We start from the raw sequence: 256,133 nt of genomic DNA on the forward strand, positions 1-256,133 counted from the left end.
CCCAATGTCTCTCTGAGCAGCGTCTCACTGGTCTTCTGTCTCTTCCTCCAATTCTCTTAGTTCCTCGGTAGGGTTTCAATCCCATATCTCAGTTGCTCAAGAGAAAAGAAAATTAGCTCAGTGGATTTCTCCCCTTTCCCATCAGCTGCCCCTGTTATTTATCTCATTAATAAGAAATGCTGATCCACATGTATATCTAAAACACCATTTTTCTTAGACATTTTCTTGTATCACTTGTCTCTACAGGTAATTTTATTGTTGTTTTACAATATAGGTAGAAGGTAATTTTCTCACATACGGTGTTGCTTGGCCTTGAATCTGGTAAGTTGTCAATTTTTCCCTGTTTGTAGCTGAAAATAATTTTTCAAAAAGCATGGTCACATTCCAATCCGAGAGGGCTAGCATAGCATTTGAGCACACCCTTGCAAAGACTAGTCCACAAAGGCTATGTTCTGCAGTAACTTACATGCATGTAAGCAACCAGATTATCTCACCAAGTAAGCGGGCAGTTTTTCCAGGATCAGCGATTAGTTGAATATATCGTTAGAGATAATGAAGGAAGAGAAGTAGCTCCTCTCTTACTTGACAATGCACAAAGCAAATTCCTGCCAAAATGACAGTCTCCAGGATACCTACAACAGCTACCGTGCAGACTTTGAGGTTGCTGCACACAGGGAATTATAATTACCATGTTTAGTGGGAGGAAGAGAATAACCACCAATTACTATTCCCCAATACATTCCCCGTTAAAGCTAAAATTCATCTTGGTTTGAAACTAAAATAAAGCAGAACTGTTGTCATGCTTGTTCCGGAACAGAGAAGTCTTAGAAATCAGGTGCTTTGGGCTAAAGGCCTCTAGAGGTCACCAGAACCTAATTAACAAGCACCGCTAAACCCATCTGTGAAGTGTAAATTGCTTTGGTTTGATTGGGACTTTCCACCTCTGCAGCTCGGGGTCTCCCCTCTCGCAAGGAATCCAGACTGTCATTAGATGGCGAATAACATAACATGCTCGCAAACCCATACCCTCCTGGAGAGGCCTGGCTGTACAGAAGCCAGCTCCTTTGGGTAAGAAGGCAGAGTCACCCAGCTGCTGTCTTTTCCTCTGCAAACAGTTCCAATCTTATCTCTGTGCTTCTGTGATAAAAGTGATAAAACCTGCCCTGGCACAGCTAGAGTCTCTTGTGCCCCACGGGCAATGCCTTTGCCACACCTTTTTAAGCCCAGTGAACACCACGAGCATTGACAAAGCGAGAGGGATGCCAGTTCTTCCTCCTATGCTGACGCATGAAACCAGTAACTCAAAAGGGAGCACGGGCTGAGTGTGCACATTAGATAATTGGCAAGGATTTTTCTACGTACATTTTTGCCTTGCAAATTATCATCTACAAACACAGGAAATCCTGTAAAGAATAAGGTTTCCTTCCAGGTCACCTAGTGCTATATCTACAGGAAAGGTTTAGAGAAGAGCTACAACTTAATTATGATTAAGCGGCTGTCATGAGGCCAGAGACCTCATCTGCTTCATGCAAGAGCAGAAGGGAAAGCTCAAGTAATTTTCCTGGAGCTCTCTCTCCAGGGTTTAGGAATGAGACAGGCTGGGGAGGAGGGAGCAGGGTTACAGCTGAGGGAGAATATTTATTCCCAGACAGTGAAGAGAAGCTGGTTCTTTCAGGAGAAGTTCCTCTGAAGGGAGCAAAGGTATTTATTTTGGGAGCAGTCACTGGAATGGAGACCTGTGGCGTCTCAGCAGAGGGATTTTTGTCTCCTCTGTGAAAAGCCAGAAGAGTTGAATACAGACAAGTGGACTGTGTCTCACTGGGATGCTGAGGGTGGTTGGGGGGGCTGCTGGAGGGGATCCTCACAAAAGGCTCCTTTGCTACAGGATACTGCAAGCCCAGGATGCTTCCTCAGAGTCCAGGGAGTTTTTCTGGATGCACAGCAGGAGGCAAGGTTTTGCCGCTTCAGCAGCCTGTGCTCCTTTCCATGGCCCTTCCTGTGTCTGTGTGGCAGCAGGTGACTTGCACCCCTTGTGCCCTGCTCTGGGAGCAGCAGCCTGCAGTAATAGGATCGCCCTGAGTGTGTTTGCTGAGGATTAGCAGGTATGTTATTTTTGCAGACTGGAACTGTGATGCTGCAGCCTGGCTGGAGTCCTCGTGTCAGCTCCTAATCCCATACAAAGCCCCGGAGAGGTCAGCAAGACCATAAACAGAGGTACGTGCCCACCTGAAGGAGGTCAGGATTATTTTCATCGTAGCATACTACTCCCAGAGAGGAAACACTCCCGTGAATCTTACACCCATCTTTTATTTCCTTCCCTTTCAAAAGATGTACAGAGTTGGGGGTCCTAGAGAAACCTTGCTGCTGCTGCTGCTTCCCCTTCTCCAAACAGCAACCTCATCAAAATTTCTCAGTGGCTGCCATCTGTTGCAAGCAGAACACCGCCCCTTCTGCTATTTGCAGTGCAATTAACCTTTAGCAAATTAGCCTGTGACTGTCATGAAAGGATTAATTAAGGCCATACACCCTTGACTTGTTCCCACCATGCAAGCAGTAGCCTGCATTTGCAGCAGCATACCCATGACTCTGCCAAAACCCTTACAGAATCAGGGAGGGGGGTAGTTTTTATCCTTTCTCCATCACCTCAGCAAATTTGCTGTTCACAGGGAGATGCGTGAGGAAGGGCTCCAACTGGCAGAGTCCTGTGGAAGTAGCTGCAGTGGCAGAAGACCTGGCCTTCCGCAGCAGCGTGGGTGCTTCCCCGCTGCTGAACCTAACTGCCCTGGTAGCAAGGATGTGGGGCCATGCCTCAGCCAGAGGCATGCTGAGTGTTGTAGTTTAAGCAGCCAAAGAACAAAGTTGCTGCCAAAATATCAGGCTGTGATGTGCAGCAGCTGTGCTTTGGAAACATACCCTATTTTGCCTAGCACTGCTAGACTTCCATCCAGACTTCTATGCACCTGTCTGTGTGCGTAACGCATGCACGCCAAGGCTTCCCAAGAGCTTTAGACCTCTGGCCCTTGTACAGCAGAGTCAATCTGCACAGGATGTGCCCAGGTGACCTAGAGGTCCCTGCTTGCTGCCAGGCCTCAGAGAACCCTCAGGCAGATGAACCTGTTCCCCCAGCTTCAGCACAGCCTGAATTGTGGTGGGACAAGAGGCCTTGGCTAGGGAAATCCAGCATACTGGCCATGCCACATGCTGAAAGTCCTGGATGAGAGGCAGGGCAGCCAGCAAAGCAGTAAGGTCTTACGTCAAAGCAGCTGCAGTCGCCAGAGATGATGTCCTGAACACCAAAATCTCAGGACATGAAGCTGCACCAGAGAACAGCTGCTGCAGAGCAGCATTGCTGGTAGGCAATGCCAGGCAATACCTGTATTGGTGGGCGATGCTTTTGTTGTGCTCTCAGTAGCTCCATGTCTTCTGCTGTGTTAACTAGCATGGGCTTGTCCTGCTGTACCTCTGCCACTGCCACCTCCTCCTCATGCAGCAAAATCCCCCACGGACAGGTTCTGGGAAGATGACATCAGCCCCGGCAATGGGGGCTTAGTGAGGAGGGAAACAGCCTTGTTTCAAACCACAGCACCACCTCCGCCTCCTAAAAGTTCAACAGACTAGCGGTCATTGGTAGTGCCCAACATTCATATTCAGCATCAAGATTTAAAGGGCACGACCCATAGCAACGCTGTTCTGACAAACCCTGGACAGTATTTTTTAATTGCAATCATACGTAAACTACTTCCTTACATTTCTTTGGAACCATGAAATTTTGAAGGCACAGCTAAACAAAATATCTAACCTTCCTGTGAATTCAGTCCGTGCTTGGCTGGATCGGGTAATACAATGCTGTTATTCCATGATGATGAAAGCGTTTAGCTAACATTGTCTCTCATAGCAGGAGAAATCAATGTTACATCATCATTGATGCAGTTCTGTCATCTATTTATATGTCTTCTCTGATTCCCAAACTCCGTCAAGGCTAGAAAACTTGGGTGCAAAACCCTGAAAACCTCCCATGTATGCACCAGAAGAAAATCATGAGTGCATACAGAGATGAGACCTAGAGGGATACTCCCAGCCTCCTCCTGGGTTTTTTTAATGGAAAAATACTTAAGAGCCAGCTTGGACGGTATCAGCACTGGAAGCCTGGGCACACAGCATGCTCTGTTCCAGAGAGATGCATAAGCACAGCCTGAAGTGATACAAATAGGTAATGACCATTCAGCATTACTGGGAGGGAAGGCTGAAACGGCATCTGTTGTGATGGTGAACTCAGAATTCTTCATACAGTTACAGTACAGACATTTCTTAACAATATTCAGAACATCCCAACAGGCTGGTCAGGAGGAGCAAGGGATTATTCTGGTGTCAGCCTCACCTTCCATGTTGCAGCAGTACCTTGGCAGTGATGTGGTGATGATACAGATCACACTTTTGAGCTCTGGCCTGCATGAGGCCTCAGACCTCGACATTACTGCCACGAAAACTTGTCTGTGACTGTGACCTGTTGCCTTTATAAAGGCACAGCTGGAGAGTTGTGCAGAACTAGGGAGCTAGTGCTGTCTTACTCTCTAGAGGACAAAGATACAATGGTAAAGTGTACTATTGTAGTGTGCTGTGATGTCATTCCTACAGAAAGTATCGCAAGGCAGTCGATGCTACACGATTTGCATACCACAATGCAAAAGTACATAATATCGAGTTGCAGCTTGGTACCCGGTAGGTTTGTAATGATTATCAGATCTTTTCCCTTACAGTATATATATTCAGTGTGAAATCCCTAAAATTATCAGACACTTAGGCAGAAGCTACTGCAGGACCTTCTACCTTACTGTCTGTCCCAGTGACCCTCCTCACTTTCCGTAAGGATTGCAAGTATGGAGCCTTGTATTTTTGCGTTGCTGCTAGTTGTTTTATTTGCTACTTTTTAATCTTTGCTGTCTCAATGTTCATAACCTTGCTTGCTGTTTTAATAAATGTTAGTTTTGTATTTTAATCGTTGTCTGTCTGTGTTTGTAACTGGGACTGGCACAGGGGAAGTTGAACTTTCCTGGTAAATCCCACCACAGACTTCTGCCATCATCCATGCCCAACACAGCTAGGGCAACCCAGCTGTGCATTTTAACATACGATCAGCTGGCAAGCTGGGTGCTTTTCTATAGCACTGGGTTACAGCAAGCGGCTGGCCAAGCTTACAGTATAACTGAAAGGTTACAGCTTCACAGATGGTGACAGCAGTATGCAAGATTGCACCATGAATTAAATAATAAAATTAATAAAAAGTATAGTTGATACAGGATAATAAAATGAACGAGTGTACTAAATCATTACACAACTACTTCTTACATAATTGATTACTAAGTCCGTACTAAGAACATGAAAGAGGAGCGACTGATGTAATTTGCTGGTTATACGGACATTATTTGGAAATTCAGATAGCTTCTTAAGGCTCTGATTCTTGTCAGATTTAGTTGCAAAAACTAACAACACTCCTGCTCCCACAGCTGAAGTCAGCAGGAGTGATAAAGTCTCTAGATATTCACACTCAGTGTATCAACGTAAAACCAAAGTAAGTGGCAGTTTGTCAAGCTGTAGGATGTCAAACGGGGCTCAGGCTGAGAAGCTGACACACTGGCTGTTAGTTGGAGGCACAGTAACCTCCAGCAGATGGGCAGAGCGGACAACCGGCTGTGCTCATCTCTCTACCTGCGGTGGCTGTATCTGACAAGGATCGGGACTCAGGGCCCTTAGTATTAGGATTTTTTTTCCCCATAACGAGGCTTGTGACTTCCGTTTGTGCTGGGAAGACTGATGTGGGGAAGCTATCTATCAAGAAATGGTGGATGCTTAGGTTCATCTCCGCTCAAGGCAAGGTGAGCAACGGCATGTATGGGCCTACACTGATGAGCTTTTCCTAATTTCCAGTGAGTCAATCTAAAGTCAAATTAGTCCACCTCCAGTGAACTGGGTCATCAGCAGTGACCTCTTTGGGAAGAAGGGCCTCTAATGCTGAAAACCTAGTGCACTGCTAAAGGGAAGTTGAGGCACTTTTCATTTCCCCTTCCAGGGCGTAGCACAAGTTGATTACGAACGCTAAGATCATCGCCTCTGCTTCGCAGTGTCTCTCAGTTATGCTCTAAGTTAATATGGATAAAAATCTGGCAAAGACAGCTTAAAACAGCTGCAGGGTTTTTTATCTTCAGTCACTTCCCAGCCTGGAATCTGCAGCTGTCAGAATACAGAAATATTAAAAAAATAAGATCCATCGAGGAGCCTCTTCCTGCAGACAGCACCTTTGATGCAGCTAATGAAGAAAGGGCTTGCTGTGCCGGCTGGCTTCGGGGTGGCTCTGGGCCCGCGGAATGCGGCTGCAGGCCGGGTCCGCAGGCGATGGCTGTCACCAGCCCCCCGCATTTCTGAACAGTCACCGCCCCAGGCAAACCCCGAAGGCCGGAGCCGCACAGGGTGACCGGGCCGCGGCGGCGGCGCCTCCCCGGCCGGCCGGCCAGCCCCGGGCCCGGCAGCTGCTCCCGCCTGCACGCGGCCTGCAGGGCGGGCGGGAGCGGGAGGCGCAAGCCCCGTCCCCCCGGGGCCACTCCGGCGCGGCAGTGCCCGGGCAGGGCTCCCCGGACGGGCCGGCTCTGGCACACCCGCCCGGCGCCCCGTTACCGCGGCCGCCCTGGGCTGAGGCGCCTCACGCCCGGCGCCGCCAAGTCAACCCAGGCTGGCCCCGGGGGGAACCGAGCACGGCCCGGCGCCGGCCCGGCGACAGCAGCCGGGACTAGGGGACCTGCCCGCCCGGGGGCGGCGGGGGGGAGGGGCAGCCCGCGGGAACGCCCCCGCCGCGGTCAGCGGCGCGACGTCACGGGCGGGGCGGGGCCCCACGTGCTGCCCCGCCCCCCCGCAGGGCCCGCGAGAGCTCTGTTGCCTGGCAGCGGCGCGGCGTGACGTCACGGCAGCGCGACTGCCGCCCGCCTTCCCCGCGCCGGAAGGGGCTTGTCGCCGCGGTGACGTCGCTGCTTCCTTCTTTCGCAGCCCGGCCGGAGCACAGGTAGGAGCGCGGCTGCCGCGTCCCCCATCCGCCGCCATCCGCCCCTCGGTCGCGGCGTGGCCGCGCTGGCGCTCGCCCCGGCGCTGCCCCGTGGGCCCCGGGCGGGCCAGCGCGCGGCTTGGGGGTGCGCGGGCCACGGCCTGCTGCGGCCGGGCCGGGCGTTAACGGTGGCGGGGTGGGGGAAGGGGTGTGTGTAGCGCTGGCTCGCGCCGCCGCTAACGGCGGGCGTCGCGCGCTGCCCTCCTCCCGCAGGGCGCCATGGGCCGCGTGATCCGGGGCCAGAGGAAGGGCGCGGGGTCCGTGTTCCGCGCCCACGTGAAGCACAGGAAGGGCCCGGCCAAGCTCCGCGCCGTCGACTTCGCCGAGCGGCACGGGTACATCAAGGGCATCGTCAAGGTAGGGGCTGCCGGGGCCTGCCCGGGGGGGGCGGGGGGCGGCTGGAGGGGCCCTCGGCGGCCTCGGCATCGAGCGCCTGGGCCCTGCGGTACCTGGCCCCCTGCATCCCGCGGGTGTCCGGGACCTGCAGTTCCGGCAGCTGCGCCGAAAGGCGTTCGGGCTGTGCCTCGTTCAGGCTTCTCATGCCCTGCTGAGCCAGCCGTGTTCCCTGGAAAGCCAAACGGCGTTGGGTTTGTGACAGCGCTCAGATAAAGAAGCTGGCAGCACGTGCGATTTTCTGTCAGAGCTTTACGAATGTAGGAATATCGGCGTGCTTTGATATTGCCTAAGGATGCCCTGTACCTCATGAAACGGGGCTGGGGGGAATTGTCCGCATAATTGATTGCATCTTTAAAAATAAAAATCGATTTTTCTAAACTGTTAAGTAGTATCTTGTCATCTCAACCCTGAGTGGTGGGGGCAGGGGGTAAGGCAGTACTTGTGTTTGGGGGATGATACGGTGTTTCAGGCGTCCTGTAGGTAGTTTTTGGGTGTCGGTGACTTAGACTGCAAACAGTGCCACTGGCTACCTGGCTAGATATTCTGCACGCCTTAGCTGTCTCTTCAGTTTTTTAGAGCAAGCTCATTTTCAGGCCATAGAGGGAACTTTCTTCACACTTGGCATAATTGATTATAAAACCGAGATAGGTAATTTTGACTAAATTTACACATGGGGGATTTGCCTGACAGGGTTGGAAACAGCAGAAAAACCATTAATACTGGACACCAACAACATCTGAGCTTTCCTGGAAAATGGACACATCCTAAAGTGCTATGATTACTTGGCTGTAGTCTGAGTATGTGGTTTTGTATTGGAATCTCAGGCAGAGTTGACACATTTTTCCAAGAGGAAAAATCTGTGCTTCCTCATTTAGGGGCTTATATAACTTAAATGTAGTAAATACCAAAAGATTAGAAACGCTTCCATTCTAAAAAAACACGTAGAGAAATCATTGCTTATGTCCAACTTTGTCTCTGCCCCAGGGTGATTGGGCAGCTAGTGAAAGTGAATTTCTTAGCATGGAGACATCTGACATCCACACAGTGTCGGGAATAAAACAGTTCAGACATGGGTAGTTTTAAGCAGCACACTTAACTGGAGTAGTTCCTGTTTTCTGATACAGATACTTGAGGTTGTATTCTTAGAGATGTGAATTTTCAACTCATTCATGTAGGAGAAATCAAAATCCCTCTAGAAGGGAGTATCCTCCTGAGGATTATGTAGTAGTAATAATTTTTCTAGTTCTTTGATTTCTGCAGAACCCATGACAAGTGCCATATCCTGCTCTAAAGCACATCTGTGTCCCAACAGGATATCATCCATGATCCTGGCCGAGGTGCTCCCCTTGCCAAGATTGCCTTCCGTGACCCATACAGGTTTAAGAAAAGAACTGAGCTGTTCATTGCTGCTGAGGGTATTCATACCGGTCAGTTTGTTTACTGTGGCAAGAAAGGTGAGTCAAGACAAAGTGCGTTGCCTGAGCAGTTTCAGAATGCTAAAGCAGATGTCGTAATACCTGAAGTTGGGGATGCTTAAGTACAGTTGCGAGCCATCACAAAGCAGCAGCTTCCACTAGCTTTAAGCAAACCTGGGTTTCCTTCTTGGAGACTGCAGTCTCCTTATGCAGCCTGTTTTGATTAACAAGCCTAACTGGGATTTTTGTCAAGTGTTTGGATTGTTCTATCTCAGAGCCTTGTTTTGCCCACCTTTCTGTTACAATGAATGTGAAACTCAAGTTTCAAGTCAGACAATAAAAAGTGCCTGTGCGCGTTGCTGCTGAAGCCCTTATGCAGTGCCCTTCCGTGCACAGAGGCCCATGTTAGATAGAGTTGTACTGCAAGAGCTGGAATGAGGCTGCTGATGCTCTGATTGTTCTTTGCAGCTCAGCTGAACATCGGCAATGTTCTGCCTGTTGGCACCATGCCGGAAGGCACCATTGTCTGCTGCCTTGAGGAGAAACCTGGTGACCGTGGAAAGCTGGCCCGTGCTTCTGGAAACTACGCCACTGTTATCTCTCATAACCCTGAAACAAAGAAAACCAGAGTGAAGCTGCCTTCTGGCTCCAAGAAAGTGATTTCTTCTGCAAACAGAGCTGTTGTTGGTAAGGAGTGACAACCATGACCTTGTCAGTGAGTTTACATGCTGCTAAAGCAAGCTTTCTAACAAGGCCCTAGTTTCTAATGCTGTCTTGAAAATAGCACCATTTACAGACTGGACCAAGGATTGTGCACAGGTACAAGACACTTTACAGTTTTTTCAGTACATACATACATGTTATGCCTGTATTACTTTTTGTTAATGGTAACTTAAATTTGGAGGTGGTTTGACCTAGTGAGAGGACAGAAAAGTAGTTGCTCTTTGTCCTCAAGCTGTAATGGAATTGCTCAGCCTATAAAATCTGCAGTCCTTGGGGAAGAGCTTAGGCAGAAAACGCATTGATGGTTTCCTGCTTCTGATACATTTGAGTCTGAAGCGGTGTTGCTGGAGGTGGTGTCAGCTGGGCGAAGTATTCCAGAAGATCTGACACAGAATGGAAATAGCATTGTCAAAAAGCGGAGGGTTTACCAGGTTTGTTGTACACTTGACTGGCAGCTGAGAAGGGTGTTGTACTCAGTCAGCCAGTGACACTTGCCTACCTCTGAAAAGAAAGACACCAGAGGGAGTAATGTCTGGTCTCACTCTAGTAAGATTGACTAAACAAATAACGAAATAACTAGGTGTTCAAGTTGTCGAAAATCCCTGAGCTCTTTCAATTCATACTTTCTTTAGCTGAAAACTTGTTAATGTTACCCTAGAAATTTTAGCAATAAAACTGGTAATGCTTTAGAAAGTGTTAAGCTCAATCCTGTATGTATGTATGATGGAGAAACTAATTAAAGTATGGGTCCCCTTGCAGACCACTTAGGTGTGGCTAGTAGCTTGAGTCGAATGTCACTGTTGGGGTTGGCTGGAAAATACTAGCTGGGATTGATTGAGATGGGTCTGAAGCTTATTCTTAGAACCTGAATATTAATGAAAGTTAGCCTTGTTCTTGAACACCTTTTGCACTCTTGTTTGTTGTATTTGTGGTTAACCATTCCTGCAACTGTTTCAGGAATTGTTGCTGGTGGAGGTCGTATTGACAAGCCCATCCTGAAGGCTGGCCGTGCCTATCACAAATACAAGGCAAAGAGAAACTGCTGGCCACGTGTCCGTGGTGTGGCCATGAATGTGAGTTTATTTTCAATTAGAGTTTTCACTCTTTCTTTTTTTTATGGTTTAGAAAGGTTTTGTTTGATATGGGGAGGAGTCTGGCATGTATCTGGAAAGAAAGCTTCACAGATTACCCTGTTGTTGCATATTTAATTAGGGTAGGTAGTACTTTAATTACTGCACTGTATGAAAAATGAAGCAGTTAAATTTTCTTGTTCCCTTAAATCGGTTTGTTGTTGTTAAATGTTATTACTCATCTCTGTTGTTAATTATATTGAGGACTTGCTTTCCTTTTCCACAGCCTGTAGAACATCCCTTTGGAGGTGGTAACCATCAGCACATTGGCAAGCCTTCAACCATCAGGAGAGATGCGCCTGCTGGTCGCAAAGTCGGTCTCATTGCTGCCCGTCGTACAGGTAGACTGCGGGGCACAAAGACTGTGCAGGAAAAGGAGAACTAAAGACCCAGTATGGAGTTTACAGAATAAATTTTTAAAACGGAGCTTGTGTGAAGTTCAAGTTATCTGTTGCTGAAGCGTGGCTAAGGTAGGGATGATACTCAACAGAGGAAGCTGTGAGTGGAGATGAGGTGTTTTCCTGCCCCCTTGCTCTTGAGAGGAAAAGTTTCTTTCCCTTAAGGTGCAGGGGTGGCTCTCATAGAGCAGTTAAAATAATGCCAGTGATCCTGAAATGCCTGTACCAGACCACCACGAACGCACATGACCTTACACTGATGGGATTCCAGTGGAATGCTGAGCAGGAAGAAAATCTTATTTTCTGTATCCACCCTCAAAACTAACACCATAGCTGGCCACACATAGATAGAGAGGAAAAGGTCATTTAAAAAACCCAATCAGCCACACACCTTGAAGAAAGGCACTAGATCTCATTTGGGAAAAATCTAAAAAAGCAAGGGCAAGTTTTGTTTCTGTTTATATACCCCCAGTACCGTTCATGTTCTCATGTTTTTGCTATGAGATCAGAAGCTCTTGCTTATGTGCCCATATTCTGACTTGGATCTAAATTTAACACTCCTCCCAAGCAGTATCAGAAGAACAGCTGAAGTATTTAATGTTCAAATTACTACCTTGACAAGAGCCCAGATAAAGAAAGTTGTCCAGTATGTCAAATACAGTAGAAGTTTCTTCGTGTGAGAGCTGTAGTCTCAGGCTGTTGGTACAAAGAACTTCCAGAACAAGTTGCATTAAATGTGCGTGAAGGACTCGCAGGAACCAGGGGTTTCCAATTACACTTGGAATTGTTGACTCCATGTCTTTTCTAGGGAAGGAGATTCTTAACGGACACTTGCCACCTCCATTGCTGGTCCCAGGCTCTGACAGTAGCCTGCAGACTATCAGGTGGAGTTACGGTGAGAAATCTAGAGGTACAGAATAATTGCAGAAATAAATATCATACAGGGCTGAAGGCAGCTACAATACATTTAATGCAAATGTACAGGATGCAATGCTAAAAGTATCTGTAAAAAAAAATCTGTAAAAACAAACAGTAGTATGTGGCTTTTGAAGATTTGAGTCCATTCACCAGACAAGAACAATTGCTTGTGTTGCAAAAAGTAACTGTTTAATATTAAAGTACAGTCTCCTTTTACGGACTTGGCTATGAATGGGAGGCTTATCATTGTTTACATCCTGTAGGCCTGAATGCACACAACACGTTCTAACTGCCCTTTCAGAAAGATCTACCTGGAAAAGAAAGCCAGGGTTGTGAAAAATGCTAGAGTATGTTCCAAACATTGCCCTGCAACCGTGCTAAACGGGGAGTTGGTGGCAGCAAAGGATGTCCATCTGGCCACACAGGAAAGCTTTTAAGTGCGTGAGTAGGTAACGGAGCAGTCCCTGGGGCCGTGCACATCTCACAGCAGTAGGACAGGAGGACTTGGACAAACTGAACTAGAGGAGCAGGTGAAGCCAGAGATGAAATTTTATGGAAGTTGGTGCTTGAATAAAATTGTTGGGAGCCCATGTGTGCATGTAGGTGCAGAACTGAATTCATGATGGTGACCATCAGGCTGCAGGAACCTCCGGCACTGGTGGAACCACCACACCACAAGTACACGCAGTGAGCCAAGCCCCGTGGTGCACAGCGAGGAGGTGTGAAAGGAGCAGCTGCTTAGTGAAGCGGTGGGTACGTACAGCCAGGCTGCCCAACGATTTGACAGGACAAAATAAAGGAGAGCAGTATCAGACCTTAATTCTCCCAGAGGGGAAATTACTCAAGAGGCTTAAGTCCAGTAACGTAACAAATTAAAAAAGCCACAGTGATGTTAGCAAGCGACCACTCCACCAAATGCTATCCAGGGGCAAAATGCTCCCCTCTGCCCTAGTACCGTGGGTACAAAAACTTTGTGAAAAGAAATGGGAGGGAAGAGGGAAATAAAGTCAAGACTAAGATGTCAGAGGCTCTAAAGAATCCAACCTAAAATGAAAAATGGCAAAAAACTGAAAATGTTTTCCAAACTGAAGGACTAAATTAAGCTATAGAATGCAGATTACAGCAGCAGATATACAGCAGCAGATTACACAACAGGATATTAGGAGCAATGTGACAAGGAAAGAATAAAAAAAAAACTATAAAAATAGACCATTGAGTTACTAACAAGCTTACTTGCTTGGGAGGATCTGTGAAAGCACTGAATGGCAAATGAAAAAGTGACTGATGTTAACGTCAGCCACCGGCCTCTGCGTGGGCTGAATGGAGCGTCAGCCAGCTGTGGCAGGCAGGAGGTTCAGCAACAGGGTAGTGGCTCCTGAGTTTATGCTGTAGAAATCCAAAATTAAACGAGATGGGGACACTGCAAAGAAGCAAGGCACCTTCCTTTACCACCTTGGCTGGCAAGATCCTCGGTGTAGGCTTACTACTTTTGAACAACGCGATGCAAACACGGCAGTATCGTGTGGGACGGTATTCAGGCAATCGAGAGCATTTTGTCACCAGGATCTGGTGCACTTAACCGTGATCTATAGCTGGTCCTGGCATTCATGGGTGAGAGATTTGCCACACAGGGAAGTCAACTGATTGGAAATAGCCCCCCTTATTACCCACCTCATTTGGCATCACCTCCATCGCGCCGTACACGGATGTCTGCTGCACCTTGGTGTTACAGCTCGGGTACTGCTAAAATCATAAATGCCAATAGAAGGAATTAAACGCTCAAGTGTCGCCCTTCTGCCTCTGCAAGAGATAGCACTGCCACCCCACCCCCCCAGCAGCCAGCAGGGTGGTCCCTCGGTTTGAAACCCTCCTTTCTGTTGAGAAGTTGCTGACCACAGACAGCAGGAAAGAGAACTACCAACCTGGTGATGGTGAAGTGGACGGACTTCTGAGCTCCTAGATTTACCCGAAGAAGCTTTAATACAAAACCACTTTGAATGCAAGTTAGCAAAATAGGTGAGAGTCTCAGTTCCCAGCCCTAATACTGCACAGAGGACACGAGCTATTATACAGATAGTCAAACTTCAGAAACAACAGCCATATTTATTATTAAAATAATAATAAAAGAAATCACCTCCTGTAAAGATTTGCACGGTTACAAGGACACCAGAAATCTTGAAATGAAGCCAGCGTTCTTTTAAAGAAAGATGTTAAGTGTTCATGCAGGAATTTCAGTGGTTACTTTTGCAGTATAAGGTTTTGTTTGCTAAAAGAAAACAAAACCCAAGACCATACCAGTGAAACACGAAAGTCTTCCTTCCTTTAGATGGGCTTCAAATTTCCACTCACCGAAAGACCGAACAGCACTTGCTTTATACTTTCTTGAGGGTGTATTGAGAAACACCAAGTCCTACCTAAGCACTGACATGCATCACAAATTCTTTCATCTTAATAGGACACCCTCATCAACATTATTATCCCCTTCCAATCTACTGTCCCACCAGTATCTCAGCAGCCTGATGGCTGTTGCACAGGATTTGTGCTGAAGCACAGCAAAAGCAAGACTTCACCTAGAGATGGGCAAGGCTCACCTCTCCAGGGCTTTCCACAGCACCACCTCCCTGTCCTGCCGGGATGCCCACAAACCACCAGCCTGCCATCGCCAAGTCAGAAGAGAGGTGGCATTCCTGGAGGATCCAGAGCCTGCTACACACCAGTGCGGGGAGGGAGGAAATACAAAGGGAGATGCAAGTAACCCATGTAAGGTAGAAAAAGGTCAGAGCAGATCCACCCAGAGAATTTTTGCAAAAAGAAGAGCGGGAAACAAGTTTCAGCAACACAATTATAATGCTGACTGTTATGTTGAAGTTACTGGGCAAATGCATATCAAAACCAAGAGACAGACTGGGCCACATTTTCAGCTAATGTAAAAACCCCCAGGAGCCCAAACTCTAAAAGGTTTCAGGGAGTCAGGTGGAATCAGGCGATTGATAAATCATTGTGTATTTCACAGTCTCTGTAAGTTAAATTAAAAATTGACTTTTTTTGTCCTGTGGCATTAACAAATTCTCAGAGAAACGTGAGAACAGAACACATTCGTGGGAGTCACTTCACATTTTTGCTGTTTTCATCAAAAGCTTTCTTCCCCCAGTTTACAGTGCACGTGCACACACACCCCCCCAACCCCCCAAACTGGTAATGATCTACTGGGATACATCCAAAATTTATCTTAAGAATTCTTATTTTTGCTAACACATCAATGTCCAGAGAACTCACATGCACAACCACTCAGATAGGTTGCATCAAGTGAACAGATCTATGATAAACTCGGTCAGGTGTTACCTGCTTTCACAGATGTCTTGTTTAAATTGGTTTTTTTTATTTAATGTTAGCACTACAAATTTCCAGTAATTTGCCATTGTTTCGTATTGTCATTTACATGTCTTCAAAGCCAGTGCCAAGAGCAAACACAGTAAACCAGTGGTTTCCATTAGCTCTCCGTTACACCCACTCCAAATTCCTTTTACATGACGGCCCTCGCTCTGGTCGAGCAAAGCAGCTGGGTAATTGGCACATCAGGGAAACACGGGTAAGGGCAGCTATCCAGCAGCCTGCGCTGGCTTTTGACAGCCTGGGGTGTGAAAGGACGCCTGTCCCTGGAATAACCACTCGGCACCAAGGAGAGGCAAGCGCAGTTCACAGAAGCCTTTGGAGTGGCCCCCAGGAACGTTCCTATGCAGCCAGTTCTTCTCCAGTGACTACAGCGCAATCGAGTCAGTCCTTACGTGCTATAATAGATTCAAAGGCAAGAGCGAACCTGGCTACTTCCCCCGAGTTGAGGGAACCCCAGCTTTATTGCCCTGTCTTCATCACAGCAAGTCTCTTCCATCAACAGCTTCATTATACGGCATTTTAATAAACCCAACACAAAAGTCCTCCACTAGCCCATTCTTCAGTTAAGTCCACATTTTATTTACGGTTTGCTGTTGGTACTTCAATCAGACTTATATATACATGATCTAAAACCTACATCAAAATCACGTTGACTGCTCTGAAGACAGAGAGAAGTGACACGATTGAAGTTTTCTTCCACAGCTACATGGTAAGTCTGCATTCCCGCAGCAGTTTTTTGGTTCGGTTTGCAGAAGCGTTCAGAAAGCCAGCGCCAGGTCTCTCTCAGGCTCGCAGTGGGAGGGTTGCACAGTTCTCTTTCAGCATTTCGGTCTCACACACAACCACGGTAGCAATCGGAAACATTTCTTTCTAGATGAACACCTGGGTTGATCTACAGAATTCTGGCTTTTCACATTCCGGCATCTCTCCCTTTCTAAACCCCCACCGCGCCGACATAGCTGGCAACCCACACACCTTCCCGCGATTGCGTTATTTGAACAGTGTTAGTTGCAAAAGGGTTTTATGCTACTTCACATGGGTAGAGGCAGCATGAGAGACTGAGTAGAAGCGTTTGTGAGTCCAAGTGGTGCCACTTGAAAAATGCCCGTTCCTTCATTTTGATGCAAACATACCTACGACTGCTGGGAGTCACATTGCGAATGACTTTGTACACCCCCAAGGGACAGGGGCTGCCCTCTGCCTGCCCCTGCCCGGGCATCTCTGCGCCCACGCTGGCCTGACCCAGAGGGAACTCGTGCTGCTCAAGCCACTTACCCACACAGCAGCCCGCAGCGGCTCGGCCACGCGTGTCAAGAGGTAGAAAGTATTAACAGAACCACCTTGCAAAGCCTCTCGCTCAGCTCGCTCCCTTCATTATTTGCTCAGAGGTTTCAACCCTGTACAGATCTTAGAGCTAAGAAAAGTAATAGAAAATGCTTTGTGTGCTACTTAACTTTCTGCTAGAAAGCAATTCTTCAGTGCTCGGGGAAGCTTGGGGTTTAGGGGAGTTCACACCCGCTGGTCCCAGCCGAGTGCGTGAGCCCAGGCAAAGCGCGCTCAGCGATTCCAGTTCCCGAGGGATTTCACATGGCATGACCTCTCTCCCTTCAGTGAAGGGTTTCCATTTCTACTAATTCACCTGTCCTCAATCATGCAGCGGGACAGGCAGGTAGGATCTGTGAGCATCATTAGATCTTGATGACCTAGTCTTCATGGTTCTAAGCTTTTGAATTTGCTTCCAGAAGACTAAGGACTCTGAAGCACCTGCCCGATACTTAAATACTATTAAGAATATTAAAGAGTGTCCAAGTTTTCCATCAGCATTCTCTTCCAAAGTAGATTCCAGTGAACCTACCATTTTTATTCATCTGTAAACTAACTGTTTGAGATAGGAAACAAAGAAAAAAATACGAACCGAAGGAACACCCCCCCCCCCAAAACCAAACACCACCCAATAAGCCATCTGAATTAAAGACTACCATCAGTAGTACGAAGCTTTCATATCCCACATAAATTCTGACAAGATTTTCGAGATGACAAAGCCCACCTGGTCAAGGCTGTGGTTGCTGCTACTACGTGTAGCAGCTAACAGCAAAACAGCAGGTGTAGGCAGACAAGGAGGTAAAAAACATCATGGCAAGTGCAGAAACCACAAAAATATTAAATAGAAAATGATACTGGCAATCTAGAGTGAGAAACTTGGTAAGAAAGAAATCCTAGGAAATGACAGATGGGAATTCAGGAATGATGGGCAGGAACTGAGCAGCATTTCCATAAATAAAGCTACAAAATCGGCCAATACCTTTAAAAGATGCATGCCCAGAAGTATCATTACAGAAAAGGAATGTAACTGCTCACTTAATGGCTCAGGTGAAACCACACTTGAAAAGCACTCGTCCAGTCCTGGTCATTGTATGAAAACAGGAACAGCACACCACAACGCTGAAAGTGGAAATGTGGATTAGGGAACTGGCTCATACGGGAAAACAAACATTTAAAGGTTTTGCTCTGGTAAGGACTAAAGGGGACATAACTGCAAATGCATCAGGAAGCTGCATACTATGCAGCTGACACGGCTTAGGGCAATATAAACCAAGTTACCAGAATAGCAGTCGTAAATTAAAAATTTATCAGACATTTTAAATAGCATAGAGGCAGAAGAGAAGGGAATGATCTTATTTTTCTGCACTGGAAGCTTTTCTGTGGTTATATTTTGAATGAATTCATAGAACCCGTTTTCCTTTTTTCTATTTTCATTATTCAAGGTTATCTCATCATTAAAAACCTGTAAGACATTTGCACATTATTTTGACCATTGCAGAATGATGTCATTTCAGAATTGTGCTGATGTAATTAAGGCGAAATTAAGATACTTCCAAGGAAAGAGCTTGTAGGTCAGTTTTATCATCAAAAAGTGGTTTTAAGGAATTCTAAAGCTAAAAAACAGAGTTGGGTATTTAAAATCTGATTAAAAATAGCCCTTACTTAGGAGAGTGTTTTTCTCCTTCGGAAACTGTTTCCCCTGTGCTTGTTTTGATTTCATTGTCAGCAAAGAAGTGTAAATGAAGCAAGTATGATCGCTGCCTTTCGTGCCACTCACTGACTCATTGGGTTTCATCCCTGCAACACATCACCAACTTCAACGCCGAAGAAGAAAACGTACTGAGCTTTACAGAGCTGTTTGCTGTCGTCTTGCTCATGAGGCCACTTGCAAGAGTAAGAGAAATCATGCAGAAGGATGTAGCTGGGTTTCTTTCCCCTTGCTTTATGTTTATTTAGTACCACTGTGCAGCATGATTTACCAGACTGTCCCTACTTCTCCCCCAGAGAGCCTCTTCTGTCTTGCTCTAGAGAGAAGGCAGGTTTAGACTTTACCCCCACAACCTCATGGGCTGTGAGGAAAGTGGTGTCACGAACACGATACGGGACGTGATGACAGGGAGCCAAAATTACTGTTGTCTTGATTACACTGTGCTGGAGCAGGGCCACAAACGGGGAAACTCCCATACCTGTCTTAAGAAATGTGAGGTCAGCATCAGCATCGAACCCTCCCAAAAATTAAGATGCGTGTCTTCCATCACAGGGGTGAATTTGCTTTCAGTCTGAATTTGCAAGTGTGGATTAACAAGGTTTAACTAAGATATTTAAGCATTTAATTGGTTACTCCACAGATTTCCTAACATGCCACTTCTTCCTCAAATTTATATAGTTAGTCTTTAACTTTCATTTGAAGCTCAATTAATTGCACTGAAAGCCTCACCCCAATGCCTAGTAACTGGAACACGGGCCAACAAAAACACTGAGCCGCTTTTCCTTGACATAGTTTATCAGCCTATTCGTTTCTGGCAAAAGACTCAGAGGTAGACAAAATGCAGTGAAACCAAAAATGAAGTAAATTGCTACTGCAGCCATCTTTTGCCCATTTTAGCTTTGGCAGAATGGCTAATCTCATTCTCTTCTGGAACTTGGGAAACAGTTCCAAAACTTCCTATACGTAAGTTCTTCATTATACGTACGCTACAACACACAAGCTAGGCACAACAAAGTGGCTGAGAAGGCATAATAGCAATTACCATAACACAATTTTCTCATGATGTCTAAAATAAAGTTTCACTCTCAAAGAAAAAAAAAAGTGAAATGTCATTGTGGAATTTCATTTCTTTCTGGCTCAATTTCAGCAAGATAGACTAGCTTTAAAAATAGGAAACTTCAGTTTTTACATCTGGTAGTTAGCAGCAGAAAAATAATGTGAAAAATTCCAAACAAGCAGAGTCCTTTTCTGCTTGTGCATCCCCACAAAATCAGGTGCTGCATGGCAAGCAAGCTCAGACTGAACCCTGTGCAATCCCATTGTTGTCAATGGCGACCAACTCTGACAACTCTGTGACTGCAACTTAGTACATTTACCGGTACAAGTAGTAACTGAATTCCTTTTATATATGGCTGTACTGATTTTTTTAACACTAACAGTAGCAAGTGTTAAAAAACTTATTTTAGTCACTAAACAACCACAATCCAAATGTACAATGGGGGAAATTGTGTAGCAAGGTTATGGATTTCCCCCTAGGTCAAACTGCACATTAACCACCCTGTAACATCACCTGTGAATTTCCAGTTTCTATTTGACATTAGATCCTGATGTTCTCAGGAACACGAGTAATTGCTTTACTATTTATTAGCTCATTTTACGGAAGACCAGAGATTCCCTAGTAACTTCTGAACAGAAAACAGGACTGAAATTAGCGATGGGGGAAATAAATCTTTAGGCACTTTGAGAACTACTATTTTAAAGTGTGCCATCAACAATGAGGTACTGTGTATCGCCTGAAAACGACCACTGCCAAAATGCTGTGACTGCAACATGCGTATTAAACTTCTTGCTTGTACCATATTTAAGTACAATTCAAAAATGTTTTGCCCAGAGTGAAGAAAGCATTGCACCTTTTATGGTAGCTATTCGTTTAAAAGCAGCAGCTGCAACACACAATAGAGGCTGCCCTTCTCCAAAGTCACAAAGATGCACAATATTCTCAACCTGCCACCTGAAAAACCGCCGCCACTGCAGCCATCCTCAGCTCAGGGATACGGGTGTGCATGACTGAAGGGTCACAGCCCTAAGTGTCACAGGTTTGACATGTCTCTACAATCATTGCACAATGAAAAGCAAACACATTTGGCAAGGCTGAACTAGCACATCGTATATTTTACCTATAGAGTAAAAAATATGTAATAATCGCCTCTGGACCAGTAATTGATAAACAAGCTATCTCAAATAAGAAGTATTTCAACTTCACTACTCAGGATAGACCTTTTGAGTTAAAACCGCCAACAGGCATTCCCAAACGTAAATGGGAACACTTTATCCAAAATTACTAAGTCCAGGTAAAATGGTATTACTAAAAAAATATGAAAAAGTCTGAATTGAACTTGAGCACTAGGGAAAATGTGGAAGCATAGAAGTTGATCACTACTACACAGCATATTCAAAAATCTTCTGCGTCCCTTCCTTAATACACGAAATGAGTAAGAATGCATTTATGACCAAATTTTCCTTTGTTAATTTCAAAATTACAGACCTTTGATAAGCAGCTTTGTTTCTATCAACTCATTTGTAAAAAACACCATCAAGCTTGTGCTCATTAAATATATATATATAAAAACATACAAAAAGTACAAGATAAATCACATTAAGAAACTTTTACAGTGTAATTGTCCTGATTATTTTATTCTTAAGGGCCAAATTTTTTTGTGCACAGAATCTCAATGTGACTGTTGTTCCAGAATTCAGCATAGTGCCACTGCACAGAATTCACCTTTCTGTGCAGTCCGTTAAAAAAAAAAAACCACCAAAAAACAAAAACAAAAAGAACCAAAAAACAACACACACCACAGGACAAAACATTCTTCTTAAATCAAATTCTATTTGTGAATTCAGCAAAATAATTTCTATAAAATAAAACAGCAAAATATTTAAATAGTATAGGGTGGGCTGTATCTGTTTTGCAGGGGTATTTGGTTTTTAAACAGGTTCCAAAAAAATTACACACATTCAAGTTACCAATTTTCATTTAAATACAGTATTTACTGATGCGTTTCTTTAAGTCTTTAAACAAATGTTTATTCTGGAATAGAGATACCTCAGAATTGTATTTGACTAACCAGTAGTTTCTTTTATAATTAAACCCTGCTTCTAATGTTAAGATTTCCTGTATAATGGATAAAGAGCTAAGACAATTCTCGCTTTCAAGTAGAACTGTGAACGAGCAGAAAACCAGCAAGTTAACTTGGTGCAGTGGCACTCACAAGTACTCTGTGATTTTGTTGACTTCCACTTCACTGGGATGCAGTAGAAGGAAAGTGTTAGAAGTTTATCTAATAAGCTCTACCAAAGAAACAAAACAAGCACACCAAATACAGTCTATTATGCTCCAGGCATCCTGGCATAGCAAATTTTTGCATATTTGTTTTAAATCTTTTTAATTCCTATTACTGAAAACTAAGTGTTCTTTACCCCACCCAGAGACAGAACTGTCAAACATCAGAAGTGAGGAACATATGTGAAACTGAAACCCACTTGTTTGTCACATTTTCCCTCCCCATTTTATAGTCTAGGTGTAAGAAGAAAAAGTTCTGAGCAAGACAGTTGTCACATTGGGACAACTGCTGTTACCTTGGTTGTTGGTGGTTTTTTTTTCCCCCTCATTGGCTACACTAACTTGGTGTGAAGCCATGCTAAATGTTACAGCATAACTATAGCTTCAAAGTGATTAACCTAATACCAGAATGAAAAAGGCAATGAAAAAAGATCTAGAAACAATGTTACATCACCAATTTTCCACATCAACCAAATAATTAAAAGGTTACCAGCCATTACGTTGCTCATAGTAAAATCGACTCCAGTGGCAAAGAATTAACATGAAACTATTTTTGTGGTTGACATGGACAGGCTTTTTCATAAAGGAGTTGATCCGACTGCCATGAGGCAGGCAACACTGGTTGCAGAGCGCAGCAGATATATCAAGAAATTATTTTTTTGTTTTTGTAGATCTGTGAGTCTCATCAAGACAAAAAAAATGTTTCTTGCTCAAGAATTAACAGTCAAACATTAATATACTATATACACCTTTGCCATTTACACATTAGCATCAGGCCATTTATTACAAAACACTATACACTTTCCACTGCAGGCGGGTTATATATTGACAGCAATTTTCTGCAGATAAGACAGTGAATAGACTCTCCACTCCATGTTGATTAGGAATAGTTTTTCTAGTTTTAAATATTAGCCAGACACAGAGAAAGGTTGGACTGTAAGGCCTGGGTGCACAGTCTTGATGGAGCAAGTTAATTGATTATGTGCATTTCACTAATCTTTTGTCTGAGGCGGGGAAACTTCTTCACTGCCTTCATAATTTTCTTGTGCTCGTTGGCCAGTTCGCTGAGGGTTGTTCATATGATGTGCTGCTGGGCCTGTATATGGCTGTCCATGCACGTGGTTATTCTGTAATAAAGCATAAACATTTTACAGGGACGTTAAACCTGGGGGCTGTTTCCTGACTTGTTTTCCCCCTCCTTTACATTCAGACTATCGAAAAAAGCATCCTCAAGTACAGTGAACCTCTCGTGTAGTAACATCCATATGAACACACATCACAGTTTCTTCATTCCTCCGAATCAAATCTTGCACTTACCTTTTTAATTTAAACAGAAGGTAAATAAACTTTCAAGTTGTAAGGATAAAAGGATTAGACGAAATCGTAATCTCAGCTTTAGAAAAACAGTTACATGCAAAGCAAAAGCAGCAAGAAAGAAAAAAAGGAGACAAAAGAGGCTGCCTGTGTGCTGCGGACATTAAACTGTGCACGTTACTGTCAAGATTCAACTAGCGTGAATTTTTTTTCCCCAAGATGATGTAAAAAGCATACCTGTATTAATGAAGCATACTTCAATTTTTAAGAGAGAAAACTTTAATATTACAGAACTGAATGAAATCTAGACCAGTAGTTTTCTGCAGGTGCTCTGCCCCTATTTAAAAAGTCACCTGGCAAATGAAAACATCTCATTTAGCTGTAGTTTTGCAGAGCTTAACCAACTGTGGAGAAACTAGGAATATGACGATTGTGTGTGTTAGTGAGAAATGCCATCTCTTGCAAGAAAGTGAACACATCACACGGATAACGGTGAGGTTACAGTATGTGTCTGAACTCAGGAGCTCAGAAAGGAGTGGGAAAATCTGCATGACTTACCAACTGCTCTGCTGAGAACGGCAAGTAAGGAAAGCAAAATGGAGGGGAAAATGGGTTTGGGCAGGAAAGGAAATTAAATTAGCCGATTTGGAATATATAAAATTAATTGGAACAAAAAATGGCAACTAAGTGGGGGATCTACTAATTTACTCCATTCAATAAAAAAACTGGTTATGATTTCTTTCAGAAATGGCTTTTCCACTGAAAAATATTTCCAAAAGCGGCCACATAACATAAAAACAGATTTACATTTTACATATACTTCAGCTTTAAAGGTAAGTGTTCATAGCACAAATCAGATGTAACAAAGCTATCTGCGTTTTTCTGAAAACCTTCCAGTTACTCAGACTAAAATCCAGGCCTCGAGGCTTGATTCTGTATTTAAAAACTAGAAATCCAAAAAAATATTATCAATGTCAACAAATATGACAGAATCAAATTCAGTATGCACTAGACTGATGACATCTGTCCCCTACTCTTTCTGTGGATGATTAATTCCTGATCTGGAAACATTAAAATTCTCACCTGAAACGGATGGTGAAACTGTTCCTGGCAAAATGCAGGTTTACCTTTATTCCTCCAAGTATGATATTTGATAGTAACATGCTTCTGGCTAAATGCCTATAATTTAAGTTACCATAACTGCTAAAAAGCCCAAAAGCTAACCTGAATAAACGGTTCATCTCTAAGCTTTTACCTGTTGGTACTGGGAACCAGGCGAATGGGGATATAGTGGAGCATCTTCAGGTGGAGAAGACTCGTGCTCATCTGGGGCATCAGGATCATCTGGTTCCTGAAGTTTGAAAAAACATTTAATTTACTTAGGTAAAACATATTATGATGATTCTATCTAGAACCAATCCTACATGCAAGTGATTGTTTCAGACATGCTTGGAGAAAAATCCCACCCCATCATGTCACCCACAGCTTGTACTGTACTACATAAAAATTCCCACTATCAACGTATTACTGGAAAAGCAGACCCATTCATAATCTACTTTAAATGGTCAGTTTCAATTCTATACTGCTAATTCTTTCAGTGAGAGATGTCTACAGAAACAGTAATAAAGTGGAAAAATGCACAGGAGTATGTAACTGAAGCCAACAAAAATAGAAATCTGTATTTATAAAATACTTACAAAACGTGTTACCTCTATAATGACCAGAGACTATTGCTAAGGTTAATCACAGAAGCACTTTACTCCATTTTTTACCATACGTATTAATACTGTACCTCCTCTGGGCAGAGTTCACAAGCTTTTGCAAGAGTCATTCTAGCACTGTGTGATCTCTCTAGGAAGTAGCCATTTGATGTTTCATTGCTTTGTATTGGTGGAGACCAATTATTATAGGTGTACTGGGGATTGCCAGTGTATGGTCTACGCTCAAGCTCGTCTCCAAGCCATTCTACTGCCCAGGTCCATTTTCTTTTCAAATCTCCATTGCTCTGCAGATGGAAAATTAACAATTCAAAATTATTTTCTTTATTCTTCAAAATAGAAATACTTTTCCCTTCCTATGCATCAGCTATCAGTGAACAAACAATAACACATGCTGATGCTTAAAAGACTCTACAACATATCCTTTTTTGCAGAAATAAAACTTCAGATTTGAAATTAAGTCTGTGGATTTGCAGCTGTATCACAGAATCATGAGTACAAGTTTAACCAAATTGCTCTCTCAGTCCCATACACTGACCTTCTGATAAAGGAAGGTTCAAATGAGTTGTATGTGGAAGCTGTAATTTCATCTAGATGACGAAAACTGAATAAAGGTGTGGGGTCTTTTGTGTTGTGGGTTTTTTTGTGTGTTTTGGTTTTTTGTGTTGTGGTTTTGTTTTGTTTTTGCAACACAGAACTGGGTAAAAAAGCAACAAGAAACAGAATTAACATTATCACCTGAAGGATCTGGTAGGCTACAGGACAGTTGCTGAAGAGAGCTACCATGCACTTTATACACTGGTAAGCTCTCTTCTGATAATGATTCTTAGAGCGCTGAATGGTGTCAAAAAGTCCATCCCTGTCATCCGGGATTCCCTTAAGTGCATTGTGAATCCTAAAAAACAAACAAACAAACAAACCCCAAAAAACACACAACCCAAAACTCTGTGTTACAAGTTTTAGTATCTGAATTAGGGCTTCACTTACAATGTAATTATAAAAGGGATAGCTCATATTCTGACTTCTGGTTTTAGTAAAGAGGGTTTTTTAAAATCACAAAGCTAACTTTACACATCACATATATAACATAATATTTAAATATTGTAAGTATTTAAGTATTAACATTAAAATATTTAAACAATGGTAATATTTAAACTCTGAACAAGATACATAACATACAAGTATGATTATTCTAATCACAGCAATCAACTTCAACTGGTCAATTTTTGTTACTGATTTTTAAAAATCAGCTGCATTTACAAAACAGACCTGTCAGCCCAACAGGTCCTTACAGAACCATAACAGTTAAATCCTCAGCAGAAGGGTTACTTACGTTACAGTTATGCTTCTCAAAGATAGTGTCTTTTAGATGCAGTTCCTCTGAAGAGGCACAAATAGTACGTATTTGTGCATGGGCCTAAGGGACTTGGGCACTCCCTGGAACTAAGCCTACTTTCTGTGCCTTCTGCTCTTGAACAAGGAGTAGAGGAATTAACTGTCACCCTGAAACTGTGCAAGGATTGAGAACTGACATACTTTTGGCTTTGAAAAAAAGTCAGAGGGCAGCCCAGAACCTACACTTGAAGAGCTACACTCGCTGTAAGAAAAGCAGCTGCCCTCTTTCCTCGTAGCCCTGGCAACGGTCAGTGAATAGACTCCAGGCCACCAGCAACCTAGACTCCATCTGTAAAGTGATGATGAGCTTTTACTTCAGCTGATTTAACTTAATAGTACTTGTACACTATTATCCCAAACTTGGCATTGGAACTTGTCAAATCAAGAGACGTTTCTGAGAGCAGGTCTGATGTCAAGGAACAGCAGCAGCCATCTCACAGTACAAGAATACAAGGAGCACTGAAGGATGCATGCTGCCTAAGACCAGGTGTTTGTTTTCTAAGAGTTAGAAGATAATATCATTTACTATGGACAGTTACGTTATTTGTTGTTTGTTTTCTTTTTTTGTTTGGTTTGGTTTTTTCAGTGGGTTTTTTTGAACGAGACAACAAAGATCACTAAACCTCTTATGTTTATCACAGCAAACAAGAACAGGACAGAGACCAGTACTTCAAGCTACTGCCGGAACTGGCAGCAAGAAATCAGCGGATGACAGCTGCTACTTAATACCCCTCTGCTGAAGCCCAACACAACTCCAACAAACACTGCTATTCCTGAGACTGCAATCTTGAATATGCAGTGATGTACGTCTCCAGTTACAGTGAAAGCCATACTACAACATTCAGCCTCCTTCACACCCATTTTTCCCAACATAGCACCATCGCAAACAACCACTTCTATTATGTCTCACCTGCGCTTCCACCCTAAAACTTATTACTTTACATCTAGTAATGTATGCCCATCCTCCAGTGTTCTGTGGACTTAAAGACATCTTCTGGAAGTATTTGTTTATCAGGAAGAAAATACAAACAAACTGCATTACATGTGTGTTACATATACATATATATGCAAAACCGAAAAGCCTATGTATAAAGGGTATTCTCGTCCCTTACCTAAGCTGTAATTTCTGTAAAGAAAATGAAGAAATCCCTCCAACTCAGTCTTCGTGTTTTGCAGCACAGTTAAGCCAAACCACCATCTTCTTTTAAGAGTCATCTTCTAAAGTAAGGCTAGCCAACTGATAAAATCCTAAGAGCGCAGTCTACTTCTACAGGTTAAGTACACGAGTTCACTCCAATACCTTTGCTGCACATGGCAACTGTGCTCTTACTGAAAGTATTTTCAATGTTGTATGACACATGGTCACAAATTTTTTAGTAAATCTGATACTACCTATATTCACTTATGAAACTGAGATTTTGAAATACTGACAGGTAGCACGCTGACAACCTTTCTGTTACCTCACCTACTACTACTTCTATACAAAACTTCTGAAAGATTGACTATTCTTGCAAACAGTAATTGCAATAATTACATTTTTTTAATCTCTGCTTCAAAAGCCTTATTCTTTAGACATACCAAAATTAGGTTTGAAACTTAATGTTTTAATATATTAAAGTTAAAATTATCTTCAAATGTGAAGATGTAGAGAGTATTTATGTATGAAGTATGTTTTTCTCCCAAGTTTACACTTCATGCATGTCTTGGCATCACTATGACTGACATGCTTTTTAGTAAGACCAGACTATTGCTGGACCCTCTTGAATGAGATGTTTCCAAGAATGAATGCATCTCACAACAAGTATCAATGAGTTTAGCTAAATGGCACATTCTCTTCTATGTGAAATACCTTTGGGGTTTAGGACTAAGTAACAAATTTCTCCATAAAAAGGAAATTCAAGGTGAAGAAATTTTAATTTATCACAAAAATTGAGATAAAAGGGGGGGGGGGAAGGGCTTTATTTCTGTATTTTGATTTAATATATATTTAAAACAAACCTCTTGAAAGGATTAGCAACAGATCCACTGCAGAAACAAGCTGTACAAAGCACAATAATCTTGAATTATAAAAAGACAGGTAAATACTAACCTGTGAGTTTGCCAAGAGTCCTCAATTAACAGGATCTGCAGAAGCAGATCCAAATAAGGTCGAAGCTCATACGTGTATGAATAAGCAACCTTAAAAAGTAAAAAAGCAGAGAATGTAAGAAAGCATTCCTTGAAGCATGCAGATTAGATGGTGCAGTGCAAGAACACAATTCATCTGAAGCGAAGTTTACCGTAATTTCTAGGATATTTCAAGATAAAATGCATACTTTAAAACAAACAAGCTGATTGTCTCAGGGTTTTTGGGGTGTGTGTGGGTTTTTTGGGTTTTTGTTTTATTTTTAAATATAGTAGATTTTGTAAAGGGCAAAGTGTCTCCTCATGATTTTCTAACACAACTCATCCGAAGCCATAAGCATGAGATGCTAAAGAAGCTACCTTAAAAAATGTGTTTAGAAAAGCAAAACTACAAAATGATATTTTTCACTGATATTGCTACTTTTAGGCAATATGTTCAAAGTTTATTTTCAAAGGTTATCCTTAAGTGTAAAATACACGGCTAAAGTGATTTTTATTATGATTCTCTTTCAAGCGCCAAACAAAAGGACACAGAAATATGTTATGTTTACATGGAAAAATACCCAAAAGGGTGAATATAAAGATGAGATAATGGAAGTAAAAAAAATTATTTGGACTGGAAAAACCTTACAGAAATTAGACTAACCTTACAGAAATTAGAAAGGAAAAACAAGACAGTCCCAAAGATTCTTTCCTGAGCCTGAAGCCAAGTACGTTCTGCAGACTTGTAAAAAAGAACCTTATGAACATATTCAAAAGAAATACAGGGGAGATCCTGGGAAATGATTCTAGCCTTCCATGCAACACAAGCAGCTCTTTTATGGATAATGACAGAAAAGCTTTAGGAATGCTCCTGCAATACATAAAGACCACCTCAGTCTTATTTTCCATCCTTAACATACTGTTTCTAACTCATAAAAGGTTGACTGCTTTCCTAAACTCATAAAAGGACTTCTCATAGTACTCAACACGATGTATAGACCTGTGAACATAAATACTGACAGAGAATGCCATCTTAAGGAAAGTCTATCAGACACCTGTTCAGTATTTAATACAACATTCCTATATATACATATATAATCTTACATCATACACATTTATATTCCCATCTTTCTCCTCACTTTTTATTTTTACCTGCCAAAGAAGTTCACTGAGGACAGTGGAAGAAAACTGAGGATTCTCCCAACAGCAGAAACGAAGCAACTTGATGGTCTCTTCAGAGTTGCTGCAATCTTCAATAATTTTCTTCACATAACTAGTTCTCACAAACAAAATGTCTGCTACGTTCTGCTGAAGTGCCATTATAGGCTGAGATAAATTAGGATCACCATAAGGGTTGGCAAGCGGGGGATTACCTAGAACAAACAGTTATTACAGATGAAAAGGTACTGAAGTACTTTCAGTGCAGACAGAACAAAACATAAATTGGTGTAACATCAAGAAACACTAGATGGAGAAAAACCCAACCCCAACAGCTGATTTTCTTTGAAAAACACTATGGTATGAAATAACTAAGCTTTCTGAAGTTGTATGAAGCCTGACGGTTGGTTGCCTGAGAGAGCTACTTCTCCCTCTCAGATGATGCAGTGACAATCAAAGCTGAACAGCTGGAGACACATTCATATGCAAGAAAAGAAATTACTGAGAGTTTATTCAGTGAAATCCTCTTCATCTCCTGAATCTGTCTGCTTCACTGCTTGCGTAACACAGCCCAAATCTATATAAAGTTTTGGGACACAAGGTCTATTTACTTCACCAGGCAACTGGAAAGGGTTCAGAGGAATAACTATGTCAGAACAATCATGTCTGAACCTCTAGAGTGCAGACAGAAGTAACTCTTGAAAGAATAAAAACTAATGTCTCTTATTTATTAAGCTTCATTTTGTATATGGAAAGATTGTTGATTTTCTCCTGACGTTTCTAAATTTAGCAGTGTTTTGAGTTGTCTGAAGATGCCCAGAAGTCCAAGGGACAACCTTCCTAGTTTAATATGCTAAAGCAAGAAACAACTTTACTCTGCAAATAGTAATCGTAATTAGTAGTCAAGAGTAATGTTTGTACACAGTAATTTTTTTTTAGTACATTATGAATGCGGTGAATATACAATTATTTTTCATAGGCAGAAAAAATTTTCAGTCTAAGCATGTAATAATGAGCTGGAAACAAAACAAAATCAAAATGGCCAAATGGTTCTGAAGCTTATTACAGCACAGTAAAATTTTCAGTTCATTAATCTTACTATAGCACATTTAGCCTATTGACTTTATAGCCTGGCTATATCATCAAGCTGTAGTGAGTCTGCCATTAAATAGCTTCTCTACAGATTCCCGATTAGGTGTGCTAAAATACGCTTAACAGAACGTGTACATATACAGGCTACGAAGTCCATGTAGCCCAATATTCTGACACTATTTCTCAAAAATAACTGCACTGTATTGAACTACTGGAGATATTAATTATTTACTCTGTGGTTCACCGATTTCTAACTGGTTCTTTTATAAAGTGCTGGCTTCTGTTTGTCATCCTGACTGTGAACAAGCACCAAATCGTTTTCAAGAGCTATCCACAACAATGCAAGACCTCTTTACTGATAAGCAGTATTAGCTATTTCAAAGCCTGCTTTTGTTTCCTGTACAGATTACTTCTGTACTTGTAACATGAAAGTAATCTTTTATTGCCTACTCTGAATCAAAAGATCTTTATGCAACTCTTTACAATGAGCTTTAGACTTTCCAAAATCATTACTATTCTGTGATCAACAAACTACTACTTTACTACTCAGTTGTTTTAAGGAATAAGCCAAGACACATAAAATACAGAACAGATTTCTGTCTGGTGCTTTTCAGTATAGCAAACCAACTTTGCTTATGACCAAGATTTCCGTCTTTTAAACAAAAGGAGCTGCTAAACATAAAAGAAACATTTTTCCAGCTAATCCATTTCACACATAAAGCTAAATATGCACAAGAGACATTTACTGGTATATTCAACCAACCAAAGGAAAACTTAAAATTCACGATACCATTGATAGAAGACTGCATCCGCGATGACACATTGCAACAACGGATCAGTTGCGACACAACAGTGTATAGCTTCCCCAGTTCAGCATACTGGTATTTAATTGGAGGACCTGGACCCTCATCCAGAGCCACAAGCATGAAGGTTGCAGGAACATTTAGTTTCAGAAGTTGTGTCTTCTCTGCTACACCTTCATGGGTGGCAGGGCAGGAAGGAAAAAAAAAAAGAAAAATAACTACTGTTTACATGATTGATAACTTTTCAGTTGCTGGGTTTTATTAAAACCATCATTTATACTTTCTGAGGAAAAAGAATAATCAAATCAGTAACGATGCAGAAGAAAATTATGTTCAGTTGAAAAATCACATTGAAGCGGAGTTATAAATGACTACAATTTCTTAACAGCGCTCATTAGCACTTAAGTAACTAACATCTGTGTTAACAGCAAAGCCTCAGAGAAGTCTTTTGGACAAAGAATTAATCTTTTCATTGTCATGCCCAGGACAGGATGAACACCCCCACAGTGTATTTCATTTTTTTCCCACTACATCCTAGATATACAAATTACAAATTTAAGACATTTCCAACTGTGCCATACTATGAAATAAGCTTAGTAAGAGTGATAAAATCAATTAAAAAAAACCCCAACAAGCAAAATGAGAAAGTCTCCAAACCCAAACAAAAAATCCAAACACACAGCTAGTTTCACTGCAAGAATACCTTGCAAATACTGTACAAGTACTTACCAGTAAAAATTTGGTATGCCCCTTTTGATCTTCTACTCTTCTTCTCAGTTTGGTTAAAAGTCATGATTTTTCATTTATTTCTAAGTTTTTTCTGATTTGGAAATACAAACTGGACCTTACCTACCATCGTCCTGATAAGGTGGAATCCAGATAGCACCTTATTAGAGCTCTTTATAGTATCTTTCTCATTATATCAGATAGTTTTGTAGTTACATCCTTTGTAGAACTGATTTCTCACTTGCTTTGATGCGAACAATATGATTTCTCAAAATATCAGACAGTTTAATCTTTCTCACAGAACTTGGGGTGCTGCAGGAATGACGTACTGTGGCTTTTGCTGAATGACTACATGCATGCAGAAGCCTTCAGGTAACAGCAACGACAAGCACAACTGCTTAATATTTCCATGTTTATCTTTGCAGGGTAGACTGGTAATGGTCAGACCCACAAATAAACTTTAGTTACGCTTTCCCATCTGACTTCTGAGTGCTTTCCTAGTCAGAGGCTTCAACTGCACTGACTGACTACAAAAAGGTAGTAAAGAAGAAGAGGTAAGTTAGAGCAGGAGAATTGCATCTCTCTATAATGAAATTAAGTCCACTCTGGGGGTCATGACAGAACCCTGCCTGACAGATAATGATTTCATAGACAAAGTACATGAAAGCAACATACGTTACAGGTGAAATTAAATTAACACAACTGCCTAAATTAGTTTTACAGATAGGACATTACATTCCTTTAAAACTGCCTACCCACATGAAAGCTTCCAGAACTCTGTGTGTGTGTTCTATGTGGAAATAGTGAAATAACTCCATTTGGACTGATACGTTTGCTTAACATTTTAGCCACAAAGACCTTAACAGAAGCTCACATTTATAACTTGCCTGCATGAGCTGATAACCAGCTATCACTGAGCTGCTCGGTATTATGGGCATTTTGTAAAAATTCCAAGGGAACTGGATCTCCTAACTTAACACTACTTTACATAAAAGGATGAAAATATCTTGTATTACAGTAAAAGGGAGAGTGTAATAGACTACCACTACGGAAGAATATTGTATCTGGTTTAGAACTTGCTGTAGAGATAGATGCTTTGTCACGTAGGCTACCACATGTGAAATAGAAATGGTCCCCCAACAGAAGAAGATGACCCTAATAACTGTAAAAATGTAGATACAAACTAGATACAGACCTGTGACTACCCTCATCAATCTGAGAGTGTAAAAATAAACCTTTATTCACTTGACTTGCATTTTATTACTCTTAATTGCTCTTCCCCAGGGCAAATATATAAAGCAGCAATGGATTAACCTACCTGAGAAACAGTTTATTCAATCAAACATCAATTGATTTTCAACATGCTGGTAATATTAAGAGAAAGCATGATTACAGCTGTTCATTTGAACCTGAGATCAGTCCTGTTCCCATTAATTGCAAAAATGATTTTTGTTTGGAATACTTGCTTCAGATACTATTAGCACTGTTTTATTCTATTCTTAGTATACAGGCTAGTGACCTTCTATGGAGAGATACATAATCCAGAATTTAATACAAGTTTTTATATAGATTATATAGATTTTTATAAATCTATACTTATTTCTATTTTCAAAATGCTGAATACAAATAAGATGCTGAAGAGAAAGTGGTGATGCTGGAAGTGCCACAGCCAGTATTTCATGTCCACCACCACCTCAATCTTACATTATAGCATACGTATAATGTGTCTTAAGCATAACACCTGCAAATACACGTAGATGTTGAATGCAAGACTAGTAGGATGCTAAAAATAAACGTTCATTTGTGATCACAATCTCAAATTTAATCTTTCATCAGAAAATTTAGGGGACCGATCTTTATGACAAGAATCGCCGTCTCAAACCTGGGATAACTTTACTTAAGCCTTCCTATACTGCAAAAACACTGGCTTTTTTGCCTGTTTATCTTGGAGGAACTACAACATCTGATTAAATTTATAGTCTAATTTCCAAATTCTTGCATTCTTTTTACCTCATATGATGTCTATGGTGAAAGCACTCTGGCAAGCAGTGATGTCTCAGAATACATACAGACTGAGCTATTTCCTCAGCCTCGCAGAGTCTTTCAAGGGAAGACAGATACAGAACCAGTGTTTTGCATTCATAGCTATGAACTTCAAAAGTGAACTTAAGAGAAATTAATACTGAAAGCGCATAGTCAGAGTATACAGACAAAGCACAACTATATCAACATTTCCATAAAGGAAAATCATGCACCTCTCTCATTTTTGAACTTTTATCTTCATCAACTTTTTCAGGCTCAAACCAGTTAACAACCCCACATGCTTCTTTGGTCTCATGACCTCCCTGCAAATGAGCCCTGAACAAAGCATCATCTCTCTTGCCATTTTTCCACCCCCACAGCCTCCCAGAAGGACACAGTCTTACTGCTTCAAGCTCCTTGTGTTGATCTTCCAAGGATGGAAGACTAAAGCCTCAGACTCCGAACTGAAGGAATACAGATGCTCTATAGAGCATTTATATATTTAATGATAATAATCTGTCTAAGGCTAAAAACCGGGATTCTCCTACGGTTACCTGTGTAACTGGACAGCTGTTAAAACCCAGTTCATTAGTGTCACCAGTAAAAGTGTAATTTTCTTACCTAGATTAGCATACATCACAAACAGATTGAAATACTGCTGCAAATGGCGTCCATGTTCAGATACTTCCCTTCTTAGAAGATTTAGTACCGCTCTCAGCAAGTGATCACTTAAACTTAAGTTATCATAAGCCTATAAAAAAAAGTTCTAATATTAGTGGTTGAACTATCAAATCTTTATTTAGTTTATACTTTCTACTATGGCAGAAAACAGAACTAGCTAAAAGGTATAGGATTCATACAAGCTTCAAAATACCAGCAGCTGGTTAGTCTTCTGTATCTCACAGAAAGACACAGACAGACATATAGGGAGTAAGCCTCCCATCACTAAATACCACGCAAGTACAAGAAATTATGCAAATCTAGAAGTTTTTAACTCTATTTTTTCTCCAACAGCGGCTAGGCTTAAATGCTCAGAAAAGCACATGCAGTTCTGCTGTGAGCTTCATAGACTAAGACAGACAACCAAATCACCTCTACAGGTGTATCTCAAACACCTCATGAAAAATACACTGTCAAAACATATGTAACTAACTAAATACAAGTTCTTTGACTGGATACAGTAGTGAAAAGATTCTGAGAAGTGAAACCATACAAACTAAAAGTATCTTACTGCAGACATAAAAAACACGACAAAGCAAAGGTTCAAAAAAGTTGATCTTTTAAATTTTAATACAGTCCAAACCCACATTTGTTATGATAAATATGACATTAAGATTTTGCCTTTTTTGTTTGTCAGTTCTAGGTGTATAAAACTAGGCAATTCATTGTGTACTTCTGTGCAAAAGTTACATTTTTGACAACATCAATGTTGCAGGATATAGGGGAAGAAATCACGGGTAACTCTTGCATGCTTTCATGCTTTTTGTATGGCTTTTTGTCTATTTTTTAAATTCCAAATGGAAAACTAAGGGTCCCATTCCCCTACACAGTTACTTTATAATAAGCCACTGCTTTTATTTTGCAGATCTCACTCACAGCTCAACTCAGTCTTCACAAAGACTTAGAAGCGAGGGGAAACCGAACCACTAACTCCTCACAAAAACTGGTTGAGTTACATCATGTTATGTAGCGCAAAATGAACTGTACAGCTTTCCTGTCAACACTGATGCACCTACTCCAGAATTTACTTTACATTAAATACTTACAATGAATAAGTAAGAATAAGTTTCAAAAGGATTTTGTTAGAAAATTAAATACCTGACTGGAAGGTCCAGGAGAGGCAAAAGGTGAAGGACATGGTCCATCTTGCAATGAAAAATGTGCAATAAATACTATAAGTTTTGCAAATGCACCCCTCACTTCTGCACTAGGGCATTCCAAAAGATATTCAGAGAAACGGTTTGAAACATTAAAAAGGACATTGTGTGCAAACCAAAAGCGTACATTCTTGCTGTGACGAAGAAGGATGCATAATGCATCATACCTGAAACAGAAAATGATACAACTGAGAAATTATGACCAAACGCAGACATTAATGAATTCTGGCAGACACATTCTTTTACAGAATTTGAAGAAAATACATGTTAAAGGTGATCCCCCCAAACATTTTTGCTCATAAAATGCTTACAAATCAGATAAAGTGTAGTTACACAGTAGAATCACAGAGTGGTTAGCATTTGAAGGGGCCTTAAAGATCATCAAGTTCCAACCCCTCTACCGTGGGCAGTTTCTAGAGCAATACTCTCTGTTACTAGCAATCACATATAAAAAAGATACTTTGATTTAAAATTTAACATTTAACTGTAGCTTTTTACTTCTATCACCTGTAAGAACTAAGACAGGATTACATCCCCTAATTCTCAAACTTACTACCCAAAGCAGGTCCTAAAGTGGCAGCTATCATTCCCTTTGTACTGGGACTTGGGGGGAGTGGAGCAGTGAGGTGGATTTCACGAGCTGTGTCTAAGACAAGTAACTAAGTATGTAACCTATCAGGAATTTACATTCCCACTTACAGATCTAAAAAAAAAATCCACAAACCAACCATCCAAACAGTAAAATATCTGTTCCGGAGAGGGTCTTATGTGACTCTGTCCTCCTTCCCACAGCAATATTTGAACTCCTCTTGATCTCTTAAAATAACAGGAGTAACTTGGCTACTCTGAAAGCTGCTGTTGGAGAAAAACTTGTACGTACCTGCCATGTATTACACAACTACTCACAAGTAGCTGGTAAACTACTGGTCATCATGAATGCTGTATTTTCTCTCTAGTTCTACCAGCAGGTACCCACACTCCCCTCCCCAAAACAGAATAACCTAGCTTAAAGACTAAAATGCTGTGGTGCTATGAGTAAGATTGTGTTGTTGTTATACTACAGATTTGAATTACAGGCCTCACAGCAATGTACATAAAGCTCTGCTAAGAGTCTAGATGACTATATATATGTATTTCAGAAACAGAATACAAATATAAGCTGCAAAAACAGGTTGAAAGAACCTTTGTTTAAAACTACTCAAACCACGAACAAACCATTCTGAATTACTTGTAATACATAACCTATTAGTTTTGCACTAGCAATAGATTCTACTCCTTTGTTCTTTTTAAAAGACAGACAAAAGGTAGATTTAAGGTCTGTTTGAAAATGAACTTTGAAGCTGTTCAGCTCACTAGCTTATTTTAAGGCTCAGTTTCTTCCCAGTATTTTCTGTTCAAATTTCCCCCCGCTTTCATGTGCGCCTTGACCACGTATTTGGAGGAAGGAGGAAAAAAAGGACAGACCACTACCACCTTTTACTGTCATATGTATATAACTGGGATCTTTTGACAGACAAACTTCCAAAACTGTAACTGTTGATAAAAGACAAGATACCAATCACTAGCAGGGCCACGGACTATTTTCTTTGTATGAAATCCTGTGGTGAAGAGAAATCTAGCAGCAAGCTGAATACTAATCATAGTTATTTCTTCTGCTTCAGGCAACAGATGATCTTGTCCTAAAGAAAAATCAAAATACTCATATGTAGACAAAGTAAAAGCAATTTACTTTCAAAAATTTAACTTATTCCAGATTACTGTTTTGTCTTGACATTGTGTTCCAATTTTAACAAGAAACTTGATCAAAACAGCCTCTAGCTTCTACAACGTGTCATTCAAAAATATAAGCTTTAAGACAGGTACACTGAGACTAACGTATGTTTGATTTTTAGAAATATAGCATCTTACCTTTGTGAACTGTCTTCAGCAGAACAACCCACAAACTTCAGTATTTTAATATGACTTAGTACATATGTTGAATAACCGTTGATAATTTGATTATCAAAGTATTTTTTGCCAAATATTCTGGCATGTTATCACTGCTGAACAACTCAACAAGAGATGTTTAACCACAGAATTCCAGAAAGACAAGAGTATTCAAAGCAGAGTACACATAATTTTCACTGGCTAGACAAATACTTGACAACACAAATCAGAGCTCTTCTTGCAAGAAACTAATCCGTAATTATTTTAGTAACATACTAACCTGGAGGAGGATTTAAGTAGACACTATTACAAGTAAGCAACTTCTTTATGAACTGGAAATATTCTAGGCTGTACTGCATACGATTATGCATGAACTGCACGTTCTGCTTCCGTACGCTTCGTTCAATGGCTGATGGCATTTTAATCTGATGGGGTTTAGTGGTGATAGCAAGTTCTGAAATATATTTTATTAGTTCATTATCTTTGTCTATTGTGTCCATACGTTCATAAAAAAGAATATAGGCATTCCACCACCTCTTCTGGCGCCTGTAGGACATACGCTTCATCATGTGATCAAATACTTCTCCCATGTATTCTCCACCAAAACACTGATTTTTCATTTCTTCATCATCATCCATTTTACACTCTGTCACATCCCCATCATCAAATTTGTACCATCGATTCTTCTCACCATCTCCACCATTCCTCTGGATAATATAAGAGTAATAGTGTCCACCACTGGCCTGGCCACTGTGTACAAGTACACCAACAAGCCTGTATTTTGTGCTCCCAGAGTGTTCGTTTTCAGACTGTTCATTTTGTATTATCTGATTTTCCGGATTTACATCATCTCCTTCCAATTTAGCTACACCTGCCACCGTGTATGGTTCCATGTCCAGCTCTCGTGGAAATTCAAAATAATCATTGAACTTGATTGCACATTCCCTTTCCCAGTCATAGTCAAATCGTTTCAACTGGATTGCAAGAACTGGAGGCAACTTCTTTATCAACAAGCGTTTCACTGTATCAACCTGAAAGAAGACATGAACAGTCATCAGCTATTCAGTTTCCATTCATGCACTCCTACCAAAAAGCATATTCAGTAATTAAAAGAGTAACTTGCCTCCCTGAACATGAACTAAGACTGAACTTAATACGGCTATAACATCACAGTTGTACACAAATTTATATATAAGGAATCATTACCTTTTTGTTGCATTTTTCACAATGATATGCATTTGCACCTTCCAATAAGTCTCCTTTGACATACTGTTCCAAAGAATCAAGGAGGTTTTGGTGATTTCTTATATCTACATTCAGAGTTGTGAAGGATTCCTCGCATTCGTACCTACCAATGAACAGACAGATGTAAAAGAAAGGTAGGAACATATTTAACTTGTTTCACAGGTGCTACATAGCACCCTACGGCAAAAGTTTTACTCAGCATTTCATGTCAACTTCCGGCAAAAGGGCTTAAGCAGTAAAAAAAAGAACTGAACTCTTTTATATTGCAGTCTTCCTACAATTACGTTACAGTGTCAGCATACTGTATTTTTTGATCTGCACTAACTATAGTTATTTTATGAAGATCATAGAAACGACTTGTATGTCTCAAGTTCACTGAAAAGATCGTGGAAGTTGAATCTTTTAGCACATCTTGTTTTTAAAGCAGCTAACAGACTTGGCTAACTCAAGCTGGTAGAGAAACACAGATAGCAGAGTAGTGAGTGTACTTTTTCCTTTATTGTCAGGTATTAGACTGAAACACAAATATTGTTATCATACCTAAAGACAACAGTTCAAAACATTCCAACTAAAAAAAAAAAAACCAAACACAAAAGCCTTTTTATTTTTCTGTCTAAAAAAATCTGAATAGCTGTCTTCATAAAATCACTTTGCATATTTATGACTGACTGACTTACTGTGTTCTGATATAACCTTCAAACAAATTCCTAGCAATGAACCAGCAATGCTGAAGAAACAACCAGTTAAGACATCTTGGAAACAATTATTTTTTTTTTTTAAAAGATAAAGTAATGAATAAATTTAAAAAGTTGCATCTATTCCCACATAACCCTGCAGGGTTTGTTTCTCTGATATGCAATCAAGCATACAAAGGGTTTTATAAAAGTGAATAAATTAATATTTAGAAACACTTCAACCAAGACAGTAATATTCATTCATCTATTATGTAACTTACAAATTTAGAAAGGCTGTTAATCTGTCACACCCCAATCCAATAGTTTATCATCAGTTTTCTCCTCTCTAAACTATAATCAGAGTAACATTTTTATTAAGTACATTATGCAAATCCAGTAGAGTTCCAAAGAGACAGGTGATACTTCAGGATAGTACATAATATCAGGAATGAAAGTTAACTCACATTGCTTCACATCTGTATCTTCCATTTAATTACCCATTGCATATCAAATAAAACCAGTGCTTTCCTTTTATCTTGCACTATTTCAACTTACTTCTGGTCACACATTTTAACCCATGAAACTTATGATGTTCCACTTACAAGTTCTTCTAATTCACACATGAGCTCAACTGAAGTTGAAAGATTACCACAATCAAGTTTGTATCAGTGTTTTTCCCTGTATTTTAATTGCTAACAGAAGGGTAACAGTAAATGGTCAACTTTCACAATAAAGATAATTTGCAATTTTAATGTGCAGAAAAATCTATATTGTTTAAGAATTGCACACGATCTGAAAGATGTAGTGAACAGTAAGAAGGCCAACTGTTAGTCATATAAAATTTAACATGATAATAAAAATGCCAATTGTTGAAGAAGAACAAAGTCCATCATTAGGTCATCTTGAATCTTGCACACGATTTTAATCATCCACCTCAAAAGAGATATAAAAGAAAAAGTCTAGAGAAGTACAACTGTACAATGTCTAGTTCTATTCCTTCACTAAGCATTTGTCATTGAACACCACCATCAAGACCAGTGGGTTACAGACTTTCAGTCTGACTTGGTGTGGGTGGGGATTTTTTTACATACCCTATATGAAGCTGAACTTCAATATTCACATTTTAAGTTAATTAAATATGCAGAAATCTTAAGAAAAATATAAACTTTCTACACCATTCCCCTTTATTACAGCTTACATAGTGAGTATGAATGGAGTTTTGCTCGTGGGAATTAAAAGATTCATACTTCTGTCAGCTGTGTCCACACACCATGAAAGACAGAAGACAGCAACACATGTTGGCCATGTATTAAGATTTTATACATTGCATTTGGTCCCCAAGTTGTTCTTATTTTAACATGAAAAAGCTGTATCTTTTCCTCCCCTGATCAATACATGATGCTTCACATACAATCTGCTAAGCAGAAATAATAATACTCAAGCATTTCAAGGCACCTGAAGATGAATTAATATTAAGAGTAGACTGTAGAAAAGATAAGGTAGCAAATTCCATTAGCTTTAAACTGCCCCTCACCAAAACCACACAAAACCCCACTCTGAATCTTTAGTTACTTTTATAAAGATACAAACACAGGTGGGTTTTCTGGAAGAAAGAAGAACCTTAAAACACTCACCGATGTGGGCATCCTTGACAAATCTTCTGATCAGCAAAGGACCCTCCTAGAACTTTACTTAACATTGCTGGATGGCCCAAAGCTTTTAAAGCTTCATCTAAACTGTCCACCAAGGAATTAAAAAATTCTAAAGCATCATGTTGCTCACGTAGATTTACAGGTTCACCCCAAAGTCTGAAAACAAAAGCACATTCTTGTCAAATGTTTTGGTTTGTTCTCTAATGATTTCTTCTCTAAAAAAATATTATTCAAGCTATTAATCCCTTTCTTACTGACCAAAACTATTCGTTGCTTTGTGATGTAATATACCACCTGTTACTCTTTCCCTGACACTTACTGGTGAGTAAAAACAAATTTTGTGTATAAATTCATACTTAATTCAAAGTCTCAATATCAAGGTCAAGAACTGCTAGAATTCAAAATAACCATTATGCTGTAAACTTTGGTTTATTAGCAGATTTCTACAGAATGGTGAAAAGGTAAGATAATGGATACAATGCTACAGAACTTCTGCTAATTTACACTTAACTTCAGTATAATTTCTTCTACTATGATTAGTTTTGTTGCCTATCACAGTGGCCCAGTGAACAGACATCAATACTAAATTTCCTATTTACCTAAATTGTTTCCAAAACCCTCTTGGTACATAGTACTGTAGCCTGGAAGCTGCTAAATGACCAAAAATTACTTGGAGATGCCTCAGAACACCAATATTGTATTCTTTTCTATCTTCTGTTTTACTCAGTGCTGGTTTGTCTTCATACTGGTGTGGATAGCCAAACACATCATCTCGTGGGTCAACATTGCTCTGAAAAAAAGAAAATTTGTGCAATTAACTTGGATATCGAGCAGCCTCATAGCTAGCTGTATCCCATGTTTAACAATCTAAGGCGTTTCATATTCTCATCTGAAGTAGGAAATGTCTTTGTGTGCATTAACGCAGTTCTGGTGGCAGAAGTGGTATACAGTGCTTTCAAGCACAAAACCACGTAGAGGGAAGTTAACAAAACAGTCAATTAAGAAACATTACGTTATTGTCCCCACTGTTCACAGTAGAAAGTGACGTGATTGGCAACCTAAAATTGTTATAAGCCTTTTATCTTTAAAGTACAAGCCTTTTCTATTAAAGAAGTTCTACACAATTAAGTTTACCTCATTGTCCTGCTTTTCATCCCCAGACATGTCATCATCTACATCACTGCCTGTGCCTTCAATTGCAAGAATCCCATTCCTGATGGCTGGAATCATGTACAGCTGCTGAATGACAGAATTCATGTAACAAGTGGCACCAGCATTTTTTAGTCCTACAAATCCCTTTGGCGGCCGAGGCCCAACAGGTGGCAGATATTCCCATTCTGTAAGCGCTTCACAAGCTAAAAGAAAATAGCAGAATGTGATTAGGAAATTATTTTGTTATAAAAGAATTACACCATCAGCGCAGCATGAAGGGCAGTTGCATAGAATTAGTATTAGTCTGTATCACACTGCAGTTTAGTAAAACAAATGTTCCACCAGAAAACCTAACTGCTAAAATGAACACAACTTCTATGAATGATATTTTAACATTGCACCATTTTCTTCTACTGCATAGCTAAAGAGGTGGCCTGAAAATTCAGTCTATGTATCAAACAAAAAGTCTTCCCTCAATACCAGCAAGTTTCTTAATTTAAGAAATCAGCTGAATGAACCTAGAACATATAGCCAATTTACAAGCCTTTCACGCATTTCCAGTCCTTTTAAAACTACAGGATTTCACTTGTGCCTCACTTTTCCTTAGCATGATGGGAAACAGTTTTAGATAATGATATCTATATGACTTGTGACAGATTTTTTTCTTCTCCCAAGTCTTCTCCCTCAGATCTTTCATCTCTTCAGAGTACATTTACAATCACAGGCTTCCTACACTAACCTGCTGTTCTGTGGCTTTAACGCAAAAAATTCTGATGTAAAAGGAAGTAAGAAAGCATGCATGTTTACAAGCAAGTTTTACTTGGTATATGAAACACACAGCATGCACAGTTCATACACGTGTTCTCTCTTCTATCTGAAACACCATGGAGATCCAGTGTTCTATTGTGCTTATCAAATACTCGAGTGGAAGGAAATGTCATGAAATCCTTCTTATTGTGAGGTGGTAAGAAACACACTACTTCCCAATAGAAAAGGGTGAAGAAAAAAGGATGGTGCAGGGGGGGGAACCATAAAGCTGCCCTTTTCATTTGTTCTACTGAGATGGAACCAAACAGGAAGAGATTGAAAAATGTCAAATGACTCACTGATACCACCACTGGGCAAGTAGCACTGCCATTCCAAGACAGTGGACAATTCCTACTACAGGATACTATTTCTAGTTGCTTACAGTTTTGCGGAAGTCTACAAGTTTAAACGTTCTGTTAAATCACAGAATGGTTTGGGCTAAAAAAGGACCTTTAAAGACCATCTAGTCCACCCCCCTGCCATGGGCAGGGACACTTTCCACCAGACCAGGTTGCTGACAGCCCCATCCAGCCTGCCCTTGAGCACTGCCAGGGATGGGGCACCCACAGCTGCTCTGGGCAACCTGTGCCCCTGTCTCACCACCCTCAGAGTGAAGAATTTCTTCCTTGTGTTGAAAGTAAATCTACCCTCTTTCAGTTTAAAGTTATTGCCCCTTGTCCTGTCACTACAGGCCCTGATAAAAAGTCCCTCCCCATCTTTCCTGTAAGCCCCCTTTAAGCATGAAAGGCCACAAATAAGGCCCTCCCCAGACACCACCAGGCAGAACAACTTCCCAGCCTTTCTTCCCATACAAGATTGGGTTTACTCGGTTTGGTGGTTGTTTTTTCTCCCCCACCCTCCTTTCCCTGTTAATGTTACAGCCAAAATGGTTTAGCTATCCCATTTAGGGCTGCAGAAAATATGGTCCTGTTTGTTCATTTTTAAGAAAGTCTTAACAAGTTTTTTATTGATAACAACATTTATATTAAATATGAGCCTTTTGCCATTCTTGTGAAAGTTAGCCCAAGTTTCACCAACTTTTGAAATATTAACATTTGCAAGGTGGCTGGTTTGGGTTTTTTTTGTTTGTTGGTTTTGTTTTTTTGTTTTTTTCACACTGCAATTGCTATGATCTTTCTCCAGTGTGAAGGAAAAAGTTATTTAAGTGCAGATTTGTGCTGAGACAAGGCCAAAACGGAGAGAACAACCATTTGAGAAAGGACTATGACAAGCACAGAATGAGTACAGAACTAAAAAGAGAAACAGGACAGTGGACCTGTGTCTGTGTGTGGACAACAATGAAAAATTAGGTGAGCAACCAAGAGACTGGCACTAGAACTAAGTCGAAGATACCTGATGAGGTTCTGGGATTGGTTAGGCAGAGCCTGAAACAATGAGACAAAAATAGAAGATACAGACAGAATGAGGTTCCTGGGAGCTGGTATGGACAAAGGGGAGTAGCCAGAAAGCAGAGAGGAAGGGTCAAAACCATGTAAGTGACTGGGGCTGGAACTTGGATGTAACAATATAACGCAAGATTTACTGCATAAAGAGGAACAAATAAAGGCTACACTGCCAAACTTTCCTAGATTTTGACAGCCTGATTTTGCAGCATTAAAAGCAGCCACAAACCAAGAAACTCAGCATCTAGTTCAGTTGATAATATAAACAAAACCTATACATATTATATACATTAAAAAGTAGAAAATAGATAATTAAAAATATTACATACTAGTGATTGCTGTACCTATGTAATACATTTCAGTCAACGTGTCTACTATCTGTTTGAGATTTCGCACACATCCAACTGCTAGTGCAACCAGTAGCTCAAAGCCAGCATTAATAGTAGCTGGTGAACTACAGACTGGTATGGCCTGCTCAGCAGGCAATTCTCCATTTCTCATGTATTGTAGATAAACATTGGATGCTGGAAAGATGAAATCATCTATCAACTCCTGGGGGGTGGAAAACAAGAAAGAAGAAAATAAATCACCTGTTACCATTGAAACACACACACTATTTTATAACAGAATAAGAGTTATTACACAAATGAATGTCCCAGAACCAGAGGATTACTTAAAAAAAGAAAAAAGTAAAAACTGAGACCAGTACCATAAAGAGCTTTTAAATTTAAAATGGAGTAACTCCACTTTATAGTGGTTCCCTGCAAGCCTACCCCCTCCCTCGCTGCAAGTTAAAAATAATTCTGTATTATCATTGATAGGTAAAGTTTTCTTTTACCAAACCACTACCATCTACAAAGTTCTTTTATCAGCTTGTGCTGAAAAACCCCAACATTCCTGCTGTATAACATCAGAAGTACAAAGAAAACACATCTGATTAAAGAGACACTCAGATGTTCACACATTTGTTCAAACCTGCCATAAACATTAATAGCACTAATTAAGAACACATGGAAAAACCACTACACACAGGTAACGTAAGAAAACAGTCCTGTACAGGACTATCCTGTATCTAGCTTACTATCCTTGTGTGATGTTTGCTGAGTCTTGGAATAACAGCTCACGAGGTCACAGTAACTCCATATGCAGTGGTTCCGAAGAACAAGTTCAACACTCTTACAAATGAAGTATGTGGTTTCATTTTAAATTATTTTAAAGGAAACATTAAACTTCAATTAGAAGCCCATGTCAAACAGTTAAATTGGGACCTTTTACAGTGTCCACAATCCACAAGATGCAAAGCTTCTTTTAACTATGTATAGTAAAATATTTTAAAGTTTAAAAAACTGCACAGGTCAAAAACTGGAACTTACTTTAATGAGATTAGCACCTCCTTTTTCACAACCAATATGGTATTTCTTCTCAGGTGTCTGGAATGCTAACAACTCTTTTGTTACTCCAAGATGACCCTCTAAAATAGTTTCTTCGACACCTGTTTCCCCTGTTCTTTTTACTTCATCCTGCCATTTAGAAGAAAATTAGGATACTTGAAATAATATATATTTACCAAGCTTAGAACTGGACTTAAAAACAAAGCAGCAAAAAGCTGATTGTAAGAAATAAATTGATCCTAAAACTTACCCTAATTCTCTTAAGCCAGTCAATTTCATTATTGAGAAGAACTTCAGCATTGGGTACGTTAATATTGCTGTTGTAAGCATAATTAAGAAGGTGTCGTAAGAGAGTGAAGTAGTCTCCAGAATGCTTAGCTCTCTCTCTTGCAGTACTCTACGTAAACCAAAAACAAATGATATAGAATTCATACACGATTCTACTTATAATGCAACACTAACATTTTCCCTAAAGCTGGATGTAAATACGAAAGAAGAGAAGTGTAAGGCAATTTTTAACTTTTTGTAAGTTTACAGTCATATCTAACTGTTAATGAATGACTTCTGAACTATTTTAGTAGAAATTTCTATACATGAATGGGAAACGAACAGAGAAGTAATCAAATGTTCAAGAAACACAAGCACACAGAATTGAAAAGCCCTGGCAGGCCCAGTAATAGGTGGCACTAAGCATCTATCTAATCTGCTAATGATTTTTACTTGAAGGTTAGAATTCACTGGAGATCAATTGCATAAACGAAAGCTTATTGTTCATGTTCTTATCAGAAAATGCAGAAGTCCCTTTCCCCCTCACCTAACTCAAATGGAAACTGACTGTGCTGCTTGCCTGTAGGTTCAAAAAGGAGCCTATACTTTAATGACTTGTTAACAGCGATTCGTCTTTTCTTGCAGTATTTTGTCTTAATACTTTTTACAGAAATTCATTTTGTGCTGAAGCCTTTACCTCTAAAAACTTACCCCTAGAACAGTAAACAGCAGGGTAATGAAGAAAAGGAGAGGTCTCTGTCCCATGCAACACCTGGTAGCCATTAAAAAGAATTGCTCCTGTGCCATCTGACGAACAGTTCTGGAAATCATTTAATAGAAACATTAAATTCAATCTCCTTATCCAAACAGGGCATTAAAAAAACAATTAAATTTGTGCTTATCTGCTCAATGCCATCTTCTGAAACTGGACATAATATAAGGAATGAGAATACTTTTAATTATTCGCTACTTATCATATTGTTTCTCCTTGCAGTGAAATTTTAAGACACGAGTCACTATTACAAAACCCATTCCACACATCAAATATTTAAAGGCAAAAGAAACTTATCAGCACACAGCCACTAAACCTTTGCAACTGCCAGCAAATATTGCATAACACAAGCAGTGTGCAACCCTACATTTTTTCTAATCAAGCACTAGCTGTGTCTGAAAGACAAAATAGAGCCACCCTAGTAAAACTGCTCTTATGTATCGCTACAGCAGTTTTGTAAGCATCTGTGATCAAAATTTATCACTAGTAACTAGAAATGAGAAAAGATGACCCTCTGACAATTCAAGTGGCTAGAATTAAAGGAAATTTTTCATCTAAGAACTTAATCTAACCACTGGAATAATGTGGGAATGGATAAGCTGAAGAGGAAAAAAATACTTAAGGCAAACCTTATTAATTCAATTTGTAAAACAGTCTGAGCTTTGTATCTTGTAAAAAACTGTTACAAACAATTCCACTTGGGTGGGGAGAGAGTACAAATCAATATTGAACTTTATGAAAGCATCTCAACATACAAACCCCTGAGATTTACAGTGTATTTTTGGTGCAGCTGTCATCATTTTCTGCCCAAGAAGTCACTGTGGAAAGCTCATGAAAGAACCCTATTTCCTTCAGAGTTCTTTCATGTGCAGTTAACTGTGCTTCAAACACTTGCAAGAATGACCATGAGGTCAGAGCCAAGACACACCTAGCTGAGCACCCTGTCTCTGGGATACACCTTGAAAACTGCACAAGACTGGAAGCATGCAGTAACACTGCTCCAGAATATTCTCTCAGCTTCTATGAATTTGTGGTTCAGAAAGACTACCAAAATCAGTATTTCATAGCCCTCACTGGACAAATTCATGAAAGAACCCCTCAAACTATTTTGAAACTGAACGTTTACACTGCTTAAATGTTATGCTCAAGAAATTCTTATACAAAGGAACACTATTCTCTAGTTGTTCTCCCTTCGCTACTGATTTTAAAGGTCTCTGTGGTATTCTCCTCCCACCATCTATCTCTTCTCCAATATGAAGTGCCCCAAGCTATTCAGCTGTTCCTCAGATGGAAGTCATTTCAGAGCTCTGATCTCCCTCATCACCCTTCTCTGATCTTTGCAAGTTGCTTTGAGTTACAGAAGACCACAGGGTGGAGAGGGTCTGTTTTGTTCTTAGTAACACTTGACATTTTATGGGACCCAATTGCTGAGCTGATGTTTCCTAAAACTTCTCATAGAAATTTCTTTTAAGATGCAACCCTTCAACATCACATACACACTCCTCAGGTCCATGCAGTTAAAGGCAGAATGAAATAAAGATGGTGTTTTCCGAAAGTGAGAAATGACCGAAGAACCACATACTTCATACTGTTATGTCTCTAAGGAGTATGCAGTATTTGAACACAAGTACTATATTTTCATGACGCTGTAACAATCTAAGAGCTCTTGAGGAACCATGGCAGGGATGCAGCTGCCTAAATGCAGGCATTTAGGTGCCATGTTAGACACCATGACAATAGCATAAAGCGGTCAGATAGGATACAAATGGCACGATGAACTCCCACTCGCCTGGTGAAACGGAGGCATCTGGCCTCCAACTAAGGCAAGGCAACCTGAATCCCATCCTACTGATAGCTCCGGGATACAGATTTCTGTTTAGTTAACAGAAGTCAGACTCTTCAATGGGCCTAAGTGCCACTGCTTTACGCAGGCAGTAAGAACTTTTATTTATTTGGGCCACATACGTGTGATTACCAAATACTTTGCAGCCATCAGCAGAATACTTCTGGGTTCCAGGATCATTTTGGATTAACTGTTCAGCTATCTACTGTTGACTAACCAGTCCTGTATTCAGGAGTCACCACTATAAAATCAATTAGCTTGGAGAGTAAGAACTGCTCTAGTATTTAGTATTAAGCATTTTGCATTCTGTTTCTCCATTTATACGTAGCATAGTTCTGCTATGAGAAAACAGCAGAAGTCCCATACAATCTCAACCACTGAAAGAAACAAAAAAACCCCAAAAAACATCTGATCTCTTCCAGAAAGATCATATTTATAAGATCAGATCTTGATCATCATTGACTTTTATGGTGCACCAAAAACATTTTCTCACTTGCATATTTTTGCTCACATTGTTCTCTGATTGAGGATAGGAGATTAGAAAACAATAGCTGAAAATTGAGGATATTCAGAATTTTGGCTGGTATTTGCTAAACTCTCTGCACTGCAAACACTAATCTGTTTCCACACTCATTCAGAAGAAGAACTTTCTTTTTAGCTTACTTCAACTTCACTGCCTTAATTTTCAAAATGGTCTTCCTTTTCTACTCATATTTATGCTATTCTAACATGCTCATCATATTAGAATGAGAACATGTTCATCATGTAATAATGAACAGTTGCATTCTAAGTGAGATTATCCTATATATCAGAAGTTTTATAAGCATGAGAGAGAGCTCCTGTACTGACAGTATGAACTGTTTTCCCATACAATAAATTCAGCTCATTTCCCATTCTGGTGGAGTAATAAAGCAGAGATAAGGAGCTGAGCAGCAGTTCCCTTGGGTAAGAGAAGCTCTTAAAAATTTTATCCCCTCTGACAAAAAACCCACATAAACACCCTATCCATTAATGCTATTCTTTATTTTAAAGGGCAAAAACCTAACATACATGCGGAATCAATACACTGCTGCTCCGACTTGGACTGACATGCCAACAAAATTTGGAAAGAAAAGCCCCAGCCTGGGGACATATCTTTTTTCTTCTAATATTTTATGAAGAAAAGTACAACCGTTAACTATTGACTAGGCATAATAATATGATATCATTGGGATCCAAATGTTCAGACAACAAAGCTGAAACCGGCAAGAAAAGAAGAGACTGGCAAAACCATGACAAATATTCCCACCTGTAAATCAAGACTGTAGGTTTTGCTAAAAAGACATTCTACCTCCACCACAAACTGCGCTGGCAGAACTTGCACAATGAAATTCAGAGTCTAAACTGTTTAAGATTTACAGATTTAGAAGTTCCCCATTTGAACCAACAGTTCACTTCCTTAAGGAAATATGACCAGAACAGAGAAATCCTCACAAAGAGCATCTGCAGTTTTCAGACTGAAAGAGTGTAACAAGTGTTGATACCAAACACTAACTGAAATACACAGAAATGCTGGTTGACACTTGAATTGTCAATTAAATTCCAAATACAATGCCCAAAAGTCTGATAGCTGGAGTGAAATTTAGTATTAAAAAATTATCACCCGTTACTTATATCATAGTAAAAAACCTCACATGTAAAAAACAAATCTAATGTCTTTGGACACACATTAAAAAAAATATCAAAGGATGGGGCAGCACTGACACTTGCCCATGCTATTCAGCCGTGCTGGTACTCCAAATTTGACATATAACCAACATACACTTACTGTCAAAAAAGGAACTCTATATCAACTGCTGACAGTTTTAAAAATAAAATTTAGTGATTTCTTAGTCATCAGCCTTGAAAGTTACTGAAACTAGTGAAAGACAGCTTGTTTGTAAAACTACAACATACATTTGTCAGCATATTTTGTTATACTTCTCTAAGTGATAACAAGCTTCAGTGAAGCTGAAAATTTAACATCCTATACCACAAGTTGCAAACTAATAATGTTTGTGGGATTCCGATAATACCACACCACAGTTTCACCAATGTGTGCAGATAGTTGATTGTGAAGTGATACTCTGATGATGCTATTGATCCTTTTGTTATGGTGCATATTCCTGAACATAAGACTTTTCAACCTGTTTTACCCAGAAAAGTAAAAAACCCAAAACATGGTGCTGAAATTCTGACCCCATTCACCTGAGAGTGCCACAATCTGACTCCATTAAGATGTACTGAAAGGCTTAGACAACGTCACTAATTTCTGATCTCTGCCATTTTGCAAACTTCAAATATTCATGGAACTAACGCAGACAGATCTTACAAAACAAATCTTTAGTAACAGTTCAAAGTACTGTTAACTAGGTTTAATAATAACATACAAAAACTTTCCACCTGGATAGCAGTAGAAAACAGTGGTCTAAAAACACCCCACCCACCCCCAGCCCAATACTTCACATTCCAGTTTCAGATGGGCTAAAAGTCACAGGACAGTGTCATACAAATGCTGTATTGTGCAGATGCTGTCTAAGGAGATCTGCAGGAATAGCTTGGAGATAACAAAGAGATCCCTGTACTCTATGGCAGGACTGCAGGGCAGCCTGAACTGCATCGCTCTTGGCAGCTCCCACTGGCTTTCCCTGTCTGTCTGTCCCCACTGCTAATGGTTCCTCCAAGATGCTACTACTGAACTAGGTGACGGCGCTATGTGAAACACGAGTCACATGAGGACTCACAAGCATACGATGCCAATTCAAGAAAACCAAAGGAATAAATCTTGACTGCCCCCTCTCCTCAAATTTCTCGTACTGTATCTTGTCTTTAGTCATCAGAAAAAGTATAAGAAAGTTGTTCTACACCTACATCACTTTAAATATTCTAATGTAGTGAGTATTCACATAATTTCTGAAAAATCATGAAGTACCTATTATTTCATTCTATATAAGTAGCACATTATCAGGCATCCATCTGGCTTGATAATATCCCCCTTACGAGTACAAAGAAGATGGGACTAACAGAGCTATCACTTCAGGATAGGTACCCAAATTACAGATTTATATTGCTAAACAATAAATTAAGACAAGTGCAGAGAAAGATCATTTAAATACCAAGTTACTGCGCTGTTTAGACTTCATATTTATTTTGAATTGTAAAATAACGTGATAAAAAATCCCAAAAATCCACCACCAAAACTTACTTGCTGTGACAGTGCAATAGCAAATCAATGATAAACATCTGCCATGCCTTTTCTTTACTGAGTGCATCCAGTGCCGTTGGAATCAAAGCAAAACACAAGGTCATCACCTCCAATGCTTCACAGCAAACTTGTTCATCTTCTATGTCTGGTTCATTTCCTGCATTTGTCTGTGAAAATAAACAAAAGAGCATAAAGTGGGTATAGAAAAAAAACCTGAGAAACCCAACTGGCTCCAAGGTATACACACCAAATACAAACACAAACCACAGATTTATATACCAAATGATTATCAGTGCCAAGCATTTTATGTACTCCACTCAGATGTGATTCAAAGCACTATGTGGGATGGCCAGAACTTCCAGTACTGTTTCTCAAAGGAGGATTCCAAGCATGAACTTAAGGATCCAGAAGTTAAATAGGAAGCTTGTAGGCAAAAGTTTTATCAGTTAGTACTGCTGGTTTTTTTTTTTGTTGGATTTCATTTTTGCTTTTTAAATAAGGTATTTTCCTTTACTACTCAGAACCTGGAGTTTAAAGCTTTGGAAACAGTTACTACTTAAACAGAGAAAAGCCACAGTGCTGTATAATTCATCAAGAAATCCAGTTTTACAAATCTTTGTTACCAAAAGCTTCTTAATAATGCTAGAATTTATTCAGCACTACACTTTTTCAGAAACATGTAACAGCTAAACCAGATTTCAAACATAGTTACCATGGTGATTTTTGAAATAGGAAAGAACAATATTTAATTGGTATATAGGTTACTCTTTCAATTAAACACTTGAATCAAGTGAGTTGATTTTGGTACATTTTTTCCAAAATAAATACTTTGACAATAAAAAGCAAGCCCCCTCCTCCATCCAAGTAAAATTAATTAGCTTGAAGTTCTGAAGAAACTGAAGGTGAGCAGGTTTCAATTTTAATTCATCGGTAATCATGGCTGCAGGCTAATAACATTAACTAGAGGCATAAAGCAAGTATTTGTTTTATATATGAAGAGATATCAAGGTTAAGTAGGCAGAAAGAAGGGATTACTATGCAGAAGAGATAACTAATTGTGAACAGCAGCAGAAAAGGATGAAGTGTATCTCAATCTTGTAACTGACGCAGTATTGTCTTGCACAACAGCTAAAAATCAGAGACAGTCACTACCACTGCAACAGGAGGATGTGGCAATTCTGACACATCTAAGATACGAAAGTAAAAGCAGAATAATTTCAAGAAGTTCAGGACTGCACCTGCTCTGCACTGAAGCCCTTTTTAGAAAAGAAAGTTATTCCTGCATGGGTGCAGGGATCTAACAGAAACGCAAAGTGCATTTTATACTTTGTGAAGTATTTCCCTATGCTCGGGCACCAAGAGCTGATGGGGTCTGCACAAGCAGCATACTTGCAGTTTTCTAGGTGGGTATGGGCCTTCTCTGAGCTAATAAGGAAATGGCTGTTTGACACCACTGAAAGTTGCCATGTTTTCAACCACTGACAGGACTTCAATACCAGAACGTTTTGAGGCAGGAGGCAGAAGAGACTCCATGAAAGTTATGCTCTCAAAATAACTTATCTTGACTTTAAAGTTTGATTGAATTTACCAGAAGCTTCTTAAAAGTGCCCACAACATTCTTTCAGAAGTCATACTTGATGGGACTACTCTGAAATGCCTCTTAAGATCATTTACCATAGCTGCCTTTGATGTTTTTAGGAGCCCTGACATGTCATTCCTCATTCCACAAGAATCAGTGTGCTTTTGTTCTTAAGGTAACATTTAATGATAAATCTCTACCCTACAGACTTACCAGAACGCTCCTATGACCTATGAGTTAAAAGTCTAAGGTTTAGTGGTCAACTTAGAAAATTGAAAACATTTTTCTCAAAATCCTTTGTCCTCTAAGCCAAGTGTTTGCCGGACACTGGTACACTCATCCTCCTAACTGCCGTAAGAATTTCTTCCTCTCATCTATAATCAAACACAATTCTCCTAGTTTCAGTGCATGTGTTTTCTTGCATCATATTCCTCTATTTCTGTGATTCTTGAAATAACGTTAAAGGAGAGGAAAGTAAGTGTACTTTTATTCCCATGTCTTAGTACTTCCACAATTTCTTCCTCTTTCTTATTTCTATTTTTCCACTTCAATTTATTTCTCTTTTGCATACCATAAGCAAAATGCAGCTGCCACTTATTACAAATGTCTAAGTGTCAGTGAGAATTAAAAAAACACCCAAAAAACCCCTTTGAAGCATGACTGATAATGCACAGCTTAAATTTCACCTGTTTTAAAACTTCAGCAGTTTGAAAGTATTTTTACAGAACTATATGATTTTCACCCAGAAAAGAAGTCAGAGAACATCATTTAGGTATATCTTCCTTTAGGTGTATTTTCTCTAGTGCACCGCTGCTCTTAAAACATCTAATGTATATATGAGCGTATCTTCACGGGCTTGGACTGGCATGCTACCTAAACCACCTATTATATGCAATTTATCACCTCAAAAAACCCCAACCAACCAACCCCCAACTTATTCCACTAAGAAGTCACTCTCACAGCAACAGAAGCAGATGTCACTATGTAAACTAAATTGAAAGGTGTTGCATTTTGCCAAAGTAAATATTCTTCCTCTCATGGATCATTTAAGCACAATAGCTAATACACAAGAACAAAGCCTCCCTATATAATCCTTTCCCTTTCACTCTCAGGCAAGTATTGATGGAGTACTAAACTTGATTTTGTAAGATGAACAAGAGAAGATGCTTAGAGAACAAAAAAAAATATTTTTCTAAATCACTGCCAAAATACATGCTATTTCGTGTAACTGTAAGCAACATTTGTTAAACACAAAGTGTGTAGTAACATAGTAATATATAATCCCGACTTCAAACTACTTGCGTAAACTATATGTGAAACCATGAGGATGTTTTACATATCTACATAATAAAAGGAAATAAACTATACAGGATTAGCTATTATTTTCTTTTACCAGTGCTTCAGTGCTAATTTCAGACCAATTAGCTCTTGTTTCTCATTCTAGACTGCACATAAGCTTTAAATAAACTTGTGTATAATAGACCTTTTAAGTTTAAAGGTAAGAAAAATTGGCACTGCAAGAAATGCTTCTTCCTTATTTAGATACAGAATCTAAATGGGCTGAAAACATACTACAGCAGCTTAAAGAACTGGTGCATTTTTGAACTGACACCAGATTCAAGTTACAAATAGTTACTGAGAAAAGGAATTTGGAATAGAAAATTAAACTGTGGTACGACAATTTACAGGTACTAGACTTCCAAATACACCATCACCAAGACACCTACTGAAAAAGCTCATAGCACTTTAAGCCTGACCTGGCTGACAATGTACCTTTTGTAAACAATGGAACAGTTTATACAGAACAGAAGTTGCTTAGGAATCCTTACCTTTTCATAGATTTTACTGATTTCTTCATTCGAGCTGAAAACCAACTGAACTGACCCACAACCTGATGCCCAAACAATTTTTTGTACTGCCCTAATAACACAGATATCGGGGATGTATTTTGAAGCCTGAAAAAAAAAGGAAGAAAAAATAAATAACCAAAGCAACATTAAAATGCAGTTGCAAATTACAATACAATGGATTCTAAACTCCTAGAAATCTATTTTCATGGAAAGTTTAAGATTTACAATTAAATTTACAATTAATTTTTCATTAAACAGAAAAAAAATTTGTTATCTTGAAAAAGCATTTGTACTTCACTTACATAACATCTCATTTTTTAATAGAAAGTAGCATATATGTTAGATATATCACAGAACCTTAAATCTTAATGCTACAAGAACCAGGAATTACATTGAAGTGAGCATTTTTGATAAATAACCAGCAACTCTTTGATTCTGAGTAGTATTTAGCAGAAACTACCAACTTCAGTGCTAAAACATTCTTGATTTTTAGGGAAAAAACAATAAACCACCAAGCATGCATCTGGAAGGCAGACAGCCTCTTAAGGAATGCAGAAAGTTGAAGTTATTTTATTTTAGGGTTTGTCCCCACCCTGATATTTATTGTGCTAGCTGACAGCTTGTTAGACAAACTAACACTTATCAAGTAGGCAATTAATACATAAAGGGATTGTTCTATACTCCGGTTATATAGGGTTTAGAATTAGTAGCACAGATCACGTATCTTATGAATGCAGACTCATTTCAGTGTTTTGGGCATGGTCTCAATTAACACACAGTAGTTTCTCCTGATACACATACATTTCAAAACATACTACAACTGTCATTACTTATAGTTAATATATCAATTTCAAAAAAACCCCAAACCTATCTGGAATCCATATTCAAAGTAGAACTGTCCAGAAAACAGGCAATCTTAAAACAGATGGTAAACAGTTCCCAAAAATTTCACACTTCATTTTGCTAATGCTTAGACAATAAAAAAAGAGACTCTAAGAAGCTTAACTTACAAGCTAGCTGTATCAGGAAAGCTGAATGATACGCATTCTTGCTACTGATATGTATATTAACAGTAGTTACAAGAAAAATAGGTATTTCACCTTTGTCACAAGCAAAGCAACTTTACATACAGTAACAGCACCACAAGGAAGATCAGTCACACAGAAAAATAACCTTTTTTTCAAACCCTGAAGTACTAAGCTTTTTTAAAAAAGGTGAGAAATTTCTTTCTGTGGTGTAGTCTTCTGTCTGGCCTATGGAAAACTGTGTGAGATTTATTGTCTTTAAAATTGTGAGGTCAGTTGAAAAGAGCCTTTCCCCATCAAAAGAAAAAAATATCTTTCAAAGGCAAACTACAATTCATGTGAAATTTAGATACACAGCAGTTTTCACTACTTCAGAAGATTACAGACAATAGTTTCAATAGCAATACTTTTGAAGAAATTCAGATTTTGTTTGCTTTGATGTGCCTGGTGAAAGAATTTATTTATTAGAAGTCCTCCAAAAAGGACAAAGGCACAATTAAAACCCTTTCTTCATACCTCACCTCAAAAGACATTTCTTCTGTGTAAGGAATTTAACTGAATCAAGAGTTCAACTTGCTGATTTTACACATACAATCACCTATGGATGCAATGCCACCACTAATGGAAGGCAGATGGGTCAAGTCTTGCAGTCTCATACATTGTGCCTTCTTTGGACACTGATCTATCATCAGAAGAAATAGTTTACTTTTCAACGTTTAAGATGATAATACAAGACTACTTTTATTTAAATAGCTCAGAAACGTTTTGGAGATAGCTTTGCAGAGCATAGAAAGATAATATTCACTGCTTCCGCACTGGAAACTAAGGGATCCCAATTCACTATAGAAGATGAAGTTGCAGTAGTCCAGATTTTAGCTTCTGCTGAATTCACCGATGTATTCACTAACATGACTGACAAATCCAAATGGGGTTTGCTCATACCATACAGATAAGACTATCATATTTGCAATGCACGCTGTTTAACCCTACTGAGCTCCACAATCCAATTTTTCACTTGTACCATTAATGCATTTTCAATATATAAAGATACACTGGCAATGATCCGAGTTTTATCTTTCAGCACTTAAAAATCACAGCCAAAATTTAAGAACTCCCTCTCCTTTTCTGTGTTCCTCTTCAGGAAGAGAATGCTACTCAGAAACCAAAACATAAAAGAGCAAAAAAAGAAGCATCACAAAAATGTTTTCAAAATACCCATTAATTTCTTTAAATCTATTAATTCTATAGAAACATCAGATTTCTAAAGTTCTGATTTAAGTATATGTAGCAATATTCACAACCCATTAAAGAGCTTGTATACAGAACCTGCCTAATTCACTTAAGTCCCTTTATGCTATTAGACACTGAATTTCATAATTGCATATGGAAACAATTAATTGAATACTTCTAATTAGATAACAGCCTACGAACCATATGAACATTACCTAAAATGTTTCATGACATTTTAGAAAGAAAATTCATGTCTTACAAAGGATTTAAAAAGAAAAAAAAAGATACTACAGGAATAAAGGTCATACAGAGACGAGTTCACTAACCTCATCAGATATTTGCTGTGCAAGACGTATTGCTACATTTCTTAGCATGCATTCTGAAGTTGGATTAGGAATGTTTTGTAGGGCATTTTGTAGCACCACTGCCTGGTCATGCGTAGCCTGGTTTATCTGGAAGAAAGTATTTCTTATACTTATTTTTACATGGAAAAAGGAAAGCAAGAAGATACGAAAATCTAAAGTTACTTGGAAAGGTTTGGTAGAAGTAGTCAAGATCCTGGAAGGAAACTGCAAACACCAAGAAAAATAAGAAAGACCCCTCATTTTCAAATAGACACCACTGCATCTGAAGACACTGTATACTACAGTGTACAATCACAGAGCACAAGTAGTTAAGAGCAGAGGCACTTGCTTAAGACTACTTAGGTTTGGGGGTTTGTTTTTCGATCAATTATTTCAGGTTAACAGAATGTTTAGAATTACCCTGTCTATTGAGGCAGGAAAGAAAGGGTTTGCCAAAATAATGGGTCTCCCTCTGGATAGCTAACAGTGTCCAGACAGAACATGGCTGCAGTATTCATTATAGTAAAGTCCACTTTAAACATTTGATTTGGAGCACTCTTGAAGAATTCTGTTCTGAATTAATTCCTCCTGTTCTTTCTCATGCTTTCACAACAGAAACAGCAGGAAGACTAGTTTTTATCTTTTCTGTATTGGTTTGAGCATCGAGTTCCTTCTTGGACTCACAGAGCTTCCTAGTTTCGACAGCTGAAATCTAAAAAGCTTGTTTCCTTCTCATACTCCAACTTGCTTGAAAAGATTTTGTGCTGCAGTTACAAATTAAACCTTCTTAAATGTGAAGTTTCTTCATTTTCTAGTATCATTTCATTCAAAAAACCTGTCTCAAACACTACTCAAAAGACACACTGTGAAGTTGTTCTGTAAAACCTGGCACTGGTCACATCCCTTTGCTTTGTCAGCCTCACTAACAGACTTGATTTGGGGAGCAAAATTACAGAACTCCCATTGAAGACTAATAGAGCTTACACAGTCAATTAGCTATCGGAAGCAGACTGTAAATGATCAAGCACAGTATGTATGGGGGCAAGTCAGCATTTATGTACCAGAACACTATATTTAACAACATTACTCATTCAACTTTCTATGAAAGCAAGGAAGAAAATAAAAATTTGAAAGGTCCTAGTGACAGCAGCAGACTGGTAACTGGAAGACTGCAGTCACATCACCTTGGTTACCTCATTCTCTTACGTACTGATAGAAAGCCAAGACAGAAAATTATGCTGTCGTACTTATTCTTTAGATAGAAAGGTATTTACAAGTCACACATCCATCCCAAGGTGTAAGCTTATTGGTGCTGCAGCAACAAAATCATCAAGACCGAAGTCCTTCAAATAGGATGACGACGACAGCAAGTATAACTGGTTTTTTCCAACAAATTGGTTAAAATAAAGTTATATGTTTGCAACATTAAACAGGGTATATCAGCAGGCATGGACAAATAGTAATGCATCCTAAGTGGTCAGCACAAATCTGTTTCAAACGGTACTTCAAGACTGTTACATTATCTGTTTCCAAATTGCCTTTTGAATAATCATCAGAAGAAAACAGGGCAGTAAAATTTACTAATTTTAAACAGATGGATAGGGTGGAAAACATGCTTGCTTTAAGATGTTTCTATTATATTCTAACACGAGACATGAAAAGGAATCTTCACCTCTTCATCAAGAGTTTTGATTTACTTGAAAAAGAATGAATCTGGTATCTGCCAACAGATGTAGCTAACCAGAACAGGTATTTATTTTTCAGACATAAGAGGAATGTAGGTCTCTGCTTCAGAGATGAATCTGAGTAACCATTCTGGAAGAAAGTGCTCTGAAACGGGGCCCTCTATTCTTGAGTATAGGTTGATAGCTCAAGCCCTATTTGAGATGGAACCTCACGAAGGAAAAAACAAAAAACATGGGAATACCTGGAAGTAAATGTCCAAGAAGGACAGCAGTAAATTTCCGTTTCAGGGCTCTATGCTATATGCCTACTGTAAGAGGGCAGGAATAAAATCTTTACTCACAACATACATGAAACCTACAACTATAGTCATGTGAGATCACAGTTCAGAACACCTGTGTTACACCTTCCCTTCTCAACTCTGAGAAATCTTAGGGTAGGACACCTTTCAACTATCAACACTTAATTTCTCTGCAAGAATGTCATACAAGCAACGGACAGAATTAGGTATCTAGCAAGCCAAGGACTTATTTTTGTGTAGAAAAAGGGCTGGCATGACTCAACATCAGTTCCGTTGTTTTATGCTCTAATCATAAATAGGAGATATGTAAAATTCAAAGCACATCCTTCCATAGACTCAACAGCTCAGAACAACCAGAATTCACATCCTTCTGGGATAGATGTACTTGAAAATGGAAAAGTTAAAAGAAAACGGAAAATACTGACAATCATGCAAACCATTAAAAATCATATATAGGAGCAAGTAGATCTCACACCAACTCTTCTACAGCCAGAAAGAAACAGGATTTGTTTAGTGAGTTGATATTTTTTCAGAATCAGACAACATTATCTGAAAGTACCATGAGTTCTTGACATGCAAGTCACTCAAAGAGACTGTCAATGGAGGGTAGCAAGATGTTGCTGTGGACAATATAAAAAACAGTATAATGCTATTTTGCAGCAAAGATGATTTGTATTACCGGTGAAATTGTACTTGTGCCTTCCACAACTGGCTGACAAGCTTCTGCCACAGCTCGAACATGGCCATATCCAATTGCTGTTAGCAATAATTTGGCTATTTTTAGAGCGTTAAGGTAGGCACCCCTTCGAGTTTCCATGTCTGCATTTGGCAGGAAGTTATTTCTAGTCAGCATGCTCAACACAAGAGGCAAACCACCACTTTTTAAGAAGTTGTATTGGAAGTCACTGGCATCTTCTCCCAGAGGTGCGCTGGCAGGCATTAACAAGGCATAAACTACCTGTAGAACAGAACACAGAGTTAACTAACAGGAATGCACTAGCTTGACTACAGATGACTTAACATGAGACTATGCTGGAATACTACTTAAGCAATGCTTTGACAGCACTGGCCATACACCAGTTTACCAGTAACAACTAAAAATACTTAACAATTTAATTTCAATTTAACCTAAGAATTTAATCTTAGGCTTCCATAATGTTACAGAAAGGATTCTGAAGAATTGAAGATTTTTAAAGAAGAGGCAAAGCATCACAAACCTCTGTTAGATACAGCACTTGTGAGGCAGAAGGACCAAAGAACAGAGAATCAAGGGATGGACTAAGGCTGCTTTCCCCAAGCTTTGCGTGATCTAAACAAATAGCTCTTAGTTTCTCAACCGTAGTGTTATCTGCAATGAAAACACAACATTTTGTAACAAAACTACTCCAGAACAAGTCGGTAGCATTTACAATTATAAATCTGAAAAATTAAGTGTATCACAAAGGTTGCAGAAAGTGTTAACTGACAGACAAGATCAGACTATCAAGTGTTTTGCAATGGCTACTTCTGTCAGTACTGAAGTCATCCTATTAAAGCAATGCTACAAAACTACTTCACAATACCATCCTCTCCATTTTCACTGCACTGTGGCACCAAACTCCAGCACCAACTGCAATCTACGCAACTTTGTTGACAGAGAAGAACTAACTACTTGGGAAATACATTGGGAAATACATTTACAATTACAATTACTATCAATAAATTAACAGAAAGTAGAAAATATTCCCATATCTTCATTCTTATGTAACAGGTGGTAACTTATTATACAGGATATTACAAGATAAACCAGATAAAAATAAGTTTTACCTGGCGGCATGAGCTTCATAAGAACACGCGCTCCATCTCTAAGAGGTGGCATATTTAGGCTACTGCCCAAGTCTGCAACTTGCCAAAGAAAAGAGATGTATCGAGGATGCAGTGACATTATCTTAAAATAAGCAAATTAAAAAAAATCCCATTAGTTAAAAGCCAAGTGTAGGGAAAAAATGCTTTTAAACTGTTCATTTCAGAATATGCTTACCACTCCAGGCAAACAGCTTTCAACTTCTGGATTTGGACCATCACTGTAGTGATTGCCATGGTTGCCCGGAGAACCAGTTGAGGAGTCAGAAGAACTATCTGGACTTGAGGGCATATTAGAATTTATCTGTGTAAGCTTAGCCGTAATTAGCTGAAAAACAAAACCACAGTTCTACTATTACGCAAAAATTAAGATTCTTTACTAAATAATCTTCTGATTTAATGTTAAAGACATAATACAAGGAGGAGGACTGGAACTATTTCACAAGAATAAGTTATCCCATGCATGGTATTTTTCAAGCATTTATAAAAGGGAAGCAACATCTGAATTGACAATAATAATCAACCTGCAACACTTACCGTTTTATCTTTGAGATTCAACTGCCCAATTAATTTTCTATCATCTGCAGGGTCCACCAGCTCACCACCAATGAACAGTTCTACTTTTGTGTGCGCACTATTTGCTTTAATACGATTGAGAATACAACGCCGTACTTGGCCAATTGTGTCATTTGTATGAGACCAAATATCCAAGTCTTCCACCTGTCGGCCTTGGTTTGGAAAACGAACTACCAGTGTGATATGTTTACCACGGAAAGCTCTGAAAGTAAATAAACCAGGTAAAGTTATTTTGTCCTCATGAAATAAATTGTTTTTCCTGCTGTATTTTATATTGCAGGTATTTCAACATCAAGTCTTTACATATGGTGATAACATCAGATTTTGTGAAAGCCCCAGCAATTATGCAAATACAATAGAGAACACTTTTTCATAAACTTCTAAGCCGCCACACTCTGCACAAGTGCATTAAACATATGGTCCATTTTACAGTCAGGTTAGGGACATTGACAGAATTTTAGTAAGTATCTTATGAAGTTTTAGATCTTTTCTCTGGCTTGTAAATTTTCTGATGAAAATGTGCAAATAGAGATCAGACTGGCAACTCTGTTTTGCTCTCTTAGCCAAACAACTCTGTTTCAAATACACCAAGATCAGAGAAAGCATCAGGTCACCAAGTCTTAATGCCTTCTCTCAAAAGCTGTTAAAAGTTTTATATTAGAAAATCATAATGCTTTTCAAAAATTTAAAAAGGCCAAAGAAAGAAGAAACGTTTTCACACTAGCAGTTACCATATTTCACGCAATGACAGAAACACATTAGGAGACATGCCCAGATAAGCCTAAGTAATCCCATGCAACAAAAGGCGGCAAAAATAGCTCCTTGCTAACAAGACCTGTGAAAAAAGTTAGTCTAATCAAATAAGGAGCCTGTATCAAAAAAGATGCATTTGCAATCAACAAGAGAACTTACTTGTAACTAATCAATCAATATATGCAATAGAAATGCTACAGGAGCACTGCAAATTACTGATGTATCATAAAGAAATAGCAGTCTCTTCGATTTTCTTCACAAAAAGGACATTTAAAATAAGGGGACAACAAACCCCCACCATATCTAAAAATATGTTTGCTATGGATTTATGATGCAGCTATTTTAGTCTATTTCTTGGGCATTTTTGAGACTTCCTTCCCACAGAAACCAGCTACTAACACTGGAACATTTAAACAGTTTTCTGTTCTGCTTTCCTCTCTCAGGAAATAAAGTATTTTGTTTGTGAAAACATCTACCCAACACTGGATTTAAGCCCTTCTTTAACTCTCTTTGGTACACAGAAAAAGGAAGCAGCAGCTTAAACTTAGTTTAAGCTAAGTTTTTACTCAAGGACAAGAGCAAAGGTATACAAGAAAATAAATATACTGCAAAATGCTGTTCTTTTCTTCCTCTTTTTATAAGGAATTTACACAGAATATTTCACTTGGAGATAAACCTAAATTTAAACTTGCAAAGTAAGATTAGCGTCTCTGTAAACAACTCTGAAAGACGAAGTTATACATGAACATGTTTTCTGTATGACAAGACTATAAAAACAAAAAAACTTTGCCCATGCTAACTTAAAGAATGGTATTGCTTGTAAATAATTATCTTAAAAACCCCAAACATGTCCAGAACAATCTTGCCACAAGGTAAATTGTGCTAGTTATAGAACAAAACACCAGAAACTAATTTATTCACAGGTCTGTTGTTCTTTCCATATATGCCTGTATCTGCCTGATGTTTCAAATGATTCTTTTTTTTTTTTACTACAGATCAGATTTTCACATATTAGCACAGAAAATGGAATTTTGTAACTATAAATACATTCCCTGAATAGAAAACCTTTAGAATGTAAAAATCATAAAGATAGTATTTTAGCTAACAGAAATAAAAATCACAGTATTGCATCTTCACACATACCTTGACATAGGTAGAATAGTTCTCTCTTCATGGTAATCACTGTCACATTCATTTATATACTCTCTTAAAACAGTCAACACTCTCACCATTCGTATTGCTTCTTGTCTTGCACAATTGATGCTGTCTTTATCTCCATCCAACACACATAATGTATCATACGAGGCTTTTAGACGATCAAAACAGGACTGAATGAAGTCTTCATGAATCACTACCTAGTTACATTAAAAAACCCAGTGCAATTAGAAGAAATATTAAAACACATCTTTTCAGCAGGATAATCCAATGGTAGAAGTAAAAAAACAAAACTAAACCAGCTAAGCTACTCTATGAAGCTGTTTTATTCCACTTTACAATAAACTGCCATCAATAAATAGCTCTAATTTAGTATGCGCTTCAAAAATCTTGCACGTCATCAGTAGCTCTAACTGTACAGTGCAAACTTGCACTTAAATAGGAAAAGTGAAAGTCTGCACCGAGAATACTAAATTGGACTTGGTCTTCTCTCCTCAGGCTACGTCAGCTAGAGATCTTTAACAATCTAGTACAGGTTAGCTTAACTTACACTTAAGAGTGAAACCAGAACATTTACAGACCACCAGAACAACTGTTCTTCCCCCCACCCCCCCACCCCACCCCCACCCCCCAATAACCCGACTCCAGATACACCCTTTTCCTGCATAAACTCAGAGATAGATCTTGAGCTAGATTCAGTATATAGTGGCAGCTGCAACAAATTTCTTTCTTCTGCCCAAAATCTAACATCTCCTTGCTCCTGACCTAGACTGAGACATAACCTATAGTGTCACTGCAAAAAGTCTGCAGTGTCTCCAGGGAGCAGTCTGCAATAGAAACATTAACAGTCATAGCTATGGCAGTAAACTGCAATTCAGCAGCCACTTTTCTTAGAGGTAGCTCAAGATCAGAGGAGTTACCAGCACAATAAAACAAAGTACTTTGTGTGTGACTGTTAAGTAAATCCAGCGCTTCCTGGAAGTGTCAGATCTAACCATATGCAGATGGACAGATCTATGCATGCTTAGTAAGACCAGACCTATAGCAAGAACGAAGCATACAGCCCATCTAACAGTACAGTAAGATATAGCTTCAATGGTGGTAAATGCACCACCAGAGCTGCTGCGCTGCATCTCGCAGTCCTAAAGACTATGAAAAATGTTTTTGAGGACAAGTAAGAAAACGGGAATTTTAAGAAATACGACTGGCAAGCTACCAATTGGAGATTGTCTGGAGGACAATGTTTGTTCCCACCCCAACCCACCCCCAATTTGTGAAATCCCAACAGTTCACTTCCTCTGACCTTTCAGAAACTCCCTCTTCTCTATGTCCACCAAAATGCTGCTCCCAACAAATATTAACGTAGGGAGGTAATATCTGATTTGCCAGAGCTCAGTTTGACCGTTACATGGAAACTCTGTGACCCTTTGTAAGGGACATGACATAAAAAAAGATGACTTTCAGCATCACAGTTTCTTATAATGAGCAAGACACAGTGTTTCTCAATTAAAATTTTATCTTGCTCCTTTTAAGTCAACAGCAAAATTTTCATTCACTTAAGCAAAGCAAATTCCAGGCTTGATTGTCCTAATTAAATTAGTTATAAGCACCAGAGTTTAGCTTAGCTTGTGACAACACTCAACAGACCCATCCAGTGAACATGCTAATACAACTAAGTATCACAATTGGAAGTTCTGCAAAAAGCTACCTAAGTACATATGACCTGGTTTTTAAGTAGAAAGAGCAAACAACAGATCAATTTAATAGGAAAAATATATCAGAGTTCAGTCTGCAAACACCAGAAAACATTCTTGATTCTGCATGTGATCAGAACCTGATGGCTGGACTCAGGAGTATACTCTCCCAAAGCACAAAACATGAAAACATGTTTTCAAAGCTTTCTAATATAAACATATAACCAAATTGAATTTTGTCACTGTTCTTCTATCATACTGTATTCCAGTTATCTTGTTGCCTTTTTTTTTTTTTTTACCTGATTAACTTGTAATCTTGGGCCAAGATTGGTATAGATTTCTTTAAGAAGATCTATTGCTCTGTTTGCGATGTCATCATTTCCCTGAATCACAACCTGGCATTTAAAAAAAAAAGCATTAGAACATCTTAAAACTTTCCGGTATAAAATTAAAAACCCCAAACAACTACATAAGTATCTTTATGTAATAGTATGTCTAATTATTTTATGAGGTGAAAGTGACTGAAATGCTTAGTTACAAAACACAACCAACACAACTTACACTAAAGTTCATTATGACTCAAAATTAAGAATTAACTAGTTTAAACTTCAGAATTAGCAAAAAAAGCCCATGTTTTATAAACAGAATAAAAGTAGTGTTTATATATTCATCTTCACATTACATTTCCATTTACACTAGTTTCAGAGAATAAGGCTATTTTTTCAGATGCTTGAACACCAAAGACTTAAACCCAGAATTTTAAAGTATTTAAATGGCTGTGAGTGGGTGGAAGGGTAACAGGCAAATGAGTTCTGTTTCTAATATAACAACTTAAATTTTAATTACTAGCCACCAGGTCTGAAAACAGCCCTTACAGACAGTCCCTGCAGGACACTGAGCTGAAGCTTCACGAGTTCTGTCATGCTGCCAAACAGCAGGGCAGATCCAAGTAAGTTGATTCCCACAACTAAAACATGCTAGCATTACATGGGCACTTTGTAGAGAAACACTATGAAAACTTATTTGTATAAAACCTGTGACCTACTTTGGTTTTAACTATTATCACCATAATTGAAACAACCTAACCCTTCAACAAGCCACAGCCAAAATTACTGAAGATTGCCACTTTATACATGACAATCATGCCACAGTGCACTACTGTGGGTTCTAATGCAGCTCTTTAAAACTAGAAATACTCTGAAAAAAATTAAGATTCAACTAAGATACTGATGTTTGTCACAAACAGGTTTGGCAAGCTTCAGAAAGCTACAGTCTACCTATTGAAAAAACTATAACCATATAGACAAACATTTGTGAAATTAAGATGAAGAATTAGACAAGCGATCGCTTGGTCTAATCTCAAATCACTCCACTAGAATCACCCTACTAGAATGAAAGGTAAGAACAAACTTATTAAGTGCACAAAACAAAGTTTAATTCTAATGTGTGTGTGAAACCTACAGATAAGGATTATTCCAGCTGAATTTTTTCTTCAACAGTACAGGCAAATTTTTAATCTCATGTGCATACACAAATATACTTGATAATTCAAATAACCTTCCATTAAACATTAGTCTGCAAAGTTACCAACTTGCATACTTGTGGGGAAGACAGTGGAGTCCAACATCCATACATTCCAATTGAAAAAGCAGTATTTTGTAATTTCAGTCTGTAACTAATGAATTACACATTCCTAAAAATATGAGACTGAGAAAGACTTAGCAGTTAATCTTTCAGATGTTTCCTCCAATAAACTCACCCTCCAAAGGTAGTCTAATCCTATTAATTCCAGATCATCCATCATATAGGCTCTTCTCTTTGCTACTAGCTTTCCTTCTCGACAGTTCACAGCTTTGAAGAAACGTTCAAAACATTTCATTCCATTTTCTGTTAATAGGGAAGGATCCAGCTGAAGCACGTTATTTTCAAAGAAGTCCTTATTAATGTCAGGGTCTAAGTCTGGTTCATCCCCCATTAGTTTGGAATACCATTTAAAACAGGCTTCACGATCACAAAGATAAACCGCATTTTCAGCTAAACACTTCCATATTTGCTTCGCCTGAGGGGCACAGAGCCACAGCTGACCATCCTTCAATAAAAATCTTGAGCAAAACAAAGAGACAATTAACAGCACTTTACAGGTAATAGACACCTAGAGTTACAGTTCAGTAAAAAGTACAGGCAAAAAGGTGAAAATGCGTATTATACAAGTATACATTATAAGGATGACTTTGAAAACTTTATTTACATCATCAGTCCACTCAATTAGCCCCATGATTTCTTAGTAAGTTTGAGTGGATAAAAACCTCACAGTCCAAATAAAATAAGGAATAAAACTTGCCAAAAGAATCTTTTACACAACACCACCAAGCATTCTTTACATATTACACAAGCAAGCAAATGCACATCTAACAAACTATTTGGTTTAAAAGTCAGGTCACAACATAAGACATTAAATTACTTCTGCAATAAGTCACTATGTTTTAGCACTCACATTAGCAAAATCACAAAATACCTACCAATTCTATGTAACAGTCAGAAGCAGAAGTCCGTGAACTGGGATTTTTTCCTTTTATTGAAATAAGTTTTTCATTTGTGTTAAATTATTATTAAAGACTTAGCAAGAATCTCAATTCTGAGAGCTAACACTAAGAATGTTCCAGGAAGAACAAATGGTAATCAAAGTCCTTCAGAATACAAGTGAACTTAAATTTAGGGAAGTTACAATTTTGAACATGCAGGAGTGATAAATTAAGTCTGCTGTCCATATGCTACCGTATAATTTCATTAAATAGTTGTTTAACACTTCCAATTTAATTCATTAAAAATTGTGGTAAAATTTTAAAAAGTAAAAAAATCTCCCTTAGAAAATGAGTAAAAAAATAATTCAGAACTTGACACTTCATGTATTTTTACTTGTCTAAAAAAGGTTAAAACCACTTAAGAAAAAGTTGAGAGACATAGTCTAAAAAGCATCAACATAAAGGATCTCTGCTCATCACAGAGCTGCAGTGTTTTTTTATTTTACTCAAATAGCTGATCAAAAAGTAATACAAAAACTTTTTTTTACTCTAACCTCATTTTTAAGGCTCAGCTGCTGACAACCTAATCAGTGCCTGACAGAAGTATCAGTGTATGATCATGGATTTAAATCTGGTGTGATACAACAAATAAGAACACATGAACATGTCCCTACGTGGAATATTTTAAGTTTTCAGCTACGTTACCCCAATATGTATATAACTATCCACATGCGTATTGCATTCAAGTTAATAGCGTTTGGCACGCAGACAGAAAAAGCCCATACAAATCAGTGTAGAATCAGAGCCTTGGATTGCAAAGATCCTGAAAAATTTATTTGAATTTTCAAACACTAGCATAGAAGACCCTGGGGGGTGGGGGTGGGGTTGCAGATGATGAAACAGATGAAAACACTCAGTGTATTTTGCATCTGAGCTTTGAAGAGTTCACACAGCAACTTAAAGCTATGTAGGTAACAAAGAGACCGGGGACTTGTTTGTTTGTTTGGAGTATTTAAAGTATTCTCACAGAATTCAAACAAATGACCAAGTTAAAACTAACCGTAAGAAGTTAAGTCTCTCCTGTACTTCCTGCACATGGCTGTATCTGCTTCCTGGTCTTACAGTTTGAGGATCATATTCACCATGCTCTGCAATTATAAAAAGTTTTGTTAGCCAACAGAGTCAGAAAAGACATTCTGAATCCAAAGGACAGGACATGTTTGAAGACTTGGTAGCCTGAATATCATTAAAACTATTCAAAGACCAATAAATTTTCAGTAAGGTATATGAAAGTAATTAGCAGCAGCCTGCTACCAGTTAATATTTCATCCTACATTAAAACAGATATAGGCAAAGACTACTGGAGGTGTATCATCAAATCAACAATCACGTGCAGATATATGTGCTCATCATTCAGTACAATGAAAGCATTACAGAACAATTAAGAACCAACATCCTACTTATTTGAATCAGTTTTTCCTTAAAGTTGTCAGTTTTAAGTTAGTTGGGATAAAAGTATGTCAAGCATATGAATCAGATTATCCAGTGTTTTTTCTGAGGATGCTTTAGTTTTGTTACAGAGTATCTTTTCCAGAATTTCAGTTTCCCTTTTTTCCTCTCCAGAGGAAATCACGACTCTAGTTCTGTAACACTTTTCTAAGTAGATGCATACGTGACATCACTTAGATGAGGAAAGCATAAGACAACTTTATTTACTGCAAGTTTCCAAGTACAAAAAACAAATGCCCGTAATACTGACAAGCTGGAAATAGTAGTAAGGTAATGTGAAAGTCAGTCAAGAAGTCTTTCTTTTTACTTTTACCTGCATTTTATCAAGTTTCAGCATATTTTGCTTAACAAGCAGCTGTTTGCGTCACAGGAACTTGGTGTGGGTTGGTTTGGTGTTTGCTTTGCTTTTTGTATTGAAGAGATACAATCTAGATCTGTACTAACACTACCTTGAACTGTACTAGTAATATTTCATCATGACACATGTTCATTATGACAGCTCCAGCATAAACTAATTAATGCTGTATTTCTTATTTGAAAAGGTAAACAGATTGCATTTAACTAAGATGACCCAGTTGTCAGAGACTATCATGACAAAATCCAGACTCTTAGTGAAATTTACCTTCAGAACTGAAAATCTGTATCTCCTATTATATCAGAGGGGAAAAACCCCACACCAAAACAAACAAGTCTAACAGCTGAAGTGCACCATCAGTGTTTCAAAATTAAGAGAAAAAATAATTGTCATAAATACTGCTCTCTGCATACAAGTGCAAATGGTACATTAGCTTATAAAAAACAGAAAACAGAAGACTAGTAGTTAATGAGGTCTACAGAACAGGAGACCTCATTATATTACATTATATTCACCAGATATCTTTCAAAAATTTAAGCTTAATGAAATTAGCATAAATGAGCAATTACCAAAACAAGGAATGTGAAAAAAATTCTGAAGAAAAAAAGTAGCAGAAAAAATATTATCTAAGTAATATAAGTAGAAAACGTGAAAAATATGCTGTGGGTTTAGCAGAAGAAATGATAAAACTGATTATGTTGGGTTGGTTTTTTTGTTTGGTTTTGGGGGTGTTCTTTATTTTCACTATGGGGACTATCTGGGAATAGAGATTAATTCACCGACACAAATGTCAACAGTTGCAATGATAGAACAATTAAAGTATTAAAGAAAATATGTATATACAAAAAAATTCAGTCTCCCTAAGTATTCTCCACCTCAGCTTCCTTCTACATTTACCCGATTTATTTTCTATACTGTGCATCCCACAGTAAGTCCAAGTGTGATCTCCTTAAAAATTCTACATACAAGAGAAGAACGAACAGAGAAATTATAGATCAAAAAATGGCTGGCTGAAAACTTAGTAATAAACACACATAGAAGATAGCAGATCATTTGGCACAATTTCTACAAATAATTACATTTCATCGACACTACGGACTTCTTTTTTATTACTTCAGTGGATAAAGGAGAACTGGCTACCAAGAGTTAGGAGGAAAGGGTGAGTTCAGTAGAAAAAAAAAGTCATAGATTACAGAAAAAAAATCTGAAACAAATTAGGCGCTTTTTTAACCTTAAAAAGGCAAACATACAGAAGGGAGTATGACAGAAAAGAATATGCATTAGTAAATAACAGGAGAATACGGACACTGTTCACCATCACAGAACACAACTATGGAGGCCTTCAAGGAAAATAAAGATATGGCAGATTCAACATTTTATTTCAAAAAAATCATCACAAATTACACAGTAATTGCGGCATGAACTGCCAATAAGATCTGTGGGTAACGTTTTTTTTTTTGCCACGGCATTTGCTTGACCTGAGCTGTCTGGATGTTTGCCTTGAATTTTCTCCCTCTGTCTCATTTACCTTCTCCAGCGAGGCTTAATTCTACAGCTGTCCAGTTTTTTCTTTCTGTTCCTATCATCATAATCTTCCTTCTTTCACTTATTCCCTTCCTTGTCCCTGACATCTCCTCTCCTCCTCCAGGAAGGTATGCAAGGCAAACTTCACAATGCTTTTTCTATGTTTTGATCTACTGAGTATATAAAACTGAAACTGAAAGAGAAGCTGCACAGGAACTGTGTATTACAGTATCTGGAATATTAGGAGATATTTTCTGGTTGCCCTTAATCATTTAATAGAGCATCCAAAAAAAAAAATCCACACTATTGTTCATGTGGTTTTGTGCTCTGTTGAAAAGAAGTTCTACAGCAGCTTCCTCTCAAGACAGCACAATTTAATTGCTTCGTAATTAGTTTCAATTTAAACTCTTTGCACACTTGTAATTCCTACTGCACTGAAGATGTTTATATTACAGCTTTACTGAGTTGTCATAATTGGAGAGGGGCAGGGCAACAGGATCTATTTTCTGACACAAGAAAAGAATTAATCATGCAAGACATCAGCCTAATTTTTCTGCCAAAGTCATCAACAATTTAATACATAAACAATATTGTCAAAACCTGACCTTTTGGCTTCAAAGTTCAAAAATAATTGAAATTAATGAATGATCATTTATATTAGTAGTATTTGTAGGCTACTTTTGGACAAAGACAACACTGCATTAGAATATAGCTGTTGATTATATCTCCTTCCTAACCCTGAGGCCAAACCCCCGATTTCATAGCTGGCCAAAGTCCAACTGAAACAGAGAATCACAGAACCATAGATTCTAAGCTATCCATATAGTTAAGATGCAAAGTTTGTTATAAATTCAATTGTATTTTTGCATCAATTCAGCAAAGTTAAAGACCATTCCAACAACTTACCAAGTTACATGAAAAAATAGTTTTCTATTCTACCTTCCTGAAGAAGACTAAGCTGAAGACAGTATGGCTTGAGAACAGAACAAAACATTTAGTATTGTTTTAACATTAATTAGTGCAATGCTAACATTAGGGAACTTAAATCAGGGTAACCCCCTCTCACATATTCCTGAATAGAAAAGTACACCTGCAGTATGCAGATATAGCTTAAATGTCATTCTCATTGAGCCGTACCTGGCTGAAGCTATCATCTTCACATGGTATCACTATTCAAGCAAGTCTTCAAGGACATGTTTTGGGTATCTTATAAAATACTCCAAAATTAAAACTCTCTAGGCAACTCACCCAAGTATTAGAAGACACACACACACACTTTACAATGTGCAAATTCTGCCCTCTCTGAACAATCTACACTGAACTCTTACAAAAGATAAGATTTTTGAGAGGTAACTGAAAGGTTAGTAGGATGTTATGATGCTGGGTAGAACCACCCCTAGTGCCAGTCAGTGAAGTAGATGGAGTGGTGGGGGTGTAAATCTCCTCTCACTTCTGTTGGCTTAATTCAATACATAAAGTGCTGTGGTCCAGTGTAACAAGGAGTTTCCTGGTGATCATTCTCCTTCACTGCCCTACTTCTACCTCAGTAGATAGAAAGCTAATCCAGAATAAGTGTAAACTCATCAACAAAAGGTTGAGTTTAGCTTGAAATACATAAATACTAACATGATGGGCTGCCAAAATGTTGCTGGTAAATGCAGAAAGCAAGCAACTGAACAGCAATGGGAGTTGCATGGTAAAAAGAAACTATCCCTGTGGTTTAAAGTCTTTCTCACAGAGAAATTCCAAACACTGGCTTCAAATAGGTAAGATTTTAAAACTTCTCAAAGGAATCTAACAAAACTCAAAACTGAAAGTGGGTCAAAATCCAAGATTATTATTAGGACTTTCCACAAAAATAACCACCCTAGCCTAAGTAGGGCAAGATGATTTTTATCAATCCACAGAAACAAAAGCCACCACCTTCCCATATTCTGCTGTAAAACAAGTCATTTTCAATTATGAAACAAAATGTTTACAGCTTTTCTTGCCCAGACAGACGTCACAAAGACTATCAACTCCACAGATGCTCAACAATTAAACAAATAGATTCAGCAGTCATTTCATAATGAGAATTTGCTTTAAACTCTCTTTTCAACTGGAGTTTTTATACACTCTATTTAGGAGGCAATGTTTATTTCAAAACTTACCTTTAGCATACTGCCTCATGCTTTCCATATAGGCAGAGAGATTTTCTGCAACCAATGTAACTAGGGCATGATTGTGCTGAAGTTGATTGATTAAGTCATGTCGGTAAAACACATGGGGACTTCGTTGAGTTTGACTGGAATTAAAATACAAGTATTAGAAGAAAAACAGAAATCTTGCACTGAAAAGTTCAGAAATCAATTTAAGAAACTCTACTTTGATGCAAATTCCAAATTCTCTTAAAAGACCTCTAACAGAAAGCATATTAAGTCTCTGACAGTATTTTTTCTTTTTTCTTCTGACACATTGACAGTTCTTACCAGTTAATTTATTAGTATTATTTGGTTACAGTACGTATGAAAAATATCAAAGCAATCTGAGCAGCCCAGTATGCTGCAGAGAGAGTGTCTGCAGCAAGACAACAACAGAAATATCTGCCCACAAATCGCATAGTGAAGGCAGAGACCCTCAACTGTAGTATAACTATAATACACATAACAGTTTATTCCACATTCATCTGATATTCTTTTCTAAATTTAATATGAAAATACTACATAAAACTAGGTCAATTTTCAAAACAGAAGCCCATGGTATTAAAACAAGTGAAAGAACACCAGCCAGTAATCATGACAATTTTTTTAATACTTAAACCTGTGTAAGTCTGCATTGTCTGTTTTTTCTAACAATATCTATCCGAAAAAATGGTACAAACATGAAAAATCATAGTTACGCCAAGCAGACGGTCTAAGAAAAACCAGAAAATTTCACAGAATAAATACCTCAAATACATAATTAATTATAATTTAAGTCTATTCTCAAGATCTGACCAAAAATGCTACTCTTAAACAATACTAGACAAACTTAGATTACAAAGGTAAACTGCAAAACAAACCACAGATTTTGGGTCCAAAACCCACATGAGCACTATCAAATTATAGAATCTGCAGAGATTATTAGTCCCCAAAATAGTCTCAAAACTCATCAACTTCTGTAGATCAGAGCACTGATCTCTGCTGCATAAACAATGCAAACTTGCACTGCTCCTCCATGTGGGTGCACCTGTGGGTGCAGGTGCGCATGCGTCCAGAGGTGTTCCTCGTTGTATTGCCACTATAGCCTGCTGCCCTGAAGAAACTTAACTGCCATTTCAGAACTGTTCTTTCCTTCAACACTTCAGAAAGTAGACCACAGATTTAGCTGAACAGATTGCAGGTAGACATTCTAATCCTTCCTAGGAATCATGGTCTCCATACTACATGACCTAAACACTCCAAACATTGCCACATTTTTTTAAGAACAGTAGGAAAAGCAAGAAATCCCAGTTCCAGCAACAGCTGATAAGGATCTTGCAGGTGATAACCACATTTCACTGTAGATGTAACAACAACAGGTAACTTGATTTACTGGGCCAAAGATGACTGCCAATCTGGGTTTGAAAGACAGAAGTCATCAACACCCTTCCAATAATATCGTTAGCTGCAACCAACAGATTTCAGCCTGCTAAGTACCTAAGTCTTCAGGAGAATGAGTTTCATAATATGCAGAGCTTTCCAAAACAGCTTGAAAGAGGCACTTCAAACACAAATTACGTTTAAAAAAGACCCAGACATTTGTCAGAGAGAAAACAAGATGAATGGAAGCATGAAGGAAGAAAACATAGGGCTTCATATACCCTGAAAGAACATCCTCTGTTTACGTTTTGAGAAATTTTCCAATTACACTTCCTTCCATCTCCGCCAGCCCTCCTTGTTCAACATAAACCAGCAGCAAAACCAGCAAAAGACTGGATGTTTCTATTTCAGTGGCTATCCAAGATGTTACCTCTAGACTGACAGATGCATTTACAATGGATAACAGTAAATAAGAACATCTGACTATTTGGGAAATACATACGACAGAACAACTAAAAGGAACAAGCTGAAGCAAGACAGGGTATTTTGCAGAATCAAGCTATTGGAGTGTATAGTTAAATATTTGTAATATGTATTTGCATCAATCTCACAAAGTATAGCAAAAAAAGATTTATTGGCAGAAGACTGAAATCTTCTGCATTAGACATTTTTTTATTTTTCTCCTTTCTCAACCACATGCACAAACAGTATTTTTGGACACATGGGTTCGTATTGGTTAGCAACTACTTCTACAAGTTCAGTCATTGTAATAACTCAAGTTAGGAGCCCTGAGTTGTGAGCTGTTACACAGTATTTGTGAGCAACATTTAAGATGTTATTTTCATCATCTGCTACCATGGAGTCAAAGGCAAGGAGGACTGTCTTTGAGCACACAAAAAAGCTTATCTGACAAGACTTTCCAGCATGCTTTCTGGAATTAAAGCAAACTCCACATGCAGCTACAGAATTATTCCTTAAGTGTCTGAGGTTAGGGTATATGATGATGATGCCAATGGGACATATTCCTTCAGTAATAACTGAGAAGTGTGAAAATTTGAAGCTAACAGCAAAATTCATCTTTTCATTGTGTTTCTACTAAATGGGTATCAAAAGTCAATGTATAAAAAGAAAAATTAGCATTTTGAGATGGATGCTGAAGTACTCTCAAAATACTACAAAGGACATTTCATAGTTAGAATGTATGCTGATTTGCTAGGGCAAAGTGACAAAGGCAAATGCCTAAACAGCTTAATTTAAATGCATTTTAAAAGATTATTTATCTGCACATATAACTTACCCAATGTAATACTGCACATATAACAGCTTTTGAAGTTAAGAGTTGTACTAGAGAAACAAATGCTACATACGTTACTACAGACATTAAAGGTCCAAGTAGCAGTGACAAAAATTCAGCAAATTCAGCAGGCTGAGAGAGGTGGGGTTGTTCAGCCTGGAGAAGAGAGGGCTCCAGGGACACCTCACAGCAGCCTCCCAGTGCCTGAAGGGGCTACAGGAAAGCTGGGGAGGGACTTTGTACAAGGGCATGTAGTGACAGGACAAGGGGTTTTAAATTAAAAGAGGGTAGGTTTAGATTAAATATTAGGAAAAAATTCTTTACTGTGAAGGTGGTGAGGCATTGAAACAGGTGCCTTGGAGAAGCTGTGGGTGCCCCATCCCTGGCAGTGCTCAAGGCCAGGCTGGATGGGGCTGTCAGCAACCTGGTCTGGTGGAAGGTGTCCCTGCTTGTGGCAGGGGGTTGGAACTAGATGATCATTAAGGTCCCTTCAAACTCAAACCATTCTATGATTTTATGAAATTCTACTATTTAGGCTAAAAAGTTACTTGAAGCTGGCATCGTTGCTGCCTTAAAGCACTAACAACACCCTAAACACTTACAGGTCTTCTCAGTTCTGGGCAAGTAATTTAGGAGACCAATCTGCTACTGCTTGATACAAGTCAAACTTAAGTGCTTGAAACTGGTCTACAGGAGGCTCTACCTCCATCAGCGAACACAGAGGAAAAATAAGATTATTAATTACCTGTACACTGAACGTTGAGTAATAAAAATTGACTGTTCCTTAATATTGTAAGTATCCTTGTACCTATAAGATTCCGTGCACCTAAATAAGAATTATTCTCTTATTCTGTTACAATTCTGATTAAGCTAAACTTCCCAAAACTTTTAACATCACTTTGTGGTCAGAAAGTAGAATTTTGCCAAAGAAACTGTACAAACAATTCACAACTTTGCTCAACTGCAGGAAAAACTAGCAACAATTAAAACCTTCTCCTCAGAAAGATCTCCACAGTGCCAGTTGCGTAAGAGAATTTATACTTGTTTTGCCAAGAATCAGCAGCCTTAGTTGTTCTGCACCCAACTTCTGATTGCCACTGCAAATCAACTGGACCACCTCAAAAATAGCAGTATGTAGATTATGGGATTAATGTTGCACATAGAAAGCTCTGTGAAATGTTTTTGAGGCCACTGTCACAAACATCTGTTTTGATCTGGTTTTGATCCAGTTTTGATCCACATTCTAGAAGGATATTACACATTCAAGTTTTACATCAGATACGGTAAACTGATAGAACAGGTATTAGATACATGCATTACGATTTCCAAACTGTATTAACGTCAAGAGTTATCAGAAAACCAGAGGACTGGGAAGTCACCTATTACTTCAAACTTAAATCTTTTCACTAACTACGTTTCCCAGTCACCTTGGCAGTAATACTACCTGACTAAAAAAGCACACTCAAGACTATTTTGCAAACAAAGGCATCTCCACCAGAAGAGGTCTTTGTAAGCCTCTTGATTAAAACCATTAATTCAAATTCTACTTTCCTGCCACCTGTGTTTTCAAATTCTGCATGAAACCAAGATATTACTACATACTGCAATATAGACTTCCTTGAAATCTGAGGAATGGAAGAGACTGTCTGACAAAAAAAGAAAAAAAGAAAAGGAGAGATATTCAAGCCACCTAACTGTATGTATACCATACAGGGAACCTCAATTTCCACAGTCAAAAGAATTTAGGTTCCTCCCAAGATTAATTCAGAGCAGAAACCTAACCAGTGCCTTCAATGAGCTCTGCTTCAAAAATTACTTTAAGCAAAGCCTCTTTGTTAAGGCATTGGGCTAAAAAGCATTCAATCTGAACAAATACCATGAAAACCAGGTAGCTACGGTCACCTAGATCTTACAGCATATAAAAAGGTTAAGGACTCCAAGACACAGAAACCAGACTTGACTGCTAATAAACAGGTAACTTTGACACTGTTGGAAAAACCTCAATTATTTACATGAAACTGTAAAGGATTAACATGACATGAAAATTGAGAAAGATGTTGCAAATTGAATGAATAAAAGAAACCTCCAAAAGCCAGGAATGCAATATTATCACAGCTCCTTAAAACGGTGTCACAATAAGGAGACAGCATTGTGTAAAACTGAAGGCTTGTTTTCTTCAGCATTCCCAGCCTTCATCCTTCTTGTAAGCAGACTGTAATAACAACATTGATTTGCATACTTCGCCTGCTTACAAGAATTAAAACAGAAATAAAATGTATGCGACACCAATATAGAAACAACACTGTTCTGGAGTTTGTAAAAATTCTGATGTGGATACAAAAACTGTTAGGGGCACAGAACCTCAGATATTTCTGTAGTGAAAAGACATTTAAAATAATAAAGCCAAGTACGTATATTTTAACAACGCCAAACAGACAATTGCTTTTCTTCTCTTCTTCCTTTAAAAAACAAAACAAACCCAACACATTTTTAATCTCTTCCATTCGGAAGACAGAATCAGTATTTTTCCCCAGACAAAAAAGTCACCTTTGATTTTAAGTATATAAACTAGACAACCTGTATAAATTTAACATCAAAGAATAGGGATGGGTGGGTATGTTTATGTGTCTGTATGTGTGTGCATACATCTATATATATGCACGTAAAATATTTATACTTTGTAAGCTAAGTCCACAGATAATAGAAAAACAAACCCAAACTTTCCACAGATCAGAGTACTACTACAAAAATTAATAAAAACTTGAGGAAAGAGTCAATGCTCTCTTACTGATCCAGGTGTCTGAATTTTTAAAGGTGATTTATACACATTAGAACAAACTCAAGAACATCTTCAAACACAGGTTATGATTTTACCTAAGCTTTCCCTGTCTCTTGTAAAAAAAAAAATTAAATTTGCCTCATTCTAACCCATCCAGCTTTTTTTTTTTTTTATTCCATTCTTACCTCAAGTTTTGTGGTGCTTCACCAAACAAACTGCAAATTTCTCTAATTTGTTTCAGTGCAGGAATTACCCATTTGTCATTTGTGCGAAGCTCTTCTATAAAACGATCTATCCACTGGATCTTTTGTGTATCTCGATCCTTAAAGAACAAGTGTTTATAATCAAGATCAAGTGTATTGCTGAAACTATTATTATTCCCTTAACTTTACCTGCTTCCAAGACAGAACAGAACACACAAAGCCACATAAATACTAGATCAATTGAGTTCTGAAGCATACAAGCATAATAAAAGTATCTGAGCAGCACTATGTGTTGGCAGAAGCTATCGGTATGTTACAATTTCTCTGCCTTCAAGCACTCAAGCAATTCAGTAGGTACTTAAGAAAACCTCTAGCTAGACAGAATCAGTGTAAATAATTTGCTCTTTCCCTTCTTTCATCTATTTCTGCTCACTTGTACTCAAGAGTAAACTGCCATAAAATATCAAGAAACAATGAGAAACTGTTTCTTAACAACTAACAAACAAAACCTGCTGGTGGCTGTCAAGACAGAAAACGGATTCATTTCTAACCATAATGAATTATTATTCTGGCAGACTTCCAAAGAAATTTGGTTGGGGAAGGAGAACATGTAATAGTTTTCTCTGTCCTTTGCTAGGTCCTTTCTAATATTATACAAGACTTATGAGGACTTACTAGGGAAAAAAAACCCCAAACAACAAAACCCCACACAAACAAATTAGCATAATCAAGTTCACAAAAAAGCGAAGTGAGGAGAGGGGCTGCTTCTCCTTTCTCCCTATTCACTTTGGTAGGGTTCTTTTCCAATTCCTCCAATGTGATCATTACAGTATGTCACCAACTGCAACAAGACAAGCAAACTGATGTATTTCACTCTAATTAAAGCATGAACTGTGTTATTTTAAATATGTCCCATACATTTTTAAAGTACCTGGATGTTGACAAAAGTAATAAAAATCTATGGTAAGGAACACCTTTGTTAAAATTACCAAATCCCTTCAATTTTTCACGGGGGATGGAAGGAAACTCTCAAGAGACTGATTTCACAATGGAACATACCAGATTACTCACCTGTGAACAGCTATAATCTAAGATTTTAATATGGGCACTAAGAGCCTGGTCCATGATATCAACTGGTACATCATCACTATGAGCCAAATTCCACAAAAGGTTCAGCACTTTGTGTGCCATCACACCGTCCTTGTCATCCTCTGCAAGACGACGAATCAACTCAAGTAGTTTCTCACGCTGTTTCTTGCTTGCATTTGTCCAACTTGCCTAAAAAAATTTTGTTTGATATGAAAACCATTTTTCTTAATTCCACACATAACCTGCGCCATTAATGAATGATGGAACAATAAAGGAATGCATCTATATAAAGACCTTTCACATTAATTTCTTTCATTAAAAATAGACAGCACATTTGATCATTACAGAAGGTAGACAATTGAATAACTCCTCTAGAGTTCACAACTAAGGTGTATTCAACTTGAGACTTAAAGGAAAAAAAAAGGATGTTTATTTAAATAAAGATCACAGATGTACTTGCAAAAGTTAACATTACCATTGGGAAGATCACCAACAGTCAAAATAGTGGACTCAGCTGTTTCTTGCAAATGCTTCCTTAAAACTCCTGTGCTTATACTTAAAAGGCTTCTTAAATAGCTTATAATCACTCAATGAATAAAATTTTAATATCACTTGTGCTTCTGAATCTAACTGAAACAAATGTCCTCTGCATTAAGTTAACCTTTTTCTGAGTACACTTCTAATATAACATTACTTCATATCCACCTCTCAAAGTCAGACACAGCTTGAGACAGTTCACACACAGAATTTTTCAGCATTTAGTTCAGTTATCTGGATTACAGAACATTAGACCCATATTCAAACCAGAGGACAACCATTAATCAGAGCACAAATTGCATGTAACACAATATGTGACTATAACACATTTATCTAGAAACAGAAAACAGAGTCTACGAAGCTGGCTTGCATTTTCTAGTACAGCAGATCATCTCCTAAAAGTGAAACAGTAAAACAAGTCAGACAGCACCACTACTGGAAGCTACAAATGTTAATGTTAGCGCACTTCAAAGCCAGTGAATAACAAACTTTCAGAAACAAATCTGGTTTGTGATTTCAGTTATATCATGATATGTTTATAAACATTCAACTTTATCTTCCTGAGACTGTTTCATTCTGTATCTATGTTAAACAGAGTGAAATTACAACATGATGAAGAGAAGGCTGGGGGAGCAGGGAACAGTAGTCCTTGATCCTTGATGTCCTCTACTTAAAGATCAAAAGTAGCAACGGCCAGTAAACTTGATGAAAACTTTTCTAATGCTAGGAAAAAAACATTATTTGCTAAATCACAAACAGTTGGTACATTGCAACAAATGCAAAGAGGTATTTAAGATAAATGACTTATTTTATTAGAAAAATTCAGAATTTGTAGGATTGCCAAATGTCCCTTTAGTACTACAGACCTCAACAGACACTGATTACTGAGAAGCATTTAAATCAGAAAACAGAACTGTCAATTAAACCAACGTAACTAGCCTTTGCTTTAGACAGGAAGTAAATAAAAAAATATCTCACAATGAATGCTTTAAACAATAGCGCATTCTAGCATTTCTAATATTAAGTATTACAGACTGCTGCTACACAGGAAGAAGTCTTAACACAGGTAAACTGTATCTAAAATAAGGAGAGTAGATGCTGAAAGAGTCACAAGTCTGTTTCCCAACTTCATAATCTATTTCCTGAATAGTCAAAACATGCATAGTTACCTTAAAACAATCAAACAGGTGATCCAGCTGTTCAGGAGAGAAATCCCAAGCTAATTTTGCAAGGAGATCATGTACATTTTTTACAATGGCTTCATGTTTTCCTGCCTGTCAAGGAGAGAGAAAGAATCCACCAACATTCGTAGTAATCCATATTAAGTCAAGCAGCAAGACATCCTACATCATTTTTATAAGACAGTTTGAGGTGGCCAGCAAGAAAAGCTGATGCTGAGGGAGCAACATGGCAAACTGAATACTTACTTCACTGGGAAGTCACAGTATTTAGATCTCCCTTCTACTACATCTAAGTATTTAAGCGTGCTCTCTGTGTGTGTGCACACAAGAATTTATTTAGAACATATAAACTCTGCAGTGTCACAGTATTTATTTTTTTAACAAATCATGCTGGGACAGCAGATAAAGTCTAAAAGGGTATTTTAACTTACAAATCAGTATTTTAAGTTAATGTAGGTTTTTGGTTTTTTTAAAGAAAGGGCTTGAAATCCACTTCTTCGATGAAATTCATTGAGGTGTTTTAAGCTGTAAAACAGTTTTTAGTATTTCCACATAGTTTCTCAGGCTGAAGTACTTCCTTCGTGCTAGTAGATCCATGGACAATGAAAGCTTTCTATTAAAACAACTTGTTGACAGACAACAGTTTAAAGTCCAGCAGCTTATGAATTTATGAAGTCTAACAATCAAACAACTAATGGCAAGATGTTGATTTATATACTAGGCATGATTTTAAGTGAGAGTTTGGTCTATATCACAATTTTGACACTTAAGGAAGACGACTAAGGAAAAAACAGCTCTCTCAATTTTAACTCTGGATGAAAAGAAAGTTTCCTTCCTACATGCCCTGGCTGGAAAATGCATACTATATTTTAAATCTGCATTCAAAACCAATTCTGGACTATGTGAATCAATAGCCGATTTACTGTAGAAAAATTTCCTGTAATTGTAAAATAAAAAATGCTAAACAAATACCTAGAAAACAAACTCTGATGTAATTAATCTTGTACAGTATTAAAAATGCATACATGAGCAGTTTTTGAAATTCATTTCCTTCTAAAAGCTTGCATTGGTAGTTCACTTAAAAACAAAAAAAAGAGATTAACAGCTCTGTTACATGCTGTGCTGTAAATTCTTTATAGCATGCCATAAATTTTTCTTTTAAAAAAAGTGAATTTAAGTAGTAACATTCATTTTCATGTTACGGGTCAGATTATGACACAGAATTACTAAACCACTTATTCCACTTGATTCTCATCAACTAACTTTTTTCTCTTACCAGACCATTTTCTGGACAGAAAAAAACCTGGCAGCATAAAAGGCAAAAAGAGCATCTAGCATACAACAAATAAAAGCAGTATGCACAGCTGCGTGGGGGTTGGGGGAGCAGGGCAAGAACAGTAAGAATAAGGCACATAACTATCCTGTTGTTGGAGGTTTTTAAGAGACATGAGGAAGCTGTACAAGACAGTAGGAGGAGGTAAGAAACCTGGTGTGTGACCTGTCAGCTCGCTCTGCAGAAACAGGGAAGAGCCTGTAAAATTCTAGTTAAATGCTCCAGAACATAAGTAATGAGACTCCAACACTAGCCTCTGCAACTTGATTTCTTGTCCAGCTGCATCTTTCCCTGCAACTCAACAAGCTGCAACTTAATGCTTCCATTTAGAGACTTGCAACATTATTCCCTGAATCAAATATACTTTGATATTGTAAGTGCTGGCTTTATAAGACATAAAAACACGTCAATAAAACTTATGTTGCCTTCTAAAGGCAAAAGCAGCTGTCTATACTACTTTTCATAATCTTAATTTTATTCTATTTGTATACTGAGATTCTCAGGGGACTTCTACACTGTCAACTGTAAATTTGTGCATGCTCACCCTGTAAACCCAGGCAACAACGGCACTAACCTGAAAGCAAAACCACACTGTTGCTGCACTGAGCCAGAGCTAAAATAGCCTGCCTGTTATATAAAGCCACACAGTAAATCAACTCCTTGCTACTGAATTTCATGCTCCAGCTGCTCTTAGAAGTAGTCATGTAATAAGAACTTCTAAAAACTACTGAACACAGGAAGCAGTGAAGTTGGTAAAAATTATTCTGTATTAGCAGATTTTGGTATTCCTACCTTTTAGTCCATTTTACTTCCATGGCCAAAGCCACAGTGAAACCATGCACCTGAATAAGACTTACTGAATTCAACTTTCACTCACACACACCCCACCCCACCCCTCACCAAACAGGGCAAAACTACACCAAGTTCACACCGCAGCTACCTAATTGAAAGTGTAAGAAGCGAGCAGAGTAACCTGGGTATTTGAGGGCATGGGAGATTTATTCCCAAAAAAAATTTTCAATTTTTTATTTCAGCTGTTGGGGTGGACTGTCCCTATCTTTTAAGGGTTGCACCACTTGCTCACACTTTTCTAGAAGACCAAAAAAGTTTGGCTTAAACTAGCTGATCTGTATGTCCCATTTCCAGGCAAGTCATATAATTGCTTGGAAGACTTTTCTCCAAATTTCAGATTATTTTTTTTATTTTTATTTTTTTATAAAAAGTGAGGCTCTAATATAGCTAATAGAGGCCTACCACCAGCAAGCTAACTTCTCAGTCTTTTTTGCCCCACAGACTTCTTACAGTCTGGAAAGTTTTCAGCTTGTGGTCTGTAGACCTAACAGTACGATCACAGACCTTAATTCAAGTAGTCTGTGTACTGCTCTGATACATAGTTTAATTTTCTAAACAGGACTTAAGGATCATGAGAAAATTAAGACTTTCTTGAGTTTCAGCCTGCAGTTACTATAATTCTGAAATTGAAGTGCAGGGATTATGAAGTTAGTTGAAACACCAGAGATCTCAAGTCAACCATCCACTACATCACCTGCAGTCTCAAGTGTTTCAAATGTAACCTGAAAATACCATGGCCAAAAATAGGGACACCTGGATAAGTCCACTTAAGCCAAACTGTTAGAGTTTCATAAGAACATAAACATAAACTAGAGATATAATACTACCCAATTCCTGTATTTGCCCTTGTTGTAGTATACATCCCCAGCTAGCAACTTAGCACCACACAGCTGCTTGCGCTCGCTCGCTCTCTCTCTCCACCCCACAGTGGAATGGAGGAGAGAATCAGAAGGGTAGGAGTGTGAAAACTCACAGGTTAAGATAAAGAGTTTAATAGGTAAATCTTCTGTGCTACTTACATAGCCCCACAGAACTTACTATGAAGAAATTTAACTCTATCCCTGCCAAAACCAGTACAGCCCTCTATCTTGGAAATAACATTTAGCATTCCCACACTTGAAAGACTGCCCTGAGGGCTTACTTGCACAATTAAGAGTTTCACTACCTGTTCCTTATGAACAAGGATATATGTACTCCTGCTTGGTTCTATCCTAAAACAACCTCTTCTTTTCTGTCTATTCAATAATTAACAATTATTTTGTCTCTTCAGCAACCCAGAGCTAGGAAGCCCAGCTTCACTGATCGTTTAAGTAAACAAGACAGTATCACAAAACTTGTAATTTTTCAAAAACAATCATTACAAAGGGAAGAATCTGCTGTTAAACAACTTCTAGAACAACCACTATTATAACTGCTATTAATAACAGTGCTCTGCCCAGGAAAAATTTATACAACCCTGGTGAACTGGGACTAGCAATACAAATTCTTAGTGCATTTTAAAATATTAAGTCATCATGTATCGTATGCCTTCATAATCTAGACTTTGCTCAATGTTGAGGGTTCATTACTACTTAGAAAGGATAATCTTTACACCATGTTCCAAGTTGTCCCTCTAGACTCTGCATACATGTGTAGCAGACCACTTCTGCTGAAGACATCTGAGAAGGCAATTCTGAAATCCAGGACCCCAAAAAAGAACGCCATTTGATTTCAAATTTTTCTTTAGTTTTGTCTAACACCAAGCAAAAGAACCACAAGTTGTCTTCTCAATACATAACATACAACAAGATCCCTCCTGTGCAGCAGCAGACAAGCAGTTGAATTCTTTACCTGTGCAGCCCAAATGTTGTCGAGATCCTGCAAAGTGAGGGCTTTCTCTTTGATGACAAAACGGAGAATCTTCTCTAACTTCTCTACATACTGAGGTTGATGAAGACTATCTCTCAATACAATTGATAAAATATTATTCTGCTGGATCCACTCCTTAATATAAAAAGAAAGTAGTGCCATCTCAAATTACTGGAAGTGCTGTCACTGATATTAAAGCCAAAAAGAAAAATTTCAACTCTGTTACAGACTAATAACTTTATATATAATGTTTTAATTGAGTGAAGTGAGAAAGATGCCGCACAAGAGGAAGACATTTATCTCTAAATTTAATTTATTCTTTAAAAAAAACACCCAGCATTTTAAATAATCCAATATACTAGTCACTGGGATATCTTAAGAGGAAGTATTTTTTCAAGCATATTAAAGTCATGAACTCAAAGCATAAAAAATGTTCAAACAACTCAAACATAAAAAGCCAACGGGAAGAACAGTTAACTCTTCTATTCAAGGAAGAAAATTTTTTTCTTCCAATTCACAATCATTAAATATCAAAACCAAACTGTTTTAAGACACTTCTAAGTTTTACCGGTAGACCTACAGACTATCACATAAAAAGGGCATAAGCAAGGACTGAAAAATAAGCAGGCTAGATTACTGAGGTATTGCTACTTATCGGGTTTGTTTTTTTTTCATGCTTCTAATCAAATTAGAGGCAAATATTCAAGTCATATTTAGGAAGATGCATTTTACAGTGGTGTTACTGACAGTCAGATTAGCATCATGTAATTTTTTTTTCAACTGAAACAAAGCACTGTGTGCTCTGAGCACAGAAGAAGAAAACAAACATAACACAGCATCATACCTTCCAAGAGTGTCCTTGATTAGACTTAGAATATTCAAGCTAGTCTCGTGAAATACTTAAATCTAGAAGTTTTCATTTAAAAACAGAGGTCTGATCTGAGATGCCAAACTATAGGGAGTATGTAAAAAGACAGACCTATTTCCTCCTACTGCTTTAAAAAGTCAAACTGCAGCCGTTCTTTTTTTGTCAGCAGTCCTTTTGCAGATTATAAACCTCACAACAGGTAGCCAGTCACAAAGATGAGGCAGAACAGTGCAAAAATCACTTAACACAATTAAATTTCACAAAAGTGAAGAGAAAATTGTCCTTATTTTAACTTTATAAATGCTCATTTTAACAGTTCCCTACACATGCACTCAAGCATGAAACAGTATTCAAAAATATGTAAATATTATATAAATAAGAAAGTGGTATGCAGAACTTTCTGTACCAAAGAATCCAGCTTCTGAAAAGTGGAAAGCAGAGTATTCACTTAGAACTCCGATGAGAAAAAAATTACCTGAAGCATAGAACCCAGACCATATCCTTATTTAAATGAACATTCAATTTTTAGGTACAGTGGCACTGAAGTTTCAAATGAATCACACCCATTTTATCTAGGGTTTACGTTGTTTTATTTCATTTTGTTGGGTTTTTTTAAACATTATATAAAACCCATACTATTCAAGGATCCCTTTTTAAAGCACATTTTTGGCAGCACTGAAAATAATTCTCAACAGCAGCTTTGAAACAAATACAGCATTTTTTCACATAAAGACTACTATTAAAATGACTTACTACCATCATGTGATACCTAATGTTTACAACACCAGATACGAAAATTAGTGGCATGTGCAGGATCCACAATATACAGCTACTCCTACCGTTAAAGTAGTAAGGAGGAAGCAACTTATTCAAAGAATTTCGGTGCAGAGAAGAACTTACTGCCATCCTTTCAGCTGTAAGCCACTCTTCCTCTTCAGGATTACCATGCCGATGAGTATAATATGACACACTGGATATTACTTTGTTAACTTCATTTAGTGCATTCATTTTACCATTGAAAGAAGAAATTTGTAACAACCTGTAAGAGAAAATAAATGTAAGATGTGTGAAAAAAAATGTCTGCAGTAGCATATCATATTAGGAGTAGCATCTTACCTAAGTATCATTTTTAACCTAAATATTTCTAAGTTTTTTACAGTTTCTTCTTGTCCTGGAACTCTGGAAGCTAAGTTCTTTAGAGATTTGATTATCATTGACAGAGCATCATTTTTGGCTTCATTCTTTGCTTCTTTTTTCAGTTCATCATCTGTTAAATTTTCTAAAAATTGTGGAACCATTTCTATAATTGGAAGGAAATATTTCTTCACTGTATGTAATGTGAGAAATTCGTAACATTGTCCAAATGGCCTAAAAATAAAGGAAAAAGTGATCAAAATGCCATAATATGTAGCTGTGCAATATCAGGATAGCAGGAGCAATTCATGCAAGGCAATTCAAGTCTATTTACAAGCACATGGAATGTTGAAGGTAAACACAACTAGTTAAGAGACATGATTGAGAGCAAGTGTTTCAAGAAAAGACTAAGTTTCGCGCTCTTAGTCCAACTTTTCCAAATATGTAGATTATTATTTCTAAAAAAACTCACTTGATGAGAGCTGCAATTATCTGAACATTCAATGCTGATCCACTCATGAAGCGATCATGCAAGATCTGAAATCCATTTAATGTGCCAAACTTGTTGATAAGATCTACTAACCAACCCTGCAATATAATAAATAGTTACTTTCTGACATTTACAAATTATCATCTAGAAATACTTCCACATACCCGTCAGTAACAAAATTTGCTTACAAAAAGTCCTTACAAAATAAACTGTTAGAAGGTAGCAGAATGGACAGTGAACCTGCCTATATAGTTAAAATACTCAGTTTTAAGGAAGTGCTTAAAATAGGCAACAAGATCATTCCAATTATCACATCAAAGAACAGATGCTATACATTAGCTATTCAAAGAAATTGATCAAGTACATAGTAATAAAAAGGACTATGCTTCAGGTTCAACTTTGGCTGCCTAGTTACTACAAGCAGCATGACAATTTGGTGTTTTTTTTCTGGTCCTGGATGTGATAGTGCTGCATATAAAAGCAGTAAGAATGCAAAATAATATTCTTCTAAACACTGTTAGCAATGAACACAAGGAAAGCCAAGGACATAGAGTTCTTTATCTTTGGTTCTTACACATCAATAGCTAACAGTTCCTATAAAAAGAAAAAAAGGAAGAAAGCAACAAAAAGATAGTTTAGTTAGCTCCTGACATTGTACCAATGCCATTTGGAGTACAATCGCGAAAAATTCAGATCCAAGAACCGGAACACATAAAACAAAAACAAACAAACAAAATACCCAAAACCTAAAACCATACTGACACTAGTATCCCACATCCGATTAAAAAGATTTCTCCCATCACTGGGAACTATAAGAAAAAAGGAGAGAAAATTCCTACTTTAGCACATACTCATAGCCTCAGAATATGTTGCCTACAAAATCATTTTGAGTGAGAAGGTAAATCCCTCAGCTGGCAAATACAAGCAAGCCAATTAACACAGTAGGAATGACATTTCAATAGTTGTGCCACCTTACCATAGAACATGACACAGTTTGACCGTGAACCAAAGACTGAAAGAGTGAGAAGGGGAAATGTACATTATATCATTACCAGTTAAGAGTCAAAAGCAGCAGAACATCTTAGTGGTACAGAGAATGAAGGGTTGGGGTTTTTTTCCCCCTTCTAAAAACACTTATTTATGGCTACTGTGTTATTAGGTAACACTGCATGAAATCAGGAATACAGGTCTGAAAACTCTTGTACCTTTGGTGATCGTGGGTCAGGAGGACGGGCATGAAGTTCATCTTCAGCGAGCTGGACTCCTGCAGGAACTGTTTCTGAGGGACGAGTACCATTGTATAAATGGAATTTGCAGTGAGGATTTAAGGCCATGGCAAGAAGTTCAAGAAGGGGAAACCAATCTTGGGACAGCTTAGCCACACAGAGTTCCACTAGTCGATGAGTGTTGTTAATAATACATCTCTATTAAGAAAACAACAGCCAAGAATATGGCAGGTGACTTAACAATAAATATGAACTATAAACTCTGAACCAATTGTACCTAGCATGCAGAGTTGCGTAAGAGTTTTACAATATTGTATTTTAAGTTGTACTTCCTCCAAGAAAGGGTTTAAAACAAACTTTAAACTACCTGTTTTCAGCTAAAAATTAAATTTACGAAAATAACACAAATATTTTTGGTTGAGACACTGATGAATCACTACTGAACCATTAACTTTTCCTTCTTTCTCCCATTTATCTCACAGATTGTAATTTGCTTAAGATCTTTACAGTTTCTCATTTGGCCTGTGACTAGCTGCCCAACAGGTAGTTTTTAAATCCAAGCAGTTGCTGCAAACATTCAGAAATCAGCAAGCTGCTAAAAGCTTTTACTAAAAAAAGCAAGTTTTCATGTCCTAGCATGCACATAAAAATAAGCGGGTCTCTAGGCATCTGGCCAAAGACAGCCTGCCTAACAAGAGCTACACTTCTGAACATACAAAGTTCCGTTCCCCCCCCATACCATCTTTCATGTTTTATCTCCTTCCAAAAACACCAGAAGCAGTAAGATACAACAATCATAGAAGGACAATCGCTCTCCACCCCCTAGCCATGCATACAAGAGTTCCCCCAGTTCTCTATTGAGATGAATTTCAAAAATGAGATTCAGTCTCTGCAGTCTCCTCAGTCACAAAGGCAGTCTCCTTCCTCATTTGAATTACTTTTTTTCAGAAACACAACTTTAAAAACTCACATGAATCTCAAACTTCCAGCCACTCACTGCCTCATCTGTAAGGATTTTTGTGAAAGATATTGTTAACCCATCTCGAAAAAATCGCTGGCATGCTTCGCTTTTGACATCAAGGCCTATTTTAAAACAGAAAAGAAAAAATAAACTATTAGACATGCAATTTCATTAGTTGTTACATGGACTTTTAAATGTTGAAAGCAGTGATTTGGTGGGCTGGTTTTGGCCAGTGTAGAATTAATTTTCTTCACAGTACCCACTATGGGGCTATGCTTTGCATTTGTGCTGAAAACAGTATTGATAACACAAGGATGTTTTAGCTAATGCTGAGCAGCATGTGCACACCGTCAAGGCCTTTTCTGCTTTTCCACCCCACCGGCAAGTACTCGGCATGCACAAAGCACCAGGAGGGACACAACCGGACAGCTGACCAAAGGGATATCCCATACCATGTGACATTATGCTCAGTATATAAAGCTGTGGGAAGGAGGAGGAAGGCAGGGATATTCAGAGTTACAGCATTTGTCTTCCCAAGTAACTGTTATGGAGCGCAATGGAGCCCTGCTTTCCCGGGGATGGCTGAACACCTGGCTGCCAAAGGGAACTGGTGAATGAATTCCTTGTTTGCTTTGCTTGCATGAGTGACTTCTGCTTTACCTATTAAACTGTCTTCACCTCCACCCACAAGTTTCTCACTTTTACCATTCTGATTCTCTCCCCCACTCCACTGGGGAGAGGAGTGAGTGAGTGGCTGCTTGGTGCTTATCTGCCAGCTGTGGTTAACCCTGACGTGGACAAAGATTTGGTGTTTAAAGTCTCAGAATTATTTTAAAAAGAAGCCTTGGATGAAGACAAACCTACATAACCTTCAATGGACAAAAACCTGACGGATTAATGTTCTACTAAAGCCACCTCGAAAAATGCATATTTAGATAATTTATTTTAAAAACATGTGATAGGGTGGGTTGGTTTTTTTTCCCACGCCTGTAACACTTGGAAGATATAGCAGCAAAAACAACCACCAAGTACAATCTTTATTTTCCATTCTTCTGGTATATACACATTTATATAAACTTGTATTTAGTTTCTAGCAGTAAAACTCAGTGAGTGAAGAGGAAAAACTGTGAGAGCTGCTCAGCTTCCCAGACACAATTAACCTGCAAAAATAAACACAAATCCTTCTGTCTCTCACCTTCATTTGAAGTACAGTTTCTTGTAATCCTGCTGCCAGGACCCAACACTACTGTAAAACTTAGCAGCCACCATACATCAAGTTTAATTTTAAAGAACAGTGCTCCATATTTTTCTTTTAGCTATTTTAAAGCACTGGAGTGACCCAGTATTTCAAGAAATCTGTATCTCCCCTTCAAAAGTTCAGCTAAAAAAATCTAAACAGGGCTAAAAGTCAACAGAAAAATGTATTGAATATGCATCAGTACACACTGGAAACAATGTAAGCCACTGGGCACATACAACGAAAAGCATGACCCGCTTGCACCATTTCTTTACAGAACAACTTTAATTTTCATTCAGGGAATCTTAGCATTCAACAATTCTACAGCATCCAGATTCACAAAAATTATTACCCCCACCCCCCTGCAAACTCCTTAATGAGACATCCTGACAAGAACTTCCACTGGTTTGGGAAGGACTTATTTGGACTATCAAATTAAAGTTCCTCATAGTCATAAACACCTGTGCAACAGAGGTTCCTTTCAAAATGGTCACAGAACACCTGCCCTACGTTAGCACATACCACAAAGGTTTTCTGAGCTACTGTAACAGGGCTTGCTAGCCTATACTCTTATAGTGGGTACAGCTCTCAAGCAACTCCTTCTGAACTAGTCCAGTGTTCCCTCTTTTTATCACTACGAGGCACATGATATACACTATGTGACCAAGTATAAGTCCACATTATCTCCCTATGTAGTTTGCCATCTGGATAACAGACATCCCTACACTATACAGTAAATGCTAAGACCGGTAACAAAAGGCCAGAAGCTACAGCAATGACAACATGACAAGAGATGAGAGATGGTGGATACTGCCTAAAACTTAGGCATTTGCAATAAACGAAGGACATTAACTCCTCAAGGAGGTAAAGCTGACAACTTCACCCTACAAAAAACAGGCAACAGGGAAGGCATCCAACGTGGAAAACTTTACCTAGGGCAAAAGTTCCTTTCTGAAGCCAAATTTAACAGTAAATTTATTTCTTCAATACAAACTCAAAGCAGGTGCTCAAGTGATTTAAACATTCCTTGGAGTATCAGTATATTGCATTGAAATATCTCTCAAACATCCAAGTACTTATTGAACCATCTTACCCACAACAGTTAGTTGGCCAGCTCCAGTCAGCAAGACATTTCAAACCAAGTTCAGGAATACCAAAACAGAGTATGTTTCAAAATACATTGTTGTCCTTTCTTTCCAAGTTCAGTGAAGTACAGAGAGGGAAGACAGAACCTTAGAAGATAACTGTGTGACTCCTGGATATACAATCACTTTCTACCTTCTCCCACAGTGTTGTATACTGCTAGAACAACAGATGGTACCTATGGAAGGAACCAAGGCTAGATGACTACAAGGCCCAGAGTATCATAGAAGCAGGGTACAGAAGTCCTAGAAGACAGCAAGTTGGGAGAGGAAGCAAGAGTAATCCAAAGACAGTAAGAAGAACAGCAATTACTAGACATCTGACATCTACTGCCTGCATCAGATTCAGTATCATGAACTGTCAGCTGAGACCCCAAGCAGACATTTTTCTCCCTGTTGTCCAAATTCTGAGGGCAGAGAAGAATAAGGAAGAACACAAGAGATGTGCATGCGGCCCTGAGCTAAGTATTTATAGAGAAAAGTTGGAGAAACTGATTATGCAGTGAGAAAAAAGTGAATATGAGAGGAAAAGGTGATGTGCAACATACAGTATATGGCAGTTGCAAATCAGGGACTGGAGAAAGAACAGAGGGCCATTTGATTTCTGCACCTGTGCTTCAAAGCACTCAACATGCCAGATTAACGCACTCTGCATGGCTTATCCTGCTACAAGAGCAGAAACACTCTGGGTCCACAGAACTTGTCAGTCCAGATGCAACTGTATATGAACAAACTCTGATACGTCTAAGGGGTATTCAACAGCATAGGACTGGAACACCACGGCTCCAAGCAAAAAAAATCGCCTAGCTCCTCTTCTACAGGACTTTGGGTTGCACAACTTGGAAGCTGCGAGCACAGAGCTGAGCTGCCTCCACACACTGGCATAGTGTAGGTCTGTGCCAGTGAAGCCACCCCAGACCTGGAGGCTCAAGAACTGCAGCACAGAAAACTTTCAGCGTCTTGGCAAGGGCTGGCTCAAACCCTGCAGAACAGAGAGTGATCTGCAGGTAATAAGCTGCGGGGAAACCCACACTCGCCCATGGGCACAATGGTTACACATGGCACTCAGACTCTGGCGGACTTTCAGTAACTCTTAATCATCAGTAGTCCTTCTATACCCGGGGTCCTCAAACTATGGCCCAGGGGCTGGATACGGCCCCCCAGAGTCCTCAATCCGGCCCCCGGTATTTACAGACACCCCCCGCCCCCCCCCCCCCCCCCCCCCCAGCCGGGGGTTGGGGCAGGGAACCAAGCAGCCGCAGATGACTGCCTGCCACTGCATCCGCACGCCGGCCCCCTGTTTAAAAAGTCTGAGGACCCCTGTTCTATACCAAGACACTACACTGATCCTGCTGTAGTTCACTTCACTGAATTGGTTCTAGTCCAAATATCTGGCTAAGAAAGTTTGGAACATGAGGACACGAATCTGCTGTTTTCGCTTTACACAGATGGCAAAAATAACCATTTCAAGGAACTGCATAAGATACAGCTTCAGAAAGGAACTCAAGAGTGGTCCCACAGAAATGCAGATGGATCATCCAGAGAGAGATGGTCTTAAGAAGATGTTGGAAACAACTTCCATTATTGGGCTGCCTAGCTTTTGGATGCACATGTGCTTGCACACACAAATTTTTGTAGGGTTTTTTTCGAGGCTCTAGGGCCTGCCTCTCTTTCCCATTGTGTAAGCCTTTGTAATTCATCAAAACTAAAGATTTGAGATCAAGGTTGAAAGTTTAAGTTGTTCAGTGAAATCTCATTTCACTTTAAATAAGCAAAAAATTGTAAAAGTTGCCTTCCTTACATGTGTCACATTGGGAAGCTTTGGCAGCATGTTAAAAATGGAGCATAAACATTAGAAGCAATAAAATCCACAATAAAGACAGAACAGTGCAGAGTTGTTGAGAGGATTTTGAGAGAATGAGTGGAGAATATTCTGGCCTATAAAAAACCAAAACCTTAAAATAAACAATTTTTTAACTTTTAAATTTATAGCATCCAACTCACTATGACATTTATTTCTGGAGCAAATCTCATTACTCAAAACACTTTATAAATATTCCATAATTATTGTGAAGATGAACATCAGTCCTGCTATTAAACACTACTTTCCAAATAGGTTTTCTTTCATTAGCAAGTAACTCCAGACTATCAAATGATAGTCTCACGGCTTGCTTAATGAAGACTAATACATTGATGCCTACACATAAAAAGATTATCTCCCATAAATAAATGCATCTGCCAGGACTAATGCAAATCACAGTCTAGACAGGATTCATACTACTCTGTCAAATTTGCTCCTTGCACTTGAAGGTGGTAATGATGACATTTAATTCTTATGAGTACTTTCAATTCTGTTCAATTATGTCCCATTCAATTTCAATTCCTGAAAAGATTTAAAGAGGATGTAAACCACTCTGATTTTATAGACACAAACAGCACAAACAGCAGTTAGTACAGATTCACTCCAGAATGCCAATGACCACTGTCAATGCAAGGAATAAAAGCTACTTAAGAATCCCAACCACTAGAAAATGGTGCTTGGTAAAAAAAAAAATTTAGTGGGTTCTTTTTAGGTTGCTTCACAATCTAAATTATTTATACAGTGCAATATAAATTTTATGTAATTCAACAGCTGGTTATTTTTCTATTTCTCCTTTCAGTTGTTCTCTTTTGAACCAACTCCTAAGATTAAGAAAAATGCCCATAGACAGGTTGAAAATCGTCCAGTCTTAGCCGTTACTGAGATAATGGAACACATTTTTAACCTGTTAAAGAAAGATACACAACAGAACCATTTATATTACTTCTCTATATATACACAACTCTTCAACAGTGTCTGCCAAGTCTTGAGCTACCAAACCAGTGTCAGTTACACCAAGTGAGCACCCTATCATATTCCTCGAGCACTGAAAGTTATTTAAAAAAGAACCATCTTAGTAATCATCTAACTACAAGAAGAAAATCATCTAGGATTAATGGTAAAGATAACATTAAAAGTAGTTAAACAACTACTTTATCAGCTTTCCTTGTTTTCTCCTTAGCCAATAATCCTTGCATATGTACACCTAGGAATTCATCTAGAGGGCAAGGGGAAGAATAATTAAATAGCAACACTATGTCCAATTCTGAAAATGGCCTTTAAGAACTTAATAAAAATTGAAGTGCATAAAGCATACAAATACATTTCCACTGGTTTTCACAATTTCAAGAGGAAAAAAAAAAAGAGAAGACTGTGTCTGGGAACTTTCAACTAAGTCTGAAGCTTTGGAGAAGTACACTGATGTTAAGAGCAGCCAAAAAAAATCTCGTTCTGCTCTTATTACTTCATTGAGGTGACAGCTTTTTGGGTTGTTTGGGGTTTGGGGTTTTTTTTTCCAAAAAATTACTTAACAGCTGGCAGTACATACATGTCCTGTCTCACAAATCACAAGCAGAGAATTTCTTTTTTACTGCACTATTCCAATAGCCCAGACAGACAGATGGCTGCATTTTCTTTCTGTAAGTTGGCATGTGTTTTGCTCCTGAACAGATGCAATCACTTGAAAATCCTACTCACCTTAGGATTCCTGCCAGACCTAGCTACATGCAAAGCAGCCAATTCGAATTGCAACTATGGCTGATAGGTCAGTGTTGGTAACAACACGTCATTACCCTATTCTGGATCACAAGGGTGCACCTTAACTTGTGTTTCTCCAGAGAGTGCTCCAAAGCAAAAAAGACTTACAGAAAACTATCAAGATAACCCAGAATATCACGACCACAACTAGCTTTTTATTCTTACAACTGCCTAAGAATGGCCTTTATTAACAGGGAATTTAAGTTGCCCTGGTCCAGCTATGCAAAATCAAGGAACAGGTCACTGTATTTAAAACACAACTAGCTGGTAAGCGTAGAAATTCCAGAAAAAAATTTTGATCTAAACTTCTGGTACTACTCAAACACTGGGGCAACAAATACTGACCAGAACAGGAAACCAAAGCGACTTTCCAGGAGAACAGAACTTCCCAGAACACAACAAACTTGTCAATCTGACTAGTACAATTTAGCAAAGGCATACAACACAGTCCTGATACAGAACCCTGCTACTTCCAAGCAAGACAGACACAGCAAGCAATATTTCAGAATTGTAAGTCTAAGTCTCTTTAAAATTCTAACTTTTCTCCAATATTCTCAACAAGTGTGCATGTGCTAAATTTGAACAAAAAATTATGGCAAGACATTTGGAAAGCTAGATTAGTAACTTATTTTTAAAAACATAGAACTGAATTTTAGTATCTGTTACAAAGACCAAGCCCAGTAGGTCTGATACCAAAGTGATACAGAAAACATGCAAGACAGGAGTGACAAGATTTTTATTGCTGTGAGCTTACTGAACTTCCCTACTCATGCTAAGGCACCTAATCTCCAGCTACACTGATGGCTTTCTAAAATTCTGATCTATGAAGGTTCTGCATACTGCTCTGACACAGTCTTCAGGACCAACATTTAAACAAAAATGATTAAGAACTTTTCAGCCTCCACAAGGGGTTCAAAAAAACAGGAAAAGATTTTACACACTGGCCCAATAATCATTAATTACCTTTTCAGCTTACCTTTTTTACTTAGGTCGATAGCAGCTTCTAGAAGAACTTCTAATTCCCCCTTCGGCAATACAGGAACAACCCATCGAGGCCTATATGCAAAAACAAAACATCCCCCCCCACCTGTATTTCAGTTGCGCTTCTTAAAAAGAATCAAGAATAATTGCCCCTTCATAAAGGGTAGGAATATACATTTTTAAAGGCCCTGATGAGCATTCCATTTAAAAACAAAACAAAAAACCCACGCAAAACCCCACAACCCTCTAATCTGAACCTCTTTCTCTTTGCAACTCTAACCCAGAAAGTATTACAGAAAACAGTGAAACAAAGATGCAAGAATCCCGATTCCACTATCAAGATATTTGCACAAATAAATCTATACCCTCTGAAAAAACTGAAAATACCTGTTGATCATGTCATCCAACTTTGCCAGGTCTGTATGTGGAAACGCAGGCTCCTCATCTTCAAGCTGGGGTGGAGCATCTCCTTGGCCCTGCTCATCAGGCGGGGTAGCTGGGGAGTTCTCATTGGAAGAATCAGGTGAAGAAGTCTAAAATTGGTAGGGAAAGTACTTTAAATATTGCCTGCACTTGCATGCCACTTATTTTGGCATTCTCCCTCATAGTAAGTTTCAAAAATCACTTTAAGTACCCGTCATCATAAAATATAACAAAATGATTTGATTTCAGATTTTTTAATAAGAAAATTGAGCAAAAATGTGCTATACACTTTCTATCTCAACAGTTTAAAAATTAAGCTACTTTCCCAGTGAGGGAAGTGGTTTTCTTTGTAACATACTTTTATTTTCAGCAGACCACGTATCTAGAATATGAAAATAAAGACCATAAAAATATTCAGTTTTTACAAATCTTCTGCACAAAAGATGATTATTTTAGAAGGAGAAAACTTCAGCAACAGCACGGACAAAAAATGATCACAAAAAACATTTTCTGAAAAAGTTTGCTAAAAATGAGTAACAGTACTACAGCTGGCTACTAACGAATCTCCAAGAACATTCTTAGTTGAGCCCATTTTGGTGGATCATGCAAAATACAATGTGTTTTGTAGATGCACATTTATTTGTATATAGAAATAGTATGAACTGACAGTAATGAAGACTCAAATCAGAACAGCAAGGTTTAGGAGGACAAGGGAGGACCAAAACTTCAAGAACATTACTCACATGTTGTACCACGTCTGGTTGGCATGGAGTTAATTTTCTTCACAGCACCATGTATGTTGCTGAGTTTTGGATTTGTGGCCAAACAGGTATTGGTAACACATCAGTGCTTTGTGGCTGAATACTAGCGAGCAATGGGGTGGAGACCTACCTAGCATCCAGGGTTAACCCACCACATATGTTCCAAAGAATAATTCATTCTCAGGAAGTAAAACCATTAAACCTTACGGTATTAAACAAACAACAGCCTCATACTGAATTCAATGGCAAATTGTGGCTTTTCTTTTAAATGGGTTTGGCTGCACTGTTTAAAAGCATCTTTTCTGGTGTCCCCCCCCCCCCCCCCCCCCCAACAAATAATCATCACATTATGATGTTTTTGCTTGTCTTTTGAAAGCAGGATAACCTGTTCAAGAGAAACATGCTAAGTTGTTCTGGAAGTCTAGTACAATGAACTGAGACCTAGATGAAGCTGGCCTTTAAGAACTGATACTGGCACGTAACTTTATCCAAAAAGTGCTTTTGCAGAACTGAGCATAAACCAAACCCACAGAGAGTAGTTTCACCAGTCTGTGGCAGGTAACTCTACAATGCGGTTGTAAGGAAGCTTCAGGTATTACTCCAAGAAGGCTTCTTATCCAAAATACGTATGCTTGACACTGCCTAAAAAGGGATCCTCTCTTGCAATGCAATGCTCCCTAATGTTACCTTCTTTGTCAACATCACTGCCTTCATCCCTCAAAATCTTTTTGTACTTGCAGACACACACACAAAAGCTAAGTAGACATCTCTAGGAATATACAAACTCAATTCAGAAGCACTATTTCTAAAGAACTAACCCCTTTATTTTTAAGCAACTTGAGTGTTAATATCATACCTGATTCTGCTGGAGGGGAGGCTGGGACTGTCCATCAGGAGCCTGGCCCTGGCTATCATTCCCTCCTACTGGAGAGCCACGAGTCGTGGCTGTCATACTCGACACAGGGCAGATCTTTGCAATTTTGTCTGCTTATGTAGTTGTTGTGAGAGAAGAAATTATAGTCCACTTAGTAAAGTTGAAGTACCAGCATATGCTTCCCTTAAAAAGCTCCAACTCAAGAACATGCCATCTTGCAGAGACCATTGCATAACCTGGGGGGGGAGAAAAAAGACAAAAGACAATATGCTACACTGACACACGCACATCAAAAGAACCCATATCTGGAAAAGAACACTACAAAAAAAATACACTGCTATAAAGAATCTTTTATTTTAAACTTAGATTTCTTGAGTACAACTGACATCAGAAGCAGGTTATGTCTGAAATATTTAACACGATTTTAATATTCTATGCAAAAATTACACTGATAATTACCTCTATACCACTAAGAAACTGACACACATCCAAAATGCAGCTGTTTACTGCGACTTTGCGGTGCCTGAATTGCTACAGTAGACTTTCAATCTAAATTCAGGGTGCTGATCAGGTCATTTCTACATGGACCTTGGTTATGGGCATAAACAGCCAAATCTGTCATCTTTTCCAATACTCTTCTCCTGATACTGTCTAACTACAGACGCCTCAGAGGGAGTTAAAAGACCAATTCTACCTCAGCTAAGACTAACAGCAACCCTGCAGGCAAACCTCTTCTATAAGTACATCAGGTTTTACCCAGGGCATTTGACCTATATTCCCCTCTTCCAGCAGGTGCCTATGAAAGCCTAGGTTCACTGGCCTTTCGAGCCTACTACAAAGCCCACCACATCCTCACCAAGTATTTTAGAGGATTCTATGAAGAACATTTTGACATCAGATTTGTTGATCATGTAATCATGATATACCAACAATTCAATAATCCCTATGTGTTTTAGCTTCACTGTGTTAAATAAAAAGTTGCATTAAGTTCTAACAGCAATTCCACTCTATACCACAGGGTAACATATAACCATGGGAAGATGAAAGGTAATTTTCCAGAGCAACTCAGACTTCCAAGTGTCACATAAACCAACAACAGTACTCAAATTTCAAAAGCCAATTAGGGTGGTAAAAAGAATTGTATGAGCTTTCAGCAAGATTCATTTGAATCAGGAGCTTAGCACTGCAATCAGCAAAAGCTTCAAGTTAGTGTGAAATTTCTGCTGTAACACTATGCATATTTGTGTTTTATTATGACATCTCGTCTTAAATTAATTTTCAGTGCTGCTATCTTTCTGCAAGGCACTTCAAAATCCTTTCCTAAATTGTGCAAATTTGCAAGCCATTACACATACAATAAAAATCTGGACTGCATACACTATTCCTCTCCTGCCCCGTCTCCAATATTAACACCACCACCACAGGTAGAGATCTCTAATATTGTCAATAAAATAACGTTCACTTTTGAACAAAACTGTGTTCTTTGAATACAGCCAAATGTCATCCATGCCCACCCTTCAAATTCATATTCATAGGGTTTAGTAAGCCTGCTAAGTTTAGAACAAAGTCATTACCAACCCAAATTTTCTTTACGAAAAAACTGATTTTTTAAATCAGTTTTTTTAAATTAACTCATTTTGATTGGTGCTCTTTTTTAAATGCCCTCCTGAGTATTTAGTTGTTTTCTATTGATGTTTAGAAAGATCACCAGGCAGAAAGTATTAGCAAGACTAAGTCTCTTGCCATACACATATATACACACACACACACACGTATCTACACACATACATACACACACTGCAGTCTACTGCAGTTCAATGCAGTCAGTTCCCCTGCACTACCTGACTGAGAGGTCTAGGTACTTGCATAAACTAAATAAATCAAGATTCTGCCAACTAACACTGTACTTTTCAACAGCCCTAAACTAACTACCACCACAATGAACCTTCCCTAACCACTCTCATTCTTCCTTAACAGGTCTGATTCACAATATGGCCACACACAAAAACTTGTGCTAGAAGGACTGAGAGAGCAAAGAAGCAGGAAAAGGGTGAAACAGCTCCTTTCAGCAGCAATCCTCATCTAGGTTAGCTTAACCTGCAGAAAGAAGTGACCACTGGCAGCTGTGGTTCTACAATAGCTTACATCAAACACAAGCTGCTTCAATCATCAAACACAAACTGCAACAAACACATTAGAAACAAAACAAAGCCAAGGATAATACCATCCTGTATTGGACGTGGGCAGGGCACGGGGGGGGATGCTGCCACAAAGGATGAGAAAAAGTCTTAGGTACCTAATGCCTTCTTTGCTTCAGTCTTTAATAGCAAGACCAGATACCCTCAGGGTAATCAGCCCTCTAAACCGGAAGACTGGGACTAGAAGCAGAATGAAATCCCCATAGTCCAGGAGGAAATGGTTTAGTGACCTGTTGCTCCACTTAGACACATACAAGTCTATGGGGCCGGATGGGATCCACTCAAGGGTACTGAGGGAGCTGGCGGAAAAGCTTGCCAAACCACTCTCCATCATTTATCAGCAGTCCTGGCTAACTGGGGAGGTCCCAGTTGATTGGAGGTTAGCCGGTGTGACACCCATCTACAAGAAGGGCAGGAAGGACCACCCAGGAAACTACAGGCCTGTCAGCCTGACCTTGATGCTGTGGAAGGTTATGGAGCAGGTCATCCTGAGTGCCATCACACAGCACATACAGGACAATCAGGGGATCAGGCCCAGAGAACACAGGTTTATGACACATAACTTGGCCTGACTAATCTGATCTCCTTCTACAAGCTGACCTGCTGAGTGGACATGGGAAAGGCTGTAGCTGTTGTCATCCTGGACCTTAGTAAAGCCTTTGACAGTCTCCCAAAGCATTCTCCTGGAGAAACTGGCTACTCATGGCTTGGACAGGTGTACTCTATATTGGATAAAAAGCAGCCTCAATGGCCAAACCCAAAGAGTGATAGTAAATGGAGTTACATCCAGCTGGCAGCCAGTAACAAGTGGTGCTCCCTAGGGCTCAGTACTGAGGCCAATCCTGTTTAATGTCTTTTCAATGGTCTGGACAAGGGGATTGAGTGCACCCTCAGTAAGTTTGCAGATGACACCAAGCTGGGGGAGCATGCTGATCTGCATTAGGGTAGGAAGGCTCTGCAGAGGGATGTGGACAGGATGGACCAATGTGCTGAGGCAAATTTATGTGGTTCAACAAGGAGAAGTGCCAGGTCTGCACTTGGGTCGCAACAACCCCACACAATGCTACAAGCCCGGGGAAGAGTGGCTGGAAAACTGCCTGGTGGATAAGGACTTAGGGTGTTGGTCAACAGCCACCTCAGTATGAGCTGGCAGTGTGCCCCGGTGGCCAAGATGGTCAATAGCATCCTGGCTTGTATGAGAAACAGTGTGGCCAGCAGGACTAGGGGAGTGATGGTCCCCCTGCACTCAGCACCGATGAGGCTACACCTCAAATACTGCCTTTAGTTTTGGACTCCTCCACTGCAAGACAGACACTGAGGTGCTGAAGCAAACTGAAGGGCAACAAAGCTGGTGAAAGGTCTAAAGCACAAGTCTTATGAAGAGCGGCTGTGGGAACTGGGGTGGTTTTGCCTGGAGAGAAAACCTGGGGGGGGACGACCTTCTCACTCTCTACAACTACCTGAAAGGAGGTTTTAGACAGGTGGGTGTCAGTCTCTTCTCCCAGATAACAAGCAATAGGACAAGAGGAAACTGCCTCAAGTTTCGCCAGGGGAGGTTTAGATTGGATATTAGGAAAAATTTCTTCACTGAAAGGGTGGTCAAGCAGTAGAACAGGCTGCCCAGGGATGTGGTGGAATCATAATCCCTGGAAGTGTTTAAGAAAACCACATAGATGTGGTTTAGTGGTGGACTTGGCAGTTTTGGGTTAACAGCTGGACTTGATGATTTCAAAGGACTTTTCCAACCTAAATGATTCTATGATTCTAATCTCATACTTTTCTTATTGTAATGCTTTTGGCTGAACTATCATGAAATGAGCCAGTTCAGAGTACTAAAAGAAACAACAACAAAAACACACCCAAACTTACCAAGACTGATTATTTTTCAGTTCTTAAAACTACCTGGTATACTGCAAGGCCAGAGAACACTCGTCCTAACGCCAGCCAGGGAGGCCAAGACAAAACTGCAGCTCTCCTGTGAGACTGACTTACACTAGTGCAGATTTACACTCAAATTTTGCCTCTGTGCTTAGTTCAAGGGTCTGGGCAAAGCATTTTTGTAAATCGGTTTCTTCTTAAGGCAAGTGACATAATTTAACTAGGAGATACAGGAAAACTGCTACTGAAATAATCAACATTCAAAAACTTGTAAACTCACAGAGTAGAACAAAATCTGTGTAACAAAAATCTACAGAACTTAGTAGACACTAGCAAATTCAGAACACTTCCATAAAAGACTAACATATCTTTTTCTTCCTCTTATTTTATGGCTGCTCACTTAAGAACCTAATCACGATACTCAATTTACATTACTTAAATTACAATCCCAGAAAAGTCTATTTCAGGGACTCCAGAGACATGCACATGGCCAAGCTGGATGAACAAGACAAGGCCAACTTCTAGAGTGAGTTCAGCACTTCTCCACTAATTTGTGTGACATCCTCAGAGATACAAAAAAAAGTAGTAATTTACAGTTACGTTGCAGCTAACTAAAAACAGTCCATCTCAAACAGTCTGATTGCTTCTTGTAGTATCTGCATATTCTAAATAGCAAGAATACCCTTGTTCAGGTGTTTTCCTTTTAATTACAGAGTATACAAGCATGTTTTTGTAAGCACAAATCATCATCCAATTGATGCATTTTACACGGTACTAGAAGGGAGTAGTTTACCAGTCCTGTTTTCAGCCACTGCTGTAACCATTTGTTTCAGAGAAAACAAACTGCATGCCCATAAAGAACACACTACTGCTTTAATCTCTGTATAACTGACTAACCATGAATTTTCAAATTCATCATCACTTCTTTAATTCAGACTATTCAATTTCTAATTTTTTTAGAGTTAAAACTCACCAAGACACAGTTTTGGCGTAGCTCAAGAACAGCCTTTACACCTATTTATAATTAATTCATTTATAAACAAATGTGAACTGATGCTGTGACACCTTGGTTTTGAGTATAAAAAGGCAGCACAACAGCAACAATTTAAACGGCCTGCATCCAGGAACATATATAATTTTTAATAGAGTTGAACTCTAGAACAGCTTTCATCTGAGTTTCTCGGTCATCTCAAAAGTAACTAAAATACCCCAATATATACAGCCTTTTCTCCTAAATTAGCTACTTAGAGTCTCAGGAAAAAAGCAAATTAGAAGTGCCAGGTGACAGTAGCAGACCTCAAAAGACAATTCATTATTCATATGCATTATCTAAACCCTATCTAGCAACACAGACCTATTTTTCCTTTATTTAAGTTTTCTGGTTATCTACAAGTGAGGCTATATGCCACAAAAATCTACCGTCTGGTATGGCAACAATGTATGTCAGGATACTAGTCTACTCAACATGTAACAACAGAGCATTCTAAAAACCATACAACTATACTAAGAAAAAATAAAGTATTTTTTCTACATTGAATGATGTTCCTATCTTAATGGGACCTCACAGAAGATGTAGTTTTTCATCATAAGTGCTCTACTGCAAAAAAGCTTAACCACAGCAATATAAATTGTAGGTTGAAAGATATCACAAATTTGTTTCATATAGGATTCTGAGAACTGCCGCCTTAAAGTCCTAACAAATACTGACTCACCAGAAAGGTTGTGATTCTAGTCTAAAAATTCTAGACTTAGGAATCTAATCTTCTACCCTATTCCTTTATTTCAATCACAACACCTTCTCATCTAGAAACACCTCCCCCAAACCGTAACACTAACCTAATTCAGTAGCTACAATCTATACACACCCACACATATCTCTCATTTTCTTTCTTCTCTGTGCTATGCTGCAGGAAGATGTCTTTCAGGAAGAAGGAAATTACATAAATAACCAGAATAGAAAACTGGTGGTCCCAGCAATTTTCTCATTAACAATAATATGCACTAAAATCGAAATGTATTCAATGATTAATGAAATACTTGTCACTAAGCTACTATTCAGTAGAGCAAGAAGTGTCTGTCAATGTTTAAAAAATACCCGATAAGGAACAGAGAAAAGGTTATTTCAAATAGTTTCTATTACAAAGACAATTAGTTTAGATTCCTTCTCCTCATAAAGAAGTGAGTGTAACATGGGACTTAGTCAACTGCATCAGGCTCCAACACATTATTTCAAAGCAATAAATTTTTAAGTGATACAGCAAGACAGATTTTGAGTAACTATAAAGGTTATGAACTAAAACTATTCTCACTAAAAAACAGATTAATTCAAGTAACCTTTTTCTCTCATCCTCCCACATCATACATCTGAAATTAAGATAGTTGGCAGTGTAAGTTTCTGGAACATTGGGAACATCCATGCAAACATTTAATTCTATTTGCCCTCAGTATCACATGACAAAATAGAGATGTATGTCCTAAAACATACTTCCATTCTTTCAGGTTTTATTTTTCTAATTTGAACTTCAAAGCTTAAGTGTTGAGACTAAGTGTAGCTAAGCTACATCCATTTAACAGTATGCAACTTCACTTTGTACAAGATACACCCACACCTACCATTCACGTGAATTTAAGCAAGCAGTGAAAGCACAGAAAGTGAACTTCCAAAAGAAAGCATCACCGCTTATTAGCGGGTCAAGGGCAAAGCAGAAAGACCACAACTCTTAACCCCATAAATATAGTCTCAAAGGAGTCTCTAAATGTATTCAGAGCTTCAAGTACCACCTATACAGCATTCTATGCTGAAGTGACCGTAGAGGAATGTTGCAGAAAATGACAGTTTTAAGCAATGATGTTTCCTCTTCCTTGAGCAACAAACATGAATGTTATCTGTATTATAGACTTACAAGGTATGACACCCCAACCCTATTGTCTTCCGCTCATATTTTAGAGCGCTGGGGAGCTTATGCAGAGGTCTGGTTGAAAATTAAAATCCTGAGAACAATCAAAGATTGAAGCCTTAATATGAACGAGATTCCAAACAGAATACTGGACAATGGTACTGGTTTCTCATGTAACTGGACTTGAGACATACTAATGAAGAGCAGAATCTGACTGCATTTGACTGTTTCAGGTGTAACAGGCAGCCTAAGCTTATGGTTCTCACATTCTGTTTTCAGGTGATCACAAGTAAAGTCTCTCCTCTAGCTTCTCCGGCTAAAGATCTAAATCTACCCTCTTCCAGTTTAAAGCCACCTCCCCTTGTCCTGTCACTACATGCCCTTGTACAAAGTCCCTCCCCAGCTTTCCTGTAGCCCCTTCAGGCACTGGGAGGCTGCTGTGAGGTGTCCCTGGAGCCCTCTCTTCTCCAGGCTGAACAACCCCAACTCTTTCAGCCTGTCTTCATAGCAGAGATGCTTCCACATGGAATAACTTTCCAAAACACTTAAAAAAAAAAAAAAAAAACAACACAAAAAAACCAGGAAAACCTTTATATTACTCAAAGGCCTATCTTACTTCAAGGCAATGATCTACGAAAGTCAGGCCCTGAAAGGGAACTGGACAGCAGCAACAACTGCCTTTCTCTAAAAGTCACTCACTTGCCAATAATTCTTGGAGCATTGCACGGTTAGGTAATGTACCTTAAGTAACCAGTTGTACACGATGCTTTTTCCCAGATAACGTAACAAGAGATCAGGTCTTCAGGTCATACACTTGGTTCTTTTTGGTAGCCAGAAAAGTCAATTTCAGTTCCTGCTCTAAAGGAGAAGTGTTTTGCTCATGTGACAGTAAATAGTGAAGAATGCCAAGATATGGCACCAAGAAAGCACGCAGTCAATGCCTTACACAAAACCACAGCAAATGTTAAAATAATTAAACACATCCCCTCCAGTAAGCTGTGGCCTTGCTGCCATGCTTTTCTGTAGGCATACATTTCAGGCCACTGCCATGGACAGAGCACTCAGCAAGACGGGGCTTCTCACCCAGTATGACCATTCCTTCACTTCAGGAGCTCTGAGTGAGAGTTAACACTGGCCCAACTGGCATGAAACTGTATCCTCAATAGTATTCCATATATCTCAATGACAGAAGGAGGAGAGACAAAAGATTTACAGCCTCTGCAATTCTACTATTTAAATTCTTGCTTTAAACATTTCTCAGCGATTAAGAAACTACATTCAAGGCACTGGTAAGCAGCTAGATAATGTGGGGGTTTACGCTAGGAGTTGAGAATTTTTGTCCTGACAGTAAAACATACCAGAGTTTCCAAGAACAGAATGAATACAAGTGAATAAAATAAAAAAGCACTGGTAAATGCATCCACTACAACCTAAGACAATCTGGAAAATGTTAACATCTGTTTTAAAAATTCCTTAAATGTTCTGAAGTATGACTTCCACTTACTATGCAGCCCTTTTCTTGAATTCCCAATGAACATGCAAAGAAGCAGGCAAGACTTCCTTTCCACTTGTATTAAAAGAACAAGCTACAACAGGAAACAACCTCAAAATTAAAATAAATTTTTAAATCAGATCTTAGAACTTTAGTATGTACACATTAGTTTCAGACAGTTAGATTCAATCTCATGCTGCTAAGCGACACAATGCTATACCTTTTTCCGATTACACTACAGTTTGTTTATACAGGAGGCTGCCCTTCTACAACCCAAAGAATGCGTTCTTGACAATACAGCCAATTAGGACTGAGTCGGTATTACAGGGTCAACTGCAACCTTAGTCCTTTACATGCAGCTGTAGAACACTGTAAGAAGAATAAATCATGGTTTAATGTTTACATGTAAATAATGTTCTAGATTAAAAGGAATACATACATTTGCAGTTGATACTCTACTATTAGATCATGTCTACTCATCACTACTTCAAGAAAACAGAATGTCTAAAGTTTGCACCGCAGACTGATTAAACACTCTTAGTTCCTTATTTCTGATTATTAAATCTGTAGTTTGGTCACAGCCATATCAAACACTTCAGGCTGTTCACTCAGTTCTAAAAATGGATGTTAGTAAGTATACCTCTCCAAGCTATATAGCAAGGTTCACTGTCCAGAACACTTTAAGAACCCTTAAAGTTTGTTCCTTAAAGCATTAATCCAAATGCTAGCGATTGCAAGATGTTACACTATTTTTTTAAGTTAATCTTCTTTAAAAGATTTAATCTTACGTCATTTTAAAAAGCACTAAGTAACTTTTAATGTTACTTCATATTCAACTTGACTGCTCTGCCCTTTTGCTACAAAGAGCATTATTATTGAATGCCCAAAAGTCAATGGGAAAAACTGAAACACATTCTCAGTATTAAGGGTAGCAAAAAATACAGGCTTAATTTCACTTAAGTAATGAAGGCTCTTCTCAGCAAGACACGGATTTTATAGCAAAAAACTAGGGAAGAAATAGTGAGTATCAATGGCTTGCACTATCTGCTGAAGCACACTATAAAAGGGGAATGAAAAGCTTCGGGAATGTACAGAATGGGATGTATTACAAAGTCTGAAGAGACAACAGATCAGACACCTAAGCTTGTACTCAGCAGTACTCATCTCCATGTTTTCTTTGCTTGAGGATGCACACAATACAGCCTACAATTCTTGTCAATATTTTTTCTAAGAGCAGACAGACATGAACCATATTGCTGTTCTGGCACTGAAAGTTTTCTTTTTGGTTATAACAATATCTATCAGTGGATCAGAAAACAAGTGGACAGTGATAGCAACAGGTTCAATTTCGTAGCAGAATGACTCTAAAGCTATTTCAGGAGAACATATGCGTTTGTATACTAATGCAAGTAGAAAACACCACCTCATTTTTCTTGCACTTAAAATTTTGTTTTGGATAAACATATTGCAATATATTAACAAAACAGAATGATGTATCCCAAAATATTTTTTTTTTCTTCATGCAACTCATTTAATACATGGTCTCCAAATTTATTCTAATTGATTATCCTTATTGTTTAGCTAATATGCATTTCCTAGTACACACATGATTATCATTCATAATTAATACATTTAAAATATCCCAGCAACAACCACATAAATCATTAAATAAATGTTAAACATCTCAGACTCTTCTGCCATGACATTATGTAGTATTTCTGCTTTGAAGCTAAACATAAAAGATGCATCAGTGTCAACACAGAAAACTCAAGTTTCCAATACTTACATTGGAAAAACTATACTATATACTTTAAAACCCACCGTTACACTGTAACTTTACAACATGAACAAGAATCACAAGAAATCTACAACATAACATCTACTAGATCTTGAAAAACAGGATATAGTTGAAAATAGCACAGAAAGGAAGCAGGGGAGGAGTAGGGAGAATGGAGAGAAGAAATCATCTCTGGACATAAGCCTGTTTAGTGAAACTCACAGCCACTAATACAACTTCCTACAGTCTAATAACTAAGATAAATTTAATACTTTATCATAAATGTGAAAGATGTTAGATTATCTGAATTTCTGTAGTGCATTTTTACATGCTCGTCTAATTAAACAGTAAACAAAACAGTTTTTAACAATATTATCTCCACTGACTGAAACCAGAATTATTAACACAATTTTAACAGGGACAACATTCCTAGCCAAGCCCTTCACGTATCAATTCTCAATCCTGTACTATTCAATATTACCGACTACATAGATAAAACTATAGAACTACTAATAAATTTTGCACGGCACACAAACTAATGGGGTGATGAACAGTGAGAACGTGTTAAGAGTAATATGGATCATCTGACAAGCTTGGCACAATAAAACGCACACTAACATAGCCAAGTGTCAGGTCATTCACCTAGAAAAAAATGACATACAGAAAACTGTAGATATTGGGAAACACTGCTAGAAGCATGGTTATTCTAGAAAAGCAACTACATGTGTACACCACAACTACATGCTTATAGCAAGAATAAATCTCAGGACTGTTATCTTTTTAACAGAAGCATGTCATTTTGGTGAAAGAACTGATAAGAAACTTGTAAAGCACAGCCTTTTACATCTAGGAGAAAAAAAAAGTAGCGACAAAGATACCCTCCACACCCATTAGATGCCCCAGCACAATGCAAGTGCAACACGCTGACTCAAGTGCCTGAACCCATTACAAGACTGGCCACAGGACAGAACACCAGAGACCATCCACTTCCAAGGCAGCGTAGTTGCTCTGGGGTTTCCAACCATTATTTATCTTACTCCCTTGCAATAAGGGAATAAAGATGTCCTTTTAAGACTGCTATTTCTACTTCCTTCAGCTTTTGGGCCTATCAAAGGAAAGAACGAACCAAGAAGCCAGCCAGCAAGTACTATATGAACTACATTAAGTGACATTTTCTTTTCAAAAAAGAAATAAAGGAATAATTGCCCATTAAGGACATCAACAAAATCAGAAAGAGCACTGAGGACCTGCCTTTTCCCAACAACTTTTGAAAAGAGGTACACAATTTTCTACACTACACAGCATTTCCTTTTCAGTTCTGAAATGCAAAGTTATAAATACAGTAAGATATAATTTCATGCTAAGAGCTTTTAAGTTGTAGACTTCAGGAATAGAACCAATATATCTAAAATGTGTGTTCTGCAAATCTTTGGCTAGCCATGCAAGAAAACATTTATTGGCTGTTTGAAATAGCACACAGAGCTAAGACAACCAGCTGATACCATTAACTATATATAGCTACACTTTCAATTACAAATTATGTCCATACACAAAAACTATCTTAAAACAGAACTTTTAAAGCATAAATGATAAAGAGTAATATATTCAGTAACACTGTTCTTCGTACCAAGTGAGAAGGGAGGATGCTGAATGCATTCCCAGAACACCAGGTAAAAATGTAGTACTTCCATCCACTGCAATTCTCCCACTGAAAGGCATTAGGAATTTTACCTTCCAACATATGCAGAACTAAGTACCATGACACTGTTATAGTTTTGCACTGGAAATTAAAGCAGACAGCAGATACAATATACAGGAAAAATACAGAACTAAATGGAGAGGAAGGTCCAGGATTAATAGGTTTGAAACAGAATCAGTAATACTAGGGTGTAAAAAAATTACTACCAGCTATGCACAGGAAAGTACCAGTAAGTCTTCAGTATTAAAAAACAAAGCCAAAAAAGCCTATCAGGTAAAAGGCTCTTAAAGGTTGTTCTATCACACCAGAGAAAGCGCAGTAAACACTTTTTACCAAAGTCTAGTTTTCTTGAAACCAAGAACTCAGCAAGAAAGTCAGTTCACACAGTCCAAAAAGTCTACTAGCTTCTACAAGGTAATGTTAAAACCAACAAATCAAATCTGATTTTGTTAACACACAACTTTTTACACAACTCTGCTAACATAAGCTCTGTTACATTTATATTTCTGTGTTGAGCAGTACCCATGTTTAAAGTACTAAAGCAAATTAAAACAAGGCCAAAAATTTTGTTCATAAAAAACTGTCAGTCTCTTTTGTTTCATTTTTTTGAGACAAGCATCATCAATACTACCCAACAGCTTAAGCCTACCTGATTTTGTGTTTCGATATTACCTTGTTTCACAGCAAAGACTGTGGGGTTTTTCCCCCATTTTTATTCAGATTTGCCATAAGAAGTCAGCAATATTCACATCACATAGACAAAAAACAAACAAAATGTTGATGTACCTACACAGATTTTACCTCCAAACTGCAAACTCCAGTTTCTTGACCACTTCAGAAGCTCTTTCAATTCTGTCTTTAGGAATGGATATTCCTTTCTTCTTTCATGATCAAAACCTTGGACTCTTAACTTCATAAAAACTTTGCATTTTTTATCTGACCATTGATACACATACAGAACTTTAGTTCCGCAACTTATACAGGAAGTTATTAGCATTGTTTTAGGTTGCGTTAGATTCTGTAACTTCTAAATCAGGTCCCTTAAGTAGAGAACATGAGTTTTGTAAATTCCAAAATGCATTCACAAAATACCTCACTTCTTGACAGGAACTGGGCTCAAAACCTTACAGCTATTAAGAACCTTTACACCCTAGCTCAGCTGACCTTTGAAACTTCCTTGGAAGTTGTGCTCTTCTTGTGCTGCAATGCTTACAAAGAAATCCGAGTTTTTAGCACAATTTTGTAGGCAGGATTGACGGAGCTGAAACTATAAAGTATCCACCTCCTCCTCCAATGAACAGAGTAGAATTACCTAGTCCAACTGCCTAAGGATTACAGATAATATTAAATGCAGAAAAAAATTAAATACAATGAAAAAAAGTTTAAATCAAAATGCTCCCTTTGATCTGCTATACTAGAACAATGTAATACTATCCATAACTTAAATTCTTCCTGGGGAACACAGCTCACAAGGAAGCAACACTTCAACGTCCCATCCCTGGAAGACCCCACCAAACCATACAAATGTCCACATTATCATTGCTTACATTCAGTGGCATCTCTAGTCTTGGTTTCCCCCGAGATACATAAATATATCACGGCTTCTGTTATTTCTGATGAGGTTCGTACATTCTACCAGTCTACTGGCCGGTGCTGAATGGCTTTCGCTACATTCATTCTTTGTCAAGTATTTGAAGGGAAGCATAATGGCATCTTCCAGGTTCATTCCACTCGTGGCTTTAAAACATCAAATTATTTATAGTATACTGCACTTCAGGCTTTGCAAAACTCAGCACTATAAATACTTGAAATGCTGCCTAGAACCATCCAGCCAATGAATTATGGGTATTACTACTATGTTATTTCTACATTTTACTTCTGTGCTATTCTTTGTTAAATCATACACAGCACCTGATGTATCACCATAGTGTGCAGTACCAAATGCCACTACCACAGTTACACCATAAAGCTTCTGTTAAGACAAATGAAGTTTAAAAGTTAGCCCGCAAAAACCAGGCTAACCCCTTCTGACTCCCTTCATGTTTTCTATGGAGAATTTAAGGGCTTCTCTAAACTATGTTAAATATTACATTAAAGAAAATAATTGTTTGATTAACTAATAATTATTAGTCTATATTCATAATATCCTGTGACATTACCAATATATTACAGACATTTTCCCTCAAAGTATAAAATTAACACAACTTATTGCTTGGTTAACTGCAAATAATTAAAGCATGGTACACCATCTAACCCAGTATTAAGTTGGAAGCATTTTACGTTCTTGAATCATGACAAAAATAACTTTGTGGAATACCTAGGTTGCTTTAAATACATGTAATCTAAGCACCCCCACTACTGTACAAGCTTTAATTTCACCTTTTATAAAAAAAAAACCCTCTGCTTTTCATGTAATGTTCAATCAGAAAGCACAAACTAAGCACAGGAACTCAAACACTAACCATCATCATACATAATTTAAAATGTCTCAAATACAGAAGAAATTCTGTATTTGCATTAAAATTCACATTTCTGTAAGCTTCTTCATAACTTCTTAACAAACTTGGCCAAACTTCCAATTAGTTTTCAATGTACCAACTGCCTAAATCTGCCTGGAGATTTTTCTACAGTTCCATGCTAGCTAACTGCAAGCAAGTATTTTGCCATTTCCTGTTGCCTTACAACCATTTCAGTCAGAAGATACTTAACCTGAAAAATTAAGCTTGCACAAGCTCACTAGAGATGTTATAAGCTCAAAGCTATTTTTTTTAAGACTGCCTTAAATGTGCTCCATTCCAACTAAATTCATACAAGCCATCTGCCTAAGCAGACTTTTTTGTGATTTCTTGAGCATTCGATCTACCTGCTCCAGAGAACTTGTATAACAACTCCCCTTACAAATCCTGGCCTCTCTTCAGGGAAATAAGAAGTCCCAACAGTCTCCTGTTTTAATGCTCCTTTTGCCAACACAACAAAGGCTGTAGTTTGATACAAATGCAAAAAAGGTAAATAGTAGAGGAAGTTGGATAGGAACAAGTAAGGAAGCCCTTAGAAAGTATATTAAGAACAAAGCAGGACTGGGTAAGAGGAGAATTATTTCCACTATATCCACTCGCCCACAAAACCAGAAAAGTTACTCCACTGTCCCAGAAACTTAATATTCCTATATCTATAAAATCTATCAAAAAGCATGTCATAACCTTCTTTACTGAGAAATGCAGGATATAATAATCAACTACTACCACATCCTGAGGATTGAGGATGGGTTTAAAAGCTCAGTTGCAACTCTGTCTGAAAACCAAAGAGTCATTAAAAAAACACCCACCACAAAAAACAAACAAAAGAAAATAGCCAAAGCACACATTACTACTAATCTCCCTCCACTGAAAATGGTTAACTGCTAAATCCCATAAATCCCCTTGCTAAAGAACACCTTCCTTCCACCAAAACCAGACTATAAAGATACCACTTTTCAGCTAAATCCACCAACAGGCCAAAAGAGACCAGGAGTGTCATAACTGTTCTTTTTAGGGACAGCGCTTGAGCTACCACAACGTGACAATGCCAGAACTCTCATAAGATGGTTCTGCCACCACAAGTGTGTGCACAGGGATCTTCTCTGTTTCCACTGTTGCAATCTCAGTGAGAAACAGTAATCTTATTGACCAGCAGGAGTATTATATCCTGATAAATTTTGGAACCGAAGTTAATAGTATTTCTACATGTGGACAAACCTTGGCTGAACATACAGCTTCACAATCTGTTCAAAACCAGGTCAGCCTCCACTGTCACAAGACAAGGAGGGCAATCTTGCTCACTTTCATCCTAACCACCTTCTAACCACTAGTATTAACCCTCACATCACCACACAGTCAGCCTGATCAAGCTGCCAATCTGGCTGAAAGGTAACTGGGGGAAAGAAATGAAAAACTTTTCAATTTTTGGCTGCATCACATGCCCTACGAACACTAAGAACAGCAGGAGAAATAGTAAGAATACATAACCATGGAAAGAACCAACTCTTTTAGCATCAGTGCAATCTATCATGAAATACACCCTGGAAGAGGAAGAAAAAGGAAAGAAACAGTATAAGGATATCAGTTAGCACATATTTAGCTACAACAACAACCGAGGTTCACATACATTAGAGCAGAGATGAGTCTTGACAACACAGAAGTATCATAATAAAAACCAAATTTTTTCTCAAACATATGGATATCACAGGAAAATGCACAGAGAAAGCTGTTTAGTATATAATAAATGCAAGGAGTGTCAGTTCACAAACAGCACAAGTTCAGTCATGAAAGAAATATTAAGTAGTCAGAGCAAATAAGGCTAAGCGCGAGAAGTTTAACAAGGTCAAGGCAAAAAACTGTCTTTGCCCTGGAAATTATGATAAAGCCAGTGGAATGCTTAACAGATCAGAATGAGTCAGGAAAATTAATTTAGCAGTAACACTTTGAATAATCTGACCACAAGTACATAAATCGGTGACAAAGCTACAGCAGGTAATGCAGATGATGTAAAACACAGAAGCTGACAAAAGTTTTAGTTCTGCTGACAAAAAAAAGTCAGGGCTATGAAACTGTAAATAAGACTGCACAATTCAAATATTATCTGGGAATTCAGGTCAAAAAAAGGGAACTCAGAGTATAAGTAACTGAGTACAACAGGTGTATCCACTATGACAGTCAACATCTTACTACTATTTTGCAGAAGAAATTTTCATTTTCTTGAATATAGAAGAATATAGAAGAATATAGAAGAAATAACATTTTGTGTCTGTGAGAGACACAGAACATACTCTCTAAATTTGTCAAAAGCTCAACTTGTCATTTTTCTCCTACATAATTCGGGATTTTCCCGAATAATCTGGTTTCCACTGTACTTTCATTTCCATCAAACTAAAGTTAATTTCTATCAAATTAAGTCCCCTGGGTAAACAGTAAGCAACTGAGGCAGCAGGAAGAAAAACTGTCAAACTGTCCATACTTTATTCGTTGCAGAACAGTTAAATGATGTTTTACAAGAAAAGAAACAGAACTGCAGAAGTCAAAGGGCAAACTCCGGGTTATGAGGCAGCTATGTAAAACTCGCAGAAATCACAGATTTTTTCAGATTAACCTCTTCACCCTCCTCTCATTTTTCTGGATACTGAGATAAAGGAAAACTGAGGAAGAGCAAGGGAGCACAACAGCAACTTATGCCAGCACAAACTGTGTCTGTAACACCTGAACATCTAATAAAAACCTGCTGAAAAGTTATGAGTAAGTACTTCTGAAGTTTACACCTTCTCTGCATCAATTCAAAAGACAACACAAGCTTTTTAATTTACAGAGCGATATGAGAAATAATACGTTAATGTTTGGGAAACATATAGGCTGAAAGTGAAAAGCACTTATCAAGTTTATTAAGAGTAGTAATTCTACTTAGTATGGGATTTAGAGTGATGTAACACATGCATTTGCAGAATAAATTCCATAGATAAAACGCTGAATGACAATCCAATTCAACCCATCTTCCAGACTCAAGGATCCAATGGGAGAAAGAGTTCATAATTAGGTGGAGGCAAAACCCACTAGTTTAATGACAAGTTTCATTCTTCTATTTCCCCATTTTCCACTTTTATGTAAACTGAGAGGAATCTTCTTAAATTACCTATGGCTCAAGTGAAAACATCCCCCTTAAATGGCAAAATGCTTACATAGATCAAGACTTGTGCATTTTTTCCAAGGCTCTTTGCATCACTTTTTCACCGCACACAATTTTTAAGTAACTTCACTGAGCCAGCTCATAATACAACTGAAAAATGAATGGAAGTACTTTAAAAATCAAGCTTTTAGTTCTGATGAGGAATCTGCTCTGAAATACTACAAACCCCAAATCTTGATGAAATATGTTCTATACCTGGGGAAAAACAAATTTTTCACTTGCATTTATCAAGCATCTGAGCTAAACCAAGGTACCTCTAACATCAACTTCACACTTAGTTTTTTTCTTTGCTGAATTTCTAACTGATGATGTGTATTCTATGACAAGTTCTTGCTGGGAAAAAAAGTGTCTCCTTCCCAGCAAGAAAGTCTCTCCAAAGTATACACCTAACCTCACCAATTTTGGTGAAAGAAAACATTAGTTATCCAGAAGCATTAGCTACCCGGAAGTATGAGAGGAAAAAAGAAGAAAAAGTCGTCCAAAGGAAGACATCCACTGAAACAATTGGGCACTCTGAATTCTTAGGTAACATTCTCATGGAAAAATGGCATGAGAAAACACAGCATGCATTAAGCAGAATATATGCAGGAAGGAAAAGAAAAGGGTTAATGCATAGACACTAATTTTACCAGTTCAATAAAGTCTCACCATAGAATTTCTTTAAAGCAGACCAAGAACACCAGACCAAGCAGGCAAGTAGGAACAAACCACAAAAATTTAAACAAAAAACCCTCGTTTTTTTAATTGAGATAAAGCATCTTAAAAATCATAAGTATCTTAAGAGAAAACAAAGATTTCCAGAGCTGGTGAAAGAAGCAAAGTTTTTTACACCTACAGAAATACACCCCAAAAATAACGTCTTCCTAATTCCTACAGATGCAACATCTATTGCAGCTCAACATTTAAACATCAACACAGTTGTTAAGGCTTCCCCCCCTCCCCCCATCATTTCTGGCACAGAAGCTCTGAGAAAAGAACTTAAGTTTGTCAAATACACTAAAGCAGCTGATTATGTTGAAGATACAGAATAAAGAATTCTAGTGGACAACTGTCGTTTAGAAGTTATATGACATACGATAAACTTCCTTTTAAAGCAAAATTTTGCTGTTCAAATAATCAGAAGTAGAATTAATGGGTTAGTCTTCATTTTAAGTGTGAACTACTATTATTTATCATATTTTTCAGAGCCATGAAGAACCACAGTGGCTTATCAACACTGAAAACCCCTCAAACATATTTTAGGTGTAGTATAGTATAAGCACATCCTTAAAAGCATCAAGCAGCTCTCACAGGACAGATTTTTACTCTGCTCTCAACTGTCAGTTACTTGCTGCTGGTCTAAATAATGTATACAACTTTTACAACATCCCAATCTTCCTGTGTGATCCTCACACCTAAGGAAATATAAAACATATAAACAAACAGCACATCAAGTATCAAGTACAATTTCAATTTTAGAAAAAGAATCTCCTGAAGTACTAACGAAGGATCAATCAACATAGTACATTCAAATCTCCAAATCAAACTCATTTTGGCTACTACCTGCCAGCAATGAAACTAAACTAACATGTTGGTCATTCACTATCCTCATCCAGCTGCCTCCAGGCGCCATATCCAGAGTTGTTCTACACACTCATTCCATTATAAGGAAAGCGATACAAACAAAAAGGAAAATTCATGTCAGGGTGCACTACCCAATCCTCTCCTTCATCTGATCAAAAATCTTAGGACAGTGCAGGTAAGTGAAAAAACTTCAGGGACACACACACCTGCTAACCAGAGGCTGATACTGATCACATGGATGTTTTTTTATTCCAAGGCTGAAGACACTTTAGCTTACAGCAAGGTCCCACTACCGCTATGCTAACCTTACCACAACAGTTGCCACAGATGAAAATGAAGCTTTTCGTTTCACTTAAAAGCTTTTCATTTTATGGAAAATATAAAAAAAGAAAAAGAAAAGAAAACTATCTGGTTTCCCCCTCCTAACACATGGAAGGAAAGGAAAAGAAATTAATGACTTCTTGAATGCCATAAAAGAAATTCATGTTTCAAGTTGCATCTTCACTAGACACGTTACAAACTGTCAACCACAGCAACCTGTCTGAAGTGCTGCAAGAATAAGAACAGTAAGAATTTTCAGGCAATCCGGAGGTTATCTTCCTGTCTGATTACCAGAACTATCATGAAGAAACTCTGACACTGTGAGAGAGCTATAAACCACTTAAGAAATGTGACATTATTGCCTTGCCTAGGAAAAGCTGGTACATCATCTTAAAAAAAGAGTAAGTCCTATTGCGTGCGTGTGTGCGTACACACACACACACTTAAAAGCAGTCAGGAAAAGCACCCGGGATTTTAAGGTCCCATTGTGATTAATAAAGCACTGTCTGAAAGACAGGTCAAGGCATATTACGGAGGGCTGTGCAAAACTGGAGCCTGAAACTGCAGGACAAGTCACTGGAATTTTCACCTTCAAGCTCCAGAGAATTTATGTCACAATTTAAAAGAAATAATGGAAGTCCTCACTGCTAAAGATTGAGGAAAATGCATTAAAAAGAAACATCAGAAATCACCAAACAATTCACATTTTGTTTCTAATTTAGAAATACACAAAGTCTAATGTAAAATACAGGTTAAATAATAATGTAAGCTTTCAGTTTATCAAAGTTTTGATCTTTCACCAACAAATTCACCTAAAAATTAAGCTAGGGAGATCCACCTTTCTTATTTAACTTACAAAATCATGGACTCGTTCTGTTGATACATTCAAAATCACACTTAAGTACTTCATTGCTAAGACAGCAGAAGAATTAAACGGCAGAAGATGCAAGGTTCATTTATTGAGATGCCAGTATATTTTGACAACATCATTCATTCTCACCTTGTATTACAACAATAAGAGACTTTTCTTCCCCTCACTGTCAATTTTCATTTCCGGACAAGAAAACTGAAGTTCCACCCACAGCCAGTACTGGCCTGTCACCACTATCCCACACCACAGTACTATCAAGAACACTCCCCTCCAACCAAAAAAGCCTGTCAATCCTACCTGGCACACACAACTGCTGTTTCTTCTTTACTGAACAGATCTCTGTCTCTTCTTTTTCTTCTTTCATTATTTCAGAGCACTACAGGTAAGATCACCCTAACACAAAGCTATACCATTGCCTCTTCCCACACCTAGTCCTGCTGAATCTAGAGAAAAGGTTAAGCAGCAATTACATGACTTTTAAGGATTGACACCTATGGAATTTATCACATATGTTTTTGTGTCATTCTGTGTTGCCATTCAGCTGTTACACAAAAGTGTTACCTGTCATAAACAAATGCTCTTCTAAGGACAGTTTTCTACTACTTGAATTTTGGGTATTTTGCATGAAAGCTTTATGAAAAGTTAGTGCCAAAATTTCCTCCATGTACTTTTCATTATTTTGCAGCACTCATTTGAACAACACTTCCATTAAAGAAAATTCTACGGAAGTCTTCTACAGTTTAGAGCAGAGAGGAGACAGTATGAGCAAACATTAAAGAGTAACATGTTTGTGTCTTGCCTTCAACATATCCTTTAGTCTTGCCTTCAACATACTCTTTAATCTCAGGGTAAAAAAACATATTTAGAAAAAAATTTTCTTCTGTGAGAACTCTCCATTCACAGATGTGCATCTTTAAGGAATGATGCAATGTGGAATTCCCCTCCAATGAGTGAATTCATGGCTAAACACTAACTACCAAATATTATGAATTGCCAAGATGTCATGCAAAGACCTATATGCCAGAAAAAAAAAAAAATCACATTTTTCTGTGGGCAGTTACATGTGTAAGGAAAACTAAATCACAAAAAAGGTTACATACTGGTTTTGTAAGCAAATCAAGGATGCTACAAATAAAAGTTTCCCATGGTAAGGTTCCTGATCACTATCCGTTACTTCTATAAGCAGTCTTCATTTCAAGTAAATTAAAAAAGCTGAAATACTAGCATTCAAAACACTACTAGATTTTAAACCTACATCCCATGGAACTCTTTTGTAGGTGTACTAAAACAGAGAAGTCAACCAAAAGCAAGTAATCATTCTCACAGTTAATATTAACTTTCAAAAACCATACATCAGTAATGTTTCCTTTGGAAAGCAAGCCTGTGAACATACATGTAGCCAAATAGTTTTTATTCCCAGCACTTTAATTTTTAGTTGAGAACACGTCAACAGCTGGCAACCAAAAACCTTTGAATCAAGCAGATTTAATTCAACTCTGAAGTTAAAGGAGTAACTAACAGCTTCTTTAAAAAATGAAGCAAGTATCAGAAAACTCAAAACAGAAAATGCAAAAGAAACTGGCTGTGCTTGTAAGCTCCCTTAAGAAAAAAAAAAGAAAAAAAAGGCAAAAAGATTTTACGCTAAGTCACACCTGGCTACTTTAAGATCTTACTTTCTTTCCTCCTCTACTGTAGGAAGTTATTAACAGCTCTCCTTTAACCCTACCAACACTCAGTATTTTAAATGATTTTACCAAACCAGTTCTACAGAAAGTGCTCAAAGCACCAATGGGCTCAAGTGGACACTGTAATGTCTCAGAAATGCAGTAGCTGACATTTTGAGGGTGCAAAGTCACGACAGAATGGCTTTCTGCCACTGTCTATTTATTCAAGATCCTAAACAAGAAGATCCAAGTCAAAACATGGTTCTATCATGAAGTGCAAAGGGAACTTCTGTTAACCATATTCTCAAGTCATGCTACAGCCTGAAGTGTAACAGAGACAGCCAATACAACATAACTGTTTTTAAAAGATCTCTATTCATTACGAAACTGCAATTCATTGTAACAGTGTGAGAACTTCAGGATGTTCCTATATTAATCAGAGAACACCACTACATTTAATATATGAAAAATGTCACTGCATTTTTCTAACACATTAATCCAAAGTAGCTCAAACTTCCCAGGTAGAAAGCTACAAGTCTCACTGTATGCAAGCATATGCTTATGAAAGACTTTCTTTCCATCCCTTGCCTCTGCTCTGGAAAGACTGTTCCTTTTAACTGCATTTCTGCAATACAAAGGTTTACCAAACTGCTTTTCCTAAATGTAACTAACTGCTTGGCAAGACTGCTAAGCAACTGACATTCATCACTACTGGATACTGTACAATAAGAACCTCTTCAGAAAAACACAACAAAATAGAAGATTGTAGTAAGTGTTCTACATTGATGGTAACAGGCCGGTATAGCATTATAGCTCACTTTTTAATTAGGTTTGTGTCAGGAAGACAACATGCATAACAAAGCTCAGTTATGGGTGGGAAAAGAAGTTGTACATTTATATAGCACAAACATCGTGGATAAGACAAGTCTACAGCAACACTAGCTTTGCCAAAGGCAAGGTACTACAAGAGATACACCTTAACAAGCTGTCTGTGTTCCTAAAACATACCCTCGAGTAGAGCTTTAGATTTTGGACTCTACTTTAAACAAGGGCGGTGATATGGATAATAAAAGTGGATGAACCTACAGAGTTTCAAAAGGAGACACATTCATGTTATAAGAAAAACTTACAATACCTGTACAAGAGAAACCATGTCCACATGTTCAAATTAATACTAATGCTAACATCCAGGAAACCATTTGCTGAAGGACACAAAAGCCTTCACATGCACTTTCAAGTGAATAGAACACACAGCAAAGTTTCTTACATCTTCAGACAACCACTTCACACCAGTCTCGGTCTGCAAGTGCTGGATAAGCAAGACTACTGGTTAGATTAAACAGTGTTTGTGAGTACGAGGAAAAGAATAAGTGTAATAGTTTTTGGGGTTTTGTGGGTTTGGCTTGTTTTTTAAAAAAATAAATAAATAATGCTTTAAGTGAAAAACAGTAAAGGACATCTTTGTTCATTTAATTCACAAATGAGGCCATCCTGCTCGGGATGTTTTCAAAATATACCTAGTTTTGAGACCTCTTAGGATATATAAAACAGTATTTCTGGAGAGAAAAAAAGTAGAATATATACACACGCACACTCAAGAGTACTGCCTAACACAAAAGTGCCTGCCATTCAAATACCTGAAACGAGTTCAGAACTTATTTCTAAACTGGAGCAGGACAAACACATTAAATTCCATGGGAAAAAATTCTATTTTCAATAACACCTGACAGAAACGTAACTTAAAAGCCATTTAAAAGTTATCTGCTTCAACTAGTAAGTAACCAAATTTCTATTCCATTTCTACCCAAAGCTCTATTGATACTGGATAAACCAATTTCAATCTTAAATGTAAGGCTGTTCGGAACAAAGATATTACTAGTACCTTTACTGTCTTAAGTCTGCTTAATTTTGTTGAATAGACAGCAATCCACTATATTTGTTTATCCTGAGTCTCACTTTTAAGAATTCCAGAATATTAATAAAATGCATAAAGTATGGATTTATAACAGAATGCAGTCACACTGGTCTATTTCTGAGTGCAAATGCACCACAATGTGGGAACCAAAATGTTTATGTAAGGGTGACAGTGTTCCACAGATACAGGAAGAGTAAACAGTTTTGCTACCACTACCCTTATCGATTACCACCTCCAGATGTAGTCTTTCTGTCAATTCAATGGACAGAAGCATCACCACAAGGGCAGATTTTGCAAAACGTGAAGTAGCAGTATGGAAAGACAGAGGCTACCTAAAAGAAGTACCAGTAAGAAAAACTACACAAAACAAAAGTACAAAAGACATTGGAGAGAGAGGAAAAAGTTAACTATGATACAACCTTAAATTTGTTTTTTGCTAGATTCCCCCCTACCCAAAACATGCTAACACTTCAGTTTCTTCCACTGCAGCTTTATGATTATGTTTGTGTTTTTCATTCAAGGCTATTATTAAGCATCACCATTGTCCAGGGTATGGCAACAGAATAATCAATACATGTATTTTATATACTTCCCCAAAATTCTTGGTATTAGCAACCGTACTTTTTTGATACAAAGAAATATTACTTCAACTCAAAGAATCAGAAGCATTATTAAAAATAAACAAAACAAGCAAACAACCAACAACCCCCCCAAACCCTCATGTATGACTTCATTTTTGCTGAAATTACAAGTTACCTGACCAAGAACATTTATGGTGGGGAGTTCTACCAATTTCTTGAAGTTAAACTTTAAAATATGCACAATAAAGTTAGCTGCCTATAGATTTCAGTCATCCCTAAACCTTTCTTACTAAAGACACCATTTCAATTCCACAACTGATAAAGGTCAATCCTCCAAACACCCATCAACAGTCCCTTCCTAAACATAGCAATATTCACTTGTTAGGCATTTGAGAAGCCTGCTGAAAAACACAGATTACCTAGTCTTTCAATCATAAGAAGTGTTGCCACTAGTATACTTAACACTGCATATTAATATATCTAGATTCAACAGCTTTTTAAAAATACAGGCCCCAGTTCTGCAACTAGGTCAGCAAATGGGCCTTGTGCTAGCTTTAAGCCTGCGACTTGAGAGGGTCTTTGGGCTGATACAAAAGTCCAGTGATATGAATACAACTGCAGAACTATGAATATAAATCAAGTTGTACAGGCAACATGAAGACAGCCGAGACAGATGCAGTATGTCTACAGTGAGACCAGGAGTCCTCTGAACATGAACATTTATTTAGAACAATCTTTTTCCTGTACAGTTGTGTTGTGTGTTATTGTACATCTTCAAGATACTTAACCGGACTTCTGAGGGAGCAAGCTGAAAATGAAATATGGCATCTTAAAAACCATCTCAACATTTTTGGATGCTCCTACGAGAGCAAATCAAGTAATTTTCAAAGGCCAGTCTCTCTGTATACAAACAATGGTGCACAAATTGTTAACATAGTGGTTGCCAACCGACCAAAAAAACCCAACCACCCAACAACCCATCCAGCTGGTGAAATCCTCTGTCTTCTTGAGGACAATAAGAAAGAATAATCGTGGCCAAACCATACACAACTACCCCTGTCACACTGCATATTGCCTAAAATAAATCGCAACAGACAAGCCCTAAGACATAACTTCGAGGAGAAGTGAGTGGGTGAACTACAGCGAGAAGATGTTAAAAGCCACAAACGTTTTTTGTGCATCGAAAAAGGGTTGCTGGAAGCCGAGGCTAGAGGAGTGGCCTACGTGTTAATAATGTTTACAGCGGGCGTGAACGAGCTGGTGCTGGTGGTTTTCATTGAGACTGTAGGAAAAGCGCCTCGGCAGGGCCTTATTTCCAGGCGTCGCCCTGGCCTACACGGCTCCAATCACTCCACCTCAGTAATGGCGTTCGGTGCGAAGGGAAGCGAGAGCCAGGGGAAGCAAAGCTGGGTGCAGCCCTGTGGGAAGCCACCGGGCCCTGCTCGCCCGGCGGCACCGGAGAGGCACGGCGGGAGGGGCCGCCCGGCGGCTGGCAGAGCCCCCCGAGGGGCGCGGAGCACTTCCACCCGCCGGCAGCCGGGGAGAGGATGAGGAGCCGTCAGCCATTTTCCCTTGCCCTCCAAAACACCAGCGATGCAGGGCCACACGCCGGGGGCTGCGAGGGAGGCGCTGCCGCCACCCGCCGCTCGTTATCCCCAACCCCCCACCCCCGCTCCCCGCCTCACGGGGCCCGGCTCGCCCCCTCCTCCCCGCCGCACCCCGCCGTCCCGCACCCCGACCCCGGGAGCCCCATCCCCGGGGACAGCCGCCCTCCGCTCCGCACGGCGGCGGCCGCCTGCAGCACAAACAGCGGCCCCCGCGTAGCCGCTTCACCTCGCCGCGTCCCGGCCCCGGCCTCAGCTCCAGCCCCCGGCCCCGCCCGGGCACGGTGCTCCGGCACTCACCCCCACACGCCTTCCTCTTGTCCCGCGGCGGCTGCTGCGACGGCCCGGTGCCCTCCTGGGTGCTGCCGAAGGAGCGCGGCCGGGGACTGCCTCATCCCAGGCAGCCAGCAGGGCAGAGTCTCATGCCAGGCCCCGCGATCCCGGGCGTGCAGCCGGCTGACTGAGGGGGCGGCCCCGCTTCCCCGGTTCCCCCCCCCGCCCCGGGCGGGCTCCGTGTACCGCGACGGGAACAGGGAAGATGAAGCTGCCGCTGCTGCCCGCGCTTCAGATCCCGGCTCCGACCGCTCCGCTCTCTCCGACGCCGGCGGCAGCGCCGGGGCGTTTTTCCTGCGTCACCAGCTCCTGCCCGGCGGCCCTGGGCTTCAGCTCCGGCTGGGGCTTGGCCGGGGCCTGCGCGCTCCGCTCCGCCCCGTCCGGGGACCGGACGCACGCGGGGGAGGGGGCGCAGCGGCACCCCGCGCCTCTAGCCAGGGCCCGGGGCTCGGCTGGGGAGAAACGGCCGCTGCGCGCGGGGGCAGGCGGGCAGGAAGGTGGCAGCGGCGGGGCCGGCCCGGGAGGCTGGAGCGCTCTGCGCTGACGGCTCTGTGCGTGTGGGGGGAAGGGAGGGCGGGGGAGGGGGGAGGGAGCGAGGCGAGACGCGGCGGCGGCGGCGCACCTCCGTCTGGCGGGGCCCTGGGCAAGATGGCGGCCTCGGCAGAGCCTTCCGCGCACGGCCCGCGCCGCAGGCCCCGACCTCGCGCAGCGGCGGCGGCTCCGCCACCCGAACGGCGTGACGCGCTCCCCGCCCCCGTCCCCCCGGGCTGTCACTCACGCCGCAGCGGCAAGGCCGCGGCCCGCCTGCCCCCACCCCTATATGTGCGGCGAGGAAGGTTGGGGGGGGGGGGGAAGGGGGATGGTGGCGCGTGTGCGCGCGCGCGGCCGTTTCACGTCGGTTAGGCTCGAGCGGGTTCCATTGTGACCCGCCGGGCGAACCGCGCGGAGAGCCCGGATAATGACGTCAGCGCGGCCGCTGCCTTCTGGGCCCGGTCCGGTCCGGCCTGGCCCGGCCCTCCCCTCCGCTCCGCCGCCGCCGCGCTGGGCCCCGTGGGGGTGGGGGCGGCGTGCTGGGGTCGCTCCGCTGGCGCGTCCCCTTGGGCCCGGCGGCGGCCTTTAAGCGGTGGCGAGCGGCGCCGCGCCGCCCTCGGGTTGCCGTGCGGGAGGCCCGGCGGACAAAGCCGGGGGGAGGAGGGCAGAGGCGCCCTCGCGGCCCGGGACGGGCCCGGGGTCTGCAGGGCCCTGGGCAAGCAGGGGGAGGGGCGGGGTTGCCCGCCGCGCGTGCGGCGGTTGCACCGGGCGGCGCTGCTGCGGCCGGGCCGTTCCTCGGGCCCCGGCCCCCCGTAGGCCTCGGGCCCGCCGGCGGACAGCGGGCTTTGGGCAGGGCCTGGGAGCTGGCATCGACGGGCACAGGGACAGGGCTTCGTGCCTCGCCGCAGCGCTGCCTCCGGCAGAACGGAGACTGCTTAGGGGACACCGGCACTTAAAAAGCCACTTGGGTCTTTTATTGCTCTTGTTCCTTACGTACATATGTGACTATGAATCATAGTAGAGCCCTAGTCTGAGTAGGTACTCTATGTAGCAATCTGGGAGACATTAAACCTGGATTTAAAATCTGGAAAAATGGCAAAGCGCATCTTGTGGAAGGACAGAAGTTTGGCAGACATGGGGAACTTGATCAAGAGAGTACCTGAAATGGAGCTTAATGTTTCATTTTGTTTGTCTGTATTCCAGGGTCAAAGTCTTGTTTCAACATCATCATTCAAGAACTTCAGAGCAGGAAGTGAAAAGTACAGTATCCAGGTGAAAACGCAGGAGGAATTTAGCTTGCATGGGTTGGAATTTGCTCAAGAGGCTAGGGCTAACAGCCTTAACTCCTGTGCAAAATGTTTATCTTTTGGACCATGCAGTGACAAAGACTAAAATACTGCTTGCTCATTGCAGGAGCTGTGGGTGGGTGTTTTTCTGTAAAAAGCTAGAGCTCAAAACCAAGTGCTGATGTCTGCTGCTATTTCCTATTTTAACCAAGTTAAGGGTTAGTCTTTTTTTTTTTTTTTTTTCCTAATCACTAGTTGTATCATGTGAGAAGGAAATCTGAAGTATATGTCTGCGTTAACCACTCAGTGAACAAAACAAAGGATGCAGCTGCTTCATCACTGTACAAATGCAACAGTTTATTTACTGAAAGAATAGGTTTACATGCATTTTCTTCATCAACAATAAAAACAAGCCATACCCATGGTGAAAATCTGTGTAAATGTAAGCCTGTTCATGCTCAGGTTAGAAATATGTGCAATCATAGAAAGAGCAGCCCTTTTATTTTAGTGATTTTTCATGCCTCTGAGCATGTCATTGTGGCCTCCTTTTTCCTTTTGTCCCTTATGAATTACTTTGGGCTTTCCCTGCTATTTCCAATTTATCCAGTTTGTTTTCCTGGCAAAGCATTTAAAATTACTGCACCTATAATGCATTGAACTTTACTTGCCTGCCTAAGTATTCTCCCTTGAGATCTGCACTGTTTATGGTGACTCAGAGAGGCACAACAGCACTTCAGTTGTAGTTGTATGTTTTCTGACGCTTCTTATCCTTAAAAATAAACTGTGTGTTTAATGATGGTCATTTCTTTTTATTATTAAGTAGACCACTGTTTTAATGACAGGACAAATACTGTGTTCCTTCTAACTGCTTTGGCTTTTTTGGCAGAGCTGAACAGTGACACATCAGTGGATTTTTATAATGTGGGCAATTGTCCACTGAGAAATTGACTGTCAGTTCACATAAAAGTCAAAAAAACCCAAAAACCCAACAACCAAAACTGAACAATACTTACGGAAACAATACTGGTACAACTTGTAGCAAGTATTCCCTCTTGTGAAGAAGGATTCCTTCAGCCAAGAGAAAGAGTAGAAGCTCTGATTAATTCAATTGAAGCCTTAGGTTTGGAACAAACTAAGAACTGATTCCTCTTCAGCTTTCCAGGACCTTTGGTGGTATTTTTCTGATTTTGGATTCTACTTTATGTACAGTTTGCAGAAGCATAATGAGATATTAGAGGAATTTTGCACTTGTATGGGAGAAAAAGATACTTCATGTTTATTCTCTTACTTTTATATTTGACCTTGTTCCTGTTTTAAAAGTATGTTGTGAAGTGCTTTGACAGACCAGCACTTGCTTATAGCCATGCTAATCAAAGGTCACGATGGGCTGAAGTAGACAGCTATTTATGGCACCAAATAAAAGACAATATTGGGACAGCAATGGCACTTTGTGGTTACTGAACAAGCAAACTGCACGCCAGACTCCTAACTGGGGAATTCTTCCTGTTCCCCCCCAAGCAAAAATCTATGGCCATCCCTCTTTGCTCAGGCTTCCAGAGTTCTCTGGGGGTATTGCCCTGGCTCATCTTGTGTAACGCTGCTTTGCTTTTAGGATAGATTGATGCTTCCCTCCCCCCCCCTCCAATACTGCAAATAAATGTTACCAGTTTATCTTTGTGCAGCAACTATGGAAACAAAAGGGTATGAGTGAGATAGATCACTGATTAAAGGAGTATCCCTGGTATGAAGACAGAAGTCAGTAGGCACTTAGAAAACTCACTAATTGTTCTGAAGTAAGTGTTAACCCAGAGATCTATGGCAGAACAATTTATTCCTCAGTAGTCATTCTGGTTAATTGCCCTCAGTACACAACTGTTGGTATGATTAGAAATGCTTTTGCAACATTTTTAATTCAGTGTGAAAATGTGGGGAATGGAAGTCTTTCCCTGCAGGCTTCCCAGCTCACGCATTGCAGTCAGCCTATCAAACAAAAAGTGAAACCGGTTGGAAACTGAACTAAGTGGTTATGTTTTTCATTGCCTAAACCAAAAGAAATGAAAAATGAAACATTCTGGGGAGGGAATAATTCAGAATTTAGAAAAATCTCTGTGTTAATAGATGCATTTATCCCCAGTTCTTCGATTGATGCCATGCTGCTCCAGAGACAAGAGTGAAACTTAGAATGTTGGTGATGCAGAGTAAGGATATGGAGCTTTGCAACTGGGTTGCATAAAAGAGCAGTAAGAAGAAAGCAAGCAGAATTTTACCACAGACCCATGAAAGATCCTTTTTTCCCTCCCAGTTCAGTCCCTTAGACACTGAGTTATAAAGTATCTACCAACTCTCAGAAAACAAAATAGGCAGCCTAGCAGATAAGGAAAGTCTCCTTTAAAAAGAAAATAAATTACTGCTTGAAAATCGAAGGACCTACTGCCTGGACGTTAAGATTTGTTCTAAGGGATCACATCAAGGATCAATCTTGCAACATTTTCCTTATTTTTGGGCCCAATCCAGTGAATCACTTAAGCACATGAGTAGTGCTCTTGGTTTACATAATTTTTTGTTGACTTAAAAGTCTGCATGTGAGTGCCAGTAAGGGAAAGAGTACTTTGCACTTGCCCGAGTCTAGTTTATGCAGCATATATTTTGGATAGTATTTTGGCGGTAATGATGTGCATCTATACGTCATTTTGTACGTTATTGAATTGCAGGATGTCATCCCTTTCAGAAAACAAGTCCTATTTTTCACAATGGTCATTCCTAATGTAAAGTAATTATATCGTAGTGGTCACAGAACATTACACAGATGATTAAATGATATTTTCATACTGGGAATAATGAGTCCTGAATACAACATGCAAGTGTCTGATATTTTCAGACATATTTTATTGGTTGGGTAAGGCATAACAAAAATGAAAGATGATTCCAGAGATATGCATAGATGTTCCCCAAAGGAAATGGGTTTTGTCAGGGCACCCCAGGGACCAACTTTTCCCTGGGGTCTGGGAGCACTGGGGGCTTCCCAGGGCATCCAAGCAGGCCCTAGCAGCCCAGGCTGGCCCCACCACCCCAGCCAGGAGTGGCCCGGACCACCGTGGCAGCCCCAGTCCTGGGCAGTGGGTACCTCCATGCTTGGCTGGGCTGAAATGGGGTCCTGGGCAAGGGTGCAGGAAGGCCCCAAGGGAAGGCTGCCAAGGGGGGCTGTTAGTGTATGTTACTGAAAATGCATCTGTATTTTCTAGCTTACATGGCAGGTGATAAGCATATCTGACAGGAAAATGCCAACCAGCTCAGTGAGAACTTTGCCCTCTGTATCCCTGAAGTTGATAAGCAAAACACAATAAAGTTATTCTAATAACAAATAATTAGGATGGGTTTATGTCACAGCACTCTCCAAACTATTAAGCTGCAACAAGGTCTTTTACCATCACATACCAACACACTCTTCAGGCCAGTCCCTCTGCTGCCTTCTTCTCATCTCAACTCACCCAAGGCCCACTCTCTCTTCCCTTGCTTCTTCCTCGGCTGCTTCATTGGCTCTCAACCACTTAACAGAACCAGCCACAGCTGCACTTTATCTACATCGACCAACCCACCGCACCTGAAGCCAACCCCTGGCACCTGAAGCCAACCCACAGTTGTGTATTATCAATGCTAATTAACCCAGCTTCATTCCTCTACAGGTTTAAAATGTTTAGCAGATAATTGTAGTATTTAGACGCTGTATCTTTAGTCTTTTCTATATGGAATAAAGCCAGAATCCAAAAGCAGTAAATTTAGATAGTGTGTATATATTTCAAAACTCAGGTGTAATCTTTACCTTCCATACTATCCTGATTTTAATAAACTCAGGGAGAGGAGGGGCAGGTGTGACCCTAAGGTATCAGACAGAATTTACTGTACTGAAATAACATTCAAAATTCAGGAAAAAAAATTCCCATAGAAATAAAATATCAAGAAGTTGCAAAAACTGTTCAGGAGTGATGCTGCTTACAAATGAAGGTCGAGTATGGTCATTTCACTTTAGTTTCTTTAGTTTAGTTTGTTTAGTTTAGAATGAGACAGCTGCTTTACTCGTTCCTCACATCAGTGTAAGACTTCTCTTTCCACTTTTGATTTCTGGTTGTAGGAGATGTTAACAGTGATGTTGGAGTGAGCATAACGTCACTCTCAAAAGACTCAGAAGCAGTTAAACCAAATTTATGCTCCATACTTACAGGTACAAAATAATGCATGCTTGGGCAGAAATCATAGAAATTTGATAAGAAAAGGATTTTGTGGTCTCTTATGTTGAAGAAAGAACAATGTCTGGTTAGGAACAAATCTTACAATAAGAAAAATATGGTGTGGTATTTTCCTGTTACTTATTTAGTTGTTCAAGTAAGGATTAAATGAACAGCATAAGCAGAAATTCTCTATATGTCGACCAGATGCTTGGAAGATATCATAGAGGCTGGTAGTGAAAATGTCTGTTTACGGGCCCAAAAGTGTATCTCGTACATCTTTTGGAGACAACGCAATTCTAAATACTTTATTTTTCCTGTCTGGTTTGTTCCTAGCCAAACTGTCCTCAGATAAACCATGTGGTGTCCATGTGAAAAGCATCCATCTCATAGGAGTTGGACAGAGTTCAATAAATTGATTTGACAACCATATGGTCCTCTTCATCCACATGAACCTTTACAATATCTGACTTCCTTCCAGCCTTAGGAGTAGAGTGAGGGAAGAAGGGAACTGTTCTTAAAACTTGTTGATGTTATTTCTAAGTGTGCTAGACAAGAATGTTGTCAAAAAACTGCAAGAAATTCTGTAGATTCATGAACTACTGCCATTTCCTCAGTTGTTCTGAATGCATTTCTGCACAGAGAGCATTTGTCATTGCACCAGTATAAACTTGAAGCAGACTGTTGTTCACAAAATTATATCCATTACATACTATGTGGTGATCATTTTCACTTATATAGCGTTTCTAAACACAAGAGTTGCTATGTGTGCAGTAGAACTAAAGAAGCTTGTTTTCCTGTGGCTGAGCATCTTGTTCCCTTCCAACACTGATCTCCCTCCAACCCTGAATTACATCCCTCATGTGCTAAAGTGCCTGGTTTGTGTTAAATATGCTGGACTAGTCAGAAGCTTAATTAGCTAATAGCAAGCAGGAAGTAATAACTAAATTGTACTTGTCTTTCCAACAGTGGCCACTTCTTCGGCTTTTCTTCCTTCTCTTGCTAACAGTCTTCCTAAAATTTGTAGGAATTAATGTCTCTTTGGGAAGCCCTTATCCCTTGTTCAAAGTTTATTGAAATTGGCTGAAAGGCTCAAGGGGGAACTGATAGGCAGAGGGACAGCTCGACAACAGGATCATGTGAAACCAGTATCATTAAGAAACCATGAAAAGTTTTAAAACAGTGTAGTCTGATAGGAGAAAGGCGACCACTGCAGTTCTGGAATCAAAAAAAAAAGAGGTGAATCAGAGAGAAAGAAACAATAGAGAAATATTATTTAGGAGTAAACCACAAAATTTGAAACAAGCATGCTAACATGATTTGAACAAAAGCATAGATCCAGTTCAGATCTTGTGTCAGTAGTTTTATATGAGCTTGTCAGAAAGGCTTAAATTAAAAAATAAGTACAGTAAGGAAGGTGGTTGTTTTGTAAAGCCAATTTTCTTTTTCCTTCTTGGGATTGAAGAAATTTTTTTCAGTCTAAAGAGGGATTTAACAGTACAGCATGAAGAGTAGTAGGATTTTGGAACGTTTAGTTACATGTTTGTCACTTCATTCTTTTCTTTTTGCCAGAAGTTTTTCTTGGCTATCTGTATTTTTGTTACCGTTACCTGCAAAAATAACTCCATTGTCAAAAACTTCTCTAAAAAATCATTATTCCTCTTTTCACAAGGCAGTATAGTAAGCAAATGTCAGTTTGCATTGCTGACTTGTAAGGACTGAGTTTTGACTGTAATTATATTGCTATTCCACTATCTCACTGTGACAGGTCACTTCAGAACATAATGCAGAATAACTTCATGCCAATTTGAATTTTATTGTAGCACTATAGCCTTTCTGAGAGATTACATACATTAAAAATATGTTTGATAAACACAAAGTCAGTCATACCAGGACTTCTGTAGTAGTACTGTTATTTTAGCTGGGAGGTTAGTAGTAGTAATAATGTTTGAGCAATAGCACGGTCTTTGTAGCTAGAATAGTATAAGGCAATAAGCAAGCCAGAACTTGTAAGGAGAGGTAGTATCTTTTATTAGATCTGAAAACATGGTTGTATGCATCAAAGCTTTTCTGTTTTTACTAGACATATCAGTTGGTCTATTGAAACAATATATAAGTAGATCCTTTATCATCCAGAGGCAATCTGCTTTTTCTCAGCACACATTCTTTTTTGTTTATTTTTATCCCATTATTTTGGAAAGGTAAATATAATTTAGGATCTAGATATATGAAAATGACATCAAGGGACAAAAGCTGAAGTTTATGCCATAAACAAAAGTTTATTTCTGTGTGTTGCCTTTTTTTGAATATTAAGCAAAACACACTTTAAAAGTCCAATTGACCTGTTACTACTTCCACATTTTCATTGCTCTCAGTTACGAATTGAGACCAAATGGACAAATCTCATACCAACAAGTTACTTTTTGAAATTTTGACTACTAGAATTCTGTAGATGTTCTACTTTTAAACTTATTACCAGTTATTTCCTAAGTTAAAATGAGAGTCAAATTTCAGATCATAATGTCCCTTTAATTATTTGCCTTTCCTTGTGTTTGTACTTTTACATGTACATGTAGTAATATATGTTTAGGCATACTTCTATATTTTTAAATCTTTAACAGAAAATCTTAAAATCTTTTAACAGAAAATGCAAAATGAAACAAAAATGAACAAAATTATATATTTTAACTTCTCAGAGACAAAGAAGTTACTCATTTATTTTCTGAAATGACAGAAAAAATCTTAAATCATCCATGTGTTTTTTCCTTGAATAAGATTTTTAGTAGATGAACCAAAACGCCAGCAGTTCTTAAGGGTTTTAATTAGTGACTATACATCATTACAAAAGACTAATTCCTTACTCTTCTCAGATGGAGAGTCCAACCAAACACCATGGATTAATGCCATTAGTAGTATTCATTTCACTGAGTAATAGTAGACTTTGAAGTTTTCCTTTAACCTTAATTCAAGAAATGTTACAAGTATCAAAAACATATGGCTGAAAGACTGCGGCCAGTTGCAGTTTAGCACAGATCTAGCCCCTGCTTAGTGGGCTAAATCCATCATAAGTATGTCTCTATTTCAAAGCAGAATGAGGCTCCTAGCATGTTAAACAATAGTTGTTTCAGCTGGGTACATCTCACCGGGTTGTAACCACCTACAAATGGGGCAGCTTGTTGGATGTGGCTGCCTCGCATCCCTGGGCAGTCCATGAGGAAGGGCAGGCGCTCCCTGAGCATAGCTCTCCCCACTCCACCATTGCCCTTCAGAGCTGTTTTCCTTCCTCCCGTTGCCGTGGAGGAAGCGTGCATGGCTACGTTACTTTCAGCCTGCCAATGTTAGGTGATATGAAATTTGGGTTCTCAACAACGGGAGTGTCTGCCCAGAAGCAAGTTTTGCAGCTGCAAGCAAGCTGACTAAGGAGCTCTCTAACAAGCAAGCACCTGTGGTCAGGGCCAGGAAGAACCTTGTATTGGGTTTGCATGGCAAGGTTTTGGTAGCAGGGGGGCTACAGCTGCTGGAAGCTTCCCCTAAGCCTAGTGGAGCCAGTGCCAGCTGGCTCCAAGACAGACCCACCGCTGGCCAAGGCTGAGCCCGTCAGCGACAGCAGTAGCACCTCTGGGATAACATATTTAAGAAGGGGGAAAAGAAACCAGCATTTGCAACCAGAGGGAGGAGTGAATATGTGAGAGCAACAGCTCTACAGACACCCAGGTCAGTGAAGGAGAAGCAGGAGGTGCTCCAGGTGCCAGGGCAGAGGTTCCCCTGCAGCCCATGGTGAGGCAGGCTGTCCCCCTGCAGCCCGTGGAGGTTAGCGGTGGAGCAGATACCCACCTGCAGCCCGTGGAGGATCCCATGCTGGAGCAGGCGGATGCCCAAAGGAGGCTGTGACCTTGGGGGAAACCTGCACTGGAGCAGGCTCCTGGCAGGACTTATGGCCCTGGGGCCCCATAGAGAGAGGAGCCCGTGTTGGAGCAGGTTTGCTGGCAGGACTTGTGGCCCCCTGGGTGACCCAGGCTGGAGCAGTCTGTCCTGAAGGACTGCACCCTGCAGGAGGGACCCACACTGCAGCAGTCAGTGTAAAACTGCAGCCCATGGGAAGGACTCACATTGGAGAATTTCATGGAGACCTGGCTCCCGCAGGAGGGACCCCACGGTGGAGCAGGGGAAGACTGAGAGGAGTCCTCCCCCTGCGGAGGAAGGAGCAGCAGGGACAGCGTGTGATGGACTGACCGCAGCCCCCATTCCCCATGGCCCTGCGCTGCCCGTGGGGAGGAGGCAGAGAAATCAGGAGTGAAGTTGAGCCTGGGACGAAGGGAGGGGTGGGAGGAAGGTGCTTTAAGTTTTGTTTTTGTTTCTCATTACCCTACTCTGATTTGATTGGTAATATATTAAACTAATTTCTCCAAGTTGAGACAGTTTTGCCAGTGATGGTAATTACTGAGTGATCTCCCTGTCCTTACCTCGACCCATGAGCCTTTTGCTATATTTTCTCTCCCCTGTCCAGCTGAGGAGGGGAGTGATACAGTGGCTTTGGTGGGCACCTGGCCTCCAGCCAGCATCAACCCACCACAGTTTCCCTTAGTCAGCACTCAGACAGCAAGTAGATTACAAACTGCCTGGGCCAGAGGAAGAGAAATGTGCTGCTCAAAGCATCTGAAGTGTTCAGAGAGCAGATATAATGTGTAATTCATGTAGTGGGGTTGATGACAACCACTTATCTGTTTTACCAGACATATATGAGGTGCCACAGCAGCTAATGAGAGAGAAAGATAGGGTGAGAAAGGAGATGTGATAATGGGAGTCTGAGCAGAAACAATTCTTTCCAGAGAACAGTTTCTTTAACTTCTCCTGAACAATGGGGTACACTGTCCAAATATTACCTACATAGTACTTCAGAACACTTGCTCTAATAGCAAACAGCTGTTTGTTTCAACCATGTTTATGCCCTTTGCTTAGTGTTCGTGGACGTCTGTATGATTTGAGTTTTGGTCAGATGTTCAGGAAACGGCTGATCTTCTAAGTGAGTATGTGTCCTGCACATGAAGATACTCACTATTTAACTTCAGTCAAACATTATTCCTTGTTTCCCTCCTTGAAAGGCTTAATTCATTGTATCAGGGAGCTGAAATTACAAGATGACCAATGTTTCATGTGTAGATTGAAAATTTTGGGTCCAAATTGTTCTTGAGAGTCACAAATGAATTTGTTCTTCAAAGGATTGTTTTAAAGTTGTAAACTGGGCTCAGGGAATGTGGGGCTCATGATGCTGCGCACATTTTTCAGGTGTAACATCTTGAAGTTGCCTTAAGGGTGCTGAATTTAGATGCAATGGTACTTGCAAGAACCAATATGTGACAGACCAGCTCAGTCACGTACATGTGAAGAATTCATCAAGATTATATTTGGGGTTTTTTCAATTTCTACATGTGGCTGATTCTTTTTTGTTCACTTACTTTTAATGATGAGCAAAGGTCATCCTTGAAAGACATAGAGATGCCCTCAATGGCAATATTTAGTGTCAAGTATTTTAAGTCATATTAGCACTTCTGACTACCTGGGATAAGTACCTGATTAATTCAAAACCATCTAGAAAAGGGTTTTCTCAAACTCTGTTTCTTCATTTTCTGGAAGGAATATTGTTTGCTAACTCTATAATCTCCTAGTTAAAGACCAAAAAGCTCAGAAATTGAAGATTACTATTGTAACACTACTGAATTTAACTTAGAGCACATTTACAGCCTTCACGCTGTCTTCATATTATACAGATGAACAGCAACAGAAGCAAAGAAACAACAGGAAATGTATTGTTGCCTTTCTAATTTTTCTTTCATCTGTTCATGAAAGACCATCTTAATTTCTTATTGATAATGTTAACTGTCATATTGGCTGGATACAAAAAATATAAAGGAAGAATAAGTTGCCTATTTTCAATTAATGTTGCTTGGGTTCTCTCATCCCACATTCCAATTTGGTACACCAGAACACAACATGCTGAATGTTGAACATGCTAGAAAGCTCTCTTACTCTTGCTAAATCCCTCATTTCTTTATTTGATTAAAGAAAAACACAAGCTAAGAGTTTTAGTTTTTATAAAAGCTTAAGTTTAATAAACATTACAATTACCTATCGATCTGTTTACCACAAAGCTGTAGTACACCAGCACATTTTCCTTTGTAGTGGCACATATCTCTTAAGGGAGTTTCTCCCACTAAAATCTACTGTAGAGCAAACAGGCAAAAAGTTACTTAGACTTGAGCACGTTACTATGAATGTAAAGATTTAGAACCAACTGTCTTGAAAACTAGGGAAAAGAAGTATTATTTCTGCCTAAGTAAGCACTACATATTCACTTAGGAAACTACTGCATATCAACAAGGAAATATCATTTAAAACAAATAGAAAAGTCTATGATCAGCCTTGCAGCTTGATCGGCTCACCCAAGATGTGGAAAATTTCAAAAAACAGTAAGCAAATCCTCCTTCCAGACTCTTACCATACTAATTAGCTTTGACTTGCTATTCCTTCCGGGTATACAGAGAACTTTCTCTGACTTCATAGATATCCCTAGCACTGCAAGATGAAATAATCTATAAATTCTGTTATTTTGTACAGTAAAAATGCATGATGCATTTAACATAAGTATTTATTATGATTTTATTTATGTTATTATTTATTAAATACATATATGTATTTAACATATTTAACATAAGCAAATTATAGTTTAAAGATCTATCCCATGGCAATCAAAATATGTGTTATTAGTGTCAATTTTATTAGAAGTATTAAATAAATATATAAACATGTATAATGCAATGGTACAACTACACATCTGTTCACACAGGAGTAAATGTGAAGAGAAAATACATAGTCTTAAGTCCTTCCCTGTCATACATGTGTATGTAGTGTATTGTTAACAGATTACATACTGTGTGTGCTTAATTATAAACTAAGAAATAATTATACAGTGTGGCTTTTCTAGCACCTTAACAGGGCATAGATATATTGATTATGGAATATCAGATAAGGATGGTAGAATATTTTGCTGCAGCTATGGGGCTTGCAGGAAGAGGAAATATTTTTTTAACATGACAACTGTTACAGTTGAAGAATTCAGAGCTTTCAGACATACAAACCCATTCTTCAAGCTGAAATAAAAGCATCAGATTTCAAAGATCTGGGGGTTTGACTGGATGATCTTCAAAGGTCCCTTCCATCCCAAACCATTCCATGATTCCATGAGTATGTAAGATAAATATGAATGATAACTCAGAGTTTAGCTGGTCGTACACCAACTAGATTATCACTTAAAAATAAAGGTGACTGGTACCTGTGAAGTATGTGGCATACTGTAGGAGAGGAGAAAATGCATGAGAGATGGAGAAATTTCAGGTTTGCTACCTCCTGGGGTAAAAAAAGAGACACTCATGCTATATAACCTGTAGAGCACAGAGAGGTTAACAGTGGAGAAGAGAGTTTATATAGTCAGACATTTATCTTTGTCAAGTCTCTGGCTTCTGAGATTGTGCACAGTTATAAATGAGCTCACAGTTCCCAGGCTCTTCTTCAGGAGGTTTCTCCTGAGGGTCAGAACTGAAGGATTTGGATAAAATGGCCCTTTTGCGAGAAACAGTCACCCACTAGCAAGTAGATGTTTCTTCCTCAATAGGTGTTTTGTGTGAATTTTTACTGGGGCACAATGGTTATTTACTTTCCTTTCCTTGCTATCATGCACTGGATGAACTGTATTACATTCCTGGACACTCAGGGATAGGATCCAGGATTATTCTGCTGTAGCTGGTATTTCCTCTGCAGTTGTGATGGACAGGAGTTGCTGAGATTTACATTGTTTGATTAGATGCAGTCTAGACATGATTGGTATACTTTAGACCATACGGAGAATGGTATGGAGGCTAGGATGGACAGCTCTGTCCATCTTCCCACATAAAATCTTCTCCTGTATGGAATGTAAGGATTAATGATTTTCTGCATAGATTACAAGGCGAGAATGGCATGCAACAGTCAGAAGTGTATCACCAAAGGGAACTCCCCACACAGTGCTTCAGTGCCTCTTCAAGATAATGCTTATTACTTTAAAGAGCTATTTCCACATAAAGATGAAAGAAAAACATAGGATTTGCTTAAAAACCCCTAAATTCCACCAGCTGCACTTCCACTGTATTTTTGCCATGATAAAACACAGTGATGAGAAACAATATCTAACATGAAAAAAGTACACATTTCTAATAAGAAATGAGATAATGCAGGAGAAAAAGTTATAATAAATGACAAATGCAAAGGGTAAATATTGCTAATGCAACCAGCAAGAAGCTGGTTTCTTTGTCCTGGAGAATTCACCCCAAAACCATAAAATGAAATGTGTCAGCTTTTGCCTTTTTATTAATGTAAGCCTTAATGTGATGAACTTGCAGATGACAAAATTACCTCACTTAAAATATAAAAGATCAAAAATGTAGGGTACTAGGAAGGACCTGAATAACAAACAAGCAAACAAAAAAGAAGTAATTTGTTGTAAAACTTCCTTGACTCTCACTAACACAGGAAAAGCTAGAAGAAAGAAAAGAATGAGTTATTAAGATTTTCATTAAGGTGTTATTTTATTTTGTGAGAAGGGGCACTTCAAGACAGTTGGGGGGCCCTGTATTTTTCTTGTTTAGGACATCAGGGTCACAAAGTTGATTTCCTCCTTTTTTGGCTTAATTTTATTTGACTTTTTTAAGGAACTCAGGTACACGCAATTGCTTTGTTAGTCCTCAGCTCCCTCAGATGTGTTTGAAACCCATGGCCCAAAGAGGCCAGGAAGATATCTTGTTCCTGCAGATATCATGAATGATTAGGTAGAAGGAAGTGACCAGCTCAGCATCCTGCTGGGAGAGGGGAGCAGGTTGTCACACCTGGCCCAGATGGTTGCTGATGATGGCTAGCACCCAGGCCTGCTGCAGGCTTCCTCTTGCTCAGCCAGCAGCCAGGGAGAGTGGCAGATTTTTTAGGGTGAAGCAGTGGGCTGGTGGTGGTGGGGAGAGGTGAGTGTGTGATGGTGAGGACCACGGGCTACATTTGCATTATCCAGCTGTGCAGCTCCACAGATGCTCCTGGGCTCTGCTCCCACAGCTGCCCTGTGTGGCACGTATCTTAGTCCACTCTGGAGCTCTCTTTCTGGGGTGAACAACTAGCTTCCTGCAGCAGAAAACATCTGTAGGGCTTGGGGGCAGTTTGTTTCAGCAGCTGTGCACTCTGGCAGGAGGAGTGAGAGCCTACCAGGCTGAGCCCCTGCAGTCCCATGTAACCATCCAACACTATCCAAGCAGACCTTACTCAGGGTGCACAGTGTGTACTTTTGATGTAATTTTACAAAAGCATTGCTCTGGGTGTTCATGGCAACCCTCTTATTATCTGAGTGCTATGTGGTGGGGAGATGGCCATGCTGGAGAGGACTGTCCTTCAGGGCAGGCAGGTGGCACCAGGCAGGCATCCCTGGGGGTCCCTTTAGGAGACCAAAGGACTACCTGCCTGAGGTTATCTCAGTGAAGTAGAGGATCTAAAGATGAAGACCACAAACACCCAGGAAATCAAAATACATAAATTCCCCCAGTTATTGTACAAATTGCATGCTAAAACATGAAGACAACTGCTGATTGCCTCTTCGTGCTGGGGTAGGGCTAGCAGTCTCCAGTTATCCTGGTTTGACAGTGGATGTATATTAGAAAAATCTAAGTTGTCTTAACTGATGGGATCTGGCTTGGAAAGGAGAATTGTATTACGGTATGAAAATATAAATGTTTAGGTTTTTATGCCATGTTAGGAGTGCCTTCCAGCTCAAACAAAAATTTAAATGATCCTCAACAAATATACAAAAAACAGATCATGAAAATAAGAATCAAACAATAATTAAAATTGTAAAAATCACACACTGGATTCATTAATTGCCTCTAGGATGGCTGTTACATACATGCAGCTCTTTCTCATCCTTAACTTAAAAGCTAGTTTAAAGTGTAACATTGGGAAAAGCAGCAAAATAAATAAAAATATTAGAAAATAAAGGGTTTGCTTCTTTTTTCTCTGTTAACAAGGAGGACACTGTATCAAGAGCATTGACTAAGACTTAAAAAATCTTTTTTTTAAGTTTCTGAGAGTCTAACTTCTAAGATCATTCACTCCCCAAAGCCTGTGGGAAGATTATTCAGCCATGAGTAGACTGTCACTGGTACAGCCATATTTCCATATCTTATCTGTGAAAAGCCAGCTCAACTAATGAGCATTTGCAGAAGCTGGAATGTGGTACAGAGATGCCAGAGTGAATCTTGGGTCTGCAACAGTACTGCCACCAGGTTTTCCTGTCCATGGTGTCTCTCAGGCTCAGATTGTCCTGGATAATGGAGAGCTGATGACATAAAGAATATGTCATGTGGATGATGTTGGTGATATTTCTCCTCTTTTTCATATAACCTACACCCCTTATTATTAGATGACAAGTGGTGAATGATTCCTAAACTGTTGTTAATCTAATGCGATTTAAAGGAATGATAAATATAGTGCGATTGTGTTGCTTTACAGGCTGTCATTATGGTAGTGAACTTTCTCCAGTACAGATAAATTAGGGTGGAAAATTTCAGCCTTATATTTCTTACATCCCAATTCTTAGAATTGACTTCTTTTTAAACAAAAAAATTAAGATGTGTGATTCTATAGACACATCTTATTTAGCAGTTCTACTGAATCATTGCAGTAAATACTGATTTAGGCAACAAAGTCTCCTGAGATAAAATTAGGCACTGAGAAACACTGGCTAAAAACCAAAATCAGATGTATTTAAAAGCTTAATAGTGCTTGTGTTAAGGATTTAGAATGGTTGTTTTCTGCCCCTTTACTGATATATTTTTTATTCTGTGCGGAGGCTGGTTGTTTTGGAAATCTTTGTAGGAAGCTTAGCACTGCAACGATGACTGAGGTAGGTTACTGGCTCTTCAGGAGTTCTTTGCAACTCCTCTGATCTGTCATAGCCTGCAGATGTGACTTCTTGGGTAGAGTTTTGAGGATAAAGGTTTGGGTTCCGCATTAGGACCACGCTGCCCGTCACATTTACCAGCCACGTCCAGAACACACCTGAGAACATACTGTACACAAGAACAGGGAAAGACTTTTATAAACTTTACAGGGGTTACTAAAAGGGTTGCTTCTCATCCACTGACACATAAAACGAGTGAATATTTTACATTTTCATAAGTGAGCACTTAAATACATTATTTGGCTTTGTTGAATAATTTTATTAGTGATGTTTTATATTCTTTCTTATGAACAATATAAATATGATTGGTTTTGCTTATACAAAAAGACTAACAGTCCTTAACATATGTTAGAAATAGGGTGACAAGTTAGGATAAGAACCAACAATTCTCAGGTTTTGTATGTAGTGAAATAACTCCTACAAGTGTCTTTGCTTTTAGCCTACTTTTTTTCTGCTTACAAAGAGCTATACTTGTCAAGAATTCTAGGTACCTACTCTTCAAGTGGAAAGAATAGCTGGCCTCCAGTCTTCCACAGGGAGAGCTGAGAATTAAAAAGATCTTTTAGAGAACCTAAGAATGGTTTTAGCTCCTTCAGCAGCTGAATGAGGATATATAATAAAAGTGCGAACGCACGTGCTACAACTCTCAGTGAAAAGCTGTCATGATACCACGGTATTTGCAATCAAAAAAATCAGCTTTTGCAGGCAGCCTCCTGCACTTTATAAATGCTTTTTATGTACAAACAATTTCTGGCATAGCTCTTGATAATTCTTGACAAATACTTTAAAATTATAATCTCCCATTACGAATGTGAATTAAATGTGTGTGCCAGAAGCTTTCTTTTCAGTACATCACATACAGCAGACTGGGCAGAGGCTGTCTCAAATGAGCTACAGAATTGTTAGCGATGAACATTACATGCCTTAGGCAGGTTTGCACCTGGCTGCCTTGACTCTATCAACTTCCTTGCGTGCTCGGGTATTGTTGGTGATGGGGACCTTTATAAAAGAACACGGTAACGACTACTGCCAGTGCTGAATTTTAAGCACAAACAGTAACATCTTCTGAGCTTTTTTATTGCCCAGAAGAAATAATTGCTACTTGGGAGACAGAGGTTTGCCCTTATAAGGCAGTGTCAACCACTGGATATAAGTCATAGAGCTGTAAATCAAACTTCCCTACCCAGAGTGCTGTGAAAGCCAGTACACCACTGCCACTCATCTTTCCAAGGAGAGCTCATTGCCCAAATCTCCCTGCACTTTCTCCCCCTCCTCCAGTCCTGTGGACTTGTTTTTGCACTTGCCCTTTTCTCCTCTGACCTTCAAGGACACAGTTATATCTCCCGTGCCATTCATCATGACTTTATTTCCCTTTCTCCCCTCTGCCCCATCCCTTGCACCCTTCTGCCTCCACTACATGTGGTTCACTTAGGGGATGCCTTTTCTCTCTTTGGTTTCCCTTTCTTCACTTCAACTGCCCTGGATCTTTAGTTTTTCATGTCCTTCTGGCCTCCCTTGCTGAGGGAGGAACTTTACGGAAAAAGTCTGCCTGTTTGAAAGGACATAGCTGTTCTGACTCCTGCCTTACAGCATGCTTTAAGAATGTTATACTCTTAGGAATGAGGCATTTAAAATATACTATATTTAAAATATACAAAATATTGTCTATAGTCAGGAGCACATCTAACCCCATTACGCACTCATACCTTGTCCTCTGCCCTGACAGCTTGAACTGGGCAGAACTTCCATTTATCCACATTGCATCATCCCATATGTTCCCTGCCTGGCCTAGCTGCAATCTCTCCCTGGGCATGTACACATGCAGCTAGAAGTTGTGTGAACATAACCCAGTTTCCTGCTGTCCACCCCAGGGAGAAGAGAGACAAAGCTGTGACCAGAGTGACTGCACAGAGGATCCAGTGAGTTCCCAGCCTCACACCTTCCCACTCCTCCCCTGTTCCAGGGACTCTCCAGCTGTCTCTGTGTTTACTTCTTCCTTCCCTGTGGCATCTTCTTGTGGTCTCTGTTCCTCTTTTGCATGTCAGAGAGCATGGTATCTGCATTCCTCTCATTTTCTCTTCTGTTGCACTGAGCGTAAGTCCCTTCACGGCTCCTCTCCTGCTGAAGCAATGAAAGATGGTGCCTTCATTGCTTCCCCTTGTTCACGCCATCCTTAACAGCAACAATAAAATCCTTTCCATCCCAGCCTTGTTACTCTGCAGTTTTCAGCTTATTTTTAGTAGGCCTGTGTTTGTCATTTGTTAAATTGGCTGTGCAAAAACTGTAGGTGTAAATTTAGTAAAAAGACATCTGGAAACATTACTGCGCTCAGCACCATGACTTTTAAAACGTAAAGCAAAGTTGGCTGTCCATATCACAGGTTTTGGGTGGTACCTAGCAAGGCTTTCATTTTAATGTTGGGTTCCTCGATCCTTTTCCAGGTGAGACACTAAAGACAAATACCCCTGAAGTTTCTGAAAGGAGAAGAAGAGGCATCTCAGGCTAGTGTGCAGTTCCACCGTAATACTCAAACAGGATTTTTCAGAGACAGATGAAAGCAAGACAGATTGGTGAGGTGAAGGGTGAGTCAGTTGCAGGGGAAAAAACCCACAAAGTTTGCCCTCCTGGTTAGCTTTATGGACTGGCTGACATTCCTGCTGCATGACAAATGTGTGGGCATCATCTTCACAAGCTGGGAGGAGAAACAGCAAGAATGTGGGAGAAATTAGATGAAACCAAGAGCAAGATGGAAGGATTTAGGAAATAAACCCCTCCTTTATGGAAGGGTCTGAGCTACTGATAGATATCCATAAGGGAAGTGGTGGTGATACTTACCAAAGATACCAAGGATACTTACTACACTACGTGGGAAACATGTCAGATGTGCTGAGACGAGGCAGGACAGCAAGACACAGGATGCAAGCCCCATAAAAACGGTTGCCTAAGACATTGCTTGTCTATAAAGGCTTACGTGACCTTTTACAATCCTTCAACAGTAGACACTGCTGAATCCTCATTGATCAAGTCTCCATCTTTCTATCTTTTCTGGGCTATCTGTGATGCCTTGGTGTTAGAGAAGGAATACAGCCCAGTTTATGACTTCCACCTTGCAGTATTGCTGCTCAACATGTTTAATCTGCTACCAGTGTGACAGTCCCACCAATAGCCAGAGGTGCCAGAAATGGCACAATAATGGTGAACAACTGTGGTGGTGTGGCAAAAGATCGGGTCGCTGGAGTCTTTCGTCCATGCGCTCTAAAGAATCTCTGCATGGTTTCCTGACCAGCTACCTGCGTGTGCTTGACAGAGCACAAGTGAATCATGGGGAACAGTCACCAGAGTTAAAGACAAAGTATCCCAGCTCCCAAGAAGTGGAGGCTAAGGAGGAGTGTACAGCAGACGGAGTTGAGCTAAGAAGGTTCAGCTGCATTTGAGTCTATTCTACTTTCACAGTATACAATAGATAAGTGGGAAAGCAGGTTACAGTGGATATGTAGTCATCATTAAAGCAAGGCTTGCAAGTTCAGCTTGTGTTCGTCTTTAAACAAGGGAGGGCAGCAGTGTTTTTGATAGCTGGGGTCAACTGTCTCACACATCTCTGCTCACCCCTCCTCCCACTCCTGTGTCCTAAGAAAGACACAGCTGTGCTCATCTGGAGGAGGCTGGGAAAGGAAAGAGGTTAATCATTAGGCTTTATAGATCCCTTGTTGCCAGGCCCTCAAGAATCTGCCTTGACAGTCCCTCCGGAGCAGCCTTTCTCCAAGATGTCGTAGGAAAGCTTTAGGTATGGATGGCAAACAGCTATGGGCATGCATGCATGCAAACACACCAGGTTTTGCCTATGCTGCAAGCTGAGCTAAAGGATTCTTCATGCTGCAAATTCAGATGCTGCTCAAGGGTTTGGAAATGTCAGAATCATGGTTGCCCCTTGTCAATGCAAGCCTGGAAAAGTATCATCAATTTTGCCTATGTCCTCCCTGAGAGACTCAGTTCTTTGTGGCAGGTCCAGTGTGTGATGTTTCTGGTGGTTCTGAATGAGTCCATCATACATGGACAAAAGACTTATCAAAGACTTAAGTCTGTCAAGTCTGGCTGGAAAGCAAAAGATATTTTTGTTAAGTCCACAGTTGCTGATTCCCTATTATCTTTAGAAATGTTTAAGCAACAGAAATTTTGAGAGGGAAATTATTAATATTAGACTGCTTGAGTTTCAGTATTTTGAAATGACTGAGCTGTTTGTGGGGTTTTTGGTTGGTTTTGCTGGGGTTCGTTTTGCCTTGAAAATGGACTTCTACTTTTAATCTGCTGTAAAAACTGGAAAATGTTTACCCAAGTTATAGGCAACTGAAAAATAAGTTATAATGGACAATTTTAGGCAATCATAATCTAAATGTTTATACTACTTGGCATATATCTAAAAATATATTTATTTACATTGTAAGCTAAGTGAATCAAAGTGCCTATTGGAAAAAAGCTTGTAAACATACAAGCAGCCTATGAGATCTGCAGCAAGCTAGACCACCGGAACAACAGAAGGGTTTCTTAAACTTACTAGTAATTGGCCCTGAAATAAGAAGCCAGAATCAATAGATTTTTTTCAGTTTACACACCACTATAGAAAAATAAACAAAGCTTTGCATGGTGTTCAATTTCCTTGTTTACTGCAAGGCTGTATCTTGAACAGTCACATTTCAGCTCTATTTTTAAGCAGCATTTATGGAGAGGAACCACAATAACCAGAGCTCCTATGAGCTGTGCGTTTCCCAGGGAGACCTCAGAGAGCAGCTGGTGTCTTGTTTGCTCTTCCAAAGAGGGTAGCTCCGAGCCCCCTCTTTCCTGCCATGTCCTTCTGAGAAAGGCAAAGGAGAACGTTTCTTCCTTGCGTGCCCTGGGCTGTGGCAGGGGCATCCTCACAGGTGGGCAGCGCTGCCAGCGCTGACTCTGTACCACACAACCCTGTAAACAAGCTGCCGAGAGCTGCTGGGTAAAGCAGAAATTGCATTTTGCAAAATAAGCCCAAAAAGCCTTATTCTTGAGGTAACGTACATAAAAAGGAAATGAAACTCCTCTCTAGACAAGTAATGTATTTGTTTATTGACTGAGGAACTAAATACGGTGAAAAGGAAAATGGGATCTATGAAGTGCTGGATCAGTTTATTGTGCAGTTCAGAGGGTAAACTTGGCTTTTACTAACTATAGATGTAGTGACAGAAACAATCCCTTGGTGCAAGACTTGAAAATGAATTTAAAATAAGAGTTGATGTGATTATACCATAAAATTCAGTCATAGTGAAAATGAAAGCAAAACCCATGAAGGATTCACATGAATCCTTCAAGTGACGTTAACCTCATGAAAAATCAGCTTTGCTATTGTCTGCAAGCATTTCATGAGCAGGAGGATTTAGTGCTGAGGAAGCACACAGTTTATTTAAACTTCCCCTCCAGCAGCTGTTGATGGGTTTGAAACTTCCCCACCTCCCCTCAGGGGCTCCTGGTGAAGGTGATGATTTTGGTTCAGGACCTCAGGGGATGTGCACTCTCACCGCCCTGTTAAGAGAGGTGATCTGACTGCCAGGAATTTTATATGGCATAGCTAACACAAATAAATCAACTTAACAAACACTGCTTTTCCCTTTTCCCCTAAAGGTGTCCATGGATGCCTGTGGCAGCACTTACAGAGGTCAGGCCAAGTAGCTGTCTCCATCATAATTTCCTATTTTCAGTCACACTTGACAAAACTGTGGTTTTCTCTCCTCTTGGAAAGACCAACGTCTGACCTCTGCTCAGATTTACTAAGTAAATAAAACATTGGGTGTTGTCCCTGTGGACATTTAGGACTGTAGAAAGTGGCAAAGTAGGTTTGTTTGAGCTGTTCTAGACTGAGGGCAATCGCTCCCATGGCACCTGTCTGCGCTCCACAGGGCCTCCCTCCGAAGGCAACACATATTCTACCATCTACATTTGGAGGATGACTCTCACCCTTTAGCTTTTATTCCATTTGCCCTTTCAAAGATAGATGACGATGATCATCATCATCATTATTATTATTGTTAGTTTGCTATTAAGATTCTATTATAATTTTAATGTTTAATATAATATGTTCTAATACTACATAAATTAATCTATATAATTATAAAATACAATTTAGTATTGTTATTCTCAGTATCTGAAAATGGAGCTCGAATAATTTCTAGTATGTTCATCAGCAGAGAACCCATGTTTCAATGCCTAGTCTTTATAATGAAGATAAATTGCATTTAGATGCATTCATAGATGTTTCAGCTTGGTTAAGGCTATTTGTTTTTCTGTTTGAAATAGTAACACATTTCTGTTTTTACATCTTACCTGTACACTGAGTAAACGTAATACGTCCATGCATAATACGTCCATACATAATGAGTCCATGAAATCTCGGGAATTACATAACAGACAAAATTCAATGACTACAGAGTGCATTTGTTAAATGCATCTTTTTGCACTGTGTTTAATCATTTAATGTGAATTTCTGGTCATCCTGAAATAATTGACAGCTTTTTAGGAGTTTCAGTGGGGCTAGGGCATCAGCGCAAATACATCCCAGACAGATGAAGCAAAACACCCCACAGTAAAATAAAACAATTGCTTTGCTATGAGAAAAATGCTATGAACAGCAATTAGACTTAGCATGCCATATGTAGAGTTAATTTCTGCAAAAATACAGGCAGCTCCTAGCTATTTTTATACCTATTTGATTGTAACAATGTCTTATAACTGGTATAGAGCCACAGCCGCATTTTCCTTTTCTTGATGGTGGTGTAGTTCAAAAGCTCTCTGGTTTTGCATCTGACAAGCCAAAGGCATATACATTCTGATCTTGTCCAAAAAGAAGATTGTACCAATTTATCTCAATCTTTTCTAAATTGAAGTAGTTAAATTGATACGTGTGTGTGTGTGTGCAGCTGATGGTGTTCATCTACGCTTCTCTTTCAATTAATCTCTCTGACAGCTGCAGCACGCCCTGCCTACCAACCAGTCCTTTTGTGGGCTTGGGAGAAGTTCAAAGACTGTAACTAGAAAAGGACTGGGCTGCAAATAACACAAAGCAGAACTGAAACTAAAGTCCCAATGTGTTTTGCTTATTGCTCAGACCTCCTTTGCAGTGTGACGTCTCACTGTGCCCCAAATTAGGAGGCTTGCTGACAAGGACTGGTTGAAGCCAGTTTGATAGACCACATTTTCTAATGCTGTTTAAATACATTGCCCTTTCTAGAGCTGCAGTGCAGAAACAATTAACATTTACCAAATTCTAGCACAATTTGTCTTTGTAAGACTTGAGCCTAATAACCACCTCTACTGCTGACAGTCATTCTTGCTTTTCTCCTAAGGATTCAGCTTGACCAACATTTAGGCAGGCAGATGCTGGGCACTCCCATCGCACTGAGTGGTTCTGCTCACCCCCAGCATCCTGTCCTGGTCCCTGGGCTCCCTCTTTCTTCATGCTATTGTAAATATTTGTGCAGTTGCTCAAGGAACTGATATAGTTGGGAGGAAAAAAAAAGAAAAAAGGTTGCTTTCAACCATATCGGTCTCCTGATGCTACTTTGTCATGTGGATATTGAACTCATTTTGCCAGCAGAGCGGAGGAGGTAGCATGGTTGAGTACGATGGTTGGAGGCAAGAGGAGAGGACAACAACACCCTTCAGTGGCTGTGCTGACTTGGATTGTTTGTCAAACAGTACACCCTTTAGTTCAACGTTTTATTTCACGTGATGCCTCCTCCTAAGGAATTCTTCACAATCACTAATATTTGCCATGCTGACTAAGTGCATCTAGTGCCATCTAACCCTGGGACCTGAGCACCTGAGTCACCCTGGGGCTGACTTTTATTGCCTGGGATGCCATGCAGGAGTTCTGGCCACTGGGGTTCAACTCACCGTTAGCATCAAATATTCAGCAATAACAAATGGGCAGAAAGACTTTGCCATGGCCTATCTGAAAGACAGGAGTAAACCAAAAGCTTATTTGTGCTTACATGTTCCTGTAATTAAGACACTAGCACACTGAAGTCTTAATCCAATTGAAAGCTGTTTGATTACAGTGTTTAAAAGTGTGCCTTCATTATGAACTCAGTAGGCCCACTCAGTTTGTGATTATAAACATTAATAAGTGGTATAGGAAAATCAGGGCAGCCTGGAGGATTTGGGGATGATAACTGCTCCTGAGAAGGATATGAATGTGTTGCTTAGGAGTGGAGCTGATCGGAACCTGCTACCAGGCAACCTGGGACCTGAGGGAACCTTCTGGTATGAGGGGCATGACCTACCTAATCTCATGTCCTTCCAAAGGGAGAATAGATTTGAGAAGGCTTCCCCACCACCATCTGCTCTGAGCACGGACAGGGCAGCCCCTCGAGAAGCAGAGCAGGGCCATGTGGTCTTTTCCTCAGGGCTGCCAGAGAACCAAGTGTTGGCAAATGACTTCTACAGCAAATTTGGTTAAAAGTCTTTCAGCCTGGCTTTATCACGTGCATAGATACAAGAGAAATCAGGCCATCTCATTTAACAAAAAAAAGGCCCCAGCTCCTGGCTTGGTGTCAGTGCTCTTTGGATCAGGGCAGAGAAGTCATGATGGTCATGAAAAAGACCGTGACAACAGAAGCCTCTCTGACTCAGCATGGTCTTTGTTCCCATACCTGCCTTTTTGTTGAAATGTTAGTTGAGGTCCCTGGAATAGGGTTTAGGCTTGACTCAATTAAGCTCTTGCTCCTGCATGTAGTTTTCTCACCAGCTGCTTTGCTGGTCCATTATCGGTTCCAGATACTAAAGTAACAGGACAGAAAAGGGACCACAGGCTGGCGACTGTTTCAAATTACAATCTCCTTTTATAATGCCAAGAATGCAGAAGTGGTGATAAAGCAACAGTTACTTGAAAAGATTACGTATTAATGGTAAAGTAGCATTAAGGGCACTCAGAAACCCACAACCCGTTTTGGTGGAAGAAAGGTCTAGTCATCAATGCTGTCGTGGCTCACCTGGTAGCTCTACTAAATCACCATTTTGAAGGCAGCTGGAATATGAGATGATGGCCCAGGCAGGGTTTGTAGGCATCCATCTCCTGTCAGCACAAGCTCTGAAGTAGAAAAGGCAGCAGACTAGCATGTAACAGTCTCAGGGCTTTGAACTCTACCTGTTATTTCTGTCCTAGAGAAGAAGGCTTCCCATGCTTGATGGGAGCACATCCAGCACGTTACAGAGCAGCACTGGCCTCCTTCAGAGGAAATTTTCTAATGTTTTAGGAGGCTGGGAAGCAGAGGTTCAAGGTAAGCAATGAAGTTACTGTAGTTGACATGTTACTTCCCATCACCTGAGGTGAGGTAGCCTGTTCTGAGCCTGCTTCAGCTGAAAGGTATTGTGCCTTGATAGAAAAACTCTCCCTGGAGGTTCAGCTAGGGCAGTGCCTGCCCTTTCCCGTCCTCCTGGCCTCATCTGTGCCTTCCTGCCCTCCCCATCGGTGCTCCTTGATGTGAGCCAGATGTGAGCGATGCTGATGTGAGCCAGACCAGGGAGCCAAAATGGTAGAAAGAAAATCCCTTCTTCTGAAGGGCAAGTTTTAGCTGACTCCCAGCAGCGCTAGAGGAGTCCCATCATCACTGAGGAGGAGGAGGAAGGGTGGCAACGGGAGCTGGGCACAGCAGAGGAAGAGCGGGGCTGCCTTTTCAGCTGCACGGAGTTGTTAGACAGGCTTCGCTGTAATGTCAAACCACACCTTGAGTTAGTTACACCATGCCACCGTTGAGCCTGGCGATGTGAGTGTGTGGGATGGGTTACCAGCGGCAGCCTGACAGGCAGTAACATGGCCTTCTGCCATTGCTCTGTTTTATTGTCGTACTGTTTGTGCAATTGCCTTCTCATTCAAGGCCAGCATTACCTGCAGCCTTAAAGGAAGCATTCCCATTACTCGGGTGAGCCCCATTAGCTGCAGGGGTAGACCTGAAGAGCTTAGACCTCTGTGCCCAGGCCAGCCTGCAGCTGGATTCTTGTCAAATGCAGTCAGGGATGCTAAACTAGAATTACAGAAATATAAGGCACATGCTAAGCATGCATGCCTGTGCAGTGCTGTTACAGTGGAGGGTGAGGTAGAAGGACATTTTGGGACAAGACTGGTCTGTTCTAACTTCAGACCTCTCTCTACAGTGTAGACAGTTACACTGATGCAGCTGGCAAGGCTCCCTTTGGAGTCAAGGGAGAAAAACAAGCCCTTTTAGGATGCAGTTCATCCTATCCTGGTGTAGATACACACATCTAAAGGTGATAAATACTCCCCTGAAATTTTAAAAGGGGCTAAATTATCCACAGGCAATTATTTTTAAATCAAAGAGTTGTGCCCTACCAGGGCCTGTTTCTTTCCAGCTGACTCTGCAGAGAGCCTTCAGTGGCTTGCTGGAGCACACACTTGGCCAGAGGAATCGCACCATTTCTCTCCCAGGACCTGAAGGATGAGGAAATGCAAGCAACGTTATTTCTCCATGTTTACAGAATCATAAACATATTCTCATCGCAAAGCAATAACCAAAAATTGCATCAGACTTGGAGGGAAAGGTAGTGATGAAAGAAGGGACTGCATTCCATTCTCCGAAGGACAAAGAACAAAAAAGCTTTTGAAAGAAGAAGAAAATTGCCACAAATTCAGCTTTGTTCTGGACTGACGCAGATACTTCTATGCAGTGAGATGCTGACCACACAGCTGCTTCTTTGCAGCTGAGCCTTGACACCTGTAATGAAGTTTGGTTTGGTTTGGTTTGCTATTAGCATCTTAAGATGTATTTTTTATTTAGAAAAGTGTTATATGGCTCCCTTTAAAACCAAAGGTAGATGCTACTCGATTTTTATTCCGAACATTAATCTACATTTAGGGCTGTGTAAACCCTCAAAGCGATAATTGTTCAGAAATAGCACTGTACTGTTCAGCGTGGAAGCCCAGGCCTCTGTTACAGTGTTTTACCAGCTACAAGAAACTGCCAACACACCTACATCTCCTGGGGGTATAAAGAGGCAAAGTATTCTTTGCTGCCAGCAGCAAGCCCTTGTGCAGACAGTTACACTAGCAACACAGCCCTTCCACTGATAGCACTCGTCTCCTCCAAGGGGCGGTGGTTCTGCTATAGCAGTGAGAAACCAAGGTTTGTCAGTTTATCAATATCCACAATAGGGATGTTTTATCAACAGAGTGCACAGGTTAGATTTTTGTACAGCTGCAGTACCAGAAGTAGTACCTATTGTGCTTGACCTTGATGTCTGTACATTTTCTTTCTTTCAGTGAAGGTTTTGACTGTTGATTTCAACTTGTTTATTCTGGGGCTATTGGTGATGGGCTATTTAGCGTATTCATGTCAACAAATACTCTTCAGAGAGCTTTTTAAACAGTCACACTTCATCACAGATTGCTAAACTTCCCTTGCATTATTTTATGAAATAGTATGCAGTCTATTCAAATCACATTTATTCTTAATATGTTTGAGACGCTTATGTAAGCATAAAACATATGTTTAAGAACAAGTTCTTGTCCCCCTTAAATTTGGCCTTCATCTGCTGTTTTATTTAAATGAGGGGGCACAACTGGCCATGGCTTAATAACATTTATCTGGTTTTGTAAAAAAACATGCACTCCTGTAACATTTCTGAAAGGAGGCAGGTATACACTCTGACAGCTTCTTTCTCCTTAAGAAGAGTGCATAACCCCTTGCCTCTGCTTGGGACAAGAAAACATGTGAAACAATGCTGTAATTTAAGCCAGGCTGCTAATATTTGATCCTCCAAGGGTTAAACAGTGCCATTGCACAGTTTCAATTCCTCTTCATCAGAGACAGAAGTACACTGTATGAAATAATTTGTTTATATTCCTTTCCTATTCCAGACAGACTTACGAAGCACATTAATATGACTACTGTGTCAAACAAACACTCTTGCATTCCTTTAGCACAGTGCAATTGAAAATTGAATTTTTTGAAAGGGTTGGGGGGATGGGTTTGACCTCTTCCCTAAATGGAAGTAATCCTCAGAAAATTTTGTATTAGATAAGTAATTGGCCTTGATATAAGCCTTTGCCCCGCAGAAGCATTTTCAAGTGTTTGGAGTGATAAACTGTGTCTCCAGAGATCAGATATCCAGCAGATTGGTGTGACTCTGTCTGTAGCAGATGTGATAGATGCTGAAGTTTGGGTATGCATTTCAGGAGAGTAAATTTAGGATACTATTCAACAATCACTTTGGATAATGTAAAGGAAACTGCTCTTAAAGAAGTTTTATTAAGTCTATATGCCTGTTGGATGACAGACAAATGACTGCTAGAAGAAAAGCTCATTGACAGCTCTCAGCAGCAGCTTGTGAGACCATGATATAGATACATTCAGCCTGAAGCACCTGAGTGGGGGCAAGGTGGGGACAGGAGGGGAAATCAGGGATGTACAAGACTAATTCCAGACTGTGCTGCAACACGCTCAGCGTTCATGCTCAGGTGTGTTCTCTAATCAGTTGCTCAGGAAAGAGTGACAAGATTGGTGACAAACTACAGGAACCTTATTGAAGTTAATATAAGGAATAGAAGCAGGACAGAAGAGTCAGAGGAAAAGTATGGGAAGAGAAAAGAGATGCTGAGGGAAAGGGAGCAGAGAGAAGAATTTCTTCTACTAGACTAACCTTCCTCTCCTCTGTTGTCTTCTTTGGGCAGCCTAGTCTTGCTGTAGGGACAGCCATACAAGCTGCAATTTCACAAAGGTCCTTTGCCTGACCCTTTTGTATTCCCTCCTACTTTATTTCCTTTAGCCAAACAAAGTAGGAAACACACCTGCAAGGACTATATATGTATTTAAATGGTGCAAATGATAATCTCATGGAGAGAATGTCCTTGTTTCTTGGCTCCACCAATCCACTCCTCTGCCATAGTAGGTCATTTCCATTTGCTGTTTCAATGCTGCTCCTCTCCCATAGCATGAATCATGTTCCCCCTGCCTGGCTTGAAACGAAGTCGGGCAGCTCTCCAGCCCAGGATGACAAGCTGCTGCTCAGGTTTTGCGAGCGGTGATTTAAAAGGAAGATGGGCAATTCATTGTGTGGTGGGGCTGGAAAAGGCTCTTCAGCTGGAGCAGAGGCATTGCAGTAAAAATTTCTTGCAGGGGAGAAATACTTGAATGTTCTTAATTTCAAGGAAACTGTTGGCAGTTTTTGTGGGTTGCTTGCCAAAGATTTATTATGCATGTGTATTCAAATAAAGGCCATGATATTTGCTTAACAGCAGGAGAGCATTAGTGTGTGACAATGCTGTCTTGCAGGATCTGGCCAGAGCAACCTTTCCATGCACTGTATGGAAAAAAGTCCCCTGAGTTAATTTCTCTTAAAGATGACAACTCAAAACTTCCTTCTGTAGTTTCCTTTAGTGCTGTTACTTACCTTCATATTAATTTTCTTAAATCATTTGCAATTATCTGCCTTGGCTGTGCACAAACTCAGCCTCTGAGCAGTGCAGTTTACAGCCAGGTAGAAATGGGGACACCGCCACGTGGCATTAGCTGTATTCCCACACCCCAGGAACATGCCTCCAATTCAGGCAGTGCTCGATAGGCACAGATTAAAACCACTGAAGGAAGGAAAAGTTTGCTTAATGCTGAATGGGGAGTAAATAATAAAGTCCATACCACATGATGATTCAATGGATGAGAGAAACCCTGAGAGCTTATAGAGACCCCACGGAGGTAAAAACAGAGACTTGAAAGACTGCTGATTGACACTTAGTATTTGAAAGACATAAACAAATCCTAGTTAAGTCTCTCTGCTAGGTGAATCACTGCCACCAGTATTAAAATGTCAAAAGATACTAATGTTCAAAATGATTGCTGAGATGGCAGTTCTCTTCTAAATCCCTGTTTTCAGTTGCTCCACATCTTACCTTTGGAAGTGAAATTTCTCCATTAGCCTTGTCTTGGAAATGAAAAATTGGGGACTTTTGAAACTCAATTTTAAACAGTGCTGCCCAGCATAAAATAGACTCTGTTGTTCTGAAAAATGTGTGACTGCCTGACATTTTCTAGAAAAGCTGCTGGCTTTATAATTTTCAGTCTTATGATTTTGGCAGGTTGGGAAAAATGTGCAAGGAGAAACACTATACAGATACAAGGGCTTAGGAAAAATTGTTCTGTTTGGCAAAAGTTGGATTTCTTTTTTATATTCAGAAAAAAAGGAATTTCTGGTGACACAGATACTCTTAAAGAGTTTTGAAACCATTCTTTCAGCTACAAAAAATTACCTGATTTTATTTAAAGGGTTATTTGGAATCATCATACAGCTCCTATATAGGCATGATAATACAAGTCTTGTAATCTGAGCGAGCGCTGCTCAGATGTGCCTACTGCAAAGCCCAAAGCCCAACTAACCCACCAACTGGTTACCTGTGGTTGGGCTTGTAGCACTAGAGCTGGGGGGGAAACAAACACTCCGGTTGCAGTGGAGACAGGACCACAGCCTGAGAAGAATTAATTGCAGGCCTTGTGGTGATGGGGGCTTCCGAGAATGCACTCACCAATGGCCTGGATACATTTGAAAGTAAGGATTTTTAAACCCCACGAACATTTGGGTGGCAGTGAGGAAGCGCTGGTTTTGCACCTCTGTGTGGAAACGGCTGCTTGTGAATGATGACTCCATTGACTGAAATTTTTGCCCAGAGACGTAGTTATTGATCAGTACCTGAACTGTTATTAACAGAAAAGCAGCACTTTTGTAACAGAGCAGGTATCCCACTTCTGGAGCAGGGGTTTTCCACCCATGACCCGCAGCTCACTGAGCCCTGTAAGGTGACGGTGAGCAATCGCTCCCTGCTCTGCTGAACCTGATTAAAGTGTTTCCAATTAACAGCTCAATAGTAACAGGGGGCCTGCGAGGGACTGTAAAGGCTGACAGTGGTCTGCTTTTTTAAAGTCTTTAGGAATCGCTGCTCTCACAGCAGAGGTGTCTCTTTTAATTATGTTTCAAATTACTCCCTTTTATAAATGGTTAAGGACACGCTGTTAGGCAGCCAACCGGTTCTCCACCTAGGCAGTAACCTCTTGCTGGCACAGATTCATTTTGTTTCAGCAAAGTACTTAAGTACATACTTAACTTTAACCACCTGAACTGTCCCACTGGAGCCACGGAGATGACTCATGAACTAAAGTTAGGCCCTGCTTGTGTATCTTGCTGACTGTGGGCTTCTGCAGCATCTACTGCCAGATGTTTGGGAGAGGAAATGAAAGAAAGTCTGTAGTGGACAGTTAAAGGAATAATTTACTAACAGAGGAAACTTTGTATTGCTTCCAAATATCTGAGAAGTGATCTAACGTGACTGTAGATATTTTGGTAGTCCAGACATAGGTTTAAACCGTATTTAGCTCAACTCAGGTCTTGATCTTTTATGTTTATTCCTGTGGTTTCTTCTTTAATGCTCCAGTCTGTCTACAATGGGCTTTATCAACTTTGGAGTTTTGTCCTAATTTATGTATGCATTAATATTCTTCACACACTTACTATTAAATACAAAATTGCTGGATAAGAATGTATATTAGAAGAAAGAAAAATGCTACACTCAGTGGATGTAACCCTGCATTGTCGAAAGGCTAGAGTAAAAGATGGTGGGGTTTCCAGTATACCTCTACTTTCACAGTCCATACACTGGTTTTCTTTTCTTTTTTCCTTTCCAGAATACTCATCTTTCATTTGGATTGTCTTCCAAAAGCTCCTTAAGGGAACATAGCACAATGTTTGCACAAATAGCATAGTGTTGCGATAGTGTTAACAGGAGACTTCAGCCTGAAAATCTCACAACAATTTTCTATGCCATAAGCAGCACTCATTACAATAAGGTCTTTCATTCAGATTATACAACCCTGCACAATGCCCCACACCGGTCAGCTAATACAGTCAGAGCTCAGTTTTAAATGCAACCCTTCCCACAAATCAACACACAGGCCGGATACCTCTGATATATTATCTATAGGATGAATGAGACAATTGTCACTTGATAGGACCTCATGCATTTTGTAGAAGTGCTGTTCATTTGTCTAGCTCTGGGTTACGTGGAGTTTTAGAGAAAAGTATCGCAGACTTGTGGCAGGCTGACACAATCTCAGAGACAGCAAGTGAAAGATTTATTAGGGGAATCTCCTCCTTGTGCACAGCTTTCCCTGGGGGCTGATGCTTCATTTCTTCCTGGTGCCACCTCCAAGGGCTCTAATTCCCCAAGTGATGGCAATAGACTAAACCTCGCCATCTCCTGTCTTCATCACCAGCGTGGACTTAACCCAGTGCCTCCTAAAACCACCCTGGACTGTTCATGCACAGGCAACCACCTCAGATCTTCGCTGAGTTACTTCCACTGGGACAAATCGTCTAAGCTGCTGTTCCATTTGCTGACAATTTCTGCAGAGAGGTCAAGCACTGGCTGGATCTAACACTCGATTTAAAAGCAGGTTGCTCCAGCACAGTCCTGAGACAGGCTAGAAGGGGACTGTGTAGGAAGCTAATGCATAGCTGGGGGATGTTCTGCAGAGGAGTGGAGGCCTGCAAGACAGCTCTTTGTGAGCACCAGCTTCATTTTGAAAAGCACTGGAGAAACAGTACACAAGAGGCCACACTCAAAATATAACTGACTGCTTTAAATTCCTTCTGTATGAGTTCTGCCTTTCCTTAACGTCTGTGGGAACTCTGCCAGTAATTGCCCTTGCACTATGGTTTCTCCCTTTATATTAGCGTCCAGCAAAGCCTGATCTCCACATTAACTCAGAAGATGGCACAGCACTGATTTCTAGTCTGAAAGAGCAAACAAAGCTATTGTATGTACCTTATTCTTGACCATAGTTTTATCCTATATGACAGCTAATTTTTAGTTATGTCATATCCTATATGGCAGACCTCTCTTCCTTGCTAACACTAGAAGGGAAACAAAGGCTTGTTGTTTCTCTGAAGTACTGGAGTTACTCTGAGTTTCCATCTACAAAAAGCCCTTCCCACCACTTATTCTGTCCAGAGAAAGATCATAGATAGCAGTGGCTGCAACACTGACTGATATTTTAGAAAGTTCCTCTGCTGCTGTTCGAGCAGAGAAGCCAGGAAGAGAATAAACAGCTACATTCTTCAGTACAGCTAGTAGCCCTAATTGCCCAAACAGTTCTTAAGGTGATCTTTTTTTGAATTGTTACTCAGCTTGCAGTCTCCTTACATACTATATGATATGCACAGCCACCATCAGTGTTGCTCTGTACTGAGTGTAGACTATAATTCAGAACAAAAATTAAATACTCAGCTGGGCAAGGGCATTCAAAAAGGTCATATACTGTTCTTCTCTGGTGGAGAAGAACCTTCTGTGGTAGGTAGTTCCTCTCTTTTGTGGCTTTTGAGCAGGGTTTGAGCAAGGAGCCATCCCCATCAGGGCTGGCAGCTCTTGCACAATGGCTTCTCAGTCTGGGCAAGCAGAGTGGCTGCCATTGGTACTGAGCTATCAGTCTGCTCGGAGCTTTGCAGTCTGGGCTCATGTTCCTAGGCAGGTGGGTCAATAACAGCAAGAACTTTATTAAAAATAGATCTAGGCTCATCAATATCCACCAATATAAATTTTTTTCAGAGCACATGACCTTTTAAAATGTATTAGCTTGTATCTGGGACTGCCTTAGCTTCCAGTCTACTGAGGTGCTTACATAACATGCAGAGCCACTATTGCTGTTGCTTGTACTGGACTGGCAACCTCTCACCCTGCCATGAATGGAGAAGGAAAGGGAAAGGACACACAGTCTCCTTGGCTCCTTGTGCAAAAAGCAGTGTCAGCCTGAGTCCTGGCATTCAGGACTGGATCTGTGGGTCTTCCCTGATGGGGCTCCTGTCCATTATGGTTTGCTGTATATCGCAGCAAGAGACTTCTTACTCTGACCTGTCTCACTGCTTAGTAAAGAGCAAGAATGCCTTCATACAGAAAAGCTGCAGCTTTCTAAACACTGTTACAGCTCCTATACTGGACTGCATCCTAAACCTTGCTGGGGGATGGGACCAGGGCAGCTGCTGCCCCTATACCAGGTTCTGATGCCAGTGAGGTCTTTGGCACTCTCTTAAGGTACCTCCCTGGCCTTGGGATGCCCTGTGCTAGGGGAGTAGCTGCTATCACTTCAGAGAGGCTTCCCCTTTAGCTAAACTCAGCTTATGAGAAAAACCAGCTTTGTCCCTCCAGGGAGTTTAACTAACTTTTGCCTACTGTGGTTTGACTGATAAACTGAAATGTTTCAAGTGGCCCATCACCTGTAAGGAGGATTGGAAGAGTGATGCATGGAGTCTGGGCTGCAGTCAGCCCCTTCAGTCCTGCTCAGCGAGTGTGGTATGCATCTTTTAAGAAGCAAAAGGTGATTCTGGATTTGGATGGCAGATACTTGACTTGAGGGTAGGCTTAACCACAATAGCTTCCCAGCTCCAGGTTCTTTGCTGTAGGCATTGGATATGTGACTTTGCTACTCTTTTCAGGCTCAGTCTGTGGGGTTCTTTTTAATATTACTGTGTACATTTGTGGGTGAATTGTTTCATATATATTTCTGAGAAGAAAATTTGTTTTTATAAATGCATGGATGCATATAACAAAATAAACTTGTATATTAAAAATAGCAACACCAAAAGAGCTCTTATCCAAGTAAAGAGACTACACTACAAAACAGTTTTATTGAAAAAGTGTCTTGTAATGCTCATTTCATTCTTGTAAACAAGGCATCTTTTTAAATGTGGACTGCAAAAATTACACACAATACTTCGGTTCAGGAATCTGCTGGCTGATTTTCTGAATCACTGTTTTTAATATAGGGACTGTGGGCGTCTAGAAAGGGTTCTATATATAATTCTGAAGAGCCATCTCATTCAGCTGCTGCAACTTACTTTACCAGTTTCTCCTGATTCATTTTTTTCTGAATGCTGAGCATTTTAAGAGTACAGACTGAGCAAAAATGCTCTATATAGTTCATTATAGTTTGCAGCTCCCTGGCTTCCCAAGAGGTTATTATATCTCAGGCAGAGAGAAACAACTCTCACAGAGCTGTGAATAAGAAATTATTCCATTGTACAGTATTATTCAAGCAATTAGAAATCATACTGTGTACAAAATACTGTATCTCTAGGTGTAGAGGAATGAAGCTGGATTAATTAGCATTGATAATATACAACTGTGGGTTGGCTTCAGGTGCGGTGGGTTGGCCGATGTAGATAAAGTGCAGCTGTGGCTGGTTCTGTTAAGTGGTTGAGAGCCAATGAAGCAGCCGAGGAAGAAGCAAGGGAAGAGAGAGTGGGCCCTGGGTGAGTTGAGGAGAAGGCAGCAGAGGGACTGGCATGAAGAGTGTGTTGGTATGAGAGGGTAAAAGACCTTGTTGCAGCTTGATAGTTTGGAGAGTGCTGTGATATTTAGGTAGCAATTTCTGGTGTTGTATCATACTTACTTAAGTGTGTAGCTACAGCAAAAGAATTACTATGTTAACAATACAACTATTTTTAAACAAATGGACTAACAGATTCAGAAAAACAACAATATACTGTAATTGTAATGCACCTTTCCATTGGTTTTAGACATCTCAGTTCCCCGTTCCAGAATCTCCTGGGTTCTTAATTTCCCTGCCATTCATAAACTTTCCATCTGGTCAAAGATAGTGAGGTATATTTCTTTAAAACTCATCACAGCAACTTGTTAAAGCATGGAGAGGTTCATGGGAAGTAAGAGGTTACATCACTTTCCTTCCACAGCACTCCTGACTCTAACTGCACTGAAATGCCCCAAACCTGGTCCTGCGTTTTTCTTAGCTAGTACAACAAACTGCCATAAAAATAAGCAGAACATTTCTAAATATTTCCTTCTGAAGGCCTGCAGTCAGCTTTTTTTCTTTAGAAAATTAGGTTGTATCAGCGTATTAACTTGAAGCATTATGTTAAACCAAGTTTTGCAAATCATACAGAAAGGTTAAGAGGGCCAAAGCTTAAAAATCACCCAACTCTTAGGGTGGATGTCATTTATAGGCAGAAGCAGAAATAGACTGATTTCTTTTTAAAGTCAGTTAGGATACTTATATTGGTATCAACTTCTTTCAATAAGCCCCCAGGCACTTTACATTGATATTAATGAAAAAAATCTCATGACATACCAGTGAGGTATGGAGGTAAAAAAGCATGATTAATGCCTACCTAAAATTCACATCAGTCAGTGCCAGATGTGACCACAGAAAGAAGAGTTCCCATCTTGAATGATTCTAGGATGTGGCTGCTTAAATAGAAAATTTTTTCTCTAAAGAAGTGGGAGATTCATGGTGTGTGCTTGTACAGAGTTTGAAAACCATGCTCAGCTGTGTAGGTTGGGCACATCCATGCTCTAGACCTTTTTAAAGCCCAGAGAGCAGCATGGTGTTACATCAGTGTTTCCTCACAGTATAGGAGTGAGGACATGACTCTTGTACTCATTCCTTTGTAACTGCTCAATACATCTGGCAGGGAGCCCATCACCGAAGTCTGAGGTTGGTGCCCCCTGCCCTGTGGCCTCTGTGTCCCGCATCCCTGAGAAGGCAGGAGACACACTATGAGTTAAGTCTTGGTGATCCTTCTCCACAGCTATGCCCTTCAGATATTGCCGAGGGATTTCTTACTGTACACTGAAATTGCCAGGCACGCTGGAGGGGCTCAGGAGCACCTTTGATGGGTGGATGGCTGCAGGACTGGAGGATCCAGTGCTGAAGGGCATAGTCCAGGAGACACTGGACCAGTCTGGCCCAGGAATCCCAAGGTTTTGGGAAACAGTGCAAGCCACTCTCTGACACTGGGCCTCCTCGCTATAAAAGCATCCATAAAAGCCCCAGTGTCGAGGTGAAGGAAAGAGTAAGTGTGAGAGAGGCAGGAAAGCACAAACATTTCTGTATGTAATGTCTACATTTCATAAGGCTTTCTGTTACCATGGCAATGAGCATGGTATAAATACGTAGACAGATCTCCCTTGTGGCGGTGCATTCTGCTGCTGCAGGGCCAGTCTGTGTACAGACATTCTGAGGGCTTCTTCAAACCCTCACTCGTAAAGCTGTCAATGTTTTTGTTCAATCACAAACCAATAGCCCAGTGGGGAAAAGGGCTCTTTCCACTTTGTTCACCACAACTTACTTTCTGGCCCCTCCAAATAAGCAAATAAATTATTTTTACATGTAAAGATGGAGGATTACATCCATCTTACTAATTTGTATTCAGGCTAAATAATCAATAGGAAGAGCTACATTCTGGTAGCTTTAGTTATATTTGAAGTCAAACTCAGCGCAAGCATTTCCAATAACAATTTTGTGCAATCAAAATTGCTAATGCTGTTGAATTCTGAATTGTAAAGGAGTTTTAACAGATCCAGGTTAGCCAGTGACAGAAGCATAGCCTTAAGCTAAACGCAATAATTAAAAAAAAGTGTCTATGTTTCATAACACAGAAACCCTTCAATCGATTTTTCCAGGATATGTGCAGTCTTGCATGAGATGCAGACAGAAATAGGTGGATTTTGTTTTAAAATATTAAGTATGATCCTATGTATAGAATCTAAACACCTTATTTTAAAAGGTTCCTTATTGATTTGGCAGGTATGTTAATGGCAGTGACCAGATTTGCCAGGACACTGCTTTTTGAGTGTACAACTGAAAAGAGAAAAATGAAACAGCAGAAAGATATATACATATGTTCCCTTATATTACATCTATGCAGGATGACAAAATACTTCAGATGGGGAAAAAGCGTGTCCTCATTTTGAAATGAGGTTTGCTCTTACACTGAGGCAGCTAATTCAAACTCAAATCCAAGCTATGACAAGAGAGTTGGTATTTTCCACATAAATCAACTGGGTAAGTTATGTACAGGAATCCCACATAGGGTGACCCAACCTGTTGTGTGGAAAGCACGATAAAAATGTCCAGCTGCCTCATTTTATCTTACAATAGTTAACAGAAGATCAAGATAAAGTGGGAATGAGAGAAATGTTCCTTGAAAGAAATCCATACTAGGATGAATTTCTTCCTATACTCTTCCAGTCCTGGTAACAAGCATATAATATGGAAACAGATGGGGCTGGGAGCAGGAGGAAAGTCATGGAAAAGCCAGGCGATGGGATGAAAGAAGCTTTTCTGGTACCAACACCACATCAGTTCTGACAAGTTGAAGTTTTCCAAAGCAGCACTTACTCTCCCTTTAACTTCTGAATAATACAGGGAAGAGGTCAGTACAGCCCAAATGTGAGAGGGGAGAAGCAAAAAAAGCGAATGCCCCTCTTTGCCTAATTGGGATGGGTTTGCTGATGGTATCTTGAAGAGTAATATTTTATTAATTTCAAATCCTTGGCCCTCTTAAAATTAGTCTGAACTTCTTCCTCCACCAAAAAGGTTGTTTCCTCCATCTCCTCACTCTTCATTTCTAAGGCAAACAATTAAAAGTAACAAGGCAGAGGAAGAGAGACCACCAAAGGAGCTTGGAAGAGGAAAATCTGTGATGGCAGCGAGTGAGAGCTGGTCAAGATGTATGTTTAGCACACTGAGTGTATTTGAGACAGAGTTCTAATAGAATTGTACTGTAGTCACATGCTAAAACTGAGTAACAGCTTGTACAGCTCTTCACGCTAAATAATGTCCTGATCCTGCAGTACTTTTAAATTGAAAACTCATCCAAGAATTGAGAAACTGAATTGACCTTTCTTTGATCATAGGTAAGGTGATTCATATCATGACTGGAGGGGGAAGGGGATATTGCATGCATGAGTCACTTCTGTTTGTTATATGACAAGCACCTTCTCCTAATTGGTTGCTTAACCAACTTTCATTTTCATCTGCCACCTTTTGACCATGATAGAGCATGTAATCCACAGTATGTGGCTTATACTTGCTTCTTAATGGTGAAATAGATTATGGAGACTGCTCAGTGGCCTTGAACAACTTGAGAAAGTAGTAGAAAATACTTGCTTGTGCTGGCAAAACACTTCTCAGCCATTAGCTTGATTCTGAACTGAGACCCATCATCTCAGCTGAAGCCAATGCGGATGCAAAAGTGCATGAAAAAATGGTTTTCTGACCACCTGGTTCTTTCAGCCATTAACCACTTCCAATAACAAATATCCCACTCAGACCTATAGTCTATTTAGCCTAGCACCCCCTTCTCCAGTAATAGCCAAGCCTGGATGCCCAGAAAAGTTCAGAGAAAGACGGCAAGCATATTCCAAACATTTCCCTGTCTCTAGCAATCTGTAGCTCAAGGGTTTGCCTGTTCTTATACTCCTGGGACTGATTTCCTGTACCATGAGGATATTCTTTCTAAAGGGACAAGCATCTGCCTGCAAACTACAAAGACTACAACTGCTCATTGCTTTTGCCCTGTGTGCACTTTCACATGCTCTCCTGAAGATCAGAGACCATGACATTCGCCAAAGAAAGTGAATGCTGCTCTATAGCCCTGAATGTTCCAGAAGTGCTCCTAAGAGACTCACTGTGTGCGGGAACTTTCCCTAGCAATTTGTCGAACAGCAGAGAAAGGACTGTCCCTAAGAGCTGAGGCTGCTGCTGCTTTCATGAATGAAGTACGTATACGTCTACATACTGATAATGGCTCCATCATCCCAGGTGATGCCTGTTAAATTTGGGCATGGTCCACCAAAATGAAGCAAAGTTTGTTTGCAAATTGGGATATGCTAATAGAGAAAAAAAAAATTAAAAACAATCTAAAAACCATACTACACTGAGGCAAGCATTACAATTTTAAAAGTGTACATTTGGTGAATGATAAATAAAAATACTAGTATTTTTTACATAGGTTTTTTTTTAAACATTTCCCTTCCACACAAGCAGAACGTTGTGTCCCTGATGTGCCAGTATCAGTTATACACCAAAAGAATTTCTCTAAGAAGCACTTTTAAACTTTTAGGTCAGAACATGTGCACCAAGGTTAACAAGCTGTTGCGGCAGGAACACTGTCACTTCCCTAAGAGTGACAGTGTCACCACTGTCTGTTGGTGGCACACTCTAAAAAGACACATTCTTCCACAAAGCCTTCCCAGTAACTTTGGGAAGCTGCAGGGAGGATATCATCTGATGTCACATACTCTGATGTGCCAATATCAAGGCCATAAAACCCAGGCAGCTGGACAAAGTTACCCTTCGCAGGCTTTTGCGTATCTGTCAGGAGCGGAACATGGAAGGAACCCTGGAGTGTGTTAGAGCCAGTTTTATAAACAGCAAGAAGGGGAATGAAATGCAATTCTCCTTTTCCTCATTCACTTTCAGGGCTGTGGATGAGTTGGGCATGCCTCACCACAGCCTTTACAGTGAGTAAAGGCATTTTTTCCTCTACTTTATCACCAAGAGGTGATATCCATGTGACAGCTCTGCATTCAGCTGGCACCTTTGACAGTCTTGCCTGCACTCTGTCCACCAGCACTCGAAAGTGGTCTGTAACCTCAGATTAAAGGGGTGACTCTAAAGCGCTTGTGCATGCTGTTGCCTGATGGCCAGCTACTCCATCGAGTCATGCCTGTGGGAAGGTTGTGGTAGCCTAGGAGAGTACTCCTACAGGTAAATAAGCACATTCAGAATAAGAGCCAGGATACCAGCAGAGAATCTGCAGCAAACTAGGACTATGCCTATGGGGATTAATAAGGGAAACGTTTTGCCTACTGCCAGAGGAGATTTCAAAATGGACAGGGAAAGAGGAAATATTTCTGCAAGATACTAAAACCTAAAAAAAAAATAAAAATAGCAACAACCCTTTTGCAACAGGATCCATAAAAATATACTCAACAATCCAGGGAAATGTGGTACAGTTCTCTTCTTACTGTGCTGTTATATGCCTTGATATTAACTATAAAGGCAGCAGTGTGTGTGTGCCTATGAGTGAGTGTGACAACACTTAGGAGGATGAGAATGGAGCTTCTTTCTTTCTGCCTGCCTTTTAATGAATGAAAAACGAAAATTCAAAGCCTTGCTGTGTGATACTGATCTCCACATTTGGCATCTGGGATTGATTCTGCAGGCCTGCTGTGTGCGGATCCCCCTCCACACCTCTGCCAAAGCTGCAGGCGCTGGCAGAGCAGCATCCAGCCCCAGGTGCTGCTGTGTTCCTGCTTCCTGGGATATCATCTCATGATAACCAGAAGGAAAAACAGAACACAAATCCAAGTGGGTAGCTGAGGAATTGGCTTATAGAGTTAAATTTGGAATAGATTACAGCAATGCCCAACTACCAAACTATTGCATTTGCTAAATATTGAAGCAGATAATGCAAATAATTGCAGGTAAAAACAATTATTTCTGAGAATATGGAACAACAGGACAGGGTACTGCTTTGCTTATGTTAGGCATATTAAATCAGTCTTAGCTGGTGTTGGTAAGTCTGTCAATCCACAAGAGGGGGAAAAATGCCTTAAACGAAATAAGCGTAGCAGGAAAAAGAAAATCTGTATTCAGGATGGTGCTCTGGGTACTGGATTGCAGCACTGATGGAGAGAGTGGAGGTGAAAGGGAGAAGCGCATACTATTCTATATAGCTGTCCTGATTATCAGGCAAGGTAGCTGAGGCAGTGTGGATTATTTAACTTCAAATAGGTGTGTAAATAAAAAGCAAATGCTACCTCTGTTCCTTTTAAGCTTTTTTAGTCGTTTTTTTTAGACTCAAGAATTGAGAAACATACAAGGAAGCTGATAATGACGTACCTGGATGCTGTATTCAACACAGTGACCTGAAGGCAACCCTCACCCGAAGGAGTGGAGGGCACTGACAGGGTAATATGCTAACTCCGCTTCTTTTGTTCTAGATGAATAAGGTAGCATTTTTAAAAGCATCCAAGTGCTGTTCTGGTTGAGAAGTCATATGTCTGAGTTAGCTCCATGTGGTGCCACACTTAATAACCCCTGCTGAAAGGCAGGCCCGTGTTCGCTTGACTGTACAGGCTTCTGGACTGGAGCTGGCCAGTAAGCCTTATTTTCAGAGTTACTAAGTGCCATACAAAAATAAATATTTAGACATCTATACATACAAATGCACTCTTGATAGGTTTATAAAAGTTAGGCACCTGCTCTTTAATCAGTGTGAACCTTAAGTAATGAAATCCTTCTAGAAATCCCACTAAGCATGGAGTTTGGTATTCCACCTAAATATTCTGTAAGATCCGTCCCACTGACTGTCAGTGAGTGTATGTATGACTCAGTTTTCTTTGAAAATGGGATGGAGGGTTCTGTGTCATGTAAATACTTGTATTATTTCTATTGTATTCAGCCACCTGAAAAAGAGATCAAATGGAAGATAATACACATGATCTCTAACATGCATCAGCCTATGGCCAAGACTCATTTCCTCTTCCATTGCTTCAAGACATTGTGTCGTGAGGGTGAACAGATGTCCAAGGCAAAGAAAGATACAGAAAGGTGGTGGCATGTCCAGGTCAGCAAGGAGCACAGCTCCTGCATCACTACCAGCCACAGCCCATGGTGACAGGATCAAAACCATTTGGTGGGGCTGTCCATGCTGCTGCACAGCCCTGGCACAAAGCAAGCTGATGCAGCATGCCAGTGACATTGACCCATCAGGTCCTACAGAAAGCAGCATTTTCTGCAGGAATGGAGGGCAGTGTCCTTTGACCTGACAGAGACGTTCACCAGTCATCCTGGAGATTCACGATAATGAGGTTTCTGGTGCAACGGTCCAAATTTTCCTTTTAATTCTATCATTATTCTTCTTGCATTAACTTAGATAACCTTGGATTTATACACACATCTGCAACAAACTCTAGACTCAGTCACTGGACTGGCAGTCAATAACAGTCAGATGACGGCCTGGCCTACTTTATATGTCAACAGCATCTTGGTCGTGGTTTAACTCCAGCTGGCAGCTGCTCACTCATAATTCCCCTCCCCTGGTAGGATGGGGAAGAGAATTGGAAAAAGGTAAAATCCATGCGTTGAGATAAGAACAGTTTAATAACTTAAATATAATAGTAGTAGTAGTAGTAGTAGTAGTAGTAGTAGCAGCAGAAGCAATGAAAAGGGAGACAACAAAAAGAGAGAGAAATAAAACCCAAGAAAACCCAGGTGATGCACAATACATTCGCTCACCACCCACTGACCAATGCCCAGCCAGGCCCCCAGCAGCGATCAGCCCCTCCTGGCCAATTCCCCCCAGTTTATATACTGAGCATGACGTTCCATGGTGCGGAATATCCCTTTGGCTAGTTCGGGCCAGCTGTCCTGGCTCTGCTTCTTTCCAGCTTCTTGTGCACCTGCTCACTGGCAGAGATTGGGAAACTTGAAAAGTCCTTGACTTGGGGTAAGCACTGCTTAGTGACAACTGAAACATCAATGTGTTATCAACATTATTTTCATACTGAATCCAAAAACAACACTGCACCAGCTAGTAGGAAGAAAATTAACTCTATTCCAGCGAAGCCAGGACAATCTTACAGCTGAATAAATGGCTGATTAAGAGCAATCAGTGTAGAGCAATCTGTAGAAACTGTTCTACCAGTGACTGATAGGCAGACTGCCCTTTCTTACCATCTGAGGGATTTGCACTTGACCAGAGTTTTAAGTGTATTTATGAATTCCAGGCTTTATTATTGTAATTCCCTATTCCTGCATATACAACTGCCAAATTTAAAGTGAAAATTCATTCAGAACATCACATCTTCTCAAAGGCACAGCCTGCAACCATCAATATCTCATCCTTTATATCCTATTCTCTCCGCTGCTGCTACCCTGAATACTGCAAAAAAATTGAAAAATACCATTTTCCTTTCCAATGATTTCCAGGGGAGTAGATAATCTACTGAAGGGCTGGCTGCACAGTGTGTCATTTGGATCTCCCCCAACAGCTCCAATGGACAACTGTAAAGAGTAAGTTCATGGCAGGGCAACAACTGCATCTTTTAGAAGTGAACAGGAACAAGCTACATTTGTTTTGAAGGGAAACTCAAGACAATTTCTTCAGCTCTGGCCCTACTATTTACCATTTGTGAGGAATACCTAGACTCCCGATGAGTTCTATAGAGCCACATACTTAGAAAGGGTGAGAAGAAATTCCACACATACAAAATGCACAGATAGGGACACACATCTCCAAGCATTCTTTAAAAAGCTGCTCAATTTACTAGGTATGATAATACAATCTTCTACTCTGGAAATATCATACAAAGGTTTGAACTACTTCAGATAAGAGAGGACTGTTGCAGTGTCAGGATTACCAAGTACTGAGTGGAAATGCCACTGATAATTAAAGCACTTTATATATATATATATATATATATATATATATATATATATATATTTTTTATTTTTTTTTTAAATTAAATAATGCAAATGTCCTTCTGCAACCAGTTGAATTCCAGCTGGAATGGACATCCCGAAGGGCAAAGCTGTTAGCATGCATGGCTCTGCAACACAGCACAACGGCCACATTTCCTCCCTGGGGCGAGATGTAGCAAATCTCAAGGGAGCATCGCACCCCTCCTGCACTGCAGAGTTCACCTTACGCTCTCAGACAGAAAGGAAAAAGTCCCAGGGTTCAGTGGTGTGGCAAGAGGCCAATGGCTCAGCTATTTAATTAACATAGTAGCTAGTGTCTTCCATGGAGAGAAGGTTGTACCTGAGAGGTTACAACCAATATCAACTCTGAAATTACACTTACAGCCTTGCTCCTGCAAGAGGGAAGTTTCTCCTGTGTTGCATTATCTGAAAGACAGCAACTCAGTTGCACAGGCCCCTGAGGGTGCATTGATTACTTTAAAAGGCTCTGTGAAAGGTAATTATGAAAAGATTCATTACAGGGAAGACATCCTTAGGGACTGCAAACTGAAAAAGAAGGTGGAACATCACAGGTTTAGGCTGCTGCCCTCTCCTTCCTTCCTTGAAGCCTCTATTGGCAAGGTATGGAAATGGTCTCAATTATCTCCAAAAATGACAGAAGATGAAGGCACTCGGCACCTTGCACAATCAGGTACTTAATGTCCTTACCCTCCCTGGGGCTCTGCCGCTGACAACAAATGAACTGATGGCTCCTGCTGCTCCCACCAGCCCAGTTCCCTGTGTCATCCACCTACACACACTCACACATTCATTCTCTCCCTCATAATTTATTAATTCAATTTATTTATTTATGTAGGTCATTTTCAGTAGTAGTTGTCCAAATAATGGCAGAAGTGAAAAGAGCAACAGAGAAACAAAGTTAGGGAGAGAGCTGGTGGCACGCAGGGAATGGCAGGAAAAACTCAGCTCTCCTGAGAACAAGATGTATGCTACAGGATTGTCCCTGATTTTCTGCTCAGGCAGAGCTTGAGCAAATTCCAATGACATCAGCTTCACCAACCTTTGCTCAACTGATTTCACACAGCCAATTCACCTGGTGCTCATGCTCTGCTCTCTGGACTTACATGGTCTTTCTGATGGTGCTTGAAGCCTTTTAGAGCTCTCCAAAGAGTACTTCTGCTTTTAGAGACCATTATTTTGGTTTTCTGGGCATTTAGTCATTTAGTCATTAACTGTGTTTTAAAGCTTTAATCCACAGGGGTCTTTGTAGTAAAGAACAGGCATATTTACATTGCCTAATCTAAATTAGATTACCTCCTTTTATTTCCTTTTTAGCCACCCTCTAAAGAAGTTCCCTTTTCTACATTGACTCCAGAGGAGCTCTAAGGAAATTATCTTCATAAAGATGTAATCAGACAAGGTGAAATCAGCTGATCTAAAGGCTTTCTGTCGTTGAAAGAAGCAGTCTTGCTCCTTCACCTTGCGTACTTTTTCCTGACTTTTTCCTCTGCCTTCCTGTAATTCCGCCTCCGTGTTGCCCACCCATGCTCTTACAGTACTTTTGACACTCAGCTGACCCCTTGCCTTGCTGATTCAGCTCACTGAGCTGGCAGAAAATAAATCCAGAGAAGTAAAAAAAGGAGAGTTTTCTGATGGGTTAATGAACTGGATCAACTCAGTGAATATGAAAGTCAGCCCAAGGGTGAGTCAGGATCATGTAGGAGAGACTGTGAAGGGCAAGGAGGATTGACCCTTTTCACAGCAGAAAGTGATCAAAAGAGCTCAGTTTGTCTCCACTAATGGTATCCCTAGTTAAGAATATAATAGAGATGCCTGGAAATAGAGGGAATTTATCCTCACTGTTCTAGCTATGCAGTAATGAATTTATATTTCATTTTCTTTCCCTTCTATGCTCAGCTGGCACATTCTGCCACAGTTCATAGCATGAGAGTGTTCTAGAGACCCCCTTCCAGCACAGCATCTGTACACCTCTAGGAAAATCTGTCTCTTGGGTTGTTACAGCAAATATGTGAAATGCTGAAAACCATCAACTATGACCTCCCCTGTTACAGAGTCCAGTGGAAAAGCACATAAATGGAGCTAAAAGCAGCACAGTTGTCAAACTGTGAAAGTGATTCCTCTCTGAAATGAAACCTTGGCTGCTCTGTTTTTCAATATCTTCAGACCAAGGCTGGACACTTTCTTCAAGATACAGTATGTCAAAGACAAGGTATACCTCAATGAACATGTTATGCTCAGTAACAGGGTTAGTTCAGTGAAACTGAAGTCTGTGATACATAGGTGGTCAAAGGAGATAATCTTATACTCCATATATCTGTAAAGTACAGATTACACAAAGAAAAAACAAGAGACTAAAGCAAGACTTTTTGGTTAATGAGAACAACCAATTCCCATTGTTCTTCCAAAACAAAGAGGACTTCTCCCTAGACCCTTCATCTTGGATTAGTAGTTTGTTCCTAGTGATACCACCATCCCTCCTTACTTAACAGGAGGAGAGCTCCCTTTTTTTTTGATCTGTGGACATGAGCACCAAACCAGCAATTACAGAAATTGCAGGTTCTCTCTCTGTTTAGAAGAGTAGATTTTGAATGTACATGTGGCATCTGAGTATCCCGCTAGCAATGTACTGGAAATGCTTTTGTCATTTCTGCTTCTCTCATGACAGTAAGAAATTATGTGCTCTGCCCCAGCCGTTCATGCATAGGCTGTGACAGAAGCACGTGCAGAGTGCACACTCCAAAGAGTGGAAAATTATGCACTAATTGGAGACCTTTGAGTCCCTCAAAATGTAATCTCTATTCTGATGACAAAATTTGTGGAAGATACTTTATTTCAGCAAGGTTCTCAGCCTCTCTTCATGGGTTAAGCAGAAATACATTAATTTCCTATCTTCATTGTAAGTCTTTACATTCAGAATACATGCAGAAAAATACAGTCTGAATGACAGATATTAAAGTGGTATTTGCCTGCCCTAGCAATACGTTTGATAAAAAGCACCTTTTTGTAGGGCTCCTTAAACCAGAGTCCTCCAGTGGCCTAATCAGTACCCTAGTTAGCACTCGTTCCCATCAGTCATGACAAGTTATGGATCAAATTTCTCCAGCCTCAATTTAAAAGTAGTCTGGCTTCTTCTGGCTTCCTACAGTTAGTTTCTTCATTTCTCTAACTTTCTCCCTTTTTCCTATGACTAACATATTTTTTCCGAGTCAAAATTTGTCACAAGCTTCTACCCATGGTCCAGAACTACCGTGAATCGTGAGTCTGGTTCTGTAGCAAGCTGGTTTCATGTTGCAGCATCATACGTGTTAAGGCAAACCACATCTGCTCAGAGATGGACCATTTTAAGTTGTTACTTGTAGGTTGTAGATTATCAGTCATTGAGAGAAAGGCTCAGATGACTCCTTAATTAGGAGAGTGGGGAAGGTCTTCTGACATACTGAGACACTGGAGTCAGGTGGGAGAAATACCATTTGCAGGTTGCTCTGCTTCAGGGAGTTAATAACTTCACAATAGTTTGAGAGTTTTGTGTTTGAAAATGAAACAGTGCTCTGAAGGGAAGGACTAAAGACTACTGAATGAAAGTGTTCTGGCTAGAAGACAGGCTTTCCTATTTGAGGGGCAGGGGAAGGGAAGGATGACAGCCCCCATTTTCAGTGCTCTTTGCTACTTCTCCTCCACTTTCTGAATATTGTGAATTATGACTCTTACCACAGGAGAGAATAATGGCCCTGGTCAGGTTCAGCCCTCCCTGCTGCTATGTACGGTGTACACAGACACACACCTCCACTGCCCATGTTTGTGTATGTACACAGGAGCCCTATTCACATCAGCTAATTTGGGCATCAAGATTAGATGCAGTTCAGAACACGTGAAGAGTCCAAGTTCTCCCATACTCATGCCCCATGTAAAATACTTCGAACTGATAAACACTTGCCATGTCATTCACTTGTCCTTTTGCTCCCTTCTCCAAGAGGTCCTAGAAAAAATTTCCTCATGTAATGTACTTTTACAAACAAAGCAGTGATATAATACAAACATAAGTTATGAATCTCTTTAACAGACAAACTTGGGGGTAAAAATGAAAGGAGAACTCCAGATAAGGGCTCAGACTCAGCACTCTCTGGGGAAGTTGTTATTGTTTTCTCGTCACATTTTAGACCAATAAATACCTCATGCACAGAGATTTGTTGCTCTTTTCTGACTGGATTAACTGTAATTAAGCTAGAATTTCTTTGCATAGAGAAATGGGTCTGAGCAGCTATTCTGCAGCAGATATTCTGCACTATAGGTCTCTTTTCACCTTTTAAAAACAGGTTAAGCTAAACTGTGTTTAGTGTCTAAGGTCACTCTTCATATGGAATGAAAGGATCTATGTGCGGAAAAGTGCAGAATAATCTTGTTTTAAGTACAACTGTTCACTGATTTCCCAGCAGCTTTCCCATGCACATAAACGCATTCCTAGAAATGTTAGTTTCCTTTTTATCTACATTCTAGCGAGCCGAAGGAAGAGGAATTGGTTTTGGTTTGAATTCCTTGTTTTCCTGCAGAAAATGTTTAGTGGGGTATTACTGTCCCTTGTTCTAAATACTTACCTCTTGTTGTACTGGTATTTTATGTACTGTACCTCTTAGGAGTCCTCTACGAGGTGCTAAAGAGAGAAAGAGGGGGTTTTGCATATGTCTCTGTAAGTAAGCACATTATACACTTAAGAAAAGCAAAAAAAATCATCAAAAAGACCTCTGTACATTTCTCTCTGCTCCAGAGCAGCCTTAACACAAACTACCTGAAAAGTCTAGTTTGTATGCTAGTGCAGAGAACAGGTTTCCAAAGGCCTGCTCTGGAGAGCCCTGATTAGATAAACATGGTTTAGAGGACTTTGTTTTCATTTGCAGCTCATTAGAGGCAGCCCAAAGCTAACTTAAGCCTCCTGGCTGGGAGATACTGGATCAAGATAAATCCAGGCATAGACAAAATAGAACTGTTTACACTTGATACAGCTGTACCCTGAGTTCCCACGTGATCAAAAAATAATAAGCCAGCAAAGGAAGAGGCACTGTCTTCAGAAGCCTCAAACCCCATCCATTCGAATTGCTGCGATCCAGCACTTGCAGGGGTACCTGCACTACAACACTGGTCAAGGGAGGTAGCCCTCTCGCAAAGCACCCTAAATCTATGAAGGTGACTTTACCCTGCTACAGCTTCAGATTGCAAGAGGTTAAACTAAACCAAATTCTCCTCCCGTTGCAGAGGATCACACAAGCAAGTGGTGAAGGCAGGCTTTACCAGTTCCACCTAGATTGCAACAAAGGGCACCCTTTAGCCAAATTAAGAAGGCTACATTAGGGGGAGGAGACATATGCCTGTTCAACTAATTCTATTTCAAAATTAATTTAGTTAAATCAGTATAACTTTTGTGTGTGAGCAAGGCTTATTGTCAGAAAGCTAATTGTAAATTAAAATGAGAAATGGAGCAGTGTCATCCATTACAAAGGAGACATGGGCTGAAAGCACTGCTGAATTTCATGATGGCTTCCAAAAATACCAGAATGCAAGGATTAAGTACAAGTGAGTTAATAAGGTGTTATACTGCATTCTGAAGGCTGCTTAAAATTAGCTGTGAACGTGCTTTTGCTTGTCCTAAATACACTGCAGAAAGATACCGTAATTTTTTTGCATCTCTCTGTCTTTCTTTGAGCTGTCATACTCTAAAACAGTCTGACTCTGTAGGCACTAGAGGGAGAGAGATAGCTTTGCTGTTGCTCTTCTTTCCGATCATGCTCTCAAGCCTGAAGGAACCAATTTTAATAAGTGACGTACAGAGGTGAAGCTCAGTCATTTCCCCATATGATTTATTCAGTGTGTGCTATGGCGCTATTGCACAGTGCAGTACTCTCCATTGAAAAGGCATTTTCCCAAGAACTGCCCATTTTCAAGATCATATTATTTTCTAAAAAACAAACTTTAAAGACAGAAGGGGCAACACCTTTCCCGGCTGAACCTCAACTTAAAACGTTACCAGGTGTTACCAAGATACTACTATGTCTTCTGCATTCTACAGCTGTGCAGGAAGGTCACCATTGTTAGTATCTTGCAGACTCGCACAGCACTGCAACAAGCCAATCAGCGGGGCTGGGAACCTCCTTCCTCTAAGCTAAAATGTAAGTTACACAAATCGCGGGCTATACCCAGATCTCAGAATGTGGTCCCTGCCCCACAGAAGTCTCTAAACAACTGCTTGGCGAGGCACTGCCTGACCCCGCACAAAGTGCTGCACATCCCTGTGGCACAGCAGGCTGTATTTAGTTAGGTGTAAGAAGTTTGTGCTTCCAGGAGAAGTAGGATCCTTGCACAGAGGTGGTTCCACCCTCAACCTGCATTGTCTGATCTTCCAAAACGGGCACTGGCCGGAACTGCTGCCTGTGTGCGTGCCCCTGTGACATCTGAGAGCAACCTGTTCCTCTTGCCTGTAAGCAAAATACCGTATAATCCACAGAGGACCACTATTCCTGCATTGCTATGGATGTAACATTCTGCCTTTTCACTGTACTTATCTTCCAATTTTAATGGACAGTGAGTAGTTGCTGGAGATTACTAAGTCAACGAGTTTGCAGTCACACAGCTAAACATGTAATCAGCTCTTCAGTCCCTGGAGCCAAACCTGTTCTGCATCCCCTTTTGTCAAAGCTGACATCTTGGAGCTTTGTGGCAAAAGTAGAGTTTAGATAAGTTTCTCCTAAGTGCTACAAAAAGTGCTGGTTTATACTTTCGGGGGAAAAAAAATCATCCCGTTCTAGAAGCTGTACAAGAAGGCAACTTCTTGGATAGCAACGTAGCCCAGAAACTTCCTTCACATCCAAAGTGTGAGCAGAAAATGGCAGCTCAGGAATAATTCTGTGTGCGCTTACTTCTGAGAGTGAGGGTCAGCGTTTAAACGTTAACTGACCACAGCTGTGGTTCTACAAAGCATTTGCAATTACGCATGTTCTGGTACCCACCCTTGTCTTTAGAAGAGTGTGACAGTTTGCACTGTCTCAATCTATGAGCCAGCAGCCGTTCCATACAATCGAGCTGTCTACTTCTAAGTTTAGGCCAGAATACTTCACAGCTGCAGTCCTTCTCCCAGCAGGTATGACTAATCAGATCTACTTCCCTGATATTCTCCCCATCTCTTCAGGGATCTATTCAGATAAATCCTTTTGGCCAAAAGCACTTTCCTGTTGAAGTGCCCACTTTGTATTTTTCCAGCATACGTGTATTTTTTCAAATTCTGGGAGTAACATTCACAGACTGTTAGGAAGAAATCACAGGTTATGGATGGTCAAGTTGTTCAAGTCAATGACTGAACAGTGCAATTCATCACTTCACTACCATGCACTGGATCGGGGTTCTTCCTCCTTTCTTAGCTTTTTAAAGATGCGGGGTCCAGAAAAAGTGTCACTGGTTTGCTCCTATTTCAGAACTACTTGTGGACAAAGCATTTTTAACTCACAGACAAAATGCAACTTCTATGGTTGAAATAGTAAATTGAGTTGTAATTAACTTAATTACAATAATAATGAAAATACACTATTTTGAGGATAGCAAGGCCTTTAGCTTGCTTTAGTCCCAGTCTGACAGAGACAAACCAATTTAAAATTTACAGTGGATATCAACACTGTTAGTATAGAAGCCCAAAAATAAGCTCAGATTAATACGGCTACGTTCAGCATTTTTAAAATAATCCGTTTTGCATTATAAGAAAGGGGACTTTTGTAAATTCAAATAAAATCAAAGATTCTATTTTATGACTTGGAGAATGTTTCTTTTCTTAAGTTGTTCACAACGTATAATTAGAACTGTAGCATACTTTACTACATGCTGCACAAGAGATTCTCTGTCTCACAGTGGCACACTGCCTCACAAACCATGAGTGACTGATAGGGGACTCTCAATCCGTTACTCTATGTTTTTCTACCATTCCAAAAATCAGTTGCCAAACTAATCCTATGAACAAAGCAGATAAAAAAAAGAGATGTAACTTATAACTTTAAAACTTAGAGGCTGGGTTGTTTTTTTTTAATCGGTTCCCTTTGTACCCCTTTTAATAAACAGGAAAAAAAGCAGAGCACTTGATGGTAACTAGCTACAAACCCCCTTCCCCTAACACACACACACACTTTTGCAAAGAATGCTCTACTGTAGGTACAATAGCCCTGTACAATTCACAAACCAGTGATTTGTGCCCTGAAGTACTGTATTGTCAATAAATAATGTAATTACTAATAAAGATAAAGGCCATAAAATCATTTGCAATTAAAAAGTCATTGATATTTTTCAACTGGACTTTTATCAGAACATCATAGATAAAGTCTTACTTTCATGCAAGTGCTACAATGGAAAAGTCAAAATATTTTTTTGGCTGTTGGTATGTGTTTGATGTATAGTAATGCATGATATCTCATTAGAATTTAAATACATACTTTGTATATATTATATATATAAAAAATAACTTTTATTGAATACAAGGTTGAAGGGACCCTACAGGAAAGCGGGAGAGGGACTTTTTACAAGGGCATGTAGTGACAGGACAAGGTCTTTAAACTGGAAAAGGGTAGATTTATATTAGCTGTAAGGAAGAGATCCTTCACTGTGAGGGTGGTGAGACAGGGGCACAGGCTGCCCAGAGCAGCTGTGGGTGCCCCATCCCTGGCAGCGCTCAAGGCCAGGCTGGATGGGGCTGTCAGCAACCTGGTCTGGTGGAAGGTGTCTCTGCCCATGGCAGGGGGGGTGGAACTAGATGGTTTGGAAGGTCCCTTCCAATCCAAACCATTCTGTGATTCTATGATAATATGAAGCATTGCAATAACTGCTATTATGTGTGGAAACTCTCCCATACCCTATCTGATCCTCTGATGTCTTCTGAAAAGGATGAAAGACATCAAACTCTCATTACTCATAATTTATATAGGCATTTGGATATAACATTGTTAAATGTTGCAACACTTTATAAATCAAGTAATTAACAAGAAAACTTTGCATTATATTTGTGTCCTATTATTTGTTATTATTAAAAGAATGCTTAAATGTCAAGCCCAGGAGGTGCTTAGGTGATTAAACAGTTCTATGATAAAAAACCTGACAGAAATGGAATGACCAAGCTCTAAAGCACAAACACGGGGTAGCTAGGAGGCTGTCTCATAGACTGCGATACGGTCTACCTCCCTCCCACTGAATTTGTCCCATGGTTCCAAAGAACAGTAAATTTTAACTTCTCTGGAAACAGAAAGTCATCTGCTGTCCTTCCCATTAGCTCTATAACACTGGTAGCTTCATGGCTAAATATCAACAGGTTTTGATCAACCAACAAATCCCTATCTGAAGTTAGGCTTCTAGGCTTCCCATTATGGTAACAAAGAGGACCCAGTTTAAAATATTTGGCTGCATGCTTGGATAAATATTCATGTTCAGAGGAGTGCAATCACTACTGTAGCTATTTCACAAGTGGGAAAGCTGAGGCGTGGAGAAGAAATGGCTTGCCTGGAGTCACAAAGTATATTAATAACAATGTTGGAAGGAGAAGCCAATATTCTGATTCCTCAGCGCCATCTACACTGGAAAGATTTGGCAGTACTCCTGGGCTGGGAATGCCCAAGCCTTTCTTGAGCACAAACCTCCTTTAAGCCAGACTGAGCCGCGCATTAGAACAGAAGTACAGTCCTAACGTAGCAGACTCGTGCAACCTGACAGACATCTATCACGCAGTGGAGGGCATGATGCACATAGCAGGAGCTGGCCAGGCTGATGTCTGGAGACAGGTCAAAATGCTGGGCAGCCTCCGGTGAGGGTGTCAGCCCAGTTTCCCCCTACACCTAGCAGGTCCTCCTGCCAGGTGCTTCCCCAGTTCCCCTGCAGCTCTAAGACCCTGCCCATGCTCCATGATGAGATGAGCCAGGTAGAGCCTGGCAATCAAGCTAAATGTATGGGCCAGCCATGCCCTGCACATCAGGCCACTCAGCTGGACAGGGGTCCTAACGCCACACTGCCTGTGTGTGTGAGGTATTGCCTGTATGCAAGAGGGCCTGAGGCAACAGCCAGCTGCGTGCATGAGACTCACCAGGCCTGTGCTCTTCCCATCACTACTAGAAAATTTGTCATCGGCTTTAAACAGCAAAACACTGAAACCTGCTGAATTAAGAGAATGAACACAAATGAAAATACAGTAGAAATCTGTATTTAAGCAGCCTGGAAAAACTATATGAACACAACCATCCTTCCCTGCACTGCAAATGGGCACTGCCTACCTCTTAGCAAAGAGCCAACAGGAAAGCGCTACAGTAATCTCAAGGTTGTTAAAATGTCACTGCTTTTTAAAAGTGCTCAACAGCAGATTCAGAAGGTTTGATATCATTAATCCCAGTAACTGGGCAGTATGGAAACAAATCAACTATAGTTGATCAACAATAAACAGACAAATAAACCACAGCTATCAAATAAAATCAGATTATATTTTATGCTGAATTATCCTCTCACTCTCACAAACTGCAAAATTCTGTAACTCAAAACTAATCTTCCAGAGCATACAATTTAGTGACACACACCACTGTATGAAAGAGTACAATTTGGATTAAGTTTCAGCATTATTCATTGCTTCTGCTTGACTATTCTTCTCAAGTGCACCACTGTATTTTACCTGGAGTCTATTTTGTTATTTGGAGAATTGCACCCAGAGAGTGCTATTTGCCTGAAGTATTAACTTAAGACATTTTGTTATCTACGTGCAACAAATTTGACTATATAACAACCGCAGGCCTGATCTGCAATCCACAATCAGATACAGTGTTTTTCATTCATGCACTTAAATGTTAAGAAATTGATTGTCTAGAAGACTGAAGGAACCAACACCCTCAATCAGAACTGAAGCTTCATCGTCCTTTTATACAGCTTAAAAAATCCAACTTTGTTGGTCACCTTCAGGGAAAATGGTACATTATACAGAGGTTATCCATAGTCTACCTAACAGCTGTGCAATTCATCAGGTCCGCGTGAAAGCACTGTGCAGGGAGCCTTCTCTGCCCTGGAAGTCCTGTTACTCTTTCCATCAACCCCACTGTCTCAGCTTTCTCCCTCCTGTAGTTTTGCCTTTTCCATGCCAACAGACTTCTGAAACTATTTCCAATTCCTAAAAGCTGGGTTTCTGAATTTAGACACAAGGCTCATCATTCTTAGAAGTACTTCCATCAAAGAGTAGTAAGCACTGCCAGCTTCAGAAAGGCAACAAGAAGCAGCAAACGTTCTCTCTTCTTACACAAGTATTATGTAGGCCAATCACCTTTTTGAACTCCTGATACTCATCTCCAGCTTACTGTTAGAACACCTAGTCTCCCAAAAGCATGATTGCTGTACGCACACAAGCATAAGCCTTGAGCTTCTGAAATTTCTCTGTGGCTGCTCCTCCTTTCTTTGAAAACAGCATCAAGAGCTTCTTTACTATGCAGCCATGTGAGAGGAGAGCTCAGCCTGATCCCTGCCACAGCTCTGATTAACCTTTTATCTTTGAAAGAAGCAGAGAAAGGCAGCCAAGCTGAGGATATCCCCCCCTCCCCAGCCAAGGCTGAAAAATTCACAAAGACCAGAGCTTCTCCAAACAAAAACAGCTCTAATAGGGGAAAAGTGAAATTGCATCACAACAATTTCCCACCTGCCTTTTCATCAACAAAGTCTGAGCCTGTGCCACTGAAATCAATGGGAATTTTATTAGGGACTAAACTTGAAGAGATTGGAAGAAGGAAAAAAACCAATATACAGCCTGCATTTCTCAGTTACAGCTCTCATAGATAGCATAATCATATTCCTGTGCACGTAAATCAGTATTTTCTTCAACGGTGCAACTAGTTGGCCATAAAATGGCTACACTTCATTTATTCATGCATGTAGAGAGAAAAAAGATTTTCAAAAATTTGGAAAAACCCTTCTTTGCAATGGGGAGGCAAAAACTTCCAATACATTAAGCAAATAACTTGTTTGTATCACAATACGATCCAGACAGTACTTGTCATTCTGTCTTTTAGAATTTTTATAAACAGCACAAAATAGGTATTTCTTTCACCTATATTGAAAAAAAAATTCCTCCATTAACCTGAAAAAAAAAGCAAAGAAGAAGAAAAACTTGTGTCTAAACACATTTTAGTGATTTTAGGAGTAAAAAATTCCCAACCAACCATCAGCATCCACCCCCTTTGAGCAGGGAGGCTCAAAGACTCACAGGTTCATCTCTCTGTCTCTGAAGCAGCCCACAAAACTGCAGACTGGCACAGCTCACAGCTGCAGGAATTGTTCCCCTTCCTAGCCCCATGGATCAGGCACTGCACTCCACTACAGGTGGTTTCTTCTCTCCTTAAAGCTGAGGCATCGCCTAGCAGCCTGTACAGCAACACAGGAACTGATGTGCCAGCAGGGAGTTAACAGTTTATCTTGCTCAATACAGTTTTATGCTCCACAGAGGCTATGGGAGAGGGTGCCTGCCAGCAAAGGCGCTCCTTGTCAGTTGGCAACTGGCGGGCGCATAACCTGGAGCAACAAACATGCTCTCCATAGGAACAGAACTGACTATTCTTGCTGCTGGCATAGATGCCTTAATAATAATAATAATTGTTGTTGTTATTATTATTATTATTAAACTGCTGATTACACACTTATCAGATTGAAAAATGTCTCCTTTTATTTTTTACTTTCCTCTTGGAAAGAGATGAGTCAGAGAAGAGGGTTTTAAAAGTCTGCATTTAATACAGAGGAAGTAGGATTTTTTCTTCTTTTTTTTGAACTTTGAGGAGTTTGCATATTTACTGTCAACAATGTGTCTATTTCAGGGATTTCTTTGTAATCATAAGGCAAGAATGTATGATTTAACACCTGAGTGAATCCCGATACAGAACACCCAGGATTTATACTGTTCCTTTCCTTCCGCAGTCCACCTCGGTAACCTGTCCACAAAAAATCCATCTTGAATTGTTTACAGACCTTCCCTCTCCCTTCAGGAGTGTCAGTTAATCTGGAAGACAGAAATACGCAAAAGTTCCTATAGTTTGGCGTTTATCACCAGATCCCACGAGCACTCTGCCCCTTTCCCCAGCTTTAACTGTGACTTCCACGGCAGAGGCACAGCCAGCTACCTCTAGCCGATTACCCGGCATCGCCCTGCACCCTTCGCAAATGCTTCGCATTTCCCAAGCCGTTAGGGGGGATGAGCCAGCCCAGCGCCTGACACAGGCCGGCCGTGGTTTCCCTGACGGCCTGACGAGCCGCCCACAGGCAGAGGGGCCAAGCCTGTCACCTGGCTCTCCTCCACCCCGTATTTCATTGACGCGGCCAGGTACGCTGGGGAAGCCATCCCCGCCCCCGCCCCGTTATCTTTTACAGATGTTTCAACGGGGCGCTGCCGGGAAGCCCCTCGGGGAAGGCAGCCGGCTCCGGCCCTTGCCCCGAGAGATCGCTCCCGAGCACGGCGCCATCTCCCCGCCCCGGCCGCGCCTCCCCCCTGCCGTGCCCCGCGACGAGGTAGCCGGGCGGGGCCCCTGCAGCCTCCCCGCCACCGGGCCGCCGCACGACGCGCAGAGCCAGCCCCCCGGGCACGGCCCCCGCCCCGCCGCGCCCGCGGCCCCAGGAGCGCCGCGCCGGGCCGCCCCCGCCGCCACCTGCCGGCCCCGCCCGCCCAGCGCCGCCCCAGCGCCGCCCCGCCCCCACCCGCGCCAGGCTTTCCCGGAAAGGTTCTCTTTCCGGTCCGCCGCAGCTGCTCGCTTCCGGTTCCGTGTCCCCAACATGGCGGCGGCCCCTGCGCTAAGCGGGCTCTGAGCGCTGCGGAGCCCCCTCAGTGCCGCCGCCGCCCGCTCCAGCCCCGGGGCCCGCTCCCACTCCCGCCGCCAGCCCCCCCCGTTCCCTCCGTGTGGGGCGAGTCGGGCCGGGTGCCGGTGCCGCCGGGAGCGCCGGCCGCCCCGGGCTGCCGAGCGGTTGCTGCCCGGGGTTGAGGCGCTGCCGCCTCCGCCGCCGCCATGGCGCCGGTGCAGCTGGAGAGCAACCAGCTGGTGCCGGCCGGCGGGGGCCCCACGTCAGCCCCGGCCCCGCCGGCCCCCGGGGCCGTGACAGCCGCCGCCAGCCCCGGCTACCGGCTCAGCACCCTCATCGACTTCCTCCTGCACCGGACCTACGCCGAGCTCACCGTGCTGGCCGACCTGTGAGTGCCCCAGATCCCCCCTGGCCCGCTCCCGGGCCTCTCCCTGCCCGGCTGCCGGGGCTGGCAGTGCCGCCTTCCCAGCATCCTGGGAGGATGAGGAGGCCTCGCCAGAGATCCGTCCCGGACCGCGGCCGGGGCTGGTGTGGGGGGAGGTGGCTGCTCCTTCTGCCACCCTGGGGAGGTGGCCCCGTTCGTGCAGGCTGGTCTCTGCATCGGGCTGTAGGCAGGGGCCTGGGGAATGCTGCTGAGCTCTGGGATCTCCTATAAAGAGAGACTATGATTGTGAGGAGTGCGGAGCAGCTGGATGCAGATTGTCTGGTGAAATGCTGAAGTTCGCCCCCAAGTTACCATGAAAAAACCCAACTGTGGTGTTTGTACTGATATCAAAAGACATGAAACCAAAACGTGTGAAGTGTAGATATTTTCATGTGCTGCAACTCTTTGAGTTGCCTGTGTACTTTCAAAAATACCATTTGATTATTTTGGGGAAATAAAATAGGTTATTCACATTTACTTGATGATCTGCTTGCTGATGATGTTGCATTTGAAGTGGCAAAACAAAGGAATGTTTTGGGCCAAGAAAACCTTTCCTGAAAGCATTTGGACTCTGGATAAACCTGTTTCCCTTTTACTTTGTTTTACATTAGAGGTTCTTGTGGAGAATTTGTGTGTTTTAAGAAGTGACGTATAGAACAAATAGAAAAAAATAGGTATAGATCTTGTGAAATGCTATATCTGGTAAGTATGCAGATAGAGTTTTGCTTGACTTGGGGTTAAGAGTGTTCAAACTCTGGAAAGGGCGAGGAGTTCTGGAATTTTTGGAAGTTCTTCCAAAGCAAACTAAATGTTAGTCAAGAAGTGTTTCTGTACATTTATGGTATATATGGACAGTAGTTGATACTGCATGCATTCTTGTAGGAGCATGTGTCTGTCTTGTCTTTTATTCTTGTTTTAAGGTCCTTTAGACTTAATGTAATTGTATCTATTTTAATTTTTTTTCTATTTTTATAATTATATATATAATTAAGGTGCAAAATAGAATGTGTGAACAGCACACAGGGAATGCTTTGGGCACTTTGATTCTCCAGGTAGTTTTTAGAAGCTGTGTGATATCCCTCCAAAAGCAGAGTTTTCCAGTGTATTTCCCCATAAAGTATGGATTTGACTAGTAGAAAACCAGTTGGAAGTATTCTTCTCCTTCCCTCCAACAGAATGATTTCTCATTCTTTTACTAGCCAGGGCCTAGAATAAAAAAATAAAAATTAAAAACAAAACAAAAAACCCAGACTCTTTAAATGGGATGCCTGTGATACCTGTAAAACATTACAGAAATAGTACTCTGCAGTAGTGTCTCACACAGGTTGTTAATAGAATTCTGGAGTATGGCATTTCTCCACTTTTAAATTGAAAGAAGTTTCTTTTCCCTTTTTAATCAGGCAAGTCAGGAAACAGTCAGTTTTAACACCTGCTGCAGATGGTTCTAGGATTGCTACTATGGATTAATTAAATCTGGTTATGGGTGCTTAGTGAGCGTCATCAATTACAAAGCACAGGCAGTGATACTACATGGCTCACTGCATTAGCAGAAACCTTGGGATTTCAGCACCCTTCATCAAGCTTTTAAATTCATTTGACCAGTTACAGCTTACCCAGGACACGTTAGTGACAAGTGCCCCGCGGTGCTACTATACTCCTGATTTTATTTCCATCTACCACTTAACTAGGCTGCTTTCTAAAGCTGTCAAGCTACTTCCTTTATCAAACACGTAACTTTATTGTATTTAGGAAACATTTACAGTCATAGACATTTTGAAATGCTGTAGAAGTTCCTCTTGTACTTAGTTGAAGGTTGCTAACAATTATTTTTTTTCTCTCTGCTTTTTTACATAGATTACCAAGGAAGACTGATATGGAAAGGTGAGTTACAATAAGACAATCTGTAATGCATGTTAAAATACAGAATTTGTTTAGGATGTTAAGATAAATATTTTATTTAAACAGTTCAATATTATTCTCTTAATTTTAGATATTATACAAGAAAATAAGCCTTGTCTGTCTTGCTGTCACTACATAGTTCAAGATTTTTCTCAGCATCAGTGGCAGTATAAGTTTTTGTTGGGTTTTGGTTTTGTTATTGAGGCTTTTTTTTTTATTGCACTGTTCAGTAACGTACTGTTGCTGTTACAGTAGGTAAAATCTGTCAAGGGCATTTTTCTCTTCATTAAGCAGTAAAGCTGATGGGAAAGGGAACTGGAAAACCTAAATAGATTCTTGTTAGTGTGATAAAGAAACTTTGTTCAGAAGAAGCAGTTCAGAAATGAAAACAAGTTAAAAACCTTTTTTCTGCTTTTTTCCATATTACCTGATCTTTGTTATCATGAGCACTGTTTTCTGCTTCTGTCCTGTGTGGTTTTTGAAGTGTGAGGATTATTAGAGAACAAATAGAAGAGAACAGAACAGGCCCTTTTTTCTTTCCCATTTCCCAAGATGAAAGAACTTAACTTACTTTTTTGTTTGTTTGAATAAATTTTATGGAGGTTGTTCAGAAAATTGTTTCCTTTATTTGTGTTTACATGCTAATTGGACTAATTTTCTTTGCAGACATATAACAGCTATGATATTCCTAAGAAAGTTAATAAAGGATTCTCAGTACCGGGTTGATCATTAATTCAGTTACCTGAAATCTTCCAAAACTCTCATAACATATTGTGGAATCAGTCCCATTTTCAGGGAATCATAACCTGGGATAATTTCTCTTATCCTTTTCCTTATGCGTAACATTTTATGAAGACAAACAGTGTGGGTTTTATTGGGGGTTTTTTTGTTTGTTTTTGTGCTTGTTGTTTGGGTTTTTTTAAAATATTACTCTATTTGCTGAGGAAATTACATTCAACTTCGTCCCAGAGCTCCCTTGTACTGGGGCAGGAGGGGGCTAAGGCGAGGGGCTTCTCGCATCTGTATGTTTAGTATTTCTTGGTAAAGCTGGAATCTGCTTTGTGGGGCACACAGGTCTGGAGCAACAACTTAAGTCCTAATGGATTACAGATAAAAGAAAATAACACAGCCTTCAATGGTTACAAAGAATGTCCTGCAGTTGAAGTTGTCTTGAATTTAAATTGTCACATCCTTGTTAGCTTTGATATACGACTCTTCTTGGTAATGTGGCTTTCCAGCTCTTGGAGGAAATCTATAAGGAATGTAGTTTAATTATCCAGATTATTCTGTTTTTCCTAACTTTGAGAGCTGTAATGGCAGCAGTAATTTGACATCAAGTTCTGTTTCTTGAAGCCTGCCTGGTGACATGGTATGCAAACTTTGGTGAAGATGTGATGGTATTATGCTCTAATAAGGATCACATAAAATCTACATTCATTATTACAGTACCTAGCTAAAAGATGCTGTGATAAGAAAAAATGATAGGAAATTACACATCATAGTATAATTTGGCTTTTGTTTGTAAAGGGTCACTTATTAGTTATCAGTGATAGGAACAAATAACTTGGAACAAGAAAGAAGTGGTTGGATCTGTCGTGTAATATTAATAGTGCTGAGTTCTGAGGTAAATCCAGGGGCTTGCTTCTTGATAACAGAGAGCTTTTTTTGCTCAGTATTCTTTATATTCTCCTTTTTATCCTCCAGTGAAGTGTAATACGGGGGAAACTTTTATCTGAACACAGTAATGGCTGTGTAAGATTTAACTGGAACTTGGATTATTATGACTTTGCAAGGCCCTATCTTCTGTTGTGCAGAAATGGAAGGTAAAACCTTACACCTGCATTCCTGTATGAACAGTTCCTGCTGAGAAGTATTTAAAAGAGAAGTATTGTTAAAATACTTCCAAGAACTATATGAACATACTGTTTTCCTATAAGTAGGCAGTTTGCCTACTGGTTTTACATTAGTTAGTGAACAAGACTGTCACTTATCAAATTTGCAGCAAAGACTCATCTACACAAGATTAAAAAAACCTAACATTCAGAAATGTTGTAAGAACATGTTATTTGTGACTTCAACAACAGTGCAATTACATACCTAATTTCTGTGTAAGAATGCATTCTGTTCTTTTCTAATGACAAAATAACTGTTATTTCACTCCTTTCATAGACATGGATAATAATTTTGATTGGAATAGTACTTTGGAGATACCAAGTCCTACCCTCTGCTTGAAGTAAAAGACAGTTTCAAAGTTGGTTCCTGTTGCTCAGGGTCATATCCAGTTGAATTTTAAGTATCTTCAAGGATGGAAATCCTGAAACTTTTCTGGGCAACCTACTTCAGTCTGTACTGAAAGACTACTCTCTGTGTCTTTCTTTGTCTTCCTAATGTCTGACTAATTTTTCACTGGTTTAGTATGTGGCTGTTGTCCCCCAGCCTTTTGCACCTTCGAGAAGAGTCTGGTTCCGTCTTCTCTGTAACACACCTTCAGATATTCGAAGATGGCAGTAGGATCTCACTGTAGCCTTCTCAAGCAGAAGCAAATTCTGCTTTCTCATCACCTCTTGTATGTCATGTGTTCAAGCCCCTAACCTACTTTGTACAGCAGTATCTTTCTTGGCTAGGGAGTATAAAACTGCATGTAGTGCTTCAGCTGTAGTCTCACAAATGCTGATGCAAGGTGAATAATCACCTTTCTTTGCCTAGGCTGCCTGGTGCTAATACGGCCTGTCATTGTTGCAAGGGCATGTTGCTGGTGCCTGTTCGCCTGTCCACCAGGACCCCCAAGTCCACTTCTGCAGAGCTGCTGCCCAGCTGTGGCCCAGCTACTGCTTAGCACCCAGCCTATGCTGTTACATGAGATTATTTGGTTCCAGATGCAGGACTGTGCGTGGGTTTTGCTGAACTTCATGAGATCACTGTCAACCAGTTCTTCCAGCCAGCTGAGGTCCTGGGGAGTGTGTACCCTTGATTTCCGATCACAGAACATGTTTGAATTTTTCATGCTTCATGCTGTTTTCACCACAGAGGTTTGCTTGATATTACTAGATTTTAGCACCTTCTATATGGAGTGTGTCTGAGAGAGTACTGGCTTTCTAAAGTCTCACTGTAGACATCTTTCAAATCCCATAAATTTATGGGTTTTTAATCTTTAAAAATTGTCAACATCTTGTTTTCATAGTGTGGTTACTATTAGAGCTGTATGTACATATAATGGCTTGTCCACCACTTGAAATCTTAGTATCGCCATTCTAAAACATACGCTGTAGAAAGCAGAGAAGTTACTGGCTTAATGCCCAAGTCCTTGGATGAGGTTTGTAGTATGTGATGCAGATGGTAGTAGTTGTGCTTCTGGCCTAAATGTTCATCTGCTACAGGCAGATTATACTTGCTGCACAAAAAGAGTTAAACTTGTTACACCAACACTTTCAATACAAACAGGCTCTGTCTATACTATAAGTAGCGTTTTACAGATTAGGATCAGGAGTTGCAACTTTTGTTTGGTAGAGGCTAATATTGTGTGCACTGCGTAATACTGGTTTTGTCCAAATGCATTTGTTACTTTAGAACACTGTATGAGGAAAACATCTTAGGTGTGTTCTTTTGTTTGTTTGGGTTGGTTTCTTTCAAAGTAACTAGAAAACTGATGAAATTAGTGTATTGGACGTGTAGAAAGGGAGGAAAATCTCTATAAACAGCACATGAAATGATATTAGTGTATGGTATTACAGATTACATTGTAGATCTGTGTGTCTTGTTTAATGCATCTACGATGTAGCTCTGTAACAACAGGATGAAATCTTGATGTGCTCCTGTTACATTCTGTTTTACAAAAAAGACATGTAAGCAGACTCTGCCTCATTTTGATGATCTCATACAAAGCATGGTGGGAAGAATATTGACTGTCGGTAATTTCTCCTTATCACAATTCCTTTGCAAGGCAAGAATGGAGAGGAAAGTAAAAGGGCGGGGGGGGGGGGGGAGGGGTTATGGTCTCCACCACCACCCTGTTTCCTGACATAATGGTAGCATATTGTAACACACTGTGTAAAGACGTCTTAAAATTATTAGAGTGAAATTTTGTTTAGTATCAGATTTATTTGTTTTAGTGAATGTCAGTGTAGTGTTACTGCCAGGTCTTGTAACCCTTAGGTATATTGTCTTGTATACTTTAAACTTAATCATAAGCCCTGGGGGAATCCTTTAAAAGGTGCAAAAATAACCCGGTTGTGTTTACTACGGAATTGTTTCTCTCAAAATCAGTGATTAATTCATGTGAGTATGCTTTTTTTGTTTCCCCAGACAGTCTCGCTTGGTTAGAATCCGTGTATGTTGTTAGCATTTAGATATTCAGAACAGTGAACTTTCTTTCCCCCCATGTTCTAATCAAACAAGCCCTGTATTAGTGATGCCTCCATTAACACAGTTAAAGTTATCGTTACTGTTTTTTATTGGCACAAAGTTAAATTGCAGCTTTATTATATATCTGATTGCTGGTTTAAGCTTTATTATATATCTGATTACTGGTTTAATGTACGTTTCTTTTTTTTTTTTTTTCCCCCCCCAGAAAAATAGAAATAGTGCAGTTTGCAAGTCGCACTCGTCAACTGTTCGTTCGTTTGTTAGCCTTAGTTAAATGGGCTAATAATGCTGGAAAGGTGGAAAAATGTGCGGTAAGTTAGCAACAGAGTTGGGTATGAGATAATCTCTAAGTGAGATGGGATTTTGGTACACCCTGACTTCTCCTTATTATAAAAGTTTTTTTTAAAAAAAGCCTATTTCATAGGCAAATGAATATTGAATTTTAAACAATTTTTTTCCATTTAGCAACTGTATAATCTTGTCTTTTAACAGTTCATGTTCCCAAAAACTCTTCAGTGGCAAAAAAATGGAAGGCTTGTCTGCACGTAGTTTCAGGAGTGCTTTGGGTTTAGGTGATAGGACAGGGAAGATGGTGATCTTGGTGTGTTGTTAGTTGTTGCTATCACGTTCATCCTGCTCTTGGTTAAATAAGAGTAAAAGTCTAGAATGTTGCAAAAAACGAGCCTCTAGTCGATTACAAACAAGTATGGTTGCATTCCAGTGGCAATCATCAGACGAAGAGCTGTGAGGCTCCGCAGCATCAGAAATGGCATGTGGATTTAAAGTGTCCTTGCATACAAATGTAAGACATGGCCTTTGTTTTATAAATGTGATTACTTGAATTGGAAGCAACAGATAAAATCATTGCAGTATATGCAGGAGATGAACTGGATATAAAAGGGCATTGATTTGTGCATTTTTTTGGACACATACCTTTCTCCCCCACCCACCCCCTTCTTGTCCTCTGCAGATGATATCAAGTTTTTTAGATCAGCAAGCCATTCTGTTTGTGGACACTGCTGATCGTCTAGCATCGCTAGCCAGAGATGCTTTGGTCCATGCTCGTCTCCCTAGTTTTGCAATCCCTTATGCTATTGATGTTCTGACAACTGGATCATACCCACGTCTGCCTACCTGCATTAGGGTAAATAATGCTACCGTATGTTGCTGGGGGCGGGGGGGCGGCAAAAATCCCCTGTACAGTATCAAATGCATGTTGATGATACTAATTGTCTATGTGCAAATGGAACTGTAGTTTAATACAGGCCTAGTACCAAGTCTCTGCAAGTTTCTCTTGCAGAGCACTTCCTATTTGAACAAATTATGCTTTCCCAGTAAAACATTACCTCCATTTAAACTAGTTCTGCTTTAGAATGAGTAGGGTTAGCAGCGCTTCTTCCTTGTTTCTTTAAGTATTTGCACATGCTAAGCCACCATCCTAGAAGAATGAAGTGTGAACAGGAGTTGCTAACATCTGTTGTTCTTAGAGCTTTTGCCTGCTTTTTGGAAATGTACTGAAACACTTACTAGCTCTCTTTAATGCTGCTGCCTTTTCTTACTGTTAAAATGCAGAATAAGAGGATTTTATGAAGCTATATAAACAGTAGTACCTGTGACTTGGATCTGTAGCTACAGATAAAGATTGGTTGTCAAATCTTAGTATTTAAGAACAAGTTTAGCCTGATGTAAGGCCCTGAATTTATGTAATTGATTCAAATTGAGTAATTTGACTCAGTGATCATTTTCAGGTAAAATGTAATCAACTAGAAAACAAATCTGAGTGTAGGATATAAAACTTCACCTATGTGTAATGACCTGTATTATTTATATTTTCAGACTTCCAGTCTGGTTAGTTTTCACCATTGCTACTGTCTATGTATTATATGTGCTTGAGTTACGTAGACTTATTTGTGATTGTTTTTAACAGGATAAAATAATCCCTCCTGACCCAATAACAAAGAGTGAGAAGCAAACCACACTTCATCAGCTAAACCAGATTCTTCGACATCGACTAGTGACTACAGATCTCCCTCCACAGCTGGCAAATCTTACAGTTGGTAAGAATTGGAATTACTTTTTGAAGAATATATTATTGGAGGCTGATTTTAAATTGTTGCTTTAGTGATAAAGCAAAGCTAAAAAATAGCTCAAGTGAGACCATTAGACATGCTTCATCTGTTAAGACTGGGATCCTGTCTCTGTCTGACATCAAAATACGTGTTTTCCCATTTTGAAACATGGGAGCATTGGTAGTATTGCTGAAATACTATTTAATTTTAAGAAGAAAACCTGTGCAGGTAACGGCAAAAGGTTGTAGGCATTGTCTTGTTCCTTCAGCAGATGTGTTAGTCTTAGGCCTAACAATGTAACTGCTTTACCTTAAGTGAATTTTAAAATGCAGTTTAATTAAACTGTTAGGTCTTCTGTAGAAACTCTTTGAACTTTAGCTTGAACAATTCATTGTAATGTTGCTTTTTGAATCTGTTGTGATATTAATCTTCATGCATAGAATTTGTTCATATTTATGTATACCTTTTGTTCTGTGGCTCACTGCAGTGCCAGATCTCTTAATCTGTTTTCAGATCTCTGTTTTCATTTAACCCAAGTAGTGATAGACATTAAAATGACCTTTTTTACAGGAAAGATGGCTATAAACCACGCTAGGTTATTGCAGAATCGCAGAGAATAGGGCTGGAATGACCTAGTCCAAGCTTTTAACTAAGACAAGGTTAGGCATGTGTAAACCATACCCCACAGACCTAGAACAAAGATGTTTCTGAAAAATCTTAGTAGTAGTTTCACTGGATCTTAAGTGAACACTTGCAGTATCACTATTAGAGCCGTGTTTGTCTGATGTAAATATAAATGGGTATATGTCTGAGCTCTTCAGATTTTTCAGTTAACATTTCAATGACTACTAGTTTCTGGTTTGGGGTTTGGTTTGTTTTAAGAGCATGTCTGAGATGCGTTTGAAAACAACACTTCTTGAGTTAAAAGGTTAAAATTTCCGTAGGAATATTTCTGTGTGTCTATAACTGTAAAAATATATGGCATGTTTTGTTAAGTGATTGAGAAGGAGGTTGACCTACAGGTTATAATAAGAACTTGTACTAAACTGGTTGCTCTGCCACTCATTCTCTTTATGACCTTACTTACATAGTTTTGACAGTCTTTGTTCCCAGTTCTTGAATCTGATAGCAGAGCTCACAAAGGTGTGAAGATATATATGTCAATTTGATAAATAGTGTGCATGTATATAAGTTATGCAAAAGATTATCTTCCTGGCATGAAAATGGAATTACAATATTTTAATGTTAAATAAATGGTTTGCAGTGAGTTGTGTTTTCAGGGCTAGATTTCAGCCTGTGCTGAGATCATGTTCCGAACCTCTTTTGAATATTGATTGAAGTATTCATGGTTGGTATAGCAAAGAACTGGAAAAATGAAGCCAGATATTTTGTGTAACTTGTCATGCTGGTAGTCAGGTCAGTGTTAGTCTGTATTATAGTAGCAGAAGTGTTAACAAGTTACCGTAACTGAAGTACTGCTGTTCAGGACAGTTTGGTACATCTGTCCATGCTGCTTATTGACACCGGTTCTGTTGCAGAAGCAACTGTGAAGTCTTCAGAGCTGCACAGAAGCATATGCAACAGAGTAGAAACTGTAGGGAAGCATTGTGAGTGCCAGGAGCTGCCACACTGAAGCATCTTAGGAGACTGAGTGAAATAAAACATTCTTTTCGTTCTTAGCCAATGGCCGTGTGAAGTTCCGAGTTGAGGGTGAGTTTGAGGCCACCTTGACAGTGATGGGTGATGACCCTGACATCCCCTGGCGCCTTCTGAAACTGGAAATTTTGGTTGAAGACAAGGAAACTGGTGGTAAAAAGAAAAAATCAAACCTTTACACTTCCTTTTTAACATGATGTTAATCTCTGATAAGTCTTGTTTATACTGGGTCTTTTGCATATCATAAATTAAGATAATGAAGCTGTGTATACTTACCTTGTTTTCACCTTGCTCTGTGTGCCTTTAATATCTTAACAATGATAGACTGTGACAGTGTAGTAGACTGACTGAAATTTCCAGAGTAAACCAAGGATTTTGTTAGAAATTCTGGTATGGGAATTGCTCAGTACAGTTGTATCTTTTTTTTTTTCTCAAATATATTAATTTGTTATATTAAGTACCTAGTTTCCTTATGTCTAATGTGAATTCTTTTTAATTCATGAAAGATGGCCGAGCCTTGGTTCACAGCATACAGATCAACTTCATCCATCAGTTGGTCCAGTCACGGCTGTTTGCTGATGAAAAGCCACTTCAGGACATGTACAGCTGTCTGCGTATCCTTCTGAAAGTTGCTTCTGAATAAGCTGTTTAATGTACCCTTGCTGCTCTTGACCCGCAGCTTCCAGGAAAAATGTGTTCCCTGTTAAGCTGGGGGAAGATGTCTGGATCTGTAGTAAAAATGATGGCCAGTTATTCTCAGGTGCCAGCCTGTAAGATTTGGTTTTACACAAACAGCAAAGGTAAAGGTGAGGTATTCAAGACAGCAGGTTGTGTGCTAAGTCAGTGCAGCAGTGGCTGACAGCATGTGCTGATTTGAGAGATAGAATATAGTGCTGACTTGGAAGGTATGGGAGCTGACAATTCTTGCTACCAAGAACTGTAGTAAACTGATGGTGGTGTGTTACCTGTATTGCACCTGTGTGGATAGTAAGATGAGATACAGCATGGGCAGGAAGTACTGCAGTGATTTGCTGCATGCAAGGGGCAAATGGCTTGACAATGTGAAATGGGTTTTAGTGAAACAGTTTCTACAGAAACAAACAGAATCATGTTATTTTAAGGTGACCATGGGAGATGAGGCTAGTGGTAACTATAGGGTGAATTGAATTTCTTTGTTAGTAATCTTTTCCCTAAAAGATGATTGGAGCTAAAAATCTATGAAACAAAGCTGTTGAGACATTCTTGTCTAACACCTAGAGAAGAGTTTAAAAAAAAAAAAAGGGGAGGGGGGGCGCAAAAAAACCTTTGAGAAATATTTGAAGCTGTTTATGTCTTTAGCTTTGGGTTGGTACATAGTATGTTTTCAGACAGCATCTTTTCCAACTTCTGTGACAAGTGGATTTATGTAGCGTACAGAAAGAGATTTATGTAGTGTAGAGACTTTTTGGTGGTCTTACATTTTCTGAACTCCATTCGTTAGACTCCTTCTGCTTAGCGCTTCAGTTGGAAGTCTTGCATTCACAAACTTTAATGCTGATTCGAGAGCGCTGGGGAGACCTTGTGCAAGTGGAGCGATATCATGCAGGGAAATGTCTCTCACTCTCTGTTTGGAAGTAAGTTAATTTTAAAAGGGCTGTTAGCAAACAATAAATGCAGTAATAGGAGAGTTTTCATTTACTAAGCTTGAGCCATAATTTTCAGAATTGTACTTCCTTTTTGTTGTGAGACTCCTAAATTCTTGTAATTAAGTACCTAAACATGTTGCTTAACTTGCAAAGAAGTGAGGGTTGTACATCAATGTACAGGAGAACAATGGATATAGTTATAAATCAGCTTGTATTTATGCAGATATCTAAATAAATTGATTAGTTCTTTGTCAGCCTTTTACTATATTTATTTCTTGACTATTTATTGCACTAGGTAAAATATAAAAAAGCAATCCAGATGCAGTTCTGTATTGAATTTACAGGCATCTAAAACTTCATGTAGTTTCAGTTTACCAACAGTTATGCATTTAAAATGTAAACTAAACCAAATACTTTTTTCAGTTCAGCTGACACAATCTTATTTTTAACCAGATCTCTCAGAATCAAGGATTAGCTACTGAAAGGTGTATTTTCTGCTATTGTAGTTACGTGGTTTAATTATTCTGTTTATTTTAAGTCAACAGGTGCTTGGCAGGAAAACAGGGACTGCATCTGTTCATAAGGTCACTATTAAGATTGATGAAACTGATGTCTCAAAACCCTTACAAATCTCTCATGAGCCTCCACTGCCAGCCTGTGACTCCAAACTAATGGAAAGAGCCATGAAGGTAAAGGTTTGCTTTGCCATAGGCATGTATTTTTATAAATCAAAAACTTAAATATTTTGCATTGTCATCTTGTTTCATCTTGATTCTATTTAAAGAGCTGTTTCTAAGATTTCTAGTGAGCGGTTACTCTAGGTCGTGTTTATGTTGGGACCCAAAATCGTTACAAGATACTGGCCTTGACTTCATCTTAAACATTACACCTACTTCACAGTGCATTATATGACACTTAGGAGGCAGAATGCTGAGGCTGGGAGGGAAGCAGCAGCAAAATTTCAGTTATGGTTAGCATTTGGCTTGAAATGCTTTATGGAGAGACAGTTCCTCCCTTTTGAGTCTTGGAGATGCTGTGTAAACTCGCTGTGAAAGTCATCTTCCCCATGTCGCTTGAGTTGGCAGTACTATTCACTTTAGAAAATCTTATGATTTGGAAATCTTGTGAAAAAAAGCTAATCTGGTTTGCTTGTTAAAAGTGTTAGGTAAAGCTTACACTATCACTAATCAGTTTATGGCATATGGCCTATCTGAATGTGCCTTTATGTAGTCCAAATTCCTATATGTTAAAGGTGGGATTGTTGAAATGATCCAAAATAAGTAATTGCAGGCAACTTCCTACTTGGATCAGGCTTCACTGGTGATAATTCTAGATCCTGGTTAATGATATCTAAGAGAAACTGCATTTTAGGTTTTACAGTAAATCTCTTAAGTTCCTTGGCCAGTCTGGTTGTGATGTATCAGAATGTGTGTTTGTCATTATTTCTACACTGTTTGGGTTTGAAAGTTAATAACCTGGAGTGAATGGTACAGTTTTCAAACTTCCAGTACAGTTTTTCTACTGGGAAGAACTCCCCAGCTCAGGTTCTTCACCTGTCTTACAGAACTTTCTATTGATGACAGCCTTCACCTCCTGTACGTACTTTGTATTTGAGCCTCTTGGCCCATCTTCTTTACCAGGTCTGACAGATAAGTCTATATGGTGAACGTCAAGAACTTTATGTTTGGCTACACAGGAGTGAGAGAAACCTAGCGGAGTATAGTCTCTTTCTACTTCTAGAGTAAAAATTCTACTATTAGTGTAATAAATATATACTGAATTTACTCATTTAATAGCCTAAATGAGCATATTTAGGCTACTAAATACACAGTTAATATAGTGAAGATACTGTATTTATGCCTAAACCCAGGAGAATGAGCTTTATCTAGAACATCTGCTGAAGTTCCACTGGAGCTGACATAATGTGAGCTTACTGAATCAGGTCTGCAGACTGTAGATTAGGATATGAGGCCACTGTAAACTTGAGATTTGTCAAAGTTAATGCTGACTCCCTTTGTAACTACTTGCTCTGAGCTTAAATTCATCAGCCATGGTCTATACACTTCTGTTCTAGTGTTTGAATAATGATCTCAGCTTCAATGACGTAGAGTGCACACTGTTTCTGTTTATTTAAGATACTATATAAAACAGTGGCAGGAACAAATATGTTTGTCTAAGCATGTTATTATACAGTAACCTACTGAAAATTTGATGTAGCTGTAGAACATGTAGTCACTTGTTAGTGAGGAAGATATAACTCATAGCAGCTGCTGAGTTGAAATGCTTTTGTAGATGGATAAACACTGGAAATTTTTTTAAGGCCTTGTCTTGGAGGGTCCTTGGGAGGTCCTCTTTCAGAGGACGGTCATTCTGGTATATATGAAGGCATGTACTGAAATTCTGTATAAATCTGTTCTGGTATAAACCTCTTCTGCGTTTATCTCTTATGCTAGCATAAAATTTGAGAGTAATTCACCTCGAACAGTTTTAAAAGCAATGAAGTTAACTAAAAAAAGATTTTGCAGTAATCTATAGCTCCATTTATGCAAAATATGTAAATAATATGACTGTGATATGAGTGGATATCAATGTGAATGCTTGAATTCATGTTGCACAATTAAGCCACAATGAATATAAGTGATGGCATAAGCTTCAGCACTGGCAGTGCAACAGCCTCTAGATGCAAGCCTCCTGATACTCCTGGGTTCAGTAGGATTGGTCTTATTCAGTGTCTGCCACTGCATCTTCACTGCATTGTTACCCCATTAGCAGGACTAAAACTAGCGAGTTGTATTTCATGCTACACTTGCGTATGTGTTTGTGTAGAGGCAACCATATTCTAATGGAGTGTTACTTTGGGGTCAGGGGGGTGGGGAGTGGGGTGGTTTGGTTTTTTCCTTAGTTTAAGCTAGTTATAAACAGATTCCTGCTAAGCTGGAAAATAGTTCAGCCTTGTTCCAGAACAAGTAGGTCTGCAACACAAAGCAACAGCATAGGTTGTGAAACTTCATTTCTTTTACATTTTCTTCTAGTCCTCTCTCAAAAACCCTCCCACTGCCTGCTGCACAGACACTTACGTTTGTTTGTCATACTTTCTAGTGATCCAGATACTCAAGTTAATAGTTCATCTGGTTAACCACAGTCCTAAGCAAATTCTTTCTGAAGTGATTATTTTATTAGCTTAAGTAGCTTTGTTCCAGTATGCTAATGTATGAAGTCTACACATCAAATTTGGACTTGCTCAAGTACATTCCTCTTTTACAGATTGACCACCTATCAATAGAAAAACTTCTAATAGACAGTGTGCATGCAAGATCTCATCAAAAACTCCAGGAGCTGAAAGCCATTCTTAAGAGCTACAATGTTAATGACAATTGTATGTGTTTTCTACTGAAGTTTGTTTCAAGTTAATTTCTATTTGTGCCTAGGAACACTTCCTTTTTTCTTGGTATTTCTTGTTTTTATTAATTTAAATAAAAAATAGGAAAAAAATGGGAGATACTCAGAATTAACAAGACTGCTTTAAATTATTCTGCATTGATAATTGTAAAATATTCATACTTCTGAATGCAGTGTAATAGATGAAACTGGTAGAGCATTGTAGTCCGAGTTAAAGGGTTAAAAGTTGTCTACTGTAAAACATGTTCAGAATTGAAAGTAAATCCTTCACTGTCTTGCTAGCTTTGGATGAGACTTTGCTTAAAGTGTTGTTGAAACTACTGGGATTTAATTGAGCTTATAATTGTGAAGCGGTGAGTTAAAAGATACTCTGGGATTAATCATCATCTTGAAATTTGGCCTGTCTTTTCTTATTGGTTTGTTACTAGCACTCTTCACAGAAAAATTCTTATATTCAGTTCCCTCTTTATGTTAACAATGAAATAATGTGCAAGTGAAGATTGCTTCTATAAAAACAAACAGATTTTAGATTATAATGGGCTAAGTGATAAGCTTGAATTTTGTGTAAAATTATTAACATCAATTTTTGTTTAGCATTCATTGAGACAGCTCTTCCAACTCTCGTAATTCCAATTTTGGAACCATGTGGTCGATCAGAGTGCCTGCATGTATTTGTTGATCTCCACTCTGGCATGTTTCAGCTGATGCTGTATGGTGTTGGTAAGTAGTTGCAAAACCAGGTTGTATTTAATATCTTGCAAGAATCCTGCACTATGAGGAAATTTTGTATGAACGATTCTGTTAAATCTGCCAGCTTCTGGAAGTAAATAAGGGTAAATGCAAATGCACGCTGCGCTTGAGTCATCATCTAGGTATTTGAGTTTGAGGAATGGAGAAGTGGACCTTTGTGCTTAAGAGTCACAGTTCAGTTAGGTATATTTTAAGAGGACAACAGACTAAATATTGTTAGGCATCATTGCAATATTCTTTATGACTCATGATTCCTGGGTTGGGCTCTTAATGGATGCAGCCATTTCATATAGGCTTGATTGAGAATTGTGTTATGTGACCTTATCCATCCTGAGTTTCTGTTCACGTCTTAACTTCAGGTTTCAGATTACTTAAGAAAAGAAGGAAAGTGAGTTCTTTCAGAGTATTTGCCTAATAACATACTGCTGTAGTTTTATAAGCATTATGGACGATTTGTCATGTATCTTAATCTCTCTCTTCACAATGAGCCCCATGGAGAAGACAAGGGGCACCAATTACAAATTGTATCAGGAGAATTTTCATCTCAATATAAGAAATTTTTTACAGTGAGAACAATCAATCACTATCTGCTCCAGGGACGTGGAGGAGTCGCCATCACTGGAGGTTTTCAAGATCCAGTTGGACATGGTGTTAGATAATTTCATCTAGGCTCTCTTCCCATGAAAGGTTGGACCAGATGATCTTTTGAGGTCCCTTCCAACCTCAGCTGTTCTATGATTCTGTGATTGATTGATCAATTGTTAAATTAGATGAGACACTTACATTAGAAGGTCAAAATTTTGTTTGAAGAGTAGATGTTAAGACCATTCACTCACCTAATGTTCTTGCAGATCAGTTGACACTTGATGACATAGAGAAGTCTGTTAATGATGATATGAAGCGTATCATTCCTTGGCTCCAGCAGCTCAAGTAAGTGACTTAAATGATTCACTTAGTTTGCATACAATGAATCACCCTATTTGTATTTTGGATGATCACACTTGCATGGCTTTGTTTTACCGCAGTAGGGGATATACTTCTCGCTGTTCTAAGCAACCTTGAGTATTTACCATTTCCTCTAAATAGGTGGAGGAAATTCTGGTTTTGTTTGGAGTAGATTCCATAGTCCTCCTTTAGTCTGCACCCGTACATGTAGCCTCACGCATTGCTATGCACACGCTCTGCGTTGAAGTCTTTTCACTTTAAGTCAGTAGCAGATCATTTGCTTCCTGAGGATCTGGTTTTGTGTTCACATTCGTTTCTATCCCCTTTTATTCTGCTTTTGTTTCTACAGCTGAACTCTGCTTGTTTCTCAGCAAGAGAAATCTGCCTTCTCATAATACAGAGGGAAAAACCAGGAAGTGGCCTAGGATGATTTAAATAATATCTGTTTATCTTCTAACACTTAAGCCCTTGCTGGTTTAAACCTATCATTTTCTTTCCATAAAGCCCTGATATTTAAGCACAAGATACATTTGGCTGCATAAGAGGTTGTAGTGGATAATACAAATACAGTTTACATCTGCGTGAAAACTAAGTTCCACCTGCTCTGTTGTTTTGGAAATTCCCAGTACTTTGAGCTAATTGCAGGGTGAGACCTCTGTTTGAGAAATTTTGCTTCTAAAAGAAGCATGATGACGCATGAAGCGCTGGCACCCTGGAGAAACTAATCAACCTCCCTTTGTTATAAATAATGTACTTGAGATAATGGCTTGGGTAGTCCTGCAGTTTTTGAGGAAGCCAGGCAGTCACATGAAATGTCTTTTAGGACAGCTATATGTAACATCTACCTACAAGACCAAATGTGCTGTTGTGATGGATGATAATGTTGAGCTCCCACATTTTCCACTGCTGTCTTCAGTGGAAGTTTGACTGAAAAATCAAGCCACATGTGTCTGAGCCCCTTTCAAGCCTAGCTAGACTTTCTGTCCTTGCCACTATAGCCAAAATCTATTGGAGTAGAACAAAGTTTAATTCCAAAAATTAAAATAAACTTGGTGTCTTGCATGTGGTTCTTCATGTCCAGACTTATTCATGTGAATGAGTTTGCTTATAGCACAATGCAGAGTGACGTCCAGCTTGGGTGACTTTTTTTACTGTATCACTTACCAGCTTATATGAGCAAAGATTTTCTTTTCTATACCAAAAAATAATGGCAGATTCCAAGTTGTAAAGTAACTGATCTACATGTTTTTTTCATTTATCCTTCTTTTTTATATTGCAATTTCATATTGTGGCATATAAAAACTTACGTATTCTCTCAGTGAATAATCTTAGGGCTTTTTTTCTTAAATTAACAGCTGTCTGTAACTCAAACTGAAGACAAGATGTAAAGATAGTAATAAGAAAATACAAACTCATTAAACTTTCTATGTGGTTTTCTGTATATAATTTGTGCAGCAATGATAGATATTGACTTAGAATATGACTGACTTTTAACTTGACACTAATGCTTTAAACAGTGGTATACTAGAATAATGTAAATCAGTCTCAGAGTACTAATACCTTTATTTCAATGCAAGGTTCTGGCTTGGACAGCAACGTTGCAAACAGTCTATAAAGCATCTGCCAACAGTGAGCAGTGAAACTCTTCAGCTAGCTAATTATGCTAGCCATCCAGTGGGAAACCTTTCTAAACACAAACTGTTTATCAAACTCACTCGCCTTCCACAGTACTATATTGTAAGTAGCTGAAAAATGCTCCTATCTTTTGTTCCTAGTCATGGATATACCAGACAGTTTGTTTGCTGTACTCTTATCTCTAATATTACAAACCAAGTGATTGATGTAATCCTTGGCTCTCCCTTTTCCCTCCCTTCTCTCATTCAGTAGGTTTGTTAAGCAGTCAGGCTTATAGAGAAGAGGGGGCATAAAGGTTTATTATTCAGTAACCTTCATGTTCTCTTTATGTTTCCTGAAAGTGTGATAGTCTTTCTCTTCTTGAATTCCTTTACTAGCCACAGTATTAATATCTTGAAAAAGGCTTAATGTCTTGTCTTTGAGGGGGAGAGGATAGGAGCTGATGTAGACATATTCTTAGTTGAGGGCTTTCTCAATTTGTTGCTCTGTTTAAATATAGGTTGTAGAGATGTTTGATGTTCCTGGCAACCCCACAGAACTAGAGTACAAGTACCATTTTCTCTCTGTGAGCTATGCTGAAGGAGATGACAGCCCTGCTACTGCACTTTTGCTACAGCAGTTCAGACCAAACATTGAAGAGTTGGTACTAGACACAAAAAGTGGGAAACAAATGAAAAGTGGTGTCAAGCGCAAGGTATGTACTTCAGAAGCCATTGGGCTAGAGTGTGAAAGCTGAACACACGTTCTGAGCGTCAGTACCAGCTTTAGTAGTGTTGTTTCAAAGTTTGTATGGCTGACATCTTACTTGTATTGCGGCTTGGTTCTCTGGACTGCTTCCTTAGGGAGACGTTGGGAAACTATTTTGTAACTGTTGTCTTTCAGCTCATGCCAGGGCTTCTTAGCTGTTCTGAAGAGCCAAGGCAGAGCACTGTGCTGAGGTAGCTAGAGTAGCTTGTATGTGGAGAGCACTGGTATCTGCTTGATACGCTTTGTGCCATGTAGGTGTAGTCTTTGAAAGACTTGCAGAGGCTGGGAAGAGTTACTTCTTGGTGTCAGGCTGACATGGCTTAGTGATATGTAAATACTGTTTTAAGGAAGGTAGTGATTATAAAATTAGTTTAACTGAATTGCTTGAGTCCTGAAGTGGACCAGATCCTTTCAGAAGTTTGTGCTCGGAATATGATTCATGTAAAACTTGGATGAAATTATTCTCTGACATCTTTTCAAAATGTTTACTCCAAATGAATAAGTACATTTATCTTTATTTTAATTCTAGTTATCTGGTGATCCATGTTCCATAGAGCCTAAGAAACCGAAACGATCAGGAGAAATGTGTGCCTTCAATAAAGTGCTAGCTCATATTGTAGCCATGTGTGATACAAATATGCCATTTATAGGGCTTCGTATGGAGGTATGTATTAAAAAATATTTTGTTTTCTTCTTCCCCTCTACTACTCCTGATTCTCTTGTCTCGATGTGACTGTTTGGCAGATTTATGGTCATGTGTTCTCTTTGGAGTTCCTCTGCCAGCTGAGCCTGGGTGACTAGAGTGACACTGGGTTGCTCTAGTCTTTTTAGATCTGGTTCTCCAATACAGAGCACTGCAAAAAGCTTCAAAAGTTGAGGGAAAAGGGAAAATGAGAGGATAAGAGAGGCACTTGTCTGAGGGACTGGGAAACAACTTTATACTAGATTGCACAGACTGGTTTTTTGCTTTCCAGTGCTTGAGGATGTGAAACATCTGTCACTCTTCGGGAGCAAAAAAAAGCCTTGAAAAAGTTACAGTTGTTTTACTTGACTTTCTTGTTTGGGATAACATTTTTCTTGTTTATTCCTAGTTATCTAATATGGACATTCCTCACCAAGGAGTACAAGTAGAAGGAGATGGCTTCAGCCATGCAATACGTTTATTAAAGTAAGAGGATATGTTCTGTGTTTCATTTTATTACTGTACATATGTTTGAGAGAAAAAAAGGATTGTTCAGAGAGTAACACTAAAAATATCAGGGTGGGAGGGATTTTTTGGTTTGGGTTTTTTGTTTGAATTTTTTTTTAATTCAATGTTGATATTTTTAATTATTGTGTGTCTTGTACTCTTATGTGAAGCAGTGCTGGGGAAGGAGGAAAATAAGAGTAGACACAGAGCCAACTAAAATCAGTTTCCTCCATTAGCCTAAACTGGAGAGCTCTGAAAGCAGTCTGGCAGTCCTCAATCCTAAATTCAGGCGGGGCTAAGGAAGATAATGGTGACGATTCATGAACATGTAATTGCAATTTTAGGTCAGATCAGAGGCCTACATACTCCATATGTTGTTTACAATTACCAGTATGTGATACAGCAGAGGAGACTGCAAGGAATCCTGGAAAAGACAATTGCATGGTAAAAACTTGTAGAGGAAGCATCTGAGAATTATACAGTAATTTAAGAGTGGAAGGGACCTGTGGAAGTCATCTGGTCCAGCCGTCTGCTCAAAGCAGGGCTGGTCATCCGCATTTTCCAGTCTCCAAGAGTTTTTATGCCCTCCCTGGGCACAGCAGTCTCAAATGGTGACTAGAGGGGAGCAGTCATTTGATTGCCTGGCTCGTACAGCCCCAGTGCGGCAGTCTGTCATTGCTGCAAGGGCATGCTGCTGACTTCTGTTCTGTCTCCCAGGCCCCAAGTTTTTTTTCCGCAGAGCCGCTGGGCAGCCAGTCAGTCCCCACTCTGTGCTGTTGCTTGAGGTTATTTAGGCCCAAGTGCAGGACTTTGCATTTGTTGAACTTCACGAGGCTCCTGTTAACTCATTCCTCCAGCCATCTGAGGTCTCTCTGAATGGCAGCTCTGTCTTCCAGTTGTACTCCCTCTCCTACAGTAGGCTGTAGGAGGCAGTCCCTTCCCCAGTCCTTGGAGTCATCTGCAAACTTGCTCTTCCTTTGCATCATGCAGGTTATTGAAATTGGTAAATAGCATTGGCCTCTGTGTTAACCCTGAGGAATGCCAGCCACAATCAGCTGTCCTGCTGATTGGACCTGCAACTATTGACCACAGTGCTTTCTACCTGGCAGTCCAGCCAGTTTTTCACACTTCCTGGAGCCTACTTCAGGCCTCACCAGTTAAACTTTGGATTGTGTTATGAAGTAAAACAGATTGTATCAGTTTAAAACATTAAAAAAAACTCTCAAACCACAAAGACACCTTCTAAAGTAAAACCTTCGTAACTTCTTCTGTGCTGCAGAAATGTGTAGTTATATAAAGGCATCAGCCCATAAATGCATCAGCCCTTACCTTTTTAACTTTGCATATGAGCAGGGAAGTACTGAGAAGCTGTGAGCTAAAGTTAAGGGTGGTACATGAAAGTTTTGGATAGACTCTCAAGGGATTTGGAAAAGTTTGGCATGTCTTTACTTAAGCTTTATTTAGTCTGTCCCTTGAGCTCAATTCTCACATTGGGATATGAGTAAATTAGTGGGCACTAAGATAACTGCCAGGTTGTTGCGTTTAGAGTGAGCTTGTTCTAGAAGGCAAACTGATTTCATGAATTCAGGTTGCTATGGAACTTATTTTCATCTTTTTGGCTTGTTTCTCTGCATAAAAGATTTTTATTGGTGTGCTCTTACTTTACCAGGAGATAATGGCAATTCAGCAGATCCCTTAACAGTTTATAATTTGCAGGTGTTGAATCCATATAAAAATTGATTTTAACTCAGAGTGCTTTTGTAAAACACTAGATTCCTTGAAGAGGAATAAGACATCTTGCTGTGCAGTCCAACTGTCTTTGCTGTTGATTTGTCCATTCTTTCATGTCTGGACTTGGAAGTCCTTCAGGACAAGTTAAAGGTAGTATTTTTAGTTTGGAACAGTACAGTGTATAATGGAGAGTATTTTTTTTTTCTTTCATGAATAGAATTCCTCCCTGTAAAGGTGTAAATGAGGAAACACAGAAGGCTCTGGACCGATCTCTTCTTGATTGCACTTTCCGATTACAAGGTAGAAATAATCGCACGTGGGTGGCTGAGCTGGTGTTTGCAAACTGTCCGCTTAATAGCACTTCATCCAGGGAGCAAGGTACGTCTTATTTAGGGAGACTGGTACATTTTGTTTCTTTGTGGTTTACACTGTCTGTTCCAGGAGTTCTGATGTTTTGGCATTACTGGTAACTGTCTGCTCTTAAGATTTCTGATAAACCACAGTGTACCTGAACCAAAATTTTGTCTGCTGAGTTGATGCACTTTTATTATTTAAATATGCTTCCTGGTCACTTGCTACAGTTCACTCATTGGCTCTAAACCACAGTTTAGGAACCACTAGTTTAATCAGTATTCACCACCTCCTAACACTGCAGGACCAACCCGTCATGTTTACCTGACGTATGAAAACCAATTATCTGAACCAGTTGGAGGTCGTAAAGTTGTTGAGATGTTCCTTAATGACTGGAACAGTATCGCTCGGCTGTATGAATGTGTCCTGGAGTTTGCACGATCCTTACCAGGTACAGAAATCACCTCCTTTTCATTAAAATAATGTGCTTACAGATAATGATAGACTTCTCACTAACTTATTTCCCTCCTCTCTTCAAAGACATACCCAACCACTTAAACGTTTTTTCAGAAGTTCGTATCTACAATTACCGAAAACTAATCCTTTGTTACGGAACTACCAAGGGGAGCTCAGTAAGTAATTCCTAAGTGCACTTAAATGTGTGTTTGGAAACAGAATGGGAGGGTTAGAGTTCTCAGAATTGTGCAACAAAATATTTCTTGGTATTACATTACACTGAATTAGTATTGGTGAATGTAGAAAAGACAGAAATAGAGGGTGCTAGATTGCTAACTTGTTAGGTTACCAGATGTTCGGAATTTGTATAAGATGCTTTAAATTGTGGGAGGGACAGTTGTGTGCTCCTGACTGATGAAAGCTGGTGTCACAGCCTTTTTCTGACAGGCTTATGGTAAGTGTTGCTACTGGTCGCTGCTGTAGTGGGATATGTGGGTATATGTAAGCTGAATGTGTCGTTCTGCCTGAGGAGAAGCGGCTCTAACAAAATTTTACATGTAGTGCTGTGCTTTCAAATGAGGGGGTCCTTAGTTACTTTGTAGCAGTGCTGTTCCCTTGTTCAGAATTCTAGCTTACTCTTCAGTTTGAGTACTTACACTGGTACCTTAAATGCAAGGTAGAGGCGGAAGTACGCACACATTTATTACAGACTAAGAATATTTTTTTGTGTGCAACTGATGCAGAGTAGCTGGTACACTTGAAATTGGCTTCCTGGAAGGCTTTTGGTTTCAGATTCTAAGCTGAACTTTTAGGAACATTTCTGTGTGCATTTTATTGGGACAGTTAATAAGTAGCAAGAGTAGCGGTGTAGAATTAGCATGTCACTTCCTTACATGTTAGCATGTCCAGTTCTCATTTTTGTGTAATATGACTAAGAAAACCCGTCTACCTCCAGCAAGTCATTAATCAGTTCTCTGAAGCATGAATCTCTCAAGTTTAGTTTTTTCTGTCTCACCTTTGGCAGAAAAGGCTTTTTTTTTCTTTTTGGTTGACTTGCTAAAATATTTCCCCAGTTTTGTGATTGCCAACAATCCAGCTAGGTAAATGGATGTTAAAGGAGTGCACCCCCCCTGCCCCAACCTCAGCAGCTTTTGAGGGAGGTGAGTTAGGAATCTGTGAGGTTTGATGAAAAAAGGGGGGAAAAAACTTAAAGCAGACCATCTTTCTTGTTATAATCTTGTAGTTGTTCTAGTTTCCAAGACCATTTCATGTTCTTGACATTGCAGATCAGCATTCAGTGGAATTCCATACTCCAGAAGTTTCACATTTCACTGGGAACTGTTGGTCCAAACTCAGGTTGCAGTAACTGTCACAACACAATTCTGCACCAGCTCCAGGAGATGTTTAATAAAACGCCAAACGTAGTGCAGTTGTTACAGGTAACATTTTAAAAGCTTCTGTCAAGCAAAATGCAAGATAATTAAGAGCTGAGTTCTGCTTAAACTGTTCTCTTCAAAATTGCATGTGTGTGTTGTTATGGTTTATGGATCTCATTGGTAGAAGGTAACTTGGGGAAGATTGTGTCCCTGCTATGCCCCATTTTCTCTGACCTTTACTTAGAGGTAAGCTACCTGATCTGTCAACATCTGTTCTCTCTCAGGTTTTGTTTGACACTCAGGCTCCATTAAATGCCATCAACAAACTTCCAACTGTGCCCATGCTGGGTCTGACTCAACGCACCAACACTGCCTATCAGTGTTTCTCAATTCTGCCACAGTCACCCACGCATATCAGGCTGGCTTTTAGGAATATGTACTGTATTGACATCTACTGCCGGAGTCGCGGTGTTGTAGCGATACGTGATGGGGCGTACAGTCTCTTTGACAACAGCAAAATAGTTGAAGGCTTTTACCCTGCGCCTGGATTAAAGGTGACCATTTTTGTGTTTTCTGGCATGTTGTAAATAGCTTCTAACTTGAAGTATGAATCTCATGTGAAGAGCTTTGTGAGGCTTTTCCTTATTTTTAAGGAAAAAAGAAAAATGTTATTTCGATTAATTAAAGATATTTCATGTTAATGAGCAAGGTGTTAATGTTTGGTGGCAACACAAGACCCTTTCTTTTTTAAAAGGAAAGGGGAATAAAGCTTACATATCCACTGAGAAGATCTGTTTATGAACTGATACATTTTGCAAACTATTTGTACTGTATATAATGAATGCCTGCTAGTAGTTAGTTCTAGAGACCTGCCTGTTTCTTACATCCTGTAGCTGATAAAGATGGCATAAAAGCTCAGCAAATACTGTGCTTATTTATGTAATAAAATTTCAACAGGGAAATTGCTAACAAAACTGATTTTTCCACAGACATTCCTGAACATGTTTGTTGACAGCAATCAGGATGCACGAAGACGATCTGTAAATGAAGACGATAACCCACCTTCTCCTATTGGAGGAGACATGATGGATTCTTTGATGTCACAGCTTCAACCCCAGCAGCCACCACAGCAACCACAACAACAGGTACCCTCCAGGCAAAATAAGAAATGTTTATTGTCTTCCACAGCTGTAGATTTCTAAAGACTTAATGTTCTAAAAGGATTAGCAGTAAAAAATGGAAGGGCAGACTATAAAACTGCTCTGCTGTGGAATTCCCCTTGGGGCAAAATGTATTAATTTATTTTGCCATTTCTTATTCCAGTGTAAACAGCCCATGGTGTATGAACAGCAGCTTTGGAAGGTCACATGAGACTTGCTGCCTTGGAAGCGAAGGGCTGAGGGAGGGAAAATGACTGTTTAAGATAAAAGATGGGAGGGGTAGTCAAGAGGCTTTGCTGTTACAGGGTGACAGATAAAACCGAATGAAGTGCAGAGATACTGTGTCTTGAGGAGAAACTGCAAGAAGTCACTGTGGAAAAAACAGTGAGCACTGAACAAGGTGATATAGAGACTCAAACAACTACATTGATGGGCCTATAAGATTTCATAGGTGGAGACCAAACTGTCACTAGTATTCTCCTGCGCATACTTTAGTTTTAGTACAAAATGATCAAAAATTCTCGTTGTCCTGTGTTGACAATTTCAGCCGTTTGCAAAACAGGCAGGAGCATCGGGAGCATATCCTCTCACTTCACCGCCCACCTCCTATCACAACACAGTGACGCCATCTCCATCTATGATGCACACGCAGTCACCAGGTAAGATGGCTGAGAGTTTGTATGCTGATCATGTGCTGGAAATGTGCCTTTGTGCATGCCTGCTTTTTCTACTATTTGAGCTGTGTTTAGCTCCAAGTTAGCCAAAAGAATGCACCTTATATTGTGGAAAAATAGCAAAGCAAAATCCTGCCATGCATGTTCTAGAAAGTACATTTTGGAAACTTAAAAAAAAAAAAAGAAAACCAAACAAAAACCCAACATTCAGTGAAACTGCCATCTTTAGCTGTGTAACGTTTGGAACTTTTATGGCTTGCAGCTTGCTCAGGTCAAAACCTGTTAATTTTCTATACCTGCTTCTTCAGAAAAGCTTTTCATCACCAAAGCCCTGCTTTCAGCTCCCAGCTGTTATAGTACAACAGCTGAAAATATTTAAATTTGGGGAAGTGCTGATCAGGGGGGAAATGCCATTCTTCAAGCCAAATATCTTGGAAATTTTCCTTTGTGTGGTGAATCAATCTGGAAAATACAATGCTCATGTGTGTACAAAATAAAGCCTTTGAGTGCAAAACCAAATTCTCATTTGCTTGCTGCATCCCTAAAAAGGAGATGGCTGATAGAAAAAAAATTTAACAGAAAAATGGGAAATGTGTATGTTGAGTGACATGACATGATGTCTTTGATTAGGAAATTTGCATGCTGCAAGCTCACCTAGTGGAGCTTTAAGAGCACCATCACCAGCATCCTTTGGTCCAACTCCTTCACCTTCCTCTCTTGGAATCACAATGGGACAAACAGCTAGCTTTGCCAGCCCACATGGTGAGTTCTTTACTGGCAGGTGTATATATGGTGACAGGGAGGGCATATTGAATCTGCTTCTTTAAATTAAGTCTTCTGGAGCAGACCTAAGCCAATTACAACATACGAAATTTTCTCAATTAACTTAAGTCACTGTTTTTCATACATGTGGGTGTAACTTAACAGGAGTCAAAAGCAGCTGCATGGCACGTTGAGATGTTCCTAACCTTTTAAAACCTGACTACCAATCACTCTTTTCTGCTTACTAATGTGGGGAAATTCCTTGTGGTCTTGTAGCAGAACAATGGCTGCAGCTTTTAGTGAGCATTGTCTCTTGTTAGATTAGTTAATATATTTTCACTGCTTATGCTTCCTGGAAAAATAACTGGAACAGGTTAGAAATTCAAATACTTGCAATTTGAAAACATTGTCAAAGTCTTGCTGGTTTGACATACCTATATGCAAGCAGTGTGCCTTTTGGTGGTTTCCTTTATTAAGTTTTTCTGGAAAGCTGCCAAAACAATTTTGTTGTAATCACAGTGCTTTGGAAACCATTCCATTGATCACAATAAATGAACAAATCAGATTGTAATTTTAGCACACCAATTTAGCTATCAGGATGAGCAAAGTGAGATAGATATACAACAGACTGTTTTAAGAAGCTTGTTCTGATTGGTCTTTGTAGCAGAGTACAAAAGCAAATGTACTTTTGCAGAGGTAACTGCAAGATACTGAATAGATAAGGAGCAGTCTAGCTGAGGCTTCCATTTGCTAAGGAGCAGTAGAAGTCCAAGTCCATAGGCATATGTTCCTTTTAGTTTAGAACAAGTTATGTGTTGAATGTGCCAATTTGCCTTAATCTTCAATTTTACTTTACTTTTAAAAAATACAACCAGAAAACCCCTGAATCTGTATCTTGATTTTACACACACACACCCCCTATGTTTTTTATGTGTAATTTTTTATGTAAAATGTTGTCTAAAAGCTTGCAGGCACTTCCATGCTTTAAAGGTTTTGATAAGCCTTTTTTAGATTTCTAGATTAGAAAGCCTTGTACCTTTTAAAAAAATAACGGTCTTGTAACATCTGTAGGTACCATAGACCCAAGCTCACCATACACCATGATGTCACCCAGTCAGCGTGCAGGGAACTGGCCAGGATCTCCCCAGGTCTCTGGTCCATCACCAGCAGCACGGATGCCTGGAATGTCACCAGCCAACCCTTCCCTTCATTCACCTGTCCCAGATGCCTCTCATTCCCCACGAGCTGGAACAAGTAGGCTTCTTTATCGGTGTTATGACTGTGAAACACTCGTGTTTAACCTTTCTAGTTCTGTTCTTTTTGATAGTTTTGTGTGTCAGTGTAACAGTTCTTACTACCCTTGTGCAGTAAAATATCTAAGGAAATGAAGCCTTTATTCTGTCCTAGTTCAGATCTTCTATAACAAATTAGAAAGCTAGTTAAATCATACAACATAAACTTCAGCAGGATTGATACCTCTTGTGGCACTGTAGAAATTAGCGTTAAACTATTAAGCTCCATGACAGAGAGAAAACTCTTTAGAATGAAAGCAATGATAGGCATATTTGCCTACGCAAATACTAACTTTTCACATCAGAGTTGTAACGCTGCTTTTGCACGACTGATTTAGCTATCTTTACATCTCATGGAGTTTGTTGTATGAACCTGCTATCTGCTGGCATGCTGCAGGAAGAGGAAAAGAGTACGATTTTAATGTTACTGAGACTCTTTGCATGGGTGAAATGTCAAAACTCTAATTCTGTGACTTTGTCTATCCGTTGGCTATCACTAGGCAGCCAAATTCTTAAATAAGGAGGGCTAAGCTTTGGCCTAGAGGACTTATTGGTTGTTTAGTGACAACAAATAAAGTGCACGCACATCTGGCCTTGCAACTTAAATCCTTCCTTAATGCAAGTACTTTTTCCATATCAATAGGTTCCCAAGCAATGCCGACTAGCATGCCTCCACCTCGTAAACTACCTCAGCGCTCTTGGGCCGCATCCATACCTACAATCCTCACCCACAGTGCCTTGAATATTCTGTTGTTGCCCTCTCCTACCCCTGGGCTTGTGCCGGGACTGGCTGGCAGCTATCTTTGCTCCCCTCTTGAGCGATTCCTTGGATCAGTTATTATGAGGAGGCATCTTCAGAGGATCATACAACAGGAAACGGTAAGGTTTAGATTGTTTAAGTACTGACCTGTGAGTATGACTTTACAACTCTTCTATTTCGTGCTTCTGTATTCCATGTCTTTCAAATCAGTCACAAACTGAAACACTTCAGATACAGTATTTGCTGGTGGACTTGTGCTGTACTTCTGAATCTTGCCATCTAAAGTGTCAAGTGTTCTTTTCCACACAAATTAGAAGTGGAAAGCCTGTTTGGTCAGGTGGAATTTGATAACATACAATAGCAAAGACTGACCAGATTTTCAGATGCCATGGCTTCTGTGAGGGCAGCATGTCTGTTGGGAGTTAATCAGAACAGCCACAGGGTTACTATGGATGGCATGACTTGGCAGGACTGCCCAAGAAATTAGTTACTAGTTGGCAATAACTGAACTACTCAGTCATGAATATCGCTTTAGAGTTTGGGACAGACATTGTGTCCCTCTTCACTTTGGCATTGATTCAGTGAAAGAAGCCAAATCTTGCATAAGCTTCATTCTCAAATAATTTTACCTGTATATACAAATATCACGTTTCTGTCTGGAAGAAGGACAGGTTGTTCACTAGAGTTTTGGGAGTGAATCTGTGTCTGTGCTCATGCTACTTAACGAACAACTGATCAAATGTGATACTACTTTTCATGCAGCTACAGTTAATAAACTCCAATGAACCAGGTGTAATTATGTTTAAGACGGAGGCACTGAAGTGTAGGGTTGCTCTCAATCCCAAAACCAACCAGACTTTGCAACTGAAAGTAACACCTGAAAATACAGGACAGTGGAAATCAGAGGAGTTACAAGTTTTGGAGAAGTTTTTTGAAACAAGGGTATGTACTCAAATCATAATGTTTAAATTTTTGTGCATTGCTTTTAATCTCTAGTGATGTTTTAACTTAATGGTGCTGCTGACTTTCATTGGTGTGTGTAAGGACTGCAAAATACAAAATTAACAGCTGTGCATGGTGGTTACTGTATTAAATTATATAGCTGTTATCTAAATAGGCAGTACTAAATAGTGTCTGTCTTTAGGTTGCAGGACCACCTTTTAAAGCGAACACCCTAATAGCCTTCACAAAATTACTAGGGGCTCCAACACATATCCTCAGGGACTGCGTACACATCATGAAACTTGAGCTGGTAAGTTAACTGTTTTATTTGGTTCACCCAACTTCGGAGGTTATATTTAAAAAATGAAAAAGATGCTGTATCTTTATCTGTAAAGACTTATTACTCATTAGACATAACTACTCTAAATTTATATATATGGGTTTTAGTACTAATAAAGAAGTTTTCATTTTACTACTGGCTATCCTGGAAGCTCCTAAAATTTCTCCTTTAGAGTGATGATCTTGAGAAACTGCAGGCATGTTACTGCACAATAGACATGTGCATAGGCTGGCTGGAATCTTTCTGATTGTATTCTTGTTCACCCTACGCTCAATTCTTTCAGAACTGTTCTGGCTTACACTAAACCTGGCAACATCTGCAAGTTTAGCTAGAGGGGCACTTATTTCCTAATGTTTGCCTAGTTCGTAGCCATGTACGTCGCTGATGTGAGACCTTTTGCTGTTCTTTCTCTGTGCTGCTCTTTCTAAACAGTTCCCTGATCAGGCAAGTCAGCTGAAATGGAATGTGCAGTTTTGTTTAACAATTCCTCCCAGTGCACCGCCAATTGCACCTCCAGGAACACCTGCTGTTGTGCTGAAATCCAAAATGTTGTTTTTTGTAAGTAGAGCTATCTGTTTTAAAATTTTGTGGGCTGCATGTCTTTGGAATCATCACAGGTTAGTAGCAAAACACAAGCATGCTATATCTGACAACTGTAATTGCTAAAAATGTTACACCATTTGGAAGCCTAGATTTGTGTGCATCTCTTGTAAGGAGTTCAGTTAGTATTTCTATTCTTCCTCCTATGAAAGCACAGCAATTCTTCATGTTTTGTGTCCTTGGAGAGATATTGAAGTACATAAAGTTCAGTTCCCTCTGGGCTGCAGGTATCTTGGAATGCTTAGCTTCTGAGGGTTTTGTTCTTTGCGGCCCTAACCACCTAGATTAAGTGATATATGCATTAGTGGTGCTGGAAAAGGACAGCAGGAATGAGATGTTTAGAACAAATCTATGTTAGCATCAGTAAGCAGTGCTCACTGTAGGGTGCCTTTGAAAAGAAAATAGTCTACACCTACACCTGATTGACAACTTCACTGTTACAGAATTGATGTCTGAAAACTGAGGGGGTGGAAGTGGATGCTATCTATGGCCTGGAATGTTTTAACTGTATTAGAATTTATGCTGAAGTACGTGGCTGTTCAGTTTACCATACTTCTGTATTTTCCTGCAGCTCCAGCTAACACAGAAAACAACAGTCCCACAGGAAGCTGTTAGTATTATAGTCCCAATTATTTATGATATGGCTTCGGGTACAACGCAACAGGCTGACATTCCCAGGCAGCAGAACTCTTCTGTTGCTGCTCCAATGATGGTTAGCAATATTCTAAAGAGGTTTGCTGAACTGAATTCACCGCGACCAGGTACTGTACATGTCCAGTAGATATATTCTCTTCACCCAGACATCTGTGACAAATCTCCAGTGTAAAACTAAACCTCTCTTAAGTCTGAGTTCTTCTTGGTTTCTATAATACTACTTTAGTGATTACAAACTCCTGATGTGACAGGCAATATGTAACTTACTAGTAAGTATTGGCAACACAGCAGAAGGTTACACTGGTGATTCAGGCTGGATTTTGCTGTTCTGCCCAAGTGGTAGAATGCACCTCTTGTTGGCCCAGCTCTTGCTGTGAGTAGGAGTCATGCTTTTTAACAAATTGGCCCAGAGTGAGTCATAAGAAATATGCTATGGTCAAGTGTCAGTTTTCATGGTTAATTATGAAGTTGTTGAGCTCAACAGTAGAATATAAAGGGATGTTGAAATAGTTATCAGAACTTGTCCAAGTGCTGTGAATGATTAAAAAGTAATTGGAGTGATTGTATGCTCCTTTGTCAGTGTGTACACTAACAGAGGTGCATACAGTTATGTCCACCAAATGTGCTGTGAAGTGTTTGAGCTAAATAGGCTGTTCTGAATGTTCAGTGGCTCCGTAGGTAGTGCCCTGTGAGCGATGTTGTGCTTTGCTTTCCCTCTTGTTTGTCATGCCCTTTTTTTTTTATTTTTTTATTTCATTATCTGAAATTGAACAGTAGCAGGTTCTTTGGGCAGCATGTTGTCTGTAAGCAGTGGTTTGGGGTCCTAATACACAGATGGCTCTTGAGAACAGTAACTTTCAGTTCTGCTATAGTTACATGCTGAAGAACAAAACCTTTTTTCCAGTAACCCAGTGAACAGATTGAACTTTTGAATCCAGAGGTTGAATTCTACTTCTATTCTGTATGATTATTCATCTCGTTGTTATGTGGTAATTTTAACTATGCTTGATGGTTTATTTCAGTGGCTGGAACATGAGCGATGTTTATCTTAAATTGGTGTGGATATGCATACATTTCTGAAAATTGTGATGAGATATAAATTAACATGCATTTTCTGTTTAACATATAGTAATGGTGTAGGTAGATAGGAGAGAGGAGAATAGCCTTGAGGACGTGTGGGATTACCCAAGAGTTCTGTATGTGGTACAGAACTGTTGTGTATACAGGACTTTTATTTCAAGGTATATTAACCACAGGTGTTTCTCTTGGAAGGCGCTTCCCTACTGAGTTCCCCTAGTGTGGGGAAGGGTAGACACTTGTTTTCCTCTTTGTCATTGCACTAAGTTGTGTTTTAAGGTAAACCCTCCACAAAATACTGCAGCGTAAGGAGTGATAGCCAAAACTGCTCTTGAGTATACCAGGTGAGATGTCTTCTCATGATCATTAGATAGATAGATCAGGATAGACAATTTTTATTACAGAAGTTTTGAAGTAGTTTGGGGATGCAATACAGGGAGCAGAGTATAGGCAGGGGAAAAAACACTTACAAAAAGAGCTTGTGGCCCCAAGCAGGACTTTATCCAGGCAAAGAAGAATGTACCTAGCTGAGCAGAGGACATTTTCTAGTAGCCTTTCTTCTGACTTCTAAAAGAAAGAAATTAGTCTGTATGGATTTGTTTGTTTATTTCCACCACCTTCACTGAGCCAAATAGGATCTTCCCTGCAGACACTTGAAATGCAATTTCCTGTGTTCTTACTGTCAGAACTTAAGTTATTATAGCTGAAGAAAGAGAACAAGCTACCTTCTTTGCCATTGAAGGGTGATAGGAGAGCCAACAGATGGAAGTAGGTAGTTGGGAGACAACTTATACAACAGCAGTACATGAGAGATCGCAGGTGCATATCCTTTCTTTTCTGATGCTATCATGCTGTACCCAGGATTTTCCTACCTGTTAGCTCTTCTGCTGCACTAACTGCAATTTGCTTGGTTAAGTGAGTTTTTCACTGTTTCAGTCAGAAAGGACCAGGGCTTCCCATCATGCACGTATGATATTGCTGGCACTTTCATTGTAACCCGTAATCAGTGTTGCCTCGTTTTGGCTGTATCTTTTTTACCTTTCTCTCTTTGTGAGAAAGTATTTTGTATTCAGCTTAATTTTCCTCTTAATAAAATGGTAGTGCCTGAAAAGTAAGTTCTTTTGGAAGAGTTTTCTTTTCAGATCTGTGGGCAAACACGTTCTGCTGTGTTTAACAGTAAGATGTTGACTCATTGTGAATATACTGTCTTTCTGAGACCACTTTACCTATGCCTCCATGGGGGGAAAAAATATTTTGGGGAAATAATTTTATGAACTGAAATGGAATCAATGCCCTGGAGTAATAGGGTTAAACTCAAGCTGTAGATCTACAACCTGCACTATGTAGTGGACATCAATCTGGTAAGGAAATGGAAGTCCCTACAAATGCTGGAGGTTGACCCTTAGAGAAGAGCTCAAGGGACTTGTGATATTTCTTAAAGTACTTCACGACTAAGCATTTCAATGATGCAGCGGATGGGGTTTAGCCCAGATTTGTAGCTTTGTTATTATAATGACTTGCCCAAAATAATCTTGGGAATCCTTAGTTTGGCAGTTAGGGTTAATGCATCCTAACAGGCTCTGCTCTTCTTTGCTCATACTGTTGCTCCTTCAGCAACAAAATTCAACACCTTCTAATTGATGTTTATTGAAATATGCAGGGAAAATTCAGCCCACGGTAACCAGGGTACAATAGTGGCTATTAATTGTATTCTTTTACCAGGAAACAGTAGATGAAAGTCACAGCTGCCTAATACTTCACCCTTTGTTCTGATTAAACCCTTTTGATTCTATTGTTTTTAACTTTTAAAAAAAATTTCAGAGTGTGTGTGTGTGTGTGTTTGTCAAAAAATGCTGGTATTCTAAACTTGGGACAGCTATGGCTGTTTTTTTCTCTCTGTACTATATCTCAGCCGTTAGAGCAAACGAACTTCAGTTTCAGTGTTTTATTTTGCAGTTTAGGTGTCAAGGGTAGAGCCAGAGCAATTTGGTTGAAAGAAACAGATTTCTGACTTCTGCCCAGTCTTGGAATTAGAAATGTTTCCAAAACTAGGCTTAGGACAGAAAAAATCTTCCAGCTGTTTGACTTGAGTCTTCCGAAATGTTTTGTTTCTGCTCTTAATCAATACAAATAGAACTCAAAAAAGTTGGGGGAGGGTTTCTTTATAAAATGTAGTGCTTTTGATTAGTAACGTACAGAAAAACTGCGATTGCAGTGCCATGTACGATAAATTCTAGTGTAGATTCAATCTGACCTTCAAAATCACCTAATAGTTAAGAGCTGCTTGCAATTTCATGACCAAGAGCTACCCTGCTGGGAAAGCCGGAGCTACTTCCATTTAAAATCATTACAAATCCCGACATCCTCGGAGGCGGCTGGGATTTGCGAGTCGCAGTCGCCACGTCTCCTCCAGCGCTGCCCGTACCGGGTGCTGGGAGCCCCGTACCGGGTGCTGGGAGCCCCGAGCCGGTGTCGCGCAGCCTCGGGAGGTGGTTGGAGCGCGGTTTGTGCGCGGGGGGACGCTAACCTGTCTCTTTTCCCTGTTCCAGGTGAATGCACAATATTTGCGGCCGTTCGTGATTTGATGGTTAATCTTACGCTGCCCCCTGGTGGGCGTCCGTAGACACTTTTAAAAGAAGGCTGAAAGTGAGACAAAACCGAGAAAAAAAAACAAAAAACAAAAAACAAAACAAAACAAAAAAAAAAAACAAACCCAAAAAAACTAATAAAGCCTTCGGTTAAAAGAGGACGTTTTAATTTTTCTTTTTTTTTTTTTTTTTTTTTGCCTCCTAAAGAGCTAACTGGCAAACTTTCAGGGATGCACTTTCATCAAATGAGTATCACCACAACTTTTGTATAGTGCTGTTGTATAGTGTGTTTTAACGGGATACACTTCAGACTAGGTAATAGATTGAAGTATCCGCTTGCTGGTAATAGATTTAATATTCTGTTTTATACTATAAAGATTATGAAAATGCCAAACTTGTTTGTTTTTCTGTTTTTCTTATGTTTTGGTGTAATAGTCTTTTTTTAAGGCAGGTCTGTCATTTTTGAATACTGTAAAACTGTGACAAACTTTATATTGAAGCTGTATTTTAATAAGACTGCTTTGAATCCTTAAACAATTTATTTGGGCTTGTTGTAAACATGTCCCCAAAAAGCAATATTTAATAAACTGGATTAAAAAATCTTGTCCTGGATGTTGTATAATCTTAAACTCTATTCCTCTCCACTGTAGCCATTGGCCAGATCTCTTGTATTTACAGTTACTTGGCTATTCCTGTATGTGATCTGCTTTCTGCACACACATGTGTGCTGCTAATGTAAAAAAAAAAAAAAAAAAATCTACCAAAACAAAACCTTATTTATTTTGTGGGTCTGAGTTGTTCCAAGTCATAGGAAAACGGAGTTTTTAGGTTTTCCAGATTGCGTAAATAACCAGTAATTACTTAAAGCAGTGCTTCATTTCTTAAAGTTGTAAGGAACAACATCTGTCCCAAAAGCAAAGATTAGTGGAAAAAAGCACCTTTTTTCATCTGTCATGGAGTTTGTAGTTATAGACACCTGTATAATAATAGACTCTTATTTGTCTTACTGGTAGGTAAGGCAGGTAAGGGTAGAAGCTTGAACCATATACCATGAAATTGGAGAGGCTGATCAAGAAAAGCAACAACCTCACATTTAACTCTGAATGTATGTAGATAACTTTGTTAGCAATGACTGAAGGCTCGCTCTTGTGATTGAATAAAATTTCCATCCTTAGAAATTACTCTGTCATTTAACCATTTGTCCTCATGGATCAGTATTCTCAAATTTTTATTGAGTTCAAGTTGGTTTCCTGACTTCCTGAAAGAGCAGCTTTCTGCTGTGCTGCCTCACTCCCATTGCAGAGCTCTGTCAGCTCCCTGCTCAGCTGAAGGATGTTTTAAACTCATTTTAAAAATCTGGCTTTAAGGCTACCTGTTGCCCCCACAACTGTCACATTCTTTCCCTATGAATGAAAGTCTCTTTCAAAGCTCTTGCCTTTAGAAATAATCTTTTGGTTGATGTCCACTTCAGATTTCAGCTTTGTACCTTGTGGTTTTGGGTATCGGTATTGTATCACGGCTTCTCTGAACTGTGTGCATCTAACAGATGGTTATGCAGTTTCTGCTTCTGAAATCTAAAACTCGTCCACTGGAGTAAAAACCCTGGCCGTCTTTAAATGTTGCTGCTGCAGCAACTCAGTTGGAAAGGTTTTGTATTTCAGTCTTTTCAGAGCTAAACTGATGTTTTGAAACTGAGAGGTGATAACAACTATGGTTGAAAAAGACTGGCTATGACGCTGGCTACTAGACTGAATTCAAGGTCTGGGCGTTCTTGTGCCTAAAAGCAGCTTTCTGATGTGCAAAGAAGTATCTGCTGTTCTTTGGCCAAGGTGCTGGTGGGCAAGGGCCCCCCTGCTCTAGAGCTTCAGCACTTGCAAGTAAAAGGGGCAGAGAAAACAAAATACGTACGCTAGTAACAGATGGTTGTGAACTGACATTCCCAACCTGAGATTATGGGAAGATTAAATTTTATTTTATGTTACACATGCCACTCCTCTTAACATACAACGCATTTTAAGCCTTTCTCCTACATAATTAAATGCTTAAGGAAAATGCTCCCAGTAAAAGGAAGCATTTCCCACTGACCAGTGACACTCATTCCTTTAAAAGAAGTGGCTGTGTATATTTGCAAATGCAGTTTGAAGTTTTGTCTTTCGTATGTTCAGTCTAGTTTTCTGGTAGCCAGGTGTTATGTCCACCTGCTGCTTTGGGACTCTGTAGATTTTTATAGTTACAGGAGACTTGTCCATTTATTTCACTGTAAGTGTTGCAGTATCCTGCAGTACCTATAGATTGTTTCTGATAAATCTGCCTGGGGGACAAGCGTGAGACAAGTTGAATTATAAGAAGAAAAATAGCAGTTCTGAACTGATCCACGGATCTGGCATAGCAATGTTAGCCAGGGCCAGACAGGAACACAAATTCTTAACTAATCCAAAAAGCTATCCCGGATGATAGCAATAGGCTTTGTGGCTTTTCAGATAACAAATATTGATCATGTTAAAAGTTTTCTTAATATAGAGAAGAGGTGAGAAGTTTTTTGGAGTCCTGCAAACACAGACATGGAGCTGAATCAACGTGAGGTTGGGGGGGCTGGGGAGGGGAGGCGAGGCAGAGTTGCTTGAAACTAAGTTTAAATTACTTGCTATCTGTACAGGTTTGAGTGTCTTGCAGGTTACCTTTGAGACTGCAAATATTTTCCCTGCATTTACAAAGACTGCAGGAAACAAGTTCTGATAATTAGTAGCAGAGACGAAAACAAAGCTCTGTAAACTAGAAGCTGGTTTTTTCTTTCAAGAGCTATAGTTTGTCTCTAAGTGTGTGCTCAGTTTCATCTACCAATTGAAAGTTACTCTAGTTAGCAGGCATTTTAAAGCTAAATTTTCTAGCTGAAAAATAGCAGATAGACTATTAAGAGAATATTTGGGTCATTTTAAGCACATTTATGATTAAACTGTCAAAGGTATCTCTTCAGAAGTTGTGCTATACTGGTTATTTTAGTTCAAGTGGTTATAGTTGTTCCCTGACCTGAATTTTCCACGCACCACAGAAATCCATGTTTTTAAGGTAACAATATATTTCAATAAATAAACGTGTAATTGAAATGCATTATCTCTAGGTAGCATCTAGACTGTAGTTACAAAGTGTGACTGTTGTGTAACCCCACAATAGCAATATAATCGAGAGTTTCTTATTTTGATTAAATCCCATTGATTTCAAATACGTGAGGCTTTTCCTGAGATGCTCCAACAGCCGCTGGTGGTTTGATGTTCAGTGGGTAGATCGTTTTTCGGGAATGTTTTTAAGACCTGACGTTGGCTCCAGGAGTATCGTGCTCCTGGGAAGCAGTGGTGTGCTGGCTCTTCCCTGTGGGGCTCTTCCCCCTGTACTCCCAGCCCCTCTAGTTATTCTAGAACAGTCATTAACTACTTTGGGAAACGACTCCCACGTAATAGGTTTTGCAGGAAACGTCTGGCTGCCGCTCCTCCAAAAGATAAAGAGTTGCTGAGTGAGGAAGGGTTGTACTGGTGTTGGTGGGAGGCTGGGCAGAGTGGCACAGATGCAGCAAGCTCGCTGCAGCCTGAATTCCTGCCCCTGGAACTGGAGTTTGGAAGGGCCCCCGGAGGCGGGGGAGCAGAGCCCCCCTGAGCAGGACTGTCCCCTCGTGCTTTGCTGGGGAGCCAGTGCAGGCCGCCAGGAGCAACCGGCGTAAGCAAGTGCTGCAGGGGAAAATGGGCTCTGTCTGCTGTGTGAAATAGGGCTCTGGGGGCTGAAAAAGCGTGGTGGTTAGCTTCGTTGTTGACCGGTTTTACTCCTCCCGTGATCCACCACCACCACACACGCGTGCTTTTAAAAGGCCATTGTCATCGAGGGTGCAAATACCAGAGCGGGGGGGTTTCAGCTGCACCTGAGGCTCCCTTTTGGAGAGCAGAGACTGAAGGGGGACTTTGTCAGAAACTACAAAAAAAAGATGTGCTGACGGGCTACTCTGAGGTGGGGAAGCATTTTGCTGAGGGCAGGCACCTCCCAGGGTTCAGATGAGAAGCAGTCCCCTCTCCTTTGCCACTCCGGGGGTGCACCTGCCTCCCTGATGTCTGACCCTTCTCAGGGTCACTGCAGCTAATCGAAAATGAACGGGGAGTCCTGCCCTACCCTCAGGAAACCTGCACTGTGGCTTTGAAGCACTCGCATCTCTGCGTGGCCGTGAACTAGTGCATACAGGCCCAGGGCCAAGCCCCCAGCTCTGGCCCGCAGCCCCCCACCTGCCTGCTGCCCGGCGGGCAGGGACCCCGCAGCAGCCCACCCTGCCCGCGGCCCCCCTCCTGCTGGCCCTGCCTGCTGCCACCGGGCTGCTCCCCGATCCGGCATCTTTATTTTTGAGGCTCCTTCTGTGACAAATACAGCCTTGAAAGCAGCTGGCGAGCTTGCAGAGCAGCAGGCAAACCATAAGTGCTGTATTTGAAAGAGATGGAGCATCCTTTGGAGCCGATTTTGCAGCACAGGGAGATGGGGGCTGGGGGGCTGCAGGGTGGCCCGGACCCTGCTGTGCTTCCAGCTCAGACCTGTGCAATGTCGATCCCGCAAAGCGGGGATGGAGCCAGCCAGGCGCAGGGCTAGGAGCTGCCAGTGGTGTCCGTCTCTGGTGCCGCTCTGCACAGGAGCTCCTGCCCTACTCCTCGAGGTTACGTGGAGTAGAATAGACTCGGTTGGAAGGGGCCTACAACGATCGACTATCCCAACTGCCTGACCAATTCAGGGCTGACCAAGCTAAAGCACGTTTTTAAGGGCATTGTGCAAGTGCCTCTTAAATACTGACAGGCCTGGGGTACCGACACTTCTCTAGGAAACCTGTTCCAGTGTTTGATCACCTTCTCGGTAAAGAAATGCTTCCTGATGTCTGGTCTAAACCTCCCCTGCTGCAGCTTTGAAGTGTTCCCACACACCTTGTCACTGGATCTCAGGGAGAAGAGCTCAGCACCTCCCTCTCCCCCTCCTCAGGAAGCTGCAGAGAGCAACGAGGTCATGCCACAGCCACCTTTCTCCAAACCAGGCAAACCCAAAGTCCTTAGCTGCTCCTCATAGGACATTCCTTCCAGCCCTTTTGCCAGCTGCTTTGTCTGCCTCTGGATGCATTCAAGGACCTTCACATCCTTCTTAGATGATGGGGCCCAGAGCTGCACGCAGTAGTGCCAAGTGAGGCTGCACCGATGCTGAATACAGCGGGATGGCCGCCTCTTTAGGCCGGCTGGGTGTGCCGTGTGTGGTGCTGCCCAGGATGAGGTTTGCCCTCCTGGCTGCCAGGGCACACCGCTGACTCACACTGAGCCTCCTGCCAACCAGCATCCTGGATCCCTTTCTGCAGGGCTGCTCTCCAGCCACTCCTCTTTTATATATATATAACAATTTATATTTGTTATCAGGCCTTTGCTCATGAAGTGCTGTAATGTTGTAGGAACTCATCATGATTTTCATGCACAGCTGAGAAGCCACGTTGTTCATTGTGTACCTCCCTCCACAGAAGCAATTCCACAATACGGAACGATACTGCAATTATCTCACACTGGTGCTATTAAACAAGAGCTAACACTTTGACTTGCTGATCTGTTAAAACATCAGCTAGCGGGACAGACTAGATCTTGTTTAATTACATCCATTCTCAGTCCTCCTCCCATCAAAAGCTGCAAGGAAAAGAAGTGTTTGTATACGTGCCATAAGTGAGCTCGGGGGTGGGGAAAGGAAAGGATAAAATGGATGTATGCCTTAGCTATTTGGACAGCCTGCAAAGCTGACTGTTTTCTAGGGATTTAGCTATGTTAAAATAGTTCTTTGAATAACATTACTGTGTGAGAACTGAAGTGTAACTTCAAATAATACTAAGACATCCTCCCCCCACACCCCACTGAAGCAGACTGGTTGAGCTCCCGAGCCACGAGTCCTGCTTAGCTGTCACCTCAGTGCCCAGGGGAGAGACACCAGCTACCAGCCAAGACCTTACCTGTACTTGAAGCTAGCTCTGCCCTTTCTGCCTACTCTGCGCTCTTGGGCTCAAGTTCTCCAGTTCAGCTCTGGGTTAACATGTCAGTTGACGCTGTATGAGAAGCTGTTTGCTGAGCAGCTGCCCCAGCAGCACCCTCCTGGCAGCTGCTGCCATGGAAAAAACCCTCTTATGTTCTCCAACCTGTGGCGCTGGACCAGCAGCCATGCAGGAGTCAGCTGGGGAAACCATACTGCAAACCTCGGCTTTTGCCAGGCAGCTCTTGCAGACCTGCAGCCATCACACTATTGAATTTTCTGCATAGCAGGAGCCTCCAAAGGTGGGCCCTGGTTGAGCGTGTTTTCCCCTGCTAAATAAAAGTGGGCCAGGTAGTGAACTTTGGTTTGCTGTGCTGAGCCACAGGACCTGCAGGCTCGCAAGCTTCCCGGCTCTGTGCAGGACCATTCCGGCTCACTCCTTGCGAGCTGAATTGGCTCAGGGTGGGTATGGACACGTGTGGGTGTGATTCAGTCAGGGCCATTTGTTCCAAGGGCCCAGGCTAGGTCCTGTCCCTCTTGTGTAGCAGTGTAGGTGCACCTCACTTTCACAGAGCTCCGTGCTGGATGCACATGTTTAATGTGTGTTTGGGGTACCTCTAGATGCTCAGAAACATTAAATTCCTTTTGATTTCTGTGGACTGGAATTTACCTTGGGAGCAACTGTTGTGCTGGGTAGTGCCTTTTCTTTTGTGCTACCTCACAAATGGGGACCAGGGCAAGCTTTAGGAATAAATTCATTCTTTTCTATGCTCCAGGTGCCCTGGTCTATGCATAGTTGGCCATAGTCAACTTGAATTCATCTGAGCTTCAAAAGCACACTCGTTGGTCCTGAAAGCAGGTTTGTAAGTTGCTTTCCTCTACACACTTCTGCATTTGTTTTGTTGTAGATGGGTACTTTAAAAAAAATAAATGCCTACACACCCCCACACCTCTTGCTCACTGCACAGTTTGGCATGATCTACATTCAGCTCTTATGGAAGAGTCAGCTGCCCAAACAGGGAAAGATTTGAGTCTGAAGGAATCAACCTTTTATTTAAACACACTGTTGACTAGCAAACAGCACATTCCGGGCATCCTGGAAGAGGATTATTCCAGTTTGTTTCATTTACTTCAGATGATACGTCCTTGAAACTTCAGTGGCAGTCACGGTTGGGTAGTGACGCTGGACAGGTATGCAGCTGAAGCCCAAGGTGACCTGTCAGCCGTGTGGGTTTTGTTCGGCAGGTTTGCTTAGCCTGTGGGCAGCTGAAAGTTTTTGGAGCGGTTTGGTGGGGTGCAGCAGCGCTCCTCCATCTTTTATGACTGCCTCAGAGACAGACACCGGCAGCAAGTCACAGGGGTCATCCTGACCAGAGTTTTTCCAAAGAGTCCTCTTTTCTTTCATAATATGTGGTACTGTACAGCCCTACATTGTGCAGGGTATTTGTGGGCAGCAGTACCAGTGCTGGGCACAGAGTGGTTGTGGCACTGCTTCTGCTCTTCTCCTTCTCCTTGGGGGGCTGGAGATCTCAGAGACCTGATGGTGTTCTGTAGAAATGAGAGTTCCTTCTCCCTCCTGGCTGAACGGGCTTGGGAGGGAGACCTGAAATTCACTGTGCATGTTGCAGAAGGTGCCAGGGGTCTGACTGTTCTATACGGCTATAAAAAAAGGTAAGACAAGGTGTTCTGCTTTACATTTCATGAGAAATATAGGGCTGGCAGTGGCCTCCTGCATCTCCAAACCCAGATCAACTGCAGGCAAATGCACTGTAAAATGCTGTTTATAAACTTGGCAGGCTCCATCTTAAAGCTACGTGCTTTTGCCTGAACTCACAAGTCCTCTCAGAATCCCCTGAGAGTGAGGCTCTTGGAGATCTTCACTGCTCTGAGCTTTGTGGCGCTACAGAGATTATGTCAGCCACAGAAAGCTGTGAGCCTGAGGTGATATTTGTAAGTTTCCAAGGAAAAAACTGCCCTTTTTCCATCTTGTTTCTGTGCTCCATTCCCTTTGGGCAGAGTTAGGACCACAGTCAGGCAGCAGCTGTTAAACTGTGCTTTTAGAAGCATCTTGATTCATTCTCCTGCAAGAACAACAACAAAACCCACCCAGCCACAGCTCTCTTTCGAAGACCTGTCTTAAAGTTAGGGAGGAGCGGAGGGAGCCAGAGGGAGGAGTGCAGCACAGGCTGGCCCAGAGGTGCTCAGCATCCTGTGGAGGACCCACCACAGACTGTGTAGAGGGACTGTCCATAACTGCTTCCCTCCTTCCCCATGGCCGGGACACCCACCCTGCAACTGGGAGGGAGCGGGAACATCTCTCGGGCTGGCATTGCCTGTTCTGTTCTGCTTTTTGTGCCTTGGACAGCTTTGGTCAGCAGGTTGGGTTGTCCCATGCAGAGCAGAAGGCAGATCCATGGGGTGGATTGGAAGAAGAGACAGGAGGGTGCTTTGTCTCCACATAAGTAAGTGAAAGAGAGCAGGAATGAATAAAGGAGAGACTCCGAGAGATTTGGAAGAGCAGGAGAGGTGTCTGAGAAGGTACTTCAGCTCTCCCCACCTAACTCCATTATTAATTTTAGAGACGTTAGTTTTAGGAAAGCAGCAGGCAGATAACTCTGTAGGATTCCTTGTTTGGCCTTAAACAAAGTATTTGCTGATGAAGGTCTGAACAAGCAAAGGCAGATTTTTAGGTTGCTATGTGACAAACTTGGGAGTCCCCTCAAAAGGTATCAGAAATGTTCTCCATCTTCTCACAAGTCTCTTGTTCTAGTCCAGCTTGGCAATTTTGCAGAGAACGCCTTGCACGTTCGCCTTTGCCTCCACTGTTGGCATTCGTGAGCTGCTGTATTGCTCCTCGGTGCAGTTATGCAGTGCTCTCAGACACTTACCTGCCTCTGCCAGCAGCTGGGCTCCTCACTTAACCAAACTAACCAAAATAAATTCCAAAAAAAAAGGAATTTAAAAAGGATTTTATTTTTCTCTGCTTTTCCCTCATCCCACAGTTTCTTGGAGCTTTTTGTCCTATAAATGTTGCATGCATCACGCTGTGACTCTGGAGGACTCAAGTTAGCAAAGCTTACACAAGGAAGTGGTTAAAAAAATAAGAAAGCCAACCTGTCGTTATCGACTTTTAGAGCAAATGTAATTATTTGAAAACCTATTTATATCTACAGCGTTCAACACTATGAGGAAATTTTAAGACATTTAAACATTTTAAAAAAATTAAATGGAATTATTACAAAATTAATATTTTATGCAAATTCTAATTCCAGTGGAGAGAGACCGGGTACTGGGGTTTGGGGTTGGATTTTGTTGTTTGGGGTTTTTTTTTTCCAACGTGAACATCACTGTGTTTTTGCAGATCTGAATATAGCAGCACTGTGCTAATCAACAACAACAAACAGAAAATGCGGCTGACCAGCCTGTATCATTGTTTTACATCAGTGCTTTTCAATATCTTAGTTTTTAGCTTTACATATCTTTGTTTTTAAGGAAAGACGTCAAAATCTTACTCTGCTTCTCTTTGATTTTCCAAATTTTCCTCCCCCTTCGAGTTGCACAGGCATTTAAATACACAAATTAATAAAAGCAGCCCTCTCCACCCCATCCCAAACCTTTGCCAGGGTGCCCCAGATGCTAAAACAAGCAGTATTAGCCCGGTTCAGGGATTGGCAAGGAGCAGGGTAAAGCTGACAAATTAAGATGATGCAAACTGTGCCCCAGAGAACTGATTCCCAGGGAGCTCCTGAGCCAGAGGTGTCCCAGGAGCCGCTTCAGCCTGGCACCGGAGCCAGCGGAGGCCTGTCTGTGCAAGAGCAGGTCTGCACCCGGGGCTCCACACCGGGGCTGTGGGGAAGATTGTTGTTTTAAATAAAAATGTGGTTTTGAACCCAGGTGGAAAGGAAGATGTGGTTAACCCTTTCGTTGCCAGCGGTGGGAGGATGCGTAACAACATAAGACACCCACCCACCCACCCTGGTTTTGCTTCAGGTGAACCCACCGGCTGGAGCCCGCAGTGTTCTCCTGAATTTGGCTGTGTTTGATGTTTTGCAAAGAGAAATTGAGTCGTGGGGGTTTTTTTTCCCCCGTCTAACACTTCTATTTCATTCTTGTACCTGGGAGTCTTTGGGCAGAGGCTGATGTGGGAGCGTTAGGAACAAAAGGAAAACAACAGCTGGGGCTCGGCTGTGAACTGCTTGCCCACGCAGGTAATTTCTGACCTTTAATTTCGGCGAAGCGCTTACAAAAACTGTGCTGTCAGAACCCCGTTTTCCAGCTCTAAATAACTCCGGGTTTCAGTCTCTGTAGCTGCCTGGCTAACAGCTTCCCCGGGCCCTCCTCCCCTCCTCCTGCAGCCCCGGGCTGTTTTCCTCCACAGAGCAGGAGTTAACACAAAGCTTTTAGCAAATGTGGCATTTCCTCCCCCTCCGCTCTTCCATTGTCACAGATGATTTGACAGAACAAATCTAATTTTACCTTTAGCAAGTGGGGGGTTTTTTGTTGGTGTTTTTTTTTTTCTTCTTTTTGTTGTTTTAAACAGCAATTCTTATAATGACAGTGGAAACGTTCTTTTACATGAAGTGCTGATTTTTCAGGGGAAAAATACCCTCCGGGCTAGCTTCCTCTGCATTCCACATATTCTCCTAAAATTTGTGGTAGGTTTTCAATTTATATGAATACTTTTAACCTCATTGGTACTTGGAATATACTTGGATCTGTAAGGAAATGGAATATTTTTCCCTTTATTTAACACATCACATCACAGTTACTTGCTGTCTGGCTCTGCTGTATATTCGGTAGGGGCACAGACATATCCCTTCAGATGGAATGTTTTCAGTATTTCAAAACCAAGATTTTGTGTTGGAAGGGTTTTCTGCTTCTGTTCTCTGTGCCCACTTTGAGGAATTGTGTGTGGTCCCCTCCAATCATCCTTCCCTATCCTGACCATCCGTGCTCCGTTGCCAAAAGCTAGCATTTTACAGACTTTAAGATTAGAGAAAATTTGTTGCCTTTCACAGATTATAAATTTGTTTCCGACACAGCAACATAGTTGTTTTCCCTGTACTCTTAACACCAAAAATATTTCCCGATGTTTCAGTGTTGGACACAGAAATCTTGGGGTGTCTCTGTTTGAACTCTCACAGAGCATGGGGACATGGGGACGGGGTCCAGCACTGCCCCCCTGCACAGACACATCATAAGCTTATCCTGCTCCCAGGAATTGCCCTGGTAGTGGGAGTTCCTCAGGTTTGCCAGGTCCGAGCAGGTGTCCCTCAGAGCTGGTGTCCCCAGCAGCCTTGCTGCTTTCAAGGACAACTTGATTATAAGGCTGATTTTCTTTTTCAACACTGTAGCATAAAAGAAAACTTTGCAATCTCAGGCAATTATTTTCTCTTGACGGTGAACATCGGATGGCAGCTTATTACATGTTCGTTGACTCTAGCCCATCCTCACTAGCGTGGCAGAAGCAGCAAGCTGGGGTGACCTCGGCAGCCTTGCACCCACCTTCCCAGCATATCCAGGTGGGGGGGAGCTGCTGGGGAGGGCTCAGGCCGTCCAGGGGCCGGTGTGGGGGACACAGCCAAAAATCAGCTGAGATTGTCCTCCTGGTCTGATAGGGGGGCTCCACGTCCCACCTACTTACAGTTACGGGTGTGAATGACAAAGTGGGAGGACGAAGGACCTGTGCCACGGGTGGCTGGGTCTGTGCTGCGGCAAAGCCATGTAGGTGTGCAGTCAGTCTGACTTGGGTGGGCTGAGGAACAACTGGATCTTTCACGCTCCATTCTGCACCTTAGCCTCCCCTTCCACACCAGCACGGGGTAAAACACTGGCTCTTCAGATGGAAAAGTCCCAGAAGCTGACAGGTCACAGCCTGAGCAGTTTTTAACATTGGGAGGTGGTAAACAACCTGCCATTGCCTTAACCTGTTTGTTCCAGGTGTTTCCCATATCCTGGTCTTTTCTAGATCCCTACTCTGATTCACAGCTTTTAAAATAATTTAACCACCATATTTTTTTGCAGTTCATGGGAGAGCCCAAGATCAGAATGTTTATTCCTGGCTAAAGCACACATGGTTTCACATTAGACATCAGATACCAGGAAAATGAGGCACCTCATGCAGTAATACTTTGTTCCATCAGAATATTTTTGTCTATTGGTACTACTCCAACGCTTGCAAGAGATGTGGTTTATAAACAACTTTTTGAAGGACAGGAATGCAGAGGCTACAATGCTTTGAAATACAGAAACATGACCAAAACCAAATTTTAACAGAGACTGGAGAAGAAGAGCTTGAGGAGGAAAAAAATGAAGGTAAGAATGTAAATGTGTTTATTTACTAGCCAAGGTCGTGTTGCATGTTACAGGGAATTCCATAAAGGAATCTGGCAGGCAATAGGATTTAAAAACTTAAGCTTTTCAGATTTCCACCCCCCCACTCCCTGCCAAATAGTTAATTTAGGCTACAGTAAGCAATGACTCCTACACAGTGCTGGAAATTACAGCAACCGGGACTTGTTTTACCACTGCCAACAACTGACGATTTCAGCAGCTGTGGAATTTGTTAAGAATCGGGTCTGTGCCACGCAAGTGGCCAAACACGGGGTGGAAAAAAGAAATAAAGGCGATTCCCGTGTGGATGAACTCCTGGGAACCCCTGGGATAACAGAAGGGGAAAAAAAAAAAGAGGGGGCGGGGGTGAGAAAGGGAGCAGAGGAGGAACTGAAATGCAGAATGGTTTAAACCCAGACTATCCGTTCAAGACAAGGAAGCCAATCTCACGACAATGATCGTGACTCCTGTTGCGGCATGCCAGAGCTGCTTTCTCCAGCGAGGCTCCTGGGATGGAGCGGTTTGTCTGGCAGCTAGCTCCTCGCCAGGAGCACGGGAGGCTCCAGCTCTACCCTGGGACGGCAGGGCGGCCAGACTGCCACGAAACACCTTTCTCAAGTCAGGCTTCCCACTGCCCTTCAGACAAGCTGCGGCTCGGCGGGGCCGCGGGGGAGCGAGGGGTGGCGGTGGGCTGGGGGCTGCTGTGCCCAGCCGTGCGGGGGCCCTGCGGGGCGCAGGCAGCTTGTGCCCCTGGGCTCCCTGAAAACCAGGCAAAAAGCCGGAGGAGGCCGGGCACCACAGGCTCGGCGTGTGTCCGGCAGAGCATTTCTTTCAGTTTTGCCTCTGGCCCCTGGTGACTCCCTCTGTACTCCCTTTGATACCGACTCTTTCATTCCCTTGGGTAAAAACCAGTAATTAGGGGACAAAAGCAAAATTAAAGTGACCGCTGTGCTGCAGGTTGACACCAAGGCCGTTACGCTTCTACGGTGCTATTTGTGTCCCAGCATGCTTCTTTTCCTGATTCGCTTCTGCTTTTTTTTGGTACGCTTATTTTGTTTTTGTGCAAAAGTAACAAACATAAAAGCCAGTTTCTGGTAGTCAGTATCACCTGTGGGGTGTTAGCAGTATGGGCACGGTTTTGCTGCAGAGGTTTTTAGTAGACATCTTTTTAGGTGGAGGTATTCCTGTTAGCTTTCTGAGTTGATAAATCCTCATTTTTACAAAATGTGAGTATACTTTTTTAAAAAATCTCCTTTAAAATGTGGAAAGAATGTAAAAGTATTTCCACCTTTTAATAGAAGTAATGTTTTTAACAGGGGGAGGAAACCTCTTCTTTCGTTTCATTTGTAAAGACCAATGCAAGTGTGTGTGCACACACACGTGCACAGAAGCGATCAAGACCAATTCAGAGAGGGCGCTTGTCTTGCGATTTGCTTTTTTATGTCTCCTCACCCCATCAGCTCCTCTGCATGACTGACAGTTGATCGACCTTTCTCCTTCCAGCACGTTTTCCTTTCAGGTTACCCACAGCCATTCCCACCACGTGGGTGCCAGCAGCTTCCCTTGGAAATCAGGCCACATGCAGCGGTGAAACAGCCTCTCTGCTCCCAAGGATACACGCAACAACCTAGAGCACGCACGCCTCCCTAAAGATTTCCAGAGGGCAGAGCTGCACATTCACCAGCGGGGATGAGGTTATGCTAACTCACTGCTTGCAAATCTGATGACTTTGTGGGGTGCTCCAGCAGCCGTGGAGGCAGCAGCTCAGCCATGGGGAGCACTGGCACTGGAGGGCAGCTGTCTCCCCTTGGCTCTGCCAGCTAGCTGAAACATTTGAGACAGGTCGATTGAAAATAATTGGCACAGCTGGTTTATGTAATTTTTCCTTTTTTTTCTTTTCTGCAGCAGAGACTAAGAGTGACAGAAATAGGAGTTGAGAGCTGTCTGATGACTTTAAAGGGTTTTTTCTTTCTAAGCCAATGCTGTACATTAGTCAAGATTTTGATTGATGACCTACTGTAGGATGTAGTTAGAGCTCCCATTTAGCTCTGCTGTATTCCAAATGCAGTAATTGATTACACAGGTATTGCAACAGACTTTTTTTTTTTTTTATCAATTCCTTGGGTACTTTGACCATGGCATTTTAAGGAAGTACTTTAAATAAGGGGATTGATCAGGTAAGTAGGTAGACAGCACTGAAGTCTTTCAAGTCAGTGACCTTAAACTATTGGCTATAAGCTACCAGATAAATTACTATGAATTTAGATTAGCCATACTGCTTCTGTCCCTGCTGCCTAATGAAAAGCATATGCTCACTAGATTAAGGGCATGTAAATTTGTCATCATAAATTCACACACTGGAGCGTAATTAAAGTGAAATTCGACTGCCTTTATAAAAACATTTGGTGCAACCATGAATTTTGTTTCCCTTATGAAGCATTCTTAATATTTTATGATGTGTACTCATGCCAAGAACTTAGCTATGTATTTTTGGTGATGCTGGGTGACATTAACGGTGTTACTAAATTTGATTGCCAGAGTCCTTTAGTGTGAAGTTGCACAAGACTGAGGAGAAAGAGCAGCGTGGTGATGTCACAGCAGTCACATTGCACCAGGGCGCATGTCTCTCAGAAGTACGTGAAGCGTTATAGTATCTGCTAGCGCTCCGCTGACTCCAGAAGTTTCCCAAAAACAAAAGAACACAAGCTGGGGGACCCGAATTTGTCACTGGACCAGGAGACTGCAGTCATTAAAGCAAGATCAAAGGCTTGCCCAGGAGCTGTCCCAGTTCAGAGACCTGCTGCAGTCTGTGGTTACAAAGAGTGCCTGGAGAGGATCTGGCGGCAGTGGTGCCAGTGTCTGCGCGAGCTCTGCACAAAGGGAGCTGCTGGAGTCTCTGCTCTCCAATCCAGTGAACACACCACATACCGGCCCTGCTCCTGCAGGGACAGGGCATCTGTGTATGCTGGCTAGCTCTCACTCATTTCTTTTCCATCCTTCACGCCGTGAGCTGCATAAGCCCTTTAAGGTTTAGTGCCTGCAAGCAAGTGTAGTTCCTCCACAGCAACACCCTGCATTAGTGGCAGAACAGGACAGGAAATAAAACTTCAGGGTTCCCCGTTTATTCCAGTTTCTTCTGTTCTGCTGGATTTGAAATCCTGTAGTTCCACTTTTGTCTTCCTTGATCTGCCTTCTGTTCTGTTCTGTAATACTTGTGTGGATCCCCTCTCCACCTTCTACAAAGATGAAAATTTTTAAGAATATGGTTTAGGGCCTGCAAAGAAAAAAATTTAAAAAGCAGGACAGTCCCCAACCCTTACTTGAGCATGATTTTTTATTTTTTTTTTCCTGGAGAACACCTGTGAATTTTAGCACAAAGTAGCCACTTCACCATAGCCAAGAATTGTGTCAGTATAGGATTCAAACTGTCATTGTTCTTGCAGGTTTTTTTGTTCTGAGACAGATGCTCATGTCCTTACACTAGACTCTGGCAGCGTCCTTGTCTCCTCCGCTGAGGCTGACCCATAAATCCCAGCAATGACTTGCAAGGTTGCTCAACATTTGTGTTTTGACGTGGTTTCTTCATTTCCACTTCCTTTTAAGACTTGAATGTAACACATTTCAGATCTGCTTCAGGCTTCCCTTGCCCGTGTGCTGCAACAGCAGTGCACTGGCTGGAAGAACTCTGAAAGCTGCTATGCCTGCCACAGAGAAGTCTGGAACGTTGGGGCATACACAAAATGTAGATTATACCTCCCTTCTGCCAAGTGTAGACTTGGGGGGATTATCTAGAGAAAGCAGCATCCTGACTCTTAAAAGAAGCCTTTATTTTATGGCTTATTTTCTCTCTTCACTCTAACTATCAAAAGCAATTCTCAGGCTTCAATTCTGACTTGAAATTCTCTCCTTTTTCAGAAACATCAGCACTTCAGGAGAACAGCTACCCAGACTCCAGGTACTCCCCAGTCCGAATACCGGGCAATACACAACTAAGGTCTGAAGCAGACCCAACCAAATGCATCTTGCTCTTTTTGCCAGAGGCCAAGCTCCCCATGGAAAAACCCCGTGGTGACTGGACCACCACTCCCTGCAGCTGTTACATCCTAAATCCTACAGACAGCACTGTATGGTTTCCCAGCCTGGCTGGAAGTTCCCTGCTGCTGAATATTGCTTCCTGACGCTCCTGCCCTTCTCACTTCAAGCACACAGGATCCCAATACAGGCAATATTTTCCTTGCACCCTGCTCCCCCCTGTAGCCTCACAGGAGGGCCTCAGAAGAACAGTGATAACTTCCCTTTGGGAGCCAAAACTGTGGCTCTCTGTGGTCTTCCTTCACAGAGCTTCACGTGACGGTTTCATTGCTTTCCTGGTAGCGCTGCACAAAAACCATATGATTTCTGCCATTATCACATAAATCTTTTTTACAGTGTGTATTCTTGGGATGATTAAATTTAAAGAGAACGATCAAGAGCAGGTCTAATAGTGTTGACAGCACTTTTCATCCTAATTAACTGAATTCTAAGTAGGAAAATGCTATTCCTGGCTCAGGGATCAGTATTGTAATTGCCTGTCTGACTAGCAGTTAAGGACCAGTACTGTTGTACAGTATAATGTGTCTTGCTTACCTAGCTCAAACCAAAGGGCAGCGGCTTTAGCCCAAGGTGCACAAAGCAACTAGTATTTCAGAAATCACACACATTAGAGTGCCCAAAAGCAACTTTACTAACAGCCGGGGGCCCACAGACATCAGAATGAACAAATGCAATACGAACATGAGAAGTGGGAATTCAAATGTGCCCTTCAAAGTAATCTAAGACTAACTTGAAAAATTAAAATTAGAGCCTGCAGCAGCAGCAAGCAGCTGGAACAGAGCTGACAGGATGACCATCTCAATGGCAGGTTCTGCATTTAAACAAACTCTATACTGCAAACTTCAGACTGATTACAATATAGCTACTTAAGTATACGTGACATGCAGACATTAAAGACTTACAATTAATTATACAGTCACTTTAAACAGCCAGCTCCTGTAAAACTCTGCACCAGTATCTGAAGTGCACTATTAATCTGATTAAACCTCTGAATTAACTAGGAAGGCATTAATTCAATATAGACAAGAAGCTCAAGCTGAAGTAAATCTTCACCAAAGCCCACAGCCCAGACAGCCTAATCTTGCAAAAACAGAGTCCTAGTACTATACAGTAAACGTGCAACAAGTGTTATCCCCCTTGCTTTTTTTTTTTCCACCCTCCTTAAAAGGCCTTGCGGAATACACTCTCTACAAAGCTGCAATTTGAGTTACTTATTGCTTATAAAAGCAGGTGAACACTCTCAAACTTTATGGTACTACAGTGCTCAGCCTAACAGAATCACGATGTAGTTTATTTTTACCCCAGAGATACTGTTCTTCCGTTAAGAGAGTCTTCAGGAAAAGTCTATCACAATCGTGCTTCCCATTTACTTCAAATGAATTACAACAGCTTTACTCTTGTGGGAGAGCTGAGCTGCTCATTTCTGATTGTACACAGGGTCACTTTAGCACAGTTTCTGATCGATGTAGGATGTAGCAAAGATGTTGCAACTGACCAGAAAGTTCATGCAACAAGTCTCAGAAATTGGAGCTTAAGCATCTCCTTAAGAAATACGGGAATTAATATAAAAAGACTTAACAACTGTAAGTTGGTAATTAGAAATTTCAAGGAGTGATTTGAAATATCAGGAAACGTACTGAGGCATTGTTTTTGAAAAAGTACTTTAACATTTTAAACCTCTTAGCATAGTTTAGGACAAGCAGAATCCCATAAAGCAGCTTACTGTATTTCAACTGCTTTGTGTCAAAGACAGCTGAAAACAATGCAAGCTTCTAAATATTTCCAGAGCATTTACCTTTACCTTACCTTTTTGTTAACCTTTCACTGCAAACTAGTCCCTGCACTCTGACAGTGGTCATTCTTCCTCCTGCCACATACCTAATTTATTTTAGGGTATAGTTTATTTGGCAAGATTCTACTGTTAACATATACTACCCCCTTTCTTACCCTAGACCATGCTTCCTGCTGAAGTTCTGTGGTATTGTCTTCCATATTAATTGATCTCAAAACAGACAAAGACATTTAAATGTCTTTAAAAGACCATCTTGTAACAGTTTGCTTAGAACATTAGGTTTCATGCCTATCAAATGGGATGATAGAGCAGTATTTTGATTGTTTTTATAATAAAATTGTACAGCTTCATTGGATGGATTTGATTCTTATTACAAATCTGCAAGTCTGTTACAGAATGTTCAATAATTAGACTACACATTCTTGTCAGAGAAACCGGCAGTGCAACTCTTCCTTTCTATCTATTGATCTTAAATCACTATTGGTCTTAATCAGCCAGATTAATTTTAAGTGCCATTAAAAGTAATTTCAAATTATTATAACATATATAAACTGGTTTTCCTGGACTTGGGCAAAGCTGCAGCACATTACTCAATTCCACATGAAGCGCCATTCAGGATCTCCAAGACACGAACAACTTCAACACCTCCAAATCAGACATTCCCAGTAAACAAGACCAATTCAACGAGCAGATCTTTTCTGGAACTGGAACAAATACCTCAAAGGTAAGCACATTGGAGGACAAGATGATGAAATAAAAAGTTTCCATTCATGTTGTTGTAGTCTGGAAGAATTCCTTTTACCACAAGAGCAAATGAGTTTCTAAAAAGTAGGTAGTTCTAAAAAAGATTCAAGCCAGAGATTAACTGCTTGTTTTCCTAAAGTCACTACTTGGTTTAGGAAAATTAATCCATACAAGGTGATCTTCCACCCTTTGCTTTTGAAAGACAGTAAAAACTAAGCTGTTACAGACTTAGGCCCGCTGTCACATGCGGGAGGCTGCCAGCACCTACTCTATTCAGCTAAGCAGATACTAAACAGAAGTATACACACCTATGAAGCCACAAAGAAGAAATGCATTCAAGAACAACTGTTCTTTGTTTTATTGAATGGTTGAAGCAGGACTATAATCCAGGTATATTTAAATCAAGTGTTGGTCCACTCTTATAATCAAAAAGAATTTTTTTTAAATAATAACAAAAAACACAAATGGAAGGAATATGAAGCATCATAATAGGAACTTCCAACTGTATGTGACATTAAACTATGATCAGACTGGTGCTATTTCAATATTTATAGACTCTCCACTGTATAGACCAGCCACACTAGTGTCATTTACCTTCAAATCACTGATGTTCTAGGCGAAGGATCCTTCTGTCTACAGCTCACATCTGAGCCATCAACACGAGATCAAAATGCCATTTGTGCCACTAGAATTGTGGTCTTGTAGAAATATTTCTATATTTAGTATTTTACTAAAGAATAATTACTATCCTCTCTGAAGTTACATATAGCCATTATATTTACATCAAACATCTACAAATGGTTCATAATATGCAACACAACAATTTAGCTATAATTTCTAATCTTCCAGTGTAAAAGTTTCAAACAACATGTTGCTATTATAATTTCAAATTATCTGTTTTGCACACAGTCACAGGCAGTACAGGGTATTTCAAAAACTCATGTTACATAATAGAAAAATGGAATGATGTTACTTTCATAACAATTACTTTGGGGATTTTTAGGTTTTTCTGTTTGGTGGTGTTTTTTGTTGTTTTTTTGTTTTTTTGTTTTTTTTTTAAACAAGCAGATTTCAATTTCTAAATCCCATCTGGTGCTACCACTAACATTTAAAATAGGCTTGAGAGGGGAAAAAAAATACTTAGAAATAAATACACCTTTAAAAAATTCCACAATTAACCATGTCAGAATATTTGTTTTCCATACAGTTTAAAGGAGACCTTACTCTTCATCATTCCTTGTGTTGAAATGCAGTGCAGTTCAATCCATTCTTATCTTCTGATTTGTCATCCTATAAATAATGCTGTCATATCCAGGATCCATGTTCCAGAGGTTGTAGGAGATAACTATCACAGCTAAAGCAAGACCTATCATCATCCACAGAATAATGTTGAAGATTACAGCGTAGTTGTAGTTATATGGATAGGCGAGGTTATATGGATTTTCTGTTTCACTCTGTAATAAAGAAAATGTGCATTATTTTAAAGGTAGCTTGCATACAAAACACATTCTGACTACATTGAAAATCTAAGCAATCTGAATAGAGGAGATGTGTTTTTGTCTAGACAATTCTGATACTAGGGCACAAAATGCAAAAGTGATTATGTGACTGACATTAACGGAATCCAAACGCATGGGCTTACAGGAGCCTCATGAAATTCAGTTAGGACAAATATAAAGCCCTGCACCCAGGACAGAATAACTCCACATGACAGCACAGTCTGGGGAACTGACCAGCTGGGCAGCAGCTCTGCAGAGAAGGACCCAGAGGTCCTGGTGCACAAGGCGAACAGGAGACAGCAGTGTGCCCCTGCAATGACGCAGGGCACCTGCATCCTGGACTGCATCTGGAATGTAGGCAGCAAGGCAAGGAAAGCAATCCTTTCCCCACTTGGGAAGCAGGACTCACGTGCACTACTATACTGGGGAGAAAACAACAGTAATGCAAATTCTAACAAGACATAAGGGAAAAAGTTTTCACAGTAAAAGTGGTTAAGACTTTGGAACAAGCTGTCCAGAGAGGCTGTGGGACTTCCACCACAGGCTTTCAAGAACTTGGCTGGACAAGGACCTGAGCAGCCTGATCTAACTCGTGAATTAATCCTGCTTTGAGCAGTAGGTTACAGTAGATGACCCGCAGAGGCCCTCTTCAACCTAAATTACTATATGATTAAGTCAAGATCAAGACAGGTAAGCTGATCTCTTCACACTCATGCCTAAATCATAGTCAGTGTCCTAGTTATTAAAAAAAAAAGTTATGTTGAAGTGAAGAATTGATGCAGTTTGGATCACTTTTAATAAATGAGATATAGAAAAATGTGCATCTACTACCTGTGAAGACTGAAGAATGGAGCGAGTCTTCCTTGTGAGGGGAGAATTAAATGCCTTTACAGCTACTACTTCTACTACTGCATTTCCGCTATACAGATTAAACATCTCATCTGCAAACTAGAAAAGCAAAAGTGATTTGATTTAATTTAAAACTTACACTGTAGCCAGGAATTAAGTAGTTTTTGTTAGCAAGATGTACTAAACCATAAGATGTCAGCTTCAGGAATAATTATGAAAAGTTGTAAAAATCTATACTAATTTAGAATTCCACTAAGAAACTGCCAACTTTCATGTGGTTTACAAAACTTCTTTAAAGCCCCTCAACCACTGTTCAGCAGACTGTAGCTTATGACTGCCTTCTGGGCTGAAACTCATCCTTTCATCCCTTTTACAAAAAGCCCATCACTGTACAGTTTCCCAATTGTATGACTGACAGTTTCAACAAAATATTTAGGTTCTCAATCTTCCACTGGGAAATTATGAACTTGAATATTTTAATCTGGTCCAAGGACTAATATGTCTAGTATTTAAAATATATTTGCTTAACTGCAAAGAGGCCGAAGAACAATGTTTAAAGAAAGCAGTTATTTGACTTAGCAAATTCATGCTTTTACACTTTTCCATCATGTTTTTGAAATTCTCAGAAGTGACTTCCTAATATTTTTATCTAAAGATTACATAAGACCTGCTGAAGAATTATTTTCTTGAACACACTGGCAGATGAACAGCAGTTAATTTAGAGGCTTGGAAATTTAATTTATATGGCTTTGTGGGCAAGGGGAAACTAACCACTGTACCCTGGGATAAAGATACTTCCACATTTCTGAGAGCCAGTTTTTCTGAGACATAGTGGTGGGTTTTAAATGCAAGGTACTTATTTAGGAAAAACACACATCAGGTCATGTTGATATATGGTTTCAATGTATTCCTGCTCGTTACACAAAATATTCAACACATGGTAGAACCATGTCAACACTTTCCAGAGTGACAAATTGAAATATTCCATTTTATAACTAAACAACTGCATTAAAAAACCCTCAAATAACAAAAAACAAGCATCAGGCAAGCTATCATTAATGAAGTGGCAATTCAAAGCAGAAGACAGTCAATAAACTAACTCCCTTGTAGGTAACACAAAATATTATTTCCTTAGTAGTTCTGTGAGTTTTGTTCATTAGGTAGAAAGTATACCTTTTGCAAAGAGTCTACAAGAATTTGAGAAGCATCCTTGAACTGCTGAGAGTCTTCCCCATATCGTTTTCCAACCTCTTCCAAACCAGCCAGTTCCAGAGAATACAGGTCTGGAGAGTGATCTTTGGCTAAGTGCTTGTGTCGAGATAGCTATGTCACACGATTGATGGCAGAAAGAAATTAATTCATACAAAGGTTATTTTAAAAACACATTTCACAAAATCGGTTTGCTGGGACTAATCCAGCCTCGCTTTCCACAGTCATATTCCATATTGATTAGGAAGTGGAATTTCTTGCCAACTTAACTCTTAACTAGAAGATGTCCACAATTGTTTCTTTTCTTATTCTACAGAAGAAAGCAGATGCTCATCATGTAGCATCTATTCCTAACCCAAGGTTATATACATGTAATACAGAGCTCTACTATAAAGAAGCATTATACTTATTCACATCAGAATCCTTGTTCTATAATTGCCGTAAAAATAAAGCTTAGAGGGAAAAAAACCACCCACGGAACTACAGTACTTGGATACTATTCCCTCCACTGAAGCTGGCCCTTGCAAAACTGAGTAGGTTGCAATTTCTACCTTGCTGTTACTCATGCACAAAATTTTACTTAAGGGGTATCATTCCATTGTCATTAAATCCAACCAATATAATCCAAATTATCTAAAACAAGAGCAGTGATATTCTTGCACTTCTACAGGTATGAAGCTGCAGCAATGATATTTGCCTGCATAAAAGAATACTCTCTGAAAGCAAGGAGTTTGATCTGTTTCTATCTTCCTGTCTACTTTAACTACAGCATTTCTAGTCCGCAAGACAAAAACAAGTTGTTCTACCTCAATTTGTCAAAAGCCCCATTTCTCTCCACTGGCCCTTCACCTAATGTGAGCTTCCGAGTTTTTCATGACTCACTCTTTCAACTCTGAGTAGCTGAGGGCTGCAGGTTAAAAGACACAAAAAAAGAACATCCCCCCACCCCCAAAAACACCAAAACCAAAAACCAGAACAAACCCCGAATGACAGCAACAAGACAGTAGTTTCTTAGTAAAAAGATCATAAGAATTAAAAGAATTTCTATCACCAGCACTATTCACACTACAAAAGTCACTCCCGTCTTCTCAGATACAGTGTTACAGTGATATTTTGAAGTAAAATGGTGGACAGGGAAAGAACATGTTCTCAACTACCATTATCCCTCTCCAGTAAGAAAACAAGGAAAGCCCTGGCAAACTCTTCATTGAGCACTTCCTGTATCATTGGGTATGGAGAAACAGCAGCTCAGAATTCCTTGTTCTCACCAAATGCAATGCAAAAGAAACCACAAATGAATAAGATTCTCATTTTCTTCCACCAGTGACAGGGCTGATTAAATAATGCATTCTCAAGCTATTTGTAACTGATGCAACCAATTGATGACACATTTGAATATATATCACTGGTTGTCAAATAGCCTGGCTACGGCTTCTCTACCTTCAAAGGAGATGTCTGAAGTTTGTGATACAAGATGGGGAAAGTATTTCAAAAAACCTTACCAGGCTTGCGATATCATGTAGGACTTGTAGTTCTGACAGGAAAAGCAAGTCAACCTGGGGAAAGAGGCAGAAGGAAAAGGAATTTCCTCTGATGAAACCAAAGTTAGGGAGTCTTATTTTGTTGTAAGTCTCAGTATTTTACAACAGGTTGTGTCTGTTACAGCATCAGAACATGCTGGAAGGAAATTACTCTTTCAATAAAGTTACTTACAAAAACCTTAAAACTTAGTTCCTAGAGTTCTACTGGAAAAAATAGAGCTCTCCTAGGCAAAGCAAGGCGAAAAAGAAGAAAAAAAAGAAAGTAAAAGCACAAGCTAACTAAGAATATTAGAAAAAAACCCTAATATTAAAGTTCCCACTGATTAAAGTTTTTTTTTACCTCATTGTTTCTACTGAGGGAGTTAAGAGGAAGGGAGCTGAGAATAGAGTTGTCCTGGAATAAACGGTTTCGCAGTTGGCGCAGTGTAACAGAAAGATCTTCAAATACGGAGTTTGCCTTGCCCACCATGTACACTCTCTGCAGGAACAGCCATTATTTAATAACAACAGGGGTTAGTTTTTAGTTTTTCCAGTGACACATTAATAATCATACTTGCAATCTCTCTCCACCACAAAATATTTCATATAATCCATTGGTTTTCCTCCAGCCACACAAGTGGAAAGAGGTTTACTATTTAGAACATCCAGAATTAGAAGTGAAGCAATACTCACTTCCTCACTGGGGGCCAGCTGCAAGACCACAGGAGTTTCCTCAGAGAACAAGGTATGAATAGCATTTGCAACACTGTCAAGACTGAACGGAACAGCCTGGAAGACAAAGTGTAGTTAGATTTTTGAGTAAAATGGGGCCTAATGATATAAAAGGAGATAATTTGGTTACCTACAGAAGTCTGGAATAACGGGCTCTTTTTGAGCAAAGAGTATGAATATTGCCAAAGTAATAATGACAAGTAATAGGAATCAATGTGCAAAAAAACCCCCACGAACTGCTACAGACTATTTATTTGTATATATGGCAGACACAAAAATGAGAACTCCAAGGGACCATGACTGTGTAATTAAGAGGCTTCTGCTAAGAGTATAGCCTTATTTGTCAACAAATATAGAAGCAATACAAAAGGGGAAACCAACCTTAGTGCAAATGGAAAGTTATGAACCCCAGAAAACTGATGAATGAAAATATACCAGTAGAAAGGCTAACTGCTGAAACACCGAAGAGAAGAGCCATATAAAAAATTACCAACAATAAGAAAACCTACCACAGTATAGTGCCGTTACCAGCAAGCTAATTACATTGTTAAGTTTTTCTAAACACTTACTTCTGGGTTTCATGTAAAAAGCATCAGAATGGCACATTCTGTTAAAAATTCTAGTTAAAAAGCATAAAAAACATCCTTGCTAATAAATTTTAGTAAGTCTGTAAGCTAGGTCAATTTGTACCCAGTGGCCCTGAACATGGACTCAGTGATGATCATTTGAAACTCATTCTTGAGTATCAGAGAACCAGTACTTTGCCAGCATACATCTGGGGCAGCTCATCTGAAGCCATGGCACTGGTTAACTGAAACAATTAAAGCTTAAGAATAATAATTCCTATCAATGGGAAATAAAGAAAATACGCATTATGTACATATCAGAACCTTATCAAAGTTACAAGTGCAAATATGACTGAAGACTTCAAGTATATTTAAGGCTTCCACAAGTTAGCAATGCCTACATGGTCAGGTGCAGACAATTCTAAATCAGTTTTGGTCTAGAAACCATTTCAGCAATGCCAACATGTAACTGTGCCTGAACTACTGAACTGTGCTCAAAAGCTAATGTGAAAGCAGATCTGTGTTAACCACAATTTGACCTAAATTCAACGTAAAGCCACATAACATTCCAGTTAGACACTGATATTTTCATCTCCATCTGTGGAGATACTCAAAACCCAACGCAACACGGTCCTGGGCAGCTTGCTTTAGCAGACCCCGCCTGATCAGGGTTTTGGACTAGATGAGTTCAAGAAGTCCCTTCCAACCTAAATGGTTCTGTGACACTGTGACAAGTGTAAGAAAAGTCTCAGCAAAGACAGACAGTGATAAGTAAACATAATGTTGTTTGTTTTCTTTTTTGATACAGTATAATCAAATGGTGTCTCCAAGTGCTATATTTCACAGTCAAGTACTTGAGGAAAACTCAAAAGACAGCTTAGAGGGTGATACAGTATGTCAAAGAATCAACACCACACAAAATGCTATCACACATACTCAGCCTAAGCGAAAAAAGTTAGTAATTCTGCCTATGAATCAGTAAGTTAACATGGAAAGCAGTGGATTTTCTGCCTTTTGGTACAAATATATTAAAACTAGATGCCTTTCAAGGAGAACATGCTGCAGTCAAACAAGTTACTGAATTCAACACAGGAGGCCTTGGGTGATCTTAAAGGCCTCTCACCTTGTACAGGAGTCTGACTGAATTATTTATCCATACAGCCTGATTTTATCATTCAAGGGGACACGTGAACTTCAAGTGAAGTAAGAATAAATAAACGTCAAGGACTACAATAGGGAGTCACGTACTTCTCATTAGATCACAAGACTCACAGAAATCACGCGATAATTCCAAATGTGGATACTCACATTCTCAATAGGGTAAGAAATCCCTTTCACGGGCAACACCAGCTTGTCTACTCCCTTCACTGTTACCAGCACAGTAGCTCGTGGTCTGTGAAACAGATCACCCACTGCAAGCCCAGGCCAGGGAAGGTCCTATTACAAAACAGTAAAAATACCTTATATTTCACAGGAAGAAAGAGAGGAGTCCTCCCCTGCTGTTACAGCAAAGTAACTTCCTATGTTGTTGATATCTCCAGGACAGCCTACTGGAAATTTCATGGGGAAGTAACTTAATACTAGAATGCTTTCACCTTGAATAATACTGTCTCAAGTTAACCATGAAGAAACTGTTAGTTTAAAAGCTGCCAGTAACTTTCTAACAAAGTTACGCTGAGAAAGCATTATACGTATTGTATGTATCAAGAGTTATTTCCCATAATTAAATTAGTAACATCACAGTTTGTATTTAATAAGGCTGAATTTAAATTGTAGGCTGAATTTAATAAAACAAACGACCCAACAAAAAAACCCAAACAAAACCAAAGTCCTTCCCAAAACACCATAGAAACAGGTTTAGGCACACTAAAACACTAACATCTTGGTATTTTCAGTACCAGAAAGAAACTGGGGGTCAGTGGGGTGGGTGGGAGTGTCAATCATACTAACAGCCTACTAATCTAAAACTTCAAAACGTAAAAAGATTCCTTAGTAGCTTCCTACAGTTATGTATCAGTAAGAGCACAGTGAAGGTTTATTCGGGAATAACATACAAATCCATCTATTTGGAATTAATTCAAACAGATTTCTCCATTTGTGTAAAAGACATAACTGCTTGTTTAACTTTTATGGAACAGATTTATTTGGATTTTAGAATTAAATGCCATTGACATTATACTCTGTCTCACCTCAAAGAAACAAAAGAAAAACCTTGTAAAGCATCATCAGGGACAAAAAAGGGGTTCAGTTTTATCTTGCCTTATTAAGAGAGGAATATTGAGGTTGATAATCCCCAATGTAATGCAGCAAGAATGCCAAATTCTCTATAGTGCACCTACTGCACTGTCAGTTTATGTTCCTAGACTACAGCCTTGATGTAAACAGCAAAACGAATGTTTGAGCCCTGCAGTATTCTCCAAACCAGGGTTGGAAGCTACCCATATGGTGATCTCTGCCTTACTGCAGAAAACTTCCAGTGTCGGGGCTTAACTGAGTAATCTAAACACTTCCTTCCCTGCCTGCTTCTAGGATTTGAAATAAGAGCTATTTCTGAAGGATGCTATGGACCCATCACAGCAAATGAATTCCAAACTGGCAAAGGCACAGAGCAAGTACTGAAACACTTTTTTTTCATGATAACCATGTCACACCTCTGGATGACCAGTACGCCAAAAGTCCAGTGTTCAAAATGGGCCAAACCCCACTGTTTTGCTGGGTGTCTTCACATGCAATGCACACAATACCACCTCATGTATTGCTTTTTCTTGATAAATAATCAACATATACTTCTTAGGAATACTACTCATAAGAGTTTGTTACTAGTTTAATGACAAAAAAGCGTAATTAATTGACAGCAAGATATTTTCAGACAAATTCCAAAACACAGGCTAAACAGACCTGCATTCAAACCAGATTTATCAGACCTCTTCCCTACTGCAGTATGGGAGAAATGGGAACCGGCCTCCCTCACTAGCACTGTGAGAACATCCCAGCATGTAGCTTTGAGTATCTGGCTGCACTCAGACGCTGCTAGAGATGTCTGGCTATTATGCTTTCACATACTGCTTCAACAGCCACTCATCCCTGCTGAAGCCCAGCAGAAAAGTAAGTAGGTAAGATGGAATCAATCCAAGGGCTCCTACTCATGTGCCCCACTTTAAACATCTCTAAAGCGATATTCAAAACCCTAATTTGGGAAAACACTACCACAAATCAGGTTTTCAAGTCTTTGGATTACTTCCTAAGTATCCAGTCTACTCATTCTTATTAACTATGCTCAGCAGGCAAGCTTGCTGACCTGACAAAATGCCTGCTTAGCCAAGCCATTTCTTGCAATCTTCAGAGTACTCAAGAACAGAGCTCTATGGATAGCTCATAGGCAAGAAATGACACTGGTTTCCAGAGATTCTCAGTACGTGACCACGGATGGGGGGGATAGCATGTAGTTGGGTCTCAGAGGAACTTAAGAACAGCACTGTAAAGACTCCACAGGCTTGCTTGCTTCCTTCTATAGCTGATGATTCAAATGAGCCAGCTAGCCCAGCCTTTTGCTGCTCACATGACCAATACAGCTCTATGCCTGGAAACCACACTCTGACAAGTCAGTCATGAATTCCTCAAAACAAACAGGATGGTATTTTATATATTCCAGCACATGACAGAAAGATTTGCATGTTAAGTGAGCAGGTCTGTAGTTTCAGAGGTGTTTCAAAATCAAGACCTGAAACATACATCTTCAACAGAAAAGCCCATGGATAACGCAGCTACATCTGGGATCCGCTCGCCAGGAATGGGCCAACTTCCATCTCGAAAAACAACTGACTGAGGTGATCGTAAGATACTAAATTCATCACCGCATACACCTAAAAAACAAACATAAAAAGCTGTCAGAGTTCTTGCAGTCTTTCCCTTATATAATAGGAAAACAGCACATTAGAGCTTATAGTCCTTCTTCCTCCTTCTCATGCCTATCAGTTTATGTAACATAACTACTAAGAACTAATCATTTTAATGCTCTGGAATACAAAATAACACTTCTATACAGCAATAACTAAGGGCAGACAAATCCACATTAACAGAAGCCAGACAATTATTCAAGCAACAGCACAGTACATTTCTCATACTCACTAGCAGGTTGTGAGTGGTGTTAAGAGTTGAACTCTGGAAAAGCTAACTCTCAGCAGAGCCAGGCAGACTCCAAAAATCCTGTTAGCTCAAAAGCAGCTATGCAGCAACACAGCTCTGTTTGCTTCCAGGAGTGCTTGGCATAGCACCTCTTTTCATGCAGACAACAGCCTGAGCCACTGAACCCAGCGCCAGGAGGATCCGCAGAGTTTGTTCCTGGCAGTGCTCTGTTTAAGCCGGCACCGACAGCCTGGCTCCTGCAGAACAGTTCCAGCGCTCTCTGCTCTGCCTTCTCAATCAAATGACGTTGTGAGATGTTTTTCTTCCTTGGATGCCGTACTGGACCTAAGCTGATTGTGTGAAGCCACAATCTGCAATACACCTCATGTGGGGTTTTCACTTATTTGAGATCCCCCTTCACTCTCTTCCCTATTACCCTGAATAGCAAAGTTGACTAAAAGCCTATTTCTAAACTGTATTATGATGACAGTAATTAACTGTGTAATAAAGTCAGAAAGGACTTCATAAATATAAGAGATGGGCTTATTTCAACCTAGCTTCCTATTTTGAAGTCACTTAAGCGTAACTGCAATACCGTGTACACATTTATCTAAATAAATTTTAAAACATATTTGGTGCATAGAGGCAGCAACATGCACAACACAAAATTTCAGGTGTATTCCCCCAATGAGCAATCTCTGTAGGTTTCTAACAGAAAACTAATCTAACACAAGATTCAAGAAAATAACGTATGAGAGCAATAAATATCTGCAGGCCATCTAACCTGAAGTTCTAATCATACAATTAGTCCGACTGCATACTTCAAAATGGCATGAATAAAGATAACCGTCGAAAGAAAATAGAAGTATTTACTCATATGATCACTGAAAATTAGTTACCAATCCAAGCAGCTATATACAATAGTTTTCCAGGGCATCTGCAAACACGAAGGCCATTTACAAAAATAGTAAACTGATGTGTTGTGCAGTTATCATTTCCCCTAACATTAACCAATGTGACCTTGAAGATGCTGTTTTAAAGCCTGGATCATGATAGCTCATATAAACGTTGACAGTAAATCTGAGCTACGTTATGATAAACATACTAAAGGAATAAAGCACTGTGACACAGGTCAGGGAAAGGTGGCAAAAAGGAAGGAAACAGGCCAAACCAGTAGGTGTATATGGAGTAGATTCAAGCATTTTTTGTTTTAAATAGGTATGTGTTCATTGGATGGCCTGCTATCAGGTTTAGTGGTGTATCAACCCACATTCTGAAGGTCAGAAATGTTTCCAGACCAATTTGTTTACGAGGGAATTTACAGAACTGGTACAAGTATTTTTGCTCAGCATGTAGGCCTTCACAGGTCTCTCTCTACAAGGGTGTAAGACAGTCACACGTTATGTCAGACAAGTTGGCTTACTTAAGATCGCTTAGGTGGATAAAATTAGAGCATTACCCTTTTCAGTCAAATTTGCCTAGCCAGACTTGATCAAGACCTCAATGATTAAACCTGAATCAGAACTTGGGAACACAAGCCTCTTCCTCAGACACACTGTAACTGCTTGACCACAGCACCTCACTAGGCCACATGAGCACTGAAGTCTAGTGAGTAAATTCTGAGATGCAATTAATACTACATATGGTTATGCACCCACCTACAGAATACTTAACCAAACTTGCACCTTGCCAAAGCTGCACCTCAGGAGAACTCCAGCTCTCAAAAGCCTTTGTGAAGCTGGACTCAAGAACTATGGTATACCGAGTGAAAACTATGTACAGCGCCTGGAAGCCTTCAGTGCAGATGACATGCCTGACTGACGAGGAGTAACAGAAACCCTCCAGCCACCACAACAGCAGCTCCGCAAAACGCCAGAATTCGTACATGCAAAACGGCGTGTACCCGCAAAATGCTCCGCGCTGCCTTTGCTAGAGGGGGAAGCGCCAGGGGGAGCTGGGGGGGGGGAGCTGGGGGGGCAGGGAACTGCAGCAAGAGGCCAGCCCCCCACTCCCACCCCTCGGTCCCGAGGCTGCCAGGCCGACCGGCACACACACACACACGCCCGCCCGGCCGCCCGCCCCCAACGCTGCCCACGGGCTGGTGAAGCCCTGGCGCCGTGCGGGGCCTGCGGGGCCTTCCCGCCCAGGCCGCCCCAAGCGCCCCCGCGCCCGCTTGGGGCCCCGCCCCTCCCTCCTCCCGCACCCCCCGGCTCGCGCGCTCACTCCCCCCTCCCCAGTCGCTCGCGCGCCCCCTTCCCCCCGCCGCGGCCCGAGCTGGCTGAGGCGCGCGGTCGTCCCTTCCCCCGCAGCGGCGACGCAGCCCCCCGCGGTAGCTGACCAGGCCGGCGCTCCCCCACGCCGGCTCGACCCCGCTCGCTCACCGGCGAGACAGGCCGATGTCACCAGCACCGCCACCTCCAGGGCCCAGGGACCCCTGCCGCGCCGCCCCATGTCCGCCGCCGTGCCGGCCGCCGCGCTGCAAGACGCCGCCGGGAAGTCGCTGGGCCGCACCGTCGGACAGAGAACCCCGAGCGCACCTCCCACTAGGGAGCGCTGACGGACACCCGCCACAGCCAATCTGCAGGTGAGATTCAGGGCGGTTAGGCGGGACTCTGCAGGAGTGACTGACGGAACTGACCATTCGCCAGGGAAGCACACCCCTACCCTGTCACGGGGCTGACCGGTCAGCTGAGATGCGGTCCCGCCAGGGGGCGGAGTCTTAAATTGAGTGGCGTTTCCACTTGGCCAATCAGATCGTGAGAGATCTCTGCACCATTTTCCTCTCTGCACCGTAAATTCAGAGGGGAGCGGTGAGGAGGCGGCGCCTCGCCGGAGTGAGTTGACGGCTGATTGGACCAATCGGAGTGCACGGGATCGGGGCCTTGCCCCTCCCACCACTCATCAGCATCACCGGGATGGCGTTAGACGGAGACGAGGTTGGATCGGGCAGCCTCGGCGCGGGGGGCGGGAAAGCGCTCTGATTGGCAGTTAAATGCACCATTCAGAAAGCAAGGCCGCCTGCTCCTCCGTCCTCGCACCTGTGTAGCGCGGGCATCTCTGGCTGTGCGGCCGTGGCGTCCCTTCCCCTGCGCCCCTCTGGCAGTGCATCTGGTGTACCTTGGGAGGGGCAGAGGGGAGGGCAAGAATACATATTAAGAGTGAGCTGGTCCGCCTAGTGAGGGAACTTGTTTCAGAGGGGAGGGGGGGGACTGTTTTTTGTTTTCTTTTTTATTTCTTCAATGGAGTTTGAAATAATAAATAATTTTTGAGTTTGTGTTTATGCCTGATACCTGCCTCAGCGCGCCACCTCTGACAGGCAAGCAAAGGGAGCTGAATCTGAGGTGGGCACCTTGGCGTAGTTTGTGGTTTGGACATTTATGGGATCCATCAAGCTGGGGAGGGTTATTGAGCTGGGGAAGGAGAGGGATAGAGATGGAGTGTTTGTCTGGGAAATCCCTGGCTGCTTCCCTGAAGGGTGGTGGTTGGGAATGGTTACAGTAATGTATCCATGCTCATCTCACCTCAGCTGTTCTTGATTGTAATAGAAACAGGCAGCTGGGCGCGTGCTGTTCATTGTATGTGTAGTGTTCCTGCAACATGAACAATCAAGTTGTGAGTGTTTCTTGGCATCTTTGTACATTTCTAGGCTTGGGGATCTTGATGAGACTATCTGTAAGTTAAGGCAGAGAAAACTGGGCTTTTAGGGTGAATTGCCGTGTAGCATATGAGGTGAAGACCTCCATTTCATTGTGGAGAGCATCCTGTAAGTAAAACTGTCTTATTTCTGTCCTGCATTCCTCAGAAAGCAACGTGTGTAAATTCACAGGAAATCCAGCAGTGCCAGGAAGTATTTTGTCTGCTTTGCTGGAACATGGCAACTGTGTCACATCTACATGATAAGACTGTATTTATGTGTTAAGCATGACAGAGATTACTAGCCACACAGCTGTCTGACCAGAGCTGTTCTGCTGTGTATTTAGAAATTCCAGCCAACTACAGAAAGACTTTGAAAATCTGCCTGAGCAACATTTCTGCACCGAAAATGGGGCTGTGTCTAGGAGAAGCAGTGAATGAGTTGGGGAATGCCAAGTAGTAAAATGAAAGTGTGTGTACAACAATTGAACGGTATTTAAAAGGCTAAAGTTATATCCCTGCATCTCCCACACGATGGTGTGTAACAATGGGCAAATCATTTAAACCCAGCTTTTCGTAGGTGGCAAGAATAGTCTATTCCTTGTCTGTAAGATGATTTGCATAAATGAAGAGGAGCTGCTGCTCCCACTGTTGTCAGGTGGAAACTATACTTTGAATATGAAAACCATGCCAAACATGTAGAGTACTCTGAAATTCAGCAGCCAGGCAAGTTACAAGCACTTCAAATTAATACTCATATATTCTTTACTTTGTATTGTGCATCACAAAACCAGCACTGCATAACAGCTTTTGTAAAATAAATGCAAATAGATGTTTGTGAGATTACCTGGATACTGTAGCAAAGAGCATGATCAAAATAGTTGCTTCATTTTGGTTTTTTCTGCCTTCAGAAAAGGATTAAAGAACATACAGAAGACAAGGCCTGGATCACTGAACAAAAACATTGAATGATTGCTTTTTCAATAAGCCCAGCCTGTTTGTGCACTGAGCAAGGTAAGATGATATTAAAAAAATAGTATCCTATCTCGTAAGCTGAAATGATACCACAATGTGTATGCCCATGGATTCTGGATTAAGGTTATGTGGGTTACCTCATTCTTGGCTTTTACTGGCTCT

At 40.3% G+C, this 256,133-nt stretch overlaps 5 protein-coding genes across 7 annotated transcripts; 3 read left to right on the forward strand and 2 right to left on the reverse strand.

The window, feature by feature from the left end:
• Nucleotides 1-6,936: 6,936 nt before the first annotated feature.
• On the forward strand, nucleotides 6,937-11,180 carry RPL8 (ribosomal protein L8). Its single transcript, XM_037376887.1, has 6 exons — nucleotides 6,937-7,051; nucleotides 7,304-7,447; nucleotides 8,799-8,940; nucleotides 9,370-9,588; nucleotides 10,582-10,697; nucleotides 10,981-11,180. The coding sequence occupies exons 2-6, from the start codon at nucleotides 7,310-7,312 to the stop codon at nucleotides 11,137-11,139; spliced, it is 774 nt and encodes a 257-aa protein (XP_037232784.1). The 5' UTR covers nucleotides 6,937-7,051; nucleotides 7,304-7,309; the 3' UTR covers nucleotides 11,140-11,180.
• Nucleotides 11,181-21,159: 9,979 nt separating this feature from the next.
• On the reverse strand, nucleotides 21,160-127,551 carry USP9X (ubiquitin specific peptidase 9 X-linked). 2 transcript variants are annotated; one of them, XM_037376888.1, is made up of 45 exons: nucleotides 127,186-127,551; nucleotides 100,696-100,949; nucleotides 99,043-99,188; nucleotides 98,651-98,730; nucleotides 91,689-91,801; nucleotides 90,698-90,916; nucleotides 89,475-89,590; nucleotides 88,985-89,236; nucleotides 88,769-88,907; nucleotides 86,983-87,135; nucleotides 82,956-83,060; nucleotides 81,232-81,438; nucleotides 80,143-80,279; nucleotides 74,496-74,629; nucleotides 70,018-70,105; nucleotides 68,195-68,537; nucleotides 66,735-66,830; nucleotides 64,730-64,941; nucleotides 62,795-63,035; nucleotides 62,436-62,585; nucleotides 62,222-62,342; nucleotides 61,633-61,763; nucleotides 61,095-61,373; nucleotides 58,414-58,539; nucleotides 55,812-55,937; nucleotides 52,404-52,570; nucleotides 47,277-47,385; nucleotides 46,549-46,695; nucleotides 46,281-46,427; nucleotides 45,237-45,459; nucleotides 42,680-42,900; nucleotides 42,145-42,335; nucleotides 41,528-41,701; nucleotides 39,181-39,322; nucleotides 38,255-39,005; nucleotides 37,604-37,727; nucleotides 35,990-36,215; nucleotides 34,793-34,922; nucleotides 31,411-31,596; nucleotides 29,523-29,743; nucleotides 28,354-28,442; nucleotides 25,608-25,764; nucleotides 24,944-25,156; nucleotides 24,407-24,502; nucleotides 21,160-22,964 (listed from the first exon to the last, which is right to left on the reverse strand). In XM_037376888.1, exons 2-45 carry the CDS (start codon nucleotides 100,789-100,791, stop codon nucleotides 22,830-22,832), a joined length of 7,659 nt encoding a protein of 2,552 aa, XP_037232785.1. In that variant the 5' UTR covers nucleotides 100,792-100,949; nucleotides 127,186-127,551; the 3' UTR covers nucleotides 21,160-22,829. The 2 variants fall into 2 exon arrangements, with proteins under 2 accessions (XP_037232785.1, XP_037232786.1); XM_037376889.1 differs by having other exon boundaries at nucleotides 21,365-22,964; nucleotides 45,252-45,459; nucleotides 127,186-127,550.
• On the forward strand, nucleotides 126,829-130,472 carry LOC119143556 (skin secretory protein xP2-like). Its single transcript, XM_037377931.1, has 3 exons — nucleotides 126,829-127,769; nucleotides 128,953-129,021; nucleotides 129,922-130,472. Exons 1-3 carry the CDS (start codon nucleotides 126,829-126,831, stop codon nucleotides 129,932-129,934), a joined length of 1,023 nt encoding a protein of 340 aa, XP_037233828.1. The 3' UTR covers nucleotides 129,935-130,472.
• A 55,915-nt stretch (nucleotides 130,473-186,387) lies between these two features.
• Nucleotides 186,388-222,494, forward strand: MED14 (mediator complex subunit 14). Of its 2 annotated transcripts, none has more exons than XM_037376895.1 (31): nucleotides 186,388-186,815; nucleotides 188,706-188,732; nucleotides 193,318-193,423; nucleotides 194,083-194,256; nucleotides 195,040-195,169; nucleotides 196,862-196,990; nucleotides 197,344-197,451; nucleotides 198,318-198,450; nucleotides 199,001-199,151; nucleotides 201,727-201,838; nucleotides 202,456-202,581; nucleotides 203,463-203,541; nucleotides 205,134-205,293; nucleotides 205,691-205,885; nucleotides 206,468-206,602; nucleotides 207,030-207,106; nucleotides 209,076-209,236; nucleotides 209,514-209,660; nucleotides 209,750-209,841; nucleotides 210,952-211,104; nucleotides 211,326-211,595; nucleotides 212,031-212,186; nucleotides 212,749-212,860; nucleotides 213,506-213,637; nucleotides 214,709-214,891; nucleotides 215,573-215,808; nucleotides 216,452-216,631; nucleotides 216,834-216,941; nucleotides 217,404-217,529; nucleotides 218,143-218,332; nucleotides 221,852-222,494. In XM_037376895.1, the coding sequence occupies exons 1-31, from the start codon at nucleotides 186,634-186,636 to the stop codon at nucleotides 221,923-221,925; spliced, it is 4,344 nt and encodes a 1,447-aa protein (XP_037232792.1). In that variant the 5' UTR covers nucleotides 186,388-186,633; the 3' UTR covers nucleotides 221,926-222,494. The 2 variants fall into 2 exon arrangements, with proteins under 2 accessions (XP_037232792.1, XP_037232793.1); XM_037376896.1 differs by having other exon boundaries at nucleotides 212,764-212,860.
• An 18,699-nt stretch (nucleotides 222,495-241,193) lies between these two features.
• Nucleotides 241,194-253,922, reverse strand: ATP6AP2 (ATPase H+ transporting accessory protein 2). Its single transcript, XM_037376898.1, has 9 exons — nucleotides 253,745-253,922; nucleotides 250,971-251,101; nucleotides 248,547-248,675; nucleotides 246,634-246,729; nucleotides 246,302-246,439; nucleotides 245,923-245,976; nucleotides 244,385-244,534; nucleotides 243,194-243,310; nucleotides 241,194-242,317 (listed from the first exon to the last, which is right to left on the reverse strand). The coding sequence occupies exons 1-9, from the start codon at nucleotides 253,812-253,814 to the stop codon at nucleotides 242,123-242,125; spliced, it is 1,080 nt and encodes a 359-aa protein (XP_037232795.1). The 5' UTR covers nucleotides 253,815-253,922; the 3' UTR covers nucleotides 241,194-242,122.
• Between the last annotated feature and the right edge of the window lie 2,211 nt (nucleotides 253,923-256,133).

The sequence above is a fragment of the Falco rusticolus genome, chromosome 2 (assembly GCF_015220075.1).
Source record: "Falco rusticolus isolate bFalRus1 chromosome 2, bFalRus1.pri, whole genome shotgun sequence".
NCBI lineage: Eukaryota > Metazoa > Chordata > Aves > Falconiformes > Falconidae > Falco > Falco rusticolus.

Coding starts and splice junctions, on each gene's coding strand:
- MED14 (XM_037376895.1), top strand. CDS start 186,634: ATGGCGCCGGTGCAGCTGGAGAGCAACCAGCTGGTGCCGGCCGGCGGG. Junction 207,107..209,075: donor CATGCAATACGTTTATTAAA/GTAAGAGGATAT, acceptor TTTCATGAATAG/AATTCCTCCCTGTAAAGGTG. Junction 218,333..221,851: donor ACTGAATTCACCGCGACCAG/GTACTGTACATG, acceptor TCCCTGTTCCAG/GTGAATGCACAATATTTGCG.
- LOC119143556 (XM_037377931.1), top strand. CDS start 126,829: ATGAGGAGCCGTCAGCCATTTTCCCTTGCCCTCCAAAACACCAGCGAT. Junction 127,770..128,952: donor CGCTCTGCGCTGACGGCTCT/GTGCGTGTGGGG, acceptor TCTGTATTCCAG/GGTCAAAGTCTTGTTTCAAC.
- RPL8 (XM_037376887.1), top strand. CDS start 7,310: ATGGGCCGCGTGATCCGGGGCCAGAGGAAGGGCGCGGGGTCCGTGTTC. Junction 9,589..10,581: donor TGCAAACAGAGCTGTTGTTG/GTAAGGAGTGAC, acceptor CAACTGTTTCAG/GAATTGTTGCTGGTGGAGGT. Junction 10,698..10,980: donor TCCGTGGTGTGGCCATGAAT/GTGAGTTTATTT, acceptor CCTTTTCCACAG/CCTGTAGAACATCCCTTTGG.
- USP9X (XM_037376888.1), bottom strand. CDS start 100,791: ATGACAGCCACGACTCGTGGCTCTCCAGTAGGAGGGAATGATAGCCAG. Junction 80,280..81,231: donor TAGATTATAGCTGTTCACAG/GTGAGTAATCTG, acceptor TTGTTCTTTAAG/GATCGAGATACACAAAAGAT. Junction 42,901..45,236: donor CATAGGTACAGCAATCACTA/GTATGTAATATT, acceptor ATTTTCTTTTAG/CTTGTGAAGCGCTTACAGAA.
- ATP6AP2 (XM_037376898.1), bottom strand. CDS start 253,814: ATGGGGCGGCGCGGCAGGGGTCCCTGGGCCCTGGAGGTGGCGGTGCTG. Junction 245,977..246,301: donor CCCTCAGTAGAAACAATGAG/GTAAAAAAAAAC, acceptor CTCTTTCCCCAG/GTTGACTTGCTTTTCCTGTC. Junction 244,535..245,922: donor TACATGATATCGCAAGCCTG/GTAAGGTTTTTT, acceptor CGTGTGACATAG/CTATCTCGACACAAGCACTT.